Raw genomic sequence first — 288,358 nt, 5'->3', positions numbered from 1 at the left:
GGTCAGAGGGACTTTGCAGTAACTGCCAGCTTTTAAAGTGGGCCTTAAAAGCCTGGAGGATACACAAACGTAAAAAAACCTGCTAAGTAGGCTAACAATTATACTGTTTACAGCAGCCAACAGACACACACTGATCAAAACAGCTGAAGTTCATGTCCAATGCTGCTCACAAACAATTTGAACTGCCTCAAATATTCCTATGTCCATTTATCTTCCTCTAAATTTGACTCTTTTATTCTAAATTACTTCAGGGATGAGGAATGTTCAAAACAGAACCACCCTCTCTGGTCCTGCACGGAGAATCAGTTACCAGAAATGTTGAAGCTGTGTTCAGACCACTTCCTCAGCACACTCCGTTCTACTTTGGGCTCCTCCACTACATTTTTGACCATATGACGACAGCAGCTACACACAGAAATAATAAGACCTGAAGCTTCTGATTGCTCCAAAGATCAAATTAAAGCCATGCAAAGAGAGAGAGAGAGATGTTCAACAGATGTTCATTTAAGAAGAATCTGCTCTAAAACTATTTCATCCTTCACGTTTACACAGATGGTGTTATAAATCTGTGTTTGTTATCAGACATGTTGCCCTCATGATGTATTTGTTTATCAAGTGGGGTTTTGCTAAGCACCGATCACGAAGGTAAGTACAGTTTATTACAACTCCTAATAACCTAATCGTGTTTATCTCACATTGTTCCAGAGAAAAGGCTTTAATATAATCTCTTTCTCAGCTCAAGTTTCCTGTGTTTGTATGAGAATGGGTGTTGTAAATCACACGTTGGAATGAATGTGGATTTCCAGCTGACATCTGGAACAAAATGACCAACTTTATATGTTTTGAGTCGGCTTTTCAAACTAAGCCCAAGCAGCAAAAATCTGTTGCGGTCTAACAGGAAAAGAAAAATAAATGACCATAAGTTTGTAGAACTTAATTTGTTATGATTTTAGTCTCTTGTTGTTTTGTCCTGAAATCCATCCAGGTCCCTGCTTCCTGTTCTACTCCCGAATGAGCCATTAACAAGGGCTATTTAACAGTGTCAATGCCTTTGATACATAACAGACGCATCGTTTCCTCAGTGTGTTTGCCCTGAAATATTTTTCTCATTAAATCTTTTCCTTGAGAGGCCGCGATGGTTTTAAAGAAGTGCAGGATGTTCCTATTCATTTGTTTAGCTCATCAGGAATATATTTTTCTCTTGACGCAGGGATTTGATATCCAACCTCAACTGACGCATCTACCTACACGTCCGTAAGTGACTCATGTTTATCCAGAACCGTTCATCTTATTGGCTTCCCACTTGGCATGTGTATTGTTAAGGGCCCAAGGAAGGGCGGTGTTGAATTTGGTGGGATTTGGATACGCAACACTTCAATATTAATAAGCTTTGAATAAACATGCGACCAGTGCTCTGTAGCAGCGGCGGCGGCTTGGACAACAGTCACATTCACTGCAGACCACAACTGATTCTCCTGTTCAGGGTTATTTCGTTCTGAGTCACGCTTTACTGAACTTTTAAAAAACAGGTGAACAGCTCTTTGTGGAGCAGCTTCAGGGATCTGTGGACTGAGTCCCACAGCCAGACTTTACTCGCTCCAGCTCCATCACTGCAGGTCCCTTTACAGTTCCAGAAAGAAAACTGCAAGCAGCATCACCACAGGCCAAACAAACAACCCATTCCACACAGGCCTTTTTTTTCTGAGCAGACACTGCACTAGTCCTACAAAATGAAGACTTGGTGAAATCACAAACACAACTTTTAGGATTGCTTAGAAATGCTCACACAACCACAACGTGACAGATGAGAATAACAATGCTCTGCTCTGAGGGATGGCATCTCTATGCCAACAACAGGCATCTTGGGAGTGTTACCATGGCAGCAGTTACAACTGGTGGACAGATGCTTTCTGACGTTTAAAGCTCCATTTCTTCCAGGAAAAACAGAATCAAGTCAGAGTCAGTCTCAGCTTGAGGCTATTTTGGCTCCACTTTAGTCGCACCAGAGGTAGAAATGTTCCTATCGCAATATACAGAGCCACCACAACATTTAACCTGTGAGCTAAAACAAACATGAACAAATATACATGAATAGACATGAATACAAAATATGGATGAGTAAACGTCTATTTTCCATTAATTAATTTCATTGCATGCACTTTGAGAGTCAAGCAATCATTCCATCCTCCCATCCATGCTTCCTTCCTTCCTTCCTTCCATCCATCCAATCAGTGTCTTAAAACTGTGGGAAAAAACCAGAGCGCAGACGGGAACAGCCACAGAGAAAGTGGCAGCAAACCATTGACAGAAACCCCCAGCTGGCCTGGTTGGCTCCAGCTGTGGGGGTGAAAGAGCAAACCATTGAGCTGACATGTCTTACTAAAAATAGCAGCACATTAATGCAGTTTTAATTGATTTCAGGGGCCATTAAAAAAATAAATAATAATAACTATACTTGCTACAGTGTGACTTTACAATAAGGGGCTGTGTTGATGTGGCTATTGGTGAGATTTTGAAAAACAATCCAGGAAATCCCGTATTAGCAGAGACAGGGAAAGTGCGACACAAATAAAAGGCGACAAAAATGAAATGTGTTATCGTGAGTAAAACTGGGGATTTTTCTGCGTTTGAACATTGTTGAGAACATTTTGAATAATAAAGAATAAGATTCAACAAAATACATAAGCTAGGTCTAGTTATTTGGGGGATATTTCAATGAATTCTTGTTAAATAGACTACATTTAAACACTTTAATACAAGATACATGTATGTGGATTTGGTATTGCACTGTTTTTCTTTATTTGCAAGCTTCATCACCTGCTTTGTTTATGTTTGAGTCAATATGTGGTTTTTCGAGTGGAGGACGAGGGAAGCTGTGGTGGTAAAAACCAACTTCTTGGAGACATCTGTAATCTGTGAAACAGCAGCGCACTGGGCCAACACCGACAGGAATGCGGAGGCATTTGGATAGACAGTGTGTGCGAAGACCAGGGCCCAGCCTGTGTCAAGATTTATGAGAAGCAAACAGGAGGGAGAAAACGTTTGCTCTCAAAAGTCACCACCCTCAGCAAAGAGGACCGAGGCAAACACAATAACATACAATCAACATTCAAAAGCGGCCATAACTGGGAAACTGCACGTCCCTGAAACTCAGAGCATGCTTTCATTAGCCTGCACTCCCAGATTGCAGCTTGTGTACCTGCTGACAATGTGGTATTTTCTTGTTTTTTGTAACCAGCATATGGAATGTTAATCTGGAACATGCCTGACTGTTCATATAAAACACGCCACATGCTCTGGTCACTAAACTAAACTACATAGAGAACTTAAAAAACACACAAAGAGACATCAGTGTAGCATGTTTAGGCAAAATCCCCAAACTTCAAGTTAGGCAACCCTTTGTTATCAGAGCAGATAAAAGGGGTAATTTGAACACAGATTTTTTTCAGAGTTGGCAACAGCATATCTTTTCCTTCTAGCTGATACTACATGTGGTTTTGTAATGTGTTGCCATATGGGGGACAACTCACCTCGTGGCCAGATTTAGGTCTGGCTGGCGAGCTGGAGGCATCCCCAGGGATCTAGCTCATTCTCAAACTGAATAAGGATCTGGTGAGGATCACAGAGGGTTTTATCCCACTGTCAGCAACAGCTAAAGGGGGCGTTAAGACAAGCGCTGCACTTTCTACACCGACAAAATGAGTCAGGACTAAAGGAGAACAGATAAAATCTGGGGCTTTTTATGCAGGGAAATACACAGACTTTCACAACTTTTGCTTTGGTTTTATGTCATTTAAAACCTTGTACTTCAAGATTTTAAACTGTACTTATTCTTGTGGGGCCTTTTCTAGCTCAGCCACAACTACAAGTTTAATTGATTGTTGAAACTCATCCGCAACAATGTAACAATTGGTTTTGCTTTGTTTTCCCTCAACATATCATTCTGCAGATACAGACCTCATGCAGAGCCAATTCATCAGCTTTTTTTTGATCATATCAGAGTGATACCCACACTGCCAGGAGGGCTGGTTTCCCTGTATTGAGTTCCCTTTTGTGACCATTGAAAGCTTCAAGAGGTGGTTTTGTCCCATTAGTCGGTTGTGGCCAGGTACAGAATCTGTGATATCTGCTTTGCTGCCTCATGTTCCAGTTCCAGTTGCTGTCAATGTGGTCTTACTACCAGAGGATTCACATTTAATGTTTAAGTCTAGATTGATTCCAGACCAGCACAGCACAGTTAAAACTTTAGTATGGTCTTTCAAATTAAATACTCTTTACTAAAAAGTGTACAACGCAGGGTTGCAGTTGTTGCCAGCCTTGTTCACATCTGCCTTTTTACCCAAAAGCCTCAGAGAGCCTTTATTTTAACACAATGAGATGAAATTAACCCTTCAGATCGACACTTTCAATTGTATTTAAATGAGATCAAGGTCTAACTATGGGATTTGCTCTGGCACCGGTTCAAAGTTCTGCTCTCGCTATTGAAACCAGGGCAGCATCACAGACAGACAGCTCTGATATGGCCGTCTTTAGAGGATAACAGGAGGGGAGAGGTGAAAAGAAGCAGACAGATGTGAAGAGAGGTGAAGCTTTGGTGTCAGACTGATTAGCAGTTTGAGCAACAACAGGACACAAGAAAATGGAGAGAAAAATGTATGGACACCCTGAAATTTTTATTTATTTTTTATTTATCAAGGCCACATGTAGTCATAGCACGGCCACATTTCTGCAGATCACATGTTCTCCAGGATTCAGGGTTATGACAGTGTCTATAGACCTCAGTGAAAGAGAAACAAGCAATGAAGAGCTGAGGAGGAGGAGGAGATGGAGGAGGAGAAAGAGAAAGAGGAGGACACCGGAAAAGGTTGACCTCAGTTCTGCGTGTTGCGAGTGTTGCCACAGCTGTATCTGGTTCAGCAGAACACAAGTCACATAAAGGGGGAGTTTTGTGGACCGGAAAGGAACCCAGCAGAGGGAAAAGGTCTCTGCCAGGTCAAAAACACTACTGCTCATCCTCCTCCAGTAGACTATAAATATAAACACTTGATATAATAGTTATTAATATTCTTAACAAGCTAATAAGGTGTTGAGAGGAAGACTTTGTTACTTCTGGACAGACCGAGCGAGGCTAGTTGTTTTGTCCTGCTTGCTGTCTTGGCGCTAAGCATCTCCCAGCACAAGGTTCATATTTACTACAAAGGCATGCTAATAATAACAATCCTCTCATCGAACTCTCGACTAGAAAGATAATAAATATATTGCTGTAAAAATAACTTTTCAGATGCTGCACAAAAACACTTAGTGTTAAACTGCCAATAGGCATACACATTTAGCCACACACTGGAATCCTTCAGGTTTCTGTTGTAGAGAAACTTCCAATTCAAGGTAAGGTAAGTAAGGTAAACAGAAGACAGAGGCTCTGCAAAGGTATCTGCTGTGTAGAAAATAGCACCAAAACATTGGCAATTCGTCGCCAGGCGTTGGATAATTTCGAGTCTCTAATGAATTTCACTCTGATGTCTTTGGAATGTGGAAGGAAGCTGGGGTACCCGGAGAAACCTCCCCCAGAGGAGAGAACATGGAAACTCCACAGAGAGGCTGCTGCCAAAAGAGGGATTTAAAGCAACAAACTTCTTGTTGTAATGAGGAACAACTTAATCATGCTAACTTCCTCATTTCCAAAGACCTATTTCAGTCATAAATCAAAAAAGGATGGCCTCAGATGCCTCTACTAAGGGAAAACAAAGTATCTGATATATATCCTTACTCTTGACAACCCATTGACAGGCTAGAACAAAGTATAGCTTAGCAGCAAAAGCAAAATTTCACTTGTGATAGCAAAAACCCATTGAAATGCAGACATATGCTTTCCCCTTTTTCCTTTTTACCCATAAAGTGAGACAATGAACTCTGTGAAGACATTGTGGCTTCAAGTCTTACATCTTAAAGACTGAAAGTAAATGCTAACACATATAGCAAGATAAGAGTCATAAAGCCAGAAGATATTACTCATCAAAGCAAAACAGACTGAGTTACAATATTCCCGTTTTTTTAGAAGTTACATGTTGTTTCTTTTAAGAATGAACTAACTAAATAAAAGCTCTTGACATAAATCTAATGAGGTAGTAAATATTTTTTACTTGTGCTATTCGCCTCAGTAAATCTCACTCGAATGAAGGTAGATGGGATATGCTACAATCATTTCAAAAATTAAAAATCTGATGCAATATTTCTGCAAATCAAACTGAACTATATCTAAATGACCTGACCTCACTGGGGCCGATTAATGATATCCATATTTCATGACTTGACTGTACCCTCTGTGAGGGCCACCTGCTTGAAGTAGATGATAACATGTCCCAGCAGCATGAGTCCTCATAGCTGGCAGCCGTCTCCTTCCTCCTGAACTAACAAGGTTAACAACGGATAAGGCTTGAAGAGCTGTACACCTAAGGGGAATTAATACTTCCCCATGTGGTTTATGAAAATCAGCCACTGCAAACAGGAACGTGACAGAGTCGTGTTCCAGTTACAGGACAATGGCATATTTTAATGATTTCAGTTTATGATTGAAGACCGTTATGTTAATATGAGGGAGACAAATAAGCCATTGATTCTAGTGGTGGTACATGTACAAGAGTTTTCAGCCAATGTTATCATCATCATGCTATCATTCCCAAACACTGATAATTGCAAACAGGTTCTTGTAAAGTAATGTATGATTTTTGAATTAGGTTTTTAGAGATAAATATGGTGGGGAAATCAGGGACAAGAGTAACCTGTAAAACCTAGGGACAGTATGATAATGAATAATATTATTTGGCATTACGATTGCTACAGCATTTCTTGATGACAGAACCACAGCAGTGATAATAAAGATGTCAACAAGTTGTCTCTAAGAACCATCAGATTAAAATACCACAGGAATGGAAGCACCCAGGAATGGAAAGCTAAATTAATTTATATAACGGGGATTTTAAGGATTACAACTTTATATACTGCTTAATGTTTACTACATGATTATGTTATACTTTACTAACAATTGGCTCAAATGAGATACATGATGTTTTTTTCAGTTTTCCTTTCCTCTATCGTGTTATTTAGGTTTTTTTTTAGGGTTCATACAGAGACAGGAGCTAAAACCAAGTTTTTCAGAAAGAAGCTGAAAAGAGGAGCTGTAGCAATGAACAGTAAGAGGAAAGTGATAATCCTTTTCAAATGATGAAACTGAATATGAGCATAATGTCTTATTTGAGAACACTTAAAACCTATTGAACAAACCAAAACACTGACTAAGGTTAAAACGTTTAGTACAACCTGATAACATGAGTCTTCTTCTTACTGCCCTGTCCCCACCACTCCTTGCCAGTGATACTCTGGTGTGTTTGTCACATCATGGCTGCTACTTGTATTATTCCACAACAACAAAGCTCTGGGCTCCTCTTGTCTCATCAAATTTTAAAGCGAACCAAGTGGAACCTAAGGTGAACTCCCACAACAACCAAAAACAAACCCATTTCAAATGTAATATTAATGGCAGCTTTGTTAAATCCCTACTTAACGTCAATATTTGGGTAATACTGAGTTCTCTAATGGCAGTAGGTAATATAAGGGTGACACCCAAGCCCTAGAAGCACACAGTTTACTTTGTATGTACTTAGGGGGATATTGAATATTACACTGGTATGATTTTTCTGTTGAGAACAGTATCTTTATCTTAAATCATTGTTTTATTGACTTCATATTATGACCAATATATGGTTACCGCCCAGCAAGTGATGAAGAAATGATTTGTCTAATACTCCACCTTCTCTTCACCGACATGTTTGCACAGGTTATCAAAGTCCATCGTTCTTATGAAAGTATGTGAGAGAGCAATAATGTTGGAGTGTGTGTGTGTGTGCGTGCATATGTGTGTGTGTCTGTGTGTCAAGATAGGTGGGGTTCAAGGAGGTGATGCAAAAGGCCTCAGGAGATGCAATCAAAGACTATGACCTAATATTTTATCCCAGACTGACACATCAAGTGTGTGTGTGTGTGTGTGTGTGTGTGTGTGTGTGTGTGTGTGTGTGTGTGTGTGTGTGTGTGTGTGTGTGTGTGTGTGTGTGTGTGTGTGTGTGTGTGTGTGTGTGTGTGTGTGTGAATGGAGATTCTGGAGGCAAAAACCTAACCTAATCTTTCAACCGTGGCAAAATAAATAACACAAGCTGAGAAACACAACATAATCATGGGCGATCCGCTTGGTCTGATCCCATTAGCAGACACTTTGTATATTATCCTTAACTGCAACTGATGCTTTTGCAACACTTTCCCAAAGAAGTTTCTGCTTGTCACGTTACAACAACATGTAGGACAAGCCGATACATAATTTCTCTTGTTGAACACTTGTAATGGGTAGTTGTGTCTGAGCATTAAGGTTCAATGATAAACTGCTAAAACCCTGAGGACATCCTCTATTAAATTAATCTATCCAGTGCCTGAGTGATGTGACATGAAAACATCAGTATTGGCCCAGATGGTTGGAAAGTTATCACTTCGTAATTTTAAATGCTGAGCTGATGGGGGTTATATTCAGTTGGAATATGAATGTACTTGCAGGAAAGACAAACAGATGGGCGGCTGGGGATACATCCAAACATCTGTAGTGGACGTTGATGTCATCATTATTCAGGTTTTTTTTTACCATTTTAGAACTTTTCTGCACACACATTAGGAAATCAGAGAAATCCCTCACAAACTGACACAAGTAATGGGAAGGCTCATTACGACTGGTAATGAGCCTCCCCATTACTTGTGAGAGGCGGTGGACTAGTGGCAGAAACTTGGACTATGGGCAGAAAAGGTCTCTGGTTCGTCTCTGGGTCGACTCCAAAACAACAAAAAGACGAACCTGGATTGATCGGTCCAAAAAAAATCCAAGAGGATTCTCTCTACCCTGTCTAGTGCCCCTGAGCAAGGCACCTTACTCCCCTAACATCTGCTCCCTGGGTGCCGTACACGGCTGCCCACTGCTCTGTGTGTCTGGCACCAGATGGGTTAAAAGCAGAGGTTAAATTTCCCCTTGCATGAGTGTGCCTGTGCATGTCTGTGCACGTGTGTGGGATAAATAAAATGTATCTTAATCTTAATTACCTTTCTGTAGATGAATAATGTCGGGGAAGTTGGCCAGCAGGCCTTGGTAGAGCGACAGCTTGTCCAGCATTTGGAAGAGGTCATACTTAGGTTGCTCTGCAAACAACTCTCCAATGTTCTCGTAGGTGCGGCCTGTATGGGAGATGGCGTTGTTGAGGGCGTCTGAGCTGTGGGGGGGGTCCAGCATGAAAGCCTGGCTGATGGACTGGAAGGCATTTCCCAGCCGCTGGAACTCCTTCCTGAACCCACCCAGGTGTTTACGCACCAGCTCCGAGGCAACATGTGTGAGCTGCAAAACACTGTCGTCCATTTTTTTAGCAAAGGACTTGAAGGTGTCCACCCGCTCCTCTACATCCTGAAGGTCCTGGTGCTCGTTGGGGATCTGGAGGGTCAGCATGAAATGGGCGCCCACCAACTCGTCCTTCTCCGCCCGTCTCTTTCCGAGTTTCCACTGTTTGTCGTCAGCGCACATTAGAAAGTGCTCAAAGCCTTCATACTGAGAGAGGACCGGGTGACTGGTCATGTGGTTCATCCACAGAACCAGTCGTCTCTTGCGCTTCTCGATGAAGTCTTCCTCAAACCTCCCCGTGGCCTGCTTTTCAGGCAGGTGAGGCACAGAGATCACAGTGAACTTGTGCAGTAAGCGGTTGTACAGCCAGTCAAAGTGTTTGTAGCGTCTGTAGACGGGACGCCCTGTGTGGCTCGGCGTGACCCGGTAAGAAATGTAGGTCTTGATGCCCTTGAACTTTGTCTGTTTTATGGGGTCTTCAATTGAGCAGGCGAAAGGTTGTGGGCTTGCCTTCCACAGGGGTCCCGTAGGACCCATGTCGATGGTGTATGACTCAGCTATCTTTGCCATCATGGGTACATCGCCCAGAACAAAGGCTTCCACCCCTGAGCGGACAAAGCTGGAAAATCGATTCAAGTTCCTGCCCACCATACTGCCTTTCCTGGAGCTGGAGATGCTGTCCTGCCGCTCCATGTGTGGTTTGGGCCGGTAGTGTACATTAGGGTTGTTGGACAGTGGGCTTTGATGGGCATGTCCATTGGCCCCAGGGCTCCTTGAGTAGTCTGCATCCTCCACCACTGTGGACCTGTCATCCCAGTCGTCCCAGTCGTCATCTTCGTCGTCATCAAACGACTGCTGCAGATGAGGAGGGGTGATGGGAATGGAGTGGATATAGGACGAGTCCTTTCCCAGAGAGCCTGCTGGGCTGATGGAGCAGTCGGTCACATTGGAGTTTGAGCGAGTGCGAATGATTTCCACGTAAGACGCTGGGAAGAGACCCCTCTCCCCCCGGCTGTTCTCCCCCTTGAACCAGCCGTCCACTGACTTCTCATCGAAGATGACCAGCTCCTCGCTCTCCTGGATGCTGATCTCCTCTTTGTTTTCACTTTGGAAGGTGTAGATGGCTTTGGCTTTCACTGACATGGTGATACTCAAGTTGGTCCCAAACCACACAATTCTACACGCACATAGTGCCTAGATTATACTGATGCTCCTGTGTGGATGCATGCTGTGTGGGAACCTTCTGACACAAGCTCACTGTAATATTGAAACTAGTCTCAAATTACATGGCAGCTGTTGGATCAGGTGTGCAGCGGCACTATGACCTTTATGTAACTTTAATGATGTGCAACTTTAGAAACACAGCAGAAGTGAAGAGTTTTGTAAAACTAACAACAGTCTGAAATATATACCCACTGTGACCGCTAGCATCCTCAGCCCATCGAGGCTGTCGCTCTATTGTCCTTAAATCTATTGTGTTTAAATATCCAACAGTAAGTTCAGGCTGCAGAGGCTCGACAATACATCCACTCCCTCACGACAGGGAGACTCGCTGCCTCATCTCGCATCAGAAACTCAACAGGTTCAGAAAACAAAGCTGGTTTCTGCAACAATCTCCTCGGTGGTTTTTAATCCTCCCGAAGTGGACAGCAGCGTCACGTCGCTCCCAGAATCCCCCGGACACTTGCTGCTCGTTAGCGGAGCCTAGAAAGGATCCGCGGTGAAAATATCTCCAGGACAAAGTGGCCCGGCGTGAGAGGAACCGCAGGGATGAGTAATGGCATCCCTGAGCTCCACATTCTCTCAAACTCGCTGCGTTTTCCTCGTAAACAGGTTCCTGCGCATCTCCGGGCGATCCTGGAACATTTCACTCCGGAGCAGGAATCCGCAGCGATCAGGTCCCACAGACGATCCACACGCCGGGATGTTTTTCTGGGTTTTAGTCCTCAGCGCCGCAACAAAGTAACTCTTTCCATGACGTGAGGCTCGAACAACTGAAGAAAGCAAGTTCGCTTTTTTCTTTTTTTCATCAGCCCCTTTATAGTCTGCAGAAGAGGAGCGAATGGCTCAGCAGCGCCCCCTACAGGAGACAAAGGGGAAACGCACAACACCAAGATTCAACCCATCCATCATTAGGTGGATAGAATAATAATGGTGGTAATAAAAACGTATTACAAATAAGAATGATTATAATAATAACATCAGGATCATCATCATTATAAGTACATTTACAAAGTTCATATATTCCTTTCAAGAAGCAGCAAACTGCTTCACACGAAAACAAAAACATTGACCATCACACCACGGCTATACTTCATGTTCTTCACAGATATTCCTTAATTTAACATAAGATGATAGATTTCAGCATGACATTTTGTTTGTATACTGTATTGTCATGTCATGTAAATGCACCTCAGAGTGATACGTGAATAATTAATAGAGTACATAAGTACAATTTTTTTAATTTTCTTTTTTGTGCTACTTTTTATCTCGACTACACTTTATTTTACTCCACTTTGTTCATTTAAGAGTTCTGTTTACTCTTCAGACTAACTTTTAACATACACAGCACACAACAGCCCAGCATAACAAGTCAAGCATGTTTACTTTTGATACTTTAATAACTCTTTTACTTGAAGGTAACCGTGTCCCCCTAAATGCTGATCATATTTGGAACTGTAATTTTAACTTTAAAGGATCTGAATTCTTATTTCTCCAGTTACAAGAAGGATACAATAATATAATAATTGAAGTAATAAGTATTTTGACTCACTTTTTTAATTACACACTCACTCAATTTAGTTGATAATAATACATATGAACTTCGAAGTCAGAAGTACTATTACCAGACATTTAGTTTGGTAATGATGATTTTATTTAATGATCTGAATACACATTTTAAAAATACAGATATACCTGTACAAATACACAGTATAACCATATTGGTAAAGGGATCATTTTACTCTCGTACTGTCATTTTTACTTTAAAGGATCTGAATACTTATTTCGCCAGTTACAAGAAAGATACAATAATATAAAATAAAAATACATTTAAAAATATAGATGATGTTATCCCTGTACAGAAGAAGAACAGTCAACATCATAAATCACTATAACTCATGCAGGAAACTACGAATCAATAAACTCAAGCAGATACAAGGACAGAATATCGGTCAATAAAGATGTCGTTATGAAACCCTTTTGAGAAAGAAATGTAATTGAGGCTTGATATTTTAAAGTTTCATCATAAACTTTATTGTAAATATCTAAATAGATAATATAAGAAAATATAACATTTTTAGGGCTGCAAAGCAGCACTGGTTGGGCCCGAGCACATCCATTTTGAAGCGTTGCATGCTTTTTGTCTGAAAAAACAAAAATAACCAGTTCTGAGAGAGAAAGAGACGTGACCTTTGCAAGACATAAAGTTTCCTTTGATCTAGGAAGACTGAAATCAAAGGACTCATGGTCCATGTATGTCCGCGTTACAGAACATCGTGTTTTAATGGCGTGTAATCAAACTTTGACGCCACGCCACGGTCACACCGTGTGATTAAAAAAAAATCCGTCAGTCAGTTTTTATCTCCATCTTGTTGTGATGAAACTCATCTCAATTTGAAGTTGATCCGATGAAAACCCTGGTACAAGTGTATCAAAGAATAAATGTGGAATATGGCCAACATGGCCACTAAATACAAAATAGCAGGCTTCCTGTTTTGTTTTTCCAATTGCACCTAGAGACTTTTTTGTTTGTCTGGTCATGATACACCTGTGTATTGATTTTTGTGAAGATCGGTCAATGGGTACACATTCGGGGGGTCTTGGGCTGTCTCGGGGGGCACCGTTGAGCCATTTTGCGACGCCCATTGAAAATTCCTTCAGAATACGTAAATTTTCACCACTTTCTTACTTTCTGCAAATTTTGGTAAGAAGTTGAGCATGTTAAAGCCCTCAAAAAGCCAATTCATTTGCCTGAATAATAATAATAATAATTCTTACAATTTCAATAGGGTCTCACCAGACACCTTTGATGTCTGTGCTCGGGCCCTAATAATTGAAGTAATAAGTATTACACACTCCCTAAATTTAGTTGATAATACTAAATTTATAATAATACGTAAGAACTTTGAAGTCAGTAGTACTATTGCCAGACATATAGTTTGGTAATGATGCTTTTACTTAATGATCTGAAATACACATTTTACAAATACAGAGTGTACAAATACACAGTATAACCATGGATTTAACACCTTCAACAAATAAACAGGCTTCTGTATAACAAACAGTCAATCAGTCCAGACAGAAATGTGTCTTGCGTAATGATGTAAGACCTCACTGGGAAATTGTCACAGATTTTTTACAGTGTTACTGTGTTCAGGAAACATGATAAGATGTTCACAGTAGTTTGTTTTCACTGCAAGTGCCGCCGCTCTAACTCTGGGATAGTTGCTGCTGTTGGTCGACCAACGACTTGTCTCCAGTGGTGGGAAGATGTCAGCGTGACGCCTCCTCCGCAGCAGCACCAGCTCCACCAGCAGCAGCAACACCACCAGCAGCCTCCTGCGTGTCCCAGGTATCTGAGTGTCTCACTGGTTTCTTCTTCATTCTCCCTCCACAGCCACTGCACCCCCTGCTTACCACCTGTGGCTGCGGGAGAAACGAGCCCGTAACTCCGCGTCTGTCGACTCCGCGGTGCCTCGTCGGCCCACACTATGCTAGCAGCTTTAGCATCATGCTACTTGCTAACCTGAACTGAAACACTGGGATTTCTGCAACAAAAAACGAGTCGAACCTCCGTGTGAGATGAGAGCATACTGGTGTCACTGGTTTCTGAAGCCTCGTGTCGTCGCTCTGCGGTTATGACGTAATGTCATTGATGTTATATCGTGTTGTTAAAACTACAGATAGTTCAATGTGCCCCATCTTTTATGAACAGTCTGTGATGACACATCACCCCCCCCTCCCCGAAAAAACATCTAGTTTTCTTTTTCGAATGTCTTCTGTAAAAGCTACGAGTCTTTATTCTATACATAAACAAGTTCTGAGATATTTTCAGGCTGTCTTGCTCATACATCAAGTTTAAGATCTCTCCAGGTTTTCAGTGATGTTGGAGTTTTTGAGGGATCTTCCAGAAGCTTGTGTTTCTTGAATCAGTTTATAATGGGGTTTTTTATATCTGCTTTGGAACATTGTCCTGTTGTAGAAATCCGCCTCTTCTCAGCCTGTAGTGTTCCCTCCTTTCCCACCCTCATGCTTGACAGTTAGCAAAGACCCCACGTTTTCAACTATCGACCTAAGACCCAAACTTTGATTAATATTTCCCCCCCATTTCAACTTCATGAATAAGAGTCTCACTCATACATCATTCAAAATGTAAAACAAATGTTGTCTGAATGAACCACCAGAACACAGCACATGCCTACAGCAGCCTACACCTTTGCCTCACAAAATAACGTAATGCAGCACCAGTGCATCATAAATAATATTCTTCTTAGCTAATAAATGTGCTTGCAAACAAAATCTCCAATCTGCTCCCAATGATCATCACTAATATTAGGGATGGGAATCTGCAGGGACCTCCCGATACGATACTATCACGATACTTAGGTGGCGATACGATATGTATTGCGATTCTGTGGGTATTGCGATTCCATATTACGATTTCTTTTGGTTATTTTTTTTTTTTAAATACTGGACCATGGAAAAAAATGGAATCATACCTTCAAATACAACACAGTCAAATTTACTTGGAGCTTTACAAGTTTTATTTCAAATATTAACATTAACTTAATGACTGCCGGGCAGCCAATAGAGAAAATAAATAAAAATGTGCCCTATTAATGTATAGCCCCTGTCAACTGCACACAAACTGACAGATTAAGAAATGTATGCCACGAAGGCTACTTTTAAACAATAAATAAAAGGTCAATTAAATAGGATGAATAAAAGTTTACTTAAAATATAAACTTTGAAATAAACAAAAAGTAGGCTATGCTTGACCTTTGTTTGCATGTAGGCTATGCAGAGCTAGTGCTTGGGTATGTTTAGATTCTTGTGCAAAAACAAGAGCTGATCAACATGCTTTTTTAAAAAAAAATCGATTTGGGAGGCAGCATGGCGATTTAAAATCATCATTCACAAGAATCGCGATTCGTAACTGAATAGATTTTTCCCCCAATCCCTAACTAATATTGCCTATATTCTAATTTTCAGGCTCGCATATAGTGATTTATTCATGACTCACGAAGCACATTACTTGAAAAATAGGCCATTAACCATTGTTTTCGACTGATCTGCAGAGTCCCCATGGATGACCTGACCAAAGCCCTCTCGGCCAGCTTTGCTGTGTCCAAGGATCTCAACAGCACAGCCGCCCCACACCCTCGACTGGCCCAGTACAAGAGCAAGCACAGTGTCCTGGAGCAGAGCGAGCGGCGGAGGCGCTTCCTTGAGCTGCAGAAAAGGTCCGTGTCCCAACAGTTTACACCTCTAAATCCCACTGGTGAACTTTAAAGGCAACACCACAGACAGAGAGGGTCTGGATGAGACATTCTTTTTCATGTCGTTCCAGTAAAAGGTTAAACTACGTCAACCATGCGCGGCGCCTGGCTGATGGGGACTGGACAGGGGCAGACAGCGATGGGGAGGAGGACATGGAGAAACTGGAGGAGGGGGAACGGGAGACAGACAGCAACGCAGAGGACGATGGGATGGAGATTGAGAGGAGGAAGCTGCCGAAGCATTATGCCAACCAGGTCAGTGTTTGACGTGTTGTGACCCAGGTATTACTCTTACTCATGCGGGAGGAACACATTATTCCGGTCCCTTTTTGTTGCATTCATCATTTTGTCCAGCAGAGGGCACACTAGGTTGTAGAATTACTGCCCTGCTCTCTCATCAGACCTTGTAACAAATCACTGTTTAGTTGATAGATCTTGTTGTCTCTAATACAATTTTTGATGAAGATGAAGCGCTGAATTTGTTTCCACTTCCTCCTCAGCTCATGCTGTCAGAGTGGCTGGTGGATGTACCATCAGAACTGGACACTGATTGGTTGATGGTGGTTTGTCCTGTTGGAAAAAGATCTCTCATTGTTGCCTCCAAGGTAGGAACCTGTCATTGTTCTTTAAGCCACTCAGTCTGTCCCTAGTTGACAGATAGTTCACAGATAGAAGTGACGCCCTGTTTATCCAAGAGTTCAGTTCTACGTGTGAGTGATTAGAAAAGTGCAGATGAACAAAATCGGCTGATCTGCGCTGCTCACTCAGGCTGTGTTGACACTGTAATCTGTTAACACAGGCACTTACATTTTTTTCTTCTTAAAAGTTCAATAAGTGTGCGATGTTTCCAAAGTCAATAAGTAATCAGGATAAATACCTGTGATTACATTATTGCACAAAATAATTGCGATTATGATTTTTGCCATAATCCAGCAGCCCTAGAAGAATAAAATGCAAACATGAAAAAGGTTTTGGCCTTGGCACTGAGGTGGTGAGGGAAGTGTTAAAGGGGAAGAATCCAATGCAAGTTGTGCCACACACAGACAACACAAAGTGTATTGAGCCACAGTGTGTCGTCATCCAACTGGAAACAGAAGTTGACATCATGCTGATGCAAACTTGAATTTAATCATTAGATCTCTAAAATAGGAAGAAAGAGTAACCATTTCTCGCTGGTGAAAAGAAGTGCATTGAAGCTTTAATTAGTGTTATATTATTTGATTCCATATCAGCAACAGCCATGACCAGAGGCCGTATGTTTTTAGGTGGTCCAGATGTATGTCCTTCTGTCCGATAGCCATGAAGCCTCTGGTGTTTTGGCATAAATGTTCACTTGGACTCAAGGATGAACTGATCAGATTTTAGTGGTAGAAAAGCAGAAACGCATCAAACTCTGTGACACTCGCGGTGCAGGGGGAAGATGTTGTGGTGTCTTTTGTCTCTTCCCTCATGTAACGTCTCTGGTCCTGCCTTTCTCTAAAGGGTTCCACTGCGGCGTACACTAAAAGCGGCTACTGTGTGAACCGTTTCCCCTCCCTGCTGCCTGGTGGGAACCGACACAACTCTGCCATGGGAAAAGGTAGGTGGCCTGTCACAGGGGTCACTGAAATATACTGACTCTGTATTTTTGAATCAGTGTCTCTCGAACAGTAGATTCTTCTAAATGTGTTTAAAACAACCCTCATTTCTCTTTCATGAGTCAAATAAGACAATATTTAACACGAACATCATTGGTGGACTCTGAAATACTTGCAATCATTTCAGGAACTAAAAGGCAAGTGAACTTAGTAGCTTCTCTGCAGTTAGAGATAGGCAGTTAGGTTCTAACACAGACTTTCATAAAGGAGCAGCCTAATTAATGACGTTATAATGATAATTAATTATTCATTGGTTCTAGAACACATTACAGTTATGGAGATTTAGTCTCAGTTGCTCACTCAGCTTCCTTAACTAACCGTGTGCTTAAGATAAGTTTATTTACTTTGGTGCATTAATCATGTTATTCATGCTGAGCACACAACTTTATCACCATACACTTTGCAGGTCCTGTGGATTATCAATCGGTCTGTGACAGATAACTGCAGCTAAATGTCGTATATTCATTATCGTGCACAACATGATACTGGAGATTGATTTGGGCTTGAATAAAGTCTGCTCATGGTCACTAGCTGTCTATTGCTTTGCTTGTTTTGTGTGCAAAGTATTTTCAAATTACACCACCATAACTGTGGGCAACAAAACATACAGCAGATCAAAGTCAACACCTCTCTGGCACAGTCCTGACGTGACTGAACATGACATGGGTTGGGCTGGTGTACCAAGCTGCCTCTGATCCGTCAATCAATCCGACTTTATTTGTGCAGCAGCTTTTCCTACAATCAATGCAACACAAAGTGCTTTACATGATAAAAGCAATATAAACTGGATGATTCAAGCAAGCAGGAAGAGAAATGAGCTGCGCAGTCATTCAATTCATGATAGGATTTCAAATTGATAATGTGACTATTAAAAAAAATAAAGTGGAATTTTGTCACCTCTTTATTTCAACAAAAATACAAGGAAGCTCCGGTAAAGGGATTTGATTTCTCTTCCTTTATTTCGCAACGATATTTTTTTGTTGATGTGGGCACATTTCTTTTTTAATCAGCCATCTTGTTGTTGCCTCATCTTTGCCATCTGTTAAATATTACATTACATATCATTTAGCTTACGCCTTTATCCAAAGCGATTCCCAATAACTAATAGGGGCAATTTGTGGTTCAGCTTCTTGCCCAAGGACACTTCGGCATGCAGATGGGAAAGACTGGAACCAAACCTCTGACCTTCTGGTTGGAGGAAGACCGCTCTACCCCTCAGCCACATCCGAAAAAATAATTTATCTTGTGTTATTTTAGGGAGTAGTGAAAAAAGGCAATACAACTACAACACACAGTGAAGAGTTGATATTGTCAACTTGTATTTGTTTAGTGGCATGCAAGACTTATTCTAGCCTTTGGAGCTAAAACGTGTGGCAGAACTTGTTGTTCACAGATGTTGCACCATCCTCGTGGTTGTTGGTGTCTTGAAACTCTTCTCATTGGTGTTTGTTACAAAACATCTAAAAGGAAACACAAAATGATTTGCACATCCAACATGAGTTATTGGAGTCATTGGGCTCCTGGTACAGATCAATGATCACATCAAGCATCCTGTAGTGCTGAATTTGAGATACTATTAAGGAGTGAAACCTTTCTTATTGCTTTTTAATTAGTCGGTAATAGTTAAGCGTACATGTGAATGCTGTCTGTGTGTGAATTGGTCTTTGTTTTTGTTCCACGCAGACTACACAATCCTAGACTGCATTTACAGCGAAGTGGACAGAACCTACTACATCCTGGACGTCATGTGCTGGAGAGGCCACCCGGTCTACGACTGCCCGGTGAGTCTGGCTTCCAATCCTGCAGCAACCCAGGAATGCTTGTCTAATTGCCTAAGTAGCGAAGTCTGGGCCACAGATGTGCTTCTGACCACGTTGCCCATCTCATTGCCTCAGTATTTGAAATGGGGGGTTTTTTGTTTACAGTGCTTGTTTTCTCATCAACAGACCGAGTTCCGTTTCTTCTGGCTTCAATCCAAAGTCGTGGAGACGGACGGCCTATCAGAGATCGCCAAACGCAACCCTGTGAGTACCAGCAACAGGAATAGAGCCTTTCCACGTCATGCCCCATTTCTCCTTTCTACTTTCCTGTATTGTGTATTTGTGTTGTTGCTGGATACACTACATTGTATTTTCTGTTTGTTTTATGTCTTGCTGCACCTTATTTCCCAATATGGGAAAACATAAAGTTCCTAAACTTCAACCTTGGAAAATAAGACAAATGAAAAATTAAAGACATACTCCTGATACTGTCTTGTGGACTAATTTTGGACTAAAATCACACAAATCTTCAAGATTATGGAGATTAATTTCAGCCCCAGTAGAAGCTAAATCAGACCCTGTTGAGTAAATTCACTTTTGGAAACTACTTTCTCACATTTGACAAGAAGACAAATTCTATATGGAACTAACAATGTGGTGTACTGTTTTTGTTTGGTTCTACAGTTCCGGTTTGTGAGCCTCCAAAGCACAGCCTGCACAGCAGAATCCATTCAGAAAGCCCTGGCTGCTGAGTACAGCTTCAGCGTAAGAGCAGTTTCTCTGCAAACACCTTAATGTTGAGTCAGATGAACGCTAGAGTTTTAAAGTTTGATGATGTGCTTATGAAAAAAATCTTTAAAACGGCTTATGAACAGACAAACACAAATACATTTAGTTTAGCTAACATCAGGCTTTGATAAATCTAATGCTTAATTTGTGGCTGCAGGTGGATGGTCTCCTCTTCTACCACCAGCAGACCCACTACACTCCCGGCAGCACCCCTCTGGTTGGCTGGCTTCGCCCATACATGGTCACTGACATCCTGGGTATAGAGGTTTCCATCGGGCCGCTCACCGCCAAGCCGGAGTACGCCAGCCACCAGCTGCAGCAGATCCTGGAACACAAAAAAACATCAAGTGAAGTCCGCCCAGCCAACAGGAGCGGAGGCTACGAGTTGGAGCACCTGTCCACGCCGGACCCGGACAGTGCGGATTCGCTGAATTTCTTGAATCAAAAGCCAATAAGGGAAGCAAACATGGAGAACTGAGTGGGAGGCTTAATGAGACGCTTGTAGCTTACTCAGTGTTTCTGAGTGGCGTCGGCCCACATATGGCTCTTTAGAATCTCTGCTGAATGCTTCTGCAGATCGGACCTATCACAAAGCATGGCTAATTCTAATCAGGCACTGTTCAGGATGCCTTCAGAGTGCAGATTAGTAGAGCTATGCTGTATATATCCGTTTTGATTTGGGCTAAAAACATTGATATATCTACATCAAAATGCAGAACTTGTAAACGGTTCATTTCCTTTGGAAAAACTGCACAGGATTCAGCCACAGTCAGTGCGTTATGCAGATCCTTTCATAACACCATAGGTTGTTGGAGGGATCCAAAAAAGGACAAGAAGTTTGGCACATTTATATTCGTGGTCGTTTTATTTTGTTGCTCTGCATTTCAGATCTCACGTAACATCTCATCCTTGCTCTTGTCATTTGGTATGTTTCTTATAACCGGCATCAACAAACATCATTCGAATAACATTAACGGAGAGTATACATTTCACTTAGCATTTTGGAAGGGGGGATGTCGCTAAGTTGTGACCATGAAAAGCAGGATCGGCATAGGATTTTACTATTTCAAAAGAAGTTTAAAATTGTTGAAAAGTTGTTTTAAAAGTGTAATTTTCTAAATAAAAGTTTTTTTTAAATGGACTACGCCCCTTCTTTTGGTCCCAGGGGTTTTTGAGTTTTGAGGGCCAAAATTATTTGAAAAATAGGTTGATTTTCTAGAAGCAACTTGTTACAAGGAATTCTTAAATGATAAAACAAGAAAGTCTTACAAACAGAAATTTCTCCGAAGTCATCACATGCTCATTTAATTTGCTTCTGTTTTTTTCACCTTTTGGAAATATCAAACAATAAAAAAAAAACTGTCAAAATATATTTTGAAAGTTGATTTTCAAGTAAACTACTAAATAGTGTTATTTCTGTCATAAAATATAGACTTGTATATAAAATGAAACTAACTTAACTTTAAGTTTAGGGATAGAATTTTATTATACTCCATGTCTGATGTGTTTGATGTTATTGGTTAAGTTGCGAAAATACTTTGCAGTTACCTGACTGTACATGCTCTGTCAGTGTACCTGCAAGTATCTGATGTTCCATTGATGGTAAGAAGTGACTCATACGGCTGTTACCAGCTCTCCTCAGCAGAACTCAGCGTCTCTTCCCCTCCGCACTGAGGTCACTGTGCCATATGCGTAACTGAAGAGCCGGGTGGAAACTGTCAACAGGAAAAGATGTGCGGATTGTCTGGCAGGGTTGTGAACTTAGTTTCAGTGACTTGTGCCAGCGCATCCTCTTTAACACCGCCTCAGGTGACCAGATTTGTGTTGTTTGAAGTAGTTTACAATATCTTAGGAAGGGAGGTGACCTGCTTTTCCTTTTGTTTCCCTGGTTTACGAGAAGTTACAGTTTCCAAGTGTGTTGTGGCTGGTTTCAACTTTAGAAAGTCATGTTATTAACTTCTACCTTGATTTGTTGAGGTACACTTTCCTGCATTTATTTGGTTTAAGACCTTGACAGGAGCTGATGGTAGAGTTAACCTCTGGTTCAGACTTTGTTTGTTAGTTCAGACTCACATAATTATTGGTTGGATGCCCATGAAATTATATACATTTCAAGAATATAAACCTTCAGACCTACTGTACATGGCCCCCACATGAACCCTCATTACAACTCTTGAATGTATTGTCATGGGCATTGTTGGCCCTGCTTACAGGCATCATGTTGGTGATTGCTTAATTTGTATGTAGCACCATCACATTATTCCAGTTGGGGTTCATCAGTAAAGTTCCTAAAATGTTAACTATTTAAAACTAACAAATGATGCAATGACAAAAGGCTTAACAAAGATGGAAAAATGGTTAACATAAACCTGCTTACCGTTGTCATTTTGAGCATGTTAGCATGTTTATGTTGGTATTAAGCTGGGTACATCCTCTCAGAGCTAATGGCTTAGTTATTGTTTTAATTCACGGCATATTTTACATGATTTGGACTCGGTTTGGGGCATAATCGCCATCTTCAGTGTTGGTGCACCCTCCCTGAAGGTCCTGCAATACCAGGACGATGTGTCAATTTAAGTTTTTTATTTTAAACCAGCTGTATAAGTACAGTGCTTTGTGTTTGACCTTTGAATCAAAGCGTATCCACTTTCTTTAAAGAAACATCAGCTCCAAACAGCAGCTAATGACATGTTTTTGTGTTTGTGCCACGACTAACTGTTTCTATGCTGGAAAGAACAAATCATTATTTTCTCTTTGTATTGGTTTTGAGATGGTATCACTACTGCTATCACCACCCACACGGAAACATTGACAGGTGAAAATAACACGCTCCCTGCCCTTCTGTGGGGATTAGTAGTATAACTCATTCGGGGAAACGTAGGAGATGAAAACACAATATCTCATTACACGTTAACCCCTGAAGAGCATCAAAGAAGCTATGACAGTAATGGGGCATGGTTCTGATCATTTAAAGTGAGGAAGCTTCTTTAGTGAGATTTCCACTCGAATGGAAAAATGTGTTGATCTGGTTGATGATAAATTTTGAAATATCTACAGATGAATGAAAACACAGCATGAGCATTGTGTCAACGTGGTTTGAGGATTGCATCTCGTAAACATGTGTGCAAACAGCATATAGGCAACCCAATGAGATTATTGTCACTGTTAGTGAAGCAATATTACAGAGCAAGATAAACTGTCTGTTAATGGAGTACAATGGTATGTTCTTTCTCTCACATTCACTCACCTATAACCTGAGGGCTGTGTCACAGAGAGCAGAGTGGGGCATGTGGTTACTGCAAGAATTCAGCTATTAGTCAGCAGCACTTTCCAGGAACTGAGCACATGTCAGTGCACAGTAACACTTTTCAAAGATCTCCGTCTCGCACAAGTACAATTTTGTTTAGGCCTCTCTGAACGCTATAAACACCAAGACCTTGTCACAAGACTTCTATGAAGCAGAGCCGATTTGTGTTGGATGTTAATTCCTGGTATTCAAGGTCCAGTGTGTACAATTAAGGTGAAAGAGATCTATTTGCCGATATCAAATTTAAAATGATCCTAGTGATGTTTTTCACTTACGAGTGATCATCTAAATTGTATCGAATTGTTGTTTTCTGCCACGTTTTTTACAGTAGCCCAGACTGGACAAACTAAACACCTTTTATTTTTTATGACAACTGGAGGCTACCACAGGTTCTCTTTCATGTTTTCACGGATCCATGGGCCGAGTCACTTGAAATACTCACAATAAATAAGACAATTTGTTCAGAATTGTAATATTTTCAGAAGGACAAAATGTGCTTGAACCAGCAATCACTTTCAAAATATATTGAAAGATGTGATGCTTTGCTCAAACCTATAGAGCTAAGAGTAATTGTGGCCCCTTTATGCCCCCCCTCGAGATATAGAAAAATCCTAGATACACCAATGAGCCATGCTAACAAGCTAATGAGGGCTCATATCTAACCCTATAAACAGACATGATAGTGGAGCCAATTATCTTATCAAACTCTCTGCATGAAATTGGAGCAGCAAATAATACCGTTTTGTATATTTTTTCATTAAAAAAGATCCACCATGTGTGATATGTTAGTAACTTCAGAATGTCACCTCCTCCTCTAGCCATGAAAACCCATAAAACCCCAGACCCAATGTTGAGGGTATGACCTCTGGATCAAAGCTTTTGTACAGTACATTTGGGATTTTTCATAAAATCCATTCAGATGTGATTTCCATAAAGCCTTTATATGAACATTAATAAGTTCAGACTTAATACTGGCATATGGAGTCTAATAAACTTGTAGTGGATTATGTTGGACCAGAGGCTTCAACATACTGTCCAGACATCATCTTTGAACAAACTGGTCTTTTTGGAAACGACATACCTTAATCTCTGTCTGATTTCCCTGGCAAGCACAGTGAGTTAAATCGGGCCTTCATCTCTTAAGAGTTTGATGCGCTCAAAGACTCTGGACATTATGTGGGCAGGACTAAAGCTCACCAATCACAGTTTCCCAAATGACATGATGTCAATTGGTTGTACAGGAAGTCTATTGTTTTCCACCCCCTTTTCCCTTTTGGTTTTTCAACCAGACTTTCTCACGCCTCATTATTTACAGTCCGCCTATTGTGGGATTGTTAAAAAAACATGAACAGCATGTGATTGTACCTATAATTAACCTTTCCTTGAAAGAAAAAACAATCACTTGAAGTCAGATAAATAAATAACCAACCGTTCTCGAAAAGCTTTTCGTCCATTACTTGTGTATAATTGAAGAGAGGATTAACACAGCAATGATAACTCTTCCAAACCCCTCACACACGCTCATGTGCTGTTTTGCATTACATTAATTTTACAGTCTCATTAGGAACTCCCTTCTGAAATATATATCAGCAGCTGATACTAATTGTGCAGACCTGTGTGTGTTGGGTGGGGGGGTTACAACAACGTTATTATTCTGTTGGGTATTTTCTGTTTCCTATGATGTCATGAAATTCCTATAAAGTGTAATGGATTTTTATGTAGCATGAGTTGAGAGTTCCACTAATTAAATTGCTATCTTGTTACTCCCTTAGCAGTTGCTCCCTTTATTAGCAATTTCCTCTCAATTTACATCAGGCAGTAATTTGGCAGTTAGTTTACAGACATCTGCTGTGTCACCATATATAATGAAAGCTACTGAAGATGCCCTAAAGATTTGTTTGAAATGTTTATGAAAAATAATTGACCTCAAATGTTTCATACACTTCTTTTCCCTCATTGAAAGGTATGGACATTAAAATTATACTTATTTAACCCACACACACTGATGTGTACAAATTACATAAAAAACCTCAACATATCGTTTTTTACATTTCTGGTTTGAATGCAGATTAACCAAAACATATATATCTTAATCTGTTACATGCATTTCCAGTCTTTGTGTAAAGATAAACTAATTAGCTTCTGGCTGTTTGCTTCATATTTTGTGCAAACAATAAAGTTGCTTCAGTCTTATTGTTGAAGTGTCAGCAGGACTGCAAGTAGCGCAAAATCATGAAACAAGCCGTTCCTTTGAATCAAAGCAAAAATAAAAAGTATATACATACTCACCGCCTGGGACGGACATCTGTCTTTTTATTTAACACGTTTTGTTTTTTTTAATTGTCACATTTTCATTTTTAGATTTTCTGTTGTTGTAAGGGACATTAATCCATCGCTGTTGTTAATTAATAATTTCCTGTTTTAATTGAACCAGGTCAAATTGCTTTGTCTTTAGGCCTACTGAAGTTCGACTTTTCCTGTTATTTCTGTTATATATATATATATATAGTAGGTCAACTAACTATGATTTAACCTGTAGCCTATGTAAAAATGGCAAATTGTGTTGGTCAGATTTAGGTTTTTGATACTTCACATAAATGATTGTGCCTCATGAAGTTTCTACCATGAACTGTCCCTAAAAGGACTAACTTGTGTGGTATCAATGTTCTCGGCAAGGCGCCTCCTGTTCCTGAACATTAGAAAGAGCAGCAGAAAGTGAAGAGAAGCTTCCTGAGCAGATGCACGTCAGAGCAGAGCTTCCTGCCTTCACACGGTCACCGAGCAGCTCCAGGCAGGAGTCCTCCTCCCACCGCTGACACTCAAAATGGTGATTTTCCTGTTTGGTTTCCTATTTTTATGAATGGAGGCGGAGGTCAGAGAGCTTTCTGCTCTTTACCACCAGGGGGTAGAGCGACACGCAGAAAGAAGAGCCTCCCCTCTCTCTCTCTCTTCTCCCCCCCTCTCTCATAGTCAACATAAAGGCGACGTCCAAAAGCTAAGGAACTTGCTCTCCCTGGCACCGGAGGAGTCGGCGGGCAGCTGCAGCCCTCAGGTCCGTGCACGGTGAGGTGGAGGGGGGGGGCAGATAACCCTGACCATCGAGCTGAAGCAGAGTGTGGCTGCTCCTCTTTTCTCTCCTCCCTCTCTCTCTCTCCCTCCCTCTCCTTCCCTTCTCCTGTGCTCTCGGTGAAATCTGACACAACGGAGGCAGCTCTCTCTCTCTCTCTCTGTGTGTGGTTGTGGACGTCTCTCGGAGAGGCTCTGCCAGCGAGAGAACACCGAGCTCGGGCTCCTGCGTTGTTTCCTCACATGGCGTCCACCTGGGGCGAGAGGGCCAGCCCCTGAAGCCCCCCGAAGCCCCCTGAAGCCCCCTGAAGCCCGGCTCTCCACCAGGGACCCGCTCCGCCGCCGTGTGGACCCGAGGCAGCCGGAGGAGCCATGGCAGCGACTCTCTCAGCGGACGAGGAGCAGGTAGGCCTCGCTCGCTGCTCTCCTGTGTCGGGGTTTTGTGTTGCAGCCACAGGCCCCGTGTACCTGCAGAGTGTTGTTGGGGGGGGGGGTGTGTGTGTGTGTGTGTGTGTGTGTGTGTGTGTGTGTGTGTGTGTGTGTGTGTGTGTGTGTGTGTGTGTGTGTGTGGCCCTGTGCGTGTTGCGTGTGCGCGCCGCAGCTGGGCGCGGAGAGGTGGCGACGTCCGTGCGTAACGGAGGCTCCGTTGCGAAATGATCACGGAGAGCTGGAGCGGAAACTCGGTATCGATTTCTGGTGCATTATTGCTGCGGTTGCATCACTGCCAGTTCCTCTCCAGCGGGCCGAGGGGTTGCGAAACAGGCCGATCTCTCTCCCTCTCTCACTCCCCCTCTCTCTCTCCCTCTCTCTCTCCCTCTCAGCAGCCTCCACAGATGTAACCATTCAGAGGAAACTGCCTGGTGCCACATTTGGCTCATTCAGAAAAGAAGCCCACACTGTAGAAACCTGGTTTATAGTGTCATAGCAATGATGTGGGAATTAAAACCGAGTTTAACTTATCATCGCCATCTAATCATTAATCACAAATTAAAACCTCATTTCCCCTCAACCTTGGCGTCCAAAGCCCAAAACGCACATTGAATCGTAATAGATAATAAGGGTTTTTCTAGAAATGTACTTTCAAAAGGTTTTCACAAATCCACTGGATGTTTTATGTGACATAAAATAGCCGTATGAATGAAAAATGAATTGACAACCATGTTAGTTGATCACTTTAGCTTTTAAGCAAATGTGCCAAAGATTCACTGGGTCATCTTTGGGTTTTGTTCCATAACAAAATAAAGGAAGGGAAATTCATTTTCCATTAACTTTTGCTTCCTCAAGGCCTAATGAAGGCTGGCCTATTCTCTCAAAAAGAGTAAGGAAAAAGTAATAAAAAAAACAACAACCTATTAACAGGGGGAAAAGATCATAGAAACCTCAGAGAGCCACATGTGAGGGATCCCTCTCCAAAGGCCGGACAGAAGTGCATAGAATTAACATAAAACGTGTGCAGTTAAATTCAGCACTACAAAGCATTAACAAACCCAGTCGTGAATAACGGTTATTATGTCCTGTGTTCATTATTGGAGGCTGTAGTTAGTTGTGCTGTTAAATTGTGTTTCCAGAGTTTTGTCCAACACTCGTCTGTGGAGTCAGACGTCTGGACCTCACTGTAGATCAATCAGTGTCAAATCTCTCAAACACAAAGGGCAAAGTCGAACCTTTTGGAAGTCATGTATAAATAACAAGGTTTATAATGTTCTAGAGTACAATTGGTTTTAATATAGTTTACATAATGATCTGACATCTTATCTAGGGTTATGATAATCAAACCATCAGTGGCATAGAAATCACAAGAAATCTAACAGGAGCAGAGCAAACAGTCTATAGTTTGTACAGTGCTATTTTACTTTAAACAAATAACAGCTACTTGGGGGGGATATTAATCAGGTTGCACAAACTACATTTTGAAACTACATTTGCTTTTTCAAATCTTCTTCTCCTTTGGTGCTGGCCGAGCTCGTGTCTCCTCTCTCTGCTGCCTCCGCACATCATCTGGTCAGCAGAAAGCCTTATCTGGCTACCCCATTTCCTGTGAGAGCCAGGGCCCCCGCTAGGGTACCGGAAGCCCTCATTACATCCACAGCCATGTGTGGGGCGGCTGGGTGGATTGTGTGTGTGTGTGTGTGTGTGTGTGTGTGTGCGCGCAAGAGTGTGTGTGTACGTGTGTGTGCGTTAGGGTGGCTCTCTCGGGAGCATACATGGGTGTAGTGGAACTTCATTCTAAAGGCAGCTGTTAAAAGCATTTCCACTAAACTTGGGGGAAGGGGGAGTTTGTGAGTGTGTGTGCGAGAAAGTGGGGAATAGGGAGAGAGTGACGTTACTGACTTCCTGTTTTGGTATTGACTCGTGCCAAATGGGACTCGCTGAAGTGAAGCGTGGCCGCTTGGCAACAGCAGTGCTACAATATCGAGGGCAACCATGAATCCTCTTGTCTATAATAACAACAATAATCTTTAAAAAATGAACGAGCCCTGTCTGTAGTCGTAATAATGACGCTACAGTCACCCTCTACTCTTTTCCATAACCCCTCATCCAGCTGAGACATTAATGACTCCTCCTGGCTGGAATGTTAATACACCAGACCTCATGTCGATACCGAGACATCAATGACCATTTCTTGTAACAAAGGGCTGTGACGATAGTTACTAAAACCATGAATAATCTGATGTTGGTATGCCAGTAAACCAGCATGCACAATACCAACACACTGGAAGTGACACATCCGCATGAAATGTAGCCATTAATATGTATTTCACAAGTCAAAATGTGTAAGAAACCACCTTTCATTCATCTATTTATACAGCTTTCTAGAAACTCACTTTAGTAAGTGTGAATATCAAGTCTCTTCCTTATTCTTAATAATCTATATATATAATTTCTGTATTGCCAAGACGTACATTGTACATCCTAAAAACATCTGCGTGTGTGTTTTAGAATTGGAAAACACTTTTTACTGCATATCACAGTGTTACTGTAATGCTGTATAACAGCTCTCTCCAAGGATTTTAAATCAATACATGAAAAAGTAAATAATTAGAACTCTAAAGGAAGATCAGCTCTCGACAGTGTGGCCCCTGAGAAATCTGAAAAGAAATCACAGACTAAACTAATGCCATGATAAATTACAGGATACGTCTGCTGAAGAGGGAACGCCGTAGAGCTGAGAGCATGTGGAGAAAAGGCAAATTAGCCATCTACAGAGATTCTTACAAGATCGCTCCTGACCTACAACAAAGCTGTGTGCTGTGAGAGACGGGTAATAAATGTATAAATGAAGTTATAAATGAAGCAGAAACAATCGGGTTCGTTCGCCTTTTAAATCTGTCGCAGCTTTCTGAATATACATGTCCTGCCTCACAATCCAAATGCAAAGAGCTTGCAGAGTTTTTGGAAAATAAAATAAGTCCACGTGCCAGTATTGCAAGAACCATAGAAAGTCGAAATAACTCAACCCATACCTCTTCTATATAGATCACAACATTCTTTTACACAGACTCGAAAGTTGGATTGGTGTCAAAGGCACAGCTTTAAACTGGTTCAAAACATACCTTCCTCTCAGACCATATTTTGTCAGCCTCTGTGACCATGTTTCACAAATGCATGATAACCTTTTGGGCATTCAACAGGGTTCCATTCTTGGTCCTTTTATTATGTTGCCTATACATGTTACCATTTGGAAAAAGTATTAGTTGATCACGTGAACTATCATTTTTATGCTGATGATACTCAGTTATATTTCTCCGTAGCACCAGATGACTCTGATCCTCCAACTCAAATGGTAAATCTCCAGCGTTAAAAAATGGATGAGCAACAATTTTCTTAAATTAAACGAAGATAAAAAGGATATATAGTTGGTAATGAGGATTAGAGACAAAAGATTATTAGCAATCTCGGACGTATGGTGCATCGAATCAAAACCTGGGTTGTACACTTGAACTAGATTTTAATTCACACATACTTTCACAAAGATTGCATTTTATCATTTAAGAAATATTGCAAGAGTAAGATCGTACCTCTCTGGAAGATGCCAAAAATTAGACTCAAGCTTTTATCCTTTCTCGCCTGGATTACTGGATTGCAGAATGCAGCAGCCAGGCTCTTAACGAGAAATAGGAAAAGAGATTATATACTTTTTTGCGTCTTGGCTACATTGGCTTCAAGTTTCAAGGTTTGATTTTAAAATAATTTTACTTGTTTTTAAGTCTCTTAATGGTACAGCACCCTCATTCATCTCTTTATCAGAGTAAGTCCCAAACCGTCCCCTCACGTTTTCTACTGCGGTCCTGCCAAATATCCCAAAAAATGAACTACAAAAAGTTTGGGGAAGCAGCTTTCTTTTGCTATGCACCAAAGGCTTGGAACATGCTCCCACTACACATCAGACAAGTTACTTCTGTTGATAGTTTTAAGAAACAATAACAATAGGCCTATTTCTATGATCTGGCTTTTCATAAATTGTATCTTTTTTTAAACACCTTTTTTTTACTTTTTTTATACATTTAGCTAGTTTTAGGTTTTCATCCTAAGTCTTTTTTTTGTATTGCTAATGTGTTCTTAATTAAACTGTGTCAACAACACATGCAGTCTTGTTTAGCAGCACGGAGCACCAACACAGAAATCTCTTTTGTTGCTTGGATCCCAAAAAAACAATACTGTGGGTAGTAGTGGAAGGAAAAGGTCGAAATAGAACCTGGTGGGATGGAGCCTGGAGGCAGCAAATGTTTGAGTATGTTGAGCAACAGAACAAAGAAGGTGTGGTGGGGGCTGGAGCCAATCCCAGCTGACACTGGTTGAGAGGCAGGCTGCATTCTGGACAGGTTGCCAACTCATCGCAGGGCTGACACAGAGTCAGACAACCATTCACACTCATTCACAGCCATAGGCACTTTAGGGTTTCCAATTAACTTTATTATCTGCAGGCAGGAGGCTGGAGTACCAGGAGTAAACCCACACTACATGCAGACTCGGCACAGAAGGTGCTACCCACTGTATCACCATACCAACCTCCATTTTCAGTTTGGGGTTTTTGTTGAAGAAATAATGCAATTTGAGTAACTTCAAATTTTAAAGACCAAAAAATTATCAATGATCAAATGTATAATTGCAGTCCTTGTCAATGGTATAAATACCAGTTTCAGTTAATTTCACAAAGCAGCTGTCAGTGAGGATACAAAATAAATGTGAAAGAATGGTTTTTGAACTCTCTCACGCCACAGAGTAAAGTACTGAGTGTCTCTTTTACACCAAAATGATCCGGTGGGTGTCAGTGGGCTTTCTGATCAGTGGACAAGGGGCTTTATTCAGGGAGTAAATGAGTGAACAGAGGATTGATTTTGAACACAGCCTGCAGTCCTTTTGGGCCGGTGTAGATTTTTGGTTTTAGGGCCGTTTGACCTTAAACAACTTCAGCTTCACCAGCTCCCAGCTAAGCAGGTTCCTACCGTGAATCTAATCAATTAATTACCGACTGTCATTGTCGGAAGATCCAATAAACAACCTCAACTATCAATGAACAGTCCTGATAGGATTATGTCCTGGCAGCTGTGTATCTGAGGGCCAGAAACCCCTCTCTTAAAATGCCTCTCACGACGAACAATAAACAGAGGAAATAAATACAGCTGGACCAGTGAAAATTGAAAAGTAAAGACATTTGATCTGATAAAGACTCATTTTGTTCTTGCACTGACTTCTCAGGCTATTTTAGATGATGTCAGGCGCTTTAAACCGGAATTAAGTGTTTAAATGCATAATCGAGAATGTTGATTAAAAAGATCTCCTGTCGTGTCAGAAGTGGAACAAGTCAAGTAAATATTTATGCATCCTCCAGGAACTGAATAAGTTACTCCTCCGCAGTGAGCCTTCCACCGCAGTCCGGTGTGCTATCGCAAAAACAAACCGGTCCATCCTCAAATTCCACTTCGGGCGGATATGGCCCCATAGTGCAGCAAAACCAAACAAGACTGGCTTCTCCAGGAACAGAGGGTCACTGCCTGGAGTTTGCAGGCTCCCCATAAAAGGCTAAGAGAGAGAAAGAGCAGCTGTCAGACCGTTGAGAGCTTGGAAGCCGGAGTGTACCTGACAGCAGTCTGACAGGAAGTTGTCTTTGGCCAACACAGAAGGATTAACGCTTCACAGAGCAACAGCAAAGAGCAGGCGGCCGCAATCGATGGAACTGACACAGAGTTTTTGTCCAAAACGGCAAAAGCTAGATATGTTTTGCTAGTAGCAAGTTGCGGTAATGGTAATCACAGGATCAAGTTTTACTACACTTAAAAAGATTAGGCTGAAAACCACCTGACCACTTCAATGCCTGCTTATCATTGCTTTTGCTGAAGTAGTTTCAGACTGTATACGTCTTATTGATAACACTAGTTAGTTTTCCAGCCATTTTCTCTGTAAAGAAACTTTAAGTGAGACAAATCATTTACCCACACAGCAGATCTCCTCTTCTGTCTTTTTCTGTTTTTCTTAGGTAGCAAATTGATAGAACTTGATTTGGCCAAGGAGGTTATGTTTTTATTTTATGTTTGAGGGCGGATCCTTACATTTTTTTTTCACTTTCTTTAACATTGTGAGAGAGCATTTTCAACATTTCATTGATTTCTCAGAAAATATTTCATGGACCTTGATGAAAGAAATCATGCTTATTTATTGGATGGATATCTATGAGTGTGTGTGCGATTGTGGTGCAGAGCTAGATAACAATCTGGATCTAGTGAATTTAAATGTGGTTGCATAAGGGGACTGTTGGTTTGCCTTGGTGTTGGTTTGCACGTTTTCACTTTAGCAAAAGTCTCTTCTGATGTTGAATGAAACCAACACTTCAGAACAGGTACCTCAGAGTGATGGTTTCATCCTCTGGACATAGAAAATGTAGTTGTTGTTTCAAAAAGATTTTAAGTATTCGTTCCCTTTTTGAGACTTTCACGATATGCAGTGTTCCTCTTAATTGAACCACGCTGGCTTAGCTTTCATCATGTGAGCATGCGTCATGTGGCAAGAGGCGGTTGTATGGAGATTCTAACATATGTCCCCATTTTTAAAGACTCTATGGTGGAGATATGAATGGCCTCTTTGATTTTTATTTTTTTTCCCTTTTCCCCTCAGATCATCGACTGACTCCTGGTCATTACGTTGACTCTCAGTTGATTCTATGACTAGTTTTGATCCTTTCACAGACAACTGATGCCACGTTAGCTCCACAGTGGGCTTTGAGATTTCATTGAAAGCATGAAATTACGGATCTGTTCTTATAAACACATTTTTCAAAAGTCAAAGGTGAACTGTCTTGCATAAAGTTACTGGGCTGAAAAGGGTTTCACAGTAAACCATTGTAAAACATTGTTAGACTGTAACACGCTGTTCATAGTTCACTCGTGAGGTCTAAGACATTTATTTGTCAATTCAGGTTTAAAATGTTACCTTTTTATGTCCATATTTGGGGATAATCTTAGAGATCCATGCACTGAGAAGAATTTAGTTTAACAGCCCTCCACATTATTCCCTCCTGAGAATCGGATATGAAGCGACCTCGGCCCCTGTCAGGTGCAAGCCCCCCTCGTCCCCTGCATGTTAAGGCGTCTGAACAGAGCAGAAGCTGCAGCCCCCCCTCTCTGTGAAAGCACTGGCTTTCCTGAGGAGAGACAGTGGCATCCTGTCCTCGGGCTCGGCGCTCGTCAGTGATCGTTTTGTATTCCTAAAGAGCCGCGGACTCCCACAACTTGACTTCCTGTCTCCTATGCACGCCCCGCGGCTGCTGTGCCTGACCAGAGAAGCGGAACCCTGTGTTTAAAGTGTGAGCTTTCATTGCCTCCTCTGTCGCCTTTTGACGATTCACTGGGTGCTGACTCGCTCACTCTGCGGGTGCAGAGGGCCTGTGTGTGTGCGGATCTGAGCCAGTTTATAATAAGACCAGACGAGTGGACAGGAAGCTCCTGAAAGACTGCCGGCTAAATGCATAAGTTATATGCAAGGTGGCTGGAAGACCTTCATGGTAAATGCATTTTCAAAAGTGCAATGACTGATGTGAATTTGAAGAATTCGATCAGTCCACTGAAGAAGGTCCGATCTGAGAATTTGATTTGGATTTTGCACTGTAATTAGGTGCCTTGACTTAAAATTGGTTAAATTAAATATTTTGCTATTAAATATATATTATAGTAGCGATCTGTGAGCCGTTCGTTCTAATTGGACAGAATGAGTGCAAAGGCTCATGGGACTGTTGTGTGTAATATGTAGCTGTTTAAGTTATTTTAGTAATGTGTTGTTAAAGTTCTGATTCGGCTCATGTGGTTTTATGACTGTGTTCAGGATAGTTTTATGTTCACTGGTAATGAAGCCACCATGCCCTTGGTGTTTGATACATGTGGTGTGGAAGAAGGAAGACTGAGACATAATATAACTATTCCTTTTTAAATTTCTTAAAAAGATTAGACCTGTGTTATATGTTTGTTAAGGTCAGAGACAGGAAAGACTCTGAGTGTGTGACATTAGGATTCCGACCTTTTGTCAAGATACAAAGTGATATCAGTTTTGTTTTCATAGATTTGTTTTGGTGGCCATAAATCATGAGATTTATTATACAGCAGTTGAATTAAATCTGCCATCAGTGAAATCTATTCATCAAACCTGATTTTTTTTTTTTTTCAATGCAGATGAAGAACTGCTTTATATGTTGATATCAGCACTGGACAGCCACACATCTGACTGTGTCTATATTGACAGTGTGTTACCCTGTCATTACCGCATTCTTCATCAACACCAGTTCAGCAGGATTCCATCTTCTTCTTCACTCGTGCTCCTGCACTCGTGTTATAAAAATGTGAACATAAACGTCTAAACTGGAAAACTTTCCTTTTTATGGAATGAAAATTCATTTAGATTCTTCTTTATGTGTTACTCTAGTTTTACTTGATAATTAACTAAATCAGGGGCCAAAGAGGGGCAAATTGTGTCGTACATCAATCCACAAATCTTTCCCCTTGATGGCATGAATCTGCAAAACTGCACACACATTATTTTGCACCTCCTTGTCTATGTGCACACTGTTTGTATCGACCTTACAGCAGCACAGTAAAACGCGAGCTTCGACGTCTCACCAGGCCATCGTGTCACATAATCTGTGAGGCGGCAGGTGACACTTCCCCTGAGGATGTATCGAGTTTAAAGCCCAGTTTCACTTCCTTCCCGTTTGACCCTTTGATTATGGGAGTGTGTGTGTGACAGCATATGTGTGTGTGTGTCTGTTTCAGGCTACCAGGCAGTTTCTGGAGGAAATCAACAAGTGGACCAGTCAGCATGGAGTGTCGCCGCTGTCCAGAGAACTGGCCGTCAAGTTCCTCATGGCTCGCAAGTTCGACGTCCTCCGAGCCATCGAGCTCTTCCACAGTTACAGGGTGAGGAGACACGGACACTGCATCACTGAGATTAAAACACTTTTGCAGCACTAAATGACTTTTAAGCGACTTTAACAATTTCTGCAAGTTGCACGCCTACATTTTATTGAAAACAGTGGCTTATAAGAAATAAACCACTTGCTTCCACACATAGATATATGGAGATCGTTTTGATTTTCCCAACAATGTACAATGTCAGCATGACAATAAACTTTGTGATTTTCTTTTTAAGTTACCTGGTAGAAGTTATTCCTGAATATTGGTATTATTTAATATCAGCATCAACAATACAATAATAAAAGACGATTTGGTAAACATATTTGACCATTTAGTGAATTAATTACTCAAAAAGCACAGTGTAAAGTCTAAAAAGGAAATCAAAACACACAAGCCCAAGAGTTAGAGGCCAACTTTAAATACTGAACACGTCCCAATAGAGACACGTTCTGGTTGTACTCTTAAGTTCTGTTCTTCGATACCCTGTCATTCTGACAGTGATGCACAGCAGAGACGTTAGTCCATCTCGTCCCTGTGCAAACGGACATTTTTCTTTTCTTTCCGATTGACTGTTGCTTCTCAGCTCAAGGTTATGAGTGAGTGAAGTGAAACCTCCAGCACACAATGACGTCAGCCCATTGAAAGTGAATAAGAGGCATTTCCGTTAAACCTTCAAACAAGTATGTGTGAGTGCGATGTCCGGTTTCTTAAAGACCTTGAAGTAAAGAATTTGTTTATTTATTTTATTTATTTATAGCGTCTAATTTGTTCAATTAGACAAAGTGTAGGAGATGGGGTAGGGCCGTGCATAGTAAATGCAATAGATCAGGAGTCCCTTTACAAAATAGTGGAAATCTCCCTGTGCATGAGTCTATTTTGTCTTTTGATGCATTAGAAGTCACACAACAGTCTCTCTAATGAGGATCACTATGTCCTCCTTTTTATTTCCTGTTTGTTTGCTGTGCTCTCAGCCGCCTCCCTGGGGAGAACCACAGAGTGAAGCAGGCCCAAGTTTTCAAACATGCATTGGAGTAATAGCATTTAGCTACCGAATGATTGATTGATTACTTTAATGTTGTGTCATGTGCATTATGTGACCAGACTGAAAGAGGCTTACAAGACAAAAGTACAAAAAGGAAAGAAAGAAACCAGAGAAGCAGCATCAAAAACAAAACTACAAATACACCACCCTGAGTATTTTTTTCCAGGATTTAGAAACAAAGATAGCAAGTCATAAAAACCAAGCAAGCACATTTCTGGATTTTTTTTTCAAATGTAGGTAGATATTCCTCACTCATCATAATAAGGTTAATCCAGTAGACAATGTGATTTATTCTCAACCTCTCTTAATTCACCAAATCCATACGGTTGTATTTGTTGTCCTCAGGGATATTGATTAAATCAACCAACTTTGAGGCCAGGGGACAGATTCCTGTCCTCAGCTGTGCAGCTTAACACCTTGACTCAGTCAGAGTCTGTGTATGCTTGATTGAATTAATGTTTTTGGATTTAACACAGTATCTGTGAGTGTTTGCTAGAGGGACATTGAGAGGCTGCTCACAACAAGATGACTCACTTAAGACGGAAGGTGATCAACTGTAGTGAAAGTGTCTGTTCACCTATGTGACTGAATATCAGTTTTTTGACCTTGATGAAACGATCACTGTCGAAACGGAAAGTGATGATCAACAGGAAACCTTCAGCGGATCAGACTGCAGCTCTGGTTTACTGCCTGACCGGAAAATAGCATCTAGATAATAACAGGATGGAGAGCTTCTCCTTCAAGCCACGTCATCACTACCTGGGAGCTGGGGAGACTTATTTTTCTCCCTCTATTCTGCTCCAAAATTCACTCACCAATTTTGAACGCACAAATTAGATTTAATCTGCTCAGACATGCTCCGGTTAATCCACTGCAGCAAGCGGAAAGTTCATGGACATCTCGCACAGCCTCTAATGACCTGAATACTTTGCAGCCTACTTTTTTTTTCTTTTTTAGTACCAGGTGGGTTCTTACTTCTGCAGTGAATGGTTGGTCCTGCATAAACGCAGCTCATTTATAAAAGGCCTGAATGTGACTTTGCAAAGGATTAGACTCCCTCTGCGTCGCCACAGTTCATTTAACTGTGTTTAGTGCTGCGTCAGCACCACAACAGAGGCCAGGAACGAGTCATTTGTCAGAAGAAACGAAGAAGGAAAGTTTCAAGGGAAAAGCTTGTTGGCTCATTGGGGATGAGGGCAGATACAGGGTGAGGTAGAACTCGGACAGGGGTGGCTGGTGGTGTAAAGGACTCTATCCATAACATATATAGGATAAGATGAACTTGATTGACCCCACACAAGGGAAATTAACCTGCAGCTGATATCAAGATAATTTATATAAAGCCATTATAATTTTCACAACTCGATAAACAATTAAGCATCACAAATATACAGTTCTTGAGTATTTGTATATCTTATTCCAATAATATTGGGTTATTAGACATTTTGACCTCTGCAACTGAGTCTGATATCTGTTGTACTCATTAGATCCACATATTATACCTTTCTGTAATCCTGAAAATGTTTTCCAACCACACCAGGAGAGAGAATGGAGATATTACACTCAGAGGAGACATCGAACAGCTTTTAGTGTTCATTCTGCCTAAAACAATTATTTAAAGCATTCTATTATAGGTGTAACACATTTAAAAAAGAAATATAGTTAGAATTCAATCAGCAGCATTCAACAATAACAGATTGTTCATTCAGTAATTCACCATTCTATTGGTGCAACTCAGGGAATAAACATTCTTTGCAGGTGAGAGACTCATCATCATTGATCAGCCCATTGGCTTCTCCCCATGTTTGGTGAAACCAATGGCTGCAGGCTACAGGACAGAATGTTCTGGGCTTTTTGGAACATCTCTGTCCTAGAGAGCAAACTGATTATTTTATAGTTAACTAACCAGATGATAATTTTTAACAGACAGAGACAGACTGTACTTATTATTTTTTAACTTCAGGAAGTCCATAAATGTTGTTTCCCCATTTAGAAAACTTAAATGACTGTCTCAGATTACACATAGCATAGTGTCCCACATTATCAATCATATTTGATTGGACAACTAAAAGATGTTTGTTAAACACATTTTAAACAACTCGATGCATATTTTGTTGCTTGAATCCATCACAAGCATCATTTGATAACAATCAGGAACATTGTCTTATTTATGTATAATCTTGTCAGAATCCCATGTCACATTTGGCCCGCCCCTTTCTGTGACATCATCCCCATGAAGTCCTGTGATTTCAGTCACATGATGTGCCTGTTAACCTACAGTAAAACTCCTGAAGCTTAGGTGACACACATTACCCATTGTCCCAGATTACCTGAATTCACCCTATTATTAAACCTCACTGTTTCTGCAAAGTTTTAATAACTTGAACTGGTTTTATAACGGAAAGCTTTTAATGTGACATCATGCTTCAGTGATTAGATCATGTAAGGCTGATCTTCAGACAGACCATCACATGCACGGGTGTTTATTTCTCGAACACATGCCGTGTTTTGAACTGATTTAGTCATTGATTCAAATTATTGTGTCAGCCTGTAGTACATTTACATTATGCTACTTACAGTATGATCAATATGGGAGTTGCAGTTCACCTCAGCTCTATGGAGCATCTTTTACATCACTGATTAGGATTTATGTTCCACACGCTACAGGTTTATCGTGTGAGTTAGATTGTGCTTTTAGGCTTCTGTATTCATGCTCATGCACGGTCCACACTAGCTCTTTGTTTGTTAAATGAAATGCATTGTCATGGCCTCAATAGGCTTGTTCTGCAAACAGTGGGTTTGACATTTCACAGGACATCCTGGCTTCCCTTTGTCCCGTGATCACGCTTTGGTTTTCTATCAAATGTCTTAGTGTCAGTGTCACAGGACCACTCAGTGTCAGGTAAACATCTTATGGTGAGGTATTAGTTAGATCACTGATGTGACATTAGTTATGGCTGCTTTTCAGCATAATTGATCTATTTTAGCTTATATAACTGCTCAAATATTCACTTTCCTGTTTGTCTGTCACTCTCAATAATCAGAAGGAACTAGAATTACTAACACACAAACCAACACTTACTTACTATATGTGCCGGTCTTCTTCCATCCAGATGAAAAAATATTCACTGAGAAAACGTTAAAATGTTGAAAAACACTTTATCTCGCAATGGAAAAGTTGTGAAAGACTCCCGGTTCCGCCCCCGATCCAGATCAGCAGTAAATTGAAAAGGGTCTACCCTGACCTAAACCGTTTCATGGAAATCTGTTCAGTAGATATTTTTGTGTCATCTTGCCAACAAATCAACCAACAACTGAACAACAGGGTTAAAACATTACCTTGTTGCTGTAGGTAATGAAAGAGCTGCAGTGAATCTAGAATAAATATGTACAGTCAGTTTGCATCCCGACATCAAGTTTCATTATAATCAGAGTAAATGAAATTAAGGTGGAGATATGATGGGTTGTTGGTCTTCTCTTCCACATAAGTGACCGTGATCCCCTGCTTCATCAGCGGGCATCTCAGTCCCCATAGTTCTGTATTATTAAACATAAGAGCAGCAGTAAACAAAACTGTAAAAGGAAATGACACCTCCCCAGACCCCAAGGCCTCAGAGTTAGCTCAAGAAAACTCCCACACAACCTCCCTGGGTGAGGAGAAAGAGGAGGAATGGAAACCACGCAGAGAGGGATCCTCTCGGCAGGAAAGTCAGGCGTGTAATTCTCCCATTGTTCACAGAGGAGAATTCACCTCAAAGTGATAGCTGCTTTTAGTAACACTGGAGCCTCGCCTCACCTCACACGCACTGATCTGTTCTCCCCAGGAAACGCGTCTGAAAGAAGGAATCGTCCGACTTCAGCCTCAGGAGGAGCCTCTGCGCTCGGAGCTGCTCAGTGGGAAGTTCACTGTGTTGGTGAGTTTGCCTTTTACATCTCCTTCACACTATTCTCCTGAAAAGAAAAATCCAATCATTTGTCATGTGAAAGAACAAGTAGAAGGCAAAAGATGTTCTATAAATCAAAAGACCAAAACCAGCAGAGAATTAGTTCTCATTACAGTTTCAGTGTTATTCAGAAAGTATTAAGGTACATCAGTGAGACACATGGTTGCACTGGGTGACATGTTCCTTATGATAAACGGAACCAAATGTGTAATAATCAGCAGCTGAAAATAGTCCACTGTAAAAAGGCATTATTTATTCTTACTACCCACATCACACCATCTATTTCAGCTCCTCCCATCATGCATGCTTAATCCAGTTCCATACATAAAAAAATACTCCTATGTATTTATATCACATGCATCACATGCAGTATTTATTTATAATTTATCATATTCATCATGTCATGTGCAATATCATATTATTTATTATTTATCATGCTTGTCAATATCACTTTACAGTAGCTCTTTGCATCCTTGTTAGCACAACTTACATTTTATTGAAGAATTTTCTGTATTTCTATATTGTTAATGAATCATTATAATTCTTCAAATTGAATTATAAATATTAGAGCCACAGACAGACCGGTGAAGAAAATGTGAAACGGTCGTTGTTGGTTTTGGTCTTTTTAATTGAGGAAGCTAGAATAGCCTCATGCTTTCCTCTTGTGCCTGTGCACACAATCTGAGGTTCAGTTGTCGTTTATCATGTTTTTGTGTATTCCTGTTCTCATGTTTCTGCCACCACCACACTCGGCTGTCTTTTCTGAAATATCTGAACATGCTCCAGTCGTGTATTGGAACACGGTTCCTCTTCACAGTCGTTAACTTTTGATATATTTAGCTTCTTTTGGACTAGTCCAGGAAGAAGTCTGGCATGAGGATCAATCAAGTACTTCAATTTAAAAGGATCCCAAATTGCTTATTTATCAAGCTCACTTTTCGTAATCAAGATGGTTCAAGAAAGTGTATAAATAGAGAAAGCTCTGAATCAAGGAAGTTTCTTTGATCACCAAATCAGGGGATGTTCATGTGCCAGATAAATTTAGCCTTTTGTCAGCCAAATCACAACAACAACAGCCCCCCCCCCACTCTCCTGCGTTTCCCTTCTTCCTTCCCCTTCGACATGCCACAGTGGCAGTGATGCTGCACATCCTCTTGTCTGACGTCTGAGTTCCCCAGCCTCAGCAGCGGCCCTCATATCCTGTCCGAGGTATTTATAACCTCCAGTGCCAGAGAGGCCCCATTTGCTCACATAAGGGCCGTTCCGCAGCATCTTTAATCAGCGGCATGGTTCAAGAAAACGAGGCCCTGGGGATTTCTGGTGACACCAGCAGCCTTCAAACTGATCAGGTCTGACGCAGGGAGAAAGGAGGCGAGCAGCATCAGTCCTGACCACATCTGTTCCTCCTGCTGAATTGTTGACAGCCCCCTTCTGGCTGTCTGCTAGTAACCAGCATGTGAACTTAAGTGCCCCCCTGTGGTCGTTGTTCATCCTTTATTTCTGCAGAGCTTGTATTAAACCAGCCCCAGTAATCTCCTTCAACGACCACATGACTTCTACGAAAACCTTGTGGCAAAATTACTACAGACGTCACATTCTTAGAAGAATAAGCAAACTGCAAATTGTCCAAATAAGAAGTCATGAACAGTTTATTGTTTCTAAAGCGCATGTGTAACCTAGAGGTCAGGCCGGGTAGTGGATAATTAAACCTGAACTAAAATCACATTTCACAGTCCAGTGGAAGAAAATGTGAGATTAGACAGTGACACGGTGACAATTCCCACGAGGTCTAGAGCCGATGTAACCTTGTTAGTATTGTTTTTTTGTTTTTTTTTGTCTGCTTCAGAGTGTACGTGACCCTTCAGGGGCCTCCATCGCCTTGTACACGGCTAAACTTCACCACCCCAACAAGACGGGCAACCACGTGGTGCTGCAGGCGCTCTTCTACCTCCTGGATCGGGCTGTGGAAAGGTGAGCGCTGTGGTTCCAGGTCTGAATATAATCCAACTTTAATCTATATTTAACCTGTTTGTTTCTGGGACGTACGTGACATCATTACTTGTACATAACATACTCGTATGACTCATTCTATTGTTCGTTCTGTTTAGTTTTTCATCCTCACTATAAATATTATCCGGTTGTAAATATCACAGGATATCCTCTCTATATTACTGATTACTGAACTTTTCATTCTGTACATTGTTCGTCTGCACATACCCTTCATCCTGCAGTCTATGAGGTATATGACATTTAAGATGTACAATGTACATTCAATAAAATAGAGCAGAATAAGTTTAAAATAAAATACAAAAGGAGTGCAACTAATCCCACAATATACAAATTATGTATGAGTCATGTGAAGTGCATTTTGCATCAGTGGACGAACCGCCTGAGGATAGAAAGGTCTTTGAGGGGGCTGGTCTGAGCACTAATGCTCTAGGTGTTTTCCCTGAGGGCAGGAATGTGAGCAGAACATGTGCTGGGTGGCTGGTGTCCTCAATAAGACTCAATGTCTTCCATCCACAGCCATAGACACACAGCAGACGTCCTGAATCTTATATGTGGCAGTGATTGTCTTACTTATTATCAACAATTGTCTCCCTTTCTTTTCTAATTCAAACTAATTCAACATTTAAACTAAAACCCTCACCAAATGCATTCATGTGGCTGAGGCTCAGGATGAAGAGTGGGTCATCTACTGACCAGATGGTCAGTGTTGCATATAAAAGAGCTTGTAAATGTGGCTTGTACTGTAAAAGTGTTTTGAGTGGTCAATATAATATAACCCATGTAGATTATTTGCACATAGATTAGTCTTACCTGGGAGAATCCTATAAATGTAAGATTAAATTGTGTCTTCTCCCACAGCTTCGAGACCCAGAGGAATGGCTTGGTGTTCATCTACGACATGGCAGGTTCCAACTACACAAACTTTGAGCTGGACCTGAGCAAGAAGATCCTCAACCTGCTGAAGGTTAGAATTGCCGAGAGATGTTTCTTTTTTACATTTGACTTCAGTATATATAGACAAAGATGTATTTAAGTAAAAGTAAAAGTACCACATTAACTTTTTAGCCATATAAAGTAGGCACTTATAGTATTGAAAGTAACTTGTTGCATCAGGTAATGGGCAGCAAGTTACTTTTAATACTTTAAATGTATCTAAAAGCAAGTGCGTACTTTCTATGACTCATCTGCTACTTTATAAACTGTTCCTATTTATATTCTGTATGATAAAGACTCCTGTATTTCATATTAATAAAGAGTACTGCTGCGGCGGAAGGCAGGGTTTAATGTTACCTGCTAGCTCTGATTGGATCAGTGAACCGATGTCACTGTCCTTACTGATTACTTAAAAAACAACATGAGCTTGTAACACAGTGTAGTAGTGTAGAAAGTACACACATTTGCTGACATATGAAGTGGAGTAAAAGTACTGCCTTTTTTTATTATTAAGTTAAGTACAGATACATGAAAAATTGACTTAAGTACAGAAACGAAGTATATTTACTTACACACAGCATATATATATTAAAAGAAGGTGAATTATTGTTGTAAAAGAATGACAGGACGAGTTAATGTATAACTGCTGAGGTATGTCCTTGATCCTGGGAAGGAGCTTGTTTTTTGGGGGGGGATTTGATGTTTGTGCAAAGGGCAGAATGAATAAACGACTCCTCGAACAAGACGACAGGGAGAAAAATGATACCCGCACACCGTAGCTGTGTGAGACTCTGAGCGGTGCTTATTTTAGCAATTACCTGCATGGCTGCTAAAACTATTTTTACTATAAGGATGTTATAGTTTGTCATCTGAACTGGACCACAGACCTTCGTGACCGCATCAGCAGCAGTGGCTTGTTTGCTGTGCCCACATATTGATCTAAACATTGACTGGAGTGGTTGATACGTCATCAGGAGAATTTATTGTATGTGCAGGCAAAGCACTGCAATATAAAGTGGAGATATAATATGACATCATTATGTATAATTGGATAATCTGCAGGATATGAGTCATTCCCAAGAACTAATTAACCACAAAGAGAGGGGGGTGGGTCACTGAGTTCATGTCAAACACTGTTTTGATGATGTGTTACCTTTTCTGCTTTATTTCAAATTCAAGGAACAGGCATGTTAAGTCCAAATTAAATTGATTTTTAAAAAGAGTAAAATTAAATCCTGTTGTATGTCTGTCTCTCTCCACCAGGGGGCATTCCCTGCCAGGCTGAAGAAGGTGCTGATCGTCGGGGCCCCTGTCTGGTTTCGAGTGCCCTACAATCTGCTCAGCCTGCTGCTCAAGGACAAACTTAGAGAGAGGGTAAACGAAAGAGCTGCATGCTTAATTTTCTCAGTTTGATTTTCGCTGATCAGCTTTTGGATTTCCTGGATTGACAAACCTTCAGGGAGCAGGCGGGTCGGAGTCAATGATTGTTGCACGTGATCATTGATTGAATCCCTGGAATCAATCAGCTCCTCATCTGGAAAATGTAATTTGTACAGATTTGTGTGTCACCTGATGGTCCAGTGTAAATGCAGTGTCAGGTCATTTATGAAACCATGACAGGAAATAATAAACCGTTCATACTTTATGACATGACAATGTCAGCCAAGGACAAATAGTCCTCTTAAACTCAATCAAGCTGCACCAAATTTTTCACACTTGTATATCAGTTTTCTTATTGTGCCAGATTTGTTTTTCATCAAAATCAATGACTTATTTTTTGGAAAATCTGAGAAAATGTTAAGAGAACACCCTAGAAGAGAAAGAAGGAAGGTGATAAGAAAAATTTGGGGATCCGCATCTTCATCTGCATCCACGCTGAAATTGAATTTGTAGTTCGGTAGTTTTTGCTTCTTGTCGAAGGTAAAAATCATCTTCTCATCATGAAGCTGAAGCCTTGAATCTGTCACTGCCCTTTCATCTAACTCCAGGTTCAGATGGTGAAAATGGCTGAGCTTCGCCAACACCTCCCCAGAGACTGTCTCCCCCAGCACCTCGGTGGCCTGCTGCCCCTGGACGCGCACAGCTGGAACCAGCAGCTGCTGGTGGGCCAGAACGGCCGAGTGGACCCAGTGGACGAGCTGGTGGCCATCCCCCTGGAGGACAACTCCATTCACGCCCCCGGACCTGAGGCCATGCGCCCGCAGGAGCTGCTGGTGCACCTGGGCAGGCTGCAGCGCACAGGGATCCACCTAGAGTATGAGGAGCTCCGCAAGGAACCGCCGTCGGGAACCTTCCACTGTGCACAGTGAGCTACACACACATGTGGACCTATGCAGTTTCATTACGGAGATGAGATCATTATTCAGAAAATTAAGGTTTGCACATAATGCAAACTTGTTGCTTTTTATGTGAAGCAAATAATTAGTTCACATTATTCCTCAGTAAATAGAAATCCTTTGCTGATTTAGGTTCTTTGTGTTCATCAGGTGTATTAAATGGTAGATGGAGGGAAAAAATCCTTTTCTATTATCACAGGTATTATTAGAAGGACAATAAGTAGAGCTCATACCTCGGCCAAGGCCCAACTGTCCCCTGATGAAACCACACTTAAATTCACAAGATCAGATTTTTATACACACAAACACACACGTATATATATATGTATAGTTTCTATATTGTTTACATGCAGTTTTTCTCATAGTAGTTTTTGTATTTCATTTTGTCTCATGTACTATAGCTGTCAGTGTCACAAGCTACAATATGTTACTTAATCAGCAACTTACTGTAATGTCTATAGCTCTACAACTTGAATTGAAATTTTTTGCCAACTATTAACTTTTATTACATTTTTTGTGTTAACTGTCTACAGAGCAGCCTACAATCAGGAGCGCAATCGCTATGGCGACGTGCTGTGCCTTGATCAAACAAGAGTGCGTTTGAAAGCCAGAAGGAATGAGGTTGGTGCTTCTCTCAAAGTCTGCATTGGGATGACCCGGTAGCTTCCGGTGTTACATGACGTTCAGGCACATACCGATTATATACAGAAACTTGCCAACCGGTGGGAAGATTTCCACACCATGCCATTTATAAATTTAATTCATTACTAAGACTACTTACATTCATGGTCGCTCAGCTGCCAAGAAGTTTAACACCTCGACTCCAGGCTGCTACACTGGAGTAATACCAGTTAGCTTGTGAAGTAGAATACTGACAGTCTGAGGTTAAAGATGCAAACAAAATACTTTGATTCTGTTTAATCCTCAGAAATGGTTTAACACTCCTGCAGCCCCATCTATGACAACTGAGCTGCACAAGCTCATTTTAGATCTCCATACAATTCTTTTCCTCTGGGTTTACACAATACTCTTCAGTTTTTTATTTTGCAAGAGTTCCTTCCATCTCTTGGATAACACTTTATTGTTCTTACAGAGATCAGACTACATCAATGCAAGCTTCATGGATGGCTACAAACAGACGAATGCATACATTGGGACTCAAGGTACATCACACGTCTCACATTTTCACTTCTCGATATTAATACAGGTTTACTTCATTAGGCTGCTATTCCACTCATTACATGTGTTTTTAAAGTCATTTTAATTATCTCCTGTTGCTGTGTAGGACCACTGGAAAAGACCTACGGAGATTTCTGGAGGATGGTCTGGGAACAAAACGTGCTCGTTATTGTCATGACAACCAGGTAGTTGAGCTTATCCATGCTTCATTGTTGAGTCGTTGAAGATGAATGTGAATTAGCTGAGAGCTGTGAACTCATTTTCATCAAATGCGTGCTGCCTCTGTCCTGCAGGACAGACGAGGGCAGTCGGAGGAAGTGTGGTCAATATTGGCCACTGGAGGAAGGGGGACAAGAGGTGTACGGCCATATGGCAGTGGTGAACCAGAGGGTGGACCACCACACCCACTACAACCACACAACCCTCGAACTGCACAACACTGAGGTGAAAGCTGATGAACAAACACAGACTGGAAAGAGCAGAATTTTCAATCAGCAACTATCATTGAAAATAAATAACTAAAATCTGTAGAAGTTATGACCAGTAATTTACTATAGAGTGAGTTGCCCCCTGCCCTCAATCCTCAACCATCCTAACTTGGCGTTTAACTCTCAGTTCTGTTTTTTATATCCTCTCAGACATGTGAACAGAGACAAGTGAGTCATTTCCAGTACCTCAGCTGGCCTGATTACGGCGTCCCCACCTCCGCTGTGACACTCATCGACTTCCTGGGAGCGGTGAAGAGACAACAGAGGAAAACAGTGAAGTCTTTGGGGCTTCAGTGGACAGGCCACCTGCTTGGACCCCCAATGGTGGTGCACTGCAGTGCAGGGATTGGAAGAACAGGTGAGACCCCTGAGAATGATTGATACCTAGTTACTTCCATTTACCCTTGTGGCCCCTTTCAGACCTCGTATCAAGGAGTCACTTGTGATCAGATCTCACTTCCTCGCTCCATATTCGAAATGAAATAAAAAACATGTATGAAACTGGTTATAGCCAGTCTGATTGTCAATGTGTCTGTGTGAGAAGAGGGGCTGAGCAAATAAATGCACTGTGCACATCTTCACAATGAAAGATTTAGCTTATTAGCAAAAAATGTACATGTAGTCACAAATAGATGTATAGGAAATGCAGAGAAGTGTCAATATCAAGACTGTCAGGGGTCAGAAGATGTTGGTGGTCCTTCTAATGTAAGTCTGGGCACATCCAAGTTCACACAGCTGAAAGACTGTGGCCATATGTGGCCTAGACCACCTGGTCGGACCCCATGCAGACCTGGTATATAGGTCCAGGTCTGGCCTATGTCAGACCTGATTGTTTCGATCACAAGTGGTCATTGCTAACTTCAAGTATGAACGCACTCAAAAACTAATTTAGCTGTGTAAACGGCACAAATGTATCCTGGGCCACATATGAAGGACCTGTCTCAATATGCACATGTAATTTACACAGTATCAACAATGACCACCTCATAATGACTGATGCTTTTCTTATATTGGTAAAATCTACATCATTTGATCTTCACAAACACAAACAAAGTATGTGATTATTTACGTATATAGCGGGAAACTGAGATCGATCCCAAGTGGTCACACATTCAGGAAGCATAGTTTTTTTTCTGCAAAAGCATATGCACTCGTATGCCACTTTTTCAGGTAGTCCTAGCCCAAACTAATAAAGTCCACAGCAATAACTCCTACCATCATAAAGGTCATGTCATAGGTATGGCTCTGTTACTTTAGGCTAAAACCAAAACAACCGGTATAGTTCAATACAGTTCAACGACATCCTCTAAAATGATAAGAAAGTTCACATTTGTTTATTTTGTTTTTTTGTTGTAATCCAGAAACTATTTCACAAAGCAAAACAATACACTTATACCTTTACACAAACGAAAAGGAGAGGGAAGAACAAGAATCTTATGTTAACCGGCCTCTTTCAAAGAAACAACGTATCATGAACAACATGGACAATCCCTTTTTTCATTTCCTTTGTTTTCACAAATCACATAACAATCTATTATACGTTATTCAATAGCCAACATCATAACATGCATATCACTCAATGGGTTCATACCAGCTGAACCCTTCAGATGACGTGGTTTACCCGGCCCATGAAGGCGCCCCCCCCCCCCCTTGTCGGCCGTTTTGATGAAGGCCAACCTACAACGAGATGGTCTGTTGTGCACAGCCTTGTCCCGCACGTATTGCTGTTGCTAAGCAACAGAGCTAAAGTTAAAGGACATGACAAAAAAGTTTGGATATCTCTTGGTGCTTGGTGTTTGTCACTGAAGCACAATGAATCCTGGGATAGGTTTGGCAATTGTCGGCTACATTTGAAGGAAATGGGGGAAGCCTAGTCCTGCTACTGTGACGCAATCTGTCTCCAAATGCAGCGTTCAAAGGATGCAGCCCCTTAATTGAGACACAGTTACTCTTTCAGAATTTTTTCTATATATATTTGACTAAATTTGACTAATTTCCAGATAATTCCACAGTTTCCCTCCATGAACAGAAAGTTAAATAAACACTCAAGAGTTTCGATGAAAACCGAACATATCCTTCATGTGATGTACTGACTGCATTCGTTTCAGTGTGGTGTACCTAATCCATTGTCATTAATCCTTCTTTAAAATGTCTCATAACTCTTTAATTGTTGTAACTCTTGTCGACAGGTACCTTCTGTGCCCTGGACATCTGTCTGTCCCAGCTGCAGGACGTCGGATCACTAAACGTGTGCCAGACTGTTCGGCGCATGCGAACACAGAGAGCCTTCAGCATTCAAACCCCGGACCAGTACTACTTCTGCTACAATGCCATTTTGGAGCACGCCCAAAGACAGGGCCTGCTCCCGGCCAATCAGTGAGCTTCAGTCGTGACTTCCCGAACCAATCCGCGAGCCCTGAGATTTCCCTTGGTCGATCTGTTAACCCCCCCGAGCCGTGTTGTGTGACCAATTAGTGAGTGTTGGAGAGAAGCTGTCATTTGAAGTTTGGCCATTTTCATTGGCAGACCAAGACAAGACAGTAGAAATCCTTGAGCGCTGACATTATGATGTTTCAATGTGATAACATTCTGGCTGCCAACAATGTGACATTTCGTTTTTTTTTGCTGAATCATATCTCAGAGTGAACCTGCTGCTCTGGTGTCGTGCGTTTTGTGTGTCTGTGGCCAGGGACGTGTGGAGGTAACGCAAATTAGCCTTTTGAATAATTATTTACCACTTAAAGTAATCGTTTAAGGAGCTCATTAAAGGAATAGTACACCCCAAAATAAAAAGGTGAATCATTATCCCGGATGGTAAAACTCCACTAATATTTTTTTTTCTGCAAAATATAACATTTGACTTTAAATTTCCCTCAAATTATCTTTAAAGGCTGCAGTGAACGTGGACATGGTACTTTTCTCCAAACAACTTCTGTAGAAAAGTATTTGTAGCCAAATTCCCCATAGGCACATGTACTTCTATAACACAAAAGCCGTTACAGACTGGAACTCCAGAGAATGTCCGCAGAATTGTGTCTGGACATTCTTCCCAGGTTTTTCTTCACACATAAACAATGCAGCAGTAGATTCTCCACTCGGACACATTCACAATAACACAGAAATCCGTGGAGGATGAATTTTGCAGAGGATCTCCTGCTGTGTTCTCACATTGGTTCATTAGGACATTCTCTGCAGTTGGGCGGAGAAAGTCCAGAGAAATTTCCATGGCTTCTCACTCGGACATCTCCTTTCTCAAATACAGCCCCTGCGGAGTATGTCAGGAGATTATCCAGAGATCAGTGCAATTCTAAATGCGGCTTATCCGATGTTTCAGGTAAGAGGCTGCGTTAAACAGAGAAGTTTTCAAACAGCTACAGTGGTTCAGATTCTGCTTTTAATGACATTTTTTTATTTATTTAAGTTTCAAGCGAGATGCAAGTTTCACACAATTCAAAATTTTGGGGGTGAAATGGCCCTTTAACTAAGCACAGCTTTTTGTGTTCCAAACAGGGAGCTTAATCACCACTTGTGGCCCTCAAGCAACAATAATGGGGTCGATTTTGCACCTTGTGTGTCCAGTTTATCCCGCTGTTCACTGCAGTAGAATTTTCAGCATACGGTTACGTAGATGGTACGAGCTGGTTCTGCGTCGTCTCAGGAGTGTTCAGCTGAACACAAGGAGGGGAAACTGTCCAACAATATAGAAGGATTTAATGAAAAGGTCTTTTGCCAAGAAGTTGTCGAGCTTCTTTAGGGCTGCATGAAGCATCCTCTCTTTCAGTAAACATCACTGACTGGCAGTAAAGAGGAGTAAAGCACATCCAAAATCGATTAGGCTGTAAACTCCTGTTTCATCCCGGCTCTGATCACTCATTAAACTGCTGTCCATGTGATTTCCTCTTCAGTTTTTCCGATGTATCATCTGAAACCTTCTGTCTCACCCTTAACATTGATATTTCCTGACTCGGCGTGTGATTCACCTTCTATCACTAGCAGGCCATCATGCTGTCGTGGTTGTTGTGGGAATGTATTGCTTACCCACACGTGCACACGTGTACACGCTTGTGTAGAGCAGTCCATGCTGAATTGAATCTGTGCAAGTCATCGGTTAAGACCTCATGAGTAGTGCAATACTTTGTCTTTCTTGTTACACAAATCATGTCTTAGCACTTTTAAATGACTCTTTCCTGCGTGCTCTGAGATTATTACAGCTATTGAATGGGATGACAAAACATAGTGACTCTGTAGATCTACACGTGATACTGGGACGACTTAATTGTTACTGTTACATTTAGTAATGCTTCAATATAAAACGTGTAGTGCCATCTTGAGCTCGCTCTTATCGTCTGCATAGAGCTTTACCGAGACAGGAGGATTTTACAGGGAAATCACACATTAAGCATAGCTGAGTAAACGTGCACAAACCTGTGCCTACACCCTATAAAGTCCTTGTTAGGCACTGAGTCAGAAATGTTGCCTGAAGTGTATTCTAATTGTCGTCGTCCTTCCGACTGTGGCTGTAATCAGTGCTTTCATCTGGTCCCAGTGTCTTGCCATTATTATAGAGTACATGCAAGTACTGAGCGTGTGCGCGTCATAAGTTGCATTATGTTGTTGCCGGGTGAAAAAAAACAAATGTGTTCTTTGCTACAGTATTCATATTGAATTGCTTGTAGTGAAGCCTTTTTTAAGTCTGCCATCCTTATGCACTCTGATTTCAGAATAATTTTTCTTTTCAGCAAAAATGTGCCCCATTTTATTTTTCTATTGTATTCAACAACTGTTTTCATACAATTACCCAGGATTATACAGTTATCTACATTAATTTTATATTTGTTCTGTTATAACCTATTACTTTGTCATTTGTATTGACTATTGAATCAAGCTATACTGTATTAAATACAAACTATGTCAATGTGGACGTTTAAGGTGTATTTTTGTTTGCTTGTTTTGGTATACCATAAAGCGGATTCAGTAGAACTTCCCGGCTGTCTCAATGGGTGTATAATGTTTCTCATTTTCCAGATTTAGAGGTTGTTGGTCAAGAGTTTACAGTTTAATATACTATTACACATTTATTAAGGTATAGAGTTTATGACATTTCACAAAGCAAACATAAAAAAATTAACAGAACAGAAAATATAAAGTCTTCATGTGCAAGAAGATGAGTATTGAAAAAAAAGTTTCAGATGTAATTCAAAATCAAAAGTAGCTAAACATGAATTTGGTTTGATTAGATTAAGTACTTTAAAAGTTGGGTCAAATGAAAGGTATATGAATTTGTGTCAAACCTGCTGAGCGACTTAATTTATTACTCCAATAATGAATGTTGAAACAACACAAGGGATCACATGCATACAAATGATGGCTCGCATGCCACTAATCTGTATCATTTATTCATAACACAAAAATTTAAACAAACTGCTTGGCAGAATATCAGACGTCTTAAACACATTCATCAGTGCCCTCAAAGACCTAGTACCCCTGAACAATCTATTTAAAGCTATATATGCTCTTCACAAAACTGAGTAATTAATACCAGACAGTTCAGTTTACAAACTGAGCTCCAGAGCATTACTTTTATCTTGAAATACAGAGCCAGTGGTTCCCAACCTGCTGCATCCACTGGACAAACAATGGAGTAGGTTTACCACGACAACAGAGTGAGCAGTTTAAACAACAGCATTGAAAAGTGTATACTGTATACCAGCAGTGTAACTGTATCCTCGAAGATGTATTCAGCAACATGTGGCCATTTCTGTGTCAATGTTTATTTTTGTGTGTGGGAGATCTTTGGGGTAACTTGGTGCTCTCTATGTCGCAGCAGACAAATGTACTGAGGGCTAGATTCACTTTAACTAATACTTCCATTTGATATTGACTTTGTTTTACCAACAACTGAGTAAATGTCTTTAGCCTGTAGATGCCACTTTTGTTTCTCAACATTTGTGGCATGCTTTCACTCACCATTGCCTGGGTCTGGATCTGTGTGATTATTTCTAACAAATTTCAGTGCAAGATTAGAATTATGTGGTTCTGTTTTTAATATGTAAGCCCCCCCAGGGTCCCTTTTGTCCCAGGCCCCTAAATTCCTGTGAAACTCTCCTGCATATGTTTTGTTTAGATAATGCCAGTTTAATGTGTCACTGTATCAAAGGCTCTAAATGCTACACCTGATGATACATTCACAGTGTAAACTATGATCAGAACGACTCATTTAAGATCCAACAATCCTCTTAACCACATAAAACAAAGATGTGATTGTCTTTTTTTCTACTGCTCAGCCAATGAACTAACTACATCAATGCAGGACCATGCTGGATAAAGCCTGGACGTCTGTGAAATGAAACATTTTGACCCCATGAGATGCAATTCACTATGGAATAAGGGGCTGAAAGAATATCTGGCCTTGTTGGTATAAACTATAGAAAATACATTACAAAATAATTTGTTGGAGTAAAATATCCTTCCTTAATCCACTGAAGATAGCTCTGCAAACTTGTGGTTTTCCATAGGCCTAATAATAATCAATACTGTTAAGGACTGGGAAGTTTTCAGTTATAAAATATAATAGCTGCCAAATAAATGATACCCTCTGGAATGCAATGGGAAGGAGTGCATCAGTGAAGCCCAGTTACTTCAGTAATAGTACTTGATTACTTTGCAGGGCAGCGTCAGATCACTGTCCTGCTGAGTGTGTGTTTGTGTGTGTATTTGTAAATCAGGTACTGGTCCTGCCGCACCGTTTTGATCAGATTGAGTCAGCAGTGTGTCTGGGATGCTGCCTCTCTTTTAGCGGGGGATATTCAAAATAAAGTGACGTACATGGTGGTGTGCGCCAATACCAGCCGAGGGGGGCGTGTCCAACCAATTTTGTTACAAACACGAATCCGGAGTAAGGAGTCCTTTTTTCCCTGGGTATGTAACAGCTGCTTAAACTACGTTATAATCTCACCGCTGCTGCTGGAACAAGCGAGGGGGTGTTTATCACGGGTGGGGGGGCGCTTTGCTGCTTTTGTGTCCTGAAGTGAGGCGATCGGGGGGCTTGTTGTGATCTGCAGCCGTGTAGTGGTGAAATGAGACGGCTCGTCTGTGGGGGGGGGAGAGTTGTTGTGTTGGTGGTGATACAGGTTCGACGTTTCCACTCGCGATCGTTGAAGTAAACAAAGCAAAGGATTTGTTGGAGGCGTCCTCTCCGCCGAGGGGGGGGACGCGGCCGCTGCGGTGGGGTGGGGGGGAATGGCGTGGCGGCTGCTCCGCGTCGCCACGCAGCAGCTGCAGGTCCCGTTCCCTGGGACTTTGGCACAGTGTTTGGTGAAGGGCAGCCGGATCTCGCCTGTTTGCCGCCAAGGAGACACGCAGCAGCAGCGTGATCCGCCCGCTCCCTTTCCATTCCTCCGCGGCCACCTGCGCTGATGCAGAGCGTCAGTGAACCAGCGGCCGCGGGCTCTCCCTCTCCCGTCGTGGTCCCGCGGAGCCTTTTGTTTGGAGAGGGAAGCCAGTGGCACGCGCACGTCCGCCGCTCAGTGTACGGGGCCAGCGACCCCCCCCTCTCCTCCTCGGTGTTGTCGTGCACGCTTCTGCACAAAAAGTGGACTCGCTACTTGTTGTTACGCAGCGGAGAAATGGTCTCGTCCTGCGCGATCACACCATGACAACTATGCGTCTTTTGTGCCAGATTCTCGAGTGGAGCACGTCGTTTATAAATGTGCACGCATTTACGGGGGTGTGGGGGGGGGCAGTCGGGATAGCAGAGCCCTGTGTGTGTGTGTGCAGCCGCGGCTGATCCCTGAGCCCGGGCCGGAGGGAGGAATCCCGGGCTGCTGCGGCTCCGCCTGTCGTGGGCGAGGGTTTATTTTGGAAGTTCCACCTTTTGGGGATTTGTAAGGACGCTTCTGTGCGCTGATTGGCTGCAGCCCTCACAAAGGGGAGGGATCCGAGTGCACAGGCAGGATCCCGCCCACTGAGTCACGTGTTACCTGACTCCAGGAAGTGGCCGTGCAGATATCACATGTTCACGCATCTGATTGACAGTCAGTCACACTGGAATCAGAAAACGACATAAGATACGCAGATATGAGATTTTTTATTTAAAAGATTATAAATAAATTACAAATATTTACATAATATCTAAACTATAGACTACAACCCCCTCAAACAAAAAATGTCCAATTCGACTTGATGCTTTATTATGGATGCAACTCACGTTTATTTTCATGATTGATCCACTTTTAATACCTTTATTATTTGTATGCTTTATTATGCTTAAATGTGCATATTCTTAGATAAATAATTTTCAGAAAAACATAGCACACTGATAAATTAAACTTTATTTTTTGCAAATAAATTATTTGCACACACACAGGATATGTTTGCATGCTGGAGGAGGGAACATGCCCCATAGGGAATTCATAAAGTTTATATTTATCAAAGCCATGGTAACGTGTGTATACAACATTTTACATATAAAACAAAACTTCATGCTTCCTCAAGATCACTGAAAGTTTGGAAATATGTATTGCACACACAGCTCATTGAACCAGCTACAAAAAAAAAATTTGCCTTGCAATTTGACCATAGTATTCCAAGATTTATTTTTAAAGTTACATAAAACAGCAAAGAAATTCAGTCAGTCAAAAGCATGTAACACAGGAAGAAATATGTAAGACAATTTGAAATGTGATCTTACTCTGGTCCTACCAACAAAGGAATACTGCATTAATGACAACCTCACTGTACGACCTCACCAGGACATCCGCTGAAGGTTAATTTACACAATAGGGTTCACTACCCATTATCATTATCAATCAGAATTGCTCTACAGAACAGTCGGAAACATGACACAATATTCTTGAGCACAAGGTGAAGCTATTTAGTGTCTTGCTGTGGGTCCAAATCGAGATTTAAATCTCAACTTTGATATTGTGCACAGTTGTAAAGATGTGTTTTATTAAAGCGCTTCAGTTTTTCTCAGATTACAAGTAATTAAGTACTGGCTGCAGTACTACATTATTATAAGGTCTGACTATTATTCTAATTAGGAATAGATTGTTTATGAAAAGTAAAATAAATCATTATTCCTCAGTGCCTGGGATCTGACAAACAAAATTAGAAAGACATATTGGATATATGTGGTTATAATAACAGTAACAATAGTATGAAACAAGAAAATGCTCCCTTTGCTAAACTATTTGCATTCTGCCTTTATAAAATACCAAAGACTTGTAATATTGCATTGGAGGAATTAGTGAAAGCGAAGTTTGGCGGCTGTTTGCTGTCCTGGCTCCTAAATGGTGGAATGAGCTCCCCATCGACATCCGGACATCAGAAAGTTTACACACCTTCCGCCGCAAACTTAAAACACACCTCTTCCGACTATACCTTGAATAAAAAAAATAATAATAATAAAAAATTAAAAAAAAAAAAAAATACTTACAATTTTTGAAACTAACAATTTAGTAGCACTTAAATGGCACTTAATTATAGCATTTTGTAGTTTAGCTTTATTTTTGAAGAAATTGTACTTTCTTGATTCTTGTTGTTCTTGGTTTGTACCCTCGGGGTTGAATGCACTTATTGTAAGGCGCTTTGGATAAAAGCGTCAGCTAAATGAAATGTAATGTAATGTCTGCAGCAGACGGATCCAGCTCTGCTCCCCTGACCCTATACATAGTGTGTAACACATCCATGGCCTCAACTCACTGATGCACTGTGGCGCTTCAAGTCAACATGGGCGTGCTCTGGCACTCGAGGATAAATCCATGATTGACAGCTCGGGTCCTCCGCCCCACCCCCCCGTGGACCCTCCGAACGAGCCGACCAATAGTGCTCGTCGGTGGGCTGGCCTATGCAGGAAAACCACGCCTCCCCCCATTGCTAACCGAACGGAGATTGTTTTCTTCTCTCGGGGAGATTTTCACTTTGCAGCCCATCGCTTTGAATTGTTTACTGAAATCACGGATAAGTTCTCTTTCCCACTCGCATGTCCGCGGCGGGGTCTGCTCCGTCTCCAACTGTGCCCCCCCCATCGGTGACGGATTACCAAAGCATCCTGGGTGAACTTCAGCTCGCTGTGTACGGAGAGGGGGTGAGTTCAGCTGAATTCATTCACTAAGCTAACGCTGCTAGCTGCAACCTGCCTGCACAACGTGAGCAGTCGCTTCGAGGGAAGCCCGCGGAGGGATCGACGGCTCCTCGCTCGACCCGATCCGGAGCCCGGAGAGACCCGGACCGCGCTGCTGCAGCTGTGGGAGCAGCCGGGCTCCGGATCGGTCCTGCCTAGCTGCATGTGCGACCCCGCTAGCCCGCGGACAGCGCTCCGTGCGGGGGGCTTCCCGGGTTGTTTACATGAGCGAGCAGCCAATTGGCAGCTCGCGGCCACTGTCGACACACCAGCTTCCCGGCGGAGTTATCCCAATAAACACTGTAAACCACTTCCGGGTTGGCTGGCCGCGGACTTGTAGCGCTCACCTGGGGGGGAGCCGAGGGTGATTAGCCCTACTCGGGGGACGCGCTCTAAATGGCGGGCGTGGGGGGGCGGCGTCGCGCTGTAACTCGAGGTCGGTGCTTGTGTCGCGAGGCCGGAAAGGGGATGGTCGGCTCCCGGCTGTTCCCAGGGGAAGAGCCGTGTGTGTGTGTCTGTGGGGGGGTGCAGCTCCACACCGAGCGGAGGTGCAGCGGCTCTACACACAGAGCCTCGCTTCCATTGGCCGGGGGGGGAGGTCGGTGAACACCTCCGCCGTCCGGACGCCGAGCTCACACGGGGCTGGGGGGGGGGCTGATGGGTTTCACAGTCAATGTGGGGGGGGGGGGGTTGTGGTGTCGGCGCCGAGCGTTCGGAACCGCGGCGTGCTCGTCCCCATCCCGCTGTTGTCCCCTGTGGCTGTCCCCCCTCCCCTCGCTGGGTTCGTCCCGGGGAGCCGCAGGAAGTTGTGAATGTCCGCGTGACGGTTCCCGCTGCACCTGCTGGTCACCAGGCCGGGTTCCATTGGCCACTCAGGTTCAGCACGTGTTGACATCAAGATCCGGTCGGGAGGTGATCGGGGGGGGTTAGTTTATCTCGATACAGCCTCCTCATCTGGAAATCACAAGTTTGAGAAACACGTGGATGTAGTGTAGAATGTTACACGTAATGTTCATGAAGTTGTTTTTATATTAGACAGATCATTTTATTTCAGGTTTTCTTGTCAGATCTGTCGGGACCACAGATGGAAGTGAGCTTATATGATTATCTGTGAGTCTTTGACAGTATTTGTCTGTTTATGAAATTATATTAGGATATAAACTATTGCCACTGACATTTTAGTACATAAAACTGCAGCAATGCTTTTCAAGTAATGTCCCCTGTCATTATGAATAATGTGTTGAATCAGGGCCCCCAAAATTATTGTATTGATCAAATACAAATAAAAAAGATGCTGACTGCTAAAAGACCAAAGTGGGCAGAATATATTACATTTATATAAGAATTTACCATTTGAACACTCAGACTTATTTGACGATTATTATAAAAGTTCTTTCTTGTTATAGAACATAACTTAAAAGTAGCTCCCACTTTTGGGGAAAACCCTGAATTGTGCAGCCCCTATTATTTATTAAAAAGTAACGTGTTGTATTGGAAGAATATTTACAGCCCAAAAGTTATTCTTATTAATGTCTGATAACTTATCTATAAAACGTTGATGTCTCCTTAAATCAATGGTCCCAGACTATGTAATAGTTAGTTTTCCTCCTCAGCCAAATAGCAGAAGTGGCTGGCTGGCACTGTGTACCCATAAGTTTACATTTGAAGTAAAAAGTAAATATTGCCATATGTCCCTGAAGACAAGATCGAATGGATTGAAGAAGCAGAGTTGATGGAGTCTGAATAACTAAACCGAGGTCTGCCAGTGTGAAACCGGGTCCATTTGCTGCTCTTTCTGCTCCCAGGTCTCTCAGCGCTCACAAGGATGAGTTCATAATGAAGCGGCGACTGGAGGATCAGGAAACCGTTTTTGCATCGCAGCAGCGGCGCCTGGCTGGCAACGCCGAGGCTTTCCAGCACCGTGTCCTGGCCCCGGCTCCAGCCCCGGCTGTGTATGAGGCCGTGTCCGACAACATGCAGCCCACAGCAGGTGTCCAGTACTCCGTCCCCCAGGGATATCAGGTATACGCTTTGCCAAGTGTGGACGAGTTTTAAGCTTCTGCTGTTTTTGAGTTTGACCAAGGGCGATTGTCAGAGGTTTAAAATCACTTGTCAACCATAGCTGTCAGTCAATTGTCGACACATTTTTATATAATGAAATTGTTCTAAATTGATTGTTCTTTGGCAATTTGAATGACAAGAATCAGGCATCAGAGGACATTCAGCCACTGTTTATGATCTACCATTGTTTTTAATAGTTACTCTGCCTCCCCAGGTTCCCACCGTGGCCCAGAACAGCGGTGGGCATGGGCACCCCCCGAGCCCAGCAGTCCATGGGGGGTCCCACCACCACAGCCCGGCAGTGCAGCCCCATGGGCCCTCCTCTGTGATGTCGGGACACGGCCACACGGCTGCTCCTCCAGCCTCAGCTCAGGGCCAGCAGCAGTTTCAGAGGCTCAAGGTTAGTCTGCCACTTGTATTGTGACAGGCTCTAGCAGTTGTCACATCCCATGGTAAACCTGAGAATGTCAGGTTTTAAATATTTTAAACTTTCCACTCCTCAATGGATTTGTGAAGTAGTGGTTGAATCTTTAAACAAACTTTATCGTCATGCAGTTTCCAATTCCTTCTGAGCAGCAGCAAATGTACTCAGAAGAGCCTGGACTTCATTGTCAGAGGCTTTCTACTGTAACTTCATGATGTCGATACAAAAGATCAATAGCTGTATAAGCAGCTACATGTACAAGAATTATGGCCTAAATAAAATGCTGTCACTCAACCAATCAGGTATAATTAGCACTGCATCCCCATCCCAAGGGTTCCGATACTTTTGTAAAGTCCTATCCCCCAACCTCTGAAACTTTACATAGACCCTGCAAAGGTTCTTTGTTCAGAGGGAAGTTCCTGTGATAGAAACCCTTTCAGAAAATGTGCAACTCATGTGTTAAACCTGCAGTTTGGAACTTTTGTTTCCCCCTTCTGGCAGTGAGAGTTATTACATAAACAGTCTTGCATACAGAGAAATGCCCATAGTTCTAACAATTAATCATTATTTATGTTCAGTAATTGTAACAAATATATAGGCTCTTTAAATATTTAGCAAATGCCAGCCTGTCTGAAAGCAGTAAGGGGTCATCTGTGTCAGAGCTGTGGAACCAGAAAAAGCAGCAGGAGTTATAATTCATGTTCTTTCTCACCAGTGACACTGTCTTTTTGAGAATGTAATCCTTCCTTTGAATGCAGAGTTTCTTTTTAATCTGGATCATCAGAAGCTTTTCTTGGACACTTCTTTAATTTTTCCGAACTTACCCCTAGTGGAGTAGCTTTGGCCAGACTCCGCTGCTGCGGCTGCTCCCCTCATTAGTTCTGTCAAACTTGCTGGTTGATATAAAACACATTACTACCGGTGCAAAGTGCAGGGATTGGCTCTGCTGACACCTGATTTTAAAACTCAGATATCATTCAAAATAGAGAGAGAGATTTTGCAGGTCCTGATGGACTGAATCAGCTTTCTGTGAACTCATTTGGCATCTCCTGCACTCCAGCTGTGACATCTGGGTTTATTTCCAGTTCTTTGTACTGATTTATTCTCAGAGTCTGTCAGGGTTTCAGAATGTGATGTTGGCCACAGCTGAGTAACTGCTACTTTTAATTGTTTCCTTTACATATACATCCAGAACATTTGGTGTGTAATAAGATCATCATTGATTTAAAAAAAAAAAAAGTGAATGTGAAAGAAAAACAGATTCGATCTCTGACTGCCTCTTTTCCTTTTCTCTCTCGCTCTAAGGTGGAAGATGCTTTGTCTTACTTGGATCAAGTGAAACTGCAGTTCGGCAACCATCCTCAGGTCTACAACGACTTTTTGGACATAATGAAAGAGTTCAAGTCTCAAAGGTGAGGACGCGGTTTCATTTTACAATGAGTCATTGGGCTGCACATGCAAATGTTCTTATTAAGATATTACATGAGTTGTGTTCTCATACATGTCATAGTACATTCAACTTGCACCATGCAACACTAGTATATTTAGCTAATAACTAATATTAAATCAAAAAAATAGTGTTCTATAATAAGAAGGATTATGGCTAGCTTTCACCTTCAAGAAACTACTTTAGTTTTTGCTTCCAAAGAAACAGTAGGCCTATTTTTAGATTGGCTGAGAATGAGTGTTGAGTCTGATAAGTCTGTCACAGCTGGACAGCCAAAGTAGACATGTGTTCCGAATAATTAAAGGTTCAACAGGTGTGAGCTTAACAGCTGAACTGGATTTCCATTCATTACGTGTGTTCTTCTCTCTCTAGTATTGACACTCCAGGGGTCATCAGCCGAGTGTCGCAGCTGTTCAAAGGTCACCCTGACCTCATCATGGGCTTCAACACCTTCCTGCCGCCAGGCTACAAGATCGAGGTCGCAACCAACGACTTGGTGAACGTGACGACACCGGGTCAAATCCACCACATCACCCCGCACGGCATCACAGTCCAGAACATCCCCTTAACGGGAACAAATACCCAACACCAGGCCCAGCTGCCGTCTGCACCAACCACCACCGCTCCCCCCCTTCTCACACAGCCTACCCCTGCCAAGATGAGCAAGGTGAGTCCTGAAGGCCGAGCAGGGAATCACTGAACACCAACCAAGTTGTAAAGACAAAGCTCACACAGAGATGTGGTGGAGCTGGTTCTAGTTTAAAGGGATAGTTCACCCAGGATTGAAAATTTACTCCTTATCTGCTCACCCCTATGCCGGTGGTTTGGTTAGAGTGTTTGATTCCACAAAACACTTTTGGAGTTTCAGGGTAAACAGTGTAGCAGCCGAATCCAATACAGTCGAAGTAAAGGGTGAATCCTTCTTCAGACGTAATAAAACCACAGAAAAAAAAACACAACATGCCTCCATGCGGCTCGTGTGGTGTCATCAACATGAAGCGAAGTGATTTACACCAAGTTTTTTTTTTTTTTATATATTCTTTATTTTTTTGACAGATCAGCCCAAGGGCAATTTTCTTTCTTCTGCTGTCAACCTTTTTCAAAATTGGGTTACTTTGTACATTTTGGGAGAGGTAAAGTGCATACATGTAGACAATAATCACAGATCAGAGAAAAACAAATAAATGAATAAAAACAAGCTGAATAAAAAACAACAACATGTTAGAGGGTGATTTGAGAGAGAATGGGATAGAGGTCGGTGAGGCTCGCTGAATCAAGGCAACATTTACACCAAGTTTTAAGCCTAAATGTCATTGACTTCAATTGTATTGGATCCAAAAGTGTTTTGTGGACTCAAAGCACTTCACCCACCCCCCCCACCGGCATAGGGGTGAGTAGATAAACCTGCATTTAGTGGTGCAGCATCTAATAAAAGCTTCCGTCTTCTAGCCTCTCCAGCCTCCGGCCTTGACACCGAGCAGCCAGAGCAATCCGTCCATCCCTGCCTACACCTCCCCCCGCTCCCCGCCCATGCAGCTCCACCCACCACTCAGCGGCACCCCCACCGGTCCACCCATGCAGAACAACCAGCCCGTGGAGTTCAACCACGCCATCAACTACGTCAACAAGATCAAGAACCGCTTCCAGGGCCAGCCCGACATTTACAAAGCGTTCCTGGAGATCCTGCACACGTATCAGGTCAGTGACTCGAACTGAAAAAACACATTGATACTTAACAAGTACATTTGTGGCTTCAAAATATTTTTTTCCCCATAGCTTATATATCTTATCATATTTAAACTGTTGCACTTATAGTTATAATAAAATGTAGGAATGCAGTTTGGTGCTGAGGGCCCTGTTACCGCTCATATTCCTGACATTACACTCGTCCTCCACAGAAGGAGCAGCGTAACGCAAAGGAGGCCGGAGGGAACTACACCCCGGCTCTGACGGAGCAGGAGGTGTACGCTCAGGTAGCGAGGCTCTTCAAGAACCAAGAGGACCTGCTGTCAGAGTTTGGACAATTTCTACCTGATGCCAACAGTTCAGTGGTAAGCAGACTCCTCGTGTTACGCAGGTCTTGATGCAGATGTTGAAGAAGTAAAGTCTTTAAAATCAGTTGTTTAAAATTGTTCAGGTAAGTTTATGATCATTCAGTAGTGCCTGCTGATTTAATTGGTCTGTTTAAATGCTTTATACATGGTGGTAGCAGTTGTAGTCCTGTTGTGTGGGATATTCATCTTCACGTACCCCAGTCTTACCAGTATCATGTCTCTTTTCCACAGCTGTTAAATAAGACCACAGCCGAGAAGGCCGAGTCTGTACGGAACGACCACGGTGGCACCGCCAAAAAGATGCAGCTCAACAACAAACAGAGGCCCAATCAGAACGGCTGCCAGATCCGTCGGCATCCAACTCCAGGGTCCATACCACCTGTTAAGGTACACACAAGGACTCGCACATGCTAATGAGGCCACTGCTACCTCACGATTTTTCCTTTTCATTGTTGTGTTTTCACGTCTGCCTTCGTTGATTTGTTGTGTAATTATTATACCTATGTCCTCTCATGCTACAGAAGAAGCCCAAGTTACTGAATTTGAAAGATTCTTCAGTCACAGAAGCCAACAAGCATGGAGTCGGCACAGAATCTCTGTTCTTTGAGAAGGTGGGTTGGTTGCTGTGTTTTTAGCTTAAATACAGGTTAAGTTTAGTTGGAATTACTCGTTCTCATGAAATGAAGACAAAAAAAACACTTTATTGATCGTTTTACTGCATTAGTCATTTTAAGTGTAATTTAATATATTATTATTATTATTAATATGGCTTTTTTCTTTAAAACTATTCTGAAATACTCTGAGATGTAAAAGTTACTAATATGACATAAATAAGGCACAGTTTTTGATTACACACAATCAGTCTAAGTTATAAGAAGTGTAAGTCCAAACTTCAAGTAATATGCTGCTGACTAAATTTTAGAAAGTGGTATTTCATTTATTTATTTTTTAAATTTGAGATATGGAAGGCAGTTTTTGTTCGTCTCCAATGGACCCTGACATGAATGTTTTTTGAAATTATTTTTCATTACAGGTGCGCAAAGCCTTGCGAAGTGCAGAGGCTTATGACAACTTCCTGCGGTGTCTGGTCATCTTTAATCAGGAGGTGATCTCCAGGGCTGAACTGGTGCAGCTGGTGCTGCCCTTCTTAGGGTGAGTTGTCTCACTACACACATAGGTTACAAGTCTTTCCACAATAGAAGGTCAATATATACAGTATATACATCTAATTCATGTTTTGTTTTTTTTAACTTAATATCTGACATTCTTACATACACAGAAAATTCCCAGAGCTGTTCAACTGGTTTAAGAACTTCTTGGGATATCGGGAAATGTCCCACATCGAAACATACCCAAAGGAGCGGGCCACCGAGGGCATCGCCATGGAGATCGATTATGCCTCCTGTAAGAGACTAGGCTCCAGTTACAGAGCTCTGCCCAAAAGCTACCAGCAGCCCAAATGCACTGGGAGAACTCCACTTTGTAAAGAGGTGAGAGGAGAACGTTTTGAATTCCTTGAGGTTAAGATATATTCATCAAGTGTAATTGGTGCACTTTCCTGTCCGTTTTTCTGTCAGTTGAGTTTTTGCTTGAAGTCTTATGACAGATTGGCTCTACTAAATTTGTTTGTCCACTCATGTTTATTGACTATCAAAAACAACTTAAACACACATAAATACTAGAGCTGTGCATCTTCACTAGCCTCACGATTCGATAATGATTCAGCAGTCAACGATTCGAATGCACAACGATGCAGCGATGCATTCAATTCAGTTTTCATCAGTTAATACATTCAGTCGGACAAACATGACCTTGTTTAGAGCGTGCTTTAAAAAGTATTATAGACTGTTACTATTATGACAATTGTACTGTAATTTACAAAATAAGCTTTTCAATTGAAACATCAGACTACAACTAGTTTATGACAGTGGTCAGTGCTCTCCACACTGATTGCACATTCATTCATTTCAGACTTGTGTGCTGCATCTAAAGCTTAAAGGACAAACTGTGATTTTAGCCTTTACTGTATCAGGCACATTACTCTGCGCAGGTCAACAAGTGACTCTGTTCATCTAAAACAATGAACGAATTTTCCACGTCTGCATAGCAATGCATCTAAGAATCAAGAAATGTACACACCACATATTGCAAAGATGAGATTTAGTAGGGAAAAAATACAAGGGCAGATCAAACAGGAAAAACTGGGAATTTAATCATTCTAGAAGTTTTTAACATCATTAAGCAAAGGTGGTATGATGTGAAAATGACCGTACGTCCAAGCCGAGGGTCGACATGTCACTATTACTGGCATCATTTGAATTCATCTCTGTTTATCTTCATGGAGCTTTATGTTGATAGTGTTTGTTTCTACCTTGTCCAGGTCCTAAATGACACCTGGGTGTCCTTCCCCTCCTGGTCTGAGGACTCGACGTTTGTCAGCTCCAAGAAGACTCAGTACGAGGAGCATATCTACAGATGTGAGGACGAGCGCTTTGAGGTGAGTGGGAATAATTCATGCTGACAGCTTGTCTGTAGATGTCATCGAAGGGGTGATGCCACACAGTTTAAATAAATGATTTTAAGAAAAGAAAAGAATCATAAATCCTCTGTGTTTGCCTCCCGACAGTTGGATGTTGTATTGGAAACCAACCTGGCCACCATCAGAGCCTTGGAAACGGTGCAACGCAAGTTGTCCCGCATGTCTGCTGAGGAGCAGGCCAAGTTCCGCCTGGACAACACACTGGGCGGCTCCTCTGAGGTTGTGCACCGCAAGGCCATCCAGAGGATATACGGAGACAAAGCACCTGACATCATCGACGGGCTTAAGAAAAACCCTGCCGCTTCTGTTCCCCTCGTGTTAAGGAGGTAGGTGTAAAAATGAAAAGTAATTATGTAAATCACCTCTTATGTTATTTGATAAAAAAAAATTGTAAAAAACATCTTAAATAATTGATTAATGTTACTGGGAAAAGAATAATCAGCCGAATCCCAGATTATAAACCCACTAATTCACACAGGACAGGAAAAGGGAATGTGATGTGTCTGTGGTGAATATGAATAATGACCCCTGAGAATGAATGTGTGCTTTTATAGACTTCAATTTCCATCGCTGCAGGAAGGAAGGAGAAGCTGCTTCTTTGTTATTATACTCTCCTGTCTGAAATGCATCATGTTGCAGCAGATGTTTGCATCAGTGTCGTTACTTGACTTCTGTTCTCACCAGGTTAAAGACAAAAGACGACGAGTGGCGGGAAGCCCAGCGAGGCTTCAACAAGATATGGAGGGAGCAGAACGAGAAGTATTACCTCAAGTCTCTCGACCACCAAGGCATCAACTTCAAACAGAACGACACCAAAGTGCTTCGATCCAAGTCCCTGCTAAATGAAATCGAAAGCATCTATGATGAGGTAAAAGACAAAAGAAAGACAGAATCAGCCCAATTCAAAATGTGTAAAAAGTCGTGCTAACATCTGACCAGTAGAACAATCAGCTTTAGCATACAAACTGAATAATGTATTCTTAAAATGATGACAATGAATTATTTTTTGCTCTGCAGCGCCAGGAGCAGGCCTCCGAGGAAAACACCGGTCCACCCATAGGACCTCACCTGACACTGGCCTATGAGGACAGTCAGATCCTGGAGGACGCAGCAGCTCTCATCATCCACCATGTCAAGAGGCAGACGGGCATTCAGAAGGAGGAGAAATACAAGATCAAACAGATCATCTACCACTTCGTCCCCGACATGCTGTTCTCCCAGCGCGGTGAGCTCTCGGAGGTAGAGGAGGAAGAGGAGGAGGAGGAGGAGATGGATCTGGAGGACGGAGCTTCCAAAAAGCACAATGGCGTCCCTGGCAGCAGGAGCCCCTCCAAGTCCAAGCTGCTGTTCAGCAACACGGCGGCACAGAAGCTGCGCGGCTGCGACGACGCCTACAACCTCTTCTACGTCAACAACAACTGGTACATCTTCCTGCGCCTGCACCAGACGCTGTGCTCGCGCCTGCTGCGGCTGTACGGGCAGGCGGAGCGACAGATCGAGGAGGAGGTCAGAGAACGGGACTGGGAGAAGGAGGTCCTGGGACTCAAGAAGGAGAAGAACGACAATCCAGCCATCCAGCTGAGGCTGAAGGAGCCCAGTGAGTAACAACACACAGACAGACATTTTTTATCAATTTTCTATGTTGCTCCTCAAACCGACTGTTTTGTGTTTGTTTGTTTTCCCATTTGAGGGAGAGAGCATAAATCCTGAAACAGTTTTTTATAGACTTGCAAACCAGCGTACCATTTTACAACCCATTAGCTGCTATTATCTCCCAGACAAATCCAGACTCCAAATCCAAAGTTTCTGTGAATTGTCGCAGCACCTGTGCTCCTGCAGCTGTCAGTGGGTTTACTGTGATTAGCTTTAACAAACTAATAATTTTTGATTAACTTAGATTCTCTAGCAAGTGCCCCATGGGTATTGACAGTTATTTGAGCAGAGGTGTTGTGTAAAATTCTGATATCTCCAGCTGCCTACTCGGAATTTAAATTTTCCCCTACATGTTTGCCCAATACACTTTTTTTACCCATCGGGTATGCAACCCAGTTACAGACACTAATTAAGGCTTAATTTCTTCTCTTCAACCCATAATTCACATTCCTTTGTAATAGATGAAGTATGAAAAGTATTGTCAACATTTTCGTAGGCTTACTGCAATCAATAAAGAGTTTAGAACAGCAACGGATAAATATGAGAAACAGTAAATTATCAAACTGTTGCTAAAGGTGATCTCTTTGAAATGTCTGCACCTGATGCACCTATTCATCCGATTTTCAAAACAATCTCTTCTCTGTAGTGGAAATTGAGGTGGAGGATTACTACTCAGCCTTCTTGGAGATGGTTAAAAATCATCTGGATGGAAACATGGACGCCTCTCAGTACGAGGACTCGCTGAGGGAAATGTTCACCATCAACGCCTACATCGCCTTCACAATGGACAAGCTCATCCAAAGCATCGTCCGACAGGTGAGGACTCATTCTCTCAGGCGCTAAAATCCGGTGGCTCTGTCGTGTTCACTGTTTTTTTTAACCAAACACCCACGTTTCAAACCAGCTTCAGCACATGGTGAGCGACGAGATCTGCATCCAAGTCACGGACCTCTACCTGGCAGAGAGCGCCAACGGGGCCAGCGGAGGCACCATGTCCACACAGTCTGCAAGGAGCTCTGCTGAGGCCATGTACCACCGGAAAGCTGAGCAGCTCATGTCTGACGAGAACTGCTTCAAGGTAAATTCACTAAGTTGCTTCTGTCATTGGAAAACTGGGCGGATTGGTGCATCTCTTCTTTTCTTTTTTAACTATTGCGTCAACCTTTTTAAATTATTATTATCTCTGAGATGTTTTTGGTAGCAAGGACAGAGAAACTATAATTAAAAGAAAAGCATTGATAGAGACCATAGGGTTTACAGCAATGATCCTGGGCTTCAGCATAAGATACTACACCTGCCTGGTTTGCTCTTCATCCAATCAAACCCTTTGATACATTCTGACTTTCACACTCTAAATTAATTTCACTCTCACACTGTGTGTCTCTTTCTCAGGTGATGTTTTTGAGAAACCGGGGGCAGGTGCAGCTCATGGTGGAGCTGCTGGACACAGAGGAGGAGAACTCGGACGAGCCCATGGAGGCTGAGGTAAGAAAATCCCAACCTTCCACAAGCCTACACAAAAATGTCTATACATACTAGGGATGTCACGAGAACCGATACTTACGATACTAAGATAACAAAACACAGACGATGCCCATTTTTTTGAAGCACCGTAGGCACCGTGAGCTTCAATGCCAGCAGCTGTTAGCAACTTAGCATTAGCATCGGTGTGGCGCTAGTCGATGTTTACATTCAGAAAACCAAGATGGCAACTGCGGCTGCAGCGTTCGCCCCACCTCTACTTGTTGATTAAAAAGGCACAAAGAGTCGTGTATGGAAGTACTTTGCGTTTGAGGCAGAGGACCGTGGCGTTATCATTAATCTGCAGAAGCCATTATGCAAACGATGCTACCGTGGTCTTCAGACCAAGGGAGGTAATACTTCCAATATAGCAAAGCACCTGAAAGACCGTTATCTGAATTTGTTTAAAGAATTCAAGGTGAGTTATGATTCATATTAACTGTAAATCAATGCTAAGCTCGCTTTAATGCATAACGTGTCTCACAACAATGCGTCACTCAAATGCGTCCGCAACTACCGTATAACCCACAGTATATGCGCAAGCACATTAAACTACCGTATATGACATTAGTAACATCCAAAGAATGCAATTTTGGAATCTTAGAAAAATCCTTTATTTTAACCGTGGTATCGAAATTGGCATTGAGAATCGTGTTATTTTACTGTTATTGGCACCGACTACTGAATTTTTGGTATCGTGACACCCCTAATACATACTAGGCCATGTTTACTAGTTTTCAGGCCAGGAAGGACATTTTAATTAGATAAGGCCTTTGTGATGGCATTAAGCTGTTAAAGGTAAATTCCCAACCTCAGTATCAGACCTTAGTTGGACTTTGCAATGATTGATGTTCCAAAGACATAAATCATGGACCCAATAGGGTCTGGGCCCTATTGTGTTTTCATTTTTCAGAGTTCATGTCTGAAAATGGCTTGAAAGACGCCGCAGAGGGTTCTGTAATTTTGATGGAACCAAATGATTTGCTCTTTTTTTATTGCTCGTATGGGGGGTGTCATCTCCTGACGATTCTTGTTTGTTTTTGTTTTGTTTATTCAGCGTTGGTCAGATTATGTTGGACGCTACTTAAACCCAGACTCCACCACACCTGAGTTGAGGGAGCACCTCGCTCAGAAGCCCGTTTTTCTCACCAGGTAAGTCGCCACCTAGGCTCATTCAACAGATTGGCAAAAAAAGTCATTTTCATGGTTAGGATTTATGGTTTTCATAATGCATGACACCTTGCTGCGTAAGCTGTATGACACATTCCTTTGAAAGTCGAGGCCTCTGATTAAATTAACTCTAATCGATTTGTTCTGACACATTCCTGCTGGATCTCATTAGTCACTCTCATTACGCTCGTCTCCGTGCTCATAATCAGGAACTTGAGACGGATCAGAAAGTACCAGAAAGGCCGAGAGCAGCTGGACAAGGAGGCCTGCGAGGGCGGCAAGAAGTCCCTGGAAAAAGAGAAAATGGAGTGTATGTTCAAGCTCAACTCCTATAAGATGGTCTACGTCTTCAAGTCTGAGGATTATATGTACCGACGCACTGCCCTGCTGCGAGCTCACCAGGTATTACAATCCACACTGTGCCTTCATACCATTCACTCTGTAAAAGTGTTTTTTCTCTTAACTCTTATGGGTGTTAATCTGAGGGGGCTGCTTCTTACACTGACATGTGGCTATGACTTGGACTGTATTATTATCTTTATGCACCATTTTTATATAATCTTCAGTTTAGGTTTTCTTAAGATCTTTTCAGATGCTTAATTAGATTAGCTTTCAAATTAAACTTTTCAGACAGCAAACCCTGCATCTTTGAGACTACAAACATTGCAAACATATGCTGTGGTTATATTTAATACAACAGATTAATAGATCAGCCACGTTTAGTATTGAATCCTGTGTTGGAACTCAGTGGTTAACAGTTCAGCACTTAAGTTTGGCTTTAAAGTCTGATTCTAAAATCAAGCCAGCATTTCCCACAGAATTCTGTCACTCTATGGCGCTAGCTGTAGTAGTAGTGGAAGACAAGTTCTCACACGAGAGAGAGAACTGCAATGCAAGCTTCCAGGTCTGACAGCGTGAACGGTAACAACTTTATGGATGATAGCAAATAGTGCTGCACACAGCAATACAATGCAGCAACAGAGTAAAACACCAAGTTAGGGATATCATATGTTATTTTGAAACTTATGAGACTCTGACAGGACAAATTTAAATATAAAAGTCTAGATAATTAATGAAACACTGCAAGCAAAGCATGACTGCTGGAATTATTCCACAATACTAAACCTCTTATTACACAGATAAACTGCAGCTAAGACACAGAGAGCAAAAGCTTCCCGCCTCTTTAGTGCTGTTAGCGTTCAGCAGTCAGAAATAGCAACAGTCAGAGCGAGTGATGAAAACATTGGTTCAGTGTAAACAGAGCTGAGTGAACTGCTGATGTGTCAGTGAGCTGTGAGATGCATCACAGACAGAGGAGCCAAGAGAAAGCTGCTTGTCTGACTGATTTACCGGTTTTGGCTGCTGGTGGGAGATTGGATATCAGGTGACGTGGTTTAAAAACTCAGTGCTGACAGTTGAATTTACTCTAGGTCACCAGTGAGGGGAGCTCTAATGCAGAAAGCTGCTGATTCAGTGTTCTCAGGTGCATCTGCAGTGACTTCACAGTCTGTAACTATGTCAGTGTTCACATAATCCTCTACACACTCAGATTTCTAACACATGTATGTTTTTCCCTCAGTCCCATGAGAGGGTGAGCACGCGGCTGCACAATCGCTTCCAGGCCTGGGTGGATGCCTGGGCCAAGGTGAACGTCACCCGTGATATGAGCGCCGAGACCAACAAGTGGCTGATGGGTGAAGGGCGCGAAGGCCTCTTACCTTGCACCACCGCCCGCCACCCCGAGGTCGCACACTACGTGAACATCAACAGATACCGCGTCAAATACGGCACAGCCAGCAAAACGCCGTAGCCGAGGAGGAACGGGGAGAGAGAGACTGATTCCCGGGGGGTGTTTTGGTCTGAAGTCAAACAGGTCAGGAGTAGGTGGAGGGACGAGGGCCTATTAATGTGTTTTTAAGGCTGACATGGGAGCACAATTAAGCTATAGCTACCCCTGTATGTTGCACCCAGGGCGGCAGGATCACGGATTTTACCAGCGTTTTTAGCTGGGCCCATTTTTTTACAGGGCCTTTGGTGCCAAAACTTAGGAATTGTCACGTTCCAGTCACAGACCTGAGCTCCTACCAGCACTCAGAGCCACGTCTCAAACAAAGTTCCCCCCGAGCTTTTTTCAGCCGGGCCGAGCAACACAAGCAGGGAGCCTGAGAGAGAACGAGTGGTGCTTTTTGTACTTAATCACAACCGAGCTTCGATTTTAGCTGTTGACCAGTTTGTCTATAGCCATCAGAGTGAGAGCTCCATCAAAATCAATCATACAGGAATTTTCTTTATGATAGTGTTATTCTACAGTATCCATGAAAAACAATATGGCGGACAAGTGCACTTATTCAGGAGTAGGGAAATGTTTCAAATAGTTCTGTTTCCCCAGAGTGAAGGTTTGGAGGATGCTCAAATACAATGTCTGTGGGATCTGGTTCAGACGTTCCTGTGTTACGGCTCAAACAATTATGTACGTATCACTAGACGAAAAGAGGGATTGGTTTCCTTTTCAAGAATACATGGCAGCATTATTCGAAACTGTGCCTGAGCCCCAAACAGCATTGTCAGGTTAACATCCGAAATGCACTGTTTGCATCTAATGTAAAAAAAAGAAAACAGCCTCACAGCACTGTTTGGTCTCAGACTGTAAAATTGTATAGCTTGTGAATGTCAGATACTGACATGTATTCCAGTGTATGTGTTGTGTATATATATTATATATAGTTCTATTAACACACATGATCCTCGCCGCCCTGGAAGTCAATCATTTTAAAATGCCCTCGGCCAACACACCAGCTCGTGCACACACAGACGCATACACACACACACACACACATACACACTTGGAGGACTGTCCACATGCCGCTCACATTGTAAATACACTGTATATAGTCTCAGACTTTTTATGACAAATCTGTGTTGTTGTGCTAGTAATACTTTCCAAGGTTACCGTGGACTTTAGTGACGAATGGCTAAAGTTGGTATGTAAATGAAAAAGACAAATGCAAGACCATTTATTACAGTTTTTACCAAAGGGAGTTGATTATAAAAATAGCTGTTTCCCCCTTGGTGTGTTCCTGTATGTCTTTTCCTTTCTAATTTCTGTTGTAAAACACGTGGAGAAGTAGAAATGTATCCAGGTCTTTCGGTTTTATATATATGAAAAATGACAATTTTTTCTTCTGAATGTGACATTTGATTAAAAAAGTATCACTGCCCCCCCCCCCCTTTTGACAACTGACACCGTCCATGGTGATGGTGAGACTCATTTCAAAGTTCAGACTTGACAGACTCCACACCGGTCTCACCCTGTGATGCACGCGTCCCTCCCTGGATAGATTTCTGCTGCAAACATCACCCAACACCATATTTTTGATATTGGAAGAAGTCACACGAGCATGTCTTTAGTCCCTTTATTTAGACATTATTTAAAGTAATAATAAAAATGACATTTGTAGCCTACGGAGCCCTGTGAGGTTGTGTTGAGTGATTTATTTTTTTCCGCAAGTTCATGTTAACGTCCATTATTTGTGTAGCATAATCTTTTCCGGTTTATATTTTCTCAAACACTTTTTTCATACGCAAATTAAGTTTGTTTTCATGTCAGATTGAGTTTTAAATTTGACCTCCTGTCACTTCAGTCTACCAGGAGCAAACAGGCCTCAATCACATTCTGACTAGAGGATAAGATGAATTACCTCTGCCAAGGATATTAGGCTTTCATCTCTCATCGTTTGTCGCTTTGTTTGTGAACTAGTGGTCAGATTAGAATAAATCATGGTTTGCATCTGGATCAGGAAATTGGCTGCATTTTGTTTTAATTTGATTAAAGCTGGCGGAGGTACGTGCCCCACTGATTTCCATTGCCGTTATAAACTTTAAATGCAGTCTCTGTAGTAGCAAACAGAATAACTACAACAGCAAAATTGTAATAGTATACAAACACAATGTGCACTCAGCATGAACATGGCACAGATTCTACGTTGAGCAAAATCTTTTTATGAAAAGTTTCAACCCTTGATCTTGTGTTCCTTTCCAAGATTTCTGCCATCCTTCAAAAGTCAAGAAGACTATTTCTTTTAGCTTTGACCATTGCCCTTGTAACCACTGTGCAAATCAGTATTTGACTCATAGCCTGCAAATAGGAAAATGTTTGTATTGTTGTTATAGGCATTACCAGAAATAAAAAGAAGCAGTAATATAATACATACAATTCTAAGCTATTATAATCACAACTGTTGCTGTGGCTAGTAACTTCCTTTGAAATCCTGCAGAGGGAGCCCTCTCACTGTCCACCAACATAACGACCTCCTATCTTCCACATAGATGATTAATCGTTTTACAGTAAGGTGAGTTGAGACACAAAAATAACTCAAATTTGTCACAGCTTCATGTTTTTTTATATACAGTTTATTGATTAGCTGTGGAAGCGTGGGATCCCTTCACCGTCATCATGGCTGCAGTTTGCCCCCCCACCCCCAGTCACTGTTGCACTCAGTTAACATCAGCTTCACCTAAAACCAAACTTACTTCAGCCTGCAGTGCGTCATCCACTGTACAAAAATATGAAACAAAGAAAAGCAGCAAGTTTTTGCTTAATAATTAACATCAATAAAATTGCAATAATGTTGTCAGCACAAACTGATCTTTAACATCTTGCTAACTGGCAAATGTAGTTTTGGAAGAGTTTTTTTTACAAGTGCCATCATCATGTCTACACACCATTTAAATTTTTGTTCTCAATGAACCAGTAATGCAAAAATCAATTAATCAAATTAATCAAAGTGTTTATTGTCACAGAGCAGTGAAATTCTTATGACCTGGCAGGCAGTAGACGTGCAATGCAAGATAAAAAAAACACATAACATATATATGGCAAACATGCAGATTTTCCAATAGTTTTAGAAACTGGACTTTGAAAGATAAGAAACTCCACTTTGCTTCAGATTGAAATCTGTTGACACACTCAAATTTACACTCGAATTGTTGTCAACCAATGTGGTTATAATCTTAACATGCCTTACGGTTTTTCATTCATTGATATGTGAGTGAAAGCGTCTCTGAAAATGAAAGCGACTGATGAACCTGAAGACATCAGGAGAGCCCACATGATGTCATGGAGGAGGACATCAAAAGACGGACCCTGAAACGCCCCTTTGTAGACTAGTCACTTACCAACATTTTTTAACACAGTGTGCAGAAAAGGGAATAATATTCCAAAATATATAATGTTGTGTGGCTTTGTTCAAAGCTATAGAGCTAACAGTAAACAGGGAATGATTAAATGTGCATCTTTCTGAATCAGGAATTGTGCACGAATGCTGGACATGTAATTGGCACCTCTGTGTAAATTCAGGCCGCCTTGTGGCCCCTGGGATAAATCCTGAATCCGCCCCTGGCTAAACTGCAGATGTATGGAGGACCATACATGACTTAAGTATAAATAAATAAATGTATAAATAAATACAGAAATAAATAAAAAAGAAAATTAATTAATTAATACAGAAATAAATACGTTAATAACAACAGAAATGTCTAAATAAATGTCTTCCACATTTATTTATTTATTTCATTCCCTCATTTCTGGTGCTTATGCTACACTTATGCTAATGAGTAAGGCGGGCCTAATCGCAGTCTCATGCAGGATTGGTCACAGGAGTGTAATGATCCAGCCCTTCTACTTCTGTCTTTCAATACTGAATACAGTAGCTGTTTGCAGTGTTGAGCCGGTTCACACTTAAAATGAACTAGTTCAAGTTCAGAGGGTTAGTTCCTTTTTTATTTATTTATTTATTTCTGTATTTATTTATACATTTATTTATTTATACTTAAGTCATGTATGGTCCTCCATACAGATGATTGCTGACTGTTCATACAGGACAAGCTGTTGAGAATCCACCAGGCCCAAGTGGCTGGTCCAACTGCTGCAGAGGGAGGAGAGAGAGAAGTGAGGCAGAAGGACTTCAGCCCATTTCACTGTACCTGCACCTTTCAGACTCTTAACAAAACCCATGCACTCAAAGACATGCACCCTTTCCCCACTTGGCTGTCGCTGTGCTGGGGCCCTGATGAGGAGTGAGTCCGACACATGCCAGCACAGCTCCCCATGCCTCCCACTGCCAACGCTAATAATGAGTTCCTCAAAGGCAGCACCGGCGAGGAGGGAGTGAGGTTGTTTTTTTTCACCCCACCAATAGCTCTTCTGCGTGATTACTTCCTTGAAGTGCACACTCCTGAACTCTCAACAGCTTTCGTCTCCCCTAATTTCGGCACTTCCGCAACTTCTGACTCAGAGAGCAGAGCTATTGTCACCACCACAGAGCGGTGATTGTCTCCCGGGCTCGGAGGCCTTCCACACTCACATCGCAGAGCAATTAACTCACAGGCAGTGACCTCATAGGTTTGGGTTCTTTATTCTTCTGCGGGAACAGGTGTTTTTCTTACTTACAGTGTTCGCTGTATTTCAAATTCCCAACGCTACTTGCTCTTTGACAAATAAGAAGCCTCTTGCACACTCGTCCTGTGCTTTTTGATGGAGAGGCCAGTCTTGGCAACCATGACACAGTTTTTGCTGTGCGTGCACAACGACTCACCAGCATGCCTGGATAAGGACAGAGGAGCCAAAACCTTTGGGAAGGTATTCTTAAAAGGGGTCATAAGGTTTGAAGACGAAGCATGAGTCAGAGCAGCCATTAATAATTCAGAGCCCTCATCTTTTTTTTTCTCAAATACAAAAACCATCCATCTCTGAGCTTTGTGGGGGATTTCTACCCACTGCACCCACAGGCTGTTTGTGTCTGTATAGGAGAGGATGTGTGTACGTGGTGACATGTGCACGGGCCGGGTGTGAGACGTCTGCTTCACAGGCGGATTTGTCCTGATGATGAGAAGGTACCACTCTGCAGGCTCCTCTCTCTCATCGATAAAAGGATTAGTGAAGTCTGGCACTCTTACATAACCACTGTCGGCTCCTGTGCTGAAAAGGCGATTTTACACGCTCAGCTCCGGCAAATTCAACAGGCAGGAGTAAAAACTCTCCCACCACCAATGGTAAATTTGACTGGTATTTATATCCAATGGAGTGGAGGAATGAACACTAGCATCAGTCTGGAAGTCTGCACTCAAGGCATACAAAGTTTGAAGATGTCAACTTTACTGTCGCTGATGTATGATTCAGATACAATGTTGGTGGTGTCAACACATCCTCATCTTATAAAGAGAAACCGATGGATCATATGTCTTCAGTCACATTGAAACATTAGATCTACAGACTCATGCAGGGATTTATTAACATTATTAATGGATTTTTGGTCTTAAAATATTGCTTAATGGTTCTTAAATATGTTTAGGTAGATCTATATTATGTCAATGTCCATTCGTTATGGTCTTAAAGATTTAAAAATGTGCAGAAACCCTGTTTATATGAATGCCATCAGTCTACAGACGTCACTACTTAACACTCTTTTCGCTGAGGCCTTCATCTGATCCAGTGGATAAAGGTAAATAAATACACTATTTCTATGGTAGCAATAACTCTAACAAGCTGTTTCTGACTTTCTAACTTTTTGTGTTGAAAGGTAATTTTTCAAGGCATTTAGCACTAAAATTGTATTTCCCTTTACACAGGGCTCTGAAGGTTGGTCCTCATTTCCTGCCGGAAAACAAATGGATGGATGAAGTTATGAGACTCAAAACCAAGTAAAATACGGACCTTATGTGTGCAGAAATTATAGTGATCTTATGTATTGATAACTAGAAGGTCACTCAGAAAGTATATCTGCCAAGGCCCAGCAGTGTCCTCATCAAACCCAGTTAAATTCACTACTGTATATACAGATTTTTACTTCAATTTTTCATCAGGATGTATGAATCTTTCTCTGGGTAACCTCACAATGTTAAAGAAAGTGAATCTGCCCCCTGATCAGGATATATACCAAAATGATATATTTATTCCCTGACCAACACCACATCCTCCCAAGTTTCATGGCATAAACCAGCATAAACCAAACCAGTCCGGTAGTTTTTGTGTAATCATGCTGACAAACAGACAAACCAACAAACAGAAACGAAACACAATCTTCTTGGAGGAGGTAATTAGATGCAAAACTTCAGGTTTGTGTTGCACTCTGGGTAGGTATATTATTCAGTTGCCTGAAATGTAAATGTTTTTCCATCATCTTCACGGATATATTGTCTCTGGTGTGTTCGATCTTCTTCTGCTCTTCTCTTCTCTGACTCCGTGTAGAGCAGCGGCTGCAGTGCTCTCAATACGTGTGTGTGTGCCATCCTCAAAAAAAAGCCCTTTCTTGAGACTTAAGCGTGACTAAATATATCACAAGATGAAAGTCAGCGGGGACGTCAGAGGCACAAAGCACGCTGGGTAATTTAATGTGACAGCAACCCCCCCACCCCCTACCTCACCTCACTCAACACAGACACAAGCACACTTGGCTGAACTTGACCTTTTTCATCCTCCCTTGGTGTTCATACCCAGTGTGTGTGTGTGCAGCAGTGTTGAGGGGTAGTCAGCACCATCTTCCAGGGTTAAATACAAGTAGGGTTGCCAACCGCCCCTTGAAAAACGGAATTGTCCCGTATTTAGAAACAAAAGCACCCGTCCTGTATTGAGCTGAAAAGGTACGTACATCTATCCCGTATTAATCTGAGATTTAAAAAATGGTCAATAAAATGCCAATGGAAAATGAATAACAGGGCGTTTTATATGAAAAATTTACGGTAAACTTGTTCCCAGGCAATGTCCTGCTCTGGGATCAATGAGCTGACAGCATATTCACACACGAGTACGATGATACAGAATACGCTCATCCCATTGGTTGAGGAGGTACTGTTGCAGAGCTAAGAAGAAATACAAGTGGAAAAAGTAGGCTAACTCCACATAATCTGGCATTGAGCTGTTGAGTTCATCTGTTTTACTACAACTGTAGCCTACAGTCATGGCCTTTGAGGCACAAATATGTTTAAAAAATTTTGACAGACGTTCTGTTTGCACTTTTGTTATTGCACTAAAAATATGTACTATTTCAGGATGGATGTTCTGCTTTCTATCCATTGTTTTATATTAATGTATACAGTTTTAAGTTAAGCAAGACAGGTTTCTGTTTAAGAAAGATTCTTATTTTATTCAGTTAATTTTGTTATTATTATTAAAGTGAATTGCTGGATAATAATTTATTTTCCATGTGTTCATGACACTCAAAAATATGCATTTAATTCAATTCAGGGTCAAATAGTTAAAAAATCGTTTCACTCACAAAAAAAGGGGCTAAAAAAATTCACCACTCCAGGAAGGGTGAAGGCAATCGGTTCGGCCGGCCCTGCCAATGAGGTGTCCCTTATTTATTTTTCAGGGAGTTGGCAATCCTAAATACAAGAGGCATGAAGAGCATCAGAGGTGGTGATGCTAACACTGTGAGCACGCTGTATCAACCCCTGTCAGGCTATGCTAGCTGTTTGTGGTAATGCTGATGTTGTTAACGTGTCATTTACAACTTACGATGACGAATCAAATTTGGTGGATATAAAAAAGATGCACATCTTGTCTCCAATCATATTGGTTGCAAAAGTGATGTCGCTAATAGAGCCTCATTACACACGGACTGTGTGTGTGAGAGCTCACAAATATGATGAGTACGATGAGTTGAATCTTTCTGTAAATCGTGATGCTGATGATAGTTTTGTTCATCTTCAAAAACTCTCATCATCTGACAGCACTGTTGTTTTCTTTGCCTGTCGACTTTTCACATGGTTGTTGTCATATGACCAAACCTCAGCAATTACCTCATTTATTACATTCTTGAGACTGACAATGGGCACAGTGGCCAAAACTAATACAATAAGACCTGGGCTGCTTCAATGTGGAAGCACTAATTAGTGTAAGATCGTATTGTGCTGAGAGGCCTTTTCAGTCGCGTCCCAAACTCCTAAAGCACTCGCACTCAGGGAGGAGTTAAACTGGGACAGCAAGTCTCTTTAGGAAGCAGGGTTGTCCTGCACTGTACTCACAGAGGCCCCACTGTTTGGTGCCCAGAAGAGAGCAGTAAGACAGACAGAGGGGCCCCTTCCCCATAAAATGGAGCGTAAACACAACAATCCCCTCATTCAGCTGTTTGGACCTGCCAGCCCAACAGCAGCTCGTCATTAAATTAACATCACAGCAGGCGTCCGCCCTGGCCCTTGCTTCCCAGAGCATTGTGGTGCACTGAGGAGGAAACTCATTCTTTCAGAAGATACCAGGTCAAAAAGCAGGGGTAGTATAGACATGTCCCAGCAGCCTCGGTGTTGAGAAATGGAAACGAGCCGCTGTGCAAGTCCCCGCTAGGCCGAGTGTTGAAAGGACAACCTTTTAATCCCTGGCAGCCGTGAAGGACAGAGACAGATTTGCTTTTTTGTTTTTGATGTTGTGCCACTTTCTCGCCATATCCACCCCATGGGCAGGACTGAGGTCCGTGCCAAGGCATCTGACCACTGGTGAGACTGCAACACACATCTATAGACGGAGGCTGTATTGGCCCGGACCACCAACTTGTCGGTTGTGCACCTGCTCCCGGGGAGAGTCTTGAATACGTTTCCCAATGGTTTTTCCAGTAGAAACATTTGTATGACAGTCGTGCACTGCCTGGCTCATGCGCCTAAACAGTAAATCCACTCCTGACCAGCAATAAAATGGATTATTGTCACTTTACCTTAGTCCTTCTTGTAAATGAATAGATCCATTCATCCAACTGAAAGTTTGTATGCCTGCGTGTGTGTGTAAATATTTTAACCAGCCAATTCTGCATGCTTTTGGCATAACACAGTCTGTTTTGTATCTTTTGTAAAAAAAAAAAAAAGATCTCCACCACTTTGTTTCCTGATATTTCAGAATCAGAATCAGAAACAGAATGTATTTATTGCCAAGTAGGTTTACACCTACCTGAAATTTGCTCTGGTTATTGGTGCATACAATGAACATAGAAAAATACAACACAATAAATACAACACACATAAGAAAAACTTAAAAAAAAACTATATATATTTACTCACTATTTACTTCTTATTAACTCACTTTTCCTAAAATTTATACAAAGAAACATTGATTTAGACATAAACATATCTATACAAAAATATATAAAAGATAAAAGATATAAAAAGTGAAGTAAAAAGTAAAATGCACTTTTTGTACTGAAAATCTGCTTTATTACAGGTCTCTATAACATTACATGGACATGGACGGCTGTGGCTCAGGAGGTCGATGCTTCAATCCTCGGCTCCTCTGCATGCGTCCTTGGGCCAGACACTGAACTGCCCAAAATACCCCTGAAGGGTTTGTCAGTGTGTGAATAATAGTGGTGATGTGGATAAGAAGAGTACTGCATATAGGAGCACTGTGTGAATGTGCGAATGGATGAGTGTGACTTGTACTGTAAAGCACTTTGAGTGGTTCATAAGAGGAGAAAAGCTTTGCATAAATGCAGTTATTTTCAGAACTTGAGACTTTAAGTCTCCATCATCCATCCATCAGCTCTGCCTGAGGGAATCCCTCCCACATACAGGGCATCATGTCTAGTCTGTCATGCCCAGAACACTTCAACAGAAGGTGAATGGTGCATCTCTACCAGGCGCCTGGATCACTTCCCATGTGAACGAGCAGCAGCAGCTTCAGACACTCCTCATGCAAAAGGACCGAGGCTTGAATACACACTACTAACTGTCGGATGCGCACTGTCAACACTAATGCAGATATTTTGCAAGATAAACTTTTTTCCTGTCATTTCTAATAAGGATCTGAGCATCAACCCCACATGAGTCAGTTGTGTTATTACTCTCTGTCCTTTAACGTTTGTAGTGCCGCTCCTCTGTTCTCTCGCTCTAACTCATGGTCGTCTCTATCTGTCACTTTGTTGGTAAAACAAGGAGCAGCATAAATCGCTGGGAAATCGGGTTCCAAAGGCTGGTGAAGCAAAAGGGGTCAGATAGACGAGGTGACCATGAGGCTGGCTGTGTCGGATCGTTTCAGTAGCGCTGCCTCCACATGACAGGCCCTGAGGGCGAGTCACAGGGGGGTCAACATCCCAAATTTCCACATTGCTTCGAATTCCCAACTACACAGTGCCAAAAAAATGACAAATGTCCCTGTGTTTTTCTTGTGTGTTCATGGTAGATTTATGTGACTATGCATCTTGGACACGTTAAAGTGAGTTTTCGACAGTATGGGCTCCAGTCGGTCTGATGTATAACTGCCACCCGACTCTTCTTTCTCGGTGCAGACACAAAGACATGTCTCTCGGGAGTGTCTGGGAAGATGTAGAGCGAAATGATGAACAGCAGCAAAAGTTGGGAAACTGGAACGTGATGGGCTGTCTACTGGTGTTCATCATAAATCTGGCCTTTTTCTAGATTGCTGCTAACTCTCCTGCACCTGTTATTTTGTCTTTGGGATCCAGGAGCATAAGTTCAAACGGTTCATTGCAGTAAAGCAAGGTAAAGAAACCTGCTATCTTATTGTTTGACTGAGACCCTAAACATTTTGTTCCGAGGGGAGAAACCTGTGCAGACCTGAGCCAGTGTAGCAGAGTCGGCACAAGATGTTGATCTTCCAACTCACTCAACAAAACCAACCAGTGTCACAAGCTTCTTAAGAGGAAACACAGAATATATCTGTCAACTATGTTTATATCTTCATTCAAGCCTCCATGTCCTTTATGTCCTTTTAGACAATTCATGAATGCAAAAAAGCAACTTAAATACGGAATTTGCCACGGTATCTTCCTTTCTGGTTATTCAGGTCATGGTCAGAGTGATCAATGCATCCAGTGTTACCTTCATCACTGACCTGTATCCTGGTTGTAGATGAGGGAAGTGGAGCTTTACAAGTTAAATTGGCAAAACTGATCATTTCTGTTGATGTAAAAGACGAGCTAGTGATGGGGATGTGCTCACAGTGAAGAAAAGACCAGACTCAAGCATCATGACAGCTTCAGACATGAAGGTAAACTTGGTGAGTTGCAAGGACAAATGTTCAAGGATAACTGTTTGGCAGACTTCGGGTGCCATCAAGCTGCCTTCACAATACCACGTTTTGACTGAGCCGATGTTATGCAGTAAGTTCTGTAGTGGGTGAGCTCATAGCTCATAAGCAAGAAGATCATTTGTGAGGGAGCATTTTTGCAGTCACAGAGCTTCTAGAACAAAACAAAGTAAAATTGTTATAAAGTGTCTTTTTTTTCTCCAAAGAACACATGCAGAGTCAACTACAGATAATGCACAAGATATTGAAAATAAAGGTCCAGCTTTCCCTCTGGCTTGCAAAGAAGCTACAGACATAACAAACACCATCCAACCAGACATTTCTGTGTGTGGGGTCACTGCTCACATTATTAACTTCATTTATTATGGCCCTTGGAGAATGTTGAAAAAAATAAAATAAAATATAATAGGTACAACGTTCATCACCCCTGATTTACAGAGTAAATCCACAGTTGATTTTGGAAGAGTATTACTGGACATCACTGGATCACAAGTTTTAAACAAGAAAAGCCCATAGCAATGCTTTAATTTATATATGTGTATTATCAGGAAAGAGGCTCTGATACCGTTTGTTTCATCTCTTTATTGTTTCCTGTCATCAAACATTAATACTTTATCAATGCAACGATGACTAAATCCTACGTAAACAGCTGACATCAGGGGTTGCCGATATGAACACTGAGCTATCCAGCTACGGTACTGCAGACACAATACTCACTACAAATAAACAGATTACTGAGACATTGCTATTGTATGTGGAGACTATAGCAGGCTGATGCCTGAAGATTACACAGGATACTTTGCAAATGTGTTAGCTTGACAGAGGGTGGTTGGGTTTTAAACAAGTTGTGGTGTCCAATTGGGTTTCTGCCTCGTCCTGATGAAGGTTGCAGAGCTTCATTCACGAGCGTAAACTCGTGTGCACACTACGTCATCGGCCCCGAAAGTCTGGAAGGAACAAAAACACATTTCAGGATTTTAGACCCATGATAAAGATTGGCCTTTACAGTCAGTTCAATGAGATTCACACCTCAAAGCTGTTTTTTCTTCAGCTTCTATAAACACCTATAAAATTCTATAAAATTTCTAACCCAAACTCCCGCCCACCTCACACAGTTATTGGACACAACTGTGCCTACAGATGAACGCCCTCGATTAGAGGCTGTTCCCTTTTGTACTAACTATTGGCGAAAGACTACAAAGACATGCAAAAATATTAATTGGAGAGAAAATTAATTAGGGAGACTGTGTGTGTTGTCATTTCCATTAAGTACAAACACTTAGGTCTTTAAAAGTCTTTAAACTGAAACTGATGAATGAACTACTTAAGCAAAGTTGTCGGATCACTGTGTAGTTCAAACTACACAACTTGCTGTCTTCTGATCACGGGTCTTGCGGTCATTGTGAGTTCACACTACACGGCTGACTGGCGACAGGCGCCTCACACTACATGATCTGTCACCACAGGAGTGTCTGGTCCGCTCTTATTGGCTGCAGTTTTCGATTTGATTATAGCACCAGCTCAAATATGGCAAATTGTGTAAAAACCACATTCTACTCATTTTGCCTTTTACTATGGTTCATTAACAGCACCACCTAGTTGTATAGTCTGAAATAACCTTAACTGACCACAACAGAAGTCACAAAATTCCGAAGTTCCGAAATTTTTTGGTGAGTGGAAAATCAGGCCAAAAATTGTGTAGTCAGAATTTGTTTCAAGGAAATTTGTGAATCTGAAACTTGGTTTCACGTTTGCTCAAAGGGGAAGGGAAAAGTTGACGGGCTTACTTAAAAAAATTATATTGGGGTTTGAGTTCACAGAGAAGAAAACTGTGTCACGACATCACAGACTAGATGATGGCCATCAATCTAATGTTAACCGCAATGCAAACTTTATGATGTAACCAAAAGAAAGTGCGTCATCTACGCCCCTGAGGCTTGAAGTGAGTTATCTGCTGTCATTTTCAGATTTGATCTCAGGCTGATCTGGCTCCAGAAAACCCATACGCCTCCGCCCTTCAACTTCGTTTTTTTAAAGGCTAATCCAATTAAAATGCTTATGCAAATCATATGGAAATGTGCCCCACTTACAGTGTGAACTGCCAAAGACAATCAGACCATTACTTTATGATCAATTACCCTTTGAATCTGTGATTGAGGGCTGTTTTCTGTGTCTGGGGGCTTCTTTTTGTAAACACAGGTTCAAACTGTATTTGTTTTGGTTTTTCAAGTTGCTTGCCCCAAAGCAGAGAGCTTGTCTGAGTGCAAATAAGACTAATGTCTGTGGAGAGGCTTTCAATCTTACAGGATTTTAATCATAAAGTAATTATTTTTTATCGGTATCAAGTTTTGGACGTTAATCGACTTGCAAATATGAGTATGAGCAGGTGTCTTTACACTTCACTGATGTTGTTTCCTCAATGGTGCTAGGTGTTAAGTTGTTGCAGGGGAAATATCAGAAGATCAGTCTGTTGTCTGCATTAAAAAAAGATGAGTTTTGTTTAGTTATAGTTTAATTTATGTTTCCCAAATAACAAACTTAATGTGTTATCATATCAGCACCACATGATCATAAGTATCAGGACTTAGAAAAGATCTAGAAACTGAGTCTATTCTGAGGAAAGAACCACACAGACTGTAAATTACCTCTTTTGTGGAGGAGGAAGGAAGGAGGTAGTGGTCAACTGAATATCTTTAGTTACATCTGTTTGTTATTCAACGGTGTTTCATAGTTTCTCAATGAAGGCGATTCAAGATTTTAGGTCCAATGAAACCCCTGCAAGTACAGGATCTCCTTGCTGCTTATTTCCTAACATTTCTAGTTGTTTTTTAATTTTACGAGTTTAATTTTCTTATGATATTACGACTATAATAATGTTATGAGCTTCTTCTTAAGTACGACTTTATTCTCATATCATGACTTTATTTTCGAGATCGCAGAATACATTTTTGCTACTAACACTCGGCTTCTGTGGGGAAAAAAACTGAATAAACACTTTGACACTGGACCAAAGTTAACAGCAACAGGATGAAGGATTTCAGCAGCTAATAACTATTTGAAAGCATACATGAGCATTTGAGCATTCTAATAAGACAGATTTGAAAAATTACTTTTTCACACGGTCCCATCTATCTTTAAAACTATATTTCTCCCACTTGGTTCAAACATATTTCTGGGAGTTAGAGGCGTCTTCATCCATAGAACTTGTCACTTTACTTTCTCACTGACACTGTCAATCCTGCCGTGGCCCTGCAACTAGGGCAGATGTCTCAGGTGGAAGAGGAGCAGATTTACTTGTAAGTGTTGTCATGGCAGCAAATCCAAGGTGTACGCGCTGAGAGCCAATTTAATTCTATAAATCTTCAGCATCTGTAAAAACAATATGGTGGATGAGTCTGGATCTTTTTGTCGATGGAGAAATTCAGGATTTCTATCAGCATTAGTTTGGTGAGGCGGGTGAGAGGACGGTGTGACAGCAGGGAGGAGTGAGGTGAGAAGAGCGACTCCGCTGCTTGTCACAGCTCGGCCTGATCAATCTCCGTTAGAGCATGAAAGCCTCAACCTGCACTTGCTCCTGGCTTGTTATATAAAACCCTGCAAACTTCCCTGAAACATTTTTCTGAATCTAAACCTTTTTATATTGTTTCAAGCTTTTGCCTGTTAGATATTCATCTTACGAGCACTCGAGGATAAACAAAAGCAGAGCGTGGGAGCATTGAACTTAGAGAGAGGAAAACACTCCAGTCCCTGAGAATTGTTCTCCTGGTCCGTTGATCTTGGACTGCTCCCCTGCACATCCTTCGAGGGGCTTTAGACCCATTGACTCCTATCCATATTAATCTGGCTAAATACAGCGGGTATTACTGCGATGTCAGCAAAGCAGCTCCTCTTGTTCTCCTTTCACATCTCTCTGCAGGGTGGATGAAAGCTTGGCTCCTTGGGAAACAGCCTCTCTCATTTCCTTTACGGATGAATCTCCAGGGTGACTTCATTCACTCCCTGCCTCGTTTCATTAAGCGTTTCTCAAACAGAGTACACTAGCTGCCTGAAAATCCCATTTTAACGCATGTGAAGACTCTTGAGCCTCCATGAGAACAAGCCCCATAGCAGATGAACCATACGGATAAGCTACCCATCTGTCTCTGTACTCTGGGAATGTATTGTAAACCTTTTTCTCTTTGTTGAGCATCGACCTCAGCCAGATACAAGACTTATTTCAGGGAACTTCAGAGCTTTTGTCTTTCTGTTTCATGCAGGAGGCTTCAAATAAGAAAACCTCTGCTGTGCACTCACTAGTTTGAGCTCGTCTCCGTTCAGCTCTCGGGTCCAGAATGTTTTGGGGCCATCGCCGTCCACCAGAGTCTGCTCACAGTGGATCTTGTTTTCTGACTCCCAGGTTGCGAGACTCTGCAGGGGGAGGCACAACAAGGTGGGAAGGTCAACACAATGGTCTTAGTTGTGGTAAAAAACATCATCAAGAACAGCCTGTGGGGATTACCGGGATATTTCCTGAGGGAAACCACACACGTATAACCACACACAGGGTCAGGCAGGCAGATGCAGTGGCACAGTGGCCTGCCTTGACTCTCTGCATTGAGTTTGCCTTAGATAATGACCATCAATAATAATCGTTATTGTCATAGTACAAGTACAATGACATTTTGGAGCAAGCCTGTAGATGCCTAACAGTTTAGACTAAGAAAACACAGTAAAACACTATCAAAATCTAAAAAATATATGTTTATACAATGAATTGAACATAGAGAGGCCAAAGCAGTACAGAAATAAAGAGACAGATCATGTAAATAAGTGACAGTATCGTGAAGAAGATATTACAAGTTAATAACAATCTTTCACCGTGTTTTAGACCCTGTGTGTTACCACACAGCCGCTGTCTCCCACAGACAGCACTGCTCCTGCCGGGCCATGAAATGCTGAAATGCCCTACATTAGCATAATTTAAGGAGCTAAGGAGTCCACACATCTTTGGTCATATGTTTCTGCAGCATACTTAAGGTAATATTGGTGCCATGCTTAGTCATTAATGACCAGACCGGATCTCACTGTACAAAGCAATGTGATATTATAAACCAGTGGCCTGAATGAGAGGGGGAAAAACTCATATAAATCCTCTTAGTATTTTGGCCAGTCTGGATCCCAGTCTGCTAATTCGCTTCAATAATAGTTCAAATGACTTCAACAGGATTAGTCAATCTGTGGCTCCAGGACTAATTTGTCCTGAAGTAACTGACTCAAATGGCCTTTCAGGGTTAAAACCAAGGGGACCCTGTGGCACTGCTTTGTGTTAACACACAGGAGTTATCATTTTGGTCCACTCCGGGTCTATTAACTGACGTCATGTTTCATTAGCACTGGCATACGAATTGTTCTGTTCTAGGAACAGTGAGGCATTTTGGGTACTGATACCAAGCTCTGATTTGAACTATTAAATCCAAAGCTCATTAATTATTATGTTATATCCTGTTTGTTCTGGACAAAAATTAATGTGACATTTTTTTTTACCATTGAACTAAACTAAGTTAGCCTATTACCAAGGAGGTTATGTTTTCATTGCTAAAAACTAGTGAACTGATTTTATCGGGTGGGGTATGGGCCAAGAAAGACTGGATAAACTTAGGGAGGATCCAAGATTTTTCTTCCTTGCATTCTTTAACATTGCAAGACCAGAGACCTTTATGAACATCCTGGCATATGTAGATAACTGATATCTATGACCAGATTCAATTTGGTGCAAATCCGGATAATATGCGGAATAAGCATCAAGCACAAACATCCATCATTTACATTTCAACAAAATAAAACTCAGGACAACCCAAACTTTTCCATTCACTTGCAGAAAGACTGTGCATTTGTAACGTTTTTCATTGACTATTTGTTTGATCATTTGTACACTTTTTTAAAAAGCGCCTCTATTCAGTTTTAGATGAAGCAGCAGCCTTAGTTCCTGTGAGGCAAATGTTAATCACCATATCAAAGGTAAGCAAAGCCACGATGGTTCCCTGCAGGCTGCCGTCTGCACACTTTGCCAAGAGGAACAACAGCAGGGCTTTTCTCCAGCTTTCTAAAACCCTCCTCCAGATTTCTTTTTTTCTAATAAAGCCAGAACCCCGAGGGTCAATTAGCTACGGCTCCAGTTTAGTGCTAGCATTAGTCAGCTTCTGACTTGGATGGATTTTCTCTCATGCTCTCTTCTGCACATTAACTCGTGTACAAATTCTCACACATGGTGTTCTTAAAGTAAATAACACACCAGAGCTTGTGCACACACATTTGAGACCAAGACAAACTCACCTGGCTCGTCCAAGTCATTTGTTTAACCCTGTTCGGTTTTCTGTAACATTTTACTTATCCAAGCCTCTGCTGCCTTTGGCTTTGGTTCAGTCACTGACAGACTTAAGCGTTTTCATTGCCTATCAGAAACACAAACATTGTTCCAAAAAAGCAGGAGAGCATTTCATTTCCTGCTTGGTTTATAGCTTTTGTGTTGGATTATACGACATTTCTCTCAGAGCCCAAAATAACACTCATCTCCACCCTCGGACTTATCTCTTCCCAGAGTTTGACCATATTATCTCTTTCTCATAAGTGTTTGCTCATCACTTTTCACATTCTCAGTGGCTTATGACTTACACCCTAAGGACACAAAACGTGACCTCAAATAATTTTACCAGGCGAAATAATTCAAATCTAAAAGTGTGAAGACAGTCAAGTGCCTCAAGCTGTACTTTCTTTAATAACTATTTTAGTTACTGGAACCAATCAAATCTGACCATACAATACTCATCTTCTTAAATGACCGGTTTCAATTAGAAACTTAATTTTACATTACAGACAACTTTTCCCCATAGCCTTTCTAAGTGGCAATATAGTTAGTGCCACTTTCAAAAAGATGGGATCAGCAACTCCTTGATCATAAGAGAATAGGCTATTTTCACTACTGCTCATCTTGGATATATGCTGTGGGGGTCTATTTTTGTTGTGTTTTGTTGACTCCTTGTTACTTGACACTTTTTGACTATGAACATTTTGCTTGTGTTTGGTTGTTTGTCCTTAAGTTCTCATTTTCCTGTTTTATTTTGAAATGTTGCTCCTTCTGTATCTCCAGCTTTATTTCCAGCCTTCGTCCTGTTTCCTGCCCCTATGATCGAATGCACCTGTTCCTCATGTGTTTCACCTGTGTTCCCTCAACCCTGCCTCCCCTCCTGTCTATATAAGTCTCTGTGCTTCCCTTTGTCATCTTTTGCTGTACATCATTTTTCCACGGTACATTTTGTTTCCAGGCTTCCTTCTTCTTGTTTTCCTTGTGTCACACCACCTCTGTGTTTCTGTTATTTTGTTTATCGTTGTGTTTATGTTAGTTTAGAATTTGTTTTTGGACTTTGTTTTCTTACCCTGCTTTTCTGCAAGACCCTTTGTTTTAATTAAAATACCTTTTTGTTTTGTTACCTGAACCTTGCTTCTTTGCTTTGGGTCCACCTGCTTTCTGATACACAAGCGAATTGCCATAAATCCAGTCTTAATTTTACCACATAATTGCGTGCCCGGAGAAAGATATCTTGGCGTTATTGATTTGGGGATTAGTGGATCAGCTTTCAAGGGTGGATTGTTCTTCATGTAGACATACTGAGGGGTGACGAATTAAAAAGCAATACAAATATTTTTTGTTAAGTGTTTGAGCCACATCTTCAGGTTACACTTGATTAGTTACTGGAACTGCTACATTGTTAGAAATACAAATTTCCTTTTTCAGTGTTTTTACATAATGGTGGCGGAGAATGCTGTCCCATTAGTTTTAGGGCACGATCAAAGAAGCAGAGGCCAAACATCGCCTTCCGTTCACTTCCATTCAGTGCAAGCAAGGGGGCAAATGAAACATTCACTTCTTGGGGCATGGCAAATTCATTAGCAACAATATCCATGTGGTTGACCCGCCTTGGCCGTCATTGGCTGTAGTTTTCATATTAAAGATGGAGGAGACTCTGGCTGTGTTGAACCACTTCATGATGGCGGACATGAAAATTATAGATTGCCCCAAAAAATACAGGCTGCCTGGCTGGCAGTGAGTCAGCAGACCAGCAATTCACACAAGTAGATGGAATGTGTATCAATTATGGACAACAGACCACATAAATGATTTTCCTTCACATCCTGCACTGCCCACATTCAGCTAGAGATGATGCGTATGCCTGATGATGTTCGGTTGGCCTCAGCATGTTATAATCATTTCACTGCCTTCGCATATGGGTGACAATGCCCCCAGTCTATGTTTAGATGTGATGACTTTGAAGACCATAAAATATATTTCATAAAATGTTCTTACAAACCAATCAGTGACCCCACATGCTCCATGGATGGGGCTCTGTCATCCTGTTTCTCCACTCATCAGTTCCTTTTTACATACACTTTAATCTTCTTCCTTTTGTCATTTACTGATTCTTATCTCATGTCAGAGCAAAGATAATTTTCAATGACACACGAATATTTCATAAAGTTTCAAAGTTGTGTCCCCACTTTTGTCAACACCGTCAGACATTCATCATAATGTAATCAAATCAGGCAATATGAGGGGCAGCAGTCACTCTGAAGGACCCATTTTCACATTCCACCTATAGATTGCATCTTTGGTAGACAGGGTCAAATAAGTTTTTGAAATATTTTAAATCTTGATGTTTCCTCTGTCACAACCATGAAATGTCAACTCCGTCTTCCAGTTTCTGAGATAATTGATAAGAATGTTTAGATCAATTTATTCTCCTTTCCTGAAGTAGGATCTGTTAGCATCTAGCATCACACTGAAAATAAACTGGCTGCTACATGAACTCCATTTGTTTTGTGAACAAACTGCCTATTACGTCAGATTTCCTGTCTGACGGTGGCGATTTACGGAGTTAACTTTCAATGGGAAGGCATCATTTTTTGAGTCAATTATAGAAATATATTAAGTCTATGAGGGTTTAGTTGAGGGAACATAGGGCTTACACACACATAATGGTGAAGGTACATAGACACACATAGATGTAGTTTAATTTGTCTGAGCTTAAAGTTTGGTGTTTTTTTTATCAATATTAGATCCTGTTTTGTCAAACTTCTCAAGAATCAGTGCATTATAAAATTTAATTCTTCCTCGGAATTCTACGTCACATACTTCAATTATTCTTGCCAATCAAATTCAGTTACACATGCATCTAAATGTTAGATGCTAAATGTTGGTCTCTATAGCAACAAGCAGGGTTAAAACATTCCATTTGTCTTTTTGCCCAGAAGGGATTTGCTTTATGGTATCTTAACCACTTCATCCCATGTGTTCAGCGAGACAAATATTGTATCACCCCCACAGACGGTGCTTTACTTCTCAGATGTTATTTTTCAGGAAAAATTTGACCTCAGTTACAAAATACCAATAATCTTTGTTCTAAAGTTTTGAATTCCGCCTCGCACTAAAGCCTGTCTGGTGTTTCTCTGTCGCCTCTGCGACTGACAGGAAACACCTTATCACTTCCTCCTCCTGGAAGTGCGAAGAGGAGCATGATCCCAGTGCACTCACACCTTCTGCTCTTTGCCAGCCACACATCAGTGTGTAATCCCTTTAAACATGGGGGCAGTCGGCCTCAGCCAAAACCCACTTAGGCCTTTCCTGCCCGCTGCTCCACCAACACCCCACACCCCCCTCTCAACCCACCAGCACATGTGCCAGTGTCAGTGGGCGCTGCTTCCTGCAGATTTAGCTTACAGCCACCGCCTCAATGTCTTTGCAAAAAGTAGATAAGGAATATACAATATAGATTAGAACAGTCAGAAACTATTAAGATAATGATGAATAATTAACTCTGGCTCTGAACTCCTGCACTTTAGTTTGAAAAGAAACCACTGGGAAGTTATTTGTCATAGCTTTAATATGAGCAGGTCTGGTCATTTTAGGGGATAGAATTAGACAAGTTAAAGCTGCACTCATCAATATGTTGCATGTAAGCAACACCTCAAATGACTATGCACTTTGGAAAGTGTCTACAGTAAACCACCATATCTTCCTCAGTGACACTCATCATCAGTTAGGATCCAAAGTGAGAAAGCATTTTACAGCACAATGAAACTCGTCAGCTTCTTGCAAACCGCTTTAAATGTGTGTGAATATAAAGCCAAGTCACCCTCTGATAAACTCTATGACCACATTGCATTATCAACAAAAGGAGGCGAATGCTGTGATGCTGAAGCTCCAACCTGAACAAATGTATGTGGCAAATCTGTGATGTCAACTCGACTTGTCGGCCTCATTGCAGATAAAGCCTCATGTGGCAGAGAAGCCGTCTCGCCCTGCCCACTGCCAAGCAGGCTCCAGGGCACAGACAAAAGGAGCCACGCTGTCTCCTGGGATCCAAAATAGGTCATTTCTTCTCCCTCTGACTGCAACATGGAGCTCAAAGCATGAAACAAAAGGTGGAGACAAAAATCAATATCTTTGCTTTTAGCAGTATGTGAATATGTGCCATGTTTCTTGTTAATAGATGTGAATATATATATATATATGTATGTCCAATCTCTAAGGCTGCTGCTGTCTGCATGCGTGCAATTTCATATTTTTCCATTCCCACGAAATAAATGTCCTCTCCACAAGCGAGTATCACATCTCTCTGTTGCCCAGGAATGTTTCTGCACAGAAATGTATCAGTAATAAAGAGGATAGAGGCAGGAAGTCTCCAATCCTTTCAGAAGAAAAACCTCAGGAAAGCATGTGTTGCTTTATCCAACATAGTTCTCAGACTGGTTTTTATTTGTGTGGTCTAAGCAGAGGCTGAGTAAAAGGCAATGTTTTACTCAGTGACCCTTCAGCAAGGCAGCTGTTGAAATCTGGACTGAACAGGAGTTGGTCTTGTCATGAGAATTAGATTAAATATGCTCTGACTGAAACAGCCCAAAAAGCCTGACTGACAATTTAGGAAACAAAAAGAAGTAACAAGCTAGGACCTTTTTAATTTGGTGATTTAAAGTGGTAAGTGAAGCTTGACAGATTTCACGGTGACTGTCTGCACCTCTCCATCCTGCATCTGTTATAAAACACTGCAACAGCCTCTGCAGCCGGTTCTCTGAGAGGTGTGCTCTTACAGATACTGCAGCACAGCTTGATGTATATATTTCATATTTCCTCTTCTTCAGGGAGGATACAGGCCAGTGTGAAAAACTAGTCACTAAAACGTAATATATAAAACCTCATCAGTCACCAAAGACTGTGGATTACCGACTGACAGAACATTTTCAGCAGCAGTTGACAAAAACGTGAAGGATGCTCTCGGTTGTAGGGAATTGTTTTTGAGAAATTCTTGATAATCCTCCAGTGAGGATTTGGATCAACTCTGGGTGATTCGAGATCTCGAAGAAAATCGGTTTCAGGATATTTTAAAATGCTGACTCAGTGTCTTCAGATGATAATCGTGACAATAAAAGTGTTTAATGTGTTGCAGAGAATATTTTTTTAACCTGCCTCTGTTAGTTGATACGCAACCCTTATAATTATCTGAACAATGAAAATATATAGGCTCAGTGCATTTTCTCTCAGACAGCATAACTTATGTAACACTATCTCAGCTCTGCGTGCTTCCCCTCCTGATCCGTGAGAGGACAAACCTCGATTATGTCTGAACTTGGTTTACCCGCTGTGTCCTCACTGACTCCAGCTCAGCAGATCAACCTCTGCACCAGGATTCTCATTTCCCTCAGTGAATCAGTGTCACTGTGTTTGTGCCGTGACATCATGTCTCTAAACTCTGGAGAACTGACTCCCCTCATTGTTGTGGTGCAATCAAATTGCTGAGTGAATAAACCAAATCAACAGCACATGGATCCCAAGCTTTAAAACTCAGATTCTTGTGTTTTGTGAAAGTTTATTGGGTTTATATCAAACAATAATGATTTAAATAATATTAATAAATAATTTCTAGGTTTTACTTACTGTTGCCTGAATTGTCATATGTTGCAATACGATCTATACAACAAATGTTGGTCAATATAGGAAATCTATTTTACAAAGTAAGAACCAAAATCCTGAAAGAGTAAAACCTAAATACAGGGGAGTTATGATGTTTTTTTCAGAAATTAAACAAACAGATGCTCTACTATTAGAAAATCCTGTTTATATGTCTTCACATAATCAGGATGGTCAATCGAGCTGCTTCATCTTCTGTACGTAACTAATCAAAGATGACGTAGATTAGTCTCCAAGAGAGTCTCCGCCACTTCACTGTCATAACATGTAATGTAACACCACACAGCTGCCCTTTAACCAGGGCTTCAGGTAACTTTTTTGAATTTTCCTTCATTTGTCAGAGAATGATTCCTGGATCTTGATGGAAAGTCTGGCATTTTTAGTATACCTAGAATATCTGCGCATTTTGGTGCAGATACAAAAATCCAGATAAAGTGAAATTAAATGTGGACTGTTGGGCCTTGGAAGGTATGCACTCTACTGAGTCCCATTCTAGTTGGTATTTTAATTCATAGAGAGAGCGAGAAGAGCAGATTTTGTTATGAGATTGAAATCTTATTAAACCTTGCTCCCCAAAAATAAGGAACTAAAAGATTTCAATGTATGCATCTGGCTGAGCAGGGGGCTGTGAGAAATCCCCCTCAGGGCCTGAAGAGGTTCAGAGAGAATCTCTCGTGATCCCAACCCAAGCTGCCCTTGATCCAGCTGCACAGGCGTGAGCATGATACCAATAGATGAGACTACGTGGAGTTGTTCATTTCATTGAAACTCTCAACAAAAAAAAGCACAGAGAGAGAGACCTCTGAAGAGGACACATGAAAGTAGATGTCTGCAGGTTTTAGGATTAAACAAATGTTTCATTTGCCCATGAAGGAACAGAATTAGTCACAGAAAGTAAATGTTAAGGTGGAAAAAATGTGTGTGTTTCTCTGACAGAGAAATACACCATTGTGTTCATATGTTGTACTGCTTCTTCAGGTAAAAAAAAAAACAATAAAAGAATAAGGCTACAATGTCAATACCCTTTTTTTCTTAAATCTACATTTACCAAAAAGTGAATTGTTCTCTCAATATTCGTTCATGTGGTGTTACAATAATATACAATCTTTTTGAATGTCCCTATGTTTCACTTTAGTGACTTGCAAACATTTATCTTTGACAAGCACCTACCAGACTTTTTAGCCAATACAGACATTTTTATGATTAATGTGTTTATGTTTCAAACTATTTAATATAAACATAACCCCTGATGCCCTTTTTGCTCTGTATAAATATGCAAATATTGGAAAGAGGAGTGTGTTTTAAATGCTCTAAAATAAAATGCATCTGTTTACAGCGTCCACATTTTGACTTTGGTTGTGTTACAAAGTGCACAACTTAAGTTAATGTTAGCATGGGTCTCAAATCATTGATCTTTTTTAAAAATGTATACAGACCACAAAGACGAAAATTAATGAAATGTGTCTTCATTGAAGATTTCCTTCATAGTTTCAATGTCACCATGTCTGTGATATGTGCTGTGGCGGAGAATCTTAGAATCGTAAATCTTCTCTGTACCTTTCTTCACACTGGTCATTTAATGCTTCTTATTATAGACCATAACTCATGGTTTGTCTTGAAGACAAGTGTCAGGACGTATCTGCCCGATTCCCACCAGCAATGACCATAGCAACCAATACTCTGGTGGAGGCCCTCAGGGATTACACAGACAGTGTCCGGTGGATTTGGTAAACACAGGCTTCAGGTCTCAAGATCATGCAATTACACCAGCTGTCTCCTGGTAAGACAGAGGTAGGATAAACAAGACATAAGATGTGATATGGTCAGATGAAGCATAACCTTATCTAGACCTGTAGGTATCATGTGAGTCTGTTTGGGTTTAAATGTGCTCTGCCCTCAGACAGCCTTCAGAACTGGGTGATGTTGCACTCATATGCATGTACTGCAAAGGTAATTTCTCTTTGAGGCATCAATCATTAATAAATGTTTCTTTCAAGACATCTGATGTTTCCTGAAAACATCTTCTATCATCTCACAAGATTTCCTTCATAACAACCACCTGCAATATCCAGATCTTAACTCTTCACCCTGATTCTGACTTATGGAAATACTTCATTAAATGATTATTTATATTATTAGTAGTATTATTTGCATCCCAAATTACTCACCTTACTGTAAGCTTTATCACAGTTTTCTTTGAAAGGAAGATATCTGTAATCTATGCTGTCATGTTTAAAATAGGTGTTGCATGGATGTCTGATTTTTACTCTTCTTCAAGGATGGAAAAGTGCTACATAAATAAAATTCATTATTCTGTAAACACGCAGACATGTTGCCTCGTGCTGTGGGTTTCACCTCCATGCTACATTAGAAATTCATATGATCTGATTACTGTAATTTGTCATATTTATCATATTCCACTCATGTGTGTTGTGACTCTACCTTGCACTTCCTTCCATCCACCGTCTCCTCGTTGAACTCCTGGCCAATGTGGAAGTTGATCTCGGTGGTGCGCACAGTGGTGGAGGTTTTGATGTAGAACTGCTCACCGTCCTGACGGATCTCCACGTGAGGGTTGGAGGCGGCCGCCACAGCCACCTTCCTCAGCATGGCGTTCACACCTGAGCAGGAACAACACAGGCCATAACCACAAGAGAGAACTGATACAGGGGTCACAGATATCAATATAACAAGATTCATTTAGGTATTAAAGGACAAATCTTTTTTACTGCCTCATAGTAAGTGACCATATATCACTGTGTGTAAAAGTAGCTCTGTATCAGGTATATGGTTCTTTTATTTCAAGTTGGTTTATTTAAAAAAATTAACAAACAAAGGGAACAGACAAATCAGCACAAGAAGAGGGAGGTGATGTATTGGTCAGTTGATGACATTTTTCTCTTTTCATCTTAGTGGTTTCACAATTTGCACCAAAGCAGCTTCGATCCTGTTCTTTTGTCTTTCTGCTCTCCTTTTTTACCGTGGACCCCACCCAGATTTAGACCTCTCCAGCCTCAGCCCCATAGCTTTAGGCATATGGGTATATGCTGGCTACATGTCTCTCACACTTGAAAGTTTAATTTTTGACCAAGAATGATGGAAATGTAGATGTTTCTTAAAACTGGGTGAAATCTGTGGAATTTAGTCTCTGAGGTCAGTGTGAGCAATCATTCAACACTTTGACTTGCTCTTTCTGAATCTGTTAATCAGTTGGCTTCTGGAGCTATTATTTCATTGACCTCCTCCACTAGTAGTCAGGATAAAAAGACTATAATTTTGCCAACAAGCATTTAAAGTTGAAAGGCTTTCTTGGATTTTCAGAGCAAAGGGGGAAAAAGTAAGCCATAATCAATTTTGAGAGGTTTGTTTTGAGGGGGCAACACCCAGGAATAAAACATATTGATTGAATAGTTTAAACTCTACTCCACCCATGAGGGATCATACCACATGTTTTTATAATATTAAATATTTATGTGAGCCGAGCAGTCTGCCCTCATTTCTGAAGAGATTGAAAAAAGATGGCTTTTACCAAAAATGTATTATTTCGCTTGATCTACATCCAGAATGAGTGTAAATTATATCAGACAGTGAAAGATTCGCAGTACATAGTCATACAGAAGAAAGACTTCTATTTTAACAGTAATAACCACACATCTAAGCATCTTGGATTTTTAACTTAAGTAATTATTTTATTACTTAAATTGTTTGCTAGTTTGTTACTTAGGTTATTTGTGTGCAGCATCACACAAAACCACCTGAATGAATTTCCATGAAACTTGGTGAAAGGATGTGGTATGGGTCAATGAGGAACCCATTACATTTAGTTGTGGATCCAGGAATTATTTTATCACTTGCTTTAACATTGAGTGATGGGATGTTTTTCCTTGGAGAATAGTTCATTGATTTTTATGAAAAAGTCTGACATATTTGAGGGACGAGTATTTTGTGTCTGTATAAAATTTGGTGCAGATACAAATCTGGATCTAGTGAATTTAAATGTTGTCTCATAAGGAGTTTTAATTTACATTGCATTTAAATTTACATTTTCTAGCTCAAACAACTTACAAAATCCACATTTTGGTTTAGCAGTGGAATTGAACATGAGATGTGAAGTACAGTCTTTGACCCAATGAAGACATATAAGACCCATGTGCCTGCTCTCAGACTGTGAGTCTGATCGGTTTGTACAGCTCTGTTCAGCCAGCGTGCTCCTCTGCTCTCTGGATACAACAATCCTGCAGTATGAAGTCAACTGAGTCAACAGATGCTGATGAGGATTTTGATGGAAAGTGGCGGCCCTGCGGCACCGCAATCCACGTCAGTCGCCCGTCGCAGCTCTCAATCGACGGAGCCCTTATGTAAGAGTGAATGAGCAATCTGCTGCGGCAGATGTGGTTCTTGTGCTGGTGAATGGGTGAGGTGCTGGACTCAGTTACTGATTTCTCCTTATATCAGAAGAGCAGGTGCCACATGAAACGGTGGTGGAGAGGTGCTGAATTATTTATTTTGGCAGCATTGTTTCAAAACTGACCAAATTCACAGCTTTCAGATTACAGATTTCTCAGTGACACAGGATTACAAAATTGAAAAAGGATATTTTAAGTCTTGGTATTTTAAGAAGACTTTCTAACTTTCACGGCTTGCCTGCTTCTAATTCATTGTTTCCTATCAAAGGCTGAAACGTCCTAAAATAATGGAGCACTGTAGCTATTCGTGGGGGACTATTTACAGCTTCCGATAAATATTATTTGGTATTTCAAGCACAACAGTGTTTTTGTGACTATTCAAATTAAAGCGCAGTACAGGTCACGCACACCAACAGGAACAAACTATTTCAGTCTTAAAGGAAATAGCTGTGAGGAGGATCAGCCACTTGTTTCTGTGCATCATGTTGTTGGCTTTGTTGACAATAAGAACAATGAAGCATATCAACCGTATGCAGCTTTAAAGTATGACATGGCACAGTGCATGACGGCAGGTAGGAGACTGCAGCCTCCCAGCAGCTACATTTGATCTCTAATCCTCCATTCAGAAATCCTATGTGTGGGCCGTTGAGTGCTGCAGAGATGTGCAAGTAACTAGATTGTCAATTGTTGGTCCAAAACTGTTCATTTTTCGACTCTACTTGCCCAGTTTGGGCTGAAATAGAAAAACCATTCATGTGTAAAAAGTTCTAACAATCATCTAGTTTGATGTCAACACTTCCTAGAGAGTTGCAGAAGCTGCTTGCTGCACTCCCAGTGGGACTTCTCTCTTGAGATGTCCAAATCCTTCTAAAGACCCCCAGCTCCTCGCCGTGCCCTCCCTGTTTCAGCGCCCCGGCCCGACGAAAACACTGAAACACAATTGAATGACCCAGTTAAACGTTTCTAAACCCATCACAAACATCAGTCAAGACCAAGATGGGAGAGAGAGTGAGAAAAGATGGGACACAAGGGAACAACGCTGGGCTCCAGCGACCTCCCTGGCATTGCTAATGCATGCCCTACTTAAATGCTTTACATGAATAATGTTGTGCCCCCTCTCCCCTCCTCTCTTCATATAACAATACCATGTCTGTTTAGGCTGGAATTCAGCATCCAGTGTTTCATATCTCCTGTAAATCCTGCAGCACCTCCCCAAGAAACCCTTGCCTCCTTTTCCCAGGGAGCTTCTCCCAACAATGAGATGTTGTTGGGAGTCAGGCATGCCAAGCCCAAATAACAAAAAAAGACTCTTTCTATGTGGGCATGATGGATAGTCAAACCTCACGCCGGGATGCAGTGCTGTCTGTGGAGGGGAGGGAGGAGAGGGTGAGAAGAGACAGCAGAGGGCTTACCCAGGGCTTTGAGAAGTTCATCAAATTTCTCACTCCTCTTCATCTTCCAGGTGCCGGCAAAGTTAGACATGTCTGCGGCGGCTGATTTAAGGGCTGCAGAAGGAACCTGTTCCACGCTCTGACGTCTCCCTCTCGCTTTCTTCTCTCCTCTCTTTCTCTCTTTGACTCTTTCTCACCCTCCTCCTCCTCCTTCTTCCCTATGTGCTCCTGTCTCCTGTGCTCTGGGCTCAGCCTCTCGTTCACACTGTTACACCCAAGTGTCTCACTGGGTCTGCTTTTTACTTATTTATTCACACAGTCGCTCACACACACTCCACCTCCTCTTGGTCGGTGTGTCTCACTGTGCTGGCTTCAGTCTTGTCTTCAGCTCCTTTATAGCTACTGTGTGTGATGGGAGTCGGAGGAGGTCCCGCCCCCTGAAAAGCTTTGTCCCGTTAATACAGTAGAGCAGGACTGACGTAGACGCTCGCTCTGGGAATCAAACCGGCTGAATTCATCCTTTCAATGGATTTACAGAGCTTCCATTTGGCATCTACTTGATGATAAATAGTCATTTGATTGGTGGTTTTTGATTGGAGGTTAGCGTTCATTGTCACTGACATCCTTTACCAAGATGAAAATTCAAAGGATTCAAAAAGCTTTTTTTGTCATAATAGAAAAATAGGATGCTCTATTTTTGAAAAGCAAAACATTGTTATTTTGTTCATAGTTAGTATTTCAGAAACAAAAGTTTGTTAAACTTTGAAAACTTCATGCATCATGTATTCATGCATCCTTCTTCTGCAAATAACTCCAAATGATTTAAGATAAGTAGATTTTCTGTTCTGCTGTTCCTCTGTTTTGTTCTCTACCTTCTGTTGGTTTAATACGGGCAAGATATTAAAAGTTGCATTAGACCCCGGTCACAGCAATGGTTGATAACAAGTAATTATCCATTTAGTAATGACATTAACCAGGAAATGTGTATTTGCTATGCACCATTTTATATTGTGTTATATGTACTACAATGTGAAGTGTATTTATTTCCCTCTGGTCTTTCAGTTCAGTCAACATTAGCCTCAAACCAAAGCTGAACCACAGAAGTGAATCAAAGCGATGGTTTATTGCACTGATAATGAATCATCTCCATGTCTCCTTGTTCATTTCCCTCCGGTCTTTTTCAGAAACTTGTTTACTCATTATAAATACATCAAATTGTATTCATTATGTATTAGTCTGCATTTTTAAATAATGTGGGAAACACTGTTTCACACACATTTGTTTTTTTACACTGCTGAGTACCAATGAGATTTGGAGTTGTATAATCAACAGTAAGAAAACCACAGTTGAGATACCCTTGAGCAAGTTTTTTAACCAACCTGCCTTAGGTGAGCTGCTTGTACAAAACCGAATGATTAATTATGTATCATGAACATAAATGGCTGCAAACTGGTGAAGGGAACCTGAGCTTTGTTTTGATCTAATTATTATTACTATTATTATAATTAAAATGATCGATTGTGTTAAACTTGAGTGGGGAGGAAGCGCTCCACAACATTATTCATATTGTCTTGAGAACCTTCCCAACCCTACCGCAGCCTCTTAGTCAATATATAAATACAGCAGATATAGTGAAAACACAGGCCTTGAATGACTCAGGCTTTACCACAACAGAGAATGAATTTTAAAGCAAGACTAGATTCAACTCTGGGTCATTAGTTTTCATGATAACACCACACATAATTCACTATTTATTATTGATGTATACCTATATTTAAGCCAGTGATACTGACCAACAGCACATCCTTTGTTTTGGAACAAATAATGGTTACTCTTTTAATTATATTACATTACCAGACTTGATTATTGTAACTCCTTATTATCGGGCTCTAAGTCTTTAAAGACTCTGCAGCTTGTCCAAGCTGCTGCAGCACGTGTCCTGACAGGAACCGGGAAAATGTCACCTGTATTAGTTTCACTTTACTGGCTTCCTGTTCAATTTACAATAGTTTAAAATGCTCCTCACCTACAAAAGCCCTTATTAATATGGCTCATAGTACCATGTCACCCAACTAGAGGACTGTGCTGCCAGAATTCAGGCTTACTTGTTGTCCCTTAAGTCTCTAAAAGTAGCATCGGAGCCAGAGCTTTCAGTTATCAAGTTTTTCTCCCATAGAATCATCTCCCAGTTTCAGTTCGGGAGGCAGACCCCCTCTGTACATTTAAGGGTAGGCTTAAAACCTTCCTTTAGGATAAAGCTTATAGTTAAACCCGTCTCAGGTCTGTCCCAGAGCTGCTCTCAGATATGCTGTTATAGGCCTCGATTGTTGGAAGACAGATTCACATGCTAACCAGCTAGCCCCAGCCTGTTCAGTGTTGTAATACTACTCGCTACCTCTTAAACTTCAACACTTTGCAAGTAGCCAGTGAGCCCAGACCCAGACTAAACATGCACAACTCCCTTGTGTGCACCCTGGGGCTCGAGGAAACATCTCGGATTTCGTGACAGTCCACTCGCTGATGCAGCAGTCCATTGGGATTTTTTCCTGGTGTGTCCAATGGCCTGGCCTGTCACGGCACAGGGGAAGAGGATAGGGTTAGATAGATGGATTGATGGATATGTTTACTTTTTTCTCTGCATATTACAGACAATGATCTTGCTCTCGTCATGCTGCAGCTAATGCTATAACATTAAGTTCATTACCCTCCATTATCATTTCCCTGAAAACACGAATGAATCACTTGGCTAAAAATAGCAGCATTAGTATAATTGCTGCCTGCAGGACAAACCAAACAGAATGTACAAGTTCCCAAAGAAAAAAAATTGATTCATGTCAAAGCTGTGAAAAAAGATCCAGATATCAGAAATCATATAGCATGAATAATTTTGACATAAAATAACATATTTTACATTACTTGTATTGTGCTGTTTTTTACCCATCCTAATTCATATGCATACTGTATATGCATGAATTAGTATGGACTAATAGAAACAAGTGTTGAACCTAGACTGTAAGATCCCCAGTGGGATTAAATCACATGGCTGGTTCAAGACATAACAACGGCTTTTGTTTCAAATAGGTACATATTGCTTGATGGTATATCTGTTTACATCTATAGCTGCACATTTACAACCTCCATTTACATTTTCCACTTTTAAAATGTTTCGTAGAACATGTTGAAAGTTTTTAAAGTGAAAGATTTTTTACATAGATTTTTACATTTATTTTATTGTGTACTTTTGGTTCCAGTATGTTGATATACTCTGTCAAAATGACAAAATAATAATTCGATGGAAATATAAGCAATGTTTTGCTGAAAAAAGATACCAAACAATGGCATGGTAAACTTTAACTGGGTAAGTTCAACAGTTACATTTAATTCTATAAACTTTATTTCAGTTTTACTATGTCATAATTTATTTAAACTTCAGCATCAACTGTGGGCGTCCACAGCAGGAGTTGTAGATGTTGACAAATACATTGAAAAACATATCTCATAGCATATCTTATTAAAACTAGAATAAAACGTACTTTAAACAAGAAATGTTTAAATGCTGCTAGAATATGTTAAATAGGTGGATATAAAGTAAAATGTTGATACACTCATCATAACAGGCTCATCTCAGAATTAAGACTGAAACCAAAATTTTTGTGTAATCTGCATGTGCTTGTCTATCAGCTACACCGGATTAATCAAAGCAGAAATATAAACAGACATAATAAAAACTTGAAATTTCCTCACAGAACACCTACATGTGAGTTTATTCCACTGAGGGTTTAACCACATGTTAAATGTTTAGAACTTTTTACAGAGTATTTCTATCAATATTTGCACATTTGTATTAAACTGGAATTCACCTCCCAGATTCATGAGAGTCCTTACAATTTGAATTATGGATTTTTTCAGTCTATTTTAACTTTGACTTTGTTCAACAAGAAACTAATTAATTGCATAAAATGATATGGGGACTAATGAAGCTTTGTTTCTTGATGATTTTATTTCTGTGTCATGAATTTCACAGTCAAACAAGAATAAATGTCTGAGGTTCTGAGTTTTGGGGGGGGAAATAATCATATTATGGGATTGTATGTCAACTTCAGCATTTATCAGAATTATTTGGGGGCTTTAAACAAAAATTTGTTAAGCTGTCAAACTGTTAATAGGTCACCTCATCTTTCTCACTCAGGTCCCGAGCTGTCAAGAAATTCAAAAGCCCATTTCAGCTTCACTTCAGGAGTAAGTTAAAACACACCAGCTGTGTTTTCATGCCTCTTCTTGGCATAATTCTCCAGAAACTTTATCTTGTCAACCATTTTTGAGAGTGCAGACCTCAGACTGCTACTGCAGAAACTGACATAATATTAGCAGATGTTTTCTGCTTAGTCTTCAGACTCAATTTCCCCTTCCTCTGTGCACAGTGTTTTTTTGCTGTGAACCTCTATCATCGTAGTCACAACAGATGGGGTGCTCCTGTAGAACCAAATATTTATCATGGTTTGGGGCTCTCTGCTACTTTAGAGATCATGAGTGTCTCCTGCATCTTTCCTAACACACTAGTTTGTCTGTAAATATATAGATTTAGCTGTTAATTGTTTTAACTTGAGTGTAAGTGCAACACTTCCTTAAACATTTGATGAATTTCTCATACTGTGCATGACCAGTGAACAATAATAATAACGTTATTTTTTTATGGTTGTTTTTATTATTGTTGTTGTGTCTTACTGCCACATACCGCGGGTGGCGGTAGTGCGCCTCTTAGGTTATTTTGAGAAAATCGAAGAAGACGAAAACCGGAAGTGATGCTCGCTGCTGTCATGGCGCTTCACATGTAATTCACTGCGCTCCAGACATTTGATAAACACACTAAGAAGGCTTTTGAAGGTACGTGGCAGCATGTTCATCCTAAAAAAACTAGTTCAATAATAATAACACAATCCAGTCGGTGAACAGAAGCGAGAGTCTGACGTTTAAACGACAAACTTCACTTTGTTGTGAAGCGGTTGCAGAGTTAGCAGCTAGCCGCCGTTAGCCGCCGTGTTGCAGCACTTTTCTCCTCGTTACAGTGCAAAATCAAATGTACAATTCAATTAAAATGTCATCGTCTGCTTTTCAAGTATCTAAAGCGTCTTGTTAGGTCGTTGGTTTCGGCCTCCTGACTAACAGTGATCCATCAAATGAAAATCCGTTATTATTTACCTGCACCGTCCCTAAATATTCCCTGTTGTCCACAGGTTGATACAAATTGACTGTCTCTCCTGGACCAAAACAATGAGCACTCAAGTAAGCGACAGATTCACTCGTTCATTCATATGTTCCATCCCCCGAGCGACTGCATTCAGAGATTAACTGTGAACTTGTGCTTTGGTTTCCAGTACAGCATCCTATTCAAGCAGGAGCATGGTGAGTGACATCACAGACAAACACATCTCACTGTATAAGTCTGTTTATTATCTTACTCAGTAAAAATAACATAGATATTCTACCCTGTTTACTCCTTAATATGTAGGAGCCGTAACATCAAGATAATTGTAACCCTGAGTTAATGACTCATTTTTAAAGATTTAACTCTTGAGTAGAAACGTATTTAAGAGTTGTACTAATTCACTCTTTTTTGGTTTTGTTTTGTTGTTTTCATACTTTACCCACCAACCCCCTATTTTCTTTTATGAAATATTACTTGTACTCTCACTGTTGACGTGGTATTAACCTGCGTTTCCTTCCCCTCAGCACACGATGACGCCATCTGGACGGCGGCGTGGGGTAAAAGTGAGGCGGATGGGTCTGAAACCATCGTCACTGGCTCACTAGATGATATGGTGAAAGTCTGGAAATGGTGAGTTCGTACGTTGTTGTCTTCTTACTTCTTCTGAACTGAATGTCACTCGCGTAGTTGATTTTCTTTTATTGGTTTCTTATGCAATTCTGTATCTGTCTGCTTTCCTCTTAATTAATTATTCACAGTATTTGTTATTTGTTTTAAAATGTCTATATCAAGATTTTCACAAATTACAAAAACACAACAGTAAGAATGACAAAACAATGTAGCCTCCTTGGCGATGGTTACAAAAATCAAAAGGTTCAAAGTCATCTGATTTACGGGCATGGCGTGACCTGTGAGAGGGAGGAGAGAGAGTCTGTCAGAGGTTTTGTGTGTGGCTGATTTCTGCCTCTGCTGTTTTCAAGATGTAACTCTGCTTTTAGCAGACGGATTCAGGATCTTTTCATCTACAGATTTTTTGTCTGTATTAGAATGCAGATACATATTCTGCCTCACTGAGTTTTCTCAAGAGAAAGTATTGATTGTGATCAATAGGTAGATTTGAAGTCCTGATGGGAAGTTTATCAAACAGCCTTTAGGTGAGCTGCTGTAAGTCTGCCTTTTTTAGCATTTATTCACAGTATAAAAACATTTCAAAGTGGCTTATTACACTTTAATTTGCTTGTAATGCCACTATCAGGAAATCTTCATGTATTATCTGTCAACAAGTATAATTTCTCCTCCAGTCACATTTTATATTATCCCAAAGGTGTCTCTACTATGTTATCATTTAGCATATGTCTATTCACACAACAAAGTTACATTATTGTGTATTTATTTAATGTTTATACTGCTTATTAATGCTAAACCAGAGGATGTATGGTAAAGTCCTCACCGTTAATCTACAATTTCGACCTTTCACAAGCATCATGTTCGCTTTGATGAGGGAAACCATCTAATGCTGCTCATCACAGCTTGAGATGATTTTACATGTTTGGTGAAACGGATCCCAGCTTCTCCAGAACCCCACGATGAACGTGCTGCAGAAATAATCCCAATTTGACTTGACATGGCTGAAATATCTCTGTGCCATTCTGTTGATCCAGGTCAGACGAGAAGCTGGAGCTGCAGTGGAATCTGGAAGGACACCAGCTGGGTGTGGTGTCAGTGGACATCAGTCACAACGGAGCCATCGCTGCCTCCAGCTCCCTGGACGCTCACATCCGTCTCTGGGACCTGGAGTCTGGGAAACAGATCAAGTCCATGGACGCAGGACCAGGTGAGACTGGGCCTCATCGATATGTTGTTGTTGTTTTTTGTTTGCTGGTAGAATAGATTTTTGATAGAGTGGTTATGCTTCCCATTGCTGTTTATCTGACAGTTGTATGAGACAAGATTAATTTATGTTGTCTTGTCTCTACGACCAGTCAAGATTTTGATTAAAATTATTAAAAAATATGTTGTATGTTGTAGTTTAGCTTTTTACATTTACCTCATTATATGCATAATTTATCAAGTGAACCATTGATTTATCAAACTTATAACTGACAGTACTATTCCAACCTGTTGACTTTTTGGTTTTTGATTTTTTGGTAGAAAATACTCTACAGAGGAATCCAAAAGTCTGAGACCACTTTAATTTTCTCACATTTTATGTTAACAAAAGTGCTTGGATCATTATTTTCAGAATAATCCATTCTAAAAAATGATATGTGCAGGCTAATTGAACTTTTGTCTTTATTTCATTGTCAGATATATTATTAAATATTAATCAGACTTGTCAGTAAATGTCTTTTGAAGGCTATGCAAAACTCATTTAGAATAACTGACACAGATAAGCATTCTCTCTGTATTGGTTTTTTTATTGTGTATCCTCATTTTTATTCCCACCCTTCAAGAACCCAGTAAGTTGTGTATCTTGAGCCGAGTTGTGCTTCTTCTAAGTGCCTTGTCACTTTCTATTAGTGATGCTCCATTTCACCAAGTGGCTGGTAGGGGTCAGTGGATTGCAGACTTTTCTTTCCCTCTGAACATACTGTATTTTGGTGAGTTCGGTTTATTAAGACGTAAGATCTGTGAACATGAACCTCTTTTTTTTTCTCCTTTTTCTTTTTGTGGATTTAAGTTTTACTACTTTGATGAGCCAACAGCCAACAGATTATTTATATGAAATTTAAAAATTATATTAAATAAACTCTAGCTTTAATTAATGTTTGCTGCTGTAGATAACACTGGTAAAATAAACAATTCCTGGCATAGAATCATTTAGATGAGTTAAATCCTCCCCTTGTCTTTCTGCTCTCCTCCTCAGTTGATGCATGGTCGGTTGCCTTCTCCCCAGACTCCAAATACATTGCCACAGGAAGCCATCATGGCAAGGTCAACATCTTTGGTGTGGAAAGTGGAAAGAAGGAATATTCTCTGGACACTCGAGGGAAATTCATCCTGAGTATAGCTTACGTAAGGAGCCATAACTTGTCATTTTGCTCTAGTGGGGGGGGCGTCACTGCTTGGCTTCACAATAACTCATCTTGATTTGTGTTTCTCCTCATCCGCACCAAGGTTTCCCTTTGTGTTAGCCCTTAACCCTTAATCTGCAGGTCTATGGATTGTTTAATAGTCTTGCCTCATGTCTCTTTATCTATATACATTTTAATTATACTCAATGATTAAATGTGTTTAATGTATTTTCCTCTTCAGAGCCCTGATGGAAAATATTTGGCAAGTGGAGCCATTGATGGAATCATCAACATCTTTGACATTGCCACTGGAAAACTACTCCACACACTGGAAGGTAGATTCACTTATTCATTCATATTATTTAGGAAACAAGTGCTGCAGTTCTGGATTATTTTCAGAACCACTTATTTTCAGTTTCTATATCTATGTACACTCTGTTATGATGACGTCTTCAGATGGCTTGGCGGCAAATTCTCACATTTAATAAGCTACTAAAAAGCTACTTCATAACTTTCCAAATAATTATAGCACTAATTTAAAAATGTTCAGGGAAATAAGCAAAGCTGCAAAAGCTCAAGGCAAACTAATCATTTAGTGTTATGGATCAAAAAGAGCTTCAGGTGTGAGGAGCCTTACGCAGCTAACAGCAGAGTTACATCTTGAAAACAACAGAGGCAGAAATTGGCCACACACAAAAACCTCTGACACTCTCTCTCCTCCCTCTCACAGGTCACGCCATGCCCATCAGATCTCTCACCTTCTCCCCTGACTCCCAGCTACTGATCACAGCCTCAGACGACGGCTACATTAAGATTTATGATGTGTGAGTTCAGTTGGCAGCTCGTTTTTACTCTTGATGTCAGTTTTGGTTCATAAGATGAGATAGAACTATATCGTTCCTCAAGTTATTTTTGTGCTCATTATATATAAAATGAAAATTGAAAAAAAGATATGTAGACACAGAGTAGAAGAAGTATAGGGTGTTTAAGTGTTAAAATTTTGCAAGTAATACAAATTACAAGCATAGATATAAAGGGAACAGGATAGAAAACAAGAAAAACAACCATTTAGTTTGCTCTAACAAATTTGCTGTTATTGTCTTGCAGGCAACATGCCAACCTGGCAGCTACACTGAGTGGACATGGAGCATGGGTTCTTAATGTGGCATTCTCCCCAGATCACACACACTTTGTCTCAAGGTAAACCGACATCTCTGGCTTCATACTGTGTGAGGAAGCGGTCTAAGACACAGAAACATGGAGTTATGTATATAGACTGCTCACCTGAATGTTCCGCAGATTTTCCTGTTGTAGTTGTGAACGCTTCTGACAATTTCCACCTCTGTCTTCTCCCCAAAACGTGTGGACCACATTTTTTCCCCCGAAGTTTACGTCTGAAAACAGCCGTAGTGAGTTGACATGCGTTTCCCTCTACCTCCCATGTGTTCACTCCCATTGTGTGAAGCCGTCAGCTGAAGGTGTTTTTCAGACACAGTTTCCAGTTCACCATGCCAGGATGAACTAAGCTGGTCAGCCAGACGATACACAGCGTGATTCTGACAAAATCTGTTAAACACAATCTCTCTCTCTCTGCTTCCTTCTTCAGTTCGTCGGACAAGAGCGTCAAGGTTTGGGACGCGAGCTCCAGAGCGTGCATCAACACCTTCTTCGACCATCAAGATCAGGTGACAAAGCTCAGCTGTCCTCTCATCACTGAGTGTGTTAACATTAAATTCAAAGTGAGAAAATCCTTCAGCTGGAGGTGCTGATGTGTCTGAGAAACCAACATAGCCAGTGTCATGAACTGGCCCATCACATCACCCGTCGCTGATGTTTCAGCTCAAGCAAAACCAATTAACCCAGCATCATTAAATCTCTGCTTGCTGATGCCTGTGGGGAGGGTCATTCTTCCCCAACAAAGCCTCTGACTGAAATGGCACATCTCTTCAGAGAGGAGATCAGCTGCTTTGGCCCTATTGTTATGTCAAATTCTAGTGTGTAAAGCCAGACAATCTACTGAGCAAATTTGGAGTCAGGTGGTTGTTTTAGCTTTGCTTTGTCCTGCTGTTTGGATCAGTCTTTCAGCCCAGTCTGCTTTGTTCTTCACTCTCAGAGGAGCTTGGATTTTTGTGAAAAGACTGTATCCACGACCACTGAATTTTTAACTTGATTACTTGTTTTGTTTATGCAGATTTGTGTTTGATGCAGCGAGACGATGTAGAAATTTATATTTTTCTTATTAATAAGAACATTTTGAGGGCCTTAAAAACAAATTTGATGGTACATGGACTTGTAATAAGGACCATGCACCTTCTATTCACTCCCTGCCCCCTGAAACCAGGGTTCATCTATGATATTCAGCGAGGAAACTTAATTTATTAGGAATTCTCAATGGAGTTTGGCGTGTTCTTTAAAGATAAAGCTCTTCCAGTTCAGGAAGGAGATTGTGAGGAGTGTTCACTGTTTAGCCAAGTTTTAGTCATTGATGCTACACTATCAGAGTTTTTTTCAAGTGATTAATTGGCTCTGTTTTCCGTACATTTAACCCAGTTTAGTGCTCAGATTTTAGAGTTGAACCGAATTAATCACCACAGAAGTTGTTGTCATCCTCTGTTCTGCTCTTGTTATCTTCAGGTATGGAGTGTAAAGTACAACAGCACCGGCTCCAAGATCATCTCAGCTGGAGACGACCGCGCCATCCACATCTACGACTGTCCCATGTGATGAGGGACGTCCTGTACAGGCTGCAGGAGAAGATTTATGAGATGTTTTCTCAAATCATTGAGTTGGAAACTCGGGGAGGGAGGGAGGGATGAACTGTAAATGTCATGGGTTATTTTGCACTGGCCAAGTATGGTCAAATAAAAGGGTGTTTTTGTACTTGTGTTTCTGTTTGGAGTTTATATGCTTGAAAATACAGAGCTTTTCAAAAGTTGAAAACTTTACTTTTCTTATTTTAAGGGATAGTTCACCCAAAAATGAAATTAATTAATTCAACTACTCACTACTATGCTGATTGTGGGGTGGTCGAAGTGTTTAAGTCCACAAAGCACTCTAGGAGTCTCAAGGGTAAACGGTGTGTTTTAAGTGTGTTTTTTTATGTTAAATGCCAGGAAACTTATGCGCCGTTTCTGCAGCAGTGTGCAACAAATTAAGTTAGATCTATATCTCCACCTAGTGGCCCAGCAGGTGAACTACAGACTAGTAATCTGCTGCATCTATAGCAATAGGCATGAATGTATAACGTACAGATATTGACTTGGTGCCAACAAAGACAACTGCTCTGTAAATAGAAAAATATATGACAACAGTGTAAATTTAATTTACCACAGTAGCCATATATGTCCTTGCATGGAGATGGAAATATTACTGTCTGAGGTTATGTGGCAAAAAAAAAGGTCTGAATGCAAATATGCTGTAATCAGTCAAGAACATTACTTTGAAGGTGTAAGGCTGCATCACTGAAAATCTGTACGGAGATCTTAAACACTGAATTAGCTTGAAAAGATCTTTGAAGAGAGAGTTCTGCAGGAAGAGCGGGTGGAAATGACTGCATCAAGTATAAAGTCTCTATAAGATGGTTCCAAAAGCTGGAGTTAGCAAGCAACGGGTTTCTTATTTGCTGGTGTAGCTAAATTTACAGAAATAGTTCTAGTTACATTTAATTCAGTATTGTTCCTTAACTGAAGAGTTCTTTAAAAACCCTAATTTCACTGAGATTGACCATCTTGTCAATAGCACTGTAAACTCATTACGATAAACATTAGACTCCATAGCGCATCTAAAAAATACTTTTAGGGCCTGTACCATGAAGCAAGTTCAACATAACCAGGATAGGTTTTTGTTATTCGTCTTCACTTAACCTTACATCGGCCATTCTGATCAACCCCCCCTACCACTTAACTGATTATCATGTGTTTCAGTTAACCCTGGGTTTTCTTATTCGACTATGATTCATGGACAGAGGCAGAGTCATTAATACTGAGGGACATTGTGTGAGCAATGAATAAAGTTATTGATATGATATGAGAAGAAACAGTGCCATCTGTCGGTAGAGTCAGTAAAAGTGATATACAAAAGTGAAATGTAAATAATCAAATCACTGGAAAAGAAAAGAAACTTAATTTCAAACTTTGAGAATCTAGCAGTTAAACATTCTGTTCAGTGTTTTTATTTGTTGTCTGACGATTTATATTTGAACTATCAGAGAAGCTAGTTCAGGGAATGTCTTTAAAAGAAAACTTAAACACTTCTCTTTGCTTCAGCCTTTAACTAGATCTTGCACCTGCCCACACATAGTTTCTCTCTCTTTCTTTTCTGTTTTTATGCATTTGGGTCTTCTTTCAAATGTCATTTAACCTGTTTTCATGTTTGTTAAAACCTGTTATCTATATGGGTGAAATTTGCATTTATTTACTTCCTTAAGTAAAACAAAAAGATAAACCAAATAGAAATCTAGCTCATGGTCTGCATTTGCCAGACAAGGAGTTAATGGTAAATACAATCTGTCCCTGTCTGTTTAAACCGAGTGCTCGGTTAACTATCTAGCACATAATCAGTTAGCTTTTAATGTCTGTCCTGTGATCTGCAGCCATTGGTTTCACGAAACATGAGGATAAGACAATAGGCTGATTCAAGATGATGGGTCTCTCACCGATTGTTTGTTCCCTGAGTAGTCCCAATAGAAGTAACCGAATGAATGAACTCTTACAATCTTATTTACACGTTATACACCTTTAATATAATGATTTAAATATATTTTTTATAGTTTCTTCATTTTGGCTAAGGTGCTCTATGAATAGTTTAAATTTTTAACGCTTAATACAAGTGTTACAGATAAGTGTCTGATATAATCAAACTTGATAGAACAGCAAAAGCTGTTTCATGTCTTCTCTGAATATGATATCTCCATTCTTTATTCTGGTGTGGTTAGGAAACATCTTAAGGAGTACAAAAAGGTATACTATGTTGATCTAATGTGTAAAGCAGAGAATGTATAATCATCAGAAATATTGAATATTCATAAAAGACATCAGAGTTTAAACTGTTCAAATAATCTCTTGTTTATTCATGAAGCACATTTAAATGATAAAAGAAGACGAAACAAACTATAAGAAACGAATAAAATAACATGGGCTAGCATAAAATAAACTTAATTTAATTGAGTATATCACATATAAGAACAATTGCTATTGAACAAAGTGCTGTACAATAAAAGAAGACACAATGCAAAATAAAAGAAAATAATAAAATAACATTATACCAAATTGCTATGATAAAAACAATTTAGGGGGTAACTGTTTCAAGGTTTAAGGGCAGCCACAACGAAATCTATGATAATAATAATAGTTATTACCAATTATACCAATAATAATAATAATAAAAATTGCTGTTTTAATTGTTGTTTTGTTATTTTTAGTTGGTAATCGGCGAGTGGGCGTGACCTGAGATGCCTCCGCTGTGATTGGTGGGCTGGCTCGCCTGTCGCTGTGCAGTGCTGAGGACGGGTCGTGTTGGTTTCAGAAGTCATCATGGCGCTCACTTCCCCAGTCCCAGGTAAAGAGCTGTCTTCTGCTTACCTACCTTACCTGACTTCCAGCCTCTGTCACACAGCGACCGAGTGAACCCGACACGCGTCTCCTGCGAGGGGCCGTCGCTGTATTCGAGCTAACGTTACAGAGAGTGTGTCCTGCTAGTGGACACACAGAAGCTAACAGCAGCTAGCTCCGTTAGCCTCACTCTTCAAACAGGCGAGAGCTGCCGCATTAACCCGCTGTACGAGCCGGAGGCGTCTTTGCTCAAGCTAATGGACGCGCTGGCTTCTTTAGCTTGAGCACCGCGGCCATTAGCTCCTCTCCTGTTATCTCCTGGAGACCTCCGCTCGGGTGTGAGGAGTTACGGGGGTGTGCTCCGCGATAAGGAGCAGCGGCGTTAGCAGCATTAGCGGCTGCTCCAGAGCCTGTCACCCGGAGATGATGGCATGTCCTCCGACACCATTGTCACCATCCGACACACCTGAATCCAACGAGTTGGCTTTGTGTGGTGTCACATCTGTATTTATGATCTGTCTCGTCAAAAACCACAATGACTTTGTATCGAGTCTGTTTCACCTCATCCTGTCTAGTTACAGGTATTTTCCACCTTCTCTAACAACTGTAGCCCTGCTGCTGTAGTGGAAACAGGTTCCTGCAGGCTTCATACTTTCAGCGTCTGGCTGGTGATCAGCTCCTCTTCCTCGCCTTATTATGTGTGTCACTGCATATTCTCCATTCTGCATCAGGATGTGGTTTTCAGTTTTGTTTCGCATTCTGATGTTTAAAAGAGATGAGCACAGGAGCTGCATCTATTGAGAATGTAAAGAGTAAGGGAACGTTGGTGACATGCCAGCTGCTGGTGAATTATCTGAATACAAGCGACCAAAATGTACAGAAAACTGTTCTGGGTGATAGGAAAGTTTTCATATCTGTTTATATCGATAATTAGCAGGAAGGATGATACATGGGTGAGGAGTGAACCTCGTACATTTTGGTGCAGTTCTGGATCAGGGGTGGATCCAGGAATCTTTTTTTCACTCCTTCTTTGTCATTGCAGGATATGAGAGTAATTCATGAATGCACATTTAAAAAACACATTTCTTTAATTGTGTGAAATGCATTGCAGCTTGCTTGAATCTAATGAGACTTAAAATGTGTTTTTATTGTTTAGTTTATTTGCGTTTGTCTTCAGCAGCAGTGATCCTGCTCTTTCTGCAGTGTCTCACCAGCAGAGCAGCTACTGCAGATGCATAAGACAGTGTGTTGTTTACATTGGTTTATGTCATTTGTGTAACCTGAATTAGGTAAGATAGATTAGATAACCCTTTTATTATTTCTCCCCGTTTAAACCACTCTATCAGGTTTGCCAGACATGTATTTTTCTGGTTCATCTGAGGGTCTTTACCATCACCTCTGTTTGACGATTGTTCTCTGGGACGACCTTCGTTTTTGTATTTATTTAGGAAATACACATTTAGGAGAAATTACAAAAACTTCACAGCATGACTTTATATTGAAAACATTACTATGGACCTGGTCCAGTGTTTTCTTTGCTGTTTCTGTCTCATAATAATCCCCAAAGCCAGTAACCTGAGAGTCAGAATTGCAGCATAGTGTCCTGTGGAGAGAGCAGCGAGTAAAGTCAAGACTCAACAGATTACTGTGCACATACTGTCCTGCTTAGCTTAGGTTTTACAGAGAGTCAAGAAATCAAGAACTTTACCAAAATGAAGCTGCAGCATCCAGTGTTTTGTCCAAAACTACCATTTGAGATACCAATTTCTAATTAATTTTTGATATATTATGTATTTTATACATGTATATTGGTCTGATCAGCAGGTGAATGCAGATGGGACAGTTTGCTGCTGCTGTCTTTAGATTAAGGTTACCACCTCTTTTGTGGGTCAACTGTACTGCTACTTAGATCGGCAACTAAGGAACAAAACCAGAAAGATATTTTTCACTTTTTATTTTTTTGTGCTGTTGTATTCTTGCCTTAATGCACTGTCAATGATTTTTAATTGTTAAAAGCTGCTTAGCTATAAATCAGTATCAGTACATGGTACGTAATAAAGGCTCTTATATACTTCTACGTATCCGTTTCTCGGAGAGGTCTCAGCAGGGGACAAAGAGTCTTTTTGATTTTTACTTCTCCGACGACTATCCGTCTAAAAACAATTCCCCGCCAAACCCATAGGTGGCGCAACGGAAGACGAGCTCAGAGAAGCCTACCCCATTTGGGAAGAAGAAGTCCACGTGTCTCTGTTGACATGTTAGCTTGCGTCCCACACACTGAACCATGGCAACTAACAGAACTAAATAAAGTGACACCCAGCGGGTCAAAATGCTGATGTAATCGTTTCTTAGCGCAGCGGTTCCCCGGTCTTGTTTCCGAACTGTGTTGCTGATTCCACAGCTTGAATCTGCTTGAGGCTAAATGTAGCTAGAAGCTAACCGGAGCTAGCTCCCCCCAGCTTCCACACACAGTCAGCAGGGACTCCCGACACTAACTACTACTATCCAGTGTTTGCTTCTAACCTGACGGTATTATAGAAACAGTGTCATGATAGAAGTGGAATTAAAGTCGTGACGGCGGGTTCTTGCACTGTTACCACCGCAGTTAGCATGGTGGCTAGCCTAGCCCGCTAGCCTAGCCTGCTAGCGCCGTTTTGAAAGCTCGTTATAACCGTATGTGACCGTGCACACATGCCCTCAGTGCTCGAACGAGCCACCGTCAGCCGGACAACTCCGCTGGCTTAACACACACGTCACATTAATCGTAGAATCATAGTTGTGTTCATATCTGTGGTTGTGTTCGTGTTTGTGGCTACAAGTAAACAGGAAGTTTGAGGTCCGGAAGACGGAAATGACGTCATACGGAAATGATGTCGTTCGCGGACCAATCACAGCCAAGAGCGGTCCGTCGGGTCTCCAACATGAAGACGGATAGTTAGAAAAATCAGACGTGTACGAAAAGCTGTCGGAGGCGCTCGGAGTGGGCGTTTCACGACGGATAGGGTGGTCTTATCTCTCCGTAATAGAATTAACGGAGAGGCATAAATTGGCCTTAAGCCAGTGGTATGCATGATGTGTTTACAATGTATTATTCTCATAGTCACCAAAATGTAAATGGTGTATCCTTCCCTGATCTACTTTGTTTTTGAGGATATCCCCACAAGGTAAATGCTCGTGAGATGGCTGACCGTCCGAAACACAAATGTGGATTAGAGTCGATCATATGTAGAAATGTCCTCGTCCTGTAACACAAACCTTTGATTTATATGAGTCTCTTTTGTAATGAATGTTTGTTTCCCCTCTGCAGAGCACCCATATAGCCATCTAATTGAGACACTGAAAGATGGCACAATCAAGTTCTTCAATCCACAGAAATTAAATGATCCACGTTATGGTGAGTTCAGACCCTCTGAGTTAAAGAAAGAACGCAGAGATTTTCCCTCTTCTCTTTTGGTATTTATGTTATTGGAAACTGCGAGATGCAGTGTTTTTAAGGACCCAGTGCAGTCCACAGAATGATAGTGTCCCTATCACTGATGTTTCCAGGGAAGAAGCATAAACATGTCAACATGAATAGAGTGTTTAGAGAGCATTTGTACATATACCTTTTAGATGAATTGACCTTTAGGAGCCTACATTGGTTTGGCACGGTAATGCATCAAACATCACCAGCTCTCTTTTTGTTTTCTCTTTGCAGACAAGCTGCCTCTGTCCATCCGCGTCTTACTGGAGGCAGCGATTCGTAACTGTGATGGCTTTTACACGAAAAAAGAAGACGTCCAGAACCTCATGGACTGGCAGGAGCTGCAGAATCAAACTGAGGTGCCGTTCTCTCCAGCTCGAGTCCTGCTCCAGGACTTCACGTGAGTTTCATTGGGTTTACATTTGCTGTCTTTGCACACAAAGTCTTTTGATCAAGGAGCAGTGAAATTATCCTGATCTCTTCCTTTTCAGGATACCAGTGGTCCAGTTTGATTAGCTACTAGCAATGAGACCACATATTAAAAAGAGGAAAACTAATTTCTGTGATCCAAATGATCCAGAATGGATCAAACAACTCTCTGGAATGTCTTTGAGAGATGTAAAAATAGTTGGAGTGGGTGTGTAAATGTGATTGACGGGATGTAAGGACGTATTTATTGTACACGTGGAACAATTTCGGACGAAAAATACGGTTTGCAATGAGCTTTACACAAGGCCTCTCTGCTGTATAATGTTTGTGAGAAGCAAAGTGAGGCATCAGGCAATCACAGCTCCATGTGATTTTCAATAAATGAAATGACAGATATAATCAGCATCTTCATTATTAGAGAAGTCAGAGCAGATGGCTCGTTGATGAGTAATGTACAATAAAATGACACAATTAACACCATTAGATCTTTTGTATTTATAGTCCTCCTGTAATGAAGGTGTGGTTTGATTCTTTTTCTTCTGCTTTCCTTTCACAGAGGTATTCCTGCCATGGTGGACCTGGCAGCCATGAGGGATGCTGTTGCCAAACATGGCATGGACCCCAGCCTGGTCAACCCCAAATGCCCCACAGACCTCATTGTAGACCACTCATTACAGATTGATTATAGCAAATGGTTTGTTTGCATTTGCTTTTTGTTTTTTCATATATAAATTAAGTGAGTGAGTTTTTTATTCAAGGGAAAACACTGATCTACTTTATGAATCCTTCTTTCTTACATTTTTTTTTCACAGTGCCGTACAGAATGCTCCAAACCCTGGTGGAGGGAATGGCCCAAACCAGAGCCAGGATCCCTCCCGTTCCACCCCCTCCAGGCCTCCGTCCAGAGGAGGCTCACAGTGCGGAGGCCAGCGAGGCACATGTAGTAAAGCTGCCTGCAGTGACCCTCCAGGCTCCCCGGGTCAACCCCCAGCCTCCGTCCAGCAGATCGAGAACACGCCCCTCCTCTGCCCTTTCCACCTGAAACCTGTGTCTGAGTAAGTTGTGGAGAACTGAAGGGCTGTTGATGTAAAGTTTGAGGAAAAACTAATTTAAATGCAGGTTAGAGGCACAAGCAGACCTCAAATTTGTTTACGTTCTCCGAAGGCTTGTTTGATTTGAGCCGTGTTGTATTTGTTTCATTTTAATTGCCTATTCATGTATTTTAAGAAATGCCAGTTAAAAGAGCAAACAAACCTAAAATGTTTGAGTTTCTGGGAAGGATTGTTGGGTTTGAGACAGTTTTTCCCATAGGTCTTTTCAGCTGTGTGAGCAGGCCAGTCTGTCCCTCACGGCCCTAAGCTGAGGGGTCTGGAACGAGAATGTCCAGAGAAAGTCCGGAGCCTCTCACTTGGACATTTGTGTTCTCAAATACATCCTCAGAGATTAGTGCATGTCTGAAAACAGCTTGTGTCTGCTCGTCTCTGTCACTCCTCAAAATGATAGTGAATAAACACAGTAAACTTCAAGTACTGTTCAGGTCCTAATAACTTGTGATTAGTGTTGGTGTTTAGTGAGGTGTAAAATGAGCACACGTCAGTGAGGGAGTGGGAAGGGAGAACGCTAATATACATTATACATAATAAGTATGTAAATTGAAAACCCTGTGAGCATTGCTGAATCTGTTCATTTTAATTGCTTATTCATTTATTCAAGAATTGGCAGTTAAATGACCAAACAGACCTCAAATGTTTGACTTACTGACAATGTGCTTTAGATATGAGCATTGAAATATTTTAGTTTCATTTGGTTGGTAATGAATTTTTTTTAAGAAAGTCAGAAAAATTATTAAATTTTGAGAGGAAATGTTTCAACAATTAAAACAACAGTTTCACCTTACCTGAATTCACGATTTTAAATGTATTCCTCCTGTCCTATGGTCATCTGACTTAAACTATTGTCTTCACTGCCCTCCCACTCTGTTCCATCTGTTTAGTCAGCATCCATAATCTTTCAGATGTGCCCAAATAAGGATTAAATAAACACAGAGTACATACAGATGGCTTTGTCTGTTTCCAAATCTGTAGCTTAATGTTGAGCATGACTGAGCTTTTAGTCTTAGTTTTGCAGTTCACATTTCTAAAGACTTATTGAGTGTCACAACTGTGTAGCACCTTCAACAGAGCGTACCGGTCTCGGCACTAAGAATATTACCACTGACTTACACAGCGTTCTCCTCCATCATGTTTAATGTTGATTTGTTATTTTCTTCTTCAGAACTGACACATCTCTGAAGAATCAAGAACTGGAACTGACCAGAAACAAAGAGAGACTTCAGTTCTTTAAGGTAGCACAAAGAGCAAATCAGGATTTATTACATCATTTGAGACAGATTTTCTCACTGTTGTTTTTTTCCCTCTGTCTGCCAAACAGTGGTGTTCTAAAGCATTCAAGAATGTGAACGTGGTTCCTCCAGACGTCGGCGCAGTCCACCAGGTGAACCTGGAGTATCTATCCAGAGTGATCCAGGTCAGCAATGGTTTCATCTACCCTGACAGCGTGGTGGGAACCGACTCTCACACCACCATGATCAACGGCCTGGGCATCCTGGGCTGGGGTATGACATTCTAAAACTTTTTAAGATCTTACCAGTATTGATATTTTTGTTTTGAACATTGTCAGCAGCCAGGCAAGCTAGTCAGGAACTAGTTGTTGCTCCTCTGTGAACAATAGGAATATTCAGATACTTAGAGGATTAAGAGTAAAGGAATATCAAGAGGTAATACACTGTCTAAATAAACAGCGAAGAAGCTATGATGCAATCCCTTTTCTGTTCATTCACTCCACAGTGCAGGGTTTCCCCCAGAAAACTTGCTAAGCCTGGTGGTAGGATGGCTAGAAGGCACCCGCGGGGGGGGGTGTTGAGTCGGATTTTGAGCTGGACACCATTGTTTCTTATACTCTAAACATGATGCACTTTGTTTAATATGCACACCTAACTTTTTTATTTTGAAAAGGGGTTAAATAGATACTTTGATATCTTTTTGAGTTGCACTGCTGACTTAACTTATAAGCCCTCTTTTTTATTTATTTTTATCACGTTGGAGTTGCTAGTTTAAACCTACAGTTTTGCACTTTAATATTTGAGCCTTTGTTTACATTTTGTTTTGTGCTGCATTAACATAGCAGTCAGGCCTCTTATTTCAGAAACAATGAACTGTAACAGTTTGGTTACCAATAAAAGGTAAGCCTACTACTTCTTTGCTTTCAGCCAGCTACTCAAACAGACAAGCAACAAAATAACAAACAAACAAAATACACAGGCAAGTGTCGGCCTACTTTGAAATAAATTAAGAACTTTGTAGGGCTATTTGAGTCCTCCTCATATTTGTGGAAAATGTATGAAATAAGAAGTACCCTATTTTTAAATAAATAAAACCAAATAGCTGCAGCCTAATCATGTAACGGACTAGGTTTATGTTTGGTTTTGACTTATGTTCAGTAAAACACTGTGTTGAAGGAGCGTTCTGATGTCTGACGGTCAGTGAAGGTGACGTATGTTCAGTAAAACACTGTGTTGAAGGAGCGTTCTGATGTCCGAGGGTCAGTGAATGGGTCTGGGTGGGACATGTGACTGTTTGGACCAATAGGATGGTTGCTTGGGGATCGGGGCCATGTCTGTGATCGGGGCTCAATGAGGAAGTGAAGTGTTGTTGATGTGCGCGAGTGACGGATTTTTTTTTTTTTTTTTTTAAATAAAAAAAACAATCGACGTTTAGCGGGGGGGGGGGGGAGGAGAAGAAGCCTGGCGGCCCGCCAGGCCTATACAGCACTGGGGGAAACCCTGCAGTGCAAACAATTTTTTTGTTTTCCTCCTCCAGGCGTTGGGGGAATTGAGTCAGAAGCTGTGATGCTGGGCCAACCAGTGTCTCTGACTCTTCCTCAGGTGGTGGGCTGTAAACTGGTGGGCTCCATCAACCCCCTAACCACCTCCATAGACATCGTCCTCGGCATCACAAAGGTAAAACTGCTCTGATGCCCTTTAAATATACCTGTAAAACTACAGGAACCACACCCAAGAGTTTGAATAAGGTCTTTCACTGCGAACTGCAGGGACTTAAAGTAAAGTGAACTGTAACATTTATCTGGAATGAAAATCCAAGCATTGAGTAATTGCAAAACATCTATATTTGCCAAATAGGAGTTGTAAAGTATTATGTAAATTTATTTCCCAGCACTTGCGACAAGCTGGGATCGCTGGAAAGTTTGTCGAGTTTTTTGGACCTGGCGTTTCTCAGCTGTCGGCCCCTGACCGAACCACCATCGCTAACATGTGCCCAGAGTACAACGCCACAGTCAGCTTCTTCCCTGTCGACCAAGTCACACTCAGGCACTTTAAAAAGACAAGTGAGTGCTGCCTGCAGAGTTTTTCTTCACAGTTAAAGATCAGTGCACTGTATCTTCATCCACACAGTTGATGCTCGATTTATTCTTAATAGTCCTGCTTTGATGGACTATCATTGGATTCAAGAACTAACCTGACATCGATTTCTTTTCAGATTTTACCCAGGAAAAACTTGAATTGATGGAACATTACATGAAGGCTGTAAAACTTTTCCGAAACTTTGAAGACCCCTCAGAAGACCCTGAGTATTCTGAGGTATGTCTTACACGTCAATCTTAGCTACACTGCCTGACAGCTGATGTTATAATAAAAAGTCTGGGGAAAATGAATAGTGGATTAAAGAGAAGTTATTTCTGCCTTATGGGACATTTTGAGTTGACGCTAAAATTTTTATATGTAGCTTATAAATAAAATAATTCCTTAACATTGTTATGCCCAGAAAAGTTGAAATCATGCTTTCATCATGACCTTGTTTGCAGCAGTATAGGGACGGATTCATGCAATTAAGTCAAATAAAAAGTGTTGTTCATTGTGCAGGTGTTTGAAATCGACCTGAGCTCCATGGTGCCCTATGTGAGCGGACCCAAAAGACCACAGGACCGAGTGGCAGTCAGCAGCATGAAAGAAGACTTTCAGAGTTGTCTTCAAGAGAAGGTAACGTAATGTCCACTGCTTTACTCTGCCAGTGTGTAAGTATGATGCATCGTTGATCTTCTTGTCACCTCATAGCTGAGATCTGTAAAAAAAATGTTGGTTTCCTTGCAGGTGGGTTTTAAAGGCTTCCACATCTCCAAGGAGAAGCAGGAGACCCGCGTCCCTTTCCTGCACGGTGGTCAGGAATACCAGCTGGCCCACGGCTCAGTGGTCATCGCTGCTGTTATCAGCTGCACCAACAACTGCAACCCGTCTGTCATGTTGACTGCAGGTGAGGAATGACTGAAAAATGAAAAAGAATTAGTTGATTTTTAAATCCTACTTAACATTGGAGCATCCAAAATGAATTGTCTTTTCCGTTGCTTCCCTATGTGTTGACTTACCACATGCTTGTAATGCATGTTTGCGTCAACTAGCAGAATTTGTGATTCTTCTTCTCTTCTTCTTCAGGTCTACTGGCCAAAAAGGCAGTGGAGGCGGGGCTTGTTGTCAAACCTTACATCAGGACCAGCCTGGCTCCCGGAAGTGGCATGGTCACTCACTACCTCAGCACCAGTGGAGTCCTGCCTTACTTTAGCCAACTGGGGTAAGCATGCGCACACACACACAGACACAGACACACAATATATATATTAGAAATATCAGAATCTAGACTAATAGTCACGATTTAGTTGCAGATGTCTGTAATACATGCAGAAACAGCATTATACAAGGAGATGATGTTAAGGATAAAATGTAGCTTTTGTTGTTTTATCTGATTAATAATGAAATTATTGAAAAAATAATCGTCGGATCAATCGATTATCAGTCGGTCCAGAGTACATGAAATAGGTTAGGCTGATAGTGACCGTCCTCTGCTGGATCATGAGATGAACTATTTCAGCTTCTATAATGTACATTTTTAACTCAAACCCATTTTTAACTGTTTGAAAATTAGATTTAACCCATGTTACTATAAAGGTTTGAATTTGGAATAATAAACGTGATAGCCTCATCACACACACAGACACGCATCACGTCTGAATGACCTTCTTCTTCCTTTACACATTGACAGGTTTGAGGTGATAGGTTACGGTTGTGCCACCTGTGTAGGAAACACAGCACCGTTACCAGACCCTGTCATGGATGCGATCAAACAGGTTTGATTTTCACAATCCTCGATTCTGCTTTTTATGTGGATATCAAATTAAAAGTATGTAGTTGTAGCCGACATCAGATCAAATCCTGACCGTGTACTTTGTTTCAGGGCAACCTGGTGGCCTGTGGGGTGTTGTCTGGCAACAGGCAGTTTGAGGGCCGCCTCTGTGACTGTGTGCGTGCCAACTACCTGGCCTCCCCTCCCCTGGTGGTGGCTTATGCTATTGCAGGCACTGTGGGAATCGACTTTGAGAAAGAGCCTTTAGGTAAAAAAAGACACACGTCAGGAGCCGTCTTAAGCTGTTACTCTAAAGCCTGGGGTTAAATTAGGGACTTTGAGTGTTTGGCTGTTTACAGTGAGTCAGTGTTTAATGATTCAGTGTCTTGTTAAGACATGTATCAGCCACAGAACAGAGCTGTGCTGCTAAGTTCATTTAAGGTCTGAACTACTGTTTATCCTTCTCATGATACAGTCTTTAATCCATGATATAAACAGCATGATTAACATATGATGAAACCATCAAAACATTCTGAGTAAACCATAACACAAAGGGTTATCTTTTTGTTTTTGTTTTTTATTCCATTTCTGTTTTCAAGTTCTGGGATGTTTCTTTTATTTCATAGATATAAGTCTCTATTACTCACGATTCCACATTGATATTGTTATTTTGCTAACATTGGACTTCTTGTTGCTGATGCAGGGGTCACGTCTGAGGGGAAGGAGGTGTACCTTCGTGACATTTGGCCATCCAGAGAGGAGATCCAGCAGACTGAGGAAGACACCGTCATCTCTTCCATTTTTAAGGATCTCAGGGGGAGGATGGAGGTGAGGAAAGAATTTGTATGACTCTGCGCCAGTGACAGCCAGTGGCCGGAGGCATCATGTTTTAGGGTTGTCCATCCGTCCGGCCCATTCTCTTGAATGTGATATCTCGAGAATGCCTTGAGGGAGTTTCTTCAAATTTGGTACAAATATTCACGTGGACACAAGGAAGGTCTGATTAGATTTTGGTTGTCAAAGGTCAAGGTCACGGTGGCCTCGCAAAGTGTATTCGTTTTTCTTGAACATGATATCTTAATATCAGCTTTAGGGAATGTCTTCAAATTTGTCGAAACGTTCACCTGAACTCAAAGATGAACTGATTTGATTTTGGTGCTTAGAAGTCAAGGGTCAAGGTTACTGTGACTGTGCCTTATAAGGACTGCCCGTATGATATTTATTTTCATCTGGTACAAAAAGTGGCTCAGTTTCTCTTTGTCTAATTTGTGTTTTACTCAAGTCAACTGAAAAGTTGTTGTGTTGTTGTGCCTTCTTCCAGAAAGGAAACACATTTTGGAACAACATCGAATGTCCAGACTCTGTACTTTTCCCCTGGGATCACAAGTCCACATACATCCGCTCACCTTGTTTTTTCAGCAAGTTGGTAAGTGTCTGTGGAACACTGACCGCGTCCTGTTTTCCATTATTGAAGTAACACTTTTGTACAACTGGTATATAACTATCAGCAGTTTAGTCAGTAAGCTTCTTGTCTGTTTGCCTTTCGTTTCAGAGTAAAGACGTTCCTCCCCCTCACTCGATAGAGGGCGCTCATGCCTTACTGTTCCTCGGGGACAAAGTGACCACGGACCACATCTCCCCAGCAGGCAGCATCGCTAGGGTCAGCGCGGCGGCCAAATACCTGATGAGCAAACGGTCAGTTTCCCTGTCAGGCACAAGGAAAACCAGATTCCCCATCTTCACTAGTGTCGATAGATCATTTCTCTTAAATCTCTGAGTGCTGAAGAATTCACACAGATCAATTATCAATGATCCGATGTTATTACTACTGACCACAATTTCTTTAAGGTACAGATTAACAACAACTGGTTTGTTTCAATCTGCACATGTTCACAGCAATTCAGATCAATCATGACAAGATGTATGATGCATGAATCTGATTGGCTAGAGGACATCCATGATAAGCATGTGTGCTACTTACATCCTACAGTTATACTTGTCTCTAGTATTGATGTCAACTACTTGTTGGAGCAGTAAACTAAAGTTTACGAGAGTGTCATTTTATGTTTTACAACAACATATAATTAAATTATTTAATAAGTTATAAATGCATTCGTTATTTTTTCTGTTTTACATGAGAAAGACCTCTGTAATGCCTGCTGCACACTACAAAATCCTTACAAGCCACAAAGAAATCAATTGGCCAGATATTTCAAATCAACCTCACATCTGCAATGACCCCATGATTGTTGGAAGGGCTGAATAAGACCCTTAGTTAGGCTGATAACCCCCTAGTGTGGATCCAGCCTAAACCAAAAGTATGATGTGTTAAAACTGTCACTGAACATATACAATGAGGAGGTAAACAAAGGTCACGGCTTTGGCCAAAGTGACCGTTTACACCAAAGAGACAGTTGCAATGAGCTTAAGAACGATCTATTCTCACTACACCTAACAAACAATGTTGTAATGTTTTGGTAATCTCATGTTCAATGTATTTACATTTCACTTTGAATATTTCCCCTCAGTCTGACGCCGCGGGAGTTCAACTCGTACGGCGCACGCAGAGGGAACGACGCAGTGATGACCCGAGGCACGTTCGCCAGCATCAAGCTGCAGAATCGATTCATCGGCAAATCAGGCCCCAAGACTTTGCACATTCCCTCAGGCCAGACAGTGAGTGGACTTTGACCTCTAGCATCATGTGTATCTATCACCATCAGCTGCTTCAGGTTCAGCCTCGGCGAGCCGGCTTGTTGTGTTTAATATGTCAGTCGTGCTGGTGATGATAAGCTGCTCTCTTCCTGATCAGCTGGACGTCTTCGAGGCAGCTGATCGCTATCAGAGAGATGGGGTTCCCCTCATCATCCTGGCAGGCAAAGACTACGGCTCTGGAAACTCCAGGGACTGGGTCGCCAAAGGACCGTACCTGCTGGTAAACAACAACAAACCCACTGTGCACAGACAGAACAATTAACAACGACAAGCATCTTCTCATTTTCCTCACGTCAGTTTACTCTCTTTCGCTGATGAGTACACTAGAAGTTCATTCAGTTTTTATATAAACTCCTGATGCTTCAATTCTGTAATGTACTTGCAATATATAAAAGCAAGTAAATATTATTGTCAATTAAGGATATAGAAACATTTATCAGGTACACTTCCGTATTCATACAACCTGGGCTGGCCCTTTGACATATTCCCTTCCTGTTCCGCCACCACTCCCTTGCTTGTGTTCCTTACTCTCGTTGATGTGTGGACACCACAGGGGGTCCGTGCAGTCATCGCTGAGAGCTTCGAGAAGTTGCACAAGAACCAGCTGGTGGGAATGGGCATCATGCCGCTCGAATTCCTGCCTGGCCAGAGCGCCGACTCGCTGGAGCTCAGCGGGAAGGAGAGGTTCACCATCACCCTGCCGGAGAGCCTGAGTCCCAGGCAGCAGCTCAGTGTCAGGGTAAGCACCAGACAGACAGCTGCCCCCCCGCTGTGAGGACGCTCACACACAGCGCAGGAAGATCTCTGCTTGTTTTTATTCTGATCTTACTGAGAACATGAACTAGTTCAAATAGAATACATTTTATAGGTACTATAGAACAGAGCGTTTTCAGAATTCAAAATAAAAACAGACGATATTTTATGAAAAAGTTTCTATAAATATTTTCCATCTTTTGACTCTTTTTCAAATCATTTCAAGTCTTGTTAAATGATTGACAAAGAATATTTAGCAAAGTTAAATTGATACTTTGCTGTAAACTACGTCACATGACTGTTGTTTGATTAAACACATTAATGCTGGTTCTAATGTCACATTTATCACTAAATATATTAGAACTACATTAATGGGTTGAACATGGCTCAATATTCCACCTGTTTTAAACCAACTTGGACCTTCCAGGGCCAATGCTTACGTAGAGTCAACTGTTAGGGAACTCTCCTCATCATGACAATACTGTGTGTGTATTTATAAATATATGAAAAGGTTAACACCCTCGTATCAAATGTGGGCGGCCCCCCAGCGAAATGAGTGTTAATCTGGAAAGCCGTACTATTTTTCAAACCCATGCTTAAACTAATAACTCGGAGATGCACCCCTGCCCCCCCTCCCCTCAGCTGTCTCTGTTACACGCACACAGTTTGATTCGTTGGCGGCGGGTCCGGACCATGCTCTAGCCCTGGCTGTGTCGGCACTGGCCACCTGTGCTGGCAGTTCGAGAGAAATGAGAAAGAAATCCAGCCTTGAGTTGTTAAATGTTCCAGGTTCTTCATGAATTAGTTACTAGTTTAGTCTGAAGTCTGTTGCTGAGCGGGTCACTTCCACTGAGTTTATCAGACCTTTCTCTGCTGCTGCTGGACACAGGAGCGATGAGAGTCATTAACAGCAACAACTCTAGTTTACATTGCATGTATTTATCCTGTATGTCATTAGTCTTTCATGATTGAGATGTATGAATGATGTGAAACACTTACAGGGTCATGGCAGCGTCTCAGTAAATGTTTTCTCTCTGTTTTCTTGCAGACCAGTCAAGGGACGTCCTTCTCCGTCACCGCACTGTTTGACACAGAGATGGACGTTATCTTCTTCCAGCACGGAGGGGTTCTTCGATACGTGGCACGGAATTTACTGTGAATCAGCCTCAAGCCTACAGAGTGTGCACCAGGCTCATGAACTGCAGTCCTCTTTGTTTCCCCAGTTTGTCTTTAAACTTGATGAAAGCGGCTCATTGGAACCACATAAGGACTAATGGTCTGTGTGCTTGAACTGGATATTCGTCTCCAAACCAACCGAGTGGTGAGAGGACAGTTTCAGCTGCTTCTCCCTCACTACACATGGCTGGTCCCGCTTCTGCAACAGCTTTGTTTGTCGTCACATGACCATCAGAGCAACTGCAGGAAGACGTGCTGACATGCACTCAATAAAGAGATCTTACCTTCATTGACCCTTGAACACATGCTTTTTTTCTTTTGTTGTTGGAGAGTGAAACTTCAGAGTACCGAGGGGACGTTTCATTCACCATTCAGCCCAAGAAGAAATGAGTCCTCTCTGCTTCTGTTGTCATTAAGCTCAAACAAAACCAATCCTGCCTGGAAAGGTTAAGATGGTGCTAGGTACTATGGCATGAATATATTTTCTAAATGCAGTACAGCCTGTTTTCCTCAACATTCGAGTAAGGTTCATTTCAGAAGTATTAGAGTTGATGTCCGTTGTTCTAAACAATCCTAGTAAATAAGTTGAAATTTCTTAATCAAACTTTTGCTTAAAAAAAGTACAATTGCCTCCTAATACTCAGTTTATATCATGTGAAAAAATGTGTAACTATTATATGTGATTTGTTACTTGCTCCCTGCATTAGCATGGTTCATACTTCAACTGACAGTCTCTGCATCACATTAAAGGTAAATGATAAAAACCTTCCGCTAAAGAATCTGTTAATACCAATGCACACAGCATCATATGCTTCTAAAGGTTCAGTTTATTATTTATCAAAGTACATACTTAACACAACCAGTGTTTAAAACCAGAGTTTCATTTTAGTTAAACAATGTTAACTTTACATTTAGTTTTTTATACATAAACTGATGCTGAGGTGAGAGGCAGTCATTGAGCTGTTGACAGTTGCAGTTACACTTGTCATATTTATTAGGTATGATTGAAAGCAGCAAATTTTGAGATTAAACTGCTGAATCACCCTGTTGACTGATGTTACTGAGAGTGGGTCCAGCCTGAGCCTGACCACATACAGCCAAGTTCAGCATCATCAGCATTAATGTTAATGCAATTTCCACACATTGACGTTTGTCTCTCAGTCTTGGAGAATACCACACTACACGTTTTGGAAAAAGCTTTTTGTCTTTGTAGTCTGATAAATGCATGACTCAAGCGATGATTCAATCCAGTGATCGGCGTCACTTGGGTCTGAAGACCAGGATGTTGAAACATGAACAAATCTATTGGTGGAGTTAGAGAGACCTTGGAACACTGATGACAAACCTGTGTAACTATTGCTAAGCAGTTACACAAATTTAAATCATTGTACAAATGCAAAAATTGTGAGCAAAATTACACACAAACAATTGAACAGAATTCTACAAAACCTGGTGGAGGGATACATTTTTTGTGAATTCCTAAAGAAATAATTGATGGATCTTAATGAAAAATATATGAAAGTTTGAAATTTGGTGCAGCTTAATTGAATTTAAGTGGACTTTGGGGCCTTGGTGGAGGTACGTGCTCTAGTCTTTGTCATTCTAGTTAGTAAACGTCTAGCTTAGCTATGTCTAAAGATAAAAAAAATACACCTGGTGACATCTCTGAAGCTCATTCATTATTGTTCTTGTTTTTTTAGTGATCCATAGAGGTGGCGGCAGGTGGATTTGGATTGAAGCAGTCTGTCTGTGCTTAGCTGACATCTATTTGGCTGAAGCTTTAAACTAGCTGTACAGAAACGGGTGTAGAGAAACTGATCCTGAAAAGGATGAACTCCCCTCTAGTGGTCCTGTTACTGAACCAGACTCAATTCATGAAAGTTAATGCTGTGTCAGATTGACCAGTGTAACCCGGCACTTCCTCTATGTACTGCTCCTGCCACTGGAGGTGGAACACTGAGAAGGGAGCTCCTAACTTTCACCTCTTTCATTAGAGTAAAAGCTCCTTGCTTGAGGAGATGATCAATCCCTCTTGGTGACGTAGAGTCAATGCTCCATCAGCTGAAATGTAGTCTGACCTGACTGAACTAAACTTAAAGTGACTCAACACCAGCCCTCTGTAAAGTGCAGGTATCGTTTGGTTTGTAATTCATGATGATGAATTGAACTTCTGGACTTTTCATCTGAAATCATTGAGTTTTTTTTGTGCAATTAAAAATTTGAGTATGAACGCATATTGACGTACTTGATCTGAAACCATGGATCCAATGCAACACGTCACATTTTCTACAGTGTGGGTCGGAGCCTTTATGCATTTAGATATTTCTTTAGAGCATGACGTGTGCAGGCTGTGTTCATGAGAAGCTCTTTATTATTCATACTTGGCATTTCAAGAGTGAACAATCTATGTTTCTTGCTTTGTCCAACTGACAAGTCGAGCTTCAGCAAGTAGCAAACTGTCACGTGATGATGAGGCTGTCGTTTGTGTGAAGATATTTCTACACTGCTTCATATTACAGGACACGTTGGGTTATTTTTCTTTAAAGTTCCGGTCCATCTTCACAGTTTGCCTTCTTAGTTGGAGCAGGTTGTTTATCAGAAACGTGTGAAAGCAGAATGGAACATTACTGTGGACAGAGTGAGCAGCGGCACTAGTGTGAAAGTTTGTGTGTGGTGTCGTCATGTGTCGCAGTCTGCTGCTGCTGCTCAGTGTCAAAGCTCAGAGAAGCAAAGTGCAAATCAAGTCTCTGTCTGCTCATGGTGATGGATTGTATTGTAAATAGTTTTTAATAAATGCTGAGACAATTCTGCTACTGTGTGTGTGTGTGTGTGTGTGGTGTTTGACCACCAAAGTTTAATCAGTTAATCAGAGTCTAAAATAGAACATTTGTGGCAAATTTGAAAGGATTCAGATAAAGCTATTAATTAAATCCCTTTAGAAATGGTTGGCTATGGATAAATCCATAGCCATGAGGCGTTCTTAAAATAACACGTTCACGAGGTAAAAACTATTCGTGAGATCACGAATAGTGAGATCGTGAGATCACTGTGATCTTGACGTCCACATTCTAATCAGTTCATACGTGAGTCTAAGTGAACTGTTCCCTGAAGGGGATCTTGTTCATAAGAATGGGACGTACAGACAACCTGAAAACATAAAGCCTCTGGCTGTCGTCAGCAGAGGCAAATAAAATAAAAATAAATACTGTTGGCATCACAACAGGTTAAAAAACAAGGACTCTTTAAGATGTTGTTTTGTGTTTACAGACACTAGACCCTTACACCAAGTAGGATCCTGTGTGTCTACTGAACTAAACCAGTAGGTTAAAGCCAGCAAATCCTTTTAGGATTAAGGAAAAGAATTATGGTCAGTTTTTTTTATAAAAAAATGTTTGTAAATAAAAAGGGATATTTTCTTAAACTATCTAATATCTGTTATGTACCAACACATTGTAGCTGTTTCACCTCTGTGTGACTGTTTTTTTCTTGATGGACCAATCGTACTGTTTTATCTTAATCCTAAAAAGATTTACTGGCTTTTTGTTTCTGGTTTGGTTTAGTAAACAGAATAATCTGTTGTCTGTAAACGAAAAACGTCACATAGCGGTGAACCAGTTATAATGGGTGTGAACATTAGCTCGTCAGACACTAGATTGCTGAAGACTATATCCATTTATTTGCCAAAAAATCATCAATATTTTTTTACAAGGATCTCTTGAATTTGGTTCATGTTCAACCAAGACATGTGGGTAGGATTTTCAACAGTTGAACCTTGACTCTGATCTACGGAATAAAGACTGAATAGATTATCTGGAATGATTTTTTACACTGCTATGACTCCATCATTCAAGATTTGACAAATAACAGACACTATTTTTGTGGCTTTCTTCCTGGATGGTAATTTTACATTTGTTGAGGTCTTAATGGAGTATATTGACAACCTTCATCAGAAATACAAAACAGTTAGAGCCCTATGGAATATCAGTAACAGGTTTTTAGATCCGGGGAGAAATAAGACACTGACGACTGAAGTTTTTACTGAAATCTTAGAGTGTAAATAGTGCAACTTTTATTGATTTGTTTTAAAAGATGTTTCTATGACAGTGCACGTTGCTGACATTGCGATGCTCATTGACACGTGATGACAGAGGATGAGGATGCAACAACGGAAAAAACAAGCCTGTAATCGAACCGTCAAACACAAACCAAAAAACACAGCGCAAAAATAATGCCTGCAAGTGTAGTGATGCCTTAAAGACAACAAATGATACAAGGAGTTTGGCTGCACCGTTTCAGTTTAAAGTGTGCAAATGTGAAATTAAAACTGGAAGAATCATACGATGGCAGCCCCGTCACACGAGGCAGTACGTTAATCTCACGTCTACAGGCCGACATCTGCCGCCCAGCTCTGGTGCTTTTTAAAGGACAATTCCAGGTTTTTTGTACGTGCTGTGGCCAATTGGATGAAAAGCATACAGTAGTGCTTGGTGAAGAAATGATTCATGCGTTTCAAAATTCAAATGATCATTAAAGTTATCAAAAATTAAGGAAAAATACCAAAACTGTTACCACTTTCTCAAAAGTGCTGATTTGCTTCTTTTTTCCATTTTATATCTGTAGATTTAAAAGGTGCCCTGTGGATTTTTTCGTAAACAAGACTGCATATAGATTCATGGTTTCCCACCAGACAGTTTTTTTGCAAGGTATAGAAATTATTTCGATCCGTCGTGGTCGACTCAGAGTTGTATTCTCCACCTGTGTTGGCACATCGTTGTCTTTCTTGGCAGCTTTCAATCTGAGACAATGTGAGGACGTTTCTGTGTGAGATACTAATAAAAAACAAAGACCCACGACAGCAACAAAAAAATCACTTCTCTTTAACTTTTTAAATTCCTGGTAAAACTCCACAGGGGACCTTTAAACATCTTTGGGTTACGGAAAGATGCGAATGAAACAATGTCAAGATTTCATGGCTCTGGGATAGTTTGTATTTTTTTTGATCTTGTATTTATAAAGTAAACAAATGAAAATATCAATCAATCAACAACATAACCGATAATGAAAATATTCTTAGTTGCAGCCCTGGTATTCTAGGACCTGACCCCCAACCATGTTTTGAAGTAGCATCACATCCATGAGGCTGCACTCTGCTCTACTTTGTCAGACTAATGCTGCAGCTCTGACATCAGCCTGAGACGTGACAGCGCTGTGAGAAGTTTCAAGTCTCCGCAGGTCAATGTGAACCCAGACGCTGACGACAACTAGGACAAAATAACTGAAGAACAAACACAAGTAAACGGACTTAACTGTGACTAAAACCCCAGTATCTCTCTTAAACCCCAGCACTGACACTCATGTCATTATGGCTGCTGTGGAAATAACATCATCTTTACATCTTTCAGATTTAATTTGGCGTCTGGAGACAAAAACACCATTTAGACTGAAAAAGGCACAGAAATGTGTAATTTTTTTGTTTGTTTTTACAACGATTTAAATCAGATCCGACAACATTAAACCCACAAGCTTCACCAACAGTACGATGCAACCCACAGCTGTAGAGTTAACTAATCTAATGCCTCTTCACCCGACACCCAATCCCCTCAGCATCAATAGTATTTTAAATCTGAAAAAAGAAAAGTTATCCACCAGGTGGAAGTGCTCACAATTCGTATATATCTCAATCTGATATTTTATCCCTTTTAATCATTTGAAAGCAAAGAAAGAAAAAAAAAGTTTTTTCGGCCACTTTCATCATCTGGGTCCCCAGAAAAAAAGTGATGAGAGAGCGGCCGCACTGTAAACGATTAACCACAGCTGATGTTAGGGAGCTCCTGATCACGTGAGGGAGGAAATCCTGAGAATCATTTCCCTTCTCCTCGTGCGGAAATCAATGAATCAGTCACCTACACTTTCACCTCCTCTCATAGCGTCCATATCTTTGTATTCGCATACTCTTTTTCATCTAGTAAGAAAATATTTGTGAAAGGTTATATGGAAATATACAATTATTAATACAATAGAATACAGAGCCGTTGTGTTAAAGGTGATTAAAAAAAAACAGGTTGATTGTATCTCCCTTTACAATGCACGCGTTCTCCTTGGTTTAAAGGCAAAAGAGGTAAAGTGTATAAGAAGAAGGCAGCCTGTTGTGTCATCCAAAAGGCTGGGGCTCGAGGATTATGCGATTGCTTTTGCTTCTGGTAAGAAAGCGTCCCAATACTTTATCAGCTGGAGAAAGAAAAAAGAGAAAAACAGTCAACATTGTCCAGTTCATTTATATCGTCAAACAATTTTCAAACAAGTGAAAGTTAGACATAAAGCAAAAATCGATCCGATCCATTTTCTCAAACATGAGTATTTGTTTTTGGAAAAATCATATGGATTTTCCACTGCTGGGTGAGGAAAAAATTTTCCACACATTACATTTTGCTGTTCGAACCGTCTCGATATTTTCGTTGTGCCATTTTATTTAAAGGTTTTTTTTAAGAATTGTTTACATTTGTTGGTTAGCGGGATTTAGCTAAAAGTATGTTAGACAAATGATCATGAAATGTAGTGGAATTGGTACGAGTTAAATAACCCATTAAAGATCTGTGCAGATCTGGAAAAAATGAATCAGGCATGATTATGGAACTGATATCTATGAGTTTGTGAAGTTCGGTGCAGCTTCACTGAATCCACTGTTGAGCCTTGGCGGATGTTCATGCTCTGAGTATGATCCTGTTAGTGACCATCATGTTCATCCCTCGTCTTAAGAAATTCTCACCTGTTGTTGAGACTGAAGCAAAGACTCCAAGTACTTGATTATCTGTTGTTTGAAATTTTTGGCCTTTTCTTTCTGTAAGAGAAAATGTTAAATATTAAAGTACTGACAAACCCGTTCAGCTGTTCAGTGTCATCCAGACGATAGAAAGTATCAGTATTTGTACCTCAAAGCGAATGACTTCCTTTCTCACAGTAGCAGAAACTCTGTCAAACTCTCTCTCATACTGCGTCACCTTGGCCTCCCACTGTGGACAAGAACAGTTAGTTCCCACACAAGGAAGCAACTTTGTGTCAAAATATCAACATATGAATCACTTAACAGTTTCACATTATTTGTTATAAACACCGTTATCCGTTGGCTTTCATCAGACGGAATGAATATTACATTCCCACTTTTTTTAGGCACAGAACACAACCATGGAAGTGACAGATCTGCTGCCCAGCTCGGTTCATTTTGTCTGAGGACTTTGATGACTGATGGGTGGAGGAATGAACTACTTCTACAATATTCATTCCCCGCCCTCATCATACGCCCCCATAGGTCATGTGACAAGAATCACTGCCTTGCAGTTGGATGCTTCTGTCGACCAGTAAAGCTGCACCAAGTATGATCAGAATCGCAGTATTTAGAAGAGTTGACCGTTGATCTTCATTTATCCTATTTTGACATTCATGTTAAATTTGGTCATAATTAGCAGATGGTAATTTGAGTGATGAAGAACCATTAGATCTTCAACCACCAAAATCTTAAATCTATCCGTGTGAATGAAATGCAGGAATGGACAAAATATCCCAAAATATCATCATCATAGCAACAGAGAACTTATAAGTGAAGCCCTTCGAAGTGGCCCCTTCATCAAACCCAGCAGGTAGTTATTTTCACTGAGTTGATTTTTTTGTGTCGTACCTCAGCGATCTCCTCTTTGGCCAGTTGCAGTTTGTCCGGCTTGTTGGCCCACAGCAGCTTGGCCTCGGTCTCCCTCTTCTTCTGCAGCATGGCCTGACCGTCCTGCCAACGCTGCCATGCCTTAATCCGGTGATCAAACGACCCCTGCAGGTCACACACACTCACAGGATCACTCCATGTTTACATTAGATCGATTTACTTTAGCTCTGCAGCTGATTCTGATTCCTTTCAGGGGAACTTTGTCAAGCCTTTATTTGCTGTCAACAATAACGTGTCTTGTGAAATATGTGGAAGTTTAATCATTCAATTTAGATCTTAAATTTATTCTAAGAGAAGTGATGAGTGAAAAGGCAGCAAAACATGAAAAAACACCCTCATACATCACTTTGTAAAGTATTTAAAGTTAATTAATTAACTTTCCTATGCTTGTCAGATTTTATGATTCACTTAAAAGTGGCATTTCACCTAAAAATAAAATTGTCCTCACCAGAATTCAAACCAACTACTATTAAAATGGCAGATTTGACTTCACTGCAGTGACTTAAGAGGGAATTGGAGTTTGAGATTATAGTTTACGTAGCAAAGAGTGCAAAGATCTAATTACTCTGCACATATCAGCTGGTATCTTTGTAAACTTAGTATCTAAGATTACTGAAAGTTTGAATCCAATTCAACTATCCGTGGGTCGATAATAATTGACCGAGATGAGCCTTTCAGACATATCAATATACTACAGAAGACCCAATGGAGAGATGGTGTGCACTTGTTGTTGCAGATGTTTTTATTTGAGTATTTGAGACATGAATACTTCACTGTGAAAAATCAGCTTTGATTAGTTCCATATTGAATTGTTCTCATTACCCTCACGGCTCCGAGCAGACGGATGAAGTCAGCGATGAGCTCGGCGAAGCTGAAGGTGTCGTTTGAAGCCTGGTCCTGGTGCAACTGCTCCATCTTGTCCTCCACCTCTGCCAGCTGGGACAGAGCTCGGGACAGAGCTGTGTTGTCCTCGGCGCTGCCCAGCATGGCTGCACTCTTGGCAAAGCTCGCTGTGTTCAAGGACAGCTCTAGATGGGAAGAGCCAGCCAAATGTTAAACACATTCCACAAGTTACCACGTGGCAGAGGTAACTCGTCTCAGCTTGGGTTTCGGAAAAACAAGCAATGACGATGACACCAGTCAATACTTGCAATTAATATAATAATATAATTAACATTATTATATGCTTTAAATAGCAGGAGACACTGTACATGGGATGTTTAGAAGGTTTCAGGTGTTGTGTGATGGAGTGTGTGATGGAGTGTCTATCACCAGTTGGAGAGAACCGACCTTTCCTGTGGACAACCAGGGAGTCGACCAGAGCGTGCAGCTTCCTGAACTGCTGGTCTGCAGACTCCACCTCCTGCAGCTTATCCTCAAACCACTGCAGCAATACAAACAGCAATACAAACTGTTAGTACGACCCCAACAACAAGGCCCCCACGTGTTTAAAATCCCACTGTTCCCAGTTCAAAACAGCCTTCAATGTCTAAATACTGTCAGTGAAGGCAGAGACCTTTGACATAACAGCAACAGACACTGAGAACAGATCACAGAACTCACATGTTAGGTCACAGTGGATCAATAACCAGATTAAATGTTATCATGGATTACAATGTGTGGGAACTGAACTTTTTCAGTACAATGATTGATGCTAATAGTCATGTGAATCTCCCCTTAACTGGAAGGTTCAAATGTTCAGATCTTGATTGAAACATGCAGATTTCATCGTGACATTAAGGGCTACTCAGGAACAGAACATGTTTTGAACAGCAGGAGTGTGTGTTTACAGCTCAACTCACCACATCGGACTCGTTCATCTTGATGGTCATTTTGCTGACAGCATCTGTTGCTTTGTTTATCATTTTCAGGAAGCCGGCACCGCTCAGAGCCTGGGTGCTCACCGCTCTGGGCAGCTAAAGACAAACACACACACAACAGCTGTGATTACACTTAGAATCAATACCCAAATCTTTGCCAAAAGGAAGATTTCATCATGAATCTGTTTAATGCTTTAGTTGTGTGCGTGGAAGTGTCAAGAGTCTTAAAGATCACAATATTTCAAAGTGTTTTGGGCAAAACAAAAACTAAACCAATGATTGTTTTCGAAAGAAAGTCAAGAGGTTCTTCAAATTCAGTTTCATCTTACCTCCTCTCTCTCCAGGAACTCTCTGACATCTGGATCTTGGAGAAGCGATGGGTGATTCACCACCCTCTGGACGTACCTGTTCAAGGGTCAAATTGGGGAAAGAAGTCTCACTTTCTTGCTTGTAGGGGCAGAGCAACTTTGAAATTTGTGGAACAGGACATGTTGTTTTTCTTACCGCTCCAAAGCACCTCTTCTTCTCTCAACGAAGTCTGCAGAGGAGGAATCCTCCTTTCCATATTTCATCTTTGTCATACCTGTGCAAGACAATATCCATTGTCACAGCTACAGGAGATTAAATTCACACTTACAGTATATGAGAAAATGTGAGGAAAGGTATTAGGTAGTCAGTTTACCCAAGATGCTCTTCTCTGGCGGCGGAGGCACAATGTAACCATTGGGCCCGTGCTTTTCAGAAAGCTTCTCATAGAGGCCGAGGAAGTCGCTGAAGCGGCGCCTCACTGTAAAGGTTTTGGTGCGGAACATGGGCAGTGTGGTCTGAAAGAGACAGTTTTCTTCTCTGTTAGTTTTCACTATATTTCATGTGTGTAACAGGAATTATGTGGCAATCATTTCATTTGGATACATATCTGGAAAGTCACTACTTCTCGATGAGGCAACACAAAAGGAGAAGTCCATGTCCCACTGATTAAAGTATTGCAATATGTATTTAAAAAAAACAGATAACAGTGTTTTATTAAACCACACGTGCAACAGTAACTACAGGTGCTGCCAAATCAATCAGGAGTGAAATCTATGAGATGTGACTTTAACTCTGACACAATCTCTATTAGCCTCTGCAGAACAGTGCATGGGCATTTCTTTAACAATACACTGACCAGTTAGCTTACAATAAACTAGACTGACTTCCTCTGATTTCAAATGGTCAACTTGTCATTGAAATGAGTTTTACCTGTGTGGATAATTTGTAGGCCATGTAAGCATTCATCCCATCACCTGCAAAAACAAGACAACATTACTGAGTTTTGCAGAAAAATGGACGTAAATTGGTAGAAATACTTACAGAATAGTACTCAATGCAAGCTACATGTGGGTTTTAATCATCGGTTCTGTTAAAGGAGATCAATCCTTGATCTGCTGAGTTGTTCCTGTTTGACGCTCTCTGCTTGTTTTATGCATGCAAATGTATGTCCGTCTGCTACAGAACATCCATTTATTTGCTTAGTCGTGACAAATGGAGCAGTCAAAAACTGTTTGCCCTTCAGGGATCAAAACATCAACAACTCAGTCACCTACCCTTATACCTGTGCTGCGTGCACCACAGCGCCACCCAGTGCTCATACAATAGATTTACAATTTAAACCTAACACCTGTATTTTACTCCTACAGGTACTTTACAGAAGTCTCACCTGCTTGGTTATTAAGTCTTTTTCATCATTTTGAAGTTATACATTCAAGGCCCTCAGAATTACCTTTGTTTGGTTGATGTTTACAGAGCACAAAACAATGTGTATGTTTATTGCAATAAATTGAATAAACCAAATAGCTTATCAAAAATGGTATTGAAAAATAAATAAACCTCACCTATTTTTTCCGGGTCTTTGACAGAAACAAAGATTTCAAATTTGTCTTCCTGCTCCTCCTCTTCCTCTTCATCCATCTGGAACGAATATTGAACAGCAGGTAAAAATGTAAGTTTATTTTAGGGACATTTGTCAAAGTGGCCGGAAAGAGCCTTCAAACTTACATTTCCAATTACAGATAAAAAATCTGATACCCCAGGGATCTTTAGAATTAATAAAATGATGTACAGAACAAGTTTTCAGTAATCATCATGTTGTGGTCACAGTGGGAGTTTCACTCTGGCTTTGGATATCTAGTATGTATGTACCTCCTCGAGGGCAGCAGCCTGGGGCTTGGCCAGGCTGGCAGCTGCTGACAGCGAGGGGGCGGGCGCAGACGGTTTGGCCGTCACCTCCTTCTTCCTCTCGCTCCGTGGGCTGTCAAGAGAAAGTTCCACTGTGGCTTCTGTTAGAGAGGAAAAGAAAGTAAAGAAGCCAGATGTGGGTCATTCCACTCTGTATGGAAACATGTGCACATGTGCTTTATTTATTAGAGCGCCCTGGCCTCTTTATAAGTCAACCAGCATGAATTCACATTTACACACAATTATTTACATTATACAACTAAATGCCTCTGGAGGAAGCCTGTCGTTTTTATATACATCTTCTTTCGCTGGATTTTTTAAATCTTTAATTTAAATTATATTAAACTGCTTCTTTACATTACAGTTTTGACTTGAGAAAGTGCAACTTTACCATAAAGGAAATGTCACTCATTTCCACACAGGATCTCTGGAGCTAAGTCAGCAAAGCCGATAGTTTCCTGGTTACCTCTGTTACCACAGCCGCTCTAGGAATAGTCATGGCTGTTCAAAAAACTCTGTTTAAGTATTATGAAGGACACATGTCAAAGATGACCAAGCAGAATGGGAATCTTCAATACAGAAATGTTTTTGAATTTTTCCCAAGGCTGTGCCTCAGCAATATCCTGTCTCTGAGCTCTAGTATACAAAACTCAGCTGTTTGACCTGATAGAGAGAGACTCTCCAAATCATGTCCAATCAATTCAGTCTACAACAACGTGTAGAGTCACTTCTGATGATCGACAGATATTGGGGGAGGCACCAGATTTTATTCAGTTTCATAACAAAAGGTTTGAATATTAAACGTAAATGAGTCCTGTCATGCATGTAGATTGGTGAGGAAAAAAAAATATGCTTTTGTATTGTAAACTAAACCGACTAATAATGCCATCATCAAGGCAAAAAAGTAGAAGATCAGCTAAACTGTTTCTTTCCTCTACTATTTATTACTTTCGTATTTCCTGTTTGATTGTGCATGGTTGAGTTTTTTTTTTTAAGTGAATACCTTGCTTTGAATGTAACCATGGATTGTTACTAGTTTACTGCTAATAATGCGCGTTTGAAAATCAATCCAACCTCAGACGGATAAAACAAATAAACTGGAATTTCACTGAGTAATCACACAACTCCGCCAAGGCCCAACATTACACTTAAATCCAATAAAGCCACACCAAAATACACACACTCAAATATCACTTCCAGATTTGTTTTTACTCTACAAATCTGAATTATTCTCTGAGAAGTTAATGAAAATGTTAAATACGGCCTGTATCACAATGTTGAAAGAATTAAAACAATGTTCCGGGTTCTGCCCCTGATCCAGATCTGGAATAAATGTCAACGCATTCTTTCTTTGGGTTCACCCCACTGCTCCACAACATGTCGTTAAACTTGCTTCAGTAGTTTTTTTGCATAATCCTGATAACAAAAAAAAACACAGGGCCAGTGTATCACAGGGCGGACAACTACCATTTACGCTCACATTCACACCAGCAGTTGATTTCGAGTCTCCACCTGACATAACCCCAATCTTCATGTCTTTGGACAGTGGGAAGAGGAGGGACAACCCACACAGAACAGAAGGGGAAATCCAAACTACACACAGAAAGGCTGTGGCCAAACCTGGATCCGAACCAAGAACCTTCTTGCTGAGGTGACACTAGCAACCTGTGCAAATCGAACTTTGCTGCATAACAAAGGTCGTGTGGGCAGAGGGGAAACTATCAGTTCAAAAACATCTGCAGCAGTGTAGAGAGGGCATAGTTTCTGGTAATAGTTTGGTAATAGTGTTTTCACTGCAGACATGTTGACTTAGCAGAGTAAGTGAAGCCAAGTTGTTCCTTATTACACTTATAACAACTCTGAGTCCCAATATTTAATTCCATCATTATCCCCTGAGCTTTTCCTACTTTCATATTGACACAGAGAGAATTCGGTGTAACCAAGGAATAAAAACAATGGACCCACCAGCAAAGATGTCCGTCTCCTCTTCAGAGTTGACTCCGTTGGTCTTGGAGTTGACGGTGCTGGTGGTGCTGACACTGGGCGCCGTGGCGACGGCTTCTTCGGTGAAGATATCCCCAGCTTCTGCAGGGCTGATCTCTTGCAGAGGCCCAGTTATGTTGATGCCACCACCAACAGCAGCAGCTTTGATCGTGACCGTTTTGTCCTTCTGCTCTTTATTGATGGTTTTCTTCGAGGTGGCACCCAGCGGCTCGCCAAAAAGATCCTCGTCGGGTGCACTGAAGAGGCTCTTCTGTGGCTGCTTGGCAGACATAGTCAGCAGCGGGTCTGCAAACAGGTCACTTCCCTCATCCTCATTGAACAAGTCAATTGTCGCCATGCTGGGTTGTTTGGCCTCAACAGCGGGCGGAGTATCACTAAGGAGGTCAACCAGAGGGTCAACTAGAGGGTCAACCAGAGGGTCAACAAATGTGTATATGCCAGGGGGCTGCTGTGTGTTGCTGTCTGATTCACCACCTGAATCCCCAATGAGGTCAATAACTGCAGCAGTGGAAGCAGTGGAAGCAGTGGAAGCTTCCTCTACTTCCTCTACTTCCTCTTTTCCGTCGCCAGGTGGATCTGGATCACATTCCGTCCCTTCACTTTCATCCGTTGCTGTGTCAGCAGGAACATCTACTACCATCACCACTTCCTCTTTTCCGTCGCCAGGTGGATCTGGATCACTTTCCGTCCCTTCACTTTCATCCGTTGCTGTGTCAGCAGGAACATCTACTACCATCACCACTTCCTCTTGCAGTGCCTCAGTTTCACTTCCCAGTAGGTCGACAAAATCATCCGAGGGTTCGTCTAAAGAGATTATAGCCGTGTCTTCAGCTGCAACATTGTCAGCAGCCTCTTCTGTTAAGTTGTTTGTTAGGTCAACAAATTCCTCCGAGGGCTCACTGACAACTTCACTTGGTGAAAGGATTTCAGCTTGGTTGCTGATTGGCTCGATTAAGAGGTCGCTCATGAGGTCTGAGGGAGGCGTCATTAAAACCTCGATAGGTTGATTGGCAGGAGGCAGCGTGGTCTCCACGTCGGCCAGTGGGGGGTCGCTCTGGAGATAAGGGGGAAAAGGATTTGAATATGGCTGGAACTAAAACTCATCTGTCAGTTCTATCTAGGTTAATCAATTAAGAAAATTACATGTCAGGAGATGGTAAAAAGGTAAAGCTATAGCGATTTCCTTGAGCCCATGGTGATGATTTAATTACTATGTTGACATGGATAGCAATGTTCTGATATTAACCAGATAAGGATAATATATATCTGAATAAATCACTTTCATGTAAAGCGCATTTTCCTATTAAACCTGAATAAGGTCATTATTAGATTATCAAATTAAGATGTGTGGAATATTCTGACCTTAGTTGCATGATGCAGACATGTTTACATCTTAATCATATTATCACGTCATATTGGAGTTTTCACAGCATTTTGCTACGTGTGCAGTCGTTACCAACTGTTTGACGTTATAATCAAATAAAAAAAAAATATTCAGAATAAGGGATACATAAAAAATGTCCATCATGTTAAACACAAAGAGGCAGAAAGACATCACATTTGAGTGAATGGAACAACTGGTAAATGATGAATATGATTAATTCAAAATCAAAAAAAAGTTAGTCAGTGACTAAAGGATTAATAATCCCACAAACTCCTTGTGAATAAAAGGGGCTTAAATGGTTTTTAGTTTTAATGGAGATGAAGATTTAAACAAGTTCTGTAAGTAGTGTGAGCAGCGCTGGAAACCATATGCTGTGAAAGGGGCTGCTTGTTTCACGTCACCTCGAGCTGAAGCAACATCCTTGACTTCAGCTAGAAGCTCTGTTACATGTCAAAGCCAGAAATGCTGACCAACGTTTTCCGTGCAGGAATGAGTCCAGCTCGCAAAAAAATCAAAGACAGCAACTTTGCAGCCTTTCCTCTGAACCTTGACTGTGTGAAAACATCCGGGTACTGACCATGTGACCACAGCTGACTCACATGACAGGGGGCAGCCTGAGCCAACTGTTAACTCTCATTCAAAAAGGTATCTAGTTTTTCAACTCGGTGTTTTACATGATGTTCCAGAAACACTTCCCTGATAATGTCCAAACCTCAAAGATCGCTGACATCAGACCGCTGTTACTTTACATTCAATATGCATGACCTGCACACACACTCATAGTGAGGACTTTGGTTTTGGAACCCGATTTTGGTTTTTAAAAGATTTGGGAGGATTTTCTGCACAGACAACATCATCTAATCATTTACCCAATGGGTACTGTATTCAAAATGAGAATTGTTGTATATAGATTGATCTATATAATGGCAAAAACATCTATCCTTACATCTCAGACTTCAAGACGTCACCGCAAATAACCAACAATCTAAAATCACCAAGAGCATGAAAATCACATTTGACAGCTGTGAACAAACAGTGCTTTTACATGACATAGACTCCATCTATTAGACTTACGCTAATGTTGGATTAACGGCTGTGGCTAAAAATAATTATATTTAATCATTTAAATTATGAATTGTCAAATATGCCCATCTTGACATCTTCAAATGGGACTCAAAACATTTTGCAGTTTCGCTATTTTTGCTTGAATAATGTCTAGGACTAGTTTATATAAATAGTGTAAAATGTCTAAAATTATTTTCCCACATGGCAAGGTTCTTGGAAGTTTCTTTCAACAATAACAAATATGCTCAGTTTTCTAATGTCATTTACAAGATACAACAGAAAAAACGAATAATGGACTTCTATGTCTTATAAATTCGGTGATAAAATGAATCCCAGCTAAAAAAAAAAAAGAAGATGAATCGTCTTATCATCGCAGCTCTACGAACAGCTTACTGATTATCAAAATAGAGGTTGACTAATTATCTGTCGATCATCTAATCGAGTAATCGTTTCATCACTCGCTAGTCATGTGGTTTCCTGGCGGAGCTGATCACATCCCAACCAGACTTCTTCACAGAGAAACTCGGGTCAGTTCCACAGCTCCGTGTTGCTGATCTTCTCCAAGTTGCAGTAACAACAATAAGTGACATTAGAGCTGCAGTGTCCACACTATTGTTCTTAGTGATTTATATGTATAAACAGCTAAACTCAAGGGAAACTTGCTGAAAGTGTCTCATTAGCATTCTCGGTTAGCTACCTAAGTACCATTGGCAGTAAACGTCACCTAGCCCAAACGAGAGGCCGGGGATCGAACCCTCAGACATACCGCGCTGAGGAAGAGGTCCTCCCCGTCCTCTTCATCACTGTCTGGGCCTCCGAGGTCTTCGGGCTCCTGCACATCTTGGTCCTCGGAGTCGGGGAACGGAGGAGGACTGCGCTCCGAGCTGGTCGCCATCTTCTATCTTTCTGTTTTCTCCACACACACACAAGGGGAGGGACCGTCAGCGGCTCCTCGCACGGAGGCTAACAGGCTGCTGCTACACACCCGGGCTGGAGCTTCACCTCCACACACTGACAACAGGGGCAGGCTGCAGGACACTTCGGGACTGGAAGGGACACTCCACCGCTGGCTTCTCACTTCCTGGTGCTCCTGGTCCTCCTCCTCCTCTTCCTCCCTCTTCTTCTTCAGGTCAGGCTAGCTTCAGTCGGTGCTAGCTACCCGGGCAGCAGCAGTCATGGGACAGACGAGGTGTGGACCGGGACAGGGGTTCAGCTCCAGTTAGCTCATGTGCAAACAAACAACTCCGTGCCCATATTAGACACATCCGACCTTGAAGGGGGGGATGTCTGGTCACATGCGGCCCGGGGATGTGGAGGCTCGGCGGCCGCTGCTGCTCGGAGGGAGAAGTCACCTGGAGCCGGACGAGCTGGACTCAGACGAAGGTAGGAAAGTGTGGCACTCCATCACTTCCGCATTCACATCGGACCACACCAGGGAATCAGTTCTATGAGTGCGAGCCCTCAGGTCAAGTTTGAATTCAAGCACTTAAGTAACTTGTACATATCTACGAGCACTGGTCCTCTCTGACATAGTATTACTTGATTATTTACTTAAGAATTGCACCTAAACAAGTACCATTTGCACTAGACTTTTACTTTTTTTACTACAGTATTATCCCGCCTAAAGTGTATTCATATTTATATATTTATCTTGCTCATAGTGTATTCATCGTTCTTACATATTATTGATATTGTATATCATACAATACCTCTTAATACTGTACTATTCCATATATATTTCTAACTGTACATATCTTATTTTATTACATATTTCACTTTAAACATGCACAATACTCTTTACTTTTACTGCCTTTTTTGCACTTCTGGTTAGATGCTAAACTGCATTTCGTTGTATAAGTACTTGTGCAATGACAATAAAGTTTAATCTAATCTAATCTAAATGTTAACTTTTCTGGAGTATTTCCATTCGATGTCTACTCCTTATTAAGCTGATCAGTAGGAAACTATTGTGCAATTATTTTCACAATTTAATAATCATTGCAGTTATTTCAATTCGATAATAATCCTAAATATTTAAGGCTGACTAAAATAGATGTTTGTATAGCACCTTTCAAAACGGCCATTCCTAAGTGCTTAACAAATACGGACAAATAAAGAAAACAATAGAAGTTTGAGTCAACAAGTGAAGTTTAAACATTATTTAAAAGCCAGACAGATGAAAAAAAATCTGTCTGGCTAAAGAAACTGTTATAACTAGAGTAGCAAAACGTAGAGCTCAATCCTCTGCCATTGTCCAACAGTCGTATTTTTGTTGTTGTTGTTTAATCAATATTCAGGAATTATTCTCTGTGAAATCATTAACAAAACACAGTGTCTTGCAGATTGTTTCTGCTGCCCCCTGATCCAGGGCTGCACTGAGTGTTTTATGGATTCTCCCCTCACACGAAAAACTCGTTTCTCGTTTCTGCCAGTTTTCCTTATCAGCAACCATTGACCTTTTATCTATAGCTCCATTTGCAGCACCAAAGGAAAACTCCACTGCAACTGTTGAGTCTGTGCTATACCTCAAGCTTCCATTTCTCCTGACCTGCCTGGGGGTGTGTGTGTGTGTGTGTGTTTTGTTGCGTCACAGGTAAAATCATTTTTGACAGGAGCAGGCCAGACTTGAAACATGAAGCCGGGGGAAGTGCAGAGAGAAAATTAACATATGAAGAAGCAATGGAGGAAGCAGGTAAACTAACATTGGTTCTGTCTTCTACTGTTGTCTGTGAATTTCTTCTTTCTCTTAAACATGCGCGGTAAAATAATATTTGAGGTGACAAGTCAACATAGGGTGTTGTTGGATCTCTGTCAAACACATACATGGTCTCAATTACATTTCTCTGTCATCAGGGTTTGATAGAGATATCTTGGGAATTGTCGCCATTTTTACAAAATATATATAGATTGATTGACCTATGAAAGACCTTTAGACCAATATTTCTGTAGATTTAAATTGGTACATCCAGACATATTTGTTCAGCAGTATAAAAGTATATGTGTAGTGTTCTACTTTGGTGCATAATAATTGTTTGTTTGCCTGTTTGTTTGTTAGTTAGTTAGTTTGTTTTTTTGTCTTTGTTTTCCGCAAAGACTTCTCTCTATTCAATGTACTCTTTTGCTTTTGCCTCTCAGGGTTCGGCTTGTTTCACTGGCTGCTGTTGGTGGTCTGTGGTTGGGCCAACGCCAGCGACGCGGTGGAGATTCTCTGTGTGTCTTTCCTCCTGCCAACGGCGCGCTGTGACCTGCTGCTGAGCTCCTCAGACATGGGCCTGCTAACTGCCAGCATTTTCCTTGGTGAATCTCAGTCCCATTCGATAGACCCACTTATCAAACCTGAACTGGTTCGCCTGTGGCTGCAGTAACTGAAAACCCAGGGCACCAGTGAACTGTGTCATTTTCCTCGTAGTTCCTTTGAATATGTTCTCCGCCAAAATAAAATTGTCTCCATGGCATTAAAATGTATATGAAAATCTCAGTGGGACACAAAAAGATTAAAAACTAGGTATTTTTCCAAATCTGAACTTATTAAAGCAAGCACGTTGGTCAGTAAAATTGTTATCGGTATCATGTAATACTTGTTGGAAATACAAAAAAACATTTTAAAAAACACTTTTAACTATCTAAGGACTAATTTCCTACCCGGAGTAAGCAATCCATCGGTTTCCTGCTAAGTCCTTAGCCCAAGTCCTTAGCCCAAGTCCTTAGCCCAAGTGAAGGAGTTCAAGTACCTCGGGGTCTTGTTCGCGAGTGAGGGTACTATGGAGCGTGAGATTGGCCGGAGAATCGGAGCAGCGGGGGCGGTATTGCGTTCGCTTTACCGCACCGTTGTAACGAAAAGAGAGCTGAGCCGCAAGGCAAAGCTCTCGATCTACCGGTCGATCTTCGTTCCTATCCTCACCTATGGTCATGAGGGCTGGGTGATGACCGAAAGGACGAGATCGCGGGTACAAGCGGCCGAGATGAGTTTTCTCAGAAGGGTGGCTGGCGTCTCCCTTAGAGATAGGGTGAGAAGCTCAGTCATCCGTGAGGGACTAGGATCAGAGCCGCTGCTCCTTTACTTAGAAAGGAGTCAGCTGAGGTGGTTCGGGCATCTGGTAAGGATGCCCACTGGGCGCCTCCCTTGGGAGGTGTTTCAGGCACGTCCAGTGGGGAGGAGACCTCGGGGAAGACCCAGGACTAGGTGGAGAGATTATATCTCAACACTGGCCTGGGAACGCCTCGGGATCCCCCCGTCAGAGCTGGTCAATGTGGCCCGGGAAAGGGAAGTCTGGGGCCCCCTGCTTGAGCTGCTCCCCCCGCGACCCGACCCCGGATAAGCGGATGAAGATGAGATGAGATGAGATGAGACTTTTAACTATCTTGTGACATTTGTGACCCTAAAAAATAAAACAAGAACTGTAGTAAACAACTAAAGCAAAATATGAATAGACTGAAACAACCAATAGAAGCTCAAATTTAACTGAACAGACACAGTATTATAAAATATAAAGAGAGGACTGTAATATTGAGCCTCCAAAAAATTCAAAGTGTCAGTAGATTATTCTGTCAGTCAGATCATATATTTGATATTTTTGGACATAACATCTCAAGCATCCGAAAAATAAGAATAATTTAAATCAATAATAACTCTTCATGGTAGTTAAGAGATAAAAGATTTGGCAAAACACTGAAAGTTAGCTTATTTTTAAGAAGAAAAATTATATAACAATCTCATCATGCTAATAATTAATCCCATTTTCCAGGAATGATGGTGGGTGGCTACATGTGGGGGTACTTGGCTGACCAGAGGGGGCGTCGCCAGGTCTTGGTTGTATCCCTGACAGTTAATGGGGTGTTTGGAGGTCTGGCCTGTGTGGCTCCATGGTTCTGGCTCCTGCTGCTGCTGCGGATCATCAGTGGCGTAGGGTGAGCGTGTGACTTTTATTGTATGTATGTGTGTGTGTGTGTGTTTTATATATTTATTTAGTTAAATTACATTTTTTATGTAAAATGTATTATATCATTGTTTTTTTGTTTGCATGCTGGTCAGACTGTCAGCCACACACACACACTCACTGCTGCAACCAACTATCGTTTCGTTATCTAATAATAATTTCTCAATTCAGATTTTTTCTATAAATTGCCAGAACACACAGAAAAATGCTCTTTGTAATCTACTGCATATATACCACAAATGTACTTCCCTTGGATTAAACAAACTTTTACTGGGACCACACATGACCAAGATAGGCAGGCAGGAAATCCTCATAAGTAAAAAGGGGAAATCGGACAATCTTAGTTTTGTTTTTTTATTCCTCAAAAATGATGGAAATGATTAATTGATCATAAAAATAGATTCTGATCAGTAAACAGTAGCTCAATTGATTTACTGAAGGAAGAATAGACACCACAAGTCAAACAAATAAACTACAATGACAGTCAGCACAGCACGTACCTCTGCATGGCCCAACAGTCCCTTTAAATTCAATCAAGCTGCACTCAATTACACACACTCATATAACTTCACTAAATGTGTCAGATTTGTCTTCATTTAGATCCATGAATTATTCCCCGAATCCTGATCTGCTCTAAAATGTCATGGGTTCCTACCTGACCCATACAATATCCTTTCACCAAGTTTCATAGAAATCCATTCAGTCGTTTTTGTGTAATGTTTCCTACAAACAAAACAAAAATTCAAAACAACAGACAGGGGGGAAAACATAACCTTCTTGGTGGAGGAAATACGCAGCTAGTGCCAGCATTAGACCAACCAGTGTAACTTTTTGAAATAAACCTCCAAAATGACTATTTTTGACAAACTAACTGGATTTCAAAGAATACAACTGAAGGGTAACTTTTGACTTCTCCTCCTCTGTAGGGTGGGCGGGTCAATCCCTGTTATCTTCTCGTACTTCTCAGAGTTTATGCCCCGACAGCGGAGAGGAGCAATGATCAGCAGTCTGGCCACTTTCTGGATGGCAGGAAACATCCTGGCTGCAGGTGGGAAGAGACAGCGATAGTGTACTGTGCCTGTGTCACAGGATCAGAATCATAATCAGAATTATTTTTATTGCCACGCATATTTGCATATATTGGAAATTGCCATGGTGTGGTTGGTGCACTGTACATAAAAACAAAACAACAATATATATATAGTAAAGGATACGTCATTTAATAAAAGTCCCATGCATACAAGAGCTACCACCAACTATAAAAAACGGGCACATGTTTGGTGTGCATGTTTTAACTTTTTGTGTTGTTGAGACAAACAGAAATTCTGCTCAGTAAGTGTTAAAGGTATCCTGTCATGTAACATCATCACATCACCAGATCATCTTTCAGTGTATTCTAATAGTTTCTAATATTGATTTACAAATACATTGATCCTAGTTTTGATGAGTCCTAATGTAGCACCTCATTATTTTAACCTAGATATAACATAAATCACTGGCTTGTTTGGGGACGTGTATGTTCTGGGATTTCCTCATACTAATTATTCATCTGCACAATAATCAAAAAGAGATTAAGGTTAAAGTCAGTGTTGGTTTAACTCTTTAACTCTCTTTAAGTTGAGCCTTATTATTTGTCTCTACAAATTGATCTATAAAGTGGAATTCCACTTGGCTAAACCCAGTGACAGCATCACTTGAGGGGGTACATCATCATGATCATCTGAGAGGAAAAAGAGGAAGAGAGGGAACATGTAACAGTTGGGCACTATTGACATAAGACACAAACAAATCCATTGACTGAGAGTTTTTGTCTGCAGGTCTGGCCTGGCTGGTGATTCCCAGTACCTGGGCCCATTTTTCTCTGGGGACACTAGACTTCCAGAGCTGGAGACTGTTTGTGCTGCTTTGCTCCATTCCCAGTCTCACTTCAGCCCTAGTATTCAGGCAGCTCATGCCAGAAAGCCCTAAGTTCCTCATGGAGGTATGTATTTAAAGACCGGTTGAACGTTTGTGTCAGCATGATCTTTCTGTCCTGATGTCTTACATATTTTTACCCCCTACTCCTCCAGGCTGGTCGAGAGAAAGAAGCAATCCATGTTTTCAGATTGATGTTTAAGCTGAACATGAGGGGAAAAGGAAAATCTTTACCGGTATGAAATAATTACTGCTCCTTTGGTCCTAAATGTCTTTATTGTCATTTGTGTGTCTACAAATATAACTTGGCTTTGTTGTATTTAAACACTGATAAAGCACAGAAGTGCAGTGGTATTGGAACAAAGACAGAACAATACAATTTATCATGTGAATGACAAAAGTCACAACTGATATTACATTAAAAGGTTGAATTATTGTTTTACAAAAACATTGCAATAAACCTCTCTTTTACTGCTCCTCTAATATTGTATACTACTGAAAGTGTAATGACTCTAATGTAGATCTTCTTCTGCAGGAATTTGGTTTGTGTATAAGCTCCAAGCACAGAGACGTGGAGGAGACCAGAGCTCGGGGTTCATATCGAGAGCGACTGTCAATTATTTTGAAAAAGGTAACATCACTCACTCGGACAAAGCCATGATTGGACATCATAAGAGATGTTTGTCTGCAGAAACACACCTTTCCCCCCTAATGTTACCTGGAGCCTTATCTTGTTTGACTAGTACTTAATCTTGTGGTTATTTATGGTACCTGTAGCAACAGGACCGGATCAACAATTGCCCTTCCTGTGCAGAGTGTATAGTTTCTCTGTGCTGTTACGTTTCAAAAATGAACTAAATGTCCTGTCCTCCTTCTCCAATGTCTGTAATTATCTCACATTATCTCACATGTATTTATGAATAAGCACACTGTAACATAACACATCAACTGAGATGGAAAATGTGTTTAATCAGTTTTGGACAGATAAGACCAGGTCTCAAGATTAGGTTGAGAAACAGAAGTCACCTTTTCCAGCTATTCACCTGTACCAATGTCATTGCATATTTTAATAAAGTGGAACAAAATCGCCCTGTTTTGTCTCCAGTGAGACCGGCACATGAGCCCAGTTTTCCCCACATAACGTATTAAGTCTTTGGTGGTAGAGAGGGTCCATGTTGTTTGTTCTCATGTGAAACAAAGCCAGAGTGTCATGCACACAGACTAGAGAGTGAAACTGAATTTTCCGGCACTGAATGCCACTCGCAAGGTCACACAAGGCTGCAGCTGAAACTGAGTTTGTGCCGTTTGCGTGGAATCTAAACATTTTATGGACAAGTGGGAGAGACCGAGGGAGCATGAGGGAAATAGCGCTGCAGGAAACTCTACAATGACTCAATAGAGCAGAACACCAACTTAGAGAACTTTTATGTTAAAATGGGAACTGTACATTTTTGGGATCATTATGAAACTTCTGATCCGAACCCTAATCCTATCTGTGACTAAAAACTGATCCGATCCAAACTGTTTTGTGATTGCGCCCCTATAGATAAGTGCTGATTAATTATTTCCTCTTTATTTCTCAGTGTCATTTGATATCATTTCTGTGGTTTAACCTGCAGGGCCTGTCGCCTATTAAACAAATGTTTAATGGCTCCCTCAAATCAAGGAGCATCGCTCTGCTCATCATCTTCTACTGCATCGCCTTTGGGTGAGAAATCCCATCTTCCTCTCCACATATTAACTCATCAGCATCTGCAGGGAAGTGAAGCAAGATATCTTTCATACTTCTGTTGTCGGTTTGAGGAAGACATGATAAACACAGGATCAGGACTTTTTTTTCCTAATCCATTTCAACACTGCAGAGCACAGCTTTGCACCTTAAATTGTTAAACCCAAAAATCCTTAGTTATTTATCTGCTAAAGTGTTCAAACAGATGATTTTCTTTATCAACTTACCTAGAAGACTTTGTATCAAAGGACAGTCAACAGTTAGCACGTGTTTGAGACTTGTATAAGGATAGATATATTAAAACCCCATAACTATTAAATTAATACATTCTGCTTTTGCAGTTACTATGGGCTGTGGATGTGGTTCCCAGAGTTGTTTGCGAGAATTGAGGATGGAGGTTCACCTTGTGCCAACGCGTCTCTCTCATCTCCTCTTCACAACCAAAGCTGCTACCCGGTCAAGACAGCGGGTGAGTTATTGGGATAACAAATACTTTCTGCCGGTTTCACTGCAGTCAGCTCTCCCCCTTCTTCCTCCAGTCAGTGAACAGAGAGCTGAATATGAAGCTCAATATTATACAGGAACTCTGGTATTTTTCAACCTGGGCCCTATGTCTAGAAATGTGTGTGTGTAAATAAATGGTTCTTATAAAAGCACATGACAGCAGTCCACGAAATGTCATCTAAAAGTACATTTTTTCACTAATAAAAGGCACAGATTGTTATTCTGGGTCTTGGCTCAGAGGCTGGCAACATTGCACATGTCTTGCTCAATGAGCGGGCCCAAGCTGCAGACGCAACAGTGGTGATTGAGATTAAAATATGGTTTGATGGCCTTTTCTTTATTTCACCCTCACCTTCTGTCCTGTATCTGTTTGTCACATGACAGTGTATATGGAGGGCTTCATCATCGCTGCATCAAACCTGCCTGGCAACATCTTCACCATCCTAGTGATGGACAGCACTGGAGGAAAGTCACTGCTGTGTGAGTCTATTGTTCATTTCCCTAGTTTCATTCTCGTCATTTTGTGTTGCGGTGCCTGTCTGAGGGTTTTACATCCACTCTCGTCAGTGTCAGATTATTAAATTCTCCACTGAAAAAAAAAAGTATTTTTTCAAATGGTGAGTTAATATTTTTTTTCTGAAAGAAACCGTAGTGGTTTTGTTTGGATCGGGCAGAGTGTGTCATATTTACTGTCCTCATCTAGATTCAGTCAAAGAAAAGAGTAATGAAAAATCTGCCGGCATATTTTCACCCCAGACCGTTTTTTTATTGGTTGGCTCGTTTGTTTGATAAATGTTGTTATAAAAACATGGCAGAAGGAGCAGCAGGCAGGTGGGGGCTGTAACAGCAGGCGATCTGTTAGTAATTTCTGGCCGTATAGATAACAGATGCTAACATCCACTGTTGACACACTACATGCGTTAAACAAATGCAGCCACCACAGATATTCAAATTTAAAGCAAAAATTATTAACAATTTTAAAGTCAATGAAGTTCTATCAGAGACGGCTGCTCAGAAACTGCATGTTGTTACAGCATGAACACATGGAGAAGTGCCACCAGGTCACGCTGCTACACTGTGAATGCTAACGCTAGATGCCTGATTTTAAATCCCTCCCTTCTTTGCTGTGTCTCTAGGCTGCAGCTTGGTGGTGTCCAGTCTGAGCGTCTTCCTCATCTATGTGGTCCAAACCAAAGTCCAGAGTCTGATCCTCTCCTGTGTCTTCAGCGGCGTGTCCGTCATCGCCTGGAACGCCCTTGACGTGCTGGGAACAGAGCTCTACCCGACACAGCTACGGTACCTCATCTTAAAACTCGACTTAAGTTCAACAAGTTCCATGAAAGCAGCTTTAAGTTGACCTGTGCAAATTTTGATCATAAATAAGAACAAAAAGATGTATGGCTGATAAACAGGGATATATTTCACAACTTCAAAAAATAAACTAGGGCTACGTTGTAGCACTAACGGGCCTGAGCACACGTGCGTTTCAAGTCTGTCTCGGTCGGGAAAGAGACAGCGTTCAATGACCAAGCGCTCGTCTCCGCGTTGCATGGGTTTTTTTGCACTGCGGCAAGGATAAACGCTTCACTTCCTGTAGCCAGCAGGTGGCGCTGTGATTTTAAGTCACGATTTCTGTGTTTATGTCTTCGGGTCGCGACTCTTGTCTTATGTGTCGAGTTTGGACTCGATTGGACCAAATATGTCCGAGATACAGACGCCCGTGTTTTGATGGCGTTTAATCAAACTTTGACGCCAGGCCACGGTCCCACGCTCTGGTGAAAAGTTGATCTTTTGATAACTTTAGTACTCCATCTTGTTGTGATGACACTCGTCTAAATTTTAAGTTGATCCGATGAAAGCTCTACGACAAGTACATCAAAGTAAAAATGTGGAATATGGCAAAAATGGCCACTAAATCCAAAATGGCGGACTTCCTGTTGCGTTTTTCATAATGCTCCAAGAGGCTTTCTTGTGCGTCTCGTCATGATACACAATTGTCTTTATTTTCGTGAGGATCGGTTAAAGCTAACTGAGGGGGCTTTCCGTAGGTGGCGCTGTTGAGCTATTTTGCCACGCCCATTTCAAATTACTCCAGAATAAGTAAATTTCCACCACTCTCTAATTTACTGCAAACTTTAGAAAGTTTTTGAGCATGGGAAAGCCCTCAAAAAGCCCTTTCACTACGCTCAGAATAATCCTTTCAATTTCAATAGGGCCTCCCACCGGAGGTGCTCGGGCCCTAATAACCTATGTGAAATGTTTAATGCGGAGATTAAATGTGTTTAACATGTATGTTAGACTTGAGGATTTCACACAGGTTTTGATGAGTAACTATGATTTTTCACATATCTTTATAAGAAAACAAAGTATGACATTAATTTCTCTTGGTCTGTGAATTTAGAAGTATATTCATAATAAATTGATTTGAATAAATCTAAGGTGTCAGATTGAACTTTCAGCTCTTCAGGCCTCCAGAAATCAATATAACAATCTGAGTCTAAAATACAGGAAGCATTGTTAAAGGTCACATTGGAGAAAAGTCAGTTAAATGTCACATGAGATACTACCATGCAGAACTACTGGGTTTTACTGGTATTTTTCCATGCTTGTATCTCTGATCTAAGTTTTTTTAATTTTATTTCCTTTATTTTAAGCATAGACAAACTGGAATGACACAAACCAAGGCCCAATGTCTTAGTTAAATAAAATTAAACTGCACCAAATTTGATTTTAACACTTATACATAATCAGTTTTTTTTCCATCAAGGTCCATGAATTATTTCGTAAGAAAACAGTGACAATTTCAGAAAATAAACAACAATATCCTATCTCGCAATGTTAAAGAGAGTGAAAAAATAAATCCTGGATCCACCCCCTGATCCAGTACCCACACCAAAGTTTAATGGGTTCTTTCTTAATTGTAATCCTGCTTTACAGTTTTGTATAGAATCTAAAGTTGTGCTCATCTTACAGTGGATTAAATACAGCACAGATTCTCACATGTTGCCATCTCCTGTGTGTTAATCTCCCTCAGGTCCTCGGCTCTCGGCTTCTTCACAGGTGCGGGCCGTGTGGCAGCGATCATGGGTAATATGGTCTTTGGGACGTTTGTGGACACGAACTGTGCCGTGCCGGTGCTGCTGGTCTCTGCTCTGCTGCTGACCGGAGGACTGGTGGCTCTGCTGCTGCCACAAACCAAACAGACTGAGCTCACCTGAGGCCGACATTTTATATCAACAAGTTATCATAAGAAAGGGGACTGGGGGATTAATGCACTTTGTCACTTCTCTTTGCCTTTTTAAGGTGCCTTATCTAGAATACCATGAAAAAGCAGCAGCAGGCGCTCTTGAGTGAGAAGGACAAGAAAGGCAGTTGTGCCACAATCTACATTGTAACATTGTAAGGATGAAAATCCTATCCAGATGGGAACTCTCAGGAATACTTGAACGAAAGAAAAAATGTTCCCTAATGTTTTTGCAACCTCGACATGAAAAGTCTCTTGAAGGATGTTTCATAATTTTTGTGGTACGTTTGAGGATTGGTTACTCAATGATTTTAGGTGCATTATTAGATTTCTAGATGTGTCTGAAATGTCTTTAAAAAAGAAACACTCCACATCTTTCCAGGCTCACTGATCTGCACATTCATTCTAATACAGAGGTGTCATACTTCCCTGACCACAGTGGACCAAACTGTTTAATCATTTAGCAATAAGCCAAAGATTTCAAGTTCCAGGACCAAAACAAGTACAAATGAGCCTGCGTGGCCACGCTTACCATCATCTCAAAGTTCTATGTTGTAAATTACTACTGAAGCTTAACTAAATAAACTACTTTCATTTCAGCAGCATCTTGGTGTCATTTTATCTGTACATGTACTGTCAGCTGAGCCAATCCCAGCGGACACTTAATGCAGTTAAAACTATGTGTTAATGTGGATGTCTGCTCTTTTCAATAAGCTACTCTTGTCACTCTCTTTCTGAGGATGTCTATTCTCAGTAAACAATGCCACAGAAATGTCAGCTGTATTTGAGCCTTTAGGACAAATCCATACACATACTGTATATAGACTGTTCATATGTACATAGGCCGGTATGGTATACAGAATGAATAAAAGTATATATATATATATATATATATATATATATATATATATATATATATGTGTGTGTGATTATAATTACATAAGTCTCCTTGATACTGATAATATGCAAAAGAACACTACAGATATGTTGACTGCATCACTAGACAAAAAAGGGTTTAAGGACACATTGAGAACAGTGAACATGAAAGGATTTTTTCATCACTACACAGCATTTTGTGAAGTGTCTGCAGGTAAATAATCCTTCTGTTAAATATCAGTCCTCAAGTAAATGAATATGTTTGTACTTCTCCTCTAGGGGAAGTTACGAACAGAAAGATAAATACCAGCTTACACTGCATCTTTGGATTCTTCCTATTTGTATTTCCTGTTTGTTTTATGATAAAGATGCTTTTCCTTGAGGATGGCTACGATAATCAAACATAAATTCTAGGGATTTCAATACACAATATATAAAAGAAAATATATATGTTGAATGATGATAAGTGAATACAGTGTATAAATGTATACACCATGTCTGTGTAGATACACAGCTTTAATGAGCTGTTACTATGGAGACTGAACACAAACTTTGAAACAAAAGTAATTAAAAACATTTTCATAGTCATACAGTATATGAGTTTGAGCTCAGGTTTAATGACAAAATGATTTGATTAATGCTATGTGAGTCCTGTGACTTTTAGAATGGTGATATGACAACCATGAATAACCATTTGTATTTGAAATCAATTTTAATTTAAATACAAACAGATCCAGAGCAACATCTAACAGGTTTTGGAAAAACTGTCAATAAACGCGACTCAAACATGGGAGAGTGGATCTCTAATTTGTTTAAATAAAATTATTTATAAACATTTATTTAGGAATGTATCTGTTATTTTACAGCTGATAAATTCGATTGTAACAATGTTTTGAGATTCCTTTTTATCGCTGGTCTTTAAAGTTGCAGTGTGTAGACTTTAGTGACAAAGTGGTGGTGTTGCATGTTGCAGTTGAACACCCCTCACCTCATCCTCCCCCTCCAAACATGAAAGAGAACCTGTGGTAACATACAGTTGTCCCAAAAACTCAAAGGGTGTTTAGTTTGTCAAGTCTAGGCTACTACAAGAAACATGCCCCCCCCCCAAATCTTTTGGAGCAGAAAACGCATCTGAATAAAAACATATCGGTCTGACTCCCGCGATGGTTTAAGCCATGTGCCCTGTTGACATATAACAGCTCTTGAGGAAGTCAGACAGAGTTTCTAGACAGCATACATCAGGTTGGGTCAACGTTGCACAGAGCTGCATTAAGTCGAACGCTCCTGTACTGTAAAGCTCTTTGAGTGGGCATCAAGACAAGAAATACATAAATAAATACAGACCATATACCATTCACCTAATGGCTGCCAAAAGAACTACAATCACATGACCAGAGTGTCATCCTTTCCCATCATCCTCCTATGCGCCCAGCATCATCCCGGGTCTGTGCTGTGTGTGTATGCGCCTTTAAGAGCCGTGTAGCCCGCTGCTCTCTGCACTAAACCTCCATCGCTGCTCTGCGAGAACAAGGCACAGATAAAGAGACAGAAACCTCTCGGTGCCACCATGTCCGCCAGCTCCGCTTTCAACGACGACAAGGGAGGCTCGTCCAGCGTCGGGGAGCCGGAGTATGGACACGACCCGGCGAGCGGAGGCATTTTCTCCTCCGACTACAAAAGGTAGGGAGCCACAGTCTGTTTATCAGTCAGTGTGGGGGGTTGCAGAGGGGCGGCTTATGGCGGTGGAGGTGAACATAACATACACAGGAAGTGTGTGTTACTGTCAGTGAAGGACATAACCTACAATTCATATTAAAACTCACCTCACTGAAGTGTGTGTATCGGCAGGCCTGTGATTTAAAGCGACGTCCTATGCGTGCTGGTGGATGTGTCACCGTGATTTGAGCTCGTAGTGTGTGATGCAGGCCTGGTGCTGGAGCTGCATATACACACATGTGTGTAACATGTCGGTGTGTGGTGAAAGCAGGTGTGTGTGTGTGTTCATAACGTGGGTATTCATAACATGTTGTTGGTGAGCTGAGGTGTGAGAGACCGAGGGGAGCCCGGGCCTCAGCTGCAGCTTTTCAGCACCCACCTGCTGGACAGCGGCAGCAGCTCCGCGCCTGGGACCTCCACACTGACTCCTCCCGACTGACTCCTCCCGACTGACTCCTCCACACTGACTCCTCCACACTGGCTCCTCCACACTGACTCCATCACACTGACTCCTCCACACTGACTCCTCCACACTGACTCCTCCACACTGACTTCATCACACTGACTCCTCCACACTGACTCCTCCACACTGACTCCTCCACACTGACTCCTCCACACTGACTCCTCCACACTGACTCCTCCACACTGACTTCATCACACTGACTCCTCCACACTGACTCCTCCACACTGACTCCTCCACACTGACTCCTCCACACTGACTCCTCCACACTGACTCCTCCACACTGACTCCTCAACACTGACTCCTCCACACTGACTCCTCCACACTGACTCCTCCACACTGACTCCTCCACACTGACTCCTCAACACTGACTCCTCCACACTGGCTCCTCCACACTGACTCCTCCACACTGACTTCATCACACTGACTCCTCCACACTGACTCCTCCACACTGACTCCTCCTCACTGACTCCTCCACACTGACTCCATCACACTGACTCCTCCACACTGACTCCATCACACTGGCTCCATCACACTGACTCCATCACACTGACTCCTCCACACTGACTCCATCACACTGACTCCTCCACACTGACTCCTCCACACTGACTCCATCAAACTGGCTCCATCACACTGACTCCATCACACTGACTCCTCCACACTGACTCCATCACACTGACTCCTCCACACTGACTCCATCACACTGGCTCCATCACACTGACTCCATTACACTGACTTCATCACACTGACTCCTCCACACTGACTCCATCACACTGACTCCTCCACACTGACTCCATCACACTGGCTCCATCACACTGACTCCATTACACTGGCTCCATCACACTGACTCCATCACACTGGCTCCATCACACTGACTCCATTACACTGACTTCATCACACTGACTCCTCCAGACTGACTCCTCCACACTGACTCCTCCACACTGACTCCTCCACACTGACTCCATCACACTGACTCCTCCACACTGACTCCATCACACTGACTCCATCACATGACTCCATCTCACTGACTCCTCCACACTGACTCCTCCTCACTGACTCCTCCACACTGACTCCATCACACTGACTCCTCCACACTGACTCCATCACACTGGCTCCATCACACTGACTCCATCACACTGACTCCTCCACACTGACTCCATCACACTGACTCCTCCACACTGACTCATCCACACTGACTCCATCACACTGACTCCTCCACACTGACTCCATCACACTGGCTCCATCACACTGACTCCATTACACTGACTTCATCACACTGACTCCATCACACTGACTCCTCCACACTGACTTCATCACACTGACTCCTCCACACTGACTCCATCACACTGACTCCTCCACACTGACTCCATCACACTGACTCCTCCACACTGACTCCATCACACTGGCTCCTCCACATGGACTCCTCCACACTGACTCCTCCACACTGACTCCATCACACTGACTCCATCACACTGACTCCTCCACACGGGCTCCTCCAAACTGACTCCATCACACTGACTCCTCTAAACTGACTACATCACATAGACTCCTCCACACTGACTCCGCCTCACTGGCTCCATCACACTAACTCCATCTCACTGACTCCTCCACACTGGCTCCTCCAAACTGACTCCATCACACTGACTCCTCCAAACTGACTACATCACATAGACTCCTCCACACTGACTCCTCCTCACTGGCTCCTCCACACTGGCTCTTCCACACTGACTCCTCCTCACTGACTCCTCCACACTGGCTCCTCCACACTGACTCCTCCACACTGACTCCTCCACACTGACTCCTCCACACTGACTCCTCCACACTGATTCCATAACACTGACTCCTCCACACTGATTCCATAACACTGATTCCATAACACTGATTCCATAACACTGACTCCTCCACACTGATTCCATAACACTGATTCCATAACACTGATTCCATAACACTGATTCCATAACACTGATTCAATCACACTGACTACATGACACTGACTCCTCCACACTGACTCCATCACACTGACTCCTCCACACTGACTCCATCACACTGGCTCCTCCACATGGACTCCTCCACACTGACTCCTCCACACTGACTCCATCACACTGACTCCATCACACTGACTCCTCCACACTGGCTCCTCCAAACTGACTCCATCACACTGACTCCTCTAAACTGACTACATCACATAGACTCCTCCACACTGACTCCGCCTCACTGGCTCCATCACACTAACTCCATCTCACTGACTCCTCCACACTGGCTCCTCCAAACTGACTCCATCACACTGACTCCTCCAAACTGACTACATCACATAGACTCCTCCACACTGACTCCTCCTCACTGGCTCCTCCACACTGGCTCTTCCACACTGACTCCTCCTCACTGACTCCTCCACACTGGCTCCTCCACACTGACTCCTCCACACTGAGTCCTCCACACTGGCTCCTCCACACTGACTCCTCCACACTGACTCCTCCACACTGATTCCATAACACTGACTCCTCCACACTGATTCCATAACACTGATTCCATAACACTGATTCCATAACACTGATTCCATAACACTGATTCCATAACACTGACTCAATCACACTGACTCAATCACACTGACTACATGACACTGACTCCTCCACACTGATTCCATAACACTGACTCCTCCACACTGACTCCTCCACACTGACTCAATCACACTGACTCCTCCACACTGACTCCATGACACTGACTCCTCCACACTGACTCCATGACACTGACTCCTCCACACTGACTCCATGACACTGACTCCACCACACTGATTCCATAACACTGACTCCTGCACACTGATTCCATAACACTGACTCCTCCACACTGACTCAATCACACTGACTCCATGACACTGACTCCTCCACACTGACTCCATCACACTGACTCCATCACACTGACTCCATCACACTGAGTCCAACACACTGGCCGCACCATATATTTCATATAACCAGATGTATGCTCATTATTGATTCATCTGAAAAACAATTGCGTTAAAGGTAGGGTTGGTAGTTTGTTTCTGAAACACTTTTTGTCTTATTTGTTGAAATTCTATTCACCTCACGAAATCCATCAGAAAAGCAGTTGTCTGTGGCCGCAGGACTGTCACCGTAAAAAACATGACAATCATTTTATTCAGACTGGATGAACTGACAGGCTGGTGCAACTGTCACTAACCGACCTGCCTGCCTGTGTGCACCCTGCCCAAGCTCTCACACTCACGACTGGAGTCTCTAGCTTGGGACACATACACCGCTGAAGCAGGGACGATATCCAGTATTTAGTGAGCGAGACATGAAAAAAAGTTGGCTTCTTGCGTTTGTCGGTCAGTGCACGTTGATGTGATTTAGGGGGCTGATGAGAGGAGGTCAGATGTATTGGTGGCATATTTTCAAAGTGTAACCTGCTCTTGCTAGCTTTTCCAGGATTACTAACCCTAGCTTCAGACCTAGTTTGGTGTTTGGCTTTTTTTCAGTTTACTTTATTTATTGAGGACTATCGGGACGTGAAGTTGATTCCAACAAATTTAATGAAAGAATTTACCAACCCTAACCTTGAATATTTAGAAAATCCCAAAATCTGAAGCAAAAATAAATAAATCTATATATTAAATCATAGATTGAAAAATAGGTTACATTTCTAAAAGTCTGTCTTGAGATAGTAATAGGCTCATATGTACATTGATGTGTGGGCTCAGTCCACCAATGAGGCAAAATTGTCAGTTCACTATCTGTATGTGTATTGGCCAAAAAATGCTGCGTTATTCATCAAACATCAAGCTTCCAGACACAAAACAAACTGCAAATCAGTTTTCTCAGATTGGATTCAGTTGTCACAGTACAGTCAGGCGTCCTGCAGAGTAACAAACTTTTCTTCCAGGTTATTTTTGTTACACATAGGATATTATCCTCTCTGATAGACTAGGTAAATCTTTCTCCAGAAGCGAAGCTAATGATGCTCTTCGGAATAAGTTACGGTAAAAAAAATAATGTTTCTTTGGCTAATATTTATGTTTATAATATTCTTTCATTCTTAGTCAGAAAGAACGATACATTTATTCAACATGTTTTAACATTCTGGGCCTGAAGTATAGGGCTATATAAGGATTCGTTTTCCACTTGATTTCTTTTAAGCATTACGGATTTACTAGTTATCTTTGGTACAAGACTAGTACACACTTGACATTGTCTATTTATAAGACAGAAGATAACAGTAGATATGTTTTGATGCAATTGTTTGCTATTTGGCTTTGTGAGGAAGAAATTAAGACATTTTAATGTCGATTTTAATCATTTTAGATTAAAGTCAGTGATTTAATTCAAATTGCTATGTAGTGTGAATAGTTATAATATATGACAGGAATTACAGCTACAGAAATAACTTTAATAACAATAATTATAATTATCATAATAATTTAATTTCAAAACACAGCTACAAGGTATTTTACTAGTTTAATCACATAATATAACAACAAAAATGTTATAGATTAAATAAAAATAAAGTAAAACATTACAAAATGAATGGAAATTATCCGTAATATCAGATCTCGATTAAAAATAAATAAAATTTAAAGGTGAATTCAGACCCGAAGTCCTGAGAAAGATCACATTTAAAAATGTGAATCAGAGAGGCAGGTATTTAAGTGTATCTTAGACATTTTTAAAGCAGATTTTTTTGATTGTCCATTATTATCTTTATTGTGTACAGCTACTCTTCCTGCTGTTATGTTTACTCTGTGGAACTTGAATATCATACTATTTGGAAATTGTCAGATATAGTAATACAGTAATGTTGTTCAGTTTGCTTTGTATCAGTTGCATATGTTTGATCAGGCCTCTGCTCAGGTTTACAAAGGCTTTTGTTGCTGAAGATATTTTCCACATGACAGTAAGAAAGAAACCAATCACACACAAACAAACACACACACACACACACACACACACACACACACACGCATACACATGCGCGTCTCTCTATATTTGTGAGGACACACATTGACATTATGCATTCCCCAGCCCCTTACCCTAACCTTTAACATCACAACTAAATGCCTAACCCTAACCCTAATTTGTTAGTAACAACCAAAATGTCCTCACAATGATGGTATAGAACCAAAATTATCATAACTACAGATGGACATGCCCTCTCATACACGCACATACACACACACACACACACACACACACACACACACACACACAGAGAGAGGGTCCTGAGAGAGGTCTGATAACAAGCTTCACTATTTAACACCATTGCATCACCGTACTTCACCAGCAGAGGGAGCTGAGTATTTACAGAAGGCAGCTTTGTGGAATTGAACTGTGACCTCTGGGACCTGGCACTGGAGGTGTTTGCCTTGAGGCTGTTTGGCAAACATCAAAAACTATACACGATTCAGCCTGAGCGATGATTTCAAGCTCAGGCTGATAATGTGTGTTTGTAGAGGTAGATGTCTCCTCCACTGAAGGTAGTTTAACCAGTTAGTCTGCAAACATGGGGATGAAAGCGCCGGCTCAACCTTGGCTGTCGTCTCCTTGGAAACACGGCCGGTGTGAAATGTTGTCTCAAACTGCATCAGCCTCTGTGTGTTAGTACCCAGAGCAAAAATACACACCACTTTCCTGCCCTCGTCCTTCAGCAGGAAATGACTATTGTAGGTTGAACAGCGCTGGTGATCGATGCTTCTGTCTGGTCCGGAGATTTAATCCTGATGTGTTGCCGGTTTTATATTGTTCTGCGTCTCACTTATCAATGTCAAATTCTGTATGAATTTATGTGTTACATGTTGACAGTTCTCAGCTTCTGTTTCTGTGGGATCTGTGGCTTTATTTGGTTGGTTTGGGAAGTTGCTTTGTTGTTTAAATGTGAACTTTACATTTATATTAATTACACCATACTACCTTTTGGACTTTTTTTTTGTTTTTGCTCAACCTAAAGGATGTTAAGAGTCATCAGTTGTTGTTGTTTGAAATGGAGTAGTTGTGAGAAATAATCCTTTTGGCTCTCAGGATGAAAATTACATGAGGAGCTTAAAGACCTGAAACAATGGGAAACGTCTGGCTCCATTCAGAGGAAACTTGATCTGTCTATCAGCCCCTCGAAAGCTGATGTGACATCAACTTGTTTCTTTAACTGGCACCAAAACTAAAGTGTGATAAAGACAAGTTTAACAGCCAAAGTATTTTTTGGTTTTGCACAGTTTCTAGAGAGTGTTTTGTTATCATCTCAACTCTTGGCATGAAACCCAATGAATATTTTTGAAAAATGTCAAAAGTTTTCCTTCAAAACTCCACATGCAACAGGACTTTAAGCAGATGAATATGAATTATCTAGGCTCAGATATAATCGCTTTTTGTTTCATGAAAGCATTATTTTATTACCTCTGCCAAAGAGATTGTGTTTCCATCACTTGTTTTCTGTTAGTCAGCGGTATTACTCAAGAACTGCTGGACAGATTTCTCAGAAATATAAGATACACCGGAAGGAATTTTATTTACTCAATTTTCCTGCAGTCTGATCTATGCTGACACCCCAACATGACGAGCAGGTGAAAGTAAAACATGCACTTAGAGGATCAATATTCTGATGGATGACACCGCGCTGATGTCATCCTATCTCACCAAATAGAGATTTAACAGGAGGGACATTATCAGATTGACTTAATGTCGTGATGGAAATGTTTACGTCCACCAAGAAGTTTATGTTTTCATCCAAGAAACCAATAATATACTTGCAAAAGAAAGCAGCTCAACTTTTAAACTCCGCCGAGGAGGTTGTGTTGTCATCTGCGTTTGTTTGTTAGCAGGGTAACGAAAAAGCTCCTCAACTGATTCTCATGGAATCATAGGGGTGGGATATGGGTGGGACGCAAGGAAGAATTGTCATTGTTACTAGCTTTAACATTGTGGAAGGTGGCGTTTTTCAAAATGTTCCTTGATTTATAAGAGAAAATCATGGATCTTGATTACAAACGCCAGGCATGATTAGGGGAGAGTGCTCAATTTGATGCAGATCTAATCTTTTATCATAATTTTGTTTTTTGAGACAGCTAAAATCATATCTATGTCAACAAATCCTAACTGAGTTCCTACAGATCAAGGGGGACAGCGTGTGTGTGTGTGTATTGAGGTCCAGGACAGTTATTTTGGTTTGAGCCTAACAGAAATGAGTGGGACAGGGAGAGAGGGAGAGAGGGAGAGAGGGAGAGAGGGAAAGAGGGAGTGAGAGAGATGTCCTCATCACGACGCTACTAAGAAAGCTGAGTCATGTAAGATGAGAAAAAAGAAGGCAGGCCGCTGAATGTTAAAAATGAATAAGAAAGGACAATTTTTAAAGGTAATGAGCCAGAGGAGTGAGAAATATCTAGAAACATGTGTCGGGCATCAGCCACGATTTGGAGCAAGGTAAAGAAAGCTGCGGTAGAGTGACACCTAACATGAATGAAAGGGAGCAGGACTTTAACTGGTTAACGAGGAGGCGGAGAAGAGACGACAAGCGGAATTGACGTGGCGTTAACGTGGCAAAAGATAGGAGAGGCTGTGTGTCGCTGGCAGACACGTACATGAAGACACAGTGTGTGTGTACACACCGAGAGGCAGAGAGAGAGAGAGAGAGAGAGAGAGACTGGTGCAGCAACAGGAAGCACATGAGCAGCAGGAGGAGTCGGGAGCGGAGAGGCTCGACGGCGGATAGAACTCCACGCCCCTCTCTGTCAAGCATCCATTTACTGAGGAGCTGATGTGTGCTGCCTCACTGGATGCATTCAGGCTCAGCAGCAGCAGAAGGAAAAACCCTTCGGTGCCGTGGCACTCTGGATATGGATTACAGCACGCAGGAGTCGTCTTATGAGCAGCCACTGGAGCATTTCTGAAGAGGGTCGTCGCATCATTCTTAGCAGGATCTTCACGTTGGATATTTATACCCTCAGAGGGAAGGTGAATATCTAAGAGAATCTAAGTGAAGCTGCTGACAGCTGTGTGAAACCTTGCTGGGGAGAATCTGGAGGATTTCACACCGATAAGCACCAAGGAGTAACACAAGGAAACTGCAATCCGTCCACTTTATCCACCCAGGATTCTACAGGTTGCTCTCACGCGTTGGGTTCAGACTTAAGTTTCCAACATGACCACCATGCAGAGGCTGCTGCAGCTGCCGGTGAGCGCCGTGAACATGGTGAAGACGGTGCAGAACCAGGTCCAGGGGAACCAGGACGGGGACAAGAGTCCGGTGCTGACCCCCGACGGTGTCCAGCAGACGTGGTACAGCGCCCTGCAGCCGGACGAGCTGCGCCACCTCCGATCTGGAGGCACAGGTGGTGGAGGTGGTGGAGGTGGAGGTGGTGGAGGTGGTGGAAGAGAACAGGATGAGGGAGCAGCACTGGATGAAGGTGGCGGCGGCAGCATTTTTCAAAATCAACCTTTGCGGTAGGATGATCCAGGAGAATCCACACTTGTTGCACACAGTTGTATTTATTTGCACTTACCTGCTGTGTTTCCACAGATAACAGTGACGTCATCTGAACGATGAAATCAAAATTCTGAAATAATAGAATAATTATAGAATTAATTAGCAATCACATCTTTGAAAAAAAAAATATATACATATATTTCTTCAACACAAACGTATATTTTACTATATTCCAATAGCTTTTGCATTATTAAAACTATTAACATAAGATATTGGTATTTAATATAATTTCTTCCATATCACGATTGGTGAGTGGATCATACTTCATTGTGAAAGATGATAAATATAAAACCTTATTTTGTACGAATCAAGTGTTAGACATAATGGCTGCAGCTTTTTCTATAGATATTTACTCAATCAACTAGTTCTTTGATTAATAAAATGTCATAAAATTGTGCCCACATTTTCCCTCTTACATAATTGACTTCCTATTCTCTCAAAACCTCATATTTAAAGACCAGGGACGAGCAGAAAGTCCTCACACGAGTGAAGTTTGGCATTTTATCTTGAGAAATAAGCTGGTGTGTAAGGATGCTATCTTACATTTGAACTGAAATCATAGGTTGAGCTAAACTATAGTATATTAGAACCTATTCAACTGAGAACTTTGAAGGCCGAAGAGGAGAAGGGTTCCATGTGAACAGCAGTTGAACATGGGTCAGTCGGTGAACACATGAAACGGGCGTGAGAGGAGACATGGCTTCCAAAATGTTGGGATAAGACGTCATCACCAAGAGACACAAAGAAAAGTGAATAGAGTTGGTTGAGAAATTAGGCGTTAGTCACACTGCTGTCACAATGAGCTGCCTCTCTGCACCTTGCATCAGTAATCAGACCTGCACAATGTGCCAGTCATGTAAAGGCTGACCGGAGGAGCAGTGGTCTTAAATTAATTAGACTCCAGACCTTCAAAATGAACATGAGAAGTGAAGCTCTTTCAAGAGACCTCTAACTATAAGGTTTTACTGGGTCATGTAGATACAAACTGCTCTGGTTTCTTCCAATTTCACAAGATGAGAGCCACAGTTGCTGCTGGTCTTAAGATGTATATTTCAAATCTGTCATAGTTGGAAAACAAGAAACTTTAAAAGTCTGTGCTGAAAGAATCAGCTTTTGTAAAACAGCCTCACCAGCTGCTCATAAATGCAGGCTGCAACTCCTCAGCCCTCTGATTCATGCAAACGCACTTTCCTATCTCAATCTTTTCATGCAGTTATGGAGTTTTTGTGCTAGTGGTGAGAAAAATTACTTATCATTGAACACTGGCCTACTTCGAGGAGCGTGTTCCTGCTGGAGAGTGAGTCCTGCTGATCTCGTGGCTTCGCTGCCAGGTAACCTGAGTGTCGGTGGAGTCTGTCGTACCACAGCGGGTTAAATAATTCAGAGCTGTTTGTAAATTCAGCCGTTGTTTAGCAGGTTGGGGACAAAATCCAGAGAAATGAGAGAGGTGGTGTTGGTGTTGTGTTACTTTGGGGCCTATGGGCATGAGCGGAGACGTATAAACCCAGTCAGGGGCTGGTTGTTCCTACAGGTGCTCCAGGCTTTACTTCTAAAATAATTCACTGAGATATAGCATTTACCGTTTGTGATCATATGGTGGAACAGATTCAAAACAGACTGAAGGGCCCAGGGCTGTAATCTCTCTCCTGGAACGGCTGTGCAGTATTTTGTCTTCTGCACCCTCTGGGTTTAAATGTCTAATTCACTGAGTTATGGCATGTGTGATACAATGCTTCAGCAAAGAAAACCTTTCGTATTTAAAATAGTGACGGAAATATTGTCTCATTTTTCAATTATGTGCTACTGCCTTTCTGTCTTAATAATTCATGAAATGAGGTTTAAACTATCTGATAATTTCACTGTGGCATGCTGGACCTGTCCGAGTGGGATTATAAGCCTTGTTCTCAGCCTGGTTATCCACTGCTACAGCAAATATAACAATGTTTTCATGTTTAGCTTTAATTTGAATTCCTAAAGCCGTGTTTGTCTTCAAACAAGCCACATGAATCCTTGTTGCTCGATTGTTTTGGTGAGGCTATTCAGGGGGTTAATTAACACTGTGAAACTAATCAATGCTTTGCTCTTTTAATTTCTTTACTTTTACATGAAATCATTAAGGTTTCTGTTCATACTTTGGTTTAATTCATTTTTATCTGTATATTATCTGTTATACCCTAACAGAACTGGGTGGATGAAGACATATACGTCACAAGCACAATAGTGGACCCTAAACAATACACATGTGAAGCCTATAAGATGAAAAGTTCTCAAGATATGGAAACTACATACAGAAACATACAGAGATTTAGGAATTAGAATTGTCACAGCAACAGATAGTAACTATTTATAACATTATAAACATCAATATGTCAACGTTGTCATTATGAGCATGTTAGCATGCTACAAGAAGGATGTGCAGTCTACATACATATCTGCCATTATTCAAAAGCATATTGATTTTCATTGGATATTTGTCGTCTTTGTTTTGACTTTTGTGTCGCAGGGACAGAACCAAATAAAAGCTCAGGTTTACAAGTTGGCCACGAAGTCAGTGAACACAGGAGGTTTACAGTCTGTGATAAACAGACGTTGCATTTATGGAGTGATTTTCTTCACATTTTCGTTTTTCATCCCCACTTCCCTCAGTGCTTTCGGCAAAAATATATATATTTGGTATTTGTTTTGAGACACAGCCACATGTTTGTAACTAAGAAACCAACACCATCTACCTGTGTCCAAAAATATACTTCAGCAAACAGCGTTTTATAGATGCTGTCAGCTTTAATTTCACTCTAAAGAATTCAGGTTTTGAAGCGTGTGGAAGAGTCAACTGTGGTATTTAGACAATTATCAACACTTTGACACACACACGCACACACACACACACACACACACACACACACACACACACACACACACACACACACACACACACACACACACACACACACACACACACACAGACACACACACACTAAACGAAAGGACTCGTGATAAATCAACTATGTTCTGCAGAAGCCACCTCATTACAGACTGCAAGGCCTCCATTCAAACCTGTCACATGATGAAATATATAGTTTAACCCAACAGCCCCTCAGCTGCACAGAGAAGTGCTGTAAAGCTTCTGACCACAGCCGGATTCAATACTCAGGAAAGTAATTTGCTGTGTTGTTGTCTGTGTGTTTTAAGTTTTCATATGTTGTTATCACTGCATGTCAAACTAAGATATAAAAGCGTTTCAAATATTTTTTTTAAATTTATTTCATACATATATATATATGTTTATATTATTTCAACTTTTTTCTTGTACCATAATGACTTTATTCTTATGTTGTGACTACATTCTCACAAATGGATGCTTTTTTTCTCGTAGTATCACAACTTTTCTTTATTGTAATATATTTACCATTTTCTTGAAATATTACTTAATTCTCATCAATATAGTTTTTTCCTGGTAATATTATGTCTTTGTTCTTCGAAATTTATGATGTGTTTTTCCTCAAACTGGACCTTATAGTCTGTCTACAAACATTTTCCACCTGCATTTAATATAGTTTTCTGTAATTTGCTAATGACAGTGATGATTCTTGAAAGATTCTCAAAATCATAAGAGTAATATCAGGAAGTTAAGATGAATTATTTAGGAAAGCCGACTCATAATCGCTTGGCTTTATTGCCAATTAAATATGAACATTATAAACTTTTGATGGTTCAAGTGAATATTTGATGTAGCACATTGGGAGAAATTTGTGGATAAAAACCAATTGTTGGACATAAACAGTCATAAATGGTTCACAATCCAAACCAAAAGCATTTCCCTCTTCAGCTCGTTAGCAAACGTTCACTTCATTATCAGACATCCTGCCAATTAGCAAACACATTAAACAACAGAACCTGTTTGTCAGAAGTAATGAGATTATTTTCATTTGCACCCAGTGTCTGATCGGCTTTGTATCCCTGTAACACCTGTTAGATGCTGCAGCCGTGTGACAGGATACAGTGTCACGCTGTTCACAGGAGCCTACAGTCCCACGAGGGGATCACTGGGTTTCCTCAGCTCAGCTCCGCAGACCTTCATTCCCCCATTGAAACACTGTCAGATCAGACGAAGGCTCTGCAGGGAGGCAGGAAATCTCTGAACTTCGTTTTATTGCATCCTTTCTAGTTGTGGGAAATGTGCAGCTTTGCAGCTATTTAATTACTCTCTACCCACCAACCTCCATACCCACATCTCCAAGTGACACGTGCCATGGCAACCTCGTTCTGTCACTGGGTTCATCCTGTCTGGTAGTTGTAAGTTGTGTTCATGAGTGAAGGCTGGAAAACTGACGCCAACATGGGAAGCACAGGGGATTTTATTATTGTAACCCGATATTTACATTTTTAAATAAAAATAATGTAGCGGTCAATCTGAAATCAACAGCAAATTATGTTTGTTTGTTTACTCAATTTTATACACACTCTATACAAAGATGGCCGACATTACTGCTCCCCATGGGGAAGCAAAAGTGTCTTGATTCCCCCCTGGTGGCTGACTGCAGTATAGGTTGTAAACCCCACCTCCTCCGATTTGTTGGTGGATGGGACATGGACGAAACAAAACAAATTAAAAGATAGTTTCTGACATTCAAGGTATTTCTTATCACACTGAGGTATGTTGAAATGTTGATGTCTCCAGTAAAATTGGTTTTAGTTATCACTCGATGCTCTAAAAATGGGATGAAATGTCATGATTGATATCTGAGACTGGCTTGTGATTGGCTGAACACGTGGTATTGGACCTTGCTTCCATGGCTCAGTCTCCCCATCACTACCAAATGCAAAAGATGGAAAAGTTCATATCTGGGAATATTTTGGTATTATTTCTGGATAATGGGAGGTAGTGGAGACGCTTCCTCCGTCTGTATGTACAATCTATGGTTTTACGTCACAGTTTCCTGCTATTTTTGTCATTTTGTTGTTATCGTGACGGGTAACTTAAGACCAGGCTAACACCAGGCAACAATAGAGTATAGCCCAGTGTGAAAACCAAACTAAATTTAACTTAAATTATTTCTCAAAATATGTTTGATTTCCACTTTTGGTTGTGTTTATTTTACATTGATATATAAGTACAAACATTTTTACCCCTTTCTCAGTATTTCAGAAATTAATATTTTTTACAATACTTACAGATTACCATCACCTGTAGCTTCCCTCTGCTCTATGGAGCTTTACTGGGTTTCAGCTCATTGTTTAGCTGCAGCCTCCCTGTCTCAGTACTCTCACCGCTATTGTAGCTTCATTTCCAGCACAACTGGCTCTTACTAATCCACTGCACACTAAACGTTCAACACCTAACTGCAGACAGGCACCGTCAACAGCCGGCTCGTGAATGTAGTCGAGTATTTAGCAGCTGAGGAGCCAGATATTTCCCTCAGGTATTCGCGAAGACCAAAAACCGAGATCAAAGATAAGATAGTTAATATTGAGCTAAATGCTTCTGGACTGAATGATAATGGAGCTCTGTAAATGCTGTTGAGAAGACGAGCGACTGTCCAAACCCATCATCAGCCTCAAAAGGTGCCACTTGTTTCCACTGAGTATATCACCAGATATATCAAGGTCCTGAAACAGTAAATCATATTAATACACGGTCCATGCAGTAAAAACAAAGGCTTTCATTGGAGGAAAAATGTTAAGTCACTCTACGTAGGTGTGTCCTGTTGTTCAGCAATAGAGAGCAGAACAAAACTAATCTATCCTTTCTGGAAATGTCATTGATCAAGATGTCAGCATTCAATTAGGCTGTGGTCTTTCTCCTGTCTGCTCGGATCTGTCACCGCTGCTGTTTGCAGGTTCCTGACGGCAGCTTTTGGAGGATGTGTTTGTGTTGTTTGTGTGTGTTTGGACTGCAGCAGGTTGAAATGTCGCTTCAGATTAGTCTCTGACAAGGATCCTGCCTATCATGTGTGATCTGACTGGTCTGTTCCCATCTTCTCTGACAGTGGTGTTGAGTGAATGCTGGGTGGGGTTAACTGGCGCCTACAGGAGCCTATGTGCAGAAGCCAAAGGCAGCTGCTCTCTACCGGGAGGCTGGAAGTCAGTCAGAGGCGGGGGGTGCTGAGAGAAAGTCTACATAAAGCTGTTTTTTTAATTCAATGCAATGTTGGTAATTTATTTTATGGATCTAAATAGCCAACAAAATTCCATACCAGCTTTGCTACTAGACTGCTCTCAGAATGTCACTCACTGGTAGTGTTAAAAAACAAATCTCTTCAAAGTTACAGCCCCTCACCAGTTGGGGGTGTTGCAGCCACTTCAGCACCCCTATTTCTTATGCTATAGATCAAATAAGAAGCTCACAGTAAAGCGCAGCAGTGGGTGATTTTGAAACAATGTGAACAATATAAAGTTAACAAATGTTGAATTTGTAATTAACTTTAAAAATTCCACAGAACAAGTTTAAATTTACATCCAATTTCTGATATTTTTCATCAAGATTCAAGAATTATTCTCTGAGAAATCAGGGATCTCAATGTTAAAAAAGATAAATAAGCTCTCTGCATCCACCACCTGATCCGATTCTGCAGTTGAAGGGGTTCTTCACCGATATAAACAGCATCCTTCCACCAAGTCCCATAGTAATCAGTCAAGTAGGTTTTGTGTAATCCTGCAAGAAAACACTTTTTTGAGGCCTCTCCCAGTCGTCTCTTCTAAAAAAGACCAAGATGTGACTCTATTTTCCTTGTGTGCTTCCCTCAGACACGACGACCTGAAGGAGATGCTGGACAGCAACAAAGACTCACTGAAGCTGGAGGCGATGAAACGGATCGTGGCCGTGAGTATAAATAAAGTTTGCTTTGGGATTTCATTGATATGCACTTTCAGGGTAATTCAGGTCGAGAGAGGGACAAAGGTACGGACAGTTTTTAAATAAAGCTGTTGAGTTGAAAACACGATTATTTATTTACTCGATATCTCTTTATTGAAAGATGCAGATCAAAATCCTGCTAAAACTGTTCCGTGGTTTAGATTTTTAGAAGAAGATCTAAATCCCTCCTTTGTAAGACAATGATAGTTTGAGATGATGTAACTATAGTGGTGAGAGATGCAGAATTAGCTAATAAATATTCATCAGCTGTGAAAGATTCCTGCCTCTGAAGATCCATATGCTTCTCCCCATTCATTATCTCTGCAGGGCGGAGGAGACCAAAGCAAAAGGACTGAAATAGAATAGATAAAAAACAGACTTTCAACATCTCTTCAAATGTTTCAAACCGCTGAAAAATGTCACTGTGTGAAGTCGTCATTGAGTTTTCTGTTTTGTGGTGTGTGTTTTATCTGCAGATGATCGCCCGAGGAAAAAACGCCTCAGATCTCTTCCCTGCTGTGGTGAAAAACGTGGCGTGTAAAAACATAGAGGTTTGTAATGAGCTTAGTTTCATGTTGCTTCATGCTTTTTATTTGCTTTTTATGCCCGAGAGAGCCAGTGACCAGTGACATTATGCTTCGGGTTATTTGTCAGTCCCACTCTTCAAATCTGGTACAAACATTAACTTGCACTCAAGAATGAACTAATTCGAATTTGGTGGTCAAATCGCAATGTGACCTTACAAATCACATTTTTGCTCTTGTAAAGGCTTGAGGGAATTTTCTTCAAATTTAAGAGTTTAAATTTGTTCGACTCACAGTTAAACAATAGATTGAGCATTCGATTTTGGTGGTTGCAGGTCAAAGGCCAAGGTTCACGTTGGCCTCACAAACATGTTTTTAGCCAACATGATATTTCAAGTCTGCTTTTAGGGGATTTCACCACAGTGTGATCAGTTGTCACTTAGACTAAAAGATGAACTGATTAGAGTCCAGTGGCAAAAGGTCAAAGGTCACAGTGACCTCATATGAAGGACGTATGTAGACTGAAACAGCACTGGTTGCCAGAGACACACAACCACCATTATGTGTGTTTTAATATAATCAAGAAAGTAGTTTTTTGGTTGTACGTTTTTTTCTCTGCTCGTATTTTACTATATTTGGAATTCATTATCTTTTTGAATGTTTAAAAACCATGTCAGGTTTGTTTTTTCCCCCACTAATCTACATCATTTGCATTAAATCTGTTTTTCAACCATACAGGTGAAGAAGTTGGTCTATGTTTATCTGGTGCGTTATGCTGAGGAGCAGCAGGATCTCGCTCTGCTCTCCATTTCCACGTTTCAGCGAGGATTGAAGGTGCAGCAGTTTTCACCTCTGACAATTACAAAAACAACCACATTCCCCCTTAATGATGATATTTTTACAATTTCTATGATAACAAAGTATAAATATATCGGTTTGTCTGTACTTTACAAAGTAACCCCTTAGTTTGATTAAGTGACTTTTGGAAATAACTAGTAATTCAGTTTAACAACTAAAAAGACAGAAATTAAATGTATTCTGTCCATGAACGTCTGCAGATGATTTTGTTTTATTTTTCTACTTTAACGGACCACATTAACCCAGGCCCTGACCTCTTTGTAATGTTGCGTTGTGCTTTCGCAGGATCCAAACCAGCTGATCAGAGCGAGCGCCCTGCGAGTCCTCTCCAGCATCCGCGTCACGATAATCGTCCCGATAATGATGCTGGCCATCAAAGAAGCTGCTTCCGATATGTCTCCATACGTCAGAAAGACTGCTGCTCACGCGATTCCCAAACTCTACAGGTGACCTACATCCTCACATTTGTAGCCCACATGCAGCCCCGGAAACAGAATGGTTATGACTCAGTGTTGTGGGTTCAAGCACCACAGTGACATCAGTGATTTTTATTTAAGGAACTTGAGCTTCAAAGAATCTGTTTTGTGAGGATACAGAAGCTCGTGTCCTAGTTTCAGAGCCACTATGCTGAGATCAAGTGTTGTTATGACTTATAGCTCTTTATGGCAATAAAAGGAACATCCATCAGAAATCCATTACTGCTGCAGAAGTGAAATCCATTTGTTTTACACTCTTGAGTGTAATTTTTGTGCTCAGCTGATCAGCGGCTCTTTCTCCAACATTTCCTGCTTCATGTCAGTGATTTGTCCTTCTGTGCTCTCAGCTTGGATCCAGAACAGAAGGACCAGCTGATTGAAATCATAGAGAAACTCCTCGCTGACAAAACAACGGTGGGTTTATGCAACTTTGTTGATTCAGTATGATTTACCTCAGGAAATGCAAAATATATATTTGAAAAACAGAGTGTACGGAAAATCAGAACCATTTCCTGCTCCCAGTAGCAGCAGACTGTTTTTAAGGCCTCGACTTAACAATTGTTTGCTTTTGATTTTACATGAGCTGCTGTAATTTCTCACCAAACCACTGGCACTCAGGGGCTTACATACCGCCGCCAAAGCCGAACAATACACGTCTCTCTAGCTTCTATAAACCTTAATATCAGATGCATATCTGATTTTATCTGAATAAGAATCAGAAACAGGTTAATTGCCAAGAAGTTTTACACGTAAATGGAATTTGCCGTGGTGAGTTTGTGCAATTTTAAAAATAGAAAATATTATAACAACGGTAATATAGAAAATACAATAGGCCAATAAAAAATATATTATGCATGTCAAGTGTCAAAGTGTCACAGTCACGGGCAGGGACATTAGTGCAGTTCGCTTAAAGGGTCTAAGGCCTTATTGATGAGGCCGGCAGCTGTTGGGAAGAAACTGTTTTTGTGGCTTGAGGTTTTGGTCTTAATGGAGGAGTGGCTTAAAGAGTCCATGTCCACGGTGGGAGGGGTCGGCCACAATCTGACCTGCACTTCTCAGAGTCCTGGAGTCATTTATTATATAGTTATTAGTAGTATATTGTTGCATATTAGTTCCTGAGATATTTAATAAAATAATTTCTCAAAATTTAAAGAAAATTACAAATCCCTGGATCTAACCTTTTTACTAAATATGCACCAAAATCTTTTTTGCAGAGGTAAATTTATCAAAGACAGAAATAGGTTGTAAATCTTCATTCTCAGTTAAAAAAAAGTATCTCAAGATGTTATGCATTGTCAGCATCAGCAATCCACGTAGCTAACACATCAACCCCGTGCTTTGAGCATCTTTTCGTGTGCTTGTACATTTGCTGCAGCTGGTGGCAGGAAGTGTTGTCATGGCTTTCGAAGAGGTGTGTCCAGAACGCATCGACCTGATCCACAAGAACTACAGGAAGCTGTGTAACCTCCTGATCGATGTGGAGGAGTGGGGGCAGGTGGTCATCATCAACATGTTGACCCGCTACGCCAGAACGCAGTTCCTCAACCCAAACATGAATGTGAGTGACAAGCACATACAGAATGTTTAATAAATTAATCACTTAGAGACAAAAGTGCAAAGATCCCATCACCTCGTCCCAATGTGACATCTTCAAGATGCCTGTTTTGTGACCACTGTGGAACAGTCCAAAAAACGACTAATATTTCCTGAAACACAGAACTGGAACAAGCAATTGTTTGGTACTATGGTTGAAATTAGTTGGATAAAAAAATGTTTATTATCATTTTTATTGATTAGTTTATCTTCCATTGACTGTTGAATATCCCTTGTAATAGTAATAAACATCCATTTCTGTACATTTTTACTATTATATTTATTTCATTGTACTAATTTATAGCATAGCTTACACTGTTTACAATATAAAGAACCAGTTCAATGATCAGTGTGTATCATTTCATGGTGTTTCCACTATACTATGTGCTTATACTACAACTTTCTTTTCACATGCACATTTTCACTTTGCAGTCAGGACCATCCACCATTATAATTCAAGTATTTAAATACCATTATTTTACTTATTTGTATAGTCTGTTTTTCTATGTAAGTACACTGAGAGCAATGTAAAACCAATCAAATTCCATGTGTGAAAAATACTTCACGCCAATAAATCAGATTCAGATTCTGAGAATCAACTTTAAAATCATCTAAGCTCTGCTGTACATATCCAGTCTATGGTACAAACAAACAGGTAACTAGGTGATCTGTGTAGTACAATACTGCATATCAATTAATCTGAATTCATAAAGGATTATAAACTGAATGTTTCATTGATTGTTGCATGTAGAAGCAGTCCATACAAACTTAGAAATATGTTTTGTCACAACTAATTTGCATAGGAATAGTATTTTAGGAGATTACTATGCTCAGCAGGTGTATCTTTTTTACAGCAGTTCAGCTGTTCTTTAGTTGGATTAAGTACATTATTTCAGATTTGCCATTGTTCTGTGCAGAGGCACAAATTGAAAACATCCTCTCTTTATTTTCCTCTTGCTCCGATGGCCACTTCTGGAATTGTTTTTCTGTATTTATCCGTTTTTCCAGACCCACCTATCGACTTATTTTTCTCATGGGCAGCTTGCATCAAATTGAGTCGATTTTCATAACGGGTTGAACATTGTTATTCTGGTAATATGCAGTGACAAAGTGGTACAAATATTTTGAACAACAAATTTGTCAGGAGGTCCGGTGATGACGTGTCCCTCAGAGCAAATTACATCTGGTGACTTGAGGTGACTTGTTAAGCTGCCAGCATCTGCTTTCCATGCTAGAGAGACACACTGTTTATCCACACTGTCTATGCAGGAGACGCTGCTGGAGGAGGGAGGGGACAAGACCTTCTATGGCTCTGATGATGATGAGGATGAAGACGAGGAGGACGACAACGATAAGAAAGCCGAGGCTGCCACCTTAGCCAAGAGGAAACCGTATGTGATGGATCCAGATCACCGGCTTCTTCTGAGGAACACAAAGCCACTGCTGCAGAGCCGCAACGCAGCTGTGAGACCACTGCACTTTTCAATTATACACACATCTTACATCATCATAACTCAGCGCCGCACGATAAAGTCTCCCTGTGATTACCATGGTTACCATTGTAGAGCGTGTCACTGCTTGGTCTCTCAGGTTTGGCTTTAGTCAGAGCTGACTTAGAGTCAGTTTAATAAAGGAAACTAGAATGACAGTAGGATGCATAGCTCCTCCGAGACGGAATGTTCCCTTATGAAACCACATTTAAGTCACTAGATCAAGATTTGTATTTGGATCTGAACCAATTTTCACACACTCAGAAATATCAGTCCCCTGCAGATGTCAGCAATGTTAAAGGAGGTGGAACAAAAAGATCCTGGATTTGTCCCCTGTTCCCCCCCACTGGATCCACAGCAAAATCTAAATGAGTTCTTCCTACTCTCATGTCAATCAATCAAATTTAATTAGTATAGCCCTCATAGGGCTTAACAAGGTTCAACATCCTCTGCCCTTAACCCTTAGCAAGAGTAAGGAAAGACTACCAAAAAAACGTAGAAACCTCAGAGAGCCACATGTCAGGATCCCAGGACGGAGAGAAGTGCATTAGAAACAAAATATCCGTATTGACATTGATTAGAATAAATATTTTGTAACATAATGGGAAAGTGTGTCAATGTGTAAAGTATTTGTGCATAAGAATATGTCTGATAGAGATGAAGGGAGCAATTGTCAATAATGGTAGAGTATGTGAGCAGGCATATTGTATTTGTTGTCATGTTGAAGCCACTCAATGTGCTCTGTAATTGATTGTAGTGCAGCACATTGTTCAAGTTTTTAGATGTGCTTTCACTTTACCACTAGGTCCCTTCAAGTGGTTTGTTTTGTCTGTTTGAAGCTCCTCTTCTCTTCTTCACTGAATAGCTGTGGGAACTTGCCACATGCATGAGTTTTCCCAAAGGGGCATTGCAAATAAAAACCGTCAGTATTTTTTAATTGAAATCATCATTATGTGAAAGGGTGTGTACCTACAGTGATTTGTCATCTGAATGTGAAACTCCCCTCTGAGTTTCAGCTCAATTTTATTATCTGTACTTTCACTTCCCTCACAGAAACAGGCAGCAGTCTAATGTTTTTATTCAGGCTCAAAATGTGCTCAAAAAGCTAAACTTGACTAGTGAGCATCGGAGCCAGTGTAGGGAGGGGTGGGTTCACGACTGTTGTACAAGCAGAAAAGAAAGGCTCATTTGGAAGCATTGGTTACGCGGTTGCCGTTCTTTGCTCTAGCATCATATGCAGGCCGTGTTTTTTACATGTGTGCATGTTAAGAGTAAATAAACACCACAGCAGTCTTTAGAAAAAAAACTTCAAAACCTCACTTGTCACTCACTACCTGCTTGGCATCAAACAGCGCGCAGACACAGTTAGTGACTAGCTGGTGAACATGGTGAAACATGTAGCACCTAAAGGAGCCACATCTCCCTCTGTGCGTTGATTGAGAACAAAACAAAGCAAGAGCCTCCATTTGCTAACACATTCAGATCCATTAATGTGTCAATGTTGTGCCTGTTCTGCAGCCGCCAAGTGAATGTAGGTTTAATTTGTGTGCATCGAGCTGAATGAGATCTCAAAAGACCTAAAAAACAAACTTGAATGACTCACCACCAAATAATTTCTTGCACTTGAAGTAACCTTTCATCTTCTCACTTTTAGCTTAGAGCTGCAAAGGGGGTGTGAAACATATTCAACACACATCTGCACTGCAGCATTAGGCAGAGTACGGAAGTGATGCGTTGGTACATTTGGAAATGAATTAATTTACAATGGAGGACAAAAATTTGGACCCAGGGTTTTCAGCCTTTTTATGTATATGAGATTCTATTACTGCAGAAGAATTTGAGATAGACCTAAGACCTCTACTTCTGTTTTACACTCCAGGTGGTGATGGCTGTGGCTCAGCTGTATTTCCATCTTGCCCCTAAAGCAGAGGTTGGGGTGATCGCCAAGGCCCTGGTGCGTCTCCTGAGGAGTCACAGGTGAGAGTTTCAGTCTATAATTTTGAAATGGATAGATATAGATTTTGGCAGCACCGTGTCCACCCTGCAGGATTAGCCTTCCCACAGTGTGATCGTGCTGCAGCCGAGAAGTGAGCTGAGGCTGAAAATGTCCCACTTGAAAAGGAATGAAGGAAGGAAAGAAATACTCAAACTGCCAAAAAAATACGCAGCCGAATGTGATAAGAGAGAGCTTTAATGACCATGAAAGTCAGCCATGTGGAACAGTATGGCAACAAGAAAATGACAAGTGAGGGTAGTGAAACGAATCCTTATAGCCACGGTAGAGAAAGTGGAATTAAACAGAGAGCCCAGTGAGGCTGCATGAGGTAAACAAATGAAGCCATAAAGCATAAAGAGTGATGGCGGCTCATAGGCGGCCTCGTGGCTGCAAGTCCTGCACACTGTCGGCCTCTTATTGAACAAGTGCTTCTGTGGCTCCGGGGGGGCTGAAATGGGATCATCATTCAGAAATAACCCAACACCTGTATCTCCCTGCAGAGCATTTGTCAGAAAATTCATTGCAATGAGATTCATCAGCTGTTATTTGAGTGGAGTGAGTGGTGCCTCAGCTTTTCTAACAATTACACACCTTTACCCTCTTGAAAATAAAGCTATCTTATATGAAACGTTATTAAAACCAATATTACCAGTCTTGCCCTAGATACATAACAGAGATGTAAATCCAATGAGGTCTGCTTGCTACCCACTAAACACAGAGAAGCAACCTTTAGACTTTATGCAGCACAATGCTCAATGCAGTCAAATCAACTTTAAAATGTCAGACTCAAGACTAAGTATACAAGTTCACAAGTGCCTTTAACTCAACTCTTTGACAAAATACATGCTGATACCATCATTTCATTTTTAAATACTTTCTAAATTTATTTGTATTATTTTTCTCTTAATTTATTTGACAATTTCTATACTGACCTTCTTTTTACTTATACCTTTTTTAATCGCTTTACCCCTTTTACTATTCTCTTGAATTTAGCTTGTTTTATTGGTAGGTCTAATTTCCTCATGCAAGGAGTTTCAGAGCCAATTGTATACATATATACATACAATATAATATTATATACAGAGACTGTAAGGTAGCTAGCTGATTAAATGTGTGCTGTATTTATTTTAAATCATAATTTCCTAATGATGACATATTTAGAATAACTAGTAGCACTGCTGTAAATAGCAGTGGACGTCCAACAGAGCATCTCAGGTCAAATACACAGGAGAGGACAGAGGAGGCCAAACTTCTTTTTTTCCTCCTCCTGCTTCTCATCAACCTCTCTTGTTTCTGTCTCTTCCTCCAGTGAGGTCCAATTCGTTGTTCTCCAGAACGTGGCAACAATGTCGATCAAGAGAAGGGTGAGCCTAACCCGGTGCTGTTTTGTATTTTATTGTGTTTTATTGTGATATATTGTGCGGTTAAAAACACTGATGAAGCTGCATTTTAAATCATTTTCTTTTCTCCCTGTCTTATGTTTCTCAGGGGATGTTTGAGCCGTACCTGAAAAGTTTCTACATCCGCTCCACTGACCCAACCCAGATTAAAGTCCTCAAGGTTCTCTTCTGTTTTATTATTCAGTCCTTTCTCTTATATTATATTAAGTCTGAATCAATGCAGGGAAAATAATTATCTTTACATCGGGGCATTTGCGGCATCTTATCATTACAAACCCTGTTACACTGAATCATTTGTGCATTTTGTGTAGGTATAATTGGTCTATTTCATTGTGAATGGTGAAAACAACAGGATTTGATTTGAACTCACTCGGGCAAAGAAAGTTGTTAGTCTGCTTCACAAAATCAATCGTCGTGAATCAGAGCGAAGCCGTTTTTAAGATGTAACACCGATGTGAAGAAGGTCTAAATGTTTCAGTGAAGTTGGCGACAGAAGTACTCGTAAGTAAACATTGTCGTTAGCTCAAGGCTTCACAGTAAATTGTTGTGTTTCCATTTTAATCAAAGAAACCATGTTTTGTCTTGGCTTCTACAGCTGGAGGTTCTCACTAATTTGGCCAATGAGACGAACATCTCCACCATCCTCAGGGAGTTTCAGGTAAACTGAAGGAGAATCTGTGACTCACTCTTGTCTTCAGTAAAAAATGTGCAGATTTGTCCTTCATCATGGTGGACATGTCGGCAGCGGGCTCCTTTTATGATATCCTGTACTGAGTGAACATTCTTTCTGCTAGACGTACATTAAAAGCATGGATAAAGATTTTGTGGCTGCTACGATCCAAGCGATCGGCCGCTGTGCTACCAACATCGGCGAGGTGAGGGACACGTGTCTGAACGGCCTGGTGCAGCTGCTGTCCAACAGAGACGGTACGTCCTCTCATTCATCTTCTAGATGCTTCCTAAGCAGTACATGTTATAAAATGGGGATTGAAGGATGTAGATGGCATCAGATATCAGATATAAGCTGTGTCTCAATTTGAGGGCTGCATCGTTCGGAGGCTGCATTTAGCTGCATCACAGCAATGCGATTATACCGTTCCAATTCGAAGGCTCATTCAAATGAGGCCGACAAATGTGTCCTCCCACCCCTGAGCAACGTAGGCTCCACAAGTTGGATCATTCCAAGCCCAAGTTTCCCATGATTTATAGAGTTCAGAGGTACTGGCGGCAGGAAGCAAGGCAAAAAAACATAAGAATAATGTATTTTTAAAGGTAAATACTTGACCCAACAGCAAACAGTACACATATTCTTAATGTTTTTAATCAACCAAAGCAACTCCATAGCTCTGTTGCCAGGCAATGGCTGTAAGAACGGCCATTGCCGGTTCAGCTGACGCAGTCTACGCGACTGATGAAAGATGCAGCCGTCATCGGCTCCGAAGTACAGCTTTTGTGTCTGCATATAATTAAATCATATTCATTAGCCAACTATAAAAAGTATAATATTTTGAACAGTGCCAAAGCATATAGAAAACTCAACTAAAAGAGTGACTGAATCCAAACTGAATTCATTTTAGTAGAAAGAATAATAGAAAAGAAATGGTTACCAATTCAAATTTGATTTTAAGTAACTGAATTTGTCCTGTTGTGCAGAGTTGGTTGTGGCCGAGTCGGTGGTTGTTATCAAGAAGCTGCTGCAGATGCAACCGGAGAAGCACAGTGACATCATCAAGCACATGGCCAAGCTAACAGATAACATCCAGGTGAGAGTCTTACATTCAAAAAGGTATTTAGGTTTGTTAACCCATGGAAAACGTAACGGGTTCCCGTATGAGCTTGTCAATTGATATTTACCTCAACAAAACCTGTTACTTCCGTCCATTACCAAGAGGAAATGATAGACGTGCACATACTACATCCATTTTAATCTGTGTTGCCAGGTGCCTATGGCAAGGGCCAGTATCTTGTGGCTGATTGGAGAGTACTGTGAGCACGTGCCTAAGATCGCCCCGGATGTCCTGAGGAAGATGGCCAAGTCTTTTACGAATGAGGACGACATTGTCAAGCTGCAAATCCTCAATTTGGCTGCAAAGCTTTACCTCACCAACTCCAAACAGGTCATTGCACGTTTTATTCTGTCACGTGTTGTTTTTTTCACTTGTACTTAACAGTTAACTCGACTGTATCAAACATGTATTGAAGAATTGAGTAGTCGTCCTGTAACTGTAAATGTAGATGTCTGAACAACCTGACTTATCACCATTATTAGCACATCATAACACATATGTTTACACATTCATATAATGTACAAGCATCTATTCGTTGGCTAACATCTACTGTTATTGGTTCTTTTCTCATACTCCATGTTTTGAATATTCCTTCCCCTCACAGACCAAACTTTTGACGCAGTATGTTCTCAACCTGGCCAAGTACGACCAGAACTACGACATCCGCGATCGGGCGCGCTTCATTCGCCAGCTCATTGTGCCCACAGAGAAGTGTGGGGCTCTGAGCAAGTACGCCAAGAAACTGTTCCTCGCCCTCAAACCTGCACCGATCCTCGAGTCTCCATTTAAAGGTGAAGAAAGGATTCAAAAGTCCTCACCTTGCAACCAGTCCCCTGCCGATCTCATACACATGTTTTGGTCAAGTCCAAAGCTTACAGACTTCTGGTTCAAAATATTTGATACCCTTCAAATTGCTTACCATTTTGTGGCCGACCCCCATCAACAAAATCTTAACGGCTGAGGCACGACATTCTATGGCCTTTTGCACTCTGTTGGCTAGGCGCTTAAACTGTAAATTGTAAAATTTTGAAAAATGTGAGCATTGTACAGTATCTCTTTTATGTCCTCATTTTGTATAATCGATGCTTAATAAACATACTATAGAATTTTAATTTTTTTTTAAAGTCCTCACCTGATCTCAGCCGCAAAGCTTGAATAATCGATGTCCATTTATAGCTACGTGTACATCCATGGGTGTGTTGCAAACAGCAACTGCTAATCACTTATCATTCTTAACTGGTGCCAAAGTGTAAACAAATATAGGGCAATAATAAAATACATAAATAAAATAATGATAAATACAAAATAACAATATATATTATTATAAATAAATGATAATAATAATAAATAAATAATGGAGCTCATGTATCACATTTTAAGTGGCGACAGGCTTGACCAGTAACTCCACTCACTTCATCATTACCTCTTGTCGCTCATTTGTCCGTCAATGCGCTTGTGTGAGACATCTTGGCCACTGTACCTGACTCCTTGGCAACACTGTAGTTCCTGTTTACATTTACCAAAGCCTTAAAGTTATGGGAACTGTCAATTGATACTGCACCATCAATGTTTTCTGATATTACACTGATTCTCTAGTATTTAAATGTGTGTGAGGCCACAAGTGACAATTATGCCTCTGTTCCTGAGCCACTGAAATGAGCAGTGTTGTTCTCCTCTCTGTTGTTTCAGTCCCCTGATTCCATCTCCTTGTGTTTTTGCAGATCGAGACCATTTCCAGTTGGGTTCATTGTCCCACCTGCTGAATGCCAAGACTGGGGGCTACCAGGAGTTGCCTGACTGGCCTGAAGCTGCCCCAGATCCCTCCGTGCGCAACGTGGAGGTGAAGGAGTCTGTGCGTGCAGTGGGAACAGTAACATGCAGAGACACAGGGGCCCTCTGGGGTCTCCAGGGGCCCCAAACGATGGAGGGGAGCGAGGGTTGCTCCTGCCCCAGAGCAGTGCCTCAGAGGAGTTGCACAGAGGCACCAGAGCCTCACTTCCAATATAACATTGATTCCTCATTCACCAGCCATTTGTCCTTCATTTACTGCCCCATAAGCATTAACAGCTCATCAGTAACATGCATCCTGTTTGGCCTCCAGCTGTTTCCACATGCTGCTTGACAACTCCACCCACTATGGAGGAGAATGGGCCCCAGAGGAGAAAAGAGGATTCATTCTTAGCGCAAAAGTAAATCAGAATACTCAAATTAAAAAGTCCAGATCCACTATGAAAACAGTGGGAGTTGCTGAACTCCTCGCCCTCGCTGCACTTGCATCTGTTCAGCAGCAGCTCGCTCGCCCCCGTCCTGGTAGTTTCACTGGTTTTTGAGCCGATAGCACATGTGATGCAGAAGGGATTAGATCTCAGAGCAGCAGTTTCCCCTGTCTCTGCAGAGACCTGACCCATGGGAGGTATTAGATGGTCGACACCTAGATTATAAAAGTATTTATTTGCAGAGATTCACATTATATGATAAATATATTTTTTGCTATGTTTACATTCTAATGGATTACAGATGAACAATGGGCTAATGTATAAATACAAAGTACGTAAAGCATCCTCTTTTCCTCCATCCCCTCCACTCCATGTGCCATCGGTTCACAAGCAATGTGTACATTTTTAAAAGAAGACATAAAATCAAGTTTGTCACTTCTTTGTAAAAATCAAGAGGTAAAACCACTTGATTTGAAACAGCAGGAATGACCTGTGAACTTGATTTTTTGGTCTTGATTATGTTTGTTAATCATTGATCTGATGGTGCAAATATTTTACTCACTGCTCCATGTTTCATACTCATTGTTAACTTGCTGTTTACTTGTGACGCAGATTTCAAGATGAGGCCACGGGTGCATTTTAATATGATATGACTGGTGTGATAAAAGAGAGAGGGGGGTCAGAACAGGCCACACCAGGGGACTTGTGTTTTAGATAAATTGTTGCATTAGTGCTGACCATTTTCCAAAGCATTTATTTCACTTCTAATTTGCCTAAAACCTTCCATCCAGATATTTGTTTCCCACTTGCTGTAAACAGCCAGTCTTTCACAGTCAGAACACTTTGACATCAGGTCAGAATGGAGCTGTGAGCGAGTTCAGTTTTGGAAAATCTCCCTGCAGCTGCATTCACAGAAACCCTGACATCTTATTGATTTCCTGACATCGTCCCTCATACCTGCTACTAGGTCTGCAGTCCAAACCCCCCAGTCTTACATCTCTAAATGTGGTCTGGCAAGAATCAAATTAAATCAGCTTGTGACGTCAGTTCAATGTCTTGCAAATGATTTACAGATCACAAATCAGCATGGACCCTGCATGCACCTAAAGAGAACTAAACAAACTAAACTGGAAAACCTCTGTCGCTTAAATATTGCAATAAAATCATATTTTACTTTGAAATGATAAATACCGGTTGAAGAGAAGTGTTGATTCAGCTTTATGACGAGGATGTAGTTCGTGGTGCTGTTGGAATGTGCTGTATTTTACGTAGATGTCTTTGTGTCATGTAGCCGACCAGGATTAATGTAAAGTAATGTAAACACATGTCTGTATAACACAGTACAATTCAGCAACACTATACTGCATCCCTCAAATTTATCATCAGCACCTCTCTAAAATTGAACTTTAAGACTGTAACAATGGTATTAATATAGATTAATATACAGGATATACTGTTTTCATAGGTTTATCAACGGATCACTGTATAGATGGCCAAAGATAAAATAAACACCTGGGAATAAACAAAAAAAGAAAGTAAAGAAAGATAACACTTGTGTAATGCTTGTGTAGGTTTATGTTAGTCAAGCAGGGTTTTCAAAGTAAGTGCTCAGCAATAACAATACCATGTTATTATAGTGTATGTTTACTGATGACGGACTTCTACAGTGTTTCAAGCATATCTCAAATCTAGGTCAGTTGATTTGGTCAGAGTGTATTCAAATGACTGATTTGCAATGGTCTAAAAAGGAAAGGATGATGTGCTTTGAAAATAGTCGGCAATAATGTAAATCTGTTCATGAGTCGTAGTTGAAAAATCAAAAGGCAAACTCACCAGTATAGACTTAGAGGTCAACGCTGCTGAGGGTCAGTGGAACCTCTGAAACCTCTCGGCCCCTCTAACAGACTCTCCCTCTGCAGACTGAGGAATACGTTCCCACCGGCGAGGGGCGGATCAGCTTGTTAGGGAACTTGAAAGAGGTGCCCCCCCCCCCCCCCCCCCAGTTTGGGAGTGCAGTGTTGTTTGTTGTGATGAATGCTCTCTTTTTCCTCTTAGAGACTCTGTTCTAGCCTTGTGTTATCCTGGTATTGACATCCATCACTGAGAGATCCGATCAAAAGTGGTCAGTGCTAAGTTCTACATTTGGATGCGTTCATATCTGAATTTGAAGCGGACCACTCGTCTCTCAGGGCGGATGTTAATGCCAGGTCTGAATGAGGTCTCTCTCGGGTTGTCATTCTTTATGGTAGCTACTGATAGTGACGTTGATAAGGTTAATTGATGAGATTTCTATGATGATATAAACAGCAGATCAATTTGACAGCTGTCTAATATGTGGAATAATAGTTCAAAACTTGTTTAAGTTGTAACTAAAACCGCTTGTTTAAGTAACCCAAAGGATTCTTACTGGACCTGCCCTGGTTTTTCCATATCCCAGATTTTTCACCAGCAGCTGAAGTTTGTTCAGTTCTGCAGATGATTAAATTTACCATTATTCTCGACAGTATTCTGTTGTCTTAAAAGTCGAGTTGCAAAGTTTATTGTTAACCTTGAAAACACAGTTTGATGAGACAAAGGGCCTTCACTGCAACTGTCTGGAATAATTCTCATCTAAGAAGTTCTTGCCATCTTCATCTGCTGATGATGAGGATGAGCTGATTCGTTTGGAGAACAGTGACCCACCGACCTGTTTCCTCTTTTGCACCTTGGTTTGTTCTCCTGAAATTTGTGACACAGTTTGTGAATGTGTCGCAAATGTTGTTGTTGTGCAGTGATGTGATTTCTCTCTTGCTCCATGACGGCTTCCCCACATCTCAATGGGTTTTCTTTCCTCTTTATCCAAGAACGGGGTCTTTGAGTTTGAGAGAAGGTTCACAATTTGTTCTGCTTTCCCTCAAAACCCTGCACTCACACGCAAAGAGCCCCTGCTTGTGCTGTGATTTGTTCTGCTTGTGCTCAAAATGTGCGCTTATTATATTTTGTTGCTTGGACAAGTTTCCTTCGCTCCATCTTCAGCTCTTCTCCTCTCACTCACGCTGCCTCTGTGCTTGTGTGAAAGTTAGTTTTACTTCGGTGAGAGTCCCCTTAGGGCAGTTAATCTGGCATGCACTGTTGCCCTCCACGGCTTTTCTATCATACTGGTTTACCGACAGACCACAACCAGGACGGGGCAATTTTGTTGTGTCTACACTACACCTTGCATTCTGTTGGTTGCGGAATTTTGAAAGAAGAAGCTGGAGCTCAGGAAATCTGTCCAAGAAAACAAAATATCTGAGTGTAAGCTCACAGTTTGAGCACAAGCAGAGCGGATCAAAGCACAAGTAGAAGCTTTTTGAGTATGAGCACAGGGTTTGGAGTGACAGCATTTCAAAATCCGAATGAGATAAGGTCTCTAACCAGGAGACTTACTGATACTAAAAGTTCTCTAACCGAAAACTACGCTAGTGAATAAAGATAGAAAAAGAAAAAAAAAACATACACCTCCACGTCCACCTCTTCATTTAGTCCATTTGAATCTAGTAGAGCCACATGCTCCATGCCTGATTAACACATTCGTACTGTCATGTCAACATTCTAGCAGCTTACAAGTGTAAATGTTGGCCTTTTGATTTCTGCAGTGTTTAAGTGTATATTTAAGTATATGTTCATTATAATTAAGTTATATTGGAGTGTATTTTTCCAGAAAAAAAACTTTTAGTGTATGTAAGTGTAGCAACGAAATAGGCAGATGTGTTAAATGAGTATACTGTGATCAAATTTGGGGTTTATGTTTGTGTCTGTGATCTTCACACCTGTTCTCACACATTCTTCTTTTTAGACCCAGAAATGCTCCTGCTTCTGTTTTCTCTTTTACTTTCCTGACCTTTCTCCCTGTTTCTCTACAAAAAAAAAAAAAAAAATCTCCTACCTCCTTTCTGCTCATCTCACCATCATTTCAATCTTTTTTCTTTTCTGCGTCTGCCAGGTTTTTACGCTGCTTGAAAGAGTCACAACATTAACGAGTGTGAGTCAGTTAGCGGCAAAGAGCCACATCTCCTTGAGCCTCAACCCATATAGCTGCAAAAAAATCCCAAGTGCTTTCTGACACCTCCCCCCGCCTATAATGTAGTCGCTGTCCTGTGCTTAGCTCAGCCAAAGCTCCCCTGAAACACAGCACCTTCCTCTTCCTCGGTCTCTACCATTAAAGAAGTGATTCTTTTAGCCGGGACGTGCCATCCTCTAACACGTCGAGATGCATTAGCGACCATGTGGGTTTTTAAATGGGGTTTGGGGATGTCCATGCTCATTCGCTGATGCTGCTGGTGAATGAGTGTGGTTGCAGTAAGGCAAATAGCCTCTTTCTTTCACATGTGAGAGGATAATCACCACCCCTCAAAGACATCACTTCTCTTAATGGAACTGCTCCCTTTTATTCAAAGAAAAGTATATCTGCTCCTGGTCATGAAGGTATCACCTGGTGCTGACAGCTATACGTGCAAAAAAGAAAAGACCGAAAGAAAGTCACGCTCCATACAAGCATAAGTGTGAGGTCTGTACAGAATTTGTTGTCGGACATGTCAGATCTTAATGCAGATCTGCAGCAGGGATGGCTGGCTTCCTTTGGCTACATCACGCACAGGCAGAGGCATTCATGGCCATGCTACTGTACTGTAATCTGCCCACGCCTCTGCTTCTGTCTGAGGTATTTTTCCACCGAGGCAGAGCTGATGGCTCACTGTTTGAACTCTGTTGTCTTCTGCCAGGTGCCCGAGTGGACCAAGTGCAGCAGCCGGGAGAAGCGGAAGGAGAAGAAGGTGGACAAGCCGTTCTACTCGGACTCAGAGGGCGAGTCTGGGCCGACAGAGTCAGCGGATAGTGGTAACTGTAGAGAAAGAATTTTGGATCCGCCTGATTCAGATCTGCACCAAAGTTAAACAAATTCTTCCCTGACCCATATCTAATCCTTCAACCAAGGGACCTGCTGATCCAGCCAGTAGTTTTTGTGTAAAACTGCAAACTAACAGACAAACAAACGCAGATGAAAACTTATCCTCACCAATTTTTATCTTCCTCATTTGTGTATGTAATGGGACATTTTATTCGCTTTGGATTTGAGTGAACATTTGTTTTCCAGGGACCTTAAAGCACTGTAAATGCTATAATGTGCCAGATAGACTTTCAATTCCCATTGTCTGTGTTTTCACCAGTTAAACACTGACTTTTTTCCTCCTCAGAGTCGGACTCTGTCAGCGGCTCAGAGAGTGGCAGCGGCAGCGGGGTGAGCAGGTCAGGATCAGAAAGCGAAGCCAGCGAGGAAGGCTCTGAGTCTGAGGAGGAGGAGGATGAAGAGGAGAAAGACAAAAAGAAGAAAAAGACAGAATTAAAGAAGCCGGTTCGAGAAAGTGAAAGGTAAACATGGGACTCAATCCTTTTATGTACTCTGCACTACTCTCCTATTATGTGATAATATGATTGGGTATATCACATCAAAAACATGCTTTCCTTTCACACTAAAAGTCCAATTTAACATTTTTTGTTGTCACTTTTTCTCCTGACACTTTCTGTCTTTCAATGCGTAGTCGTATTTTTTCTACTGTAAGCACAACACTAGCATCTGTTTCATCTGTTATAGATAAAACTCCATCGGGACCTTTGACCTTTGCTTTTGTTTTCCAGTGAGCAGAGCAGTGACGAAGAAGAGAGGAAGCGTGAGAGAAAAAGCAAACCACGCAAGAGCGCCTCAGAAACAGAATCAGATGAGGAGGAGAGCGAGTCCGAAAGCAGCCAATCAGAGTCTGAGGACTCTGATTCTGAGGTAGAGGTCAAAAAGAAAAAAAAGGTAAAGATAAGGAATCACACTACATAAAAAAAAAAAACATTTAAAATCGACACCTTTAGATGAAAGGTGCACAAAAATACATGAGCATGTGGAGTATTTTTTTTTTTTTTAAACTTAGAATAAAATCTAAAACTGTTTTCACTGACTCATGAACTAAACATCTCTGTATTTAGACTGGCCCACGTTCACACTCTTTGGTTTCCCCTCCTTCCAGGCAGCTGAATCTAAACCTCCCTCCAAACCTGTCAAGATCGAGAGCAAGAAAGAGAAGAAAGAGATGTCGCTACTCGACCTGGACGATTGTGAGTTTTCCATCTCTATGACTGTGTTTCTTTTCTTCTTTTAAAAGTTCAGGGCAAAAGTACTAATGCTCATGTAAGTAAGGTAAAGTCAGTGAATAAGTACGTTTTCAAATTGAGATATATCTAAAAATCATAGCAGGTGCATTTGATCAGTTCCTATGCCAACACCCAAGGTAACTAATGACATTTAAAAAAAATGCTGCAACACACATGCAGAAGAGGATGTTAGAAACAGATGAATAAAGTCAGGTCTGAAATTTGGGGACATCCCTGCCGAGTCTCTCTGCGTCTCTCCTTTCAGTTGAGCCTGCATCCTCTCCTCAAGTCACGCCCATCAACACCTTCCTGTCCAGCAGCCTTGCCACCGACCTGGAGGGCTTGTCTCTGTCCGATAGTGTTCTCTCCCCGGCAGTAAGTACCTCTCATGTCTCACCTTCTTTTATGTTCATCCGTCGTCTATACCGTTTATCTTTTGAGGGTCCTGGTGGGACTGGAGCCAATCCCAGCGGACATTGGGCGAGAGGCAGGATTTACTGTTTGCTGTGACTCACATTCACATCTACAGTCAATTGAGAGTCCCAGAGAAAACTCTCACAGACACAGGGAAAACATGCAAAGTTCCAGACAGAAAGACCCTAACTGGGATTCGAACCAAGAACCTTCTTGCTGTGAGGTGCTAACCACCCCTGTTGTTTCTATCTAATAAATTATTGGAAAGTATTCTTAAGTAGATGATCTGTGGTAAAACCTTAAAGGCAAACTTGCCGTTGTGTTATACTGACTTACAGACAGACATCCTTATACCTGCTTCATATTAAAAACTCAAGCTCAATCAGATATTGTTTAGGCAGGAAGCAAACTTTTCTTCTCAGTACCAAAGTAGCTGATGTCCTCTAAATCTAAAGCTAATAACTCAAATGTTGAATGTGACTTTGGTGTCCACATTAGTAATCTTTTTAGATTTTGCCTGTGAAAAAGCTAAATCTGCAGGTGAAGGACAAGATTCTGGTATCTGTCACTAGTTTGACCAATGGTAGACAGTCCATGTGGAAAAGCATCGCCCTTCATATGCATTTACCTGCATATGCAGACAACTGTGACAGGGATAGTTCCCCCAAAAATGAAAATCCACTCATTATCTACTCACCACTATGTCGATGGAGTGATGGGTGAGGTGTTTGAGTCAATTAAACACTTTTGGAGTTTCAGGGGTAAACAACATTGCAACAAAATCCAATACAAGTGACATAAATGGTTAGACCCTGACTCCTCTCCTCACCCTCCTCCTTCCTCCTCTAACGCCTTCTGCCGACTCCCCCCTCCTCCCCCTCTTCCTGCCTTGGTAATCAACACGTAACTGCATCTCCAGGTCTGTAGCTGCAGACAGACTCACCTGTGGTTAACACTTATTCTTATATATGATTCACGTGCAAACCTGGAGGAGGATAACAGGAACAGTTGAATTTGACATTTTCGGTTTATGTACATTTGTCACCGCAGAAGCAGTATGGAGGCATTTCATGTTTCTTTCTGTTTTGTTTTTTTTACATTTAAAGAAGTGTTCACCATTTACTTCAATTGTATTGGATTTGGCTGCAACGCAGTTTTTAATAGAGATAAGCCAAATGTTGCCTGAACCTAAAACACCTCGAAAAAGTAATAGCTAATTGTGTTTTGTGTGGAGAAATGTTCTCGGACTTCTGTGGTAAACAGATAATGTACAGAGAATGGAAGAAGGATGTCTGCTGTCTAATCCAGAAGCCCGAAAATATTGGCTGTGGCACCAGAGACTAATTTATCTCCAGACGATAGCCGATGGGCTCAGCGATTAGAAAGCCATGAAAATAATGTCTTGATATAACACTTGGAAGAAAGGTTTTCCTCTGAGTTTGACTGTGAATTATCCTGAGGCGCTTGCACAACATGGATTTCCAACCTCAGCCCCCTCATCACGTCAACAGCTATTTCAGTTCAAACATATTAAAGGATGAGGTCATTTTGTTTCAGCACTCATCTGGCACTTATGTCAATTTTACTTCATGTATAGTGAAATCCACACTGCATATATCTTTCACCATAAGGAGAAAAAAAAGAAAAGCACAAATGCTGATTGTTGACCACGCTTTCTGAAAAAGAGAACAAATACAGTAGATCAAATGCAAGGAATGTTTGTCCGTTCCCTGTCATCTCAAGTCTGTCTGTAATGGTCAGTGACTCTTCATTCTCTCTTCTCCCCACAGACCATCGCCCCCTCCAGTGAGTTGAAGAGCTACGAGCTGCTGCACCGCATCACAGGGGAGGGTCTGTCGGTGGAGTACTGCTTCAGCCGGCAGCCCTTTAGCCCTGACGCCAACATGGTGGCGGTGCAGGTGCAGTTCACCAACAGCGCCACGTCCGACACCAAGAACCTGCACATGGAGGACGTGAAGCTGCATTCTGGCATGAGAGTGAAAGAGTTCCCGGAGATTGGTGGGTGACTGTGGACTGACTTTATAAGTCTGTGATACAAACAAGATAAACAATAACAAGGACAATGAGATTGAATAAACACCATACTATGTATGTATGTACTATATGCTTAGTATATATGATTATACAAACTTTATACATATTTTATTTTCCAAAATCTGTTTGTCAAGCTGACTACCCACAATCTGCAATTCACTGTGTTCATTTCACAATCTGAATGCTGTTTTAGTTTGTATAATCTTTCCGACAATAAATTATACATACCTGTTTAGAGGTAGTACTGTGTGGAGCATGGATCTGAGACAGTGGCTCAGTGGACATACCCAGTCCTCATCTGTCAAACTGGCAGAGTTGCTGACTGAAAAGCTTTATGTTGTATTGTTCGTGCACGTGTTATAACTGCTGTCTCCTCTTTGCCTGTGTTGACAGAGCTGCTGCCGATGGGTGAGACATCCACAGCTGTTATGGGCATCGATTTCTGTGACTCAACCCAAGCGGCGAACTTCCAGCTGTGGTGAGATGGATTCTGTGTTTGAGAGCGCAGGTCGTCACCCATCTCATGAATCTGCTGATATCTGAAATTGCAATAACTTCGTTAACTTGCATATGACATAATGTATGTGTGCCACAAGTGAAACAGTGAAGTGTGATCTGCGTAGAGCAATGTAGAAACAAATTAAACAATAGTTCCCAACAACATGGTTCTGGAACTTAACATCCCATTCATTTTTTGATTATAGATTAGATAAGAAATTGTAAAATAGTGTTATATCCTCCTGAAGAAGCCATATGAGTCCAAAGGGTGAAAACAAAGAAGCTGCTTGAAGTCGCTGGAAAGGGATTATTCACAATGGTTTATGGGATGTGTAGTTCCTTCTCTCTTAAAAACGTCTGTACAAAAGGGGGGTCACTGTTAGGCTCTATATTGAGCAATGACGTTTAACATCAGAGTCTCCCCTGTTCTTTTAGAAAAACTTATCAATCCCTAAAAGTGCATTTCTTTTTTTGCAGCACTCACACCAGGAAATTCTTTGTGTCTATCCAGCCTCTGGTTGGGGAGCTGATGAGGCCGGTCTTCCTGACTGAGAACGAATTTAAAAAGGAGCAAGGTATGTGGCGAAAATAAATATAACTAATTTCTAGCGAGAAATAGAATAGAGATTTTACTACTTCTCTTCAACAACTTTATTCGTATCAATGTGTTTAAACAGAATGAGTTGGTTGACAGGTTTAGTTTCATGTGTAATGACTTAAACTGGTTCTTTTTTCTATTCAAGTTTTTTATATATTGATCAAATCCTAATCTTGAGGTTTAGTTTAGTGTATTTAAATGACAATTCATTATTTTAAGTGTTTTAAAGACTGATTCATCCTGAGCCATGGGTTAAGGGGAGTTTTTTCCTGCTCTAATGTGAGAATAGAGCAACATCTTGTCAGTTCTTCAGACATATTCTCACACATGTAACTATAGGGCACTCAGTAGAATACATACCTCCGCCAAGGCCCCTTACATTCAATCAAGTTGCACATCGCTAAATGTACCAGATTAATTTTTTTATCAAGATCCATTGATTATTTTCTGGGAAATCATGGAAAATGTTGGACAACAACATCCTTGCTCAAAATGTTAAGCAAAGAATTCTTCTATCCGCTCGCTGATGCAGATCCACACCAAAGTTTTATAGGATCTATAGCGCATTCTTCCACCAAGTTTCATGGAATTATGTCCATTAGTTTTTGCTTCATCCTGCATACAGACAAGCAAACCAATCAACAAAGAGACGGGGGTGAAAACATAACCTCCTTGGCGGAGGTAATTATCCTGAGATCAAATCAGCATATTATTTCCATTGCATAGTTGAAATTCGTCACCTGTAAATAGACTTTTAAATACACCCAAAGTCCGGTGTGTTCGGTGTGCAGACAGTAGATACCAGCATGTCTCTAATGTCCATGCTGACTGACACAGAGCCAGATGTGAGCTCTAACAAACCCATAGTGACTCTTTAAACATCTGTCATATCCACGGTTCCTCCCTCTCCGCACTTTCACCAATAGAGAACCTAATACACAATCATGGTAAGTTGGCTTTGTTAGATTTGTTCCTCCCAGCCATCTGTGTGCCCACCTGCCTTTTAGCCAACCTCACACAGACCCTGACTCCTCTCCTCACCCTCCTCCTTCCTCCTCTAACGCCTTCTGCCGACTCCCCCCTCCTCCCCCTCTTCCTGCCTTGGTAATCAACACGTAACTGCATCTCCAGGTCTGTAGCTGCAGACAGACTCACCTGTGCTGCTAACCTGCACCTCATTAAGGCCGCTCACACTGCTGCACCGGGAATGACTGGAAATGCTCATCCACTGATGCTGATTCACTCTTCTTTGGGCACCATGTGAACCAAAAAAAAAAGGAAATAACATCAGGCTCAGAGCAGCACTCGCTCATGTGCACCATCGTTCATCTTTCTTTTATCTGAGCTTTCGAACTGCTGAAATGAACTGCTGAATCTCAAGTATTGCAATGTCACGATATTGTTGTGTATCATTTTGTGATTTGGAGGTCAAAAGACACTGTGAAGTCTTTGAGGTCAACACGCTGTTAATCCTGGGATACTGGATTTAAATTTTTGACACTGTGGGTAGCAGAAACCATGAAGTATTAGTGCCAATCAAAGGGAAAAAAAGCCCCCTAAATAATCCAGATGTAATCAGCGAGAGCCTTTAAAATCAGTTTCTTGCACAATCTTTTCAAAGTCCTGATACTGATCACAATGCAATACAGTATTATGACTTCATTCTCATAAATGTATTCTAAATGAATGACTTTTGTCATACTTAAATCTCAGATTTTTTTCCTTTTTAAGAGGCACTACTTATTCTAAAAACTAGCTGTGTGCCCAACACTGACATTTCATCACCTTTCAGATGATTATTCATACTTCCAACAGTTGGCCACAAAATAAGGTCCAATATTTACTCTCTTATAGCTCCAATTTTGGTCTCCACCCACACAGAGAGAACTATCTGGCTCTTCAGCTACTAAATGCTCCACTATGTTCACCATCTAGTCACCAACCATGTCTGTGTACTGTTTGGTGGTGGGCAGGTAGTGCTCATATAAAGATGTACCTGCTCTACTCACAGTCGTGGACTGCACATCGGGAGCACAGGGACATGTCCTGGTGGTCTGATGGTCTTTTTGGTTAGCTCCCCTATCTGAAATTGTGTAGCAGTAATGCTTAGTCAAACTTTATAATGAAGAAAAACTTAAATTCAAGCAACAAAATAACAGACTGTCATTGAGAAACCACCTGTTTCCACCGACTAATTTCACTTCATCACCTCAGGGTCTCACTCTGACAATATCAGAACAATCTGATGTAGATTAGTAGTTAAGTAAGTAAAAGCCCTTATAAATATCAAATTTTCACTGTTGGTGGTTGTGGCAACAGAGAAGCAGATTCTTATGGCACTTGACAAAGACCATGTTAATGAAAAGATGACAGAGGGCAGTGAGTTTACTTGTTTACTAGGCCGGTAACCTTTACATCAGAAAATCTTCTACTATACTTTCTCCCAATTTGGCGGTCTATTTAAGCTGTGAATATTTCCCATCTATCTCTCTGTCTGTCAGCGCCTCTGCTGCCCTGCGTCAGTATCTTTCCCTTTTGACTCAGCCCCACCACGACCCCTGCATTATACCTCCTTTGCGGTTCACCACAGTTCACTCCCCATTTAATCATATCTAAAGGGAGAGTGATGACGTAGGAGCCAAGACACAAAAGTTGAACTATCTTCTGCTTCTGTAATTTAAGTGTGAGTTGTCTGACTAAACTGATCAATCATTTACTCCCATATTTTCCATCTTCTTAAAACAGAGCTTAAGCCTCTTTTTTAACAAAAAAAAGTCCCAGAACCAGAGGAACTAAAGTAGCAATTAGGAGTCTTCTCTGAGCATTTTCTGTTTACACTTACGTGGCTCTGATGTGTGAGTTGGATGCAATGACAGGATGACAGGTGGATTAAAATCTCATATCTCCTGAGAGAGACAATCTGTTGAGAGTCTTTTCTTTTGGTTTTACAGCATGGCCTCCATAAAACAATCAGGTTATATAGTTATGTTTTTCTTCTTCTCTCATTTGATTTGCTTTTCTTTGCTGTCCCTTATTCAGCCATGTTAGAGTCAAATTGTTTTATTTTGATACAAGTGAGAATATGTTTTGTGTGACAAAACCTAAAGATTCACAAGAAACAGTGATATGAAACAGAACAAAAGCATCAAATTAATAATACTATCATTATACCAAATAAATTGAACAGTCACTTAATCATGGGGTTGTTGATCCGTTTTCTGTCAAGTGTTTGTTTCAGCACCAGATAGCATATACCTCACAGTGATATATTCTCATTCAGGTTATAATTGCAGTAATCAAGGAATGTGAAAAACTTCCAGTTTTCTGCTCAATTGGTGAAATATTCAACCATAAGTCCTGATGTCATTTGACCTGCAAATCAGTGTTTACTGGGAGGCATCCACTTCCATGTACGAATCTGTCAGTAGTTTCCTGGAGACAAAAATACTTTGGTGGAAAATGCACGACTTTAAGCTTTGAACGAGACTGAAAGTTCACACAACTGCCTCCTTTGTGCCGTGTGTAATCTGAATCACTCCTCTGCTGTTTTCAGTGTAAAGCATTCCATTTATAAGTTAAGCAGCATTTTTTGATTATTGATGTTGAGTCAATGATCACATCAATCCCTCAGAGCACTGTAGATGCTCGTGGTGATGCAGAAAACACTGTAAGGACATTCATAGAGTGTTTGAGTATAATACTGTGTAAGTTGAAAAAATAATAATTTCTTGAATCAAGCAGTACTACACTGAGCTCTCCCATTCATACAAGCTGCACTCTGTTAGGTATTGCAACAGTAATAGTAAAAACTATTTTTTTTACTGGGAGAGAGAAGAAGCAACTGTAACTCCTGTTTGACAAGTGCTCTAATCACACCTCTACAGGTCAGCTGATGGGCATGAACGAAATCACAGAGAGGCTGACGCTGGACATCAAGTGCCGGAATGAACACGCCATCGTCCAGCAGGTGGCCACCGCCGCCAACCTCAGCAGAGTCCCCTGTGGTTCCGATAAAGAGTGCAGGTGAGAAGATTAAAATAAGCATCAGTAGTGAGGCTACAAACACAAAGCTGCTCTTTAATCTGAGTGAGGCTCAAAGATTGGTTTGTCCGTCTCAAAGGACGTAGCATCCCTTTGGGCCGATTAAGGTCAAGTTTTATCATAGTGTGAACAGTTGTGTCCAGAATACTGCAAGTTACACATTACAGGTTTAGGTCTAGTACAAACTGGCACAAAGTCTGTCAGTTGGAGAGCAGGACTTTGACAGGACTAACCCTAACTTCTCTACTGTTAAACAGTGGATCGCTCTCTCCGGATTGGGGGGAGTTGCTGCCCCAAGTGGAGGAGCTTTAGTATTGCGTGCTCCTGTTGATGAGTGAGGGGGCAATGGACTCATGATCTCATGATCTAATGTACTTATTTGTATCAAGTCAAGTCTTCCCACCTGAAGATATAGTCTCCTCTTTCTATGTCAGATTTTCTCAAACTTAATCGGTGTTGTCGCTGGTTAGAAACTCTAATCTTAATTGAGTTTTGTCTGGTCAATCTTGAGATGATTTTAACCCCAGAACACAGTTTAAATACTATAATAATACATAGGTTTATTTTTAATCAGTTTGAGTTCAAAGCTCTGATGCAAAGTTCCTCCAGGACTTAAACAGTTATATGAATGGGCCCTTTAGGAAAGTTATTATGCAAAAAGTTGGAGATGTTGAAATTACCTCAGTGACAATTTTATCAGAATTAGCTCATTGGTCAGATTTCTGTTCTCGTTTTCTTTTTTTCGCTTGCAAAGACCACACCGTCAACAAGTTTAACCATTTATTGAGGACAATGGAAATGGGTATGAGAGGTTGATGGATTAGTGAGCCTTCGTTGCATTGTGGGGAAGCTTAGAAGGTACGACAGACCCTCTCAAGACACTATAGAGGAGGAAGGAAAGGAAGAAGCAAAGAGAGGATGTGTGGGCTTAAGTGGTGCAGAATAGGAGAAAGAAAGAAGAGGAGAGGAGAGGGTAAGCAAGGCATTTACAGACGTGCCGGAAGAGGCGCGGTTGAGGTGTGGTCCTGCTCCTGAAACTCTGCTAGATAGCTTCAATTATTTGAATTCCAAACCTTCTGACTGACTCATGTGTCCCTCCCTTTATTCTGTGGCTTCATCTTCACTTCTGATCTTTGCTGCTTTGACCTCAGTCCTCCTGTCCCTCCTGCTGATCACCCTGTCCACAGGTTCGCCGGCCGCACAGTGACCAGCGGCAGCCTGGTGTTGGTCACCGTGGCGACCAAAGAGGATGGAGCCGCCCAGCTGACGGTCAACTGCGAGAAGATGGTGATCGGCACCATGCTGGTGAAGGACATCCACCTGGCTTTGACGCAGTGACCCGTGCCTGGGCTCCACCTCCATCCCCCGCCCCCCCCTTGCTCCACCCACCTCTCACATATCGTCCAGGTCATCACACGCGTAGCATCTCCTCCGTTCTCGAGTCGATGAGAACGTTTCCAGATTGTTTAACTCCAGGTTGTTGTTTTCTCTCAGAAGCTGCTGAATGCCACAGCTCAACACGATATTCATGACAATCAGACCGATGTTTGACTTGATAGGAAATCCTTTTCTCCCATTTAAAGTTTCTTATATTTATCTTCCAAAAATATTTGTTTTGCAACATGTTTGTTGCTTGAGGACAACATTTAGTGATCTCAAAATCTGGAATATGACAATTAACCCCATCCAAATGTCAGAAGTTACTCACTGCAAAAACATCACAGGCACCTGATTCGTGGTTCAAATCTCAATACAAGGTTCCCCGACCTTGTGTTTTCTGAGCTTTCAGCTGCATGTCATGATCTTCATCAGTGGATTCCCCCCCTCCTCTCAGAATTGTGTTAAGTACAATGCAATGCTGCCACCCGCTGGCATAGCAGATTCATCACAATTATCTGCTCTTTTTTATCGGAAACAAATTATCATTATTGGAATTATAAAAAAGAAAATGCTTTTCCTTTTAATTAATAATATTAAACAAAAACTAGACACAGCATCGACTGGAACCAGGTAAAGCTCATCAATAACCAGAGAAAATTAAAGGAGGGCATCAATGGCACCCCCCACCCCCTGCATAATGATCAATTCTACGACGTGACCAGATATCATGTGTGCAAACTCCATCTGCTGAGGAAGACCATGAGATGTGGTGCAGTGCTTTGAAAAGATAAAGACTAGGATTATTTATGTGGCCCTAACTGAGAATGTAAAAATTAAAGGGAGACGCACAGTCCAATCCAGAGAAAATTTGTTTTTATAAGTGATCCAGTTCCACCCATAAAACTTGGTGAAATTAATTGAAAATACAAATGGCCCAGTCATTTTTTTATAATTTTTTGAGAAGTGGATGAACAAATCTGTCACGGCAGTTAAAATTTTACGCTTGTTAGGTGCCCGCTATCAGACTATTTTAAGATGTAGATGTTAGGGTTGATAGAGAATACACTGTAGGTAAGAATCCCAGAGAAAAGGTCACTATGAAAAACATTTTTAAGTTCCACGATCTGCTTCATCAATACTCATCCAGTGATTTGATTTAGAAATCAAATGTAGCATGAAGGCTCAACTAAGACAACACTTACCTGCAACTGAACCGGTTTTGGCACAATAACAAATCAATGACTCGCCACTCCTCTGAAAAGACAAGGGTTTTCACGGCACCTCTGCGGTACAGTAGTTGTCATAGTGTGATGTTCATTACAGTACCTGGGGCGTTGTATAAACGTCATTGTATGTAATGCGACATGTAATGCAGTAATACTATAAGGTGTGGTGTGTGTGAGTGTGTATGCGTGTGTGTTTTTGTGGGTGTGATGATACTGAATATTGACCAAACATTAAGAAGATATTTCTTACCAACCTGAAATTCTGATGAATGTAGACAAATGCTACAGAAGAAATGCAGATTGTAGAAAACCTTCAAAAATGACTGAAACTAATTTACCTAACAAAAGTCATCAAAGTCAAGGGAATCGATTGATGCAAAATGATGCAATATTGGGTCCATAAAGCTAAAGATGTCTTTAGGACGTCCTGTTTAGTCCAGCACCCACAGATATTCACTGGAATATCACAGAAACTTCAGAAAGCAGGAAGTCCCTTCTTTTAAATAACTAATTTATTTTCAAAAAAGCTACGTATTCTTTTAGGTGAAAGCCTAAACGGACAACCTTTAAAGGTCCTGTGTAGAAGACTAAGTGGCATTAAGTGGTGAGGCTGCAGATTGCAACCAACTCATTCGTTACTCTCCAAGTGTGTGGAATAACCTACACTTTAGGTAACATAAAGATACAAAAGGTCCTGTCAAAAGCTGTTGTTTAGCCCCCATGGAAAAGGACCCTGTTTTGACATAGGTATAAAAGGCTCATTCTAAAGAATTGGAAACACAATGATGCTTAGTTTCAGGTGATTGTTCACTAATGAAAACACTAGAAAAATGTTGTTTAATTTATTTTAAATGGATTGTTATGAATCCTACACAGTGGACATTTAAGTGGTTTGTCTCCAAGGCATAATTTGACATCTTTCCTAAATACGCTTTTACATATGTTCACTGTAGCGACTACATAGCTTCATTCTGCATTTTGTCCAACTCTTAAATTAACTTTCGCAACTGAAAGATGATTTCCCTTTGAGGTTATGTAACGTTACGTTTTTTGAGAATCAGTTAAAGTACCTTCCTGATGTGCTGATGATAATGTCTGAGATGTCCAGGTTAAGTGTCAGATGACACTCCTCATGCCTTTGTTGACATTTGGATTTCACATCAGAGGTCGTGTGGTTTCTTTTTTTGCTGTGCACATATTTTTCACATCGTCAACACATTGTCTGTGTTTCTATTTATTAACTAATTGTTTCTTCACTGTTGTGTTATGTTTAGTTTTTTTACCTAGAGAGAACAGTCCAGCAAAACATTGAACAGTTGAATTGTTTATTCGGACATGAGATTCATAGTCACGGCAGCACAGCCATTCTGAAGAATGTAAAAAGGAAGGAATATAACTTTTAATGGATAAAAACAAATCCAAAAAACGTTTTCTCCGCATTGGTTTTTAAATATCCAAAGTATGGTTCATCATACCCTGTGTGTGGTTGTGAAATGTGGCCCTGAAGTATTACAGGTTTATTTATTATACAAATAAAAAATATAGATACAATATTTGTGTGGCTTGTTTGTACTTTTGTAAAATGTTTCCTAAGTGCTTCAAGACAATGGTTGTTTGGCTCTGTACGTCAGCCCTGTGATACACTGGCGACCTGTCCAGGGTGTAACCCAGCCCCCTTGTGACCCCCAAATGATAAGCATTATCAAAATAAATCCTCATTCTTACGGTGCTGGAGAAAAACTAAATACACTGACACCACTGAGTATTTTCAGTTTATGCTGTTTTATACATCCACCCTAGATTTCAGAGGGAAACATTGCTGTTTTTACTTACTGGTTATATTTCAGATTATGTACAAACAAACATATAAAATGCTTTATAGAATTCAGTTCATTGTTGTGATAATTCATTTGAGCTTATACACAATAACACAAGCTTACATATAATACATCTGTGACGAAAGAGAGATATTTCTCAGGACGTGACGTCTTATTTGGACAGAAAACTTGACTTTAACAGAGTTTATCACCATACATCACAGTCTGTACAAATATGAATCAAAAACAATAAATATAAAACGAGAGTTTAATTATTATATATATCAGTAAAAATTAAAAACTTTCAAAAAGATGCAAAGCCATTATGAAATTAAAAAATTTATTTTCTGACTAAACAGTCTTATCACCCAAGAAATGTATTTGTTCTTTTTGTTAAGTTCACTTAAAAGGAAGCAGCTTAAAATTTACTTGAGAACTGTAGACTTGACCAAACTGTGAATGAACTAAGTCGAGCTTTACTTGCAAACTTTATTTTCAAGAACTGGGGCGACCCCTATGAGCAAAGATTGATATTTATGGACGTTCCCACAAGCATAGTTCTTCAGTGTGAGTATTTCCACCATATGTTTTTTTAGTTTTAACACACTGATGGACTGCTTCGCCTCTGTTCACCATAACCTGCCAAATATAATATGCAACACATTTTTACAGGATATAAAAAAGTGACCAAAGTAGATTATGTCCTAGACTAATCCAGAATTGAAATCCATGCACGGCAAGACATCATAGAATATCTTGAAGCAGAAGAAAGACAAGATGGTGGAGCAACAACAGTCATCAGATAGGTTTGATTTGTAGCTGTAGCTCAGTCAAACTGTGTGCATGAGCTCAAGAATGCATCAGCTAACGCAATTATTCTGGATGACAGTGTTTGCTTTCATTCATGCAGCGGCTCGGACAAATGACATCACGCTCCCCAGACCGGCTGGTATGTCCATCAGTGACGGAGAGGAGACCTGCCTCCACTCAGAGGACTTTCCCAGGAGGGTGTCCACGTGCCAGCACACAGGCGTGACAGGGAAACTCATTCACAACATATTACCGACTCCAGATGTTCAAATACCTGATGTTTGTTTTTCATCATTTGCTGTAATGTCCTTGTGCAAGCACACCATCAAATCAAATGGTGCCTGTTATAAAGATTTACAATGGAAAAAAAGTATACAAGCATAAAAAGGTAACAGAATAGTATACGGAGGAGCACTTCTGCTCACTAACTCTTTCGCCTGCCAGTCTCTCTGTGTGGCAGTAATCCTAAACCCTTTATCTCCTTACTTCCACGTCCACCTGTACACCAGCTTCCAATATCCCAGAACACACAGGCCGCTTTTCATATATGTTGGAAACAAGTAACTTTTTATAACTCTTTGAGAAGTGGATGAACAAATCTGTCACGGCAGTTTAAATTTTTATGCTTGTTAGTGCCAGCTATTGGACTATTTTAAGATGTAGATGTTAGAGTTGATAGAGAAAACACTGTAGGTAAGAATCCCAGAGAACAGGTCACCATGAAAAACATTTTTAAGTTACAAAATCTGCTTCATCAATACTCATCAAGTGATTTGATTTAGAAATCAAATGTAGCATGAAGGCTCAACTAAGACAACACTTACCTGCAACTGAACCGGTTTTGGCACAATAACAAGCCAGTCTCTCTGTGTGGCATTAATCCTCAACCCTTCATCTCCTAACTTCCACATCCACCTGTACACCAGCTTCCAAATATCCCAGTACACACAGGCCGCTTTTCCTATATGTTGGAAATATGCTGCGAGAATTTTCAGAATCATTTACAAGATTCACATTCACACGCTTTATTTGAACTTTTTCACACAGTCATTTTGATGTATGTCATTACTAATGAGATGAAGACACAAGCTAAAAGTGTCTTCTATTGATCTTAAAGTTATTTGATTTTACATTTTATTTTAATTTGCAAGTCATATTCATTCAATCAGCCTTTAAAACCTGTAAGGTCTCAATGAATCAGCTGGAATATAAACTTTTTTCAAAGTCTGCTTTTTTCGAAGTCTGCTCATTAACTCTTTTACTTTGTGGCAGTAATTTATATGTATTCATTTATTTAAATGTTTATTCTGTTACTTCATTGACTTTGTCTGCATCATGAGTTTTAAATTAGCAACTTGTAATGGCGAACTTTTGGCTATCTGCAATATTGACAGGATCTTTTTGTTTAAAGTCGACCAACAGCCTGGATTTATTTTTTGCAGAGGCAGATTTATGTTTAACTACAATCAACACGTGTTAGTGTGACTTGTGTTACAGCCACACAACCAAGACTAACTTCTTCTTGTTAATGTGTAAGGCCTGTTTCTGCTGACTGTGTGTAAAGGATTCACCCGAGCTGGAGTCAAGCGTGGCGATGATGTAACAAGCAGGCGAAAAACAACAAATCCCTGTTGTATTTCTACCCCTGCTGTGATCTATGACTCTTTCAGGTCACATTTCCTCACAATAAAGTTGCTGAAGTAAGCTCCCCTGTGCCGAGCAACAAACAGGCCAGGGGGAAGATGTGAATCCCATGATAACAGGTCACAGACCGAGCATGTGATTCTGGTTTAGATCAGCGTGTGGAAAATGATGTGTGCATGGGATGTGAGGAGCGAAAGAGGAAACGCAGCAGGGCATTGTTCTGCAGCCAGGCGCTCTGATAATGTCTCCCTTCACTCACTCTGTGGCTCTAAGAGGAAGCAAGGACATCTTTTTGTTGTGTGTCTGGGTTTACATCCTTTTTTTTATCCCGTGAGACTTGTTGATTTACTTTGAGTTTTCAGTGCAGTGGAAAGTGAACATGGGATTTGAAAGTGAAATGTTGTATTAACAGATTGGCTCACTCTGACATTTCCAGACTTTTCCCAGGGCTGGTAGGAAAAGTGCCATAAAATCTCTGGGGCATTTGAGTTCTCACACACAGCAAATCTGGAAAATGTTAGGACTTCAGTGCATGTTTTTCGGTGGAGACCAAAACAAAGGCATAAGGACAGCATTATAATGTATATTAGGGGTGGCATCTTGTGCCCACAGGATAATGGGCACCACTCAGATGCACACAGCCACCACATTTGCACCATGGAGAAAACTCAGCTTATCAGGTTTTAGTTTCACCTGGGAATGTCAAACAATGAAATTCGTGTTGCCCTTGAACACAGAGACAGACGTTTGTCAGTAATGCTGAGCATACTGAAGAAAACAGGCTCAGCCGACAGAGGGACTATGTTTCATTCATAATACTTGAGAAATCAACAAAATCAATGAATGCAACTCAGTGTTGTCTTCAATGCATCGGCCTGTCATGTCTTTACTAAGCAGATATTAACTCTGTGTGCACAACTTGTTGCTCGAACTATATCTTGTCGTCTTTTAGGACTTCAGGCCTTGTGTGTTGTGGAAACTGTCGGGTTTTTATAAAAAATGCCATTTGTGTTGTGATGTAAAATGGAATGCAGTTGATACCACCAGTGACATGATAGTGACAACCCGCTCACCACCTGTCACAGCTGCAAACACACAAACCCTGAACCCTGCTGAAAAGTGTCTTTTTCTAACCTTTGGACTGCAGTTTATGCTCTCTCTCTCTCTCTCTCTCTCTCTCTCTCTCTCTCTCTCTCTCTCTCTCTCTCTCTCTCTCTCTCTCTCTCTATCTGTCTCTCGCTGATTATATCTGTCTGTCTCTCTGTCCCCCTCTCTCTCTCTCTGATGCTGTCTGTCTCTCTCTCTCTGATGCTGTATGCTGTTTGTCTGTCTCTCTGATGCTGTCTGTCTCTCTCTTTCTTTATGATGCTGTCTATAGTGCGTTTGTCTGTCTGTCTGTCTGTCTGTCTGTCTGTCTGTCTGTCTGTCTGTCTGTCTGTCTGTCTGTCTGTCTGTCTGTCTCTCTCTCTCTCTGATTATATCTGTCTGTCTGTCTCTCTCTCTCTCTGATGCTGTCTGTCTGTGTGGGGGGTTTGTCCAATTAGTGCGGAGGTGGAGCTCCGGAGGAAACAGACCAGAGAAACGACAGACGGCTGAACTGTCGTCACGGTCTACTTCTTCCTCTCTAGTTCTCGGACTTGGATCAAACCGTGTGAAGTTCACCTCTCGGCTTGTGGTCGTCTGTCGATCGAGTCCGATGGTGTATCAGGAAGATTTCCCGATGATCGAAGTGTTGATACCATCGATGGAAAAGGAAGTGGATGAGTCGGGAAAGTCCAAGAAGGTGAGGACGCGTCAGAAAGTCGTCAGGTTAAATATGTATCCACAGGAGGGTTAAAGTAAACACACACTTTGACGTGTTGTTTCCTCACACTTGTGTGTCTTCGCGGGTTAAATCAACACGGTGTGAATGTGGTTAGCTGAAGGTGAGCCGAGCCGCCAGGTGAGCCAGGTTACCTGCTGGAACAGTCCGCTCAGCCCTGATTTCTCTACCGAGCTGCAGGAAATAGTCGGATCCCGTTAAGCCACCAACACAACAACAGACTCAAAAAGACTTTGCTTCAACAAAAGTTACATGAAATGGAATCAAGTTCACATCGTGTTTATATCAGTCAACCAAACTTTAACCTTTGGTTTCACGTGTAGTCTTTCAGGTGTTTTTGACTCTTAACTTAATTTTAACCTTTAACTTTTTACCATTTTTAACTGATTTTAAAGCTTGGTTTTACTTTAACTACATTACTCTTATTTATTTAGGTGTCTAGAAAGGTGCCATGACATAAAAATGTGTTGTTATTTTTTTACAATTTGTTGTTATTATCCACTCAGAAATAGTAGCTGGAATTAATTCCCTACAAATTTAAAAATACCCGCAAGTTTTGCACCCAAAATTCTCCTTATAAAAAAGGCACAGGAGCAAAATGGAGTCGAAAGTCTGCACTTATTATTTCCATAACAACAACCAGTCAGACAAAGCTTAAATATAATTTGCTGGTCTCTCTCTTATCCACCACTGAACTCCCCTCGCTCACTTTTCTCCGCTCACCCCAACCTGTCGAGGCTGATGATGGTCCACATTGATTCTGGTTCTGCCAGAAGAATTCTCCTGTTAAATGGATATTTTCTCTCCACCGTCACTGATGCACTCACTCTTTTGAGAACTGTTCGGTTACTCTATCATTTTTGTTCTGCATAAAATGGCCTTGAGTTAATGTAATTTATGATTTGACACTATACAAATATATTTAAACTGAATTGAATAATCTGTGTTTTTATTTAGAACTTTAAAAATATAATTAAATTATATTATTATGTTTTACGGGCCTACTATTTTATTACCTGATCCTTTTACAGATGCATGTTGGAGCTGCAACATGAGTCAAGTAGACAGGTGTAAATAAGGATGAAATGCAGCTTCACTTTCAGGCTCCTTTTATTGTGATTACTGAGACACTTAAATACAACAGAGCCATGTTAATTTGAGGACCTGTGATTTTTCCACACTTCTCAAAACGAATTGTTCAAGTTGAAAATCTTTACTGTACATTGTATCATTTGTTGAGAACAAAATGACGTTACAACCGTCAATGGAAACCAAAATCATCAACCCATTGAGAACTGGATTCAAAACCACACTGAAAATTAAAGTAAAAAGTTTAAATCGGAGGCTGGTCCAATTTGCGTGACTTTTATCACAGCAACTCATAATGTGACTCAGTAGTGGGTATGGCTCCCATGTGCCTGTATGCACTACTGACAACTTCTGGTCAGGCTCCTGATGAGTCGGCGGATATGATCCCGAGAGATCTCCTCCCAGACCTGGATCAGGGCATCAGTGGGCTCCTGGGCAGTCTGTGGCATTACTCTGCGGCGTCGGATGCACCGATACATAACGTCCCATAGGTGCTCAATTGGATTTAGGTCAGGGGAACGTGAGGACCACTCAATAGCACAGATGCCTGAGTACTCCAGGAACTGCCGAATCTCTCTGGCCACATGAGGCCGGGCCTTGTCCTGCACCAGGAGGAACCCAGGGCCCAGGTCTGAGGATCACACTGAGGATTTCATCCCAGCACCTAACAGCAGTCTGGGTACCGTTGGCTATGACAAGGAGCTCTGTGTGACCCACCAAGAATATGCCTCCCCAGAACATCACTGACCCACTGCCAAACTGGTCATCTGGATGATGTTACAGGCAGCACAACATTCACCACAGCTTCTCCCAGACTCTTCCACGCTTGTCACTTGGGGGTACTGTGCTCAGTGTGAATCTGCTCTCATCAGTGAAGAGAACCCAGTGCTCACAGCCCAGCACCGTTCAGCTCGATTGGCATTCGCCAGAGAGTGGCAGACCTGCCAATTCTGGTGTTCTCTGGGCCCTCATGAAGTCTGTTTCTGACAGTTTGGTCCGAAACATGCCCACCAGCCTGCTGCAGGTCATATTGTAAGACTCTGACAGTGCTCCTCCTGTTCCTGCTTGCACAAAGGAGCAGATACCGGTCTTGCGTAAAATTGATTCACAATCACTTGTGCTTCCTAAATGGAAAGATTGATATCCCTGAAGTTTAACTGACTTACTGTTATACAGTGACGATTAGGTACTTATTTATTCTGCTGTGAAAGGGACTTTTAAACGCCAACCCTCTCTTTACTTGAAGATACCCTGTTGCTATGCTTTTATTAAAAGAAACGTTTATTTGATATGTTATTGGTTAACACTAGAATGGCACAGTCTCCAAAATGCCTGTATCGATTTTAACAATATTTTTTTGTTCGATACATGTCCTGTTACACTCCTACTGTCTGTCTATCTGTCCGTCCAGCATATATACATACATACCTATATATTTGCAAGATGATATCCATTTCGAATGTACTAAAGTAAAAGTGCATGTAATAATCATATGTTATTGTTGCCCTCCACTTCATTAACGTGCACAGATTACCGCATGGAACATATACATATCTAATGTGATATATCTAATGTCCTCAGCTCTGCAGTTGTCTGAAGAGTGTTAATGAGAGACTGACGTCTCTTTAATGCCACAATTCAACACACGTTGGATTACATAAATCTTAAGTGTTTTAGAACAATTAAGACTAATTCATTCAGTTTTTCCAGATCAATTTAAAAACTTCAACTGAAGAAGCTCTTCGTATGTGACAAATCAGAAAGTAATATAAATCCTAGCACAGATACAGTGTGTTGAGATTTGATATTGATATAGGTGGAGACGGTTCTGTGTAGTGTGATCTGATTGTGTTCCTGGTAAAAACAACAAATCTGGAATCTGAAGCTCTGTGTCTCCTCCTGCTGGAGACATTATGTTGCTGTGTGATGATGCAAACTTGTATGAATAACATAATAAAACTGGTAACATTGAGAATCAAAATGTGACTGTAATGATTGTTACAACTCAAGATGTGTTTTTTTTACGCCAACATTGTTTTAGTCCTTATTTTTTAACCCTTAATTTAAATTCACTTCCCTACCCTGTAAACTGACAAACAATCTTTTTAATGTTATGTTTAAAGAGAGATCTGTACAAGAGTATTAGTTGAGATTGTTAGTTTATATTCAGTTTAACCTTATTCACCTTCTTCTACACATTGTGAAGAGCAGTTTAAAGCTTCGTTTATCTGTTTAAATTATAATTCCTCATTGGTCTCTGCACTCTGAATAATGTTAGACCAAATCAAAGAAACCTGTCTGTTTGAAAGGACTGAACCTCTTGGCTCAAATGTCAAAAACTGTCATCATAAATAGTTATTGTTTTCATTTTTCTGTGTCCTCTTTGCAGCTCTTCAGAGTGGAAGTCTTGTTTAATGAGAGGAAACATTATGTGCTCAGAAGAAGCAGCGAATTCCAGACTCTGCACAGAAAAGTAGGTACATGCAACAGTTAATACAGTGTTTCTGTATGTATAAGATGTTGCCTAAAAGAGTAATTCACATTGATTTAATGGATTTAAAATCCTAAGGAAGCTTTATTTAGCCTTTTGCATTTGGAAATATAGAATTTTCATGATGTTCATATTCCTCCCCCAAATATTGCAGCCACAATGATTGGGATTTACTGTAAATATCTCCGTTGTTTCAACCATTTGATTGGAAGGTTCTTGTCCTTGTGGTTTTCCGCAGCTCAAGAAGATCATTCAGACTCCGGACTTCCCGAGCAAGAGGAACCCTCACCTGAGGACCAAACCTGGGGAGCAAAGGAGGCAGGAGCTGGAAGATTATGTCCAGGTAAAACATCCACGTGTCCATGCAGTCAGGTGGGATCTCCTTCAGGTGCAAGGAGCCTCTGCACCGCTTCAGTGTGGCCTTGTGATGTCATGTAGCTGACTGATTTTGACCCAATTTAAAGATATGTTTCAATTCTTTATGAAAAGGTCAGAACATGACTAGACCTTTGTTGTATATTTAGAATATATTTATAATATCCACTGTTATTCAAGGTAACAGGACATTTCATTTTGGTCACCTTTAATTGTGTAATATCCACCCTTGGCTCTGTCCATCTCTGCTATAACTTCAAACGTCCATGACGAAAGGAAAAACATGTTTTTTTTCTTTAACTTTAATACGTTAGCTAATAGTTCCCTCAGTTTTATGTTTTAATATATAATGATTGACGAAAAAAGTTATAGAATTCTTCTGAAACACATCAGTTATACTTTCAAACCTAACCTTTTTATTTTAAAAGGAGCTTAAACTTGGCTGGGCTCAGTTGAAATGTTTGTGTACCAACTTTATATTTTATAATATTTGACTTTAATCAGAATCATCACTCACTGATAATATTTATTCTTAAACCTTTGACAAGACGAGCTTCAACTTTCACACTTGATTTTTTATCTAAAAGTTATTTTTTTTAATTTCTCTTGTTTTCCCAGGACATCATCTATCAAAATGAAGACGTGCCACAGGTGCTGCTGGACTTCCTCCACGTCCGACACTTTCATACAGGAAACAAGATCAGCAGCATGGAGTAAGTCCTTCACTTCCGACTCCTCTGTCTTCGCCCAGAGGTGTTGGACACGTTGCTATATTTAAATCCTCTATTTTTGGATTGAGGGCAATGCAGCAACATAATAAAACTTCCAAAACATTTTCTCACAGCAGAGCAGCAGCACCATCTCTAACCCACAATATCCTGTAAAGTAGCTTAAGAGCAGTAGAAGCAAAGATGTTGACTTCTAATGGGTGTCTTGAAGTGGCTGCCAACATTTATCTTTTTCAGGATTTGACGTAGAATCTAATCTTTAAAATGCAATGTTAGAGTTTTAAATCATCGCTTCGGTTTGGGCTACATGTCTCCATAGTGCTTCATTGAATATCTATGAATGTACAGGGCATAACACTAATTTTAAAGAGAAATGTACAATAAGGTTCTGTATCTTTGTAAGTTGTATTTTACTCTTTCTTAAGAAATTTCTTAACAAAAGGAAGCTACTCTCTGTAGCAATTATCATAAAGCAGCCTCTGTAATCTGCCTTTTACAGTTGTGAACTAATGATGAATTTTTGACAGTCTTCTGCTCTAATTTCAGATCACTCGATGATCTGGACAGTCGGGATTACAGGTAAAATATTTGTATATCCAACTTCTCTCCAATTGTGTGGTAACAGTATATTGCTGTGCTGTGTACTTTCTTTTGTCTCTGCAACGGGATTAAAACTGATTTTACAGTGCTTCACGAAAACTATTATTACAACGGATAAGACCATCACTCAAATTTCTGAAAATCCTCAACAACGAGAAATATTTAAGAAAATGCTGAGTGAGTTTAGTGATCTAGTAGTGAAGGGTAACGTTTATTTAAGTTTAGGGGCAAGGATCCAGATGGAGAGTCTCCCTTCATCTTCACTGGCACTGATGAGCCGACCTCAGAGAATCCACTTAACATGTGCACATAAATTGAGTGGCTTGATTGTAGTTAAAGATCTTCAAGTGCTGAATGATGAGGATAATGGTCAACACTTGGTGTTATCTTACAGTTTGAATTATTTATTGATCTCAAATAAAAACTACTTACTAGCGACTACTATTACTATTATTTTAAGGAAGTCTTGACACAGTCCATTTATTGCTCTGTCCTGGTTCTCTGTATATCATAAAATCATCTGTGCTTGTATCGTAAAAGTTAATATTAGTATACATAACTATACAGTTACTGGAGTATAATCTATGATATTCTGTTTGTGTCTCCTCAGTTTCTCGTTACCACATCAGCGAGTGTGTGGCTTTTTTGAGGATCCTTATCTCTCCGAACGCACATCAGGTGAGACTTTACACCCTCTTGAGTTAGGAGTCATTATCAAACATTTTAACACTAACATTAGAGACAGCGACAAAATGTGTTCCTCTGAGAATGTCCTTGTCCACACAGTGTAAACCCAGAGCTCTGTCTTGCAGATCTTCCAGACATTGTTGTGGATGGAGTTCTTCATGGTTTTTACCCGCGGGATGTCCGGGTCAGCTTCACTGCCCCCACTTTCACAGAGCCTGACCCCACTGCTTCTATAGAGGCATGAGATTATTACTGTGGCTTTGCAGTTAAGGAGAATTTAGACAGATAAATGAATAGGCCTCTGTTTACAACCAGCAGGACCAGTTTTGTTTGGCTCCAGTGGGACTGAAAGCCGTCACCGTGCCTTTGTTGTTGTGATGCGCAACCCATTGTGTCTTCAGCTGTTTGGGGATCTCATATTTAAGAGGACAACCAGAATTTTTCTTGAAAACTGGGCTGAAGAAGAAGTCAGACTCGCACAGTAGATGCAGTGTGTGTGTGTGTGTGTGTGTGTGTGTGTGTGTGTGTGTGTGTGTGTGTGTGTGTGTGTGTGTGTGTGTGTGTGTGTGTGTGTGTGTGTGTGTGTGTGTGTGTGTGTGTGTGTGTGTGTGTGTGTGTGTGTGTGTGTGTGTGTGTGTGTGTGTGTGTGTGTGTGCGGGTGTATGTGAATGTCTGTATTAGTTTAGCCATGAAGATAACACACAAACTGAATTTAATCAGGCTGTGAAGCCATAAGCAAACAGGGCAGATTTGAAATGCACACAAGGTATTTTGTGCATCTTACTGATACCGTTCTGATGTGAATTTAATTTTAAAATAAAGTTGTCTTAACTTGTCTTAAAAGTTTATGGAGCAAAGTTTACTTTAATCCTGTATTTTATTTACCATTTAATTTTCAAATATAGAAGCAGGGTATGGTGAAAAGAAAAAGGTTGCATTAAGTTAGGCTATACTGTTGAGGTGTTAAGTCACACTCCATAGGTCTTAAATGTGGAATTCATGGGTTTTATGGAGTTGGATTTAAGAAAATCGTTTTATTCATGTGAAATCTATAATAAAGAATCAAACACATTGTCGAACAAGAGAACATTCTTCTGTGAGAGAAGTTAAAACCTGCAAATATGACTGATCTGAAATGTATTGATCCAATTTTTTGCTTTTTCGTGAGAGAATCAGAAGAATCAGAATCAAAATTCTTTTATTTGCCAGGTATATTTACACATACAGGAAATTGCCTTGGTGTGGTTGGTGCATTTGTACATAAAACAACAATCGGACATAAAACAACAATATATACAGTAAGAACAATAGTTATGGGCAAGTGCGGTGCTAAGGTGCAGCACAGACAGAAGCTTTAAATGTGAAAAAACAAACTGTTGAAACTCTAGCAGAAAATAATGAATCCATACAGACTCAATATAGTGAGAAGCTTATTGAGATTAGAAGTTTAGTGGGCCTGTATATGTGCTCACAGTGAGACAGACTTAAAGATATCACGTCCTTAAAAGGGATTTTTTTTTTAGATTAGATTCAACTTTATTGTCATTGCACAGTACAAGTACTTATATAACAAAATGCAGTTTAGCATCTAACCAGAAGTGCAAAAAAGGCTGTTTATTTAATTCAGGAGTTTATATAATTTATTCTTTGAACACTCAAATGTGTCCTCAGAAAACCATTGTTATAACATGGTTAATCCGTAGTTTGGAAACACAGTGTGAAATCAACCAACATCAATTAAATTTAAGTACCTGACATCTGAGATTTACAGACTGTATGGGGAGGGGTGGGATGAGCAAGGCCGAAGCTGCCTGAGGTGAAATAGTTTACAAGCTGCAACAAGCTCATGTGCCTGAAGGAAAAGGCAGGAAGAAATAGTTTGAGTCTTACATTTTTTTGATTGATTGTCGTTTACTGGTGTGATTTACCTCCTGTTTGGTTCATGATAACTCCAGGTGGACATGTTCTCTCTGAAGAGATACAAGGAACAGAATAAGGCAGAAACATTTTATTTTCCTGAATAATCAATACATAATTTGATCTCTAAAGCAACAAAAATAAATGCCCATCACACCCATCAAATGTTTTGTTTGTCTGGCCCATGGTCAAAAACCTGGAAATATTAAATGTATCCTTACACTGAGAAGCTATAACCATTATTGGCCTTCTTGCTTTAGAGAAATTACTAATATTGGTCTTTCTCTATCATTCACTTATTGATATTCCAAGTAGTCTGCTCTAATATGTAGTTAAAAGTGTGTTCTCTTTGTGCAAATATTGTCTCTTTTAAAACAATTAAATTATTAACTCCACCAAGGAGGTTATGTTTTCTTCTGCATTTGTTTGTTTGTTTGTTTGTTTGTTAATAAGGACGAACCCATTCAATTTTTGTGCAGATCTTGAACAGGGGGTGGATCCAGGTTTTTTTCTTTCCACTCTCTTTATCAATGAGAGATATGTTTTTTTTTTCTCCGTTCATTTTTCAGACAGTAAGTATAGATATTGAGGAAATTAATTTTTGGGGGACTCGTAATTCTGTTTGGAATTTGGTGCAGATCCAGATAAAACTCAGGATCAAGTGAATTTAAATGTGGTTTCATAAAGGGACTGTTGGATCTTGGCGTAGGTGTGTGCTCTACTAAGTGCTATTCTAGTTTAAACCATAATAACAAATGGATAAAAAAAAATAGTATATTTTCTGAACTATTCATGTAAGAGGAGTTTATCCCCTCAATAAACTAGGGATGGGGGGATAAACAGGCCATTTTTACAGCAGAACATATACCGACTGCTTCTGACTTGTAGAACATGCAGGTCAGTGTTGACAGTTACAGCAGCCTGACATGTGTTGAGTGATTCTCAATAGAAAGAGGATCTGAAACTCAATGTATGTGGAGATGTGTTTGAGGACTTTTGGACTGTTTGCTAATACTATGAAAAGGCCTTAGACTTTAAGTATATTTAGTTAATTCATTTATTTCGATCTATTTGTGCAGCCCTGTAGTTCTACCTCATTTTTCCTTCTGGAGTTGTACAAAATGTTCTAAACAAAGTTGTGAAAAAAACTAGATACAGTACTGGACGTACTGTATCTATGAGCAGGTCTGGGGCGCATGCGCAGAGCGGTGGACGGAAGCCGGTGTGGCTCTCAGCTGTGTGTGTGTGTTGTGTTCTCAGCTCTTCAGTGACTTGCACAGCCTGAGCTCAGTGAGACTCAGCAGCATCAGCTCTCCTCCTCCTCCTCCTCCTCCTCCCGGCAGCCTCCACCAAACTAATGCTGAGTGCGTGAAGTGGACTCTCCTCTTCCTCCTCTTTCTCACGGACAAACCCGAAGCCCGCAGTCACTTTATCGGTACGTCCCGCTAACACGCATCTGCGAAGCCCCTCGGTTTGTCCGAGCCTCTGTGAGAGAAACGGAGGTGTAGTGTCTAAACGAGTCCTCCTCTGAATGAACCGAGCTGAGCCGAGCGGGCTAAAGCTACTGTCAGATTAGCTTTGATTGACTGAAGCCGCAGATACACGCTGCGTGCTGGTGTTAGCATGCGAGCTAAGTGACTGAGTGAGTTTCCACGTTAGCAGGAAGTCAGCTGTGGCACTGTGAGTGGGGATCGGGCTTGTCGCTCCAGTCCCATTGAAACGCAATGTCAGCGCTGCGCTGTCCTTTTGCTTTCATTACGTGTTCGACTCCTTAACCGCTGCTTATCTAATAATAACAATATTTTATCTTATATATAATCTGTATATTCTGTGTATCTTCTCTGTGTCGGGCTCTCTTTAGGGCGGCCACTCTGCAGACCTAGTTTAAAGTTAAATGCTCATGCTTTCCTCAGGGTGCTGTGACATAAACAGTGTCCCTCACGGGCTCAGTGACGTGGACCTGTTTGTCCGTGCAGGTGCAAATGTGGAGATCGGCTCCTGAGTTAAAGACTGAATTAAAACCGGATTATCTGCAGGGAGGAGGGGGGGGGGGTGTCTCGCATGCTGTGTAAAGTGTACTGTAAAAACAAACTGGGTGACACTTGATCAGGAACACAAGTTGACACCCGGTGAGGCCTCCCGGGCTCTTAAAACACGTTTAGTTCTACTTGCACGCTGCTTTATTTATCCCACTGGAAGTAGCCATTAAATGATGAGTTACTTGAGGACATGGTCAACAATAATAGTCCTAGGCTGTACTCAACTGATTCAGAGGTATTAAAGGGATAGTTCACCCAAAATGCAGATGGAGTGGCGGATGAAGTGTTGGAGTCCACAAAACACTTTTGGAGTGCCAGGGGTAAACAGTGTTGCAGCCAAATCCAATACAATTGAAGTAAATGGTGACCACTTCTTCAATGTAAAAAAAAACAAAACAGAAAATAACATAAAATGCCTCCATACTGCTCCTGTGGTGTCATCCAAGTGTCCGTAACCCCCGACCTTCAAATTCGACTTGAAACAATTACACCGTGTTTTTAGCCCAATGTCTTGTCTGATCTGAATATCAGGGCTCAAACTGTGCCAAGAAATCCATCCACACACTCTTACACCACCAGCAGCTGATGACTAAAGGCAGGTTGGGTCCATGGATTTATGCTGTTGGTACCAAACAGGTTGTACAGGTGTTCCTATTAAAGTGCTCCATGAGGGCAGAATATAGCTCATTTCCTTTATTTGTCATTTATAGTAGAGGCTCCCAACTGTCTTGGCTTGTGACCCCTTAAATTAAAGCAGCTTTAAAATATTTTAAGCAATTCACATAAAACTCAGTGAAAAAACTTAGCTGCAAATTAAAACTGAAGACGCCACTAGCTTTTGAAACTCCTTAGTGAGTGGAGTAAACAGCGAAAATAACCTGGTATATTTATTTATCCAACACGTTTTATACACAAAACAATTTAAAGTGCTTTACATAATGCAAAAATATATGAATAGAATTCCATTAGAAAAAAATAGTGAAATGTATCCAATAATAATGAAAGCAGCATTAAGAAGGACAGAAGTGTGTAGCTTTAAAATTGAATAGAATAATTGTCTCTGGTCTGACAAGTTCAGGCAGTTTGTTCCAGATGTGAGCCGCATGCAAGATAAGAAGAGCAGCTTCACCGTTTTTAGAGCTAACTTTAGGAACCATAGTAGATCTGAACCAGATGACTTGTGAGGTTGATGGACAAGCACTAAAAGTACATTCTTGGAGCCACTAGTAGCCACCGGTGCAGTGAATTGAGAACCACTGTGCTCTGTTTTTTCCTTTGTTCGAATTTTAGCAGGTGTGTTCTGGATCTGATTCTTTAGATGGTTCAATGCAGTTTTTTGCGACTGCACCAGTTTACCTTACTAATAGTTTTTCAGGCTACATAGCGGGTGTGTAAGTCCTTAACAGTCCTGTTGACTGTCTCTTTATGTTATCCCACACTGACTCCATGATGTTGAAATCAGGGCCCAAACCATTTGAAGCAGGCTCTTCTTGCCTCTAAAAGATAGTTCTCTCTTAAAGCTGCTCTCAGACATGCAATGAACTCTGTATAATCTCCAGTCCTTGACATTCTTCAAAGGGGCTGTGTGTGAGAAAACATATGGCTGAGTGAGACCCTCCGGACTTTCTCCAGAGTTTCTCCTGCCAGGCCCCTTGTAAAACCCCCAGATAATGTGTTATATGTCCTTTATATACTCTGATGATTTCTGTGTGGTTGTGAATGCATCTGACCATTGAAACTCTGGAGACATTACAGAGCCAGTTGTGCAGACAGGCTTTAACTGTTTTCCTCTGTTGCAGGAGTGTGTGGGAGCATCATGTGGAGGAAGGCTTCAGCAGCGGCCCTGCTGGCATTAGCTGTTGGATACTTCTACCCAGGCAGCTCGGAGCTGCCAGAGCAGATTCTGCAGTACATCAACGTGCCGGTGTTTTGGTCATCATCTCCCACTCTGAGCAGCCCGAAGAGTGAGGAGCAGGTGATCTCTTCTGCCTGGGAGACTCTCATTACTCTACCAACACGCCAGTGGAGCAAAGTGGCCGTAGGGTGAGTGACCGAGCTGCATTTTTACACAGATCCTGTTTAGACCTGGTATTAACATCAATTCTGAGTCATCCCATCACAAGTGGTCAGCATGAAGCACATGCAAGATCTTATCACTCTAACCCAAACTCAATACAAGTCGGATTATGTACTTAACTAAACACCAGGACTCTATGGTATGAAGACCTGCATCTTCGGGTCTTGCGATAACAGTCAAAGTCCTGTTAGATCAAGTGAATGGATTTGCTGGAGTGCTTTTACTTTGAAACAGGTTCTGGAATATGTTTGTGACATAGACAGCTAAACATTAGGGTTCACTGCAGAATAAAGTGAGAAAATTATCTTTCACCTGAGATTATATGCTTATCGGATGGATTCTTGTCACCAACAAATAGTTGCAACACTTTCTGTATGCGTGTGTCAAAATAAAAGCACTCCAGCGTTTCTGTTGACGGAATCCATTCTTTTGATTAAAACGTTTTTTTATTGTGAAATATTGTCAGGAGCTGAAGATGCACAGCTTCATACTGTGTAGTACTCATATTTACACATGACTACTTTTATATAAGGAAATAGTCATATTTATGGCCATATTCAAGGAAAACCCTAAATACTTAAACATTTTACTGAAGCAGAAGCTCCTCTGCAAATCATATTGTTGAACTGAGAAACTAAATATTGTTTATGGAACAGATCTTTTAAATAAATAAGAATTGATATTAATGTGAATATTGTGCATTGCATACATAAAAGTTGCATTTCTGCCTTTCTTTGTGTGTAGTTATGCTCGTACATTTGGCCTTTGACTGAAATTGCAAAAATTGTAAATATGACCCTCATAAGTGGGTTTTTTGGAAGATATCAGGATGGTAGATCTCGGCTTACGTTTGACTTGTCTAGATAATGTGAAACAGTGGATGAACTTAAAACTGCCCACATTTAATACCAGGTTTGAACAGGGCCTAGGAAGTATCTTTCTTTAGCTTCAAAGCAGTCGTCTGGAGTTGGGAATCATTCCCACGTCAGTGCCCCTGCAGCTCCTCTGCAGGGGCACTGTGGCATGTTGATAGGCTTCAGGCAGTCAGCTCTGCTAGTCACAAGGAATTTATTATCAAGGTTCAGTCCCAGCTTGGAGGGCGTGGTCCAAGACGGGGCTCCCCCAGGGAATTATATTACTCTCCACACCTATAACCTATAGCCTTTAGGCTTTAGAGCAGCCAGCACCCACATCAGCATTTTTTTAAATAGGGGGAAGGTAAGGATTAGCTGGAACTGAAGGACTGCCCACAGTTTGTTTCTACCATTGAGAAAAGTAAAGGGAGAAATAACTTGAAATGTAGAATATTTCAAAGTGAATCAGAATATGTAGCTGGGGTATATGTAAGGGTTTAGCCTGCTGCAGTTAATAGATTGACTTATACATGTTTCTGTGTTAGATGTTAGCAATAACTAAAATGTTATTGTTTCAAATGTCTGGGGTTATGTCAAATGTAAATGTGTGAAGAAATAGTAATTAACTAATCCATCAGTTTTCTGCTGCTCATCTATTTTTTATATTCTGTGTATTGTTGGGAAGTATTGTGACCTACAGCTTGGAAAAATGTAAATGTATACAAATCATTTTCAGCCTTAATATTCTAATGGGCCTATATGATATTTAAAAGTTCTTGAATATAAACTGGTGAACCTGGAGAATATCCGGTTAAAACAAGCAGACAATGTGACTTTTTAACTCATTTGTCTGTATCTTCCTTAAAAACCTGTATTCTATATCTTGGAATATTAATAATTCCAGCCTAACTTTTATACATTTGTATCTTATTAATAACTCATAGTAAGTGTTTCTCCATAACTGTACTGGTGTCCTCCCCGGTTCAGGGTAAATGCTTGTGTGGATGTGGTTGTCTCTGGAGTGGGACTCCTGCAGGCTCTGGCTGTGGACCCTGGCACCGGCCTGGATCATGAAGTCTTACACTCCAAAGAGGACCTGAAGGAGGCCTTCATCCATTACATGGGGCGTGGAGCAGCCGCTGAGCGCTTCTTCAGCGATGAAGAGGTCTTTCAGTGGATCGCACGAGCAGCAGCAGAATACCCCGGAGCAAAGGCAAGAAGACCTTACTCCTTAAACTTTCTCAAAAGACTAAATTATTTTAATTTGAGTAAATCACTTTGTAAATTACCCTCTTTCTGATCAATTTTTACTTTTGTCTTTTTTCAGCTGTATGTGGGAGGGAATGCCGCCCTCATTGGTCAGAAGCTCGCCACCTACCCTGACCTAACGGTATGATTCTACTTCTGTCACAAACTCTTAACCTCAATTAATGAACTTTTAAAGATTTGAGTGACCCTTAAATAACCATAACTGAGTGCCTCTCTTTGCAGAAATCCATAAACTAAAGAAATAATGAACATGAGAAAAATATATTCCTGCAATACCAGAAGCTGCGTTCTCAGTACTGCATTTCTTATACCCAAGTTCTGAACGTTTATTCCACTTAAATACTAGCAATTCCTGTCTTGCAACGTTAGGTGGCAGAGCACAGAATTATCACATTATTCAGAATACCTGGGTTACGAAATATGATTGTATTGATACAAAAATTCTGTCTAAATCCCCATGTTATACAAAACCAATTGAAAAAAAGAATGAGTCCACTACATGTTTGCTCCGTTGCAGAGCAATACCAGTGAACTAGATTTGTTGAGTTTGTGATCGTGTGTCAATATTTTTCACACCCCAGGTTTTGTTATGTGGTCCAGTCGGTCCTAAGCTTCATGAGATGCTGGATGAGCAGATTGTCGTTCCACCAGATTCTCTTCAGGAGATGGATGAATATCACCTTATTCTGGAATATAAAGCAGGTAGAGCGAGAGAGCACCCTCCTCCTTCCGTATCTGTTGCCCCTCCCTTGATCCCTGTTAGATCCCTGTTGATGTGTGTAATACAACAGTTGTGTCTGGTCTTGTTCTCTGTCTGTAGGTGAACAGTGGGGCTCAACTCGGGCGCCTCAAGCCAACCGCTTCATCTTCTCTCATGACGTGTCCAACGGGGAGATGAGCTCACTGGAGACGTTTGTGGCGAGTCTGGAGGAGTTTGAGCCTGAACTGGTGGTCCTGTCGGGGCTCCACATGATGGAGGGTCAGGGCAGAGAGCTGTGGGAGGAGCGGCTGAAAGAGGTCACTTCAATAGATTCAACATGTCTGCTTTTTTCATAGATGTTTGATAATTCTGTGAAAAGTAAAGATGAAGGATCATTCATCTGTTCTTCTAGTTTATGGTAGTGAATATTTATGAAAATGTTGGTATTTATTATAATGTGCACACAGAATACAAACAACAACATGGACAATACAAACTGTCTGTTCTGAGTAAATTAATAGACACCTGCCTTCGTTCTAAACAACTTGTGTTGTCAAATTAAATGTATATTGACACTGTTCCACACTTTAACCACAACATTAGAAACGTGTCTCCTTTTTTAGGTCTTTAAGCAACAAACTACTTCAACCACTTATCAGATCATATGTACTCTTCTGTATTGAAAAGGTTTTTTTTCACAGAGCCTTGGAGTGATTTTCAGGCTCGATTTTTGGGCCAAAGAAAGAATTTTTCTGCTGTGGCCCTTTTTAAAACCTGCATTCTTTTATTTTAGCTAATTCTTCCTTCATTTTTTTAAAAACTGGATTAATAATCAATATTGTGTCAGTTATGTTTTATTATTATGGACAACATGTCTGCATGGTCATACAGCAGTGACTCAAATTGCTTCCTCTTTCCAGGCTGTGTCGGCCATATCTGACATCCGTAAAGATATTCCCATCCACCTGGAGCTGGCAAGCATGACGGACAAAGACTACATGAACAGCATCATGCAGGAGGTACATGTGGAAAACAGTTTACCGAGACCTTGTCACAGAAAAGATTCAAATTTCACTAATCCCTAAATAGGTCTGTATATTTAACATTTAGTTTTTTGCCTGTTTCCTGTTAGCAGGTTATGCCCATTGTCAGCTCCATCGGGCTGAACGAGCAGGAGCTGCTCTTCCTCTCTCAGGCCGGCGAGGGGCCTCATGCAGACATGGAGGCCTGGAAAGGCATCCCTGATGTGGGGCAGGTCAGCGACATCCTCCTTTGGATTCTGGAGCAGCACGGCCGCACCGACCCATCGTCGGAGGCTGACCTCACTCGCATTCACTTCCACACACTGGCGTACCACATCCTGGTTACAGTGGAGGGATACTGGGCGAATGAGGCGGCAGCAGTGATGGCTGGAGCCCGAGTGGCCAGCAGTCAGGCCTGCGGGCTCCAGTCGGTTGATATTAGCAAAGTGGAGCTAAAAGCCCCGCTAGAGTTTCACAGCTCGCACTTTGAGCCACGAGAGAAGTTGTCCCTGAACCCAGCAGAGCCTGTTGTGGTGTGGCGGCGAGGAAACGTCACCTTCCACCTCACACCGGTACTGGTCTGCAAACAGCCGCTTCGGACAGTTGGGCTCGGGGATGCCATCTCGGCGGAGGGACTAGTTTACTCAGAGTTGAAAACCCAGCAGCCCTTCTGAGGTTTGCTTCAATGTGACACTGTCTGGAAAATGTTGATGGGATGTGCTGAGAAGACCCAGTGACGTTTCCCCTGCAGCTGCAGCTGTAGCTGTTGGGTTGGAGTCATGTCTCTGAACCAGTTCAAACCTCTGTGTCCTGAGCCAGGTTCAGTGGCGTCCTTCCCAATGTGCTGAATGGCGACAATTTAAATCCTGCCTGATGACTCCTCCAGTCTGCTTTAGTCTCCTCTGTCCTCCCTCCTCTTACACCCACTGGCTGATGTAGAAACTGAGGCAGAACCCAACAGAGCTGGATCTGACTGGGCTGTGAGGTGGCCGGACTCAAACTCCAAAGAGTTCTGTCGGCTCGCACCTAATCTACATTTACCTGCATATCTTCAGTACGCTGTGCCTTGGGAAAATATAAAGTTAATGTTAAAATATTTGATTTCTATTTCAGAGCCAAGCAAATCAATTCTCCCTCAGATACATATAAACACACACTTAAGTAATTTAACTCTAAACTGAAGAGCATCTTACTATACGGTAGAATCTAAGTGGTATTCTTGATGTTCTTTGTATCTCGTCAACATTTGGTGCATCCACGTCAAATTGAAAGGTTCTTTCTCCCACTGGTGTCGGACTTGTCCACACACACATACTTGATGTTTCTGCTACTGTTCCTGAGAATGAACTAATGCTAGTGAGTGAGACAGCTTTTGTTTTTCCCCCACTTTAAAGATGCTTAATTATGGAAACTCTACAAAGCACAGACAACAGTTATCATCTCTGTTGTTTGTACATTTCTGATGCAGAGTTGTTATCTTCGTTTTCAAATAATATACTCAAATGTGACACGCTTAAATGCCAACTTTTATGCAGTAAAGCTCAGTTTACAATCAGATTCAGTTGGCAGTAAGTTAAAGGGAGAATAAAACTTGAAATTGTGGTGTAGGACACATGTTATCAGGGTTACTGTTGTTTGTACAGATTCTTTCTTTTCATGTATTGATTTCTCACGTCTAAAAATGTGATAACGTAACACGATTGGCTAGGAAATCTGAAACGCTTCCAGTGTAACAAACCTGATTTGAAATGTTAGCATATTAGTAAATTTGCTTTTGCGTGGTTCGTTTTTTCTTTCTTCTTTTTTTATTTCCTAAAACGCCTGCATCATGTCAGAAGTACAGTATGTAACTGTCAGAACAATGTGTTTTGTATACCTCAACTTGCCACTGAAGGCATGCAATAATAATAGTCTTAATGCAAACGTACAACAGAGAGATGTATGGCATTCAGCGGATTAAATTCCTTGCACTATTAGGAAGTGGCAGGTGTGCCTGCAAAGGTGAATGTAACCTTAACCCCCCCGCACACCCCATTTATTTTTAGCAAGTACAATCTATTCAATTTTACTCACTTCATTGTTCGTCTCATGTTTTTAACAATTGTAACTGTCGACAAGTGTCATTTACTTGTAGTAGTCATTAAAATGTGTACAAACAGTAGAATTTGTCTCCTTTGTGATTGTGTCGCTGCAGAATATGGATTATGGTGGCAGCTGATTTACCAATTATTTACAATAACTCCTCAATTGATTTACTTTCCATTATGTTAAAAACTGTTTCCTCTTATCAATGTTATAAATACTGTTGATGGTTACACGTGGCATCTATTGCACTTCTATCCATCCTGGGAGAGGGATCCTCACATGTGGCCCTCTGAGGTTTCACGTAGTGGTAGTTTTTCCTTGCTCTTGTTGAGGGTTAAGGATGGAGGATGTCGCACCTGTTAAGCCCTATGAGACAAATTGTGAATTGTCAATATGGGCCATACAAATACAATTTGATTGAGTAGAAAGGATTAGTTAACTACTGTGATGGAAATCTGGAAATACAAGAGGCTGGAACACCATATTTGTCTTTGTGTATTTTAATAGGGGTTTTCTGCAGAAAGGATCAACACAGAGAGTCACAGGGATTTCAGAGTTAAGATGCAGAACAGTCGAATGCAAGGATCTTATATAGGAGGAGGCTATCTCTCAGTTCAGACTGGTTCTGTGGGCGCAGGTTGAGAGGGGAATCTAAACACAGACAACTGATTTACATATGTTTCCTTTGGAGATAAGCAGACATACATTCAGTTCTTTGGAGAGTAAATAAGTGATTAAAAGGGTCTGACAGTTTTCAGGTCATAAACCGTTCAGACCATTAAACAGTTCAGGTCATAAAGTATTTGGACAGGTTTAATATGTATGTAGATATAGGTCATAAAACTTACTTTTCAACTACAACATATGTTTCAACCATACTTAGTTAATTTTTCCAATACACTACTTGATGAATTGAATGATACAAGTGGGAGTGCTCATGTTTATTCACTACCTCTGCCAAGTTGGTTATGATTTCACCGTGTCCATTATTTGTTGTATTATTATTTTATGTTAGTTAGGTAGATTACACATAAACTATCATGAAACTTTAAGGATGTGGTCTGGATCAGAGACAAATCCATTTGAACCCAGATCCAAATAATAATCTGGATTTAAATGTGGGATCATCAGGGGACTGCTGGTCCTTTCTAGTTCGTGGATTTAGTTTGTTTGTTTTTCTTTGGATCTTGATTTGGTGCAACTTTTGTGAATTGCTGGTTGGACCCAGGGCTGGGTTTAAACTATTGTCTGATTAAAATTGATCTTCACTTAAATGATCCGATATCGATTCATTAAACGGACGGATGGATCTGAATCAGGTGTCCAGGTGTTGCAAACTGGGCTGTTGAACTTTGTTTTTCAACATATTTTAAATGAATGACCCATGGATCGTTACAAATTATCTTCACTGGAACACGTATCACCTGCTGGTCCGCTTCCCTGCAGGCGAAAAAAAAAAAACTTGGTACCGCAAGTCTGTGCATTTTGCAGACGTGTAAAGTAACAAATTACATTTACTCACATTACTGTAATTGAGTAGTTTTTTACTTAAGTCGATTTTGACTGAAGTATTGTACTTCGCTACATTGGAAATTACATCCGTTACTGAGTAAAAAAAAACATAGTTCAAGGCGCAAGGCAATTCTCACTGCAGTGGATGATGAGTTTGTAGACTAGTGCTCTAAAGGTGGACCAAAGTTTAACCAAAAGTTTTAAATATACAGTGGGACAGCGGCATTTTAACTTTTTATTTTAGCTGTCATGTGGTTCATGTCTTGACATGTCCTCCCAAAAGTTCTTAAATGTTGTGTTGACATGTTAAATGTTTAATTTAATTTTTTGACATGTTTAATGTCATTGCACTTAAATTTCTAAATATTCTCCTTTAATTAAGAATAACTGTTTTTGGATTGAATTTATGACACCTTGTCCTTTTTTGCACTGTATAGGAGCGGCCCCCATCAAGTTGTTGGAAGTTATTAAGTAACTTTTACTTAAAGTACATCTAACTAGTTTTTACTTGAGTCGATTTTTAGATGTATACTTTAACTTGTAGTTAAGTAAATTATCATCAAAGTAAAGGTACTTTTACTTGAGTATAATATTTCAGTACTTGTTATACCTCTGGCATTTGGTTGAATTTGCTTGGTTGAATTCCCTATTGTGACGAGTTCATTAAAAACTCTCAACACTATGTCCAATGTGTGAAAAGGTGCCCACCCCGAAATCCCAATTGTCCCCCCCAATCTGAGCAGTGTGGCTCCGGGCCTGCATTCCGTCCGTCCCTCATAAAAACCTGAATACATGGCGCCGGGACGCGTCTGCAGCTGATTGGCTCAGACGCTGCGGGGACGTGCACCAATCAGAGCTCAGTGCGTCAGCGGCTCTCTCACGCAGCGCTGTACGGAAGCCGCGAGGGCGGAGCAGTCGCGGCTGCAGTCTCCTCCCAGGACCACCATCCCTGCTAACAGCCCCCCCTCCCTGTCCCGGCTCTTATAAAGCTAACAGAAACCCCAGGCCGTCCTCTCGGGCCGCTCGCACTCTTCTTGTTGATGGTTAGGCTCTGCGAGAGAAGGATGAAGTTACTCGTCGCCGTCACGATCATCGTGGGCTCGCTCATTTTCCTCGCCTTCCCCAACGGCTCGGCCGCGGACGAGAAGAAGAAAGGGCCCAAAGTAACCGCGAAGGTAAGGGCGCCGTCCCCGGGGAATCCCGGCGAGCCGCCGGACGCTAGCTGCCTCCAGAGCCACGTCACTGTCTCGGCTAGCATGTAGCCGCGGACATCCATGGTCCTCTGTGCTACTGAGCTAACTGTGGCTGCTGGTAAAACCTTCCCACCGACATAATGCTGTAATGCTCACACGTTAGCAGGCTAGCCTCTGCTGCAGGAAGAAGACAGCTAAATGGCCGACAGGGGTTAGCCCAGTGGAGCTAGCTCCTGTCTCCTGCTCTGTCTGCTCTGCTGCAGACGCTTCCATTTAAAGTCTGCTCCACTTCGCTTGACGCTTTGGTCTCAGCTGCAGGAGTCGAGCTAACACACAGCAGCCCCCTGCTGTGGAGCCCCCCGGGCTGCAGCTCAGACCCCTGCAGGCTAACACAGTGGTTGCAGCAGCAGCGTCCACGTCTACAGTGATCGTGAAGCTGTGAACTGACACAGAGGCTTTAGGTTTCTAGATCTGACCTCCTCTGTCTCAACTCCTGAAAAAACCTGAAGACTCACAAGGCCAAATCGAATCTATTACACATGCATTGTCTGTTGAAGAAGAGCAGCTCTTGTGTAGGACAGATGATTTTAAGACCTTATATAGTCCGTCTTTGCAGAAGGGCACTGAAGAGAAAAGGGTTTTGTGTTTAGGTTCTAAGAGGCGCTTAACTCCTGGATAACCTTGCATCAGAGGATTAGAGCTTCAACAGTGAGTCGATTAAACAAAGAGCTAACTGGCGATATGCAGATTTACATTTAAGTCATTTGTTCAAGCCTCTCAAGTTGCTGTCTCTCTATCAGACTCAGTTAATTGATCTCTGGGTTTAGATAAAAGACATTTGAAGACCCCAGCTACAATGGACATTCCTCACATTAGTCTGACTTCCCAGAGAAAAGGGTTCATCAATGAACTAGTGGACATCTCGAGCGATAATGAAAACAATTAAAGTTGCAGACCTACAAATTCTGCAAGCCCTTACACTGATAACGCTTCAGTCAAACTCCATTTAAAACTAAAATAATGTCTCTGAGATAACTCCTCATCTGCCGTACAAGTATGCCAAGCCATCCATTTTGATACATGATAACACCATTGCTACGAAAAGTAGAAAAGGAATTCTCTTCCTCACTGGAGTATAAACTGACCTGGTCTTTCCATCTTTTCCAGGTGTACTTCGACATTAAAATCGGAGATGAAGATGCAGGAAGAATTGTCATCGGCGTGTTTGGGAAAACTGTTCCCAAAACGGCTGACAACTTTATCATGCTGGCAACAGGAGAGGTGAGTGTGAATTTCACCCCCACATTCCCTTTATTTTTTAGCTGGTCTCCATTTGAACGCCTTTGGTGCCTTTGCGTTCCTTCCCTCCCTATGACATGTAGTGAATCCACCGACTTCATCTAAGGTAATTTCTGTCATAAGTCGGTAATAATGACTTTATTTCTTTATTGACAGTGAGCTGGGCAGAGCTCTGGGTCGATCCCTTTTGCGAAAAGTATTTTTCTTAATAAATATACAAAGATAATTTTTTGCTCTTCATTTCCGCATTTACATCACAGTGAGAAATTGTCTCACAGTTTGGACGTAACGTGCTCCCGAACGTTGTCATCCTTGACTGAAACTGACACGTGCATCAACTGTGATGGAAAAGAACCATTTACACACATTCAATTTACCTGAATGACACATCACTATATCCTGGAGACTCACTTTTGAATCATTAAAGTCATTTAGCCTACATGGTGTAAAATATCAAATACTGGCAGCTGCTCCTGTTTAAGATTTGTCAGGTTTTGTTTATTGTTTTTATTTTTGTTCTGTTTAAACAGAAAGGATTCGGTTACAAGGGCAGCAAATTCCACAGGGTCATCAAGGACTTTATGATCCAGGCCGGAGACTTCACCAGAGGAGACGGCACTGGAGGTGAGATGGCCACTAACGCATAAAGAACTTTATTTACAAGTTGACTTTCATATTTATCACATCAGTGCCATTCTGAACACACTGGCTTTGTTTGTATCAGAAGCAGTTCTTTCAAAGCTGTCCTGAAAATGTCCAATTCCAATTGTGTACTTCAACACTTTATATGTATCTGTATTATCTCTATACACGTTAGAAAATCTCCAACAATCCTCTGAGCATCTAAGCTTTCCCAAATTTACGTGTCTAGCATTTTTTTATATTTATGACCTAATTGCAGAAAAAAACTCTTTTACTAAGAAGAGTTGAATTATCTGCAGGGAGCTGTTTCCCAAGTGTCATTGTTTGCCGATAGTCAGGTGCCCTTATTAAGAGTTCAGGTTCAGTATTCCAAAACGAAATGTCATCAAATAAAGTTAAGTTAACCATTTGGCAGCAATTAAGTAAACAGATGCAAAGGTCACAGAGAGTGAAAGCAACGAGAACCAATCGTCCTGGAACAGATTTTCTAAATGACCCACATATTGATTCCTCCTCGAAGGCAAGAGCGTCTATGGAGATCGTTTCCCCGATGAGAACTTCAAGCTGAAGCACTACGGCCCTGGATGGCTCAGCATGGCCAACGCTGGCAAAGACACCAACGGCTCCCAGTTCTTCATCACCACAGTTACGACCCCGTGGCTAGACGGGAAACATGTCGTCTTTGGAAAAATTCTGGAGGGCATGGTGAGTGTCTGGTCTGAAGGCGATCAGATTAAGTCAGAGGTCTTCAACAGGGGGTCCGCGACCCCTAGGGGGTCCGTGGAGGTACTGCAGGGGGGTCTCAAAATTTTTGGTTGATAAGACCATTTTTTATATTTTTAAATTGTAAAAAAAAAAAATCGACAAATTTAAATTGTTTTAAATACACATTAACATGAATCCAGCATATTTTAGCGAACGGATAAATGGAGACAGAAGACGTCATCTTTCATTCAGCGACACACAATAATAAAAACATGGACATATGAACCTGTGTATTAATTGAATAGCTTAGTATTGAATGCACAATAACCGGGTAGCTATGTTTATACACAGCACTAGGCCCAGTTTAATATAAAACACATTTTTTTACAATATATATAGTAGTAGGGGGTCCCTGCTCCATCTCTCTATAAGTTTGGGGTCCTTGAACTGAAAAACGTTGAAGACCCGTATTAAGTACTTGGGTTGAAAGAGAGTCTAATGTTGGTGTCTGAACAACCAGATCTGAAGGGTGCAGTTGGCTGTTCTCAGGAAGATGTTGCATCTAGTTTGTTGTCCTCATATCTACAGTAACTGATTAGATAGCAAAAATGGCAAAGAGGGTTTCAGAAAACAATAAACACCAGTTCCTTCTGGATGCCCTCGTCAAGTGCACCACGATTAGAAATCATAAATCATATGCTTTTGTTGCCACTCGGCCTCTGCATAGGATGGACACTCGTGAATGTTACATTTAAAATAATATTAATCTGCAGGGGTTCAGTCCAGGGTTGTTTATTTTATGTAAAAAATATTTCAACAGCTAAAACTCCTTTTTATAGTTTGATCAAAGCTGGTTCAGCTGCACAAGCTGTCCTGAAACCTTTTGATGTCTGGCGTCTTCGTCTTGACTTCGAGTAGCTTTAATTGAAATCGTCACTTTGTCTCTTCCTTAAATTCACCTGCATGTATTAAAACCTCCTTTGACACTTAAAGGGCAAACGGACTCAGAATCTTATCATGAATATAAATCTCATTGGCTCCACTGAGGTTGAGCAGCAGGCAACATATCAAGTAGTTAACACTCGCTCCACTTTTGTCAGCTACAACAATAACGATAACGGGATAAATTTATCAGTAATAATTGAAATATTTAACTAAGAGGGGTCCGCTCTCTACCACGAGAACAATGATTCTCTTACCCTTTAAGTTTTATATAAAATTTACTGATTGTATTTAAAAGGATCTTAAGTTGTGTGTGTCAGATTGTTGTATAGCTACTTTTACGCAACTAAAGGATCTAGAGTACTTCCACCAGTGAGGTTGTCAATGTCGTGGATAAAGCAGATCACCATGAGAGCCATACATTGTGTATACAAAACTGTCAAAAGTCAACTGTAAAATGATCACAAGACATCAATTTGCCTGGGCTCTGCACTTTGATGTTGAATAAACATGTTGTGTAAATATCTTATTGAATAAACTTTTGATCTGACTGAACCCTTCTAACATTCTCCCTTTTTTGTTTTTCTCCAGGATGTGGTCAGGACGATCGAGGCCACAAAGACAGACGGTCGGGATAAGCCCCTGAAAGACGTTATTGTCCACGACTGCGGCAAAATCGAAGTGGAGAAGCCGTTCGCCGTGCCCAAGGAGTAGAGCGCCGCTGAGGGGAGCCACTCAGTGGAGAACAGGACTTAGGGGGGATTTTAGGGCAAATCGTGCAGGCCACTCTGATCAATCACTAACAGCCCTGTGGTCCTGGAGAAATGGCTTCGGATCATTCATGTCAGTGGCCGCCATCTTAACGCACCGGAAGAGCATTAAAATCAAGCAATCACATGGGGTCCATTCACCAACGAGCATTCCAAGGTGCACTTAACTGTTCATTGAGGTTTTATTTTATTTTTTTTCTAAAAGAAATCTTCAATAAAGATTACAAGTTTTGTTAATTGTTGCTGTCTGTTTTTATTCACATCTCCCTGAAATGTGCACAAGTTCAGCGATTACACTTGGCTGCAATAAAGCTAAGAGATCTGATCGGAGTTTTATAAGTAGAAAGTCGTGTAGAAATAAACGACTGGGAGGTTTTTGGTAAATGGCTGGACACCTGAATTTAAACTGACCATTTCTTTGTTTAAATTTCTTTGAGATGCATGGCAACTTTCTGTATCCAACAAATTTAAAATACATTTATGGATAATTTATATCAGAAACATTTTAAAAGCTTCACAAGAGAATATTGGGTGAATTTCTTGCAAATCAATAAGTCACAAACTAGAATACCACTCAGGAGCCCATACTTCCACCAAGGCCCAACAGTCACATTTAATTCTCTAGATCCTTTTTAAGATCTGCACAAAATTGCAGACACTCATAAATATCACTTGACACCTTGTAGACGAATGTCGCGAACTCGCCTCAAACCCCATTCTGGTCTTTTTATCCCACTAATGCCTGATGGTGACGCACTCTGCCGCCATCTAGTGGTCGGAGTGGAAAATACATACTAGCCCCTTGGTACTGTGCAGCAAAGTTATTTTGAGGTATGAAGCTGTATTTGAAATACTGTGATGATGGAACAGCAATGATTGTACAGAAACATGTTTTTATTCAATTTCAAGCAAAAGCAGCATCAATATAATAATCTACATACCAGAGACTGGACAATTTGTTAAATTACGGTTATGCCTAAAGTCGCTAATTTGCCTCATACGCATTGTATATGCAATATTGAAATTAACAATCTCCACTTAATTTAGCATCTGTATGACATCCAAAAACACAATTTTTTATATATATATAATTGTCAATTGATTCAGGCAATAAGGGGTTAAACATTGCTGATTGTTTGTTTTTTTCCATCAAGAACCATCAAATCTTCTTTGAGAAATCAACAATAAATTTGCCTCTCACAACCGATCTCACAAAATCCTGGACCTGCCCTCTGATTTGCATCCCCCTCAGAATGAGTGTGTTCTTTCCTGACACATACCATGTCCTACAACAAGTTGTCATTGTAATCTGTACTAGTATTTGGTAATCCTGCTAACTATCTGACAAACAACCTCCTTGCCCTGCCGTCTCTGATCCAAACTTATACAAGGATAAACATCTCACTTTCCTCACTGCCAGATGCAACTGACTCAGGTATCATCAGCTGTCTGTGAATACCAGACAATAACAGTCATCATAGGATCCACTGTGGGTGAAGCCGTCAGTAGAAATGACATGTTTGAGTCAATAGTTAACAGCGATAACCATGTAAACCATTCTCAAAACCCTTGTACTGTGTGTGGGAACAATACATAATCATGACATGTGACTAGTAACTAAAACAGTCACCTCATAAACCTCATGTTTGCTATTTTGCAGAAGAGACTCTCTTAATAACTTTGTGACACTGCTGTAATAAACTGACCAAATGAAGGTCTCAATCTGCCCGGCAGGGGGCGCCCTTGCACCAGAGATATCAGCTTCAAAGCAGCTCAGAGGCCGCCCAGTGTTTGTGGTTTCACATGTGATTTTAGTGCAATAAAAATGAGGCATTTCTGTTGTTTTTCCTCTCGTCATAATTGGTTTGGACACTAACTGCCTTCACTTGTTTGTTTCACTTCTATTGAACATCGTCTCCAGGGAATGAAGGTTTGAGCTCTGAGAACAACCAACATGTTTTGTGTCTTAGTTTTACTGCAGCAGGACGGCACAGCTCATGTTGATGTGATTATCTGATCTATTTGACATATTCAGCAAAGATCATCTGGAGCTCCAGGCATGTTCAAACTGAAACTTTACACACATGTTCTAGTCTTTTCTGATGTGCTTGCTAATTTATTTTTGGTAGTAGACTGAGGGTTACATGTTTTTGTTTGTTAGCCATGTTAATAAAATACTGCAAATACCATCTATCCCTGATAAATAATCAGGAACAAAAATTTGGAACATTTATTCCCATGGAGCCATTTTTAGAAGCAGTGTCTGGAAACATGGAGGCCATGGGAACAGCGCGGGTAGAGGGAATGTGATTTACTAAATATGACTGACCTCATCCACCTCTGTCAACTCATCTGTGGGAGTAATCTGAAATGTACGTCCCCAGTTTCAACATTCACAGGAAAAAGGTCTTATTTTGCTTGTAACACTGGGCCTTATTGAAACTAGAAATAACACATTGTGGGTGTATGCCTCAACCAACCAGTGCAGTTTCAGTCCAACTCCTTTTTTCCAGACTCATGAGCTCTCAGATCTCACCACTGAAATAGAATCAGTTCATCTTTGAGTGCAAGTCACAACTGGTCAACATTTTGAGATATTCACAAAAGACAGACTTGACATATCAGGTTCAAGATGCCAAAATATTGACTTGAGTCCATGGGACTGTTTGTGCCAGATGTAATGAAATTCCCACATGCGTTTCCTTGATACATCATGTTCACAAGAGCACAAGGTCAACCTGAGACCACCAAAATCGAATCAGTTCTTCTCTGAGCCCAAGTAAACGTTTTTACCAAATTTGAAGACATTCCCTCAACACGTTCCTGTCAGGAGGGGCCAAATGGCAAGCGTGAACCCAAAAGCACGACACAGGAGCCGTCTTGGGAATAGCAAAGTCCTTGTTTAATAGAAGATCAGGGGTCATAAGCCAGGCAGACAGTCAGAGAAGGCAAACGAATCTGGTAGGGAGCAGGCAAAACGGACAGGGTCAAAAACCGGGCAGACAGTCAGATGTAGCGAACAAATCCAATGGGGAGCAGGCAAAACAGGATCCAGGGTACAGAAGTCAGGTCAGAACGGAGATCAGGCAGATTACTGGAAGGCTAGGGGGAAACACACTAGGCGATCTGGCAGCGAACAGAGGAAATGAGGTGGTAGATATATTGGGTGACTAATGACTTGATGGAAAGCAGGTGAGTCTGTGGGTGGGGCAGGTAATGGGATCCGTGGAACGAGGTAATGCAGAGCAGGGGGGAGTGGCTGAATTCTGAAATGACATTAGAATTAGTACATGCGAAAAATAAGATTAGACAAATGAAAATGTTAAGAGCTGGCTGAAGTTGTGACAGTTCCAGAGATGTCATGTTTGTTCTCTTTGTGGAACAAACTGAGCTGATGTTTTTGTATTGATATTTATTTGTCAAAACATTTCCAATGTTGGCAGAGCTGTACACTTTTTCTTGAATCAAGCTTAAGTCAGGTTTAGGCCAGATTTGAGTCTGTTGTCATTATTAATACTTGACTGTCTGAAGACCAGATTCAAAAAGCAGCAGAATAACAATGCAGAATATTGCAATAATAACAACAACAACAACAATAATAAGAGCAGAGTCAGAAACTGAATGAAAATGATCTATATTTATATTTCAATGGAAAGCCCTTCTAATAACTATAGTATTTGTGACAGGAGCAAAAGGCTCAGGTCAGACTGATGGATGGATGGGTCAGTAACAATTCAAATTTGACCATGAAATAGTTATTTACTTCAAGAGAGATGTCCACATTCAGCTGCCATTCATTAGCAACGATGCAGTCATTCCAGCATCTTAACCACCATATTTAATCTGAACCACGAACCATGGTGATAATGTGTTCTGCTGATTGCTGGAGGTTGCTGGGATCACAGATAAACCTCCAAACACATCTCTTGGCAGGAAAAAAAAGATTCTGTCAAATCTTTAAAACAAATTTAAAGTTATTTATTTTCCTGAAAACTCTCTGAGATTGAAGTTAAGTCAGAGAAATGATAATAAAGGAAGTTAGGGTTAGGGTTAGGGTTAGTGATGAAAGAAGGTCATAGAGACTTGCAAGTAGACTCTAACTCGACTAATGCGGACACTCCCGATCGATTGGTACCATCCCCGAGCTTCTACGACCTTCGGAAGGGAAAACCCCCATTTGTGAAGTGTTAGGGTTAAGGTTGCAATCAAAACAAATATTTTGTATATAAATATATATATATATATATTACAAAAAAATAACAAAATAACAAAAACATATATATAAAAATAACACAACTGTCCTCATTTTCGTGAGGATCGGTGAAAGCCAAATCAGGGGCTTTTCCTTAGGTGGAGCTGTTGAGCCATTTTGCCACGCCCATTTCAAATTATTCCAGAATACGTACATATTCACCACTTTCAAATTTTCTAAGAATTTGAGCATGTTAAAGCCCTCAAAAAGCCAATTCATTTGCCTGAAAAAAAAAATCCTTACAATTTGAATAGGGCCTCACTGTCTGTCAGTGCCTGTCAGTGCTCGGGCCCTAATTATCATAATCATGATAATCATAAAAGAAGAACTGACTGTGGCCATGAACATTTTATTGACTTGATTTGCACAAGATTGATCATTTGAAGAAAAAAAATCTAAAATAATAATGATTCACTGTCTTGCTGAGCATTTATTGATGATGAAGATGAATGCACCTTTCATTCTGTAAAAATGAATCTGTAGGCAGCTGCTAATTAGCTCGATAGCTAACACATGAAAATGGAAGAGACGACCTCCACACCCATGTAGATGGACATTTACAAAGCCAACCAGTTTCTTACCCTTGAAGTCTTCTCTCTTGTAAAATGTAAAACACTTAATTTATAGCGCTGGACAGACGTTTCTGACACTTGTTACCTTTGTTTTTAATATGGAATGGGCTCATTGATGCCTCTGGTTGACCAAGTGGAAAGCTCATCTTTATTTTCAAACATGGTTAAATTATTGATGGGTGTAGAAATGTTTTGACTAATGTGTCATTTGTGTATTTCTTATTCGATTAGATGAAATCATTTGATTTAGCTCTGATGAGGTGTGATTATTGTTTGGGAGTAACTTGAAGTTGTACAAGTGAATATTGTGTCTGAAAGAACCTCGTACTTGTCCCGAACAACTTTATATTCTTCAGTTTTATTCTTTATAAAGTTATTCCTTTCATGACTGATTCCTGGAAAATATGTGTCAGGATTGCTTAACAACAATCCAGCCAAGAAAAGCGTTTGTGATGAGCCAGAGAAGGTTGGTCTGTGCGCTCTGCCGTCCTTGTTTTGCCCAGATTCACTCAGGCATCGAGTGACTCACCAGGAGGAAAATATGGAAAGAATTCCCTGGAGTTGGCACAACTGTGGTCTTGGTTAAACCCTCTGTTGTTCGGTTTGTCCTTGTTTGTGGCGATTGGGGATTGTCCAGTGAAACAGTGTTATTCTTCACTTACCGGCAATGCTGGAAAGGCTGTGGCGGGCCGGACATATCTGGCATAGCTTCCTGCGAGGGGCTTTGTCGACGAGATTAAAAGAACACTGGGGAGAATCACAACACGGAGCGTGGAGGTTTTCTGTCACACTGGAGGGCCGAGCGTCCACATCCTGCCCTCCTGTCAGGCTCCAGCAGGCCGTGTTTTGATGTTTTTCTCGTCGCTTTCTAAATTTAAATGTGGCAGATACAATAAGGTGTATTGGACATATGGATTACCTCCAGAATGTCAAGAAAAAGCCTCAGAATTTTTTGTACCTTATGTAAAATTCCTGGTGCAATAAAATAAAAATAAGACGTCTTCATCTGCTCCACATCATCTTTTTTATACAAACAACAGCTCAGATATGAAAGGTGTTGCAGATCCACAGACTTTGCAGTTCCCCCTCATTTTTCTGCATCTTTCAGCTCCTTGTTTTGGTTAAAAGACTTTATTGTTTTGATTATTTCTCTCCCCAGTCTCATGGTGTCAGTTTCTACTATGGAGATGTGGAAGCCCCCCAGATAATCAAAACTGGCCTGCATTCTTATCCAATGTGACGCCGGTGTTCGGTTATCTCTACCCCTCTTGAGTATTTAGTCCCAGTCCTCCATGTCAGTTTGTCCGCACAGTATCTGTTCAGGTCTGGTTTTGAATTTCTTCAGTGGTTTTGTGTTTTTGACCTTGACTCCAGTTACCAATTGTTTTCCTGTGTCGATGGAATCTCAATCCAGCAAAGCTTTTGAATTACACTATTGGAATAAATCCCTGCGCTGCCTTTGCTGCACTTAGTGTCTGCACTTTCATCTGGGAAACACAAAACAAAAATATTACATGAGATCAACAGGGGGCCCAGCAACACAGCAAAAGCAAATGCTATGTATATGTGTAAAATATACTTATAATTTCTTTACTATCATTTCCCCTTTCTGTCCTGTTCACTCTTTAATTTCTGCCCACCTTTTCCATTTGTACTGACTTTTATATGTCTTTACAGATCCAGCTACGCCCACCTCCCCTCACCCTTTCCTGCCGATACCAATTATCTGGATTCCACCTACTCACCCAATCAGCTTCATATTTGACTGTCAATCGAGTTGTAACTTTCCAGCCTTTCCTTCATGTGATGACCGGCCCATGCCTGACTTCTGATTGCCCTCTGGCTGTGGGCGTTTGCTCTGCTCTGCCTGTTTACCTGCTGGTGACTCTTATCAGCCCACAGACTGGGCCCCTACCATCGCAGTATTTGTATATTTGTTTTGAAAGTTTGCATAAAGAAGAACTGTTTGATTATGACGTCTGAAGGCCAATATATGCTACTCCGTTTTTACAGACACGGACAGATAGGACCGCCATCTCCGCCGTGGATCGCCCTCTCCGAGTGCCTCAAAGAGCTTTTCGTGCACCTCTGATTTTTGGAACTATCCCTGGTTTATTCGGCCTACGGCTGTGATTGGTCCGCTAATGACAGCATTTCAGAACGACAGCATTTCCGGACCTCAAACTTCCTGTTTCCTTCCCTGTGTCACAACAAACCCAAACACAACTATGATTCTACGATTAATGTGACGTGTATGTTAAGCCAGCGGAGTTGTCCGGCTGACGGTGGCTCGTTAGAGCACTGAGGGCATGTGTGCACGGTCACATACGGTTATAACGAACTACCATAACGGTACTAGCGTGCTAGCCACCATGCTAACTGCGGTGGTAACAGCGCACAAACCCGCTGTCAGGACATTAATTACACTGTTTCTCAAACACTCTCAGGTTAGAAGCAAACACTGGGTAGTAGTTAGTATCGGGAGTCCATGCTGACTGTGTGTGGAAGCTGGGGGGGAGCTAGCAGCTGCCTCCGTGTAGCTTCAAGCTGTGGGATTAGCAACACAGTTTGAAAACAAGACCAGGGAACCGCTGCGCTAAGAAACGATTACATCAGCATTTTGACCCGCTGGGTGTCACTTTATTTTATTTAGTTGCCATCGTAGCCTACACTGTGTGTGAGGAAAGTGGGCAGTAGGTAAATAAACAGCGTGGACTTCTTCTGATTACTCGTGAGGTAGGCTTCTCCAAGCTTGTCTTCCGTTGCGCCACCTACTGTTCTGGCGGTGAATTGTTTTCAGCACCGGAGAACTATAAATGAAAAAGTGTCTGTCCGATCCGTCCGTTCGTCCGTTCAAATACGACTCTTAACAGTGTAATTTACACAATGTTTTTCATTTGTCTAATCTTATTTTTCGCATGTACTAATTCTAATGTCATTTCAGAATTCAGCCACTCCCCCCTGCTCTGCATTACCTCGTTCCACGGATACTGAAGGCCAATATATGCTACTCCGTTTTTACAGACACGGACAGATAGGACCGCCATCTCCGCCGTGGATCGCCCTCTCAAAGAGCTTTTCGTGCTCCCACCAAGCTTCATGGAAATCTGTTGCAAACAAACAAAGAAATAGACAGGGGTGAAAAACGTCTTTGGTTGAAGTGAAAATGGACAGAATTCATTCAAGTTACGTTAAGAGTTATCCTGAAACTTGCATAAAAAATTGTATTACAGAGTACTGTATTCATATTTTTATTTATTTATATATATATTTATAGAGGAGCAGTTGTGACTGAGGGGTAGAGAGGCCGGCCCACTCAAATCCCAACCCATGTCGTAGTGTCCTTGGGCAAGATGCTAAACCCCAATTGGCCCCTCATAGATGTTAAATGCACTAATTGGACGTCACTAATTAGATAAAAGCATCAGCTAATGACATATTATGTAATGAAATATCAATTAGGTTTAAGTTAAGCCAAAACAAAGTTCCTCTACAAAGTGGAAAATTAATAAATGAAGGTCGGTGAGTTGATCAAAATCCCCCTCAGTAAGAGGGATGCTAAAAATGCTGAACTCCAAATCGCTCATAGAAAACGTGCTGCCCAAAGCTGCCCTGCATGAAAGTGTCTGTGAATGGGTAGCAAAACGATTCTGTAAAGCACTTTGAGTTGTCATCAAGACTAGAAAAGCTCTGTGGAAATTCAGACCATTTACCAGAGGTGATGTTGAAATACAAACTGTAAGTGTCTGGCTGAGGCCCCCAAGGTAAAATCAGGGTTTCACTCATCATATGATGAGCTGTTTTGTCCCCGGGCAAATTCCTCATTAGTTACACTTTTTCTCACTAAAGCCCCCTGGCAAGTCTTGCGTCATCCTCTGCTTCATGTTACTTTAGAAAGTAAATAGATACTGTTGAGAGATAACAATAAAGCTCCTTTATCTTGGTGTCCTCCACATCGAGACCTCGTTCTGCTGTATAATTATTTTTGTTGATAAGAGTTTGACTTAACACGTCACAACTGAATGCAGAGCTCTCACAAAGACGAGTATTCTTACATCGTGACATCTCTGCAAGTCACAAATGGCAATTATTAAGTTTCAGAACTAAAATAGGCTCAGTATAGGCTCAGTATTTTGATGAAAGCAACAAAGATTACACAAAAAGGAGTAAATAGTGCAATTGCTTGTGACCATTCAGATGTGGATGAATAAAGATGTGATGCTCTAAGACAGTTTGGAGGGAAATAATCAAAATAAACTGTGACCATGTTCATAGTCATAAAGGAACATGGTGCCCAATGCAGCCAGGGGTCACCCACAAATGTTCAACCCATAAATGTTGATTTTATTGTCATTTTGTATTAAATATGATATTAAAACAAAGAGCAGTAATAATAGCTAGATCACAGCTCTAAGAACATATTTAAGTGTGCAGTATCATGAACAAATGCAAATATAACATCTACAAATACCAGTGAGCAGATCTGACAAACCTTTTTGGATGGACATGAAAGCGGCGAACTTCATATAAACCTCTGCAGTTAAAAGGTCTCGAGATCAATTTCAAAATAACAACAGCCAGAGCACAAAGATAAGGAAACACAAACAAGCAGCGTGCAAGTCAGAGGGGAAACAGTTCAACAAGAGAAGTACAAATATACAATACGAGCAGCAGCGTGGGAAAGGTCACCGTGGGAAATGAGGCTAGTTTTTTGTCAATGAGTTTCAGAGAGCCGGGCCCGGACTCCAGTACAACAGACTCTTGGGTTCCCACCCAGACAGGCGGTCGAGCAGCAGTGTCACATCTATTTCTTCATTGTTCTCCAGCTTCCCCTCTCGTTGCTTTCCCCCCTCTGTTGCGGCACGCAGAGTTTGTCGTGATGTTTTCTGGAAGGAGCTTTTTTCGGGACGTGGCCCGGGGCCGCGGTGACACACGCCGGTTCCCACGATCTCCTGCCCTTCCTGCAGAGTTACTGCTTGCTCACGGCTCTGGACAGGAAGACGGTACGACGCGAGTGTGTGCTAATTCAGTGCAGACTCTGCTGGGTCTCCATTGTTTGAAATGGGAATTACGTGAAAGTGACTTTGTCCCCTATGAAGCTGAGTTATGACACAAATGTTTAGACCAGGGTTAAAGAGCAACACAGTGCTTCCTGTCATAGTTCCCAGCGTTGGTGAGAAATCTGAGGAGCCACTAAATGGCGAACAAGATTGAGAAGATTCTATTTTATAAGTTTCTATTTTGTAAATTCTCTTTGAACTGTCTTTCTCCAGTTTTGTTTTTCTGGGTTCGGTAACATTGATCTGTGCCTCGGTCCACTACCTTGATCCTGACTAAAATACCTCAACTGCCACTGAATAGTTTATCATGTAAATTTGTGCAGATATTCATGGTCCTGAGAGGATGAACACTACTCACTTTGGTGGTCTCCTGACTTTTGCTCTAAGTCTATTAGCAGGTTTCTTGACAAATTGCGTTTTTTAGCGGGTTTATCTACGTTAATTTTTATTTTTTATTTTGGTGTAAAGAGGTATAAATAGTCAACCATGGTTAACCTGGTTATTCCCTGATCAGGACTGGTGAGTGACCAGGCCTTTGCTGTTTGAGCCCCAAACTGCTATCTTATCTTTATCTATTCAGATGATCAGACAGGCTACATCCTGGTGACATAGTGTCTTCAAATCTCTTTTTTATTGGAGTTTTTCTGAATATTTGAAATGTTTTACTGTAGCTTTGTCAAGAAACGTGCTAAATAAAGTTTTTCATGAGTTTACCATGATGAACACAATAAACATTGTATACCTGCTTGTCATCAGCTTGTTAACATTATTACTGGGAGCATGTTGGCTGACACTAACACTCTGCAGCCTCAGTCCAGTCACTCTGAGCCGAGAGCATTTACCTCTTCACAATAACCATCATCAAGTCAAAGAATCTCAACGTGAGCGTCTTTTTTTGTATGTCTTTACATAAACAACCTGTGACAAGAGTCCACAACTATAGTTATTGCTTCATTTCCAGGGGTCACAAAGGTTGGGAGTCTGCTTCTAATGGCTTCACAGTAATCACTGACATGATGTGAATCAAGTTGAAATGTCTTTTTAAATCAAAACCAAAATCATTTATTATTAAATACTTGGACTAATTCCCCCTGGCAGCTTCTAATTTTTGTTGTTGTACACCGACATCAATTGAAGAAACATGTGTAGTTAAAAAAATACCTCTTTTGAACGCTTGCATGCATTTGATCCACAGTACAGCCTATTCGTTTACTGTCATCACACTGCATTTACTAAATTGTCCTGAGGCTTAACTTCATCTTATTTCCTATATCTATCCCTCGGCTGCAGGATTGAAATGAGAGTGTAGTTAATAAGTAAAATCACAGGAGATAACAGCCTTCTGCTTCGCTCGCTGCAGACCAGGTGGCCTTAGTGCCCTGTTAGCTCGCTGCAGCGCACTTGGCTAATTGAAGTCACTTCCTCCCGGGCTGGATGCATATTTCTGGGGACATGATGAAATGATAAAACCATGGTATGGGGACACAGCTAAGTGCTCTGCCAGAGTCAATAAAAGTGCTGCATTCCTGCTCCTCTCACGCCGTAGCTGGGTAATGGCGGCAGCGCTGGGTTGTGCTGACTGGCCAATTGGCAGGGTTGTGTAAGAGTATTAAATATTTATCTCACTGTTGTGCCTTCATCTTTGGAAGTGGCACCGGGATTTATTATAAGTTATTACGTTATTTTGATGCGTGTTTGGGTGGAATAGAGGGGGACAAGTAACTTTAATCTGAAAGTAACTGCCTGTAGTTTGATGCAATATCTTTTTTCAACGATGATTATAACGATATTTTGATTGAAAATGTGTCATAAATAGTGTACATAGATGATGGGTCAAAATGGGACAGCAGGTCTTATGTAATACAGAGCTGAGGGGCAACATGGGCTTCTTTGAAAAATAGCACTTGAATCCAGTCAGATCAAATCTTTAATTTAGTTATTTCACCATCTGCCGCAGCCGCCCAATCTCATCCAAATAGCTTCAGTACTGAAAGGTAATGGCCAGGACTTCAGAGGCACTGATGTACCTGCCACCCTCAGAAATGTTGGACGAATACTATACTGTTATATTTTACTGTATGTTTTATTTTAACCAGAGGTGTCAAGTAACGAAGTACAAACACTTCGTTACCTTACTTAAGTAGAAATTTTGGGTATCTATACTTTACTGGAGTATGTATTTTTCAGATGACTTTTTACTTCTACTCTTTACATATTCACGCAAATATCTGTACTTTCTACTCCTTACATTTTTAAAATAGCCTTGTTACTCCTATTTCATTTTGGCTTGCTTTAATTCCGGTTTTAGAGATGTTGTACATAAAGGATTGAGTCCAAAGGTCTCAAGGTCTCTTCCATAAAGGTTATTGATAACATTCCACTGAAGTTTGACTTTTTGCACTATTACAATACTTATTGACAACTAGTTATCATGTCTTCCGCTCCATGAAACGCATGTTAATGCTCAGTAGTACACATATGGTACTTTTGCATTGTAATAAAATGTGATCATTTTCAATGGGCATATATGCAGCTGAAACGGATAGCTTAGTGCATCCCACATTTTTCAACATAACATTTTAATATAACATTATAGTCATAATGGCCTTTAGAAAAATGTTTTTTTTTGGAGGAGGTGGTGTAGTGCACTATAGGCCCCTGAGACTTTTAAGAGTTTGTCCTTAATGGGGAAAAAATTCCCCTTCCATTACTTTTACTTTTATACTGTAAGTAGTTTTGAAACCAGTACATTTACACTTTTACTTAAGTAAAAAGCTTGAGTTGATACTTCAACTTCTACAGAAGTCCTTTTAAACCCTAGTATCTATACTTCTACTTGATTAATGAATGTGAATACTTTTGACACCTCTGCTTTTAACTGTATAATATTTCATGAAACATGTCTCTCTATTCGATATGTGTAGTTTTAGACTTAGACTTTGAAAACTTTTGAAGACTTTGAAGAGAGGCAATTTATTACACAGCACAAAAAAACTTTGTATCTATGTTCTGTAGCATAAATAGCATCACAGTTTAAGCAGATGATTAAAATGACATAACTGGATAACAGTTTCAACAACAACACCTCCGGGGCCCACACCTAGATAGCAGGAATTTAGAATAACATTAAAGTGAAGGTGATGCTATTATTTAAATATGAGAAACATTTGGGAAACATTGCCCCAGTCCACATCTTTCCCCAAACTCCCCATCGCTTCTTCATCTTGTTCAATTGAGTTATTGCCATGGGAACAAATTAGTTTATTAAATGAGTTGGTTCTAATCTTATAGCAACTGTACCTCTTTCCAGAAGTTCCCTTGTTTGGGAGTCTAACAGTGACGAGCAACCCTCACAATCCTGCCTGTAACAGATTATTGCTGCAGACGTTCATTAATGAATGTGCTGAGAGTCGGGATGATGTGAGTGAGAAGATCAGATCAGCTGCAGGGCACGCTGACAGCTCTACCTGGAAACACTGAGACCTGGCAGCGCTGCATTACACTGAGACAATCAGCTTATAGGAAGGTGACTGTAGAGAGAGAACAGCTCATGGTCAGAGTGACTTGCGTCACGTGAGGGCAACTTTCCAAGAACAACAAGGTGACATGTGGGAGCAAGAGGATCTGGAGCTATATCTCCTCCTGGTACAGATTGAATTGGGCCTTTAAAGGCAGAGTATAAACATTTAAAAAAAAAATTGGGGATAATCATTCATACTGATTTAACTGAGTGCGAGGGAGAAGAATGCTAGAATGCTATTTTCAATTTGTATACGAAGCACATTGGTCAGATTTTTGTAAACCAAATTTTTTGATTTGGTTAAATTCAAAAAATTTTGATTTCTTTTTTAATATGCATAAAAATCAATGTCTAAAAATATTTACAATATTTACAGACTACATCAAGTCTGGGTGCGCAGAACACCAAGACTTATGGTAAAATAGGGATTTAAGAGGGGAATCATGGCAAAGACTCTCAGATTTTCTCTGCCAAGAAAGTTATATTCTCACCCCTGTCCATTTGATTGTTTTTAAGCATGGTTAAGGAAAAACTAGGGGACAGTTTACCATGAATCTTGGTGGAAGGAAACGGTTTGGGCCAGGAGAGAATCTTTGTGCAGATCTGGATCAGGGGGCACATCCAGGTTCTTTCTATGGGAGATTTCATTGGAACTGACAGTAAACAAGCCAATTAAAGTAACATAGTGTTGGGATTTGTCAGTGTACCGTAAATTGCTGTGATTCATATAGCAATCCCTAAAATGTATGATGGTTATTTAGCAACTGTAAGTGCTGTGGTTCCTGCTCAACAATGATCAGGTGGAGCAGAGTGATGTTTTACTTTGTTATGGAGAGAAAAGGCTCAAGGATCCATCCCCACCCAGTAGATCAACACAACATCTGCAGAGCGACTTGCCAAGGTCCATGTAAACATCCTCAAATCATCATCTAAAGAACAAAAGTGGACAACCTCCACTTCCTGTGGACGCCTGACTTCACCCAGCACCACACCTACAATAATTACTATTATACGATCACAAATTCCACTGAAGGTTTGACCACAGAGAGATTCTCATCCAAACTCACAGTTAGTGTCTCAAGATATTCTTTTCTTGAACTTCAGAGTGTCCTTGTGTTTGATGCAGCTACACAAGTAGATCAGCCTCTCGTCACACAAAATGTGAGGAACAATGGGAACTTTTATTGGACCAAGAGTTTGTGCATTAACAGAGACAGTTCAGCTACAAGGATGAAACCTGTAGTCAGTGTCCTACTGTTTTCCTCCCTATGTAACACATATATTTTTTACACTAACAATACATGGAAATCTGATCATTTTTAGTTTTCTGCCGGGATAAGATGTACTCAAAATCTGATCTGACTTGACATGTGCACCCGCAGGCGGCCAATAGCAATAGGATGTGTTTTTAAAAATAATTCAGCATCATTTAACATTCAAGACCATTTAGTCAAATATCCTTTGTTTGCCACTCACAAAGGCTAAATCAATAATTTAGTCACTAACAATAAATTAGTAATGGCAGGGCCAATGCTACCGTATTATCAGTAGACTAATTTAAAATGGTAAACACCTTTTGACAACATTAGCAACATAAGCGTGTCAGTAATATTAGCATTTCAACAGGCAGTTTAGCTGGAGCATTAACCAGCATTCATGAAAGCATTTACTGAATGAATGGGGGATATGGTAATAATACACACTATCCGTGATGTGACATGTGCTTGGCTTAGCCTTGGGACCATATGATGTTATTGATGTTACAACGTGACTGACAGATGTCTGAGAGGGGATGAATCCATGATTCACATAGAACACAGGTTTTTTTTGTTTTGGAGATGTGTAACCCTGCCCTGAGCACAGAAACCCCTGCTGCCTGGCAGGTGAGTTTACCCCTGAGGCACCAGGCTCAACGTGACTTCTTCATTATTCACTGCAACAGTGCAGCTGAGAGTGAAGCAATAAAAACATCAAAAACATCCTTCAAAACTCTTTTTTAAAGATGTATGGAATGCAGCACACACTGCAGGTTGAATTTCAACCCTCCACTGTGCATTCTTCCATCGCATGCACAGATAACTCCCAGCATCCTGCAAACTACTGCAGGGCTATTGAGGCGTGCTGTAGTGTGCAGGACTAGTCAGGTAAGTTTCGATGATATTACTGGGGAAAACATATTAGCATGCTGATTGAGGATTGTTCAACTGTTCATCTAGTCTACTTCCATTAATTTATCCATCAATTGTAAAATATTTTCACAGACGATTTCCAATTGTTTGGCTAACTATTTATATCTCTGGCATTGCATTAGCGTTTTTTTACAAACTTTTTTCTCATCTTATTCTACAGAACAATGCCACGTGCACTATCTCATGTGTGGAGACATTTCACCCCATCCAATGTAGAAGGAAAGGCTGTGTACATTTGCAAATACTGTGCAAAGACCTATGTTAAGAATGACACAACGATGCCGAAGCATATAGTCAAGTGCCCAAAGTTTCCTCAGTGCTCAAATTAGCCTATAACAAAACAAAATGTTTATATTTATGTCTGTATATGACAAGGTAAATACAGTTAGTATGAATTATCCAAAAAATGTCCATTTTATTCCTGTTAATTCCCGTATATTCCCGTATATTCCCGTTAATTACCATGGAAAGTTTCCAACATTGAATATTCCCGGAATTTTGCACACCTGGTTGGGAGTAAGTTGTTTTTTTAAATGAGTATCTCAGGGTAAAAATGGTCATGAGCTTTGAGACATAGTGAATATTAGTGGCCAAAATGCCATTCCTCCATATCAGGCTGCATCTTGGGATAGAGGGGGAGGGTGAGGAGTTCAGACGTCTGGAGGGAGCTCTGAGTGCAGCCACTGCTCTTTCTCTTTGAAAGGAGCCAATTAGTTCGCTCAGACATCTGATCAGGATGCTTCCAGAGTGCTTAACTTCCATTGGAGGTTGTGTGAACCAGTCCAACTGACAGAATACCCCTCGGTAGACCCAGAATAAGCGACAGTGACTATATATCTCATTTGGCCCAGCAACGACACTGGGTCCTCCAGGGGGAAGGGATGAGAGCTGTTGACATCTCGAGAAATACCTTCCTTAATTTGCTGCCAAGTGACTCAGGATATGATGCAGAAGCGGATGGATGGATAGTTGGATGGATGGATGGATAGTTGGATGGATGGATGGATGGATAGATGGATGGATAGTTGGATGGATGGATGGATAGTTGGATGGATGGATGGATGGGCTCCCTTCGACTCTTCATATTCTCCTAAATGCCAAAATCACTGAATAACATCTAAACACATGCATTTTATTGGATATTAGGATAAGCAGTAATGGGCAGCATTCAATCAAACAGTACGTATGCTACTTACAAAGATAGAAAACAGCATCTCTCTTCAGAAAGGATTACAGTTTTCTACAGAATTGCGACAGTCTTATATTGTTGGCCCTAAAATGGTTAAATCTAAGAACACAAAGTTTAAAAATATCCTTAAAATCATTGGAATTGAAGTCAAGCAAATAAACTCCAGTCTGCAGTGGGAATGTCATTTTTATTGAGTGGTTTTCCCTTCACTTACTGGAAAAGCTTGGACTTAACAAAGAGTGACACCAGATAATACTTGCACAAAACTGCTATTATCTCAATGATAATCAATCCAAACCATCCCCTCTATTAAATATCTTTCCATGGGAGATATACCTTTTACTTCTGATTGGGCCATTTCGATGACCAAACTTCAACAGCTGGTGGACGCTCCTCTAGCTACAGTTTTCAGCACTCATTCCCCACTGAGCCCCTTCTGAATATTTCATCTTCACAGCGGAGATAGAGTGTCCTGTGCCGTTCACACGATCTGCCTTGTGTTTTCGGAGTGAGCAGGGAAATACCAGGTCAGTGGTGTCGCTCTCAAACTGCATCCTTGTGACAGGTTGAAACTGGAGAAACGTTTTGTTTTTCAGCCAGCGTCTCATGTGCTGATGTTCACGAGGGGCAGCCGAGGGACAGTTTGTCCTGGAATCTAAGATGTTGAATGTTCACCTGAGATTCAACCAATGGCTCAAATTTCTTTTTCACTGCTCCTGCTGCTCCACACCTGCTGCAAATCTGATTTGAAAGATACTGTGAGTTACTGTGGATGAAAAATAATCTACAAAGCCAGATAACTTCAATACTGATGATTTGCTCTTGGCAGATGGTTTTAGAAGATTTGATGTAATCTGTGAAAAAGGTCATCTGTGGATTGTGGCACATTTATCTCTCTATTAATTCCAGATATTACTCTCAGTCTGTGAGTGACTGGCATATCTCCAGAACCGCTCATCTTAATGGTTTCACACTGAGCCCAGGAAAGTGCGAGGTTGAATTCAATGTGATTTAGAAACACAAGACGTTCAATATTTGAAACAGGCGTCCAGGGCTCTAGCAGCAGCCGCAGCTGTTGGGGAGAAAATTCATCCATATGTATTGATATCGATGAGTGTGTGCAATTTGGTGCAGGTTCTAATAAAATTAAAGGGGACTGTTGGGCCTTGGTGGAGGAATGCGTTGTAGTGAGAGCCATTCTAGTTACAGTTTTATGTCACATCACTAAGGAGTGCTCGATACGTCATCATGATTGGCTGAAACGCTGCGGGACATGAACTAATCAGAGCTCTATGTGCCAGCCCGAAGGGGCGTAGGCTTTTTTCAGCCTCTGTACAGTAACAAATAGGACTAGAAACCTGTAACTACCACCAACCTGTAGCTGAGAAACGTAAGGGGGCCTTAGCTTTAGCTTGTTTAATTTAAGAGGACTTTTGAGCCCTGGCAGAGGTGTGTGCTCTATTGAGGGTCATTCTAGTTTACAAATTTAAATCATAACTTAGTAATAAGCTCAATTACACTAGAAGAAAACATACAATAGGTAGAAACACTGATCATAAACAACAAATGTTATTGAACGCAACAAAATGTATTATTAAGCTAATTGGCTTGTTTACTGTCAGTTCCAATGCCAACTAAGCTAATAAAGCAGTTGAATAAAACATAATTTAAAGAAAGAAATTATAAAGTTAATTTTGTTCTGAAGAAAATAAAATATTTTCAAGCATTTAATTTGTTTTATAGATTATTTTAAAAATTATTTAAAAATGACAAATTATTATAATAACAGACAAACCTAAAGTTTGTGTGAAATCTCTGTCCGCATTCAAGTGTTAATCCAGTAATTTGTGTAAACTGTCTTTATGAGCGACTGTAGTCTTTACTCTTTGTCATTACAAACGTTTGATAATGATGAAGTTGTAGTGAACTAATCTGAACTAATCTAAATACTTACTGAGCTTCTTAATGGTTCCTCACTTGATTCTGATTTATTTTGTCGTCTCTGTAGATATCCAACATCTCCTCAGTGACCAACATCTCCCCTCTGAAATCCAATCCACTCACACCCTTAAGTTTAATTTATTCTTTTGATAGCACCTCATTATTGCATGTTTGCTTTGGACACCTATATTTACTCAAATACTTGTACTCTTTTTACTTTGTTTTATACTGCACTACTACTGTATCACCAGTTGTTGCAAGTGTAGCCATTGTTCCCTCATGTTTCCTGCTACCTTCACTCTACCTTTCTGTGAGTGTTATCAGCCGGAGTCCTGTTTGGGCTCATGTTTGTGTGGGAAGGTGGCTGGGTGTGGCCCTTCAGGTTCCTGCTCTTCCAGTATGTCACCTGATCAAAACAACAAGCCAGAGTTAGCATATAAAACAGGTTCAAACCACAATACTTTACTGGACCATCACTGTCAGAGGTAGAGGAGTTACAGCTTTGAAGATTGGTTCCCCTGCCTGCTCAGTCTCTGTTAGTACCTGTCTACCTGCGCTGAGCATCGGCTGCCTTCCTTACATCTGCCACACTGACCCAACCAGAGTGTCAGACTCGATCTGATGCCTCCCTGCTCCACTAACTGTTTACTCTGTCTGTGAGATCTGACCTCTAAACATGGGACTATTGTAAAGACTCACACTCATTTATCTGTCGACCTGCTCATATTCTCAAATCTCAAATTTTACAATAAAACCTTTAAAACTTCTCTTGCCTCCATCTACATCCAACCAGTTAAGAAACTAGTGATTGTGGAGTGGAGCCACAGTATTGAGGTTTCACTGATAGATCTCAAGTTTAGTCTCTGCTGTAAGAATGAATATGTGAACGAACAGTAATGTGAGGAGAAATATCTTAACATGCAGCCAGCCACCAGGAGGCGATCAGGACTGGGAAATTGTCTAAAAAACCCGTCATCAGGCAGAATTTACCATTTAAAACAGCGAATATGACGGAGTTTATTGCAAATGTCTGATTTGGTAAAATAAGGTAGTGACGATTGTTTGTATACAAAAGTTCAAAGGTCAGCTTCACTGTGACATCATACAGACTTTACCTGGTCTTTATTCATCAGCTATAACTCAAGATGATGTTGTGAGGATATATCCTGCTCCTCAGCTGGTTGGTGCACAAAATATAACCTTGAGGCGATAATTCTAGTAATGTATTACGTTTAGAAATAATACAGCATCTAAAGCATGGTAGATTCCTCTGTCTTAATGTTTTTATGAAGATAAACGTTACTACTGTGCTTATTATTTGAGAGATGTATAATGAGTTGAGAGGAAGCTCAAGAGAAAGATAATGAGACTGCATGTGGCTGTCATACTAATAAACTTACCATAATGCAGTCTGGACAGTGCTGGTGTCAGTTGCAGGACTCAGAATCCATCCGTGGATTTCAGTCATCATTACATAATGGAGGTGCTGCTCCGTGGCGGTTGGCAGGTTGCAGTGACCCCCCCCCGTCCCCTGCTTACCCAGGCAGGCTGGACCGTCAACCTCATTGGTGTGATGTGCCAAGATCAAGTGGCTTGCCTGCTATCTTGTTACTAATCTGATAATCTGCTGAGCACATGGGCCCTTTTCCATTCCTCCTTACATAACTGTGCCTATGTTCAAGAGTCTGGGTCAAAAGGTGAGCACAGCGTGAGACAGCTTGATACGCTTCAGAGGCAGAACAGGGCTTGGTGTTTGTTTCCTGGATGGGAATTCAGTTTGTTTTGACTAGTTCACTTTGATCCAAACTCAGGTTTTCTTCAGAGGGATAAGAAGTCAAATTTAACAATCTCTAAGGAAGATTTTTTTTGGAAATGTCTGAAATGTCTGAAATGTCTGAAATGTCTGAAATGTCTGAAATGTCTGAAATGTCTGAAATGTCTGAAATCCAGTCGCTACCAGGGCCCTGACTTCTCAAAAACGAATCCGAGCCACTCCGTCCTCTGTGTTGTTTGCTGTTGCATTAGCATTCTTTTTTGTATTTGTGTCTTTACTATGATAGTGACAGCCGTATGAGAATGTTGAGGCAGGAAAATGAGAAAGAGGATGACTGCTTATCTGGCCTCAGGTCAGGTCTCAGAGGACGCCAGCCAAGTGGAGAGTATCCCAGACATCCCTCACCAGCAGTTCCTCTTCACCCCATCTCTCATGTTCAGCCCGGAATCAAGTTTGACTGTTTGCAAGTTTGTCTTCTGTAGCAGTATGTTTTACTGTGACTACTTTTTTGGTTGTAATAGGTATCTTAATAGGTCTCTTAAAAGGACAGCTGGTAATACATTTCTGATTGTGTAAATGTGTAAGTTACGGAGCCCCTGGTGACATTTGGGAAAAAACACATTACGTGGCTGCGATAAAAATAACGTGTAGGAAAGAGATAAATAACTCGGGGCCAGGAGATATGAATCCTGAACTGAAGGAGCCTCTATAATTAACTTTACTTTGACGCACACTGTCTGCAGTGACTCTGAGGACACACTGTGGTGGAAACTTCTGCAATTATTCAACAAACACATATGGACCTATCTTTGTTCGCCATGGTGTAGGGAACATTATTGTGCACATTTGGCATTCTGGAGACAGGAAGCGCCTGAAGGAGAGATTAAACTGTCGTGGGTGTGTGAAAGGAGGGGATCGACTTAACCAACCAGACATTGTTTTAAACTTCCCTTTAAGGAGAGTGCTCAGCGCGCAGAAGTGTCATTTTGGTGAGGGCTGACTGTCTCAGAGAGAGAGAGAGAGAGGGGAGGGAGGGATGGGGGATGTCACATGGTAAATCTGTAAACTATTTATCCCCATTCTAAGTTAATGTTTAATTTCACTGGACAAACCAACTTAAAGGAAGGATAAAAGTATAAAACTGTGTCTGGTTATCTCACTGCTTACACACCCAGTTCATAAATATCAGTAACTCCTCGTCAGGTTGGTTATGTTCGGCTCCAGCTGTTGACAAAAGTTTATCATTCCCTCTGATAAGGATCTATATCTTTCATAAAGATGCTCATCAGAGGAGGTAAAGGGTCTCTGAAGACCCTCGTCCTCCTCATAGACTCTAACAATTCAAAGGAATTGATTGGTCAGTGGGCAGAATTTTTGTACTGACAAAAACTGAACCAGCTCCGGAGCAAGTCAGCCGTTCAGTATATGTTACCATGGTTACATACCCCAATAAGAAGTGAACGAGCTCCGTTTGACCGGAAACCCTGAACTTACCCTGAAGTCGCTCTGATAAGAACATATCCGTCTCCGAGTACACTGCAGCAAATATTAGTAAAAATAAACAGACAAGCATGTTCTTAAGTAAAAGTGCAACATGAACTTTTCTAGTAGAGTAAAAGTAAGCACTGAAATAAATCGTAGTACAGACACAAGAAAAATGTGTTATTGAAACATAATTATCAATCAACTAACTGTGATAAAGAAACGGTGCATTTAATGTCTTTTAATATATATCTGTCACTTTGTTTGTCTGTCTGTCTTTTTTGAGTCACTTTATTTGCCAATGCACATAACATATAGAATGTGTAGATAATCAGCCATGAATGAAAAATGCAGTCAAATTTCAAAAGTCGAGATCAGACAAATTAAAACATGAATCAAATTTAAAATAAAAAACTGTCAAAAGAAATGAAAGCAAACAAGTTAAATAAATTATCAAAACAGAAGAAGTAAATAAAATATCCAAATATAATATAACAAGTCAACGGTTATCTTTCTTCAACTTTATATAAAAACTTGTAATCAACAGACAATAATAAGCTAAAGAAACGGTACAGTTACATATACAGACATGCAGATGAGTAAATATTAGTAAGAAAAAAATGCAACAGTACATTATACAGTGATTCAGAAAATGATGTATGATAACTTGTCAAAAATGGTTTGCCATTCTGCTTTTATGGATGGGAAACTTACCACACACAATCATTAGGTTCACACTGAAGTCAATGTCATATTTGTCATCTTTAAAATGCGTTACAACATTTATAAACTCAAATGTAACACTAAGATGAGATTGACACAATAAAGTCCAAAAAGTCAGTGGATGGATAAATATCAAAGACTCTGCTTCCTCTTTACAACATTTTTTTTCACTCTCTAAAAGTTTGGAGAGATATTAAAAAAAGAATGTTCGTTTTGTCGCAGTGAACCAGAATATATGACATATTCATGTCCCTCTCTTGTTAATATAAAACCTCTCAGCGTGTGACGTATTTACCCATGATGCTCGGCTGCAGCTATAAACAGCCCGTGCTGCCTCGCTCCGCCGCAGTGTGACTCTCCCGCTCCTCCGCTCGCTTTCAGGCCTCTCTCTCTCTCTCTCTCTCTCTCTCTCTCTCTCTCTCTCTCTCTCTCTCTCTCTCTCTCTCTCCCTCCCCGGAACTCAGCCTCTTCAGACGCGGTCACGGTGACGGGTTTGTTGTGAAGTGACGGATGGTGAACTTCCCTGTGGTGGACTCTCTGATGAACTGTAGCTGCTGTGCTTATCAGAAACGACATAAAGAGCCGAGTTTCCTCGAAGCTATCATGCTGAACACCGAGGAAAGGTAGGAGCTGCTTCTCTTCTGGACACATCCCGCACACTGCTAGTTAGTTCCGCTGGTTAGTGAGTTAGTTAGTTAGTGAGCTCACCTCGGTGCTAGTTAGTGTTCCTGCTCCTGCTGGTGTGAGCCCAGTTCATGACGTGCTGGTCCCAGTCTCTAGTGGGAAGCTCGTAGCAGGAAGACAACCGAGCAAAGAGAGAGAGGCTGTGAACACACTGACTGGGACAACATGTTCGGAGACATGTCAATGCGAAAGCACTGTCCCTGTGGTGACCGTGTCTTCATGCTGAGGCGGGACAAGGAGCTGAACCTTGTTATGAACTGAGGCAACAGGCTCAGGTTGGACCAGCTCCAGAGAGCAAGAGAAGCTGCTCGCACATGTGATCACAACAAACTTTGAAATGACAGCAACCACAGCCTGGTGAGGTCGTGTCTTGTGTTGTTCACACCTTGGATCAGAGCCGGCCCTAGTCTTTATGGGGCCCTGAGCACGATTCGATTTTGGGAGCCCCCCCAACAGCCTTTGTGCACTCAATATTATTGACCATTGTCAATGCTTGATCATTCACACACTATATTGTGAATGTTATTTGTTGTAGCTGTGCTGCTTATACTATTGCCAGCCTCTATGCTTCTATGGTTAAATTAGATTAGATTCAACTTTATTGTCATTGCACAAGTACATATGCAACAAAATGCAGTTTAGCGTCTAACCAGAAGTGCAAGCAAAAGGCAGTAAAAGTGCAGAGTATCGTGCATATTAAAGTGAAAATGTAATAAATAAGATCTGTACAGTAGAAATATATATATGGAATATCACAGTATTAACAGGAATTGTAAGATATAAGGACTATGAATACACTATGAGCAGGATAAAAATATAAATATATATAAATATGAATACACTATAGGTGGGATAATACAGTAATAAAAAACAAAGTAACAGTCAGTGCAATGTACGAATGTTCAAATGTTCAGTGGTTGGAGGAGGGGGTGTTGCAGTCCAAGCCAGGGTTATTAATCTTAATAAGTGTGCACAGACTGACACGCACGACTTGAGTCAGGCAGATGGCCACAAATAAATAGTGTTGATCTTAATCAGCAAATCGGCCTTTTATTACTTTCATGGTTCTACCAAAAATTCTCGCTCTGCCCGTAGTCATAAAAATATCCCTATTTAATAAAGATCAAATTGCTATGCTTGAAGATGGTGTTTTTTTGGGGGGGAGGGGGGTGGTTGCAGCTATAATGAATCCAGAATGACACAAACACAGGGAATCAGTGACAGCAGTGGACTGGTGGAGGCATGTGAATAGTTGTGACAGAAAGTGAACGTGAGGAGGAGGAAGAGGCTTTTGTGTTAAGTGCACGACCAACACGCTTCAATTGATACATGACTGGATAATAATTATAATTGGCGTAACCCAGGATATTTTCTGTAGTTTACCCAGTTACAGATGCTCCTTAGATGCATGGCCTGAAGCTATCAGCAGGTCACTGATCGCTTTGATACGAGGGGGAGATGTGGCCTAGCCTAATTCACAAGATCCATGAATTATTCTCTGGGAAATCAGCGAAAATGTTGCATTGACGCCCCATTTCGCAATGTCCTGGAAAGTGTAAAACAATTCTTGGATCCACACGGACTATACAACGGGTTCACCCCAGACACAATGTGCTTCCACAAAGTTTCATGGTAATTCATTCAGTTGTTTTTTGTGTAATCTTCTCCGCTAACTGACAAATGGACATGGGCAGAGGTAATGATAGGGCTGAGTGATTGAATTTTAATTCTATAATTATCGCAATGTAATTTTCCTTTATAGCAATATTACAAAGGTTTAATATCATTTTATATAATGCTAAATGTATTGGGCAAGCGTTTGTTATTCTCTGCCCATAAAGAAGAGTTCAGAACCACAATCTTGTCTTGGAAAAATCAGCCTTTAATCTTAAAACAAATAATGATGCTGAATTCATCTTGATGTATCAGAATAGATTGAATTTTTTTTATCTTGACGTAATTATTAGGCATATCACCCCGCCTTAATTGCATTTTTTTTACAGACTAAACTATTACTTAAGATCAACAGTCGATAATGAAAGTAAAAGTTTGTGACCTACTTATAATTGAATGTGTGCTATATACTCTTTACCCTTCCTATTTTCGACCATTTTCACAGTGTGCCTGTTTATACCAATACTGACAATGTTGTGACAGTGTACTGCTGTGTTGTCTGTTGCAATGGATGTTCTCCTATTGCATCACCATCATAGTCCTATTGGGATTCGATGCTGTGGTTATGAATATGTATTTAGCCTTGTGATGTTGTTTTTGTAAATGAGGAACAATCTGCAGATGGATATTTTGTGTTTTGTTTGACTGTCTCTGCACACAAACAGGTAGAAGTCTTGTTTTTGTTTCTGCGGGTTCTAGCATCTGACAGGTCGAGAGGAGATAACAGGAGAGGGAGAGATCCATTCATGCTTTGAGCCAGAGCGGTGACTATATTAGCTTTCTGACTTGTTATGGTCCTGTCAGCTGAAGGCATCAACTGGCCTACATCAGCCTGGTTGCATAAGCCCCTCCCGTGCTGGTCCACTTCTCAAGCATCAATGGAATCTGTTTGTGTGTGTTTCAATGTCTCTGTGTGTGTATCTTTTGAGTGTGAGAGAGAGAGAGAGAGATATTGTTGGTATGTGTTCAGTCAGTAACGGTTGGATTATCTATCCCAGGCCACTTGTCAGTAACTACAGTGGCCCTTAAAGTCACTGTCAGGCTGATCTTGTCAGTGATGGCTGTGGTCGCTGGAAGTTTCTTGGTCAGAAGTAACACTGGTGAATTTTCCCAGAACTAAAAAACAAAACACAACCAACCAGTTTCAGCAGGCATCTGGAAATCGTCAGCTATTTTGACCGCAGGCAAGGCTGTAATACAGTCTGTTAGCATGCACAAACAAGTGATTGGTGAGTAACACACAAGCTTGAATGAAAGATTGCTCAAGAAACAATTAAAAGGCTCTTCAGATACAGACGTGATCTATTTAGAGCTGCAGGTGCTTTTCTTTTCATTTTTTGTTCATCTGTTGATTTTTTTTTGTGATTTAATGATTCTCCAGTTTGAGCTTCTGTGTACTTAGTCATGTTAATACAATTACATGAAAATGAGTCAAGAGTTTAATCGATAATGGTAATTTGGTGTTTCTGCCCTGGTGCCGTTGTCCGCACATTTTTCCTGCGAGCGTGTGGCCGCTGTTTTCCTATTCGATGTTTACTCTGGCTACACAGACCTGGAACGACCTGAGCAGCAACTCAAGTTCTACAAGAATGTCTGCATGCTCATAATGATGAAATATGAACCAACACACAATCAATCCTGCAGTGTGGGTCTAGCCTACCTGTCAGAGGCACACCCATGAACAATGATTGTCGCCACAGCCATGAGAACAGCATTTTTTATTATCGCAATGCCTAAATTACATCATAATACAACAGCACGATTAAGAGCAATGTTATTTTAGTGAGCTGTTTGGCTTTATCCAATAGTACTCCACCCTGTAGGATTTTTTTGTCATTTCCTCTAAATTAGATATAGACTATAATTCCTGTGAGTACTCAGTACTTGTAAAATACTTTTAAGTTAGTGAATATCCTTAAATATACTACCAGACACTTTAATAAGCACAGCAAATATCACAGTTTCCTTTTCATATTTTTGAGTTGAATGTTAATTCAGCCAATTTTGCTTTCTGGCCTAGCTTAATCTAAAGCAGTGTGGCTTTAGGAGTAGCAACATCTCATCAACATTGGATTGATTGCTATGACATTTTGTTCAAACATTTACCTAGATGAACCCCAGTGACAATTGTAGTCCCGCATAAAAAGGCTTTTTTATTTTCCTACTTAATTTTCTTGTTGTGTGGTACAGTTTAGTTGTTTTTGTCATCGTCAGGGTATTAGAGCAGCAGTGTCCAGAGGTCAGGGACGGGGACGTGTCCATCCGCACTCAGGTTTCAGAGCACGTGTGCCTTTCCTGTTTCTGTCTCGGCATCTTTTCCGAAACGCTGCTCCGCCAAACTTCCAGAGGACGGGGGAGGACCGAGGACTCGCCTGTTTGTTTTCCTGCATGCAGCAACTTGTTTATGTCTCCCCTCTCCAGCCTAAATCATTTTCATTACCCTTTTTTCTTTTGGAGCCAATTGGCTTGTTTGCGGTGACAACCAGGTCTGCAGTTGAATGCAGACCTGGTTGGTAATTACGCTGTTGGAAATTGGTTTGGTGTGTTTTGGTGTCGTCGGAGGACCTGTCAGAAGGCTTCCTGTTTTGGTTGAATCATGTGATTCTGGGCTGTCAGCCAAAGTCTGCCTCAGCAGAGTCAGCCAAAACTGGCCGTTCACCCCCTCAAACAATTCACCTGAATCCCTTCTCAAAACAATTTGCAGCCCAGGAAGAGCAAACCGGCAGTGGAAGAGTTCACCCTTACAAAAAACCCACACGTCCTTGCTTCTACTACCAGAACCTGGACAATGACGCACTTGGCATCTTCAACTCTCTCTGCAACACACACACACAAACACACACACATGATTAAATCCTCACTGGCATATTAGTTTTGCCCAGGCTTGTGAGTGTGCTGCTTGGCCTTGAATCAGTTTCACTCATTGAATCTGCCCTCTTCAAAAAAGAAAGAGGAACATTCTGTTTTTAGGTGACCTCCTAACCGTTAAGGGTGTTTTGGGGTGGGGGGTTAAGGCTGTGGCTCACCAGCTGGAGTGGCATCATGGGACCAGAGGGTGGGGCAGGTTGCTTTCAGTGTAGCTGAAATGTCAGAGGACAAGAGTGTTACCTTTCATAACAAGCTGACATTTCCATCAAGGGCAGGCTCCTCTGTCTCTGAAAGGGAAGATGGAAAAAAAGCTGGTCTTGACATCTTGGCAAGACTCTTCCTCCATCTGTCTCCCACCTCTCATCGCTGTCACTTTCGGTTTTGTTTCTGTGGTGTAAGAGAAGAGAACCCACTTGTTCCGAGAGTTTAATGGTGCTCTGCCAACATGCACCTCATTACAAACTGTACTGGAGGTTCTGGTAGATCTTTTAGCAGCATCTGCTGGCTTCCTTTCATACATCTGTTTCAGTAATTTATCAGTTTTGTTAAATTAGTTTAACAACATCAGCAGGAGAATGTGAATTTACATATTTACATTAAAGTTGTAACTCATTTATATTTTAGTAATCAATTAGTCTGTTTGTTGTAGTTATTACTAACTACATAAATGTGACAAATGTTTACTACATATGTTAAAATGTGCTCACCCTTGCTCTTCAAATATTTACAGTTCTAATTTGAGGACAGGAAATTTGACTTGTAATGTAGTATATTATTTATTGTGGTGTTGTTTACTTTTAGGACTCCAACTGATTAGCACTTTTTAAATCGTTGATGAATCTTCCAATTAGTTGTATTCATTTATCAGAGTTCAAAGCTTGGTCCATAAAACTTTAGAAAACAAATTAAGAAAAAAGCCCATCTTGACATCCCAGCAGATGAGGTGATGTTATCAAATGGTTTGTTTTGTACACAAATTAGTTGAAACTGAGAAATATAAAATTTATTAAGAAGCAAGAACAAGAAAAGCAGCAAGCTCTCACTTGAAATCTTGAGGCATCAACAGTTGAACCTTTTTGCTTTCAAATATTTCAAACTATTGATTGATTATCAGAATAGTTGCCAATATTATTTTTGATTGGTTTATCAACTCGTTACAACTCCTATTACTGCACAGGTATGGTCACAAAAATTAAAAGACAAGCTAAGGAGTAGTCTGTGTTTTGTTTCACTTTAAAATGCATCAGTTCACATGTCTCTGCGCAGTAAGGAACTAAGAAGGCAGCGACAGGGACAGGTTGTGTGCGTTTGCTCTTCTGAAAGGAACAGATCAGGCCCAATGACCTTTGTTTCCCTTTGCTCACAGTCTTGGCTCATAGCAATGCTGATCAGGTCGCCCAAGTTACCGATCCTATTGGCAGGGGAGCACACAGTCTTCTCCCTCACACAGTAACTTGTAGTTACTTGTACCTGTTGTTCTCTGGAGTATGACTCAGAATATGTCAGGTGTTTGCTCGTAAACATTTTTGCCTCTGCTGCTCATGCCATTTCATACGGGAGAATGTGGCAAAGTTTCAGGTTTCATTAAAGGAACAGTAGATCTCCAGAGGCAAGAAATTATCCAGGCAGAGGAGGGTATTTTCTCATCAATAGAACAAAGTCTGTCAAAATGACCATGCCTGTGTCAGCAGCCTGTCTGGCAGCATCAGCCGGCCGCCATCATGTCATGATACTCCGCTGTAACTCAAACCGGCTGAAGATGCGTGTTCCTAAAAGCCCTGCAAGCTATTTGCAGAGGTGTTTACAGGTCATGTGCTTGTTTATGATCCGCTCCTCACACCACATGCATAACCCGTCAGGAACTCTGTGAACGCAGGTTATAAATCATTGGCTTTAATTTAGTCTGTGTTAGAAACACACAAGCCTCTGAAGGCTTTTTGGGGTAGTCAGTGGCCTAAAACATGGTTGAAGATATTTTCATTTCTGTTTGTTTGTTAGTTTATCTTTCTACTCAAAACTACCAAACATGAGGTTTTGAAGAGGGCTGAGGTATGACGCAAGGAAGAACCCCGTTAAATTTTGGAGTCGATCTTTAACAGGCAGGTCTTGGAATTTTGTTTTTCCTTTTCTTGGACTCGGTGAGATGGTGCGTTAGCTATTGCAGACATATGCATTCTCTGAGCACCCGTCCAGTTAGAATTGTGATTACAGGGTTGGATAATTATACCAAACTCCTGTATTACCAACCAGTCTTACCAAACCTGGCCATTGATTCGCTGGACTAAAGTTATATCACAATCCTCACACTTCCTCTGATTGTCTGTCTGATTCTACAAGCCGAAGTAAATATTTAGACAGATCTCAAATGAATAAAGTTGAACATAAGTATTATGTACATTTTTGTTCACGTGATGTTGCATAAACGGCTCAAGCCAATGCAATCACTATAATCATGTTAAATCCCTCTGTCTGTCCTCTATAAGGCAGAGGTCAGGTGTGGTGACGTGAGGGATGAAGTTGACTGTCGGCTGTCAGTGTGCGAGGCAACACACTCTGAGGTTTACATCAGAAATGTGTTTCAGTTTCATTTCTTTCTGCTTGAGATGAATATGCCCTCTGGACGTTTCTAGGAACCACACAGTTTTTTTTTGTTTTCAACAAAAAACATGATGCATTCTTGAAGTCTCAATAATTTTTTTTTGACATTCGCAAAGTTTGGTTAAAAAACAAAATTAGAAGGCACATATCACCACAATGACCCAATAGTCCCCTTAAATTCAATCAAGCTGTACCAAACTTCAAACGCTCATTAATGTAATTCCCTTGGTTACATGTGACATATTTTTTTACATCAGGTTTTATTATTCCCTTGAAAATCTGCTAAAATATTGAAAAACACATATCTATATATCTCACAGTACCCATGCTCATTGTGAGAGACACACTGCTGAAGCAGAGACGATAACTACACGTTAATTTTCAGTCAGTGCTCGTTCCTTTGTTTGGGGGTGTAGCTTTGAAGGTGGGGCTGATGTCAGTTGCATTTTGTAGTATAGCCTGCTCTTGCTAGTTTTTTCCAGGATTACAAACCCTAGCTTAAGCTTATCTGGAAATGTCATTGTCAACTTGTGATGCCAGTTTTTTATACTCAAATGTTCCTCTAATGTCGTGTTCGGTCTTTATTTGCCTTTCCATGTACAATGACCTCCAGAAGACTGGATGTACATGTACAGTAAAGGTCTTCTAAATTTTGGGTTCTTCTTGACAGATTTGTGTAATTCGTGAAATGTGTATTTTAATGTTGTGTTTGATGAACAGTGTTGTCACCGTTGTTAACATTCGATTGCAGAGTGTAGGGATACTGCCCCGGCTGTGTTGTTGAGGTGATTATTTTAAGGCTTATTGGAACTCTCTGTGTGGAACAGTTAGGATGTACTTTCTCTTCAAGATGCAGTTACAGGACAGACGATGAGATTCAGTGACACAAATATCTGAAACCCTAACCGCTTCCATCTTTTCCCCCTGTAGTTCCTGGTTAGCGGGGTCTCGGTTACCCGGCTCAAACCCTCAGGCTCCGGGGCCTCTGTGGTGCTCCTGATGCCCCTCACCCACAACTAAAGATCCCGGGTGGGCGAGGGACTGTAAGGGATCACTGTCTCGGCGTGCTACTACACAAGGTGACCGTCCTCGACATCACACACAAACAGAATATATATATATAACACACACACACACTGGCCATGCTTTCCATTTCCATTGATAATCTAAATTATTTCTTCAGATCGTACAGTTTAGGCCAGAGGTCTTCAACAGGGGTCTGCGACATCTAGGGGTCCGCAGAGGTACTGCAGGGGGTTCGCTAAATTTTTGGTTGATTAGAGAATTCTTTTTTTTTTTTTCAACCAATTTTATCCCCACAAATTGAAATGTCTTTGAATACACATTAACATGAATCCAACATATAATAGTGAAGGGATAAATGGAGGCAGAAGACGTTATCTTTCTGTGTATTATTTGAATAGCTTAGTATTGATTGCACAATAACAGGGTAGCTATGTTTATACATGGCACTAGGCCCAGTTTAATAATAAACACAATTTCATACAATATATATAGTAGGGGGTCCCTGCTCTATCTCTCCATCAGTTTGGGGGTCCTTGGCCTGAAAACCATGAAGACCCCTGGTTTAGGCTATTTATTTATAAATTTTATGAATGAAGAGTACTTTTAAAGGGTTGTGATGGAGTCAGTACAGGTTGTTCTTTTTGGCTGTGAGCACTGTAGGTAATAATTGTGTTAAGTGTTTCCTCCCTCAGGGGCCACTCTGACTCACAGCAGAACACCTTGCTAATGAGTTGTCCTCATTCTGCAAAGGAGCTTTTTTAAAAAGCTTAAAAATCATTTAATCCGACTCCCCTCAGCATCTGTACCTGCAGGGGAGTTCACACACAAGTTCTTTCATTCACTGTCTCCTCAAATATTATTATAAATATTAATCTATACTCATTCCTATATCCTAAACACCTACACTCAGACTGCTGTGTTCTGCTCCTGTGTGTATGTCTGGGTCGGTCTGTTAAAATGTTCTCCAGACATGTGACTGACTGTCCCTGAGGGATTAGAGATTTAGGATCAGACAGATCAGTCACAACTGTCATATTACTTCTCATCTGTTCTCAGCGTGCTGAACACTCTCTAACGTTATCGCTGGTTTATCAGAGATCTGTGAGGACAAACTCTTCCATTAATGACATGCAACACATTCAGAGAGTATTCAGACCCTTTGTTTTTTCATAATTTGTTATGTTGCAGCCCTATATGCTAAAATTAAACAATAAAGATAATTTTCCGCCCACAAGTTAGGTCCAAGGACCGCCACAAGGGAGAACATGTTTGGGCATAAAATTCCAAGTGTGATGATAAGTTAGCTTCTGGGGGTAACATCTGATGTAGACAGTTAATAAACGGGCCTATTACCTTTTCCTAGTAGAGGTAAATGAAAGCCCTGGTGACTATCACAGGAAATAAATATGTGATAAAGTATCCAAACTTCAATCAAAGATTCACTACAAAGTAGATCCTGAGATATCACATTGACATTAATATTCAGATACTGATATCTTTTCTATACTACTGAAAATGTAGCTTGAACGCCTCCTGTTTTTCCTGATCATCCTCAAGATGAGTCCACTTGTTGAATTGCTATATAATTTGACTTTCACAGTTGCTTCATTATTTAGACTCATAGAGATCTAGGAGAGACAGACATTTGGCAGCAATCTCCCCAATTATCCAATATTTGTAAAAACTTCTGCAGAGAGTAAAAAGATTACACCAAACTAACAAATTCAAATTCAATTTTACCACCAACACTCGTGGCTAAGAATCATGTGACAAAATACTATATCTGCAATTCTGCAACTGAGCAGGTTAAAAAAGCAGAAGTGTTGAGTTAAAGCACTGATTAGGTACAGTGACAGCTCTGCCTGCTGCAGACATGACACTCTTCTTCATGATAATCTACCGTAACCACTTCCTCTTCTCATGTTTCACTTCACTATTATGTTTATACTTCACTATTATGTATATATTATGTTTAATAAGTGTATTATTGTTTTGTTCTAGAAGACAACATGTCTGTGTTCTGAGTTGTGACAAAATGCCTCCTCCCCGTGTGAACGCAGGATGAGAAGCTGACAGTGACACAGGGAGCGACTGTGAGTGGGAACCCTTCTCTTCTCCACTTCCACTACCAGCTGAGTGAACGCCACTCGGCCTCCTGGGATACAGCTCTATCTGAGGACAGCCTTTTCCTGGAGATTCCTGCCGGGCTGCTGGCCGAGGGGAGCAAGGAGGGGTAAGGAAGCATTGAGATATATAGGGTTGCTTAAACACTAGGGGTGGGAATTTGCAAAAATGTGACAATTCGATAGTATTGCGATATTTGGGCCACGATTCAATATTATTGCGATTCTTAAACTATTGCGATACAGCAAGTATTGCGATTCGATTCTGCGATGTATTGCGATTTATGTCCCCCATATTATTATTTTTTTTATATACTGGACCATGGAAAACAATTGAATCAGACCTTCAAATACAACACAGTCAAATTCACTTAGAGCTTTACAAGTTTTATTTCAAATATTAACATTAACTTAATGACTGCCGGGCAGCCAATAGAGAAAATAAATAAAAATGTGCCCTATTATTGTATAGCCCCTGACAACTGCACACAAACTGACAGATTAAGAAATGTATGCCACTTAGGCTACTTTTAAACAATAAATAAAAGGTAAATTAAATAGGATGAATAAAAGTTTACTAAATATAAACTTTGAAATAAACAAAGTCGGCTATGCTTCACTGTTGTTTGCATGTAGGCTATGCAAAGCTAGTGCTTGGGTATGTTTAGATTCTTGTGCAAAAACAAGAGCTGATCAACATGCTCGGGGGTGAGGTTGCTCCTCCCCCCATATATCCTTCCCCGTATAAAACCAATAAATAAATGTTTAAAAAACAAATAATCATGAATCTGGATCGTGCCGGTCACTTTAACGATGTCCTGGCTGTGCGCCTTTTATGTTTCGTCTTGTGTGTGCGCAAAAGGGTTAGACTTAATAATAACTTCTGATTTAGAGTTGGTGTTTATTGTTAACATGCAATTTGAGTGCAGGACAGTGGGGGGGGGGGACATGCAGCAGGGTGATTCAGGAGGTAGCAGAAACCCCCCAGTTTGTGAATGCATGCACTGGGTAGAGTAAAATTGTGTTGAGCTGATACTGTACTGTGAACTTGTATCACATACCCAGGTGTGGTTTTCAGGTGGGAACATTTTGGGATTAAATAAATGCCACTGATTTGATACTTAAAAGTGAGATTTCTTTGTGTAGTAATTAGGGCTGGGCAAGTTAACTCGTTTTAATCGAGTTAACTCAAGTGATGCGTTAACTCGATTAAAAATTTTATCTCGCATTAACTCAGGTTTGATTATTTATTGTTTTATTGTGAAAGTCAGGCTTTTATTTTGTGAAAGTCTGTTGCTGACTGCTGCGGAACCGGAAAAAAGAAAATAATTGGCGGATAAACAACCATGGAGAAGGGTACGGAGCTTTTACATGGCCATTTTCATTTTAAAGTTCTTCCAGACGGCGGAGTCGACAGAACCAAAGTTATTTGTAGCCACTGCCAAGGTGAATTTTCTTATCACCGGAGTACTTGCAGTCTAAAATATCACCTGAATGCAAAACACACAGTTGATATCAGCAAATCACTCAACGAAGCAGCGAGCGGAGTGAGGCTTCGGCAGACTACGTTAGACGCAGGGAGGAGTATACATTTTTCACAACAAAGAGGATAACATTAATGCCCTGGCAGTGGCATTGAGATTTAATTTTGTATTTGCTTTGATAACATTGTTAAGTTGAGATTTACACTGAAAATTTTTATTTAACTGCTACTGTATTAAATGCTGATGTTAAAAGTGTTTGCACAACAAATGTTATGGCACTTTCGTTCATATGGCAGAACATTGAAAATAAAATTGCGCTATACACTACTTTTTAATTCATTATTGGATTTTGCGTATACAAATGCGATTAATCGTGATTAATCAGGGAAATCATGCGATTAATCGCGATTAAAACTTTTAATCGTTGCCCAGCCCTAGTAGTAATCCTTGATGTTACTGCTGCACCTCTAGTTTCATCCTGGCTTGACTTCAGGTCAGGATGAGCTTCACAGAAATCAACCGTTACTTATGATAAGATGAACAGTTTGCCAACAGTATCAGGAATTAATAAGAGTGTAACAACTCTGTCATGTCCACGAGAGCAATTTGTTGGAAATCAGCACCATGTGGGTCGAATGTTAATCAACGACTATTATCATCTGGTATTTAAAAGCCACCAGTGTGCCACCATTTCATTAAGCTGCTAATAGGTTTATTTTTCATGGGCTGGTTTTATTGTGTGGCAGTAATCGATGCCAGCACAGGGTAACCTTTCCTGCTGTCGTCGCAGAGCCAGTCCGACAAGCAGCCGGCTCCACAGCTGCCTTATTATGTAAAGTTACAATGTTATGTAAAGACGACACACAAAAAAACTTTGTGTGCGTCATTGCCAGCCTCCCTCTCCCCTTGCTCACCGACTGACTCTGTCTCTCTCTGTGTTCCTGTCCTCCTCAGGCTTACTGCTCTGCTCGAGTTTGCGGAAGAGAAGCTCAAAGTTAACTATGTGTTCCTGTGGTTCCATAAAAACAGAGAGGATCGATGTAAGAGCTCTTGTTGTTTTTAAATACCATTTCTTTTCAAAGGCAGGGTTTGCTTCTCACGGACCTCTTTTCATAACACTTTAATCCTCAGTTAATAACTCTGTATCTTGTTGTTTGACTAAGTTTTACCCTAAATCTGGAGTAAAAGTAAAAAGGGTCCTATAGTATAGTATATATCTAGTATCTACTGATATAGTATAGTAATAAAATCACCATCATCACTAAACAAACAAGTCTTACCCTTGTGGCTCTTTGACCTTATTGTGCCTATTACGCATTATTTGAAAGCTCCTCATAATTTCTGTACAAAGCATTATAGGATTCTCTATTTTGCAAAGTCTGTTGTCTTTACCTATACAGCATTGTTACAGAAAGTGGGAGAATAAAATCTTGGATCTGCACCTAAGTTTTATAGTTTTTTTCCCTGACCCATATTCTATCCCTCTGCAGAGTTTCCTGGAAATCTGTTCAGTAGTTTTTTTTTGTAATCTTGTTCACAATCAAACCAACAAACAAAACAGACCAGTAAATGTGTGAGTTGTGCCGAGAAATAAAGCCGGACCAGAGTGGATTGCAATCAAATTCATCCTGTGCCTGTGTCAGAGTGTTTTTTGTTTGTGTAATCCTCGTCAGACCACTGAAGACTTGTTTTCTTGTTTCCTCCTCAGTGTCCATCATCAAGACCTTCCACTACATGGGCTTTGAGATGGTGAAGCCGGGCAACCCCATGGTACCAGCCCGGCCCGATCTGGCCTTCATGGTTTACTCTCTGGACAACAGCAGCTCCGATGAGGAGTGACCGCCACATTTTCTCCCGACACCTCCCTCGCCCACCCTGCCCCCCCTCGCCCACCCTGCTCCCCCTCCCTCCCCCCAAAAAAGAATCGTGCCCCCCTAACCCTTTGCCCGCTTGAACAATCAACAATCAACCACCTCAGCTCTCTTGCTCTGACACAAACCCAGGCCTCCACCTCAGAGATCCTTCATCGCTCACTGGGAGGTTTCACCCTGTTCCTTTACAGACTTGTGATTTAAGGGGGTGTTGAGGAGAAGTATGATTTCCATGTGACGCCCTCGCCTCCTCTTTGTCCCTTTCCCTGAGGATAACTGCAGGAATGGTGAAGGTTGAACTAAGTTGTTACATGCACCGTGGGATTTGGGTTTTTTCTTTTTTTGTGCTGAGTGGTTCCTTTGTTGGCCACATTATGTGTTTGTGCTGCCACTGACAAGACAAAGAACTGTTAGAAATTCAGGATGAGGTGGTGTTTTACATTAAAATTCAGCATATCTCTAATCTGACAGCTTTCTACCTTTTTATAAGATAAGACTTTGGTTTGTCTTTGCGTGCTGTATATCATGCAAACTGTATTAGACGGGGTAAAGAGAGGGAATTAAGGGTTTGATAATAAAATGTTTAGCATTATAATATAGATGGGTGAACGCCTGATCTGTTACAATTAACATTGAAGCACATGTAAACTTTTCTTTACCCTTAAATATGTCAAGACGTCATTCCAGCACTTGTCGCGCACATGTTTTATTTTTGAATTTTTTTCATCTGTCCAAAACCATCTCGCCACAAATGTGGAAATAACACTGCAAATCTCTCCAGGTGTGTTGAAGCCAAGATGCAGTTTGTGTGCGTGTGTGTGTGTTGAATGTTGCAACATGTGGTAAGGAGGACAGCCTTGCTGTTGTTTCACTTTCCCACACAGAAATGCTTTCAGGTTAAATCTTCTCACACACATTAAGCTGAATAATTGTTGATGTGAGACTTTCACGTTAAAGCTCCACTTGCTGTTATTTTTCAGTTTAAATGTGCACATAATGTTTAAATCTAGTGAAGGTGTAGCCCCGGGTTTGTCTTTTGTCTACGGTCGAGTCACAGAGCTGAACTTGAATCTTTCAAAAAACAATTTTTACATAGATCTTTACCCCAATGAAGACAATAGTCTGAATAGTAAACAGCACTTTCTAATAATAAATAATCAAACTAAGACACATGGAGTATTCTTAGCTGTATTATTTAGACATGTTTGTAAACATGATTAAAATAATGTCTTCTTCAGAACAAGCTCATTGGTCCACATATTAACCAGATGATTCTGGAAATCACTCATGCTATTAATTGTGCTATGTTTTCATGATGTCAAACAGATTTGTATCTCTTTGACGTGACTAATGATGACCCTGTGGATGTGTCAGCTTCATTCAGCCCTGTAGACAGGCTCAGTAGTAACTACCGATGGAAAGCTTGATTTGAAACGGGGCTTTTTGTGCCTGAAAAAGAGGAGAGTGCAATGTTATGGTTTTTTACTCTGGAGTCTTATTGAGGAATGTGTTTATCTATTTTTCTTAACCCCATGCAGGTTCACATCCAGGCTGTGAGAGGAAATACGCTCATTGTAGATCACAACCAGAGCACTTAAGGTGATTAAACGTATATGCAATTAGAGTTAAAACGCATGGTTTATTTTTATTTTGTTTATCTTTGTGGCTTTTATTAGACGGAACAAAATGCCAAAGACTCCATTCTTTCTGCCGTAGGTTTTAAATCCTCTTGCTTTTTAAATTGATTTGTAACCTAGTGTGGTATGTAAAGCAATATTGACCTACATTCCCCATGCCAGCCATACTTCACACGTCAGAGAAACATGACGGATGTGTTCATGTTGGAGTGAGGGCCTCACTTTACTTAACTTCTTCTGCATGTTTTCACTTCATACCAGTCTTCATTGCTACTGATCGAGCCCTGACAATAAGCTGTTAAGAAATTTCAATATTAGAATTTTCTCAGAGGTCTATTTTTATGTATGTATATTTCCCAAATGTTTATTGTGATAGTTAGGGGTTTATTTTTGTTTTCAGTGATTATTTAGCAGTCGCTCAATGACAATCCACTCTTGTGTACTCTGGAAATTTTTGTCTTGGGGGGAGAAAACAATAAAAGTTGATATGTACAGTATGTTGTGTTCATTCTTGTCCCTCTTTAAAGGTTAACATTTAGTTTTACCGTGTGTCGCATGTTTTCTTGCCTTGTGGCTGAGAGGAGATGAAGAACAGACTTTGGCCCACTGGGAACTTGGGAAACAAGATGTTGCTAGAAACCGAAACCAAACATTCAAATACCTACAATTAGAAGGGCACTCAACACTCCCTGCTCTCATCCTAACTCAAAGACTACTTACCGGGTAACAAGGAGAGGATCTTTGTCAGAACCTTGTCAACTCACTACTGGAACCCCTACAGGTTCTGTCCTGGGTCCCCTCCTTTTCACTCTGTGCACTAACTCTCTCAGCTCTGTCATTCACTCACATGGCTTTTCCTACCACAGCTATGCAGATGTCACCCACCCAATACATTTTCTCTTTTCCCCAATCTGACACAGGTTCCAGCTCAAATATCTGGATGTCCGCACAAAATCATTTATGACCAAACCGAACTACTTTTCCTTCCAGGGAAAGGCTCTCCAATGCACCCTTAACCTTAATATCACCATCGCCAACTCTGTTGTAGCCCCCACCCAGACCGCTAGGAACCTAGGTGCAACAACCCGTTTGTGTAGATACATGCTGCATCAACAACAGGAGAATACGTCTGATTTTCACTCAGAAGGTGGCGCAGGTTCATGTCCAGGCTCTTGTTATCTAACACCTAGACTACTACAACTCTCTCCTGGCTGGTTTGCCTGCAGCTCATCCAGAATGCAGCAGCTCGACTGGTCTTCAACCGACCTAAATTCACTCACACTAGACTGCTCCTCAGCTCCCTTCACTGGTTACCAGTGGTTGTCTGCTTCAAGTCATTAGTACTCGCCTAGCGTGCTGCGAATGATCGGGTCAAGTCTGCATCCAGGGCATGATCAAACCTTACACCCTAGCTGTCCACGCCGCGCTGCATCGGCCAATCGGCGGACCAGCTGAAAATAAATAATAATAATTCAGTTTAGTGGCACTTATATATTGCACTTACATGTTGTATTTGTTTGGCTTTTTTTTTTAAAGACTCATTGCACTCAAATGATTCTTGTTGTTCTGGGTTTGTACCCTGATGGTTGAATGCACTTATTGTAGGTCGCTTTGGATAAAAGCTTCAGCTAAATGAAATGTAATGTAATATAAAAAAAATATTTTCTTTTCTTCAAGTTCTTTGTATTTGGTTGCATTTGTTTTCTTTTTAATTATATTTATCATTAAAGGTTAATTGTTAAACTGTTAAATATCCTGTAAAAAAAGTCTTGATTGTATTTTTGTTTAAAGATTTGATAATGAGTTCTTAGCATTGCCAATTATTTTTAGGTATATATCAGCCGATATATTGGTTTTAGTAACTTTTTACTCCCCAATATCGGCCCCAAAATATCCATATCAGATCAGAAATCAATGAAAATGTTGCACCCTATATCGCTATAATAAAGAAAGAGAAAAATAATTCCTGGATTCCTAGATCAATACCAAATTTGAATAGGTTGTTTTTTTTGGCTTGCCCGAGCTCTCGACAAAATTCCATGGAATTTGGTTGAGTGATTTTTGCGAAATCTTGCTGACAAATACACACTCAGATAAAAACATCAGATGTTATACAAGTACAATTGTGTGGCAGCCAAGCGTACTCTGGTTTAAAACAACACTCATGGTAGAAGCAGTAACCATGACTTTGATTTGAAGAAAAAACAGGGTTTTCTCTTCTCAGGATCAGTAGTTCAGTCAGACAACTCACGTTTGATTATTTATCTTATTTATTAAGATGTTTATTATTGTTCACAGTAGAACAGGTTTGTGTTTGGCGTCTAGGCTCCAACTTAATCACTCCCCATATGCTAACACAGGAATGATGGGAGTGATGAGCTAATACTGTAACCCCCCCCTGTTGGAGCCTACAGGTGGATGCTGGGGTGGTGGAGGGACTGAAGCAACAGGTGGCAATACTGCAGCAGCAGTGCGAGCAAGAGGGGTTGATGGGAAATGCCTCTGGTTAAATAGACCGCCTGATAAGGTGGGTGTGTACCATGATGGTTATGGAGAGTGAGGTATGTCACGTGATTGGCGCGCGCAGCTCGAGTTGCCTGCCAGAACTAGCTCGCTGGCTTCGCTCCATTTGTGGGAACCGTCGTTATTTCATTCGACTGCTGACTCAGGCGTTAATCTCCACCCAGCTCAGTTCGCAGCATATTAACAGCTCACTGCTGGCCTCACGCCAAACACTGCAACAAGCTCCACAGTCAGTTGATCTACTCGTCTATTTTCAGTGCCTGGACAACCATGGACTCAGCTGTGCTATAGGAACCTCTCTAATGCAGCACCAACCTGATTATTGAGAAGACAGAAGAAAACAAAGCATGGCCACACTAATACAGATGACTGCCACTATAAACAGAACCACACTGTTTTCTTGCACAATAAAAAGTATAGTTCTCACCAAATCTCACTGTGTATATCTACCAAATGTGTTCAACACATTCGCTATTGTTGTTCACAACCACTGCTGACAATTTTGCATGTTGCTGCATCAACAAGGACTCACTCAATAACAATACTGCTCCACCGAGCTCCACTCAGGGAAATGTTCTACTCATATAATTTAATGTAACATAACATATACAACATAATATAGTGTCATCTAATAACAAAGTTTTCTTTATATAACAATTGTTACTATGTAACGTACTAAACAAGAAACAAAAGTCACAATATTTTATGAAATATTATAAATTAATATACGATAATATTTCAGTATTGTGAAGTTATTTTAAATTAGATTTTCCTGGTTATTATCTGAAATACCGTTGTTTTATTAAAAATGTCATGTTTTATTGTGTTATCTGAAAATTTGTTTTCCTCTTGGGGGTTTCTATCTTTTTTTCTATTTTAGGCATTCTTACCCTTTTTATTATGTTTCTTCCAATGTTCTCTTTTAGCGCTTTGGGTGCCATTATTGATCTCAAAAGTTGATATGGGTGCCAGCATTGATCTTATTAGTTCTCACTTCAGTTAAAGCAAATTAATTGGCATATCTGAGGGGCCCAACTGCTGCTTGGGGCATCATGTATTTCCACTGGCCCCCTACAGGCAGCACTTGTGTGACAACAGTGGATTGAAAGTCTAAAGTCAGGCACTCAAGCTGTGTAACTAATCCCCCCGGGACTAAAACACAAGAGGCAGATAGTCCCCTGGCCTTAATCTTATGCTGACTTTACATAAACGCACCTCAGACTGAGGCTGATAAGCAGTTACCACATCAGCCGCACTCAGCAGCATGCCGCTTCTCAGAAAACTGCCTATAAATGTCCTCACATCTCCGTTCTGAGCGAGCGGTGAGGAGAGTTCAAAACAGTTAATCCTCTCTGAAAGGACGCTGTTACACTGAAGCATGAACATCATGCTCCAAAGAAAATCTAAACTGCTCTGTGGTTCTTCTCTGTATTCATGTGCTCCCACTGTAGCTACAGCTTCTCAAACAACCATGATGTCCATTTAGCTGTTGCTTTGGAGGCTTTTGAAATCATTACTTTAATTGTATAAAAAACTGGTTTTACAAAGATCTAGTTGCAAAAAAAAATCACAGTGATAAGAAACAACAATAAATAAATAAAAGCAAACCAAAGCATTACTTATGAAAATGATTATGAATTATGAATATGAAAAAAGATACTGTTTAAAACAGTTGTTGTATTCTAGATTCCATAACGAACATGTATTGTTCCAACAGTCAGCTGTTGATCAGGGGGAATCATTCAAGTGCTTCAAGTGAAAGAAACCTGCTCCGTAGGAAAATGTTTTTTATGTTTGTGCATTACATATTCAAGGAATTTCCCCTGATGTCTGCACAAAAATTTGCACAAAAATTTGCAAAATCCATCAGCTGATAAAGATCATGTGACAGGACTAGAGACTGCTCTTACGGAGCAACATCACTTATTTCCAGTCATGTATGTGTCCACTTCATTCATCCAGTCCACGATTCACTTACTTTTATCTCTGTTTTTGGTCTCCACCAGCTCCCGAAGGAAATATCTGTCTCTTGAGCGTCTTGATGCTCCATATATGAACAAAAACATTCGATCACCATCTGTACATATCATCATTTGACAGTTTATTATAAAATTACTGATTGTAGCGGCTTTAAAGGTTCAGTTTGTAGGATTTAGGGACATCTAGTGGTGCAGTTGCATTTTGCCTCCCCTTCAAATCATGAAAAAGAATCTGTGGTAGCTTCAGTTGACATTAAATTCAAAAGCTGTTTAGTTTGTCCAGTCTGGGCTACTGTAAATAACATGGCAGCCTCCGTAGAGAGGACCTGCTCCTGATGTAAACATAAAGTATTTAAATATAAGGGGCTCATTCTAGGGTAAAGAAAACTAAAAATTTGACAATTTAGATGAAACGCTATCAAAACATCACCACGATTATTAATATTCAACTTCTGCCAATAGATCCCGTTCACCTGAATCTTACACACTGGACCTTTAAATTAATGATATTACCATACAAGGACCAAAACATGCAGTTACATTACTGACATTACTGAGCTCAGGATGATCTCTGAGGAAAACACCTGATGAACAGTTTAAACTTCCTGTTTCACAGTAAAGACTGGAAAACACCCAGCACTCACACTTAAAAGGCACATATTTATCATTGTGTATTCATGGCTTCGTATTTCATAACAGTTTCAAGTATACATTACACAATTCATACAGAATACATAATGACCATCTTCTCTGTGCTACTCACTCAGCTCTAATCTCATATTAATTTTAACTCTTAATCTGGAAAAAACTGCAGTTTTTTTTAATGGAGATTTTCTTTACTCAGCAGTGTTTCCCAGTGTAGTTGTATATGGTAAATTGAATATTTATATTTAGCTTTTCTAGTCTTAGCGACCACTCAGAACACTTTACATAATGCTTTAGTCGCTTTTCACCCATTCACACTCACACAGCGCCTCTATATGCAGCGCTTTTTCTATCACAAATCAGGACTGGAGATGACGGACGCCGACCAACTCCTGAGCCCCAGCTAAACCTATTCTAGTTGAATATAGTTTTAGATTGAAAATAAATGAGTAATAGTAATAACTTGTTATCTTATGGAAAGAAACTACAATATAGAATATGTGTCATGTAGATATATGTGAAGCAATAAAACAATAAATATTTATATTAAAAAAAAAGCCAAGTCATTTTTTATTTTTCTAACTTTATTTTTATAAACAAAACATGCCGACACATCTGAAAACCTTTTTTACAGACACAAGCTCACATTTATTCTCTCACAAAAAATGTTAAGTGCGGACGGGCATCACTGCTTTTCTTTCTGCTCCTTCTCTTTCTTGTCTTTCTCAGCTTTGGCCTCCTCCACCTCGTGCTTCTTGATCAGCTCGTCCACCTCCTTCAGCTTCAGCACCTTGATGCAGGTCTTTCCGTTTTCGCGGGTCAGGGTGGCGATCTCCACTGAAACAACACACACACACACTCACTGTCAGGAATCTGTCTCCGGGGCCATTTGTTGCTATTACATGACAGTAAACCCCGAAAATTAGATGTGATTGTGATATAAACTGCAAAGGACCAGACAAACATCTATCTATCTATCTATCTATCTATCTATCTATCTATCTATCTATCTATCTATCTAACAACCCAGATCTGCACCTTTCTCTGCAGACAGCTTGCTGACATCCATAGATTTATTGAGGACTTTGATGGCGAGGGCGAGGGCTGAGGAAAGAGTCATCTCTCCCTCCTTGTAGTCCTGCTTCAGCATGGAGACCGCTGCCTGGGAGTGAGCAGAGAAAACAAAGAGTCAAAATCTTCCAAAAGGACAAAATATCGTGGTAGAAGACCTGAAGAAAAGGCTTGGACATCGGTTTACATCATTGAAGACTGAATTTAACCCTCAGCCACACCTCTTTTTTGGACTCGTCTCTGTCTGACAAACCTTGTATCAACTCCAGGGCATCTCACTGTGCAGAACACAACACTCACACTGTCGAGATCTGGTGTGTGTTACCTCACCAGAGACACAGAGGCCCAACGTGCCTGTACTCATCTTACTGTAAGGCCTCGTGGACAAAGGGGTTTACACAATGCTCTGTAGGAACTCTGTTACCCACAATGCTTTGCGTGCAGCCCTGTGGAAACCCACTGAGATTATCAGAAGCCACCATGAATCAGGACTTACACAATAAGCATTAAATAGGCCACAGCATGTTTGTTTATTGAGAGCGTCCAGTCTTTGTCATGGGCACTGTGTTTACAGATTCAGTGCAGCTCTGCCCCCTGGTGTTAATATAGGGAGCATCTGTTTCCTTCATGTCTGAACACATCTGGTATTTTTCTACAAACTGTAAATCTGAATATTCAGACTTCCTGTCCATACCTCCTGGCCTTCTTCATGTTTCAACCTTTTTACCTCCACCAAAAGGTTATGTTTTCATCCATGTACATTTGTTTGCTTGTAAGCAGGAACAAAAACTACAAGATGGATTTCTAAGAAAGTTGGTAGACAGATGTGATATGAGTCAGGATAGAACCCATTCAATTTTGATATGGATCCAGATCAGGGGGCGGGTCCAGGAGCTTTGAATAATTTCGTTAACATTGCAAGATGGGGCATTCTTTGACATTTTCACCAATTTCCCAGGGAATAGTTGATTATAAGCAAGAAAAAGTCAAGCATATTTCGGGAGCTGATATCCATGAGTGTGTGAAATTTGTAGCAACTTGATTGAAGTTAAGGGGATTGTTGGGCTTTGGCGTGTTATGCGCGCCAATGAGTGCCATTCTGGATGATTTTTCTGAACACAAGCTGAACACAAGCTTTACACACAACACAGTGAGACTCACGGCGCTGTTGTTTCCAATGCAGGTGGCTTTCCAGCCTCCGTAGTTTCCACTTGGGTCGCTCTGGTAGAGCTGGAAGCCGTAATGTTTGTCCCAGCTCATGTAGAGCAGAGAGACTCCAAACGGACGCTTTCCTGAGGGAACATGCACACAAACACAACGTGAGGTGTTCCTAGTTTGGATTTCTGGAGCTTCACAGATTTTCGTATGACAATATTTTCATATATTACAGCAGTCACCAAGCATGTTTACATCATTTAAATTGCAATGGGCTGTTTTAGATGCGGCGTAAAGTTCAATTACAAAACTCCACAGTTAGTCATGTACAAACTGTAATGGGACTTTGATTTCAAGCGTTCACAGTGAAAGATGCAAACTCTTTTTCAAACAGTTAAAACTAATCATAATGGTTTATATTTTGAATCACGTGCCAAATGCAAAACTAAAAAACTTCAGGACTAAGCAGAATATAAAGATATATTTATTTTCTTTTCTCTTTGTTTTTCCTTTTAAGCAATTGACATTTGCAGGCCATCCTCTTTCTCTTTCAGAATACTATCTTAATGTAATGTCATGTGTGTGGACAATGTTAGTGTGTAACTCAATTCTGATATGTCTGGATCCTGATGGCTTGGGCCCAAGACATCCATGGACAGTTAACCCCACTAGCCTAAGACTTGTACCCGTGGCACCTAATGTCATGTTAAAAATGATTGGATGTGATGTACTGTATGACTGCATGCGATAAAAGGAAATAAAAAGTGAAAAAAAAAACAAAAAAACGTCAGGACTCAACCACAGAGTGACTGGGAGCCTGCTTTAACTGTGTGCTGCTGCTCCCTACCTCCAAACTGGGTGTAGGCCTGTTTGATGTCACACAAAGCTGTGACCAGCTGCTCGCAGGGGATTGGCTCCTGGTACTGCAGCAGATACCTGAAACATACACATATCATCACATTACAATATTCGTTTTATGTCCTTCTGGAGGACAGTTTAGATTCAAAATGCTTTACTGGGTTTGTCTCTGCAGACAACAACACAAAGACATTGCGATTGGCATTCCCTTGAAGGTTCAGCGTGTAGGATCTAGAGGTGATGTTGCAGCTGAATACCCTTCCCCACACCCTCCCCTTCCAAATGTGTGGTTAGTTTTCTCCCATGTTTGGATACGTTCTGACAGAAAAACGAGACCCGAGCTGCTCTCTGATGTGTCATTCTGTAGCAGGATGACACAGAGGAGCCAGAGGAGCCGGAGGAGCAGACGGACTCACCGTGTCACCTCTCCTCTGTGTTTTCCAGATCAAATGTGGTCCAGACACAGTAGATGGAAACTTCTCCTGGTGAAATATCTTGTAGTGTGTGACCCCCCCCCCCTCCCAAAAGAGAGCCGTGTTCTGTGAACATGGTTAATACTTGAGTCAGCGCTCACCTCTGAGCTATAAGCCTCAGCTCGTTGGTCAGTACATTGGCATCTGATGTGATTCCCGCCACACTGCACGCCATGTCTCTGTCAGGTCATTGAAAGATGTTGGATCAGAGCAAAGAGTTTGTGTTAGTCATAAATACCTAAATGCATCCTTTTACAGAACTGTTATCTATGAATATTTGCACACTGCTAACTAATGACACTAAAACACAACCGCAAGAAGCGAGAAAAAGTCCCTCACTCATTCAGCTTGTAGATTTTCTCTGACAAAAACACATCATCCAGCAGCTTGTGGATGTTCCTCCTCTCAGCGGCCAGCAACACGCCATCGTTGGCTAAAATTCCCAGGCAGCTGCCGGCGTGGCCGATGGCTTCCATGGCGTACTCAACCTGGTACAAGCGCCCTGCAGGGGACACACGGTGCCATCAGGGTGAGGACGCAGGGACAGGACGCAATGGCAGGCGTGACATTCAAGCACCAAGACACCTTCTTTTAAGAAGTAGGGGGAAAAAATTTAAAATGATATGTTTTACCTTCAGGTGAGAAGATGGTGGTTCTGGAATCATATCGACGAGACTACAGAGACAGAATAGAGAGGAAAGTTAATCAGGACTTATTTAATACAGACTAATCCACTTTGAGTAATCAAGATCCAAGACACAAGGGTCAAATAAATCTGCTTCTCCAACAGATGGCAAAGAAATTCAACAAAATCGTTTGGCCTTAATGATTAAAAGTCATCTTCAGTGTTTTCACCGTAAGGGCTTCTCAGCTTTGAGGCAAATTTCTGTGAACTTGGAGAAGGGATAAAACTGCAACCTAGAGCCAAAGCATACTGGTGTTCATTCCACCGCCAAGGAGGTTATCTTTTTTTCTGCAAGGGTTTGTCTGTTAGCAGGATTACACAAAACCCACTCAACTAATTTCCATTATAATTTTTTAAGAGGTTGGGTATAAACCAGGGAAATACACATTACATTTTGGTGCAGATCTGCATCAGGGGCGGATTTGTTTCAGCATTGAATATTGAATATGCAGTTTTTTCCAAATGTTTTTCCCATTGGTGAAACAAATCAGGCACATTTAGGGGACTGCGATTCATGAGTGTGTGCAATTTGGTGCAGATCCAATCAAAAATCTTGATCTAGTGAATTTAAAATTGGTCTAACTGCTGAGTGAACTCACCATTCTTGAAGGCTACAGTCAAACTCCACTGCTGCAAAAAACAAACATAAACAGATCATAGTAAACAAGTACATTTACCCAAATACTGTGCTGAAGTACACTCTTATTTCATTGTATGTGACTTCTCAATGTCTAGAACCATATTTGAGAGGGAAATATTGTAAAGCTGAATATAGCATTTAAATAATTGATTTGCTGATTGACAGAATATTAATCAGCAAGTAGTGAAATAGTATATTACTGAGGCAAAAAAAAAAATCAGCTTGTTCCTCCTATGTAAGGCATTTATTTTATTTGTCCATTTTACACAATTAAAATTAACACACAATTGGGCTTTTAGTGACAAACTAATGGGCTTTCTTTTGCCATTTCCTGACAAGTAGCTCAGAAATTCATCAGCAGGATGATGATGTGAAAGGGAAAATTATATAATCAGCTGTAGCCTTAAAAATATTGCATTTCCGCCTGAAACCTTAGAGTGATTTAAAGTCAATGTATCTACAACTACAGTCATCATCAGGTACCACTATCTTTACAAATTTAGAACTAGCTTTAAAGCTTTAAAACTAAAATCAATCCGATCCAACAGTGCTAAAACTAATCCTCTTTCATGAAGGTTGTTATGGTCCGTTTGTGTTGCATCCTTATGATAAGGTTTAATTAAAACCATTTAACACAGTTTGAAGAAAACAGAGTGTATTCTTCATGACAGAGGATTTATTGGAGAACTGTTGTCACATTATCACATTCGTTTGAACCAGAGCTACATGATAACCTGCCTATTTCTACAGTGTGATGTGTTCATCATTACATCGGCCATAAATATATACAAATATATGTATTATAAACAGTTTAAAGTATTTTATTGTGATTACTTAGTATTATAAATCATTTGTGCAATACTAGCGAAGAACAGCTGGATGAGTCAGTGAAAGTGAAAGAGACTAAACTAAGACTTTATAAGGTCTAACACACAACTACACACTGAGGTAAGTATCTTCTTATCTACCTATTATAATCATAATCATAATTATCATTATGAATATGATCACGATGATCATTATTACCATCTTGTTTGTGTTTACATTGATTTAGAGACTCGTGATATAATTCAACACAAACAGCGGCTTTAGCCTCTACACATGAAGCTAATCGAGTCTTTTAGTGAACACACCACACTAGAAACAACAAGAAATCCTCCACGTTAAATGAGAAACTGAAAAAATGTTTACTCACCGCTTTAAATGCGTTCTTTGAAGGGCGCCTTGTGATGACGTCACATACCCGCAAGCGGCGTATACGATTTTATTGCGCGACTCAAAAGTTGAAAAAGCTTTATTGAACACTTTATTAACACAACGGAGCATCTTTCCTAACACTGGTGGAAAATATTCTTATATTCTTGTTGCCACGTCTTAACACTGATTGGCCACAAGATATGAGCCTGTTCTTTACACTTCCTGGTTTTTCAAAAATCCTCTCCAAAGTGTTATACTTTTTTTAATCAACTATAATTTTTGTAGGATGCAATAATAATCCTCATTAAAACCAAAAAGTGAGCTCACACATTTTTACTAGAAAGAATTGCTTTATGTCAGCCAAGGATTAAAGTTACCGACCTCTTATTATTTATCATGTTTTACTTATTTATTCTTTTTTTATCATTAATTTGACTTTTTTAACATATAATTTGGAAATTGGAAAACCAAAGACTCTTTATCAATAAAATAATAATACTCATTACAGAACATTCTTTAAGACATTAAACACATACAAGTATGTTGATCACAAGAATGATGAACTGACAACATATAAGACAACTGATGGGTTCACAAGCTGTGAAATCTGTTTATAATAGTCAAGTTTCCATATTTACTTTGCATTGAAAGGCTGTGATCCTTCCTCCTCTTCAAATTGGCCACGATGAGATTCCCCTTCGTGATTCAGTTCCAATGTAAGTGATGGTTCTGTGTAAAATGATATTTATATTTGGTTAAACCTAGTAAAATATATATCTTGACATGCAAGTGCAGATCAGATAAAAGGATTCAAACCACCAAACTGTAAAACACGCGTTCACATTGTCTGGTGTGTTTTTTTCTTTTGTTGTTGTCATATTTCTCTGGATGTATGTAACAAACAACTCTGACCGCCAGAGAGCGCTCTCTCTTAGGAAGTGTGTTTATAAGAAGGCCAGTTTACTGGATCTACTGTGGAGCTCGTTGCTGTACATCCAGCCTGGTGGTGAAATCTAAAACATTAAGAGTCAGATTCAGTGCATACTTTGTCCAAACAACTGATCAGTCCAATAAATCTGCCCTGCAGCTGACCTCTGACCTCTCTAGTCAGATGATGATAGTATTTGTTTGTTTTATTTAATTAATTGACTTTGGTTTAACCCAGTTCTAAACAAAGTGATGGAGTGCTGAACTCAACGATGTCAAGACGAACTGACAAAACTGACAAAACTGAATCTCAGAGACTGAAAAGACAGTGAGGCGTGCAGAACAAAAACGTTAACGGCTACTAAATGGACTTTGACGTGAGATTGATTTGACAAACATACATTTCTTTACCAAATTGAGAATATCAAATCACATGTTGAGATTTGCACATTTGTCCAGTGATAGCACAGCACTGTAGCATTGTGGAGCACAACTTGCTTCTTGACTGAGCTTTTCCTCTCAGTAATGCAGCAGAGCCCAGGGCTGCCGAAGCCTGGCAGCTTACCTTGATATTATCAAAAATAATCACATCCTTACATTGTTCTCTGAGGATTGGTGCAGGAAAGTGGAGAGCTGCAGCTGCAACACCTCAATAACAACCCACAACTGCCCAGTGTTTAACTGTTTATCCAGAGACGAGGAGCAC

The 288,358-nt window shown here is 40.9% G+C and overlaps 15 protein-coding genes across 19 annotated transcripts in view; 11 read left to right on the top strand and 4 right to left on the bottom strand.

Moving 5' to 3' along the window:
* Positions 1 to 11,359, bottom strand: part of snx33 (sorting nexin 33) — a 17,966-nt gene extending 6,607 nt beyond the window's left edge. Inside the window, exon 1 of the mRNA XM_061075874.1 lies at positions 9,133 to 11,359. Coding sequence (XP_060931857.1) covers positions 9,133 to 10,564 — 1,432 coding nt within the window. The 5' untranslated portion in view covers positions 10,565 to 11,359. The remainder of the gene's footprint in view (positions 1 to 9,132) is intronic.
* A 2,554-nt stretch (positions 11,360 to 13,913) lies between these two features.
* Positions 13,914 to 21,248, top strand: snupn (snurportin 1). The gene is made up of 9 exons (XM_061075872.1): positions 13,914 to 13,994; positions 15,721 to 15,885; positions 15,993 to 16,176; positions 16,422 to 16,526; positions 17,404 to 17,500; positions 19,242 to 19,339; positions 19,505 to 19,582; positions 20,003 to 20,083; positions 20,265 to 21,248. The coding sequence occupies exons 2-9, from the start codon at positions 15,728 to 15,730 to the stop codon at positions 20,583 to 20,585; spliced, it is 1,122 nt and encodes a 373-aa protein (XP_060931855.1). The 5' UTR covers positions 13,914 to 13,994; positions 15,721 to 15,727; the 3' UTR covers positions 20,586 to 21,248.
* A 5,118-nt stretch (positions 21,249 to 26,366) lies between these two features.
* On the top strand, positions 26,367 to 52,713 carry ptpn9a (protein tyrosine phosphatase non-receptor type 9a). Its single transcript, XM_061075871.1, has 13 exons — positions 26,367 to 26,885; positions 35,738 to 35,881; positions 40,745 to 40,834; positions 42,711 to 42,835; positions 43,733 to 43,838; positions 45,071 to 45,181; positions 45,796 to 46,112; positions 46,677 to 46,764; positions 47,237 to 47,306; positions 47,429 to 47,507; positions 47,616 to 47,766; positions 47,961 to 48,168; positions 50,000 to 52,713. Exons 1-13 carry the CDS (start codon positions 26,853 to 26,855, stop codon positions 50,188 to 50,190), a joined length of 1,713 nt encoding a protein of 570 aa, XP_060931854.1. The 5' UTR covers positions 26,367 to 26,852; the 3' UTR covers positions 50,191 to 52,713.
* A 1,974-nt stretch (positions 52,714 to 54,687) lies between these two features.
* sin3aa (SIN3 transcription regulator family member Aa) lies at positions 54,688 to 74,264 on the top strand. 3 transcript variants are annotated; one of them, XM_061076755.1, is made up of 21 exons: positions 54,688 to 54,728; positions 59,739 to 59,955; positions 60,209 to 60,394; positions 61,724 to 61,830; positions 62,238 to 62,532; positions 63,315 to 63,563; positions 63,764 to 63,916; positions 64,151 to 64,306; positions 64,441 to 64,530; positions 64,953 to 65,071; positions 65,199 to 65,409; positions 66,300 to 66,416; positions 66,546 to 66,784; positions 67,143 to 67,326; positions 67,476 to 68,055; positions 68,758 to 68,927; positions 69,016 to 69,189; positions 69,504 to 69,596; positions 70,690 to 70,784; positions 71,012 to 71,204; positions 72,382 to 74,264. In XM_061076755.1, exons 2-21 carry the CDS (start codon positions 59,770 to 59,772, stop codon positions 72,610 to 72,612), a joined length of 3,828 nt encoding a protein of 1,275 aa, XP_060932738.1. In that variant the 5' UTR covers positions 54,688 to 54,728; positions 59,739 to 59,769; the 3' UTR covers positions 72,613 to 74,264. The 3 variants fall into 3 exon arrangements, with proteins under 3 accessions (XP_060932738.1, XP_060932737.1, XP_060932736.1); XM_061076754.1 differs by lacking the exon at positions 54,688 to 54,728 and adding an exon at positions 57,794 to 57,897; XM_061076753.1 differs by lacking the exon at positions 54,688 to 54,728 and adding an exon at positions 58,896 to 59,043.
* A 10,461-nt stretch (positions 74,265 to 84,725) lies between these two features.
* Positions 84,726 to 101,715, bottom strand: crabp1a (cellular retinoic acid binding protein 1a). The gene is made up of 4 exons (XM_061077037.1): positions 101,646 to 101,715; positions 98,270 to 98,448; positions 88,123 to 88,236; positions 84,726 to 84,776 (listed from the first exon to the last, which is right to left on the bottom strand). Exons 1-4 carry the CDS (start codon positions 101,713 to 101,715, stop codon positions 84,726 to 84,728), a joined length of 414 nt encoding a protein of 137 aa, XP_060933020.1.
* Positions 101,716 to 106,430: 4,715 nt separating this feature from the next.
* skic8 (SKI8 subunit of superkiller complex) lies at positions 106,431 to 112,642 on the top strand. The gene is made up of 11 exons (XM_061075876.1): positions 106,431 to 106,508; positions 106,859 to 106,907; positions 107,000 to 107,027; positions 107,355 to 107,460; positions 108,492 to 108,664; positions 109,697 to 109,845; positions 110,086 to 110,179; positions 110,575 to 110,668; positions 110,952 to 111,044; positions 111,451 to 111,529; positions 112,479 to 112,642. The coding sequence occupies exons 2-11, from the start codon at positions 106,896 to 106,898 to the stop codon at positions 112,566 to 112,568; spliced, it is 918 nt and encodes a 305-aa protein (XP_060931859.1). The 5' UTR covers positions 106,431 to 106,508; positions 106,859 to 106,895; the 3' UTR covers positions 112,569 to 112,642.
* A 2,709-nt stretch (positions 112,643 to 115,351) lies between these two features.
* On the top strand, positions 115,352 to 132,930 carry ireb2 (iron-responsive element binding protein 2). Its single transcript, XM_061075875.1, has 22 exons — positions 115,352 to 115,400; positions 118,701 to 118,787; positions 119,091 to 119,256; positions 119,842 to 119,979; positions 120,098 to 120,340; positions 121,560 to 121,629; positions 121,716 to 121,899; positions 123,164 to 123,303; positions 123,518 to 123,689; positions 123,842 to 123,942; positions 124,225 to 124,341; positions 124,453 to 124,612; positions 124,792 to 124,927; positions 125,396 to 125,480; positions 125,588 to 125,744; positions 126,180 to 126,304; positions 126,798 to 126,902; positions 127,029 to 127,171; positions 128,005 to 128,152; positions 128,289 to 128,411; positions 128,745 to 128,930; positions 129,993 to 132,930. Exons 1-22 carry the CDS (start codon positions 115,376 to 115,378, stop codon positions 130,101 to 130,103), a joined length of 2,922 nt encoding a protein of 973 aa, XP_060931858.1. The 5' UTR covers positions 115,352 to 115,375; the 3' UTR covers positions 130,104 to 132,930.
* Positions 132,931 to 134,152: 1,222 nt separating this feature from the next.
* On the bottom strand, positions 134,153 to 147,615 carry snx1a (sorting nexin 1a). The gene is made up of 15 exons (XM_061077100.1): positions 147,085 to 147,615; positions 143,831 to 144,923; positions 141,830 to 141,966; positions 141,523 to 141,598; positions 140,891 to 140,934; positions 140,334 to 140,475; positions 140,156 to 140,234; positions 139,981 to 140,056; positions 139,634 to 139,747; positions 139,122 to 139,215; positions 138,654 to 138,859; positions 137,793 to 137,936; positions 137,050 to 137,130; positions 136,887 to 136,958; positions 134,153 to 136,348 (listed from the first exon to the last, which is right to left on the bottom strand). Exons 1-15 carry the CDS (start codon positions 147,211 to 147,213, stop codon positions 136,298 to 136,300), a joined length of 2,538 nt encoding a protein of 845 aa, XP_060933083.1. The 5' UTR covers positions 147,214 to 147,615; the 3' UTR covers positions 134,153 to 136,297.
* sv2 (synaptic vesicle glycoprotein 2) lies at positions 146,991 to 159,245 on the top strand. The gene is made up of 13 exons (XM_061077102.1): positions 146,991 to 147,701; positions 148,912 to 149,010; positions 149,454 to 149,615; positions 151,064 to 151,226; positions 152,182 to 152,303; positions 153,073 to 153,236; positions 153,325 to 153,405; positions 153,705 to 153,800; positions 154,789 to 154,877; positions 155,240 to 155,367; positions 155,787 to 155,882; positions 156,539 to 156,698; positions 158,437 to 159,245. Exons 1-13 carry the CDS (start codon positions 147,602 to 147,604, stop codon positions 158,618 to 158,620), a joined length of 1,644 nt encoding a protein of 547 aa, XP_060933085.1. The 5' UTR covers positions 146,991 to 147,601; the 3' UTR covers positions 158,621 to 159,245.
* A 1,844-nt stretch (positions 159,246 to 161,089) lies between these two features.
* On the top strand, positions 161,090 to 204,475 carry LOC133009441 (AP-3 complex subunit beta-2). 2 transcript variants are annotated; one of them, XM_061076947.1, is made up of 28 exons: positions 161,090 to 161,202; positions 176,927 to 177,002; positions 177,512 to 177,586; positions 178,298 to 178,393; positions 178,703 to 178,863; positions 179,241 to 179,307; positions 180,269 to 180,451; positions 181,756 to 181,950; positions 183,856 to 183,953; positions 185,282 to 185,336; positions 185,461 to 185,532; positions 185,968 to 186,030; positions 186,167 to 186,299; positions 187,026 to 187,135; positions 187,313 to 187,489; positions 187,764 to 187,950; positions 188,881 to 189,011; positions 193,340 to 193,378; positions 194,118 to 194,232; positions 194,589 to 194,763; positions 195,031 to 195,193; positions 195,408 to 195,495; positions 195,797 to 195,906; positions 197,736 to 197,964; positions 198,394 to 198,478; positions 198,976 to 199,073; positions 202,981 to 203,119; positions 204,289 to 204,475. In XM_061076947.1, the coding sequence occupies exons 1-28, from the start codon at positions 161,090 to 161,092 to the stop codon at positions 204,473 to 204,475; spliced, it is 3,420 nt and encodes a 1,139-aa protein (XP_060932930.1). The 2 variants fall into 2 exon arrangements, with proteins under 2 accessions (XP_060932930.1, XP_060932929.1); XM_061076946.1 differs by lacking the exon at positions 161,090 to 161,202 and adding an exon at positions 169,838 to 170,139 and having other exon boundaries at positions 204,325 to 204,475.
* A 6,992-nt stretch (positions 204,476 to 211,467) lies between these two features.
* Positions 211,468 to 218,317, top strand: snx22 (sorting nexin 22). Its single transcript, XM_061076538.1, has 7 exons — positions 211,468 to 211,797; positions 215,315 to 215,398; positions 215,655 to 215,759; positions 216,410 to 216,504; positions 217,066 to 217,098; positions 217,730 to 217,797; positions 217,932 to 218,317. Exons 1-7 carry the CDS (start codon positions 211,711 to 211,713, stop codon positions 218,048 to 218,050), a joined length of 591 nt encoding a protein of 196 aa, XP_060932521.1. The 5' UTR covers positions 211,468 to 211,710; the 3' UTR covers positions 218,051 to 218,317.
* A 2,661-nt stretch (positions 218,318 to 220,978) lies between these two features.
* Positions 220,979 to 229,842, top strand: adpgk (ADP-dependent glucokinase). Of its 2 annotated transcripts, none has more exons than XM_061076233.1 (8): positions 220,979 to 221,158; positions 223,562 to 223,805; positions 225,681 to 225,906; positions 226,021 to 226,083; positions 226,544 to 226,664; positions 226,783 to 226,979; positions 227,583 to 227,681; positions 227,795 to 229,842. In XM_061076233.1, the coding sequence occupies exons 2-8, from the start codon at positions 223,579 to 223,581 to the stop codon at positions 228,356 to 228,358; spliced, it is 1,497 nt and encodes a 498-aa protein (XP_060932216.1). In that variant the 5' UTR covers positions 220,979 to 221,158; positions 223,562 to 223,578; the 3' UTR covers positions 228,359 to 229,842. The 2 variants fall into 2 exon arrangements, with proteins under 2 accessions (XP_060932216.1, XP_060932215.1); XM_061076232.1 differs by having other exon boundaries at positions 221,096 to 221,158; positions 227,798 to 229,842.
* Positions 229,843 to 232,262: 2,420 nt separating this feature from the next.
* Positions 232,263 to 237,069, top strand: ppib (peptidylprolyl isomerase B (cyclophilin B)). Its single transcript, XM_061076591.1, has 5 exons — positions 232,263 to 232,456; positions 233,642 to 233,755; positions 234,304 to 234,397; positions 234,936 to 235,120; positions 236,654 to 237,069. The coding sequence occupies exons 1-5, from the start codon at positions 232,322 to 232,324 to the stop codon at positions 236,774 to 236,776; spliced, it is 651 nt and encodes a 216-aa protein (XP_060932574.1). The 5' UTR covers positions 232,263 to 232,321; the 3' UTR covers positions 236,777 to 237,069.
* Positions 237,070 to 259,969: 22,900 nt separating this feature from the next.
* oaz2a (ornithine decarboxylase antizyme 2a) lies at positions 259,970 to 273,867 on the top strand. The gene is given in 6 exon segments (XM_061075956.1): positions 259,970 to 260,157; positions 268,289 to 268,355; positions 268,357 to 268,437; positions 270,445 to 270,617; positions 272,946 to 273,031; positions 273,700 to 273,867. Coding segments are annotated over 6 exon segments (651 nt in total). The 5' UTR covers positions 259,970 to 260,044; the 3' UTR covers positions 273,831 to 273,867.
* Positions 273,868 to 281,212: 7,345 nt separating this feature from the next.
* On the bottom strand, positions 281,213 to 286,782 carry psma4 (proteasome 20S subunit alpha 4). The gene is made up of 9 exons (XM_061076167.1): positions 286,724 to 286,782; positions 285,488 to 285,518; positions 284,836 to 284,878; positions 284,543 to 284,705; positions 284,305 to 284,382; positions 283,720 to 283,808; positions 282,879 to 283,009; positions 281,685 to 281,808; positions 281,213 to 281,483 (listed from the first exon to the last, which is right to left on the bottom strand). Exons 2-9 carry the CDS (start codon positions 285,488 to 285,490, stop codon positions 281,332 to 281,334), a joined length of 783 nt encoding a protein of 260 aa, XP_060932150.1. The 5' UTR covers positions 285,491 to 285,518; positions 286,724 to 286,782; the 3' UTR covers positions 281,213 to 281,331.
* Between the last annotated feature and the right edge of the window lie 1,576 nt (positions 286,783 to 288,358).

Source organism: Limanda limanda, chromosome 8, assembly GCF_963576545.1.
Source record: "Limanda limanda chromosome 8, fLimLim1.1, whole genome shotgun sequence".
NCBI classification, from domain to species: Eukaryota; Metazoa; Chordata; class Actinopteri; order Pleuronectiformes; family Pleuronectidae; genus Limanda; species Limanda limanda.
Note: the sequence above shows the minus strand (reverse complement) of the source record. Positions and strands in the feature narration are given on the sequence as shown.

Bases quoted from the DNA above. Each gene is read 5' to 3' on its own strand.
- snupn (XM_061075872.1), top strand. From the start codon at position 15,728: ATGGATGACCTGACCAAAGCCCTCTCGGCCAGCTTTGCTGTGTCCAAG. The intron at 15,886-15,992 runs GTCCGTGTCCCA...ATGTCGTTCCAG, and splicing joins TTCCTTGAGCTGCAGAAAAG to TAAAAGGTTAAACTACGTCA. The intron at 17,501-19,241 runs GTAGGTGGCCTG...TGTTCCACGCAG, and splicing joins CAACTCTGCCATGGGAAAAG to ACTACACAATCCTAGACTGC.
- ptpn9a (XM_061075871.1), top strand. From the start codon at position 26,853: ATGGCAGCGACTCTCTCAGCGGACGAGGAGCAG. The intron at 46,765-47,236 runs GTTGGTGCTTCT...TTGTTCTTACAG, and splicing joins TGAAAGCCAGAAGGAATGAG to AGATCAGACTACATCAATGC. The intron at 47,307-47,428 runs GTACATCACACG...GTTGCTGTGTAG, and splicing joins TGCATACATTGGGACTCAAG to GACCACTGGAAAAGACCTAC.
- sin3aa (XM_061076753.1), top strand. From the start codon at position 59,018: ATGGAAGTGAGCTTATATGATTATCT. The intron at 65,072-65,198 runs GTGAGTTGTCTC...TTACATACACAG, and splicing joins CTGGTGCTGCCCTTCTTAGG to AAAATTCCCAGAGCTGTTCA. The intron at 68,056-68,757 runs GTGAGTAACAAC...TCTTCTCTGTAG, and splicing joins GCTGAGGCTGAAGGAGCCCA to TGGAAATTGAGGTGGAGGAT.
- crabp1a (XM_061077037.1), bottom strand. From the start codon at position 101,715: ATGTCTAACTTTGCCGGCACCTGGAAGATGAAGAGGAGTGAGAAATTT. The intron at 98,449-101,645 runs GTAAGCCCTCTG...GTTCCTGCTCAG, and splicing joins TGAACTTCTCAAAGCCCTGG to GTGTGAACGCCATGCTGAGG. The intron at 84,777-88,122 runs GTGAGTGCACAG...TGTTCCTTCCAG, and splicing joins ACGGAGACGAGCTCAAACTA to ACTTTCGGGGCCGATGACGT.
- skic8 (XM_061075876.1), top strand. The intron at 107,028-107,354 runs GTGAGTGACATC...CCTTCCCCTCAG, and splicing joins CCTATTCAAGCAGGAGCATG to CACACGATGACGCCATCTGG. The intron at 111,045-111,450 runs GTAAACCGACAT...TTCCTTCTTCAG, and splicing joins CACACACACTTTGTCTCAAG to TTCGTCGGACAAGAGCGTCA.
- ireb2 (XM_061075875.1), top strand. From the start codon at position 115,376: ATGGCGCTCACTTCCCCAGTCCCAG. The intron at 123,304-123,517 runs GTAAAACTGCTC...TTTATTTCCCAG, and splicing joins TCGTCCTCGGCATCACAAAG to CACTTGCGACAAGCTGGGAT. The intron at 123,690-123,841 runs GTGAGTGCTGCC...ATTTCTTTTCAG, and splicing joins CAGGCACTTTAAAAAGACAA to ATTTTACCCAGGAAAAACTT.
- snx1a (XM_061077100.1), bottom strand. From the start codon at position 147,213: ATGGCGACCAGCTCGGAGCGCAGTCCTCCTCCGTTCCCCGACTCCGAG. The intron at 138,860-139,121 runs GTCGGTTCTCTC...CTTCCCATCTAG, and splicing joins CCTGGTTGTCCACAGGAAAG to AGCTGTCCTTGAACACAGCG. The intron at 136,959-137,049 runs GTACAAATACTG...TTTCTCTTACAG, and splicing joins AGGAAGTCATTCGCTTTGAG to AAAGAAAAGGCCAAAAATTT.
- sv2 (XM_061077102.1), top strand. From the start codon at position 147,602: ATGTCTGGTCACATGCGGCCCGGGGATGTGGAGGCTCGGCGGCCGCTG. The intron at 149,011-149,453 runs GTAAACTAACAT...TTTGCCTCTCAG, and splicing joins AGAAGCAATGGAGGAAGCAG to GGTTCGGCTTGTTTCACTGG. The intron at 152,304-153,072 runs GTGGGAAGAGAC...TTTTGTCTGCAG, and splicing joins AGGAAACATCCTGGCTGCAG to GTCTGGCCTGGCTGGTGATT.
- LOC133009441 (XM_061076946.1), top strand. From the start codon at position 169,838: ATGACCACCATGCAGAGGCTGCTGCAGCTGCCGGTGAGCGCCGTGAAC. The intron at 193,379-194,117 runs GTGAGTCAGTTA...GTCTTCTGCCAG, and splicing joins GAGTCACAACATTAACGAGT to GTGCCCGAGTGGACCAAGTG. The intron at 194,764-195,030 runs GTAAACATGGGA...TTTGTTTTCCAG, and splicing joins CCGGTTCGAGAAAGTGAAAG to TGAGCAGAGCAGTGACGAAG.
- snx22 (XM_061076538.1), top strand. From the start codon at position 211,711: ATGGTGTATCAGGAAGATTTCCCGATGATCGAAGTGTTGATACCATCG. The intron at 216,505-217,065 runs GTAAGTCCTTCA...CTCTAATTTCAG, and splicing joins AACAAGATCAGCAGCATGGA to ATCACTCGATGATCTGGACA. The intron at 217,099-217,729 runs GTAAAATATTTG...GTGTCTCCTCAG, and splicing joins CTGGACAGTCGGGATTACAG to TTTCTCGTTACCACATCAGC.
- adpgk (XM_061076233.1), top strand. From the start codon at position 223,579: ATGTGGAGGAAGGCTTCAGCAGCGGCCCTGCTGGCATTAGCTGTTGGA. The intron at 226,084-226,543 runs GTATGATTCTAC...TTCACACCCCAG, and splicing joins CCACCTACCCTGACCTAACG to GTTTTGTTATGTGGTCCAGT. The intron at 227,682-227,794 runs GTACATGTGGAA...GTTTCCTGTTAG, and splicing joins TGAACAGCATCATGCAGGAG to CAGGTTATGCCCATTGTCAG.
- ppib (XM_061076591.1), top strand. From the start codon at position 232,322: ATGGTTAGGCTCTGCGAGAGAAGGATGAAGTTACTCGTCGCCGTCACG. The intron at 233,756-234,303 runs GTGAGTGTGAAT...CTGTTTAAACAG, and splicing joins TCATGCTGGCAACAGGAGAG to AAAGGATTCGGTTACAAGGG. The intron at 235,121-236,653 runs GTGAGTGTCTGG...GTTTTTCTCCAG, and splicing joins GAAAAATTCTGGAGGGCATG to GATGTGGTCAGGACGATCGA.
- psma4 (XM_061076167.1), bottom strand. The intron at 284,383-284,542 runs GTGAGGGACTTT...ATGACCTGACAG, and splicing joins AAAATCTACAAGCTGAATGA to AGACATGGCGTGCAGTGTGG. The intron at 281,484-281,684 runs GTGCAGATCTGG...GTGTTGTTTCAG, and splicing joins CAAGCTGTCTGCAGAGAAAG to TGGAGATCGCCACCCTGACC.